This window comes from Lepisosteus platostomus, chromosome 2 (assembly GCF_059453375.1).
Source record: "Lepisosteus platostomus isolate fLepPlt1 chromosome 2, fLepPlt1.hap1, whole genome shotgun sequence".
NCBI lineage: Eukaryota > Metazoa > Chordata > Actinopteri > Semionotiformes > Lepisosteidae > Lepisosteus > Lepisosteus platostomus.
In genome coordinates this window covers 33917396-34158454 of record NC_142612.1, presented here as the reverse complement: position 1 = coordinate 34158454, position 241059 = coordinate 33917396, and the positions used below count along the sequence as shown (strand labels likewise).

The following is a 241059-nucleotide window of genomic DNA, read 5'->3' as shown; positions in this document are numbered from 1 at the left end:
CACCCTTGTTGAGAACTCAACATTATTGATAAAACATGGACAGAATGTGCTGTTAATTGTTAAGACTTCCCATTGGAAATGGAATAAATCTTTTAACTGAGAATTGAAATCACAACATGGACAAATCAAAAGTTTTATTACAGAAGAAAATCAAATGACAATAGAATTATTTATAATAGTGGAAGAACTGGATTACAATGAATGCTATTCTGGACTGTAGAAGCTGAAAACATGAAGAATGTTTTTTTGGGAAGTCCATATAAGTTCATTCCATGCTGAAAGGTAAGAAATCACATTTTGGTTATAAAACCTTCTTCAGATGACCACACCTGGTCTTCACACTGAAAAAGGCTTCTCAGCTGAAACACTGCTTTTTTTCTTTAGCTTTCAGCATGGAATGAACATTTACATGTTTGTTGCAGCCTACACTTTTTTATATGTTATTACTGCCCGACTTCTGTGCAGTTCTCAATTCAGATCAACCCTGGAGCAGATGAACTGTTCTGTATAAGAGACAGCAGAACACTTTCAATACTTTATTGACACAGCTCATACATGAGCAATAAGAAAAATACATTACATACATTCTTATTGTAAATTTGCTTTCATTATTCACTTATGATACACTTATGGTTTTGAGTTATATACTTTTGTTGCTAATTAATGTAGTCAGAACAAGTACTGTGAATGACAAACCCAACTATGTATTTGCATTCACGAGGTTTATTTAAAAGAAAAAATATAATTAAATTACAGGTGATAAAAATTAATCAGTTGCAAGTGTTAAATACTGTATGTGGAGACATACATGTTAAACATTTTGGAACCACAGAACTTGCTCACTCTAAGATGTTTATCTCTCTCTCTTACTTGTTAATTCTTACTGATTGAATTGCAATGTCAAACATCATACAGTATGTGTTCATCTTCAGGGTGGGTAGGAAAAAAAGAAGCAGAATTCCACCTTCTAATAATTCCAGATAAGTGTAGACAGAATTCTAGACAAAATATTAATGTTTTCTATATGGGTTTTATATGGCTCTCAAAATATCTTAACTCACAGCTTATATCTACTAAAAGGGTACAACAAAAATTAAACAAGATTAGTCCACAGCCTACTTCTAAACATATCACAAATATAAACAAAATAATTAAATTCACACAACACAATATCAATTTAAGTGGAGAAGTGCAAAGTTAAGTACACCATGCTGGTCTAAAGTGATTTAGTTTTGTAATGAGCAATTCAATTTGCGCATCACATATTACAACAAAATCCCAATACACTGACAGGCACAGTTATTAGTGCTACTTTCACAATGTGAAAGCCATTGAGTTTGTATCAAACCCAAAACTACAACGAAAGTTATTAACATGAAAATCCATTGCTGAACTGCAGTGGGTTCAAACTTGTTTTAATTTGGAACATCACGGATAAGATCTCCACAATGTTTCAATGCAAAAACATGACAGAAGTAAAGCCTTAAACATCATTAACAAAACAGCTTTATCTGTGAAAGTGCTGATATTGCCAAATTTCTAGGTTCAATTACATTGCATTTTGGCACTCTGTAAGGCATTCATAAGATATGAATATTTCAAAATATAAAAGAAACAATTTTAGTCATTTACAATTTGCTCTGACAATGGCATACGAAACCTTGAATTTAAATTAAGAAAAACTATTGCTAAATCCTTCAAAAATACCTAAATGTTCATTTATTTGAGCAAGTTACCATGAACAGCATTTAGAGGTATTGTATGAATCAAGTTAAGCCTTATTTCCAAAAAACGGCTTCTCCATGTGCATTTTCAGACACTGGCCTTGTTCATAATGGCCAGTTTCTCAGGAGCTTTTTACCTGGATTCAACCTAAGAAAGCTAAGGTAAACTGTGCCTAAGACAAGAGACATACAGTACAAATATTTCCACAAATATCCTTACCCGCATCATAACTCATCCTGAAAAAGAAATATTGGAAGTATGGAATATGGAAATATTTAAATTGACTCACTTATTTTTTCATACAATTACTGCAAAACACTGCTTCCCAGAAAGCTTCAGTGTCTGAAGAATATTTCCCTTCTAGCAAGTGACAGGAAACCTTTCAAAGCCTTCTGCTGTTGTCTGCTGGTCTGGAGTTTTCTTACTCCAACCATTTCATTGTCCAAAAAAAAACAAACAAGCGAAAAACAGAATGGCTTGATATTAACCCTTGGCAGATTTATCACCTTAATATTTTTATAATTGCTTTTAGAAAATAGAGAGCAAATTATGAACAAAAAAACAGAACATTAATCTGTTAACTGAAATATAATGAAAACTCTCTTTGCAGTTCTAAAATAAAAGTATTCCCTTATGTTTTAGCATGTGCATTATTTTTTCTCATTCCAATGGGCACTATCTCAGTGCCCTCCAGCTTTTCCAAATCCAGTTTTTCTCCCGGCGAACCAAAACAGCAAACTACCTAGAGCTCTTGCACTGCAATTCCAGTCTTCCTGCCAGAGAAAGCATCTGCTCTTGAGAGCTCGCTGCTGAATCACAATGGTCCCAGACAGTACGTCCACCATAACTACCACCTTCACAGTCACTGAATGGCCAGCTGTCACATTCTGAACAGTGGTTCAGACAAGATAAAAAATGCAAACAGAAGAGTACAAACAGAGGCTCAATGATCATAGTGCTGTACAATTAAGGTAACCTTCTGAAATTGTTTCTTTGTTGAATGTACAGTGTGATTTGTTTTCTCCAGGCATGGATATCATACTTTTATTGTACAATTTGTATGTGTGGACAGTTTATTTTTTTCCAGAAGGTCTGTATCCTCTCCTTTCCCTGTATCTTCTTCCTGGAGACTCCATTTTAATTTTGTATCCAAAGGTACCCCTGATCCCTCCGCTGCAGAGTAAACTCCCGAGTCACCACTGTCCTGCCGGCTGTGTTTGACAACATCCACCTCAGTCAGAGACAGGCTGCTCAGGGAGACATTGGTGTTCTCCTCAGGGACAACGTCCAGCATTTGGCAGCACAGCTCCAACTCGGACTCCACTGTCAGCAGCTGCGGAGTGTCTGAGCTCAGAGACGAATCTTCCAAGCACTGGAATTGGATCAAACAAGAAACAAGACTCACTACTGTGTCTATATTTGCTAAATTAAAACTTTCATAATGGTTCATGACTTCAAAATCCAGCGCTATTGCAAAAATAACAGATAATATCCTATTGTCCTATAACTTAACAGCCTCCAATACACCTTTCTGCCGCCTGATCCACCCCACCATTATTTCTCTTTCTCATTATTTTAAACCAGTCACAGGTTATAACATTAGAAAACCCATTCCATTTTGCTGTAGCCAGCAACAAAAGCTTTAGCATTAAAGTTTATAACATTTACCATCAGTCATGTGCCCTCCTTCTAGCAGCTCACCTTAAGATGATTAAGAGTAACAGTGTGAATGAAGTACATGTTCGCCCAGTTTCCGAGGCAACATTTCCCAGCCTGACCTGTTTACACTCAGCTGGGAATGTAACGACAATAGAGCAACCACTGGAGTGATGCCAAATAGACTATTGCGTGAATACTAAGTCATTTGCATTGTAATTTGCATAATGTTAACTTTCTGGACTGTGCAAAGGTATGTACCTGTAAGTGAGTGACTACTAAGGAAATATACAGCTAGAGTACCCATCTGAATATAAAGATAAGGTGTATGTTTCATAGGTTTCACAGTTTCACTTAACCAGGATAAACCAGGATTGCTATAAGATAAGATCACTTTATTAGCCATAGACAATTTCTTGCATTAGGAATTCGTCTTTTCACATATACCAGCTTGCTCTCCATGAGACACACAGACAGGGAGAGAAGCTTGGAGTCAGACAGCAGGGTCAGCCATTGTACAGCCCCCCTGGAGCAGCTGGAGTTGCTCAGGAGCCCAACGGAGTAGGATTCCTCTGCCCGCCGCGGGATTTGAACCGGCAACCTTCCAGTCACTGACACAGATCCTAAGCCGCAGAGCCACCACTCCACCCATGGTATGGTATGGGTAAGAAGGTAACTGTAGATGTGATAAGCACTTGAACATTTTGTTTCAGTATGAATTAAAAAGGAGCATTTTAGTCTAACTATATTCTTTAACTGGGTAAACAGCTTTTCTTTTGTTTCTGTGTCAAGTTTTTCTTATATTGCAAGCTCAACACTATAATGAAGCCCAGAACTTCTCTTGACCTTTTATAAAATTAAAGTTTATGTAATAACCATTTAAAGTTGATGGAATTTCACATGTGAAGGCTCTTATTAGCCATACAACCTCATGTAGAATATTCCACAAATTGAGATCTGGACACATTCATATTCAGAAAAAATATATTTATATAAAACCACTAGCACAACCCAATAACCCAGAAGTTCAAGCATGGGCCTTCTCACAGGCTGATTGTGATAGGGATCCAGCAATCAACAGGACGCTAATTCTGCAGACAGCTAAAGACCACCAGCTTAAATAAACTATACTTAATGTGTCAAAGGCTTTATACCAAATATTTTATATTAGTCACATCACGATTAGTAGAGGAAAAAAGACCTGTCATTTAACCTCTTTTTTATGATCAAGTTTCCACAAAACTCCCTACAATCTTTTAAACCTAGAATAAATTGAAATCTTAACAGTTTTTATGTATCTGCACTTAAAAAGACATCTCCAACCAAGTCAAATCTTGGTGGATTTCTTTGACTGTTAAGTCAAAATCACAACCAGTACAAAGACTGCTCAAATTTGAGTTCATTCCATCTCCACAAAACCTGCCAGGGCTTGTACAGGAACTCGGGTGCTATCTGAAACAGAACTGTTACAAGATTAATCACTGAGTCACTTCTCCACATCTTGCTGGAACTTGCTTAACAGTCACTTGAGGCCTACATCTAGTATTCCATTGTGTCACCTGCACCTGCACTGTCTTGTGCATCATGCTGTGAGAGAAAGTGAGAGGGAACTGAGCCCTTCTCCAATGTCGCCAAGGCAGGCAGACCAGTATTATGAGGGGGGTCTTACCTCTCGTATGTTAGCAGGCAGTTCATACGAGGGGAAGAATGCCTTCCGGACGGTTCTGTAGGATTTATAGAAACTGAAGAAGCACAGCAAGATGATCCCACAGGACACCACCATAGCCAGCAGAAAGACAAGCCCTATCAGCCAGGGTGGGGCATGACCTGAAAAGACATGATACAGAAATATTCAATGTAATAGCTCAGGGCCCTTTGTGCTCACTCAACTATATCTATGCTTTGAATCAGAGGTTATGAGCAGCATGTTTTAGTTTTTAGGATCTTACAAAATCAACTTTAAACATTGCAAGGGTCTTTCATTCTATTTATCTGATGCTTTTATCCAAATCAATTTACATTTGCACCCATTTACACAGCTGGGCATTTTGCAAGTGCAGTTTATCTGAAGTAGCTTGCTCAAGAGTATAACAGCTGTGTCCCACCTGGCAAGTGAACCCACAATTTTTCTAGTAAAGAGGCCAGAGCCCTGACCACCAATTTCAAGGTTAGTGCTGCCTTGAAATGAAAACACCAATTTTACATACTTAAAACTTGTCTAAATAACCCAGAACAAAACACATTAATTTGACAAAAATGCAGGTAGTATCACATTATTATATGATTATTGTATATTGCAGAATATCTCTGTAATACCACACTCTCAAAGATGTAGAGCAGAGATAATTGACTTTGGTTTCTAAAAGAATGAGAGCACCCAAATTGTGCCAGGATAACAAGCACCACAATTACAGAACTTTCACTGTCGGAACCGAGCACTCAAGGGTGTACAGTTTTTAGGTTGATGCCATATGTGCACTTGTTCTTTTTTTCAAGAAGTGGAGAATGTTTCATCTCACCATATCGCGTTTCTCCACTTCAATAATATATTGCCTGCAGTATATTCACTAAGTTGTAAATTGCCAGGTGCGATGTGTGGTTTTCGGCTCTGTGGAGTTTCTGGTGGATCACTGTTAATTAAACAAGCTACTTGTGCCCCATGTTGTAATTTGCAGTCAACAATCAGCATTTGCTTGTCTGTTTTGCCTTACATTTTAAATTAATGCATAGACAAATATCCTAGAGCACTACCACTCACTGTTACCCTTTTCTGCTGTCCAGTGTTGTTATACATGACCCTAAACATGCTGGAATGTTACTTGCTTAATTAAATGCCTATAATATATTTACCCAGATCCACTCCTGTGTCCATTACCTGTATATATAGTTGGATGCAAATGTTTGGGAACCCCTGGCAAAATTACACGTTTTGTTGATTTTTTAAGTGAAAAGAAGCTAACACAACTTCTGCAGCAAACAAACTTAAACTTGACATATTTCTGCAAATATAAATGCACAGTTACTGTTTATTTGCTAAATTTAAGGGGTTGGAAAAAATAAAACATTAAACGTGACATGTGTAAAGATTTGGGCACCTTTCCAGTTGATCCACTAGTGTTACATTTTTTGTAAGGTCTCAGAACTTAATTGACTCATTCAGCCTAAATCTAAGTCAGGTGATGACAATTCCAGAGCTTCATTAATTCTGACTCTTCGAACCTCTCAGGGTTTGTGCTTACACTCAACAACCATGGACTCCTATAAGCAGCTGACTTGAGGTTCAGAAAATTGCAAAACTCCCATATCACTGCAAAGGACCTGCATGAAGGTTAAGCTGGTACAGGAGTAGTGGCACAAGAGTCATCAGAAGGAAATCTTACCTGCAATCTCATCACAAAAGTCAATGTCTGAATTATGCAACAACACCTAAGACAGAGGCATTTTGAAACCAAGTGCTGTGGTCTGATAAAGTAAAAATTCATTTGAAGAGAAGAACACCTTGTCAACTGTTAACCATGGGGGTGGATCTATTATGCTTTGGGCTTGTGTGGCAGCCAGTGGCACCGGACATATTGTGTGGGTAGAGGGAAGAATGGATTCTACTAAGTATCAACAAATCCTGTTAGCTAATGTCCCACAGTCAGTGAAGAAACTGAAGCTGAAAATAGGTTAGATATTACAACAAGACAATGATTCAATTCAATTTATTTTTATATAGCACCTTTCACAACAAGGTTGCCCCAAGGCACTTAATGCAAGTAACCATATATTTTGAGGCTAGCTATTACAACTAGACAATGATCCAAAACATACCTCAAAATCAACCATGAACTACTTCAAGAGACGAAAGATTAAGGTTTTGGAATGGCCTTCACAGTCCCCAGACCTGAATATTATTACAAATTTGTGCGTAGATCTCAAACATGCAGTGGATGCAAAACGACCTAAGAATATTTCTGAACTAGAAGTGTTCTGCAAGGAAGAGTGGGGAAAAATTTCCTAAAGCTAGAATAGAAAGACTGTTAGCTGGCTACAAGAAATGTTTGGAGGCTGTGATTTCTGCCAAAGGGGTGTTACCAAGTACTGATTGATAGGGTCCCCAAACTTTTGCCCATGCCACATTTACTATTTTATTTTGTTAAATCTGTTAAATTCAGCAAATAAATAGTAACTGTGCATTAGAATTTGCAGAAATATTCTGCAGCTGTGTTAACTTCTTTTCACTTAGAAAATCAACAAAATGTAATTTGGCCAGGGGTGCCCAAACTTTTGCATACAACTGTATGTTGTAAATTTTTAAGGAAAGCAGATTGGAATGATTCAATTGACATTTTGAATCTTAATCTTTACCATCATCTTCAGTCTGGCGACACATCACAGGACTGAACTTGCTTCTCTTGTTAAGGTCACTCTCCAAGGCTTGCACCCTCACACAGTACACTGTCCAGTATTCAAGACCTGATATAATGATCATGTTATTTTGCGTCTTAATTTTATGGATTGGTGAAACCTATAAGAAATGGGAGGAAAAAAATACACCATTTTTATTCCTAGCAATTACTCAACAAAAAGGCTCCTGGAATACCAACAGTCAAAAAAATGCCAAAGAAAGCAGTACAAAATAAATAAAAAAAAGAATTAAAAGTTAAACATGCTTTGACCTTTAAATAATTCTAGTGAATAATGAGATTAGCCCATTTGATACTTAACTAGTTGATCTGAGGATTTCAACCAACCTTTATGGAAAGAAGCATTTATGGTATCAGCTTCAGCAAAATAGCTGGGTAGCTTGTTCCATACGCCTACATCCCTTTGTGTATCTCCTGATCTTAGTTTTAAAATATCCCTCCCCATGTATTCCACCTGTGTCCTCTGGTTCATATATCACTGCTGATTCTGAAGATGTTTACTGGGTTGACTTTGTCAATGCCTTTGGGAATTTTGAAATTATCAAAATAAAGGCTTAAATAATGATACTCTGAAGCTCCAACATGGGACTTGTGTCTGCACTTTCACAGGGTCTTTCAAATGAAGTGTGGGAACAGCTATGAATCTTGTCCCTGTTCAAAAAAGGTTAATTTTTCATGGATACAGTACATTATTCAGGAATTGTAGAATGTGGAGCCAGCACTTCACATATTACAATTCAAAAGGAAACAAACAAAGCTGTGTGAAACCTCAGGTCTGAATGGATGTTGAAAATTAGACCTGGGGTTATTCAATACTGTTTGCAGCACATTTCTCATAATCCTGATATCAGACATTTAACAGTATAATAAAGCTTTTGATGCAGGTTTCAGGTGATTATTAGTGACCTTGAAACCAGGTGTCTTTTTTTTTTGCAAAGTGAAAAAAATAGCATTAGGAGGCCACTTTTCACCCGCCTTCCTCAAACACCCATTGAAGTGTGCAATCAAATTTCTTAAAAGTCCGGATAAAATGATATCTCTCTTAGTGAAGAGCTAGCCTAAATGTGATGAACATAACCTCCCTTTTCATTGTTTTTGACTATCAATTAAGTAAAAAGCAGTTCTGTTGGTGGCATGTTTTTTTCAAAAATGTGACTGCTGGCAAAAAGCTTTTCCAGACACAAGCATTCTGAATTTAGGAACAACTTTAAGTAGGAATAACTTGTATTTTAGTGAAAAATAGTGCAAACTCCTGTCTAATTCTGAAAAACAATTGGCAGCCGATACACATTACAAAGCAGTGGATCAATTTGTTAGTAGGGGTGAGAAAAAAAATCGATTCTTAGATGCATCGTGATTCTCCCTTACGATTCTGTGTCGATGCACAAAACTCCATAATCGACCTTTTAATATGCACAGTACTAAACATTTTAGGTAAAAAGAATAAAACTTAAAAGTAAAAGACAAATAGAGCAAATAATAAAGGTTTCGTTTTTGGACTTAAGACAAAACTAATTGCGTTGTGAACGTAAAGACGTATAGGTTGACAAGTGCGCCATGCTTACATTTGAACGAAGCTAAGCTACCCAGTTTGTGAAGATGGACAAACTCCGTCCTGCACCCTCCGCTTGGAAAGCCACCATACGGCCACATTTTGGATTTTATTAAGTAAAAGGTAAAAATGAACTAGATATGAGCCATGCAGTGTGGCAGCTGTGTCATATCAAGATAAAATATGAATACAACGAACATGCGAAATCACATTCACGTTTCCATCCGGAGTTGGAGGAAAAACGGCCTGTTCTTGTTGCTGCCGAACAGAGAACCCTCGAGCAAGTGTCACAGCTTCCACATAGCCTGGAAAGGGCGAAGCAAATCACCAGGTCTATAGCAAGTTTTATCGCAAAAGATTTGCACCCCTATGTCCTTGTTGCTCGTCCAGGCTTTTGTTGAATGTTGCAAACATTGGAGCCGAATTACAACATACTGTCTCGGCGTCGTTTTAGTGAAACCAACAATCTACAACGACACCAAAACCCATTGAAGAAAGCAAATAGGGTGATGCGTGGACATCCATTACAGCAGAATGCTATAACTCTATTACCGCGCACTACATCACCGATGAATGGCAGCTCATGTCTCATGTACTCCAGACTAGAGCAATGTATGAGAGCCATCCACGTGCGAACAAGGTCAAAATGTTGCAGAACATTGCAGAGCAATGGCAGCTCATAACAGAAGATTTCGTTTTGGTGACTGACAACGCCTCATGGCTGTTGCTGCACAGCTGGCTAAATTCCTACACATGAGATGTTATGCCCACACACTGAATTTGGCCTCTTAGTGAGTGCTCAAAAAAAAAATCATCATGTATAGAAAAAAAATCGAGATGCATCGAGAATCGATTTATAATTGCACTGTGGCACCCTGGATAGAAATCGAGTCATGTGTTACCCAGAGATTCCCACCCCTATTTGTTAGATGATAAAATTCTTCATTTTCACATTTTCTAAATCATTCATTACTGCTATTTCTGCAATTTCCATCATGGGATGCAAATGGCCCATGTTACTTTTTTATTAGCTTATTGTATCATTCTACGCTTGTGCTGGCATTTAATTGCAGGAGCACACTTCAGTCTGGTGTTAAGTTTCTAAATGGTCTGTATTCTGCCATCTCTTCATCTGCTCTGAACTGCACTTTTTTCAATTCAGATCCTATGCTGTTCTGATTCAGTGTGGATATCAGCTGACATCGATAATCAAAGCATGTGCTTATAACAACACTGCAAAAATCGAGGTAAACTGAAGACTAAGGTCCAGGTTCCGCCAAACATTTGACCCAGCTACCTACAACAAGCTTAGTCAGTACATGGCACCTCCACCAAGACCAGCAGGCAGCAGATAATTCACTTTTCCGATACACACACCAGCATCACAAATAAGAACTATGTTGTGTTATACAAATGACAAAGTTCAGGTATCTGTGAAGCACAAGTCTCTTTATTACAGATGCATATGGAAGTCTGGCTTGCAACCACCAGACTTAATAAATACATAGCTGAAGATGGTCCTTTATACCTTAAAAAAAATAGTTACCATGACACATTCTAAACAAATGATAAGACAGCAACACATGCAAATTAATTATATCTAAGTTGCAGACTGGAAAACGGTTAGTTCTTTTCATGTTCTGGGCATACAGCCAGCTTACATGCCCTTTATCTTACTGACCAAGGACAAGCAGCATCTTTATATATTTGAGCGCAAAGCCAACTTCAAGACACTAGACTGCATAGTTTGCAAAAAATACAAAAACAAGAAATGATATTATGTCACTTCCCAGGTGGCTCTCTTCTCTCTTCAACTATATGATGTCAAGCTTGTCAGAGTCTGTAGCTGTAGTAATAGTGGTGTACATTAAAAACCAGAGGATGGAAATAAGAAGTGCCGATCAAATGCACTAACAATAAAATACAGAGTTATGAAACCATTCTACTAAATTTCAAAATACAATTAACACCATCTCTCTCTTATTAATATTCATATCTAGGCATTTGTTTTCAACATTTTCACATTCTGAAACAAATTTTCCAATGATGACACAAATCTAAAAATGTCAGATGCCCATAGATAGCATAGGTCATTCCCAGAGAATTTTCAGTGCCGAGAAGATCAGCCTTCCTGTTGTCACCCTCAATTCACAACCCACCTCCCAAACCGAGAAAAAAAAAAAACTTCCTCTGAAAAGTATCTCAGCTTTGGCAGGTGGTTTCTGTATCTTTGATGAAGGAAAAAAAATCAAGCTCTCAATTACAGCTAAGCAAATATAAGACATTTCATGCCAACACTAACAGGTTCATTTCCAGGTCAGTGTTAGTATTTAAAGTTTTAAGTGCACCTTTTGATAGGTCTGTTTTTTATTTTTAATTATCCTTCACATGTTACTTTCCAGATTCAGGCAGGATACAAATGCAGAGCAAAGTCTAGACTGGTGCCAGCATTTTGTGATTGGGGGATATGTTAGTCCCAATACCACCACCAGGGATAAGGACATACCTTAGATTGCGATTCATCTTTCTGGTACTCTATAAGGTAGGTTAAATCCCTCACTTTGTCCCTCATGGATGTGTTGTCAGTGGTCATGGGATCAGTCAGTTTCACCTCCAGCATCCCTCGTACGGATGTCACTTCCACTTTTGAAGGTGGACCCAAATCAGCTGAAAAAACAACAACATATTGCTAGTAAAAGCACTAGATCTCTCACTGTAGAGATACGCAGCACCCAGACCAGGACTACCGCTGTTCTCAACATCTATCAATTACATAGATTTCAATATAGTTACTAAACTATTCAAACTGGCAGACGATACCAAACTAATAGGAATAGCAAACACTGTAAAAGCAACAAATAGAATTCAAAATGATTTAGATAAAATTCAAGGCTCGGCAAACACCTCACAGATGTAGACAAAAACAGGATTTTGCTTGCAAGTAGTAAACACTAAATCAGAAACGCTGAGCTAGAAAATTAGAATTAAAAAGTCTTAAATATTTATGTTTATATCATGTACATCTTCTGGAATGTGGGGAAGGAATTTAAAAGACAGACAAAATGCTGGGACACATAATAGCAGAATTTAAATCAATTTCGGAACCAAACTTATATAGACTTTAACAAACAAGTGTACGAAGGAACCTGACACAAGTATTTAAAATCCTCAAAGGCATTCAAACCAGTGAACTTCAGAATCAACAGTGAAACATGAACCACAGAATACAAGTGGTAACTATTTACATTTAAAACCGAGAACAGGATGTCATATCCTGGCTAGGAATGGCTTGCAGTATTCCCACAAGTGTTCCTCCATCAGCTCAGCGGGTGAGGACTGGCTTGGCACTTTTGTCCATCTGACTGCCTGTGTATCAATCACACAGCCAATCATCCAATTAAATACTGTCACAACATGCTGCACCCCAGGGCAGCGGGGGTGGATGCAGAGGTGTTAGGGACACAAGAGCAAAAGTGTCACAATCCAGGAGAAGGAGCCAGCACTTCTGTCAGTAAACAGGCTGGCCCTGACCAGGGTCAACCTGAGGCGGGACTGTCCTACTGCTAGTGGCCAGACTCTAGAAGCAGGGAATAAAACTGGTAACGCGTCAGAGACTGGGCCAAGAGTGTCAAAGCAGGTTCCCAACTTCTTGTCCACTCTCAGCAGTCTCCATCCTCTGGACTGCCCAGGAACGGACAGAGCTGCCACATGGAGTCCAGGAGAGACAAGGAAACAGAATAACAGCAACAGAAAAGACTCCATTGAGAAGCTGAATGGTGGCTCAGGAGATAAAAGGCTTCAGGAACTGAACAGGGTCTTCTGAAACTGTGTGACCTCTGTTATTCTGCTGCTGCTGTAGAACAGATCTGTGGTGAAATGATGGGTTGAAGCCAAAGGGCAGGGGCTTCTCAGGCATTAATGCAGCTAGCTGGTGTATGACAGAGAGAGAGGAAGCAGGCAGGCTTGGTGAGGGTGTAAAAGAGTCCAGCGGATAAAGACTTCAGAAGTAGAAGTAGAAGTAGCAGCTTGTCGGAGTGAAGGTGAGTCTCCCCTGGATCAATGCTCGCAGAAGGAATAGAAAAAGTCTTTTGAATAGATTAAGTGAATAATACTCTCTAGTAGCTCAATGTTGGAGCAATGATGTAGTGGAGAAAGCCTGCCTTAAATAGCCTAATGAGCTGATTGAGAGGAAGACTGGCTACCTAATTGGAAAGCAGCTGGTTTAATAAAGAGACATCCTAATCTCGTTCACACAGGGTCAGAGGAAGGCTGATAACTGAGGGACACCTGCTGCTCCCAGCCCAGGTGAAATAATTTATCAGTAAAGCCAGGAGCTACAGTATGCATACCTGTCTTCTCAGCAACTGCTGCAAAGCAAAGTGTGGCAACCAGCAACTGTGACTGTGACATGCCCTATTATGATGCAGGATGCACATCTTTACCCTAAGGGCTGTGGGAGTATGGAATATAATGTTGTTGAAGCTGATAGCCTGGCTTCTTTTAAGAACTGGATGGACGAGATCTTCAGAACAACTGAACTAACTACTGAATAGGCCACATGGAACAATGGAATCTTGTTTGTAACTTTAGGTTCTTATGTTCCAAATAAATATTATTAACAATTTTGTCATTTGTAGACGCCAATAAAAATATGGTATTTGACAGTAATAAAATTTTAAATCTAAACATTTTTACAGAACTGCAAACTGAAAAGCAATGACATAAAAAGACAAGTATAATTAGATAATAAAGATCCCAGAATCACAAAAAAAGAAGCTGAAGTACTTCTACAAGCTTCATAGAGATAACTAGGGTTTTTGGGCTCATGTTTGAAGTTAGTGAGACCTACAGGTCCCCCTTCTTCATTCTTCCATTTTCATGGAGTGCCAGTGACTGGAATCAGTTCCTGAACTGATCTGAACCTCTGACAATGGAAGTGAGTCAATAGGACAGTGGAAAAAAAGGGTTTTCAATACAAAGCGAGCCTCACCATTTTTGTCAGGACAGAACTCTATTTCAGTCCAAGGGGAATGCTCTCCATTGCTATTGGCTCTGAGGCGAAGATAATATATCCCATAATAGGACAATTCAGGGGAAAAATCACACTCTGTTTCTGTGATCTCCATGCAAACCTGGCTCCATTTAATCTTCCCCCTCCTCTGCTTTTTAAAGGCCCTGAAAAAACAGAAAAGCACAGAGAAATCTGCATCACAAACAAGTCAACCTCCTCATGCAAAGTCTTTAACCTCACAAGAAGATGTTGGCATACAAATTTGTTTACTTTGAGTGCTAGTGATTCAGCTATGAGAAGTCTGGCCTCTGAATATCTTGTTTGTTTCCTTTCCCTAAACTCCCATTGTGAAAAGTGTAAGGGTTTATTCTGTTGCTTACGTTGTTTTAACAGAGAACAAGAGCAGTGAAAGCATAAGAAACAGCAAAAAAAATGATCTAGTGAATCAAGTGACCTTGACATAACCATGATAATAAAAAAATGGCTAAATCCATAACACCGCAACACCTAAGACATAAATTAAGCAAAAATGTCAAGTGTTTATTACGGCAAGTATTCTGCTGTGAAGTTGGCAGTCCGGCTCGTTTGATGTTCATCCCAGTCCCACTTCATGATGTACTGAGTGTTCACGGCCTGAATTGTGATGTTCTGTGGTGTCGGCAGAAGTCCTTGAACTGAAACATAAAACAATAAGCATCTGCTTTTAGCAATGAGTTCCTAAAGAACACAATATTAAATAGACCACTATGTGTATCATTTTTGTGCGACAACACAAAAAATAAACTTGTTCTGAAATGGTAATTATTTTGCTCTCCACCTTCAGAAAAAAAAGCCACTGTCCATTAAAGTGGTCAATTTGATACGAACTGCTTTATCCATTGCAGAGTCGCAGGGGAGCCAGAGCCTAACCCAGTAGGCAACGGTGAGATACACGCTAGAAGGAGCGCCAGTCCATTGCAAGATACACACATAAGCACAGACACATACACAATCACACCAGGGTCAATTTTCCCCAAAACGAATTCACTTACCAGTATGCCTTTTAACTGTGGGAGGATTCTGGAGCACCCAGAGGAAAGCCACACTAACACCCTACATTTGCTCATATGTGAGCATAAACATACTTACTGAATATCTACTGGTGTTCAGACAGGTGATTTCAAGTGACTATAAGCACAGAGACACATTCATTGTAAGTAAACTTCAGAGTGTGAAAGTAATTATTTGGCTTCATATCCCTTTGAGACAATTGCATGAAATGTGTGATCCATTAAGCTCACCAAACTCTCTGTGTAATAGTCAGACTTGTTTTGCTGTAGCCACTTTGAGTTCTTGCCAATTCTTGAAAAGTTCTAATGTAAAACATGATAAAATGGATTTAAATAGTTCCAACTGTATCCATTTTAGCTTCTGTATTTTCCATTAATATATGTTGAAAGTTGAAATCTTTCTATAACACAGTATAACATCACTTTTGCTACATACCTTCCTGGTCTTATCATATAATCAGATACTTGTGCCCATGTCAGCAGTAGGTGGTCTGCAGCAACACCTACTGTTAAGATCTTAGAATTATTTTCCAGTTTAAATCACATCACATTCATTTTGAAGACAGAGGGTATATATAGGCAGTTAAGTCATCTAGCTTGCAGGTTGTTTTTCATATGTAGACCCTTACCACTATCCCTTCTGTACAGCCGTTGTTTCAGAAAAGGTGTGTGCACCCTTTAATTTTACATTTGACCCAGTTATCATCCCCTAGCCATGTTTAAGTCCTACATATATACTACACTAATCATGATAATGTGGTAGCCCAGTATTTTTTATTTTATGTCTTACTCTTCTAGCAACAAGGTATGCACATTCAAGAATAGATGCTTTGTTTTAGGTTTTTCCTTAGTGCTGGTGTCACAGAGAGGTGACCCCTCAAACAAAAATTATTTCCTGCCTCGTATACGACTACACCACCTAGCAACACAAAGGGGGTCCTAGGCCCCCTTTACTTTACCACAGGTTCTGTTCATCTCCCAGAATCAACAATGCACACACAGACCAGCGATAAGCATATGTATCACATCAGTGCCCTTTTTATTTTCTAAGTACATTAACATTTACTATCACCCAAAGACACAACGAAAACAGCATGTGAAACAACCAAATGTACTTCCAAGGGTCGTAATGAATTCCTGAGGGTCAGCTTTCCTTAAGGTGATGAGGAGAAATAAATTACAGATTAAAAATTTAAATAATTTGTTATTCCCAAATTTTTAGTGCACACAACAAATTTCCAGGGTCATCTGGCATACCACCTGGGGGCGCTCCACGTACCACAGTTTGAGAACCACGGAGTTAGATGAAGAAATAAGACCAAATCACTCAACATGCAGACAAAAATAGGAAAGAAAGGAAACATAACTGTGGTTCAAGCTGACATTACAGATTGCTAAAGATCCTTTTCACAAGTTTCATATTTCAACATGTGCTGTAAAAATTTTACTGATTTCGCAATTCAAAAAAGGGTGGCGGAAACTGACAAATGCTTTCTTTTAAAAAAAAAGGTCTGTTAACTGTTTCGTAGAAAGCATCCTCCCGTTTGCCCTTTGGTTGGGTTTCTGTGATCTGATATTTTAATGACAACAATTACTGTACTTGCATTTGTGTTACTCTGGGTCTTGCCCGTCATAAAATAAGAGCACATACACAGAGATGTTTCAGAATAAATTATGCAGTGTTTCTGAGGTAGTGCCACTTCAACCCACAAAGGACTGATGTACAATACAATGCACAAAACCACCCATGTGCGACATCCTCCCACCCTTACAAGGTATTGTGGAAGAAATGCACTTACTTGAGTATGTTATTATGGAGTGAAACAGCAACAACCATGATACGGATATGCATAAGTTCACTGAAACTAAAAATGCAATTAAAAGTTTTTATCTGAATGTGTTTAAGGTCAGTCTTTTACAGACTTAAAAACAAAAAAGTATGAAAAAAACACTTCTTAAGTGCCTAAAATAGTCAATAAGAGCACATCTTCCTACATAAAAAGGTAAATATATATATGCCTATAGAAATCTACAAACCCTTTCTGAAGTGACACATTAAATGACCTAACTAACCTAATCACATTATCGGGAGGTGGGAGGAAACCCACACAGACTCAGAAGATGTAAACTCCACACAGAAGGTGCTCCAGTCCATTTGCACTCAAGAGCTGTGAGGCAGCACCACTAACTGCCACAGCACTGTGTCCACAGAGTATATTTTCATTACCAATGTCTGAAACCTGACTGTATTTATCATGCCCATTATGACTATTATAAATTCTTTGACAGACGTAACAACTGAATTACTATGCTGCCTCACACACTCCACTCAGGATTAATCAATTATTTTCAACTGGACCCCTTTACGGTTTGAAAAACTTCGGAAAGGCATATAATTTGCACAGTACTGTATAGAGTGTTATACTAACAGGCTTTACTAAACTGTGCAAGAGTCAGTAGTTCCCCAGCTTTGAGCTTTTTTCTCTAGAAGCTGGACCAAGTTTTTCCTAGGAAAGGGAATCACTGCAAGGACTGAGTCTGGCAAGGTAATAACAGAACAGCACAATGTAATGTTAACATTACCCCCAAAAAAACCTTCATGATTGTGCCTAGCTACTCAAAGTATGGATTACTAGCTTTTGTATGGACAATATAGTAGAAAAAACCTCCAGTTAAAAGGAAGCAAAATTAACAACTCATGTATAGCAATAGGAGTGAGGAGTACTAGTTTATAAGATACTTTTGGCTATTGATCTTTTATCAAACATGGAACAAATAAAGATTTTAATTAGGGCAACCTGTATGTGAAAACCTGGAAATAATGTCAATAGAAACTGCAGTGCTCCAGATCCTCACCCCTGATGAGCACACTCATTGTAAATAGTGTTGGTTAGATCACACCTCTGATTACTTGGTAAGGCGTAAGTTGAGCTGTAGGATAGGTCTGGGGCAAATATTTATTTTAAAAAGTTGTTTTTGTAATGCATAACATTAATGCCCAGTTACTTCATAAAAATTTGCATTATGGTGTCCAGTTCAACTCACCGCTTTCACACTTATCTTGCTTTTCAAGGTAAGAGGTCTGGATACCTTGTAAAGTATAAGGTTTTCCTCTTTTTGTGACCTATATTAAATAGAGTCCCTCACTTTCAACACAAAATCAAATTAAATACAAAACATAATTAAATGACTAAATACTTATACACCAATTGTAAAATATTTGATACAAGTGCTTTTGCAGAGCATATCTGTTGTGCGGGAGAAGCAATTATCCACATGAAATTACCTTAAGCTTAAAATGTCTCTCTTGTTTATTTCTAGATCCCCAATGTATCTCAATAACGAACTGCACCATGACACGAAAGCAGCAAATCTCACACTTGGAAACTTAGTGAAGTCCCATTACGGGGAACTGCAGGTCTTACCTGAAGCTGACACATCGACTGCACTGTGGTCTTCCATAGAAATATTACTCTGCAATGTTCCAAAACAAACTGTTCCAACTGAACAGTCCAGACATATTCAAAAAACGTAAAACTTCATGTTAACTGGTGTGACACCTCGAAGGGGCTGGAAGGTTCCTTTAAGCCTGTGTTCCCAATCCTGGCCCTAGTGGCCCACAGAATCAAGTTACATAATCAAACCCTTCATTGACATAGTAAAAAGATTAATTTTAACTCTTTTTATTTTATAACTTCTGACTAGAAACAAAATGCAACTATTTGATCTAAAAGAAACTTCTTAGATCATGCACGTTTTCAACTTTCTAATTAAGGTGGCATGGAATGAAAACCAGCAGGTGTGGGTAACTGGGACTAGGATTGGGAACCACTGCTGTAAACAAAGGGGAACATTTCACCCAAATCTGAGGTCTTCTCTGTAAATTCTGGGCCATCTATATATTAAACAACACGTATTAAATCAAACTTAACCTTACAAAAAATTGCTGTAAACTCACTAACACTCTTTGGTTTATAAACACAAAAAAACCTTCCTAGCCCCACCCATTTTTTGTTTTAGATTGAGGCTTAATCAACAGGGCCTGTGCTCAACAAGCTGCAAGTGCATTTCAATTAATGCTGTGATCCAGCCCAATTAACAGCAACAAGGAGAGGGAAGCAACAAGAGAGCGGGGAAAAGGCAACTAAAGCTAGAAATATTACATGGGGTAAAAACTGTGTTCCTAAGCCCACAAAAAACCCCTTTCAGAATTCCATATTTTATCACACTGGCCACATATACTTAGAGAACTATTCTTTTTTGGGGGGTAGAATGTCATACCACATGCTTACATGCTAAATTAAGGCAGAGAAGATAAATTCCCATTACTATCTGTGTCATTTTCCAAAAGAGTTCATGGATCAACTAGTTGATGTTAGGATTGGATACAAAATAGCAACAAAAGCAATTCAACTACAACAAATTGTATTTTCTATTGTGTATAGATTCATTGTTTCAGACTGGGAGGAAGCAGTCTCTATTCTTAAAACAACTAAGAGTTTTGTTCAGAAATCTTTTTAAAACCTCACCAGAAAATAAAATCTGAACAATTCTTAACTATAGTGTAACAACACAAAACAGAACCAATGTAAGTTTTGAAAACATTTAGCCTTGTTTTGCAAGAGGCTTACCATTTTATGGCTTCCTTTTAAACTTTCAGCAGTGCTTTAGGCAGGAAGTAAACAAAGATCACCCACGGGCTGGACACCAGCTCAAAAGAGGAACCAAGAACAATTAATTCCTGATACATAAAATCCTCTTCACTGTCCATATTTAGGATGCCGAGTCAATCTCAGAATTCAAATCCAGACTGAAGACCTATTACTTCAGCCTAGCCTACTCACACCTTACATTATAGCCTGCTGCAACCATGGCTGCTGGTGCTGCTGTACATGCCATTGTGTGCCTCTGTGTTGGCCCACCAGGTAGATACATCTGTTCTGACCAAACTATCCTATTCTTCTCCCCACATGTCCGGATGGCGCCCGGGCTGGGCACCATCCGAGTTGGATGCTGCATCACTGCCATGGATCCATGAGGGACATCGTCTACAGAGTCTACAGAGATCTTACTGGTCTACAGAGATCTGCATGGAGTACTGGCACACAGAAAACATGATGGATCTCTCCTCCGTTGTCTTCTGGTCTATTGTTCTGTATTGACAAAATGTATGGTCACTTGCATTGTTAAGCGCCTTGGGGCAACCTTGTTGTGAAAGGCGCTATATAAAAATAAACTGAAATTGGATTGAAATATCACCCTTAATGACAGTTAATGTAACCTGCTTCGGGTGATAATGCTCACTATGCACCCCCTGTCAGTTAAAGTGACTGTGACACTGAATTGATTGTTTTGACTTTGAAATGAAAAGCAATTTCCTGATGCTTGCAACAGATACTGAGGGCGCTTGCAAAACAGTTGAGGGTTCAAGCATTTTAAATATTTCCAAGTTGAAAATGTTTTGCAAATCCAATAAATCAAAATGCGTCTCTAAAAGATAGTAATAAACTGTAATCTGTTTCCATGTTCTCGGATTTTAAATTTAAGGAATTTTGACCCTTAGTGTTGTAGATCAATCAACACTTGGTCCGAGTGCCATCAAAATACAATATTGTTTAAGATTTGGTTTTCTTGCATAGGAAGAGAGTAGCATGTTACAAAGACATTTACCTGTTTGGGTTTGTTATGGAACAGCACCCATTAATCAGTAGGATAGGGGAAAACCTGGTGGTCAAATGAGTGATTAATTCTGTTTTTTTGTTAGTCATGTAATGCTGTGCACTGTTCTGAGGAGTAAAAGGGTGCAAAGAGAGACAGCTGTTACAAAAACAGATTCTCTCACATGCCCACACTCTCACATTCACATCACACTCACTCTCCCCCTTCCCAGCAGTCCTGTTAGGTTGATTCTGGCTGCCTAACTCAAGAAATACTGTATGAAGAAGAGACAATCAGTTGTCACATGCCTTTCTTAGTTTTTGCTTTGTGACTTCCTTCAATTTAAAATATCTTAGTCCTTCACCCATGTCTTAATTCTAAGTCTTCAAGGTACACAGTCATTTTCAGTTTTAATAGGCAACCCAGGAATGCATTTACAATAAGTAATCTGACATACTTTTTAGACATGAAAATTACTTAGGCACTGAATCACACTGCAAATATTTACCATGTTTTTAAATGAAATGAAAACAATAACACAAAATAGCCCTCTAGAAAAAAGAGGTGCAAATGTTCCAAATGTAATCTTTCGTCAGTCTCACTTTACAACACAAAGTTCCAAAGACAGATGCAGGTGATACACGTGTTCTGTGTGATACAATAACTGTGAGGAAATGAAGTACCAAATTTGAAGAGAGGGTACTTTAAACATAACTCTGACAACTAATAAAGATTACTTAATGTCTCTGAACAATTTAGTGAATAGCATTATTACTAAAACCCACTCAAAATACTTGGTTCTGTCATATAATCTGTTCATTTTATGTGAAGAAATAAGGGAACACCTGCATTTGCTGCTGAAGTCTTTCCATCCTAGTTTGACATTAGACACTATTGCTCATGGCACATCTGCATGTTGAGCTGTCTTGGTCACTCAATCGCCTTGCCAAGTGCCCCCCAACAACACATTTTCTTTACAAGTCACTGACTTACTAGCCATGATTATAGGCAGCCAAGCCTATACAGAATTTGTTCCGCGATCCTAAGCATACTGAGATTTTACTTCCTCAACAAGATTCAAGCCTCTGAAAAAGGCCCTTTTTCTATATACTTGGTGTCCCATATTTTTACCCAGGTGTTTCCATTTATTGATTCGCTACCTGTACACTGCATATAGAGATCATCAAAAGGCATATTGATACCTAGTGGCACGTCCCCTGGACATGCGACTGTGTACATGACCTTGGTGCTCATGCATGTTTAGTATTTCGTCTCATCATGGGGTGGCCTGGGTCATAGGCCTCCAAGCCATATTAAGCTACTTAGGTAAAATCTACAAGTAAAAACCCGTTGCTAAACATTTATTGACAACAGTTCCGTGTGAATTATAAAGTGAACAACTAACAAACCACATTTTGCCCAGTGGCTGTCGGACGCTGCGGTATGCTGAGCTCTGCGACGCTGTACAGTATTGTCGAAACTCCTGACGCAGTTTCCCTCAGGCCGACACTGTACTCGGCCAGCGGGTTTGCGCACACACTGCAGCCAGCCAGCAACACGCTTACAGTCCGGCAGTCCACATCTACACGTCTAGGCGCAACTCGGGAACAGTGTTGGACGATTACCTGACCGTTTGTAATTACAGTCCCCAGTAAATTCCACCGAGCCACACAAGGTTGAAAACTATTAAACGTCTTTTTAACAGCGAAAACAGAAATATATTAGCAAAGTGTATGATTTTAAGTCAAAGGGTCTGTGTTCGCAAGCCGTACATTAAATAGTACCCTTTTGTTTTTGTTCCTAAGCAACTGTAGTGCAAATCCCTCCACCGCGAGTGCAACCCTTTTTCACAGCACTGTTCCAAGATTTTTTTTTTAAACAAAACATTACTTACCAGCATATACGTGTGCCATGACTGCCAGAAGTACCGGCGCAAAAGTCTGAACGACCCTCATCTTCTACAACTCTCACAGCTGTTACTTTAAAACATCCCTTTCTCCGACAGCTCTAACGCTCTCCTCTTCCCGCAGCAGGAAATAAGGGTAAAAAAAAACCAGCTCGGGCACTATTGACAAATACAGACGGCATATCCGGCCTATGTACTACTACAAACGAGTCTCTTCGTAGTCTGTTTCCAAACAAGGCCGAGCTGTGGGGCGAAGTCTGCACTGCTGTATGACATGTAACTAGAGAGTAGGAGAGAGAGAGGCAGGCTGGGGGAGGGAAGTGTTCCTCATTTCGCTTTACTGTACGGTGCAGTATCTCATTTAAAGCCATTCATATTGAATTCACTTTTTTAATCATTTTTAGATGAATCATCTATATTATCATTAGATACTATTCTAGCACATAAATTAATCATCTTTAGTCAGTTTTTGTTTTCAGTCATTGATGTAAGTTCTTGAATTTCAACAAGTTTGTTCGTGCATTTCCTTATGTGAAATGTAAGTTCAGAAGCCGTGAAAGTAAAAACAACTGTACCTGTATGTGCATGTACTTGGTAAGTGTAAGTATGTAGATATATGTGGTGCTGAAGAACAGGTTATAGTGTGTTTAGCATTAGCCAGAAGCAGCTAAGAAAATCTGAGCAGTGTTCTTCAAAATTTTGAAAGGCATAAACAGATATCAACTGAAGTGGTTCAGGTGGGCAGCTGTGTCAGCATGTGTAGGCTGTAAAGGAACAAGTAATATTTCATAACAATTCCATGCTGAAAAGAGAAGAAAGAAAACACAACGTTTCGACTGTGGAGCCTTCTTCAGGTGTGAGAATGACAGAGCAGTAAGCAAAGGTAATGTAGCAGGAGAACAAAAGCTGGGAGAGAGGAGGGGCGGGTGGCAAGAGCACAGACGGAGAGATTAGTGTGATCATGGCCGTTAGAGGTGAAATGAGAAACAATGGGCTTGGAGAGATCTTTAATCTTCATAGTCCTAACGTTCTTTGAAGCGGTCTCTGACTCTCCTTCCTGTTTCCCCAATGTAGATGGCTGGGCATTTACTGCAAGAGAGACAGTAAATAATGTTGCTGGAGGTACAAGCTGTCATCTGAGTGATCGGGAATTGACCTGAGGGGCCTTGAGTGAGTGTGGTGTTAGTTGTGTACTTACGGGTGATACAGCGAGCTCTGTTGCAAGGGAAAGTACCAGGTGTGGATGGTTGCTGAGGGCGGTCAAGGGAGCTGTGAACAAGAAGGTTACTCAGATTAGGTGGTCGGCGATATGAGATGATGGGGCAGTCAGAAAAGAGGGCCCCAATGGAGGGATCATCCTGTAGGATAGAAAAGTTGTAATTAATAGTCCTGGGGATAGGAAATGTGTTGGGGTGGTAGGGAAGCACCAAAGGAATGCGGTTGTTACAATGGGAGTTCCTGCTCGAGTTGATGGTCCAAGGGGTGTTTTGGACTCAGGCAAGGGCCCTGTCAGTAACACTGTTATGGTATCCTCTGTTGATGAAAAAATAGTACATTTTGAGGGCTTGGTTCTGGAAATTGATGTAGTCGCTGAAGAGTCGTCGTAGCCGACTAGTCATCGTAGATATCAAATGAATGTTAACATTGCTTAAAACCTTTATAAAGACTTCATTCAAACATTTGGTTCAGTTTTGTTTAAAAACAGTGTCCTATCTGACATGAATACTGATTACAGAAGAGATCAGAGAGTAATCCCTGGTTCCAAGGTGTATCACAAAGTGAAGGAATCTAGTGTCTTCAGGTCAAGAATAAATTCAAAGTATTCAAAATCCTGAAAACTACTGTATTTATGAACTCCCTAGGTTCATAGCTTTAGTCTCCATAAACTAGAACCAAGAAGGTTTTCTGGGTCTCTTAAAATCATAATCTGAAGAAGAACCTTTGAAAAGTGTTACATTTGTCCAGTTAAGTTAATGATAAGATTCATTCATTAAGTTAGCAAGCACAGAGGTAGAGAGAAAACGAGCAGACACTGCACCCATCCAGGACAGGAATTTTGCCCCACTGATTTACAGTAGGTGAATTGTTTAGCTTGTCTATGGCTCAGAATAAAATTCAAACAGCCCCTCCTCCACACAGAATTTCCCCACCCATAGTTTCGGTACAGTCCCATGTGTCAGATGTGTAAAATGAATATGTATAGTGATAGTAATTCACACCTGTTCCTGTAATCCATTATCGGCAAGCTATTAAGAATTTATACTATAATGGATATAAAATGTTCATAAAACAAGCTGAAGACAGAATAACCTGAATCTCAGCTATACACTCTAGCATATGTTTTTGTGAAACCATGGATTGAGTAAATAAGATGTAATCAATAAAATTGTCCAAGTAAGGCATCAGTAAATCTTAGGTAATCAAATGGATGAAAAGTCCTGATTGAGATTCGGAGACCTGTGAATACCAGTTTCCATTTAGCGCTGTTCTTTTTAAATGTGCAATGTGCTCATTTTTAAATGCTTGTGGCTGCAAATCATAAAATAAAAATATAAAAATCTGTCTCTTTTCATTATAATCATAGTCTAATTATCTACCAATCTAGATGGTATAGTGGTAAGATTTGCCACCTCTGAGCCCTTTGGTCCTGGGCTTGATTCTGTGGTTCTTCAATGTGAAGTCTGCATGTTCTTCCTGGGGGCTCTGGATTCCTCTCAAAGTTACTAAGGTTTTATTTTAAAGTGCAATCAAGACATGAGAGACAAAATATTCTAGGAGAAGATCCCCAAGAAATCATTTCAACAATATGATTTTGATCTAAGCAATATGATATGGGAATTTGACATCAGTCTGATACATGATAATAGTATCAGGATTTGAGTGACCCCTAAATGCAGGAACTATGATGCTATGTCGCTGACTGCAGGCCACGCAATGCCCACCTGTTTTCCCACACCTATTATTTTCATTCCATGACAGTATACCAACACTTCTGTTGGTAGTGTCTCGCATTTCATTTGAAAAGTTAGAGTCTTCTATATGGAAAACAACGGCATTAAAAGACTTATAATGTATCACACATTAAATTATCTTATATAAGTTATATGAACACAGAACCAAACATTTTTCAGTTTTTAAAGTTTGAAGGAGTTAAAGGTTGATTGAAAAAGTGGTTTAAATGTTTTAAGATTTCTATATCCAGATTATGCTGGTATCGGAGAAGACAAGGCTCAGTTGTTTTGTTTTTTTAGAAAAATGCAAATGCTATACAGTGACACATGTTTGAATCTTAATGTGTCAGGGGGGAAGTAGGGACTTTCAGCTTTGTGTTTCATTGAAACAACACAAAACCCTGGTAGTCAAAATATGTTTTTGGTTTCATACCATTTAGCACATGTTCTAATGCATCTCTTTCATGCTTGGGGTGATTTTTAAAATTATTTTAATGGGAATATTAGGCATCCCTTTTACTGTGGAATGTCATAAAGTTTTTAAAGTTTTAAAAGTTGAAACAGAGATTTATAAAGGGATAATGCTGAACTGTTTTATGGACAGTCAGCAAAACATTAACCAAACTATGTTACACGAACAAAAGATTTAGGGATATTTATGAAGGGGAAAAATAACTGACTTGTGATAGCTTCATCTTACAAGAAGGTTTTATCACCACATTTTAAGGGTGATGGGAGTATGAAACAATGCATTTATCCAGATTTCCTGAAAGGGGTAGAAATGTCAGTGGGTTGCTGTTCCACCAAGACTCTCAGATGTAACCTCTAACAAATGTCACTGTCCTTCTCTCTCCGACCCATTAGTGGTCCATAAGGTTGTCACTCAGAACAGAAAGGAACCCATTGACAGTTTATTAATAAAAAAATTAGGTTCTCTGAGTTTTAGTCTTTCAAATTAGGTACCGTTGTCAGTACCTACCATTATGCAATTAAAGTTGATACCTTGGTTTCTTTCAAGAAATGGCTGGATATGATCCTCAAATCAACTAACTACTAACTCCCAGATGAGCTATATAGGCTGAAAGGCCCCCTCTATTCTGTCATCTTTATATGTTCTTATGTTTTATGTGCCTGATGAGGCTATAAATCTGATCAAGAAAACTGGATGCTAGGAATGTAAATTCAAGCATCATTTTCTTGGTCTTTTGAATGTCAGTTCTCTCTCATTTTATATCCAGACACGATTAGCTCTCACTCCCTGTTACTGTTTCTAAATGTTTCCCTCTCAGGGTATTTGTGTTTGTACAAAGTTGGTGTACTTTACTTAAAGTGACAGCAAATAGTGGGAATTAAAAAAAATGTCCTCATATGAAATGAGAGTAACAGTAACCTCCTACTTTTGTCAGTTACTTGATTATGAATTATTTCAAACATTTCACATTATTTAGAACACGCTGTGAAACGATCTTAATGTTTTCAACCTCTGAAGAAAGCATGGAAAACACTTCAAATTATGACACAGGTACAGTCTTTCCTCTGGATCACAATTTCCAAACCATTGTGCTGTAGGAGGTACTGTCCTTTGAATGAGGAGTGGAACTAGAGGTGAGGTGTTAGTGGGGCCAGCAGGGGGCGCTCACCCTGTGGTCCATGTGGGTCCTAATGCCCCAGTATAGTGATGGGGACACTATACTGTAAACAGGCGCCGTCCTTCGGATGAGACGTAAAACCGAGGTCCTGACTCTCTGTGGTCATTAAAAATCCCAGGGCGCTTCTCGAAAAGAGTAGGGGTGTAACCCCGGTGTCCTGGCCAAATTTCCAATTGGCCCTTACCAATTATGGCCTCCTAATACTCCCCCTCTATGAATTGGCTACATTACTCTGCTCTCCTCCCCACTGATAGCTGATGTGTGGTGAGCGTTCTGGCGCACTATGGCTGCCGTCGCATCATCCAGGTGGATGCTACACATTGGTGGTGGTGGAGGGGAGTCCCCATTACCTGTAAAGCGCTTTGAGTGGAGTGTCCAGAAAAGCGCTATATAAGTGTAAGCAATTATTATTATTATTATTATTATTATTATTATTATTATTATTATTATTATAACTAAGGTCCTGACTACTTTGTCATTAGAGTAGGGATGTAAAGCTCACTGTGTTTGCTAAATTCTGCACACTGGTCATCTTAATGTTCTAACTTAAATCAATTGGTAAAGCAATTTCTCAATTCTCCCACTGATTTGCTGTGTAGCTGGGGGGCTGAGATCCTGTGGGATCAGCTGGATGAAATAGGTCTCCTCCCTTATGTGAAACATTTGGGATCCTTTGAAATAAAAAAAAACTCTTCAAATATAAGAGTAATTAGTAATCTAAAAAGAAACTCTGACTCTGCCACAGATCACAGATGTCAAAATGTTTTTTTCATTAGAGTTTATTTTTATTAATCGTATGTTTAAGTAAAATCTGTCAATTGATTTAAGGTCTATGCTTAAACATTTTACTTTACATAACAGAACAATTAGCAGTTTCACAATTATTTTGACATTGTAAATCGGTGATGGATAAGGGGCATGTGACCAGAGTACTTTCAAGAAGGACTTTTTACATTCTCTGAAATCAACAATGATGTTTTATCATAAAATATTTTGTCTCCAAAGCCTCTTTAAGTGTCATAAAAGTGACTTCGACCAGTCACCAAAACTCAGCAACAGGTGAATTAACACATGGGTCTAAATCACAGTATAGGAGTTCACTTTTAAGACAGCATTTTTTAATATACACTTAAGCTGCTCTAAAAAATCTAATCTAACATCCTGACATTATTTATCACAGCAAAGCTGAATCTGTTTCACTGTATTCCTTGCTTCTTCCTTTCTGCACCGCAGGTTCGCAAAGAGTGCAGTGTGCCCTTCACTTTCAATTTCAAATATACAAAAGGAATTATTTTTTTTACAGCTGACATCCCTGATTACAGCTCCAAATATCACAAGAAACACAAAGTTTAAAATATGCATTTTTTATTTAAACAATAAGCTTCTGTCTCCTCTGTTTGTGAGTGTATGATGTGATGGGACATGTGATGGACTGGAATCTAATCTTTGGTGTAATCCGATTTTGTGCCAAGTACTGCTCACTTCAGTTCACTAAGAACAAAACTGAAAATGGATGGATAGGTGAAATAATTCGCCTGGAAGGGGATGAAAGGTATCCAGACACAACTCTTATCGGGAGTTAAAGTTTACCTTTATAAAGAAGGTATCAGGATGCTAGGTATTGCATGAAAAAAATCTCAAGTACTGTATGTTATTTAAACAGCTACTGTAATGGACGGAGGAGCTCTATAGGAAGTTTTTTTAGAACACATGGTTCTATATCAATAGGATGAGTGAATTCTTAAACAATAAGTGTACTGAAGGTGAGGTCACCCGTTCTAGAATTCAGGAACAAGTGCTTAGAGCAAAGATAGAGTGTTCCCCTGCGTGGTTAACCTACTGTACCTTGTAACACCATCTAAACCATTTTTTTGTAGGTGATATAGAGATGAATTATTTAACAGTATATATATTCAGACATATGTATTTGTATCCTGTTAAATAATTCTGGCCAATTGTATGCTAGGCACTTACAGAGATACAATCCTTTATCCCCATAACCCTGAATTGGAAGAAGCGGATTAAAAATAAATGGATGTATGTATGCTATATATAAAATTAAAGGCTTTAAGGGATAGACGGTGACGTTAACAGAGTAAAAAAGGTGGTCACTGAAGGGTTGAGAGAGATCCTACACAATTTGTTAGAAATTACAGCTTACAGGAGACTTTAGACGAGCAACCCCCAGGCACAGGGCCATGTTAAATTTCAACAAATTACAAAGTGCCATCCACATAGTTGATGGGGGCCGTCCACTGATCATTTCTGGTTTCTTCTTCCTGCTCAAAGGAGACTATTCTTCAGATACCAGGTTTATTACTAGTAGTTTGCCAGGGGAATCAGAGCCTGCAACTCACCCACAGCTATGTAACATATGAGCTCTGTTACACAAACAAAAGATTTAGGGATATTTATGAAGGGGAAAAAGAACTGACTTGTGAAAGCTTCACTTCTATCACCAGCTACTCTTACCTCCTGGATTTTGTACACACAGTAATGCTACCTCTGCATGTTGCCAGTCAGAGGGTGAGAGCTTTATGTTGAGTCCTTAACAAAGCACTATGTTGGTAAAATTTGTTTTGATATGGGGGATGTTTAGGACTCATGGACAGAAAAAAATATATACTAAAAAGCCACAATTTTCATTAACAGGGATAAGGTGTAAAAATACTCCCTTGCACGTAGAGATAAAGCTTTCTGGAAATTTACATCTTAAAGCTCCCCTCTAAAACCCAACCAGAATCATCTATATCGAAAATCAAATCTTGTCACCTCCCCCCCACACACACTCTGAGAACCAACAGCTGCTTTCTTTACATCTTTCTTTACACCTTTCTGCTGAAAACAGGAAGCTAAAGTAAAACAATGAGTTCGTTGTATTTGCATTTTGTTTTTCCTGAAAGGGGCTGAAATGTCAGTGGGTTGCTGTTCCAATGAGACAGACCACTATACGTTGAAGCCACTGGCACTCAGATGAGTTAAATTACCTCTAACAAATGCCACTGTCCTTCCGTGTTTGACCCATAAGTGTTTTGAGATACTATAACTATTTTCAGTTGTCACTCAGAGCAGAAAGGAACCCACTGACAGTCTATTAATAACAAAATTAAGTTCTCTGAGTTTTAGTTTTTCGAACTAGGTACCATTTTCAGTACCCATAATAATTCTGCAATTAAAAATGTTATTACAAGGAAGGCTTTTCCTCCGTGTAAGGTGATGCTGTGTGAAGTGACTCTCTCTAAATGTGTTCCAAAAAACTCAAAAAATGTTCCAGTACTGTGATAAACTGTCACTGCAAACAATCAGTTCTGTTGCTCAGATTGTGAGAAAATATTGTCATGTTCAGTGATATATAAAATAAAAAGTGAGGTTGCAGGAAATTTTGTGTTTCAACTTTGGTTTTTAACAGGCTCCTTATTTTAATTGATAGCACATTGTTTGGCAAAATCTGAAATTAAAGAAGTACATTTCACATGTAGATAAACTTTATTCATTATATGTATAATAGTATATAAAACAAAAATGACTTTTTTACAGTATTCTGAATAATTGTGTCTTGTTAACAACTTCAATCACTGTATTTTATATAAACTATGCAATAAAAACAATTGGTATATTCCAGAGAAATATAAATAAAAAACAAAGTTGTGTAAAGGCTTAGTCCAAAAATCATTCAAAATCTTTAGTCTTAAATTTTAATTAAACAATTACTAGGGATATTTCAAGAAATGAAAATCCAAATGAACTCACTTGAAACTTTTTTTAAAGATACTGCTGTTGTAGTAAGAGATTTTTCCTTGTTTCAACCTCTAACATGTAAGTGTTAGGATCGGATCTAAATACTGCTGTCAGTAGTGCTGAATCCATAGAAGGCAGAAAAACTTTCTTGCTAGAATGTATAAAATGCTGGGTGGAAGCTCACATCAACTAAAAATGCCAAACTCTACAGTGTCATGCAGGCAGGTAATAAAACTGCAAAACATCCTTGGGTACATATATGTATATGTAATCCTGTCAAATCAATGTAAAAAGATCCCCAAAAAATGATGTGGTCAAAAGCTGTACTGAATAATGCCACCCAGAAAGGCACAACTGCTTCATTGATGCCAGAATTACAAAATAAATATCCAAGTTTTATCAAAATTCAAATCACTTTGAGCTGTATTCCACTTAATGACAAATCCAGCCACAGGGTGGATCCCGGTATTCATAGTTGAAAGATCAGTTTCTTTACGGAGTCTTTTTTATCTCCTTCCTCATTTTCCACAATGTTTGTCTCCTACCCAGAGTCCTCCTTGTTCCTGTGATCCTTCTCTCCCATCACAAATGGCATTGTTCCCTCTGAGACAATGGTGATTCCACTGCACAGTTCCTCCGGTTCCGTGCTGTTCAGCATAGCCAGAAACACGTAGGATTGTGGCGGATCTGTCAAATACTGTAAAACATAAAAAACAAATAAGGCAATTAATTTTGATGTGTTCTGTCAACTATTTCTAAATGCTAGAATTGCAATTGGTTTTTCTCGTGATACTTCTAAATTTTAAAAAGCCATCTGATAATTAACAAATGAATTAGCAGAAGACTATAATATTCACAAAGCAAGGTAGATGTCAAGTTTTCTTAGACCCTTTGACAGCACTGGAGTTTTTAACGATTTCAGCGACATCTCACAAGCCACAGGGTGCCGCTGTTGTGCTCAGACCTGAAGAAGATTTGGTTATTTTGACCACCTCAATGCAAATTCTCCGTTTCTTATGGAATCCAAAATTGGCTCATATCAAAACTTAAACAAAAAAACACAAAACATAAATCACTCTAACATATTTAAAAGCAGGTTCAAAGGTTTTAGAAATTCTGGAGGAGGATGTCTTGTGCGTCTACCGAGATCTACTGAGTTGTTGAGGTGCTCTCAAATGTCAAAATCCCTCATTACTCAAAGATTGTTCTACGCAAACATTCATTAGGCAGACACTTCTATCTAAAGTGGCAAACAATCCTTTTACAGAAAGTTCAGCACAGAGCTGTTATTTGCTTGTTTTTCTCAATGTAACTATAATCGATTTGAATGTTTTACAAGATGTGTCATCTCCTGAGACGCAAAAGGTGATTCTCAGCCTCTGTGGAATCATGGATTCTCTATAAAGAAAAAAAATCAATGGCATGAATAAAAAAGAAAGAAAAACTTAAGAACTCAAGGAGACACCAATACATCAGAAGAGCTGTTTTCTTTCAGAGGGTTTACAGTACATTGTGCTCTGTATTAGCACACTGGTAATCACTCAGTCTAACATTCAGGCAACTTGGAGGACAAGATTACCAAAACAACAACCATCATCCAAGCTGTAGAAAAACAGAATAACAACAGCATCAGGCAATGAAGGAGAAAGTAAGGCTAATTTTCACCTGACTGAATGAGAAGACAGAGATCCTTAAGGTTTGCCTTGATATAAGAGGCCTATCAGAAAGTGTAGAAACTGATAGTCTTGTTACATTTGGACAGGAAGCTTCCTTTGCTTCAGACAAGCCTATAGATTGTATGAGAGCCTAAAGGAATTACAATGACTCCAGCACAAGGAAAGACATGTTAACAACATTTACTGTTTAAACTCCTCCACATTACTGACAGGAACTGTATTCTTCAGGCTTTTACAAAACTGAACTAGGCACCCCATTAACATTCTTTCCAGATTCTCAGCCTTAACTGCACACAGCAGAAAATCTCTTTCTCCCATATAGACTCATCTGTTCAATTAGACTACAAGGTTTCTGCTCTTTACATTGATTTTAGAAATCAAGCAGATCAATCCCTCTAGTGGACATTTAGCCCTGCCTTGAAACAAATCAGGAAATTGGCTTCAACAAAGTGGCTGAGTAGCTTGTTCCAGACTCCTACAACCTTTTGCACAAAGGAGTGCCTCCTGTTCTTGGTATTATATGCATGTCCTCTGGTTTGTGTTTTAGAGTAGCACAACTACTTTTTAGAACACACAATTAACACATTATGATAACAGCAGTTTGTTTTTCACCCTTCCTGTTCATATTAATGAAGAAACCGAGACAGCTGGCCGGAAGTGAACTCAGATTTACCTGTTTGAAGTGCTCTGGGAGTTTGCAAGAAGGAAAGGCAAAGTGCATCATTCTGTAGATATTCACCCCAACAGTGAAGAAGAGGACCACTAGCCCAGCACTCACAGCAAAACTGCCAATCAGCAACACTGCTATCAGCCACTGCGGAGTCTTCCCTGCAAATGAAAACACAAACTGAATGTAGCCACACTCAGCACAGAGAGAAGCAACAGAGACTCCAGCCCTGCTAATTTGGGATAAAGCCATTTTACTGAGTTGTTTGAAGTAAAAAGTGTTTTATCAAGCTGTTAACCTGCAACAATCTGCGGATGTACTCTGATTTTAAGATTTGGATTGGAAAGGACTGAGTCCTTAAAGAAGTTTTGAAGACTCTGAATATCACAGTGGTAGGACTGTTATCTTGCAAGTAGCACAATAATAGCTAATTGGGAACATACATTATTTTATTCACATTTTAAAAAGTCAGTGGATAGGTTTGTTGATAGAACACTTTTGTTCCAGAGATAACAAGATACTGAGCTGAAGACATGTGTTCTCATAAGGTATATGTTATTAAGTATTTGATAAATGATTTGAGTTAAAGTTGCCCAGATGAGTTTAGAATCCATAATAATCATTCAAAGACACAAAAAGGTGCTTAAGTAATGCAAAATAGGCAAACATAGGATGATCATCCCTTTGCAATTTAGGACTATGGCTCACTTAATGAATGAAAATTAAATCCAGAAAACTATAACCCACGCACCATCAGAGTGAAGGTTTCCATCTGCATAAAAAGTGGTCTGCATGCTGGAATGCCATTAAAAGGTAATATATTGACAGATGAGATACAAGATTGCCATCTTCTACAGGCCTGAGATGATCTGAGCTTTTCGATTTCTGTTAGCAAGCTAATCCAAATGTCAGATTTCCAGTAGGACAACTCCAGACAAAACAGTAATAGGACTATAACGCCCCAGCTTCAAGAAAACAATATCACAAAGAATAGCAGAGTATTCAACTGTCTATTGTGAAGTCGGCAGCAAAAGAAATTGCAATGTTGGGTTAAATCACAAGAGGGGAACAGTGAGCTAGTTTAAATCCAGGAATTTCAAGTGAGAACTGAAGGATAGGATGCTCATGCAGAATTCCAGCCACTCTCACAGCAGAGTATAAAAAGGTAACACAAAGCAAGTGTCACGATGCGTCTTTCAGGACCCTGTGCAGACGGCAGAGTCCGGAAGGGAGTCAACTGGTGCTCGGGGGGGATGGGGGCTGTGGTCCATGCGACAGAGGGAGTCTGTAGGGATATCCAGAGTAAGCAAAGTCCAGAACCGGGTAATCCAATCCAAGACGGAGATGACAAAAGTTAAAAACTGGAGCGGGATCTGGTGAAGGGTCGGGGAGATAAAATGGGTAACGGGACCAGGTGCTCCAAGTCCTGGAGTCGGCTGGGTCAGGACGCTGATAGGAGGCCTAAGCCCTCGAGCCGCGGACGTAGGGCGACTCGGTGGTAGGCGGGCCAGGAATGGTGGGAGCATCTGGCTTTTGTAGGGAAGGGCTGGAACAGGGGGCAAAATCAACTAAAATGTGAAAGAGCCAGAGTGCTCTTAAAAGGGAGGGATTACAATCGTGACAGCAAGAGCCTAGTCAAGTTTAGTCAAGCTAGACTAGATGAGTAAATCTATCTTAGGAGGAGCATGGGTGATTAACAGAAGTAGTATGTGAAGGAAAGAGCACTTCTCAAGAAACCCCTCTTTAACCCCCCCCCCCCCAAATCACTCTTAAATCTATAGCACTAAAAATCAATTCTACAAGATTACAGGCATTTATTTCAAAGTGTCAGGGTAACAGAGAATGCTATAAAAGTAAGCTCAATAAACATTGTGTCTCTACATAAAGATTGGCTTTACCATTGCTGGTGTTTTTTATGCACACTGGCTGACTGGGCTCCCCTCTCTTGTCGTACACATCAAGATAGACCTCAACCTGAACACAGTATTGTGCCTGAGGTTCCAGTTCTGACAGAACAACGGTTTTCTGGTCATATTTTTTGGTCACAGCCTGAGGAAAACAAATCATACACACATTTTGAGAAATAGAAGGAAAGACTAGGAAAGAAGGAGGGCTTCTTTGCAGAATGGGATATTGCTCTTCTGCTTCAGATCAAAGAAAGACAGGCTGTTTATTTGGAAGCATAACTCTTTTACAGACGTTATCTAGCAATTCTTCTGCTGAAGGCTTTTCTGAAAAAGAAAAAATAGCAGTTTAATAGTCTGTAAACAAACCCTCATTTTCTACCTGTGGTTAAAAAACTTCTGAATCTCTTCTCAGTCATTGTCAACTGAGTCTAACATATCAGTTTGACTCGATGGCAGTACTTACAGTTTATGCCTATACAATATTAGTTTTAATGCTGATCCTGAGATTAGAAAACATGTTACTGTCTATCCTCATCCAGACACACTGTAGAGGCAGTAAAATAATTTTAAGTGTGCATCCAACGTCTCTGTATTAAAATAATGTGACAAACGGGAAAGAGTTCAAGCCAAATGGGGACACTTGAGTAAGGGGAAGTAAGAAGAAGGAAGATGTTAAAGATTCAGCTTTTATATTTAATTTACCACACAGGAGCCCAGAAAATATGGACTATTTAAAAATGGAAAGAAAAGCAATGCTTTAGCATACACCTCACCCTTAATTGGTTTTGTGGTAATGCTAATGAAAGCAAAGTTCAAAAGCATTTTTTATAGACAAAAAGATTGTGAGCATTTTAATGCTAAAAAAACAGCTGCAGCTGTCATCTGACACAAATCAATCACAGAGTTCAATTCCACACTACATAGTACAGAGAAAAATCTGTTTTAACCAGATTTGACTAAAGGTGATTGATTAATTGTAGCTGTGATCCATCTGTGTCAGAATTTTATTACTTTTTTTTCTGTAAAGCAGCTTACCACAGGGCAAATACAAAGAACTGAAGTATACTTTGGAATAAAATCAGACTGACTGACCCACCAGCAATTCAAAAGCCAAATCCACAAACAGAAAAATGTGAGTCAAGAAAAGGACTTGGAGTACACTGTCCAGAAGTATGAGTATTGTCCATAGCTGTGCATAACAGAATCTGATCTGGATCATTCATCATCTGAACAGAACTAAACCCTTAAATTACTGAAGGGAATGATTCCATTTTAAAAAAGCTGGTGATTTTGAATTTAACTAACACCATTGCATGCCTTTACCTTTTCAGAAAACATAAGGTATTCATGAAAAATAAAGATACCTTACCTTGTGCTCTTCGCCATGCTTCCAATACTTAATGAAGAAGGAAACTATGTTGTATACATAATTCAATGACCTGTCTTCCATCTTCATCACAGGGTCCTGTATGGACACCTCCAAAATGCCTTCTCGAGAGCTTAAGCCCACATGTGAGGGAGGTCCGATAGAAGCTACAGAGAGAAGGGGGTTGTTAATGCGCTAAAGAGAATGTAACAAACTTGTAAATTCATGAAAAGCTAAATAGTAGCTAAGTTCCCACACACTTCTATACTACTTCCCTAGATGACAAACTGTAGTAACAGGATCAATACAGAAAAAGTGTTCACATTTACTACTTTTAGTTTGCAAGTAACTTAAAAACTTGTCTGCCCCAACAGCCAACACAGATCAGGCAGAGAAGTCACAAACTGCATCTTCAAATGAATTAAGTGGAAACTTTAGGGAGTCCAGAGTGGAATACATCCAAGTCACTAGGATCAATGCCCTATTCTTATGAATCAATGGATTTTAAATGATCTAAGTAGAAGGGATCTTTGTTTAATATCTCATCCGAAAGGCAGTGTTTTGTACAGTGTCCCCAGTCACCATACTGAGGTACTGTCTTGGATTTTGGTCCAAATGAAATGGTGCTAGTCTGGCAACACCAATAGAAGCAGAAATAATGTATTCTTTGGAGGTCTCTCAGCCCAGTACTGACCACTGACCAGGGGACCTTCTCTCCCTACTTTCTCTAGAAATGTACAGATACAAATTGCTTACTTTTGCGATCCAGAGAAAATTCTTCAGTCTCCGTCCAGTTGGAGATCATCTCCCCTTGCTCTGCTCGCACTTGGAACTTGTACATCCCAAAAGGTGTCAACTTGTTTGTGAAATCACAGATTTTCTCTGTAATCCCATTACACACAATTTCCTCAGTCACGTAACCTCTGTGGACAGATATTTTAAAATTGTTCATGAAAATCACACAAACCAGGGAGAGACTTCATTTCCTAATGAGTACTGTTTTAGAAATGCATCATTTTCTGTGCATTAAATGCACATTCAAAAATGTTCATTTTAACACATGCAAACTTTAGTAATTCTATGTGTAATTCTCTTTTAAATGGATTTGGAAGTGGTTAACCATTCTGTCCTCACAGTGCTGGGGCCCTAGGTTGAATTCCAGATTTGGGATGCTACTGTATCTGCGTGGAGTTTGTTTGTTCACTTGGGTTTTCTCTAGGTGCTCCAGTTTTCTCCTACAGTCCAAAGGCACATTGGTACAGTAGGTTAATTAGCTTTTGCAAAAATTGGTCCTAGATGTGAGTGTGTGTGTGTGTCTCTGTTTCTGCTCTGTGATGGACAGGCATCCTGCCCAGGATTGCCCTGTGCCCGTTGCTTGCTGGGATAGGCTCCGGCTCCCTTGCAACCAGGAAATGGCATTTCTAAACAGGCATTGGGCTTGAATGGAGTTTTGTCTCTGTTCTATAGCTGGGAGGCCACAGTAAATGTGATAACTTAAGCTGGAGCTCAATAACTAAGTAGAACTGCCAGGAAATCTGACCTACACTGTGTTCAGCACAGCTGTGAGATAATAATGTATCTATTTTTAGTACTGTAAATGCAGCCCTAACTGCACTGTTAAAGAAAGCTTGCTTCATGATGACTCTCTCAGGTGCACAAAAGGTCTAATGTGGATTTGTTGTAAATACCAAAGAGTCATTACTTTTCCCTGTTAAGGAAAACAGCATTTTAAAATTGATTTTTGCAGCACTTTGCATTTTCTTTAGAAAATTGTTTTCCTTTATCAAGACTGCTTCCGAGTACAAAAGCCTCACATACAATTAAAATATACTGTATGACATAGGTTTTTATATGTTCAAGGCTCAGTCTATGTGAATTACAGTGCTTTGCAAAAGTACTAAGGCCCTTCCTACGGTGTTGCATCTGTGACACTGCAAAAGCATGCATACACAATTTTAAAACTTAACATTTTATTCAAAACCGGAATGCTGAAGTAAAGAATTCTTAATGCAAAATAAATGACAGTAAATGTTGGTAAAAACAAAAGAGAAGATAATGAAATATGTTGATTGCATGTGTATTCAGACTCGTAAAATCAGTATTTGGTGGAAGCATCTTTGGCAGCAATTACAGCCAGAAGCCTCTTTGCACACCAGCTTTGTGTTGTTCTTGGCAGACTTCCTCAAACTCACTCAAGTTGCTTGGGGATCTCTTATAGACAGCAGTTTTCAAGTCTTTCCACAGATTTCCAATAGGGTTCGAGTCAGAACTTAAGGACATTTTCAGATTCAAAAATATAGATTTTTTACACATGCAAAATTAAATAATTCTATGTCTCATTCTCTTTTTCATATATATGTAGTGGAGAGCACATTGCCACAGTGGTTAGAATTGCTGGGCACTAGTGTAGTTTTGGCATTGTGCTTTGGATTACTGCTCTAATGAAAGGTACATTTTTCTTCATAACGCAACACTGCCACCATCATACATGACAGTAGTGATGGTGTTGACTGGGTGTTGACTGTGTCCTTATACCACATTGTTGGGTTTCTATCATATTCAACACTGCATTTAAACCAAAAAGTTCCACTTTTGTCATATTTGACCACAAAACCATTTGCCACATGTTTGCATGATCACAAGGGTGCTTTGTTGCAAAACCCTTGCAGGATTCGAGATGTTTTTTTCCGTTCCAGCCGCCTTTGTGGTATGACCTAGATATTGTTGACCTGTGGATATTTTCTTTTATCTCAGCCACTGAACAGTATAGCACATTTAAAGTCCCTATTGGCCTCAGAGTTGCAAGCCGCACCGATTTCCTCTTTGCCCAGTGGCTCTCTTTGGACGGACAGCCTGATCTAGGCAGTGTCTGTGTGCCTTCCACTTCAAATGATCAACTTCACCACACTCAAAAAATATTAAGGGGGGGGGTTTGTAGCCATGGCCCCTGCTCGTGTGCAGTCCTCTCGTTGTGTTTCTCTCTATGGTCTGGATACCCAGTCTTCAGTGAGACCTTGAGAATCACCATATCCTTTGGGGAGTAGTAGGAGTGTATAACCACAAATTTCCATATAACCAGAAGGATATTTATATCCATATATATTTCGGTAATTTCACACCAACCATAATTTTCATAACCATAAATCTTATGGTTATAAACATATAATCAAATATATATATTATTATAACCATAAATCTTTCAGTAATCACACACCAACTAGTAACTCTGAAAGCACACACATCATAAACCATAAACATCACCTATAACCTCGGTCCATATCACCGAGGACCTCACATGGTCTCTCAACGCCACCTGTCTGATCAAGAAAGCGCATCAGCGCCTGTACTTCCTAAGATAGTTGAAGAAGGCTAAGATATGTCCCCAGATCCTCACTAACTTTTACAGATGCACTACAGAAAGCACACTGATAGGTTGCATCACAGTTTGGTATGGCAACTGCAGTATTGCTGACTGCAAAGCCCTACAGCGGGTGATGAAAACTGCCCAGTCCATCACTGGGGTTGCCCTCCCAACTATACAGGACATTTATGACAGACGGTGCTTGAGGAAAGCTCTAAGCATCATCAAAGACCCCACACACCCCAGCTACAGACTGTATGATCTGCTACCATCTGGAAAACGGTACCGGAGCATTCGGGCCCGGACTACCAGACTCAGAGACAGTTTTTACCCCCGCACTATCAAACTATTAAACTCCCAGCCTCTCTCACTCTCACCCCACCTCTCACCTATGATCTAACCAAAAACTCAAACTCACATTGTCAATCTACCTCTACCTTACATGTCAAAAGCTCACTCCCCATAATTTCTATCCCTTTATTTCATTCTGTTGATGTATGTTTTTGCACATAACCTGTTACCTTTTTGTTGTTTTGCACATTGCCTGTTGTTGTTTTTGCACATTGCCTGTTGTTGTTTTTTGCACACTGCCTGTTGTCCCTGTCTTTCTTTTGTTACATGATTGTATTGTTGTTGTTTTTTTTCTTTGTACTACTTATTGTCCGAGAGCTAGCTAAATAGCATTTCGTTATACCATATACCTGTATATGAGTATAATGACAATTAACTTGAACTTGAATTTGAACTGCAAAACATGATCTATAACCATTACCATTAGATTTGCCTGCATCATACTGTATAACCCCAGACCGCAGACATATACATTTTAACTACCAGGTGATTTCTGAGTGTAACCTAATGTGCTTTGTGTGCACTGCCTGGCCTTAATTATTAGTCATGTAACCCTTCTCTGAGAGGAAAACTCTCAGAGAGCCTGTGAGGCCAGGACTCCTTTTCCTCTGGCAACTCACTCAGGGAGTGTGTCCAGGCAACTATTTTTGAAGACTTACCCACTGTGTCATTCCATAAGCCGTAGCTCATGGACTTCTAGGTAACAGGATCCCAAACAGCAGCATCAGTGCATACAGTGGATTTATAACAAAGGAACATTCTTCCTTCCTCAGTCACCATGGGGTCTCACTTCCCAACAACCCACACCCCTTTCGGGATTTGCAGCTATACAGTAACCAATCTCACAGGGAAACCCCAAATCCCCTATAGGATTTGAAAACGATGACCTTGATAACCGAGTCCCCTTCTGGGAAAGAGGAAACCATCCTGTCTCTCCTCCTCATTATTATCCTAACCTTGGATTTCTACTTTCATTTAAACCATGCCTAGAACGTCTGGGTAACGCCCCTACACTATTTGAGAAATGCCCTGGGATTTTTAATGATCACAGAGAGTCAGGACCTCTGTTTTACATTTCATACGAAGGACAGCGCCTTTTTACAGTATAGTGTCCATGTCATTCTACTGCGGCATTTGGACCCAGACAGACTGCAGGGTGAGCGCCCCCTACTGGCCCCTCTAATACCTCTTCCAACAACAACCTTAGTTTTTCCCAGGAGGTCTCCCTTCCAGGTACTGACCAGGCTCACACCTTCCAAGCATCAGTGGTTTGCCAGATGTGAGTTGCAGAGTGATATGGCTGCTGGCTTACTTATTTTGAAACTGAGTTAAAAAGGGAAAAGTTGTTTAAAAAACAGCTCATGGGTCCAATAAGCATAAGTGAGCGATGCGGAAGCACAGAGGACACGGGGTTAGGACTGGCAAGAAAAACAATCCTGTCAATCATAATCTTTTCCACTAGGTGGGGATACACCACAAGAAAGCCACATTCTTGGATGAACATTCTTTACCACAGCTCTTTTGAAATCGCAACACTCAGCTAGCTACAGCAGTTAGTCGGGATGTGTGTCAAAGATTCCTGGGAAAAATGATACATGACAGCCTCAGCCATTTGTTTCTCCTAAAGCTTTTTTTAACACCACAATTGCCATGCAATTAAGTATCAGTTTACTGTGTAAATTCCAGTATCATTACAAATTTAGAGTAGCATAGATTCGTTTTAACAATTGGATTTTGATACATTGGCCAGTAGTAATAAAATAATGAGGAAGGGCCTCTAATCTCTTGTAAACATTTATTCAGATATTTTTAATACAACTTTTGTAACAGAAAGCTGCAGTCAATTGCTGCAAAAGCACAGTGAAATTGTGATAAAAATATATATCAAATTTGTGGAAGCAGCATACTGTGGAAAACTATGGCAAGAATATTGTGCACTTTGGTGACCATTTGTAAAGGGTGACTAGGACTTTATCTGACAATTAGCATTTGCATGCAAATTCATTTTCAGTCTAGTAATAACAATAAGGATAATGAGACCTCTGCTGCACAAATCCTGAAGCATGATGGGTATGAATGAAAAAAAAAACTGAGAATACACAGATAAAGGAAGAGCTCTTGAACAATCTAGTTTAAAAGCCCACAGATGAATGTTTAACCCTTGAGTACCAGCAGAGGCCCTGCTCAGTGACAATAGCTTTATTTACAAATATCATAAGCACACAACAGGTGCACAATACCGAAGGCTCTAACATTCACTTTGGAGAAAACTGAGATTTCCTCATCACCACTTACACACAGACACACATTGTGCTACCTGTGGTCCATCAGCGTTCATGAAAATATGCTGGAAGTAAAGAGCTTAACAGGAATCCAAAAGTCCTCTTCCCATTATCCCCACTAAATAAATTTATGAATTTGTGGACTAGTGTTTGTTAGCTCCACCTTCCCAACAGCCATAGGGTTGTGAAAAATCACAGACACGTTCCTTGCTCAAGGGATTAAAGACTTTATGATCAAAGCCAATAAATGGAGAGGCTGCTGGAAAGGGTACTGTGGGTATGTAGACCACAAACCAGTGTTCTTCACCCTGCAAAGGCACACAGCTCTCTTTGTATTGTAAGTCCCTGCCTCCTCTAGCTTGCCGAATAGTGGTGGGTTGCTTCAACTGTAGTTCAATTTCTTAACTAAGAGCACAGATGGACTGAAATCACAGATGCTGCAGCCTGGAAGGCTGAGGAACAGAGATACATGCAGGTGAAACAGTAGAAAACCTCCCATTTTAAAACCATGAAAGGTACTGTATAGGTAAAAACAGGAACTGCATGATACAAAAATACTGTAAGTCTGCAGAACCACATCATGTTCTTCTTTTTTAACTGAGGAAGCACTATCTTCCTCACTCTTCAGTGGTATTGTGTTTCTCTTTGTTTGTTGGTTCAATTTTTTATCAGTGTAGCCCTTCAGCAGAATTCTCAGTAAAAACGACTCAGTTGTATGTCACAGAACAAACACAACAGACACAGTCAAGTACAGTACCAAGTGAAGCCAAAAGTACAGTGCTGCTGCAGGCCTAATATATAGATAGCAACTGCTGAACCAAACTCCAACAGCTATATTTGCATTGTGTGTTAAGTTGCAGTACGTTACATCCCCCAAAGCTTTTTTTTTATGTTTTTCACTTCATCTCCACAATAGTTTTAAGGATAAAAAACGTTACTGACTTACATCACTTATAAACTTCCCTGCTGTCTGCATGAAAACTCCCACATTAAGCTCTACAGTCCAGTGACTTCAGAATCATTTTCAAATCCATGTTCTTGAGGACAGTGTTAGGGTAGGGGTAACTTAGTGCTGTCAGCACTAACATGCCCACAACAAATGGTATGTATCTAGTAATAAGCAGATGTCTTCTGCACTCTGAAACAACCTCACTGTTAAATACTTTTAAATACACTTTAAAAAACGTTCAGCCTCGTTCTGGATTATCTCTGAGAAAGATTCCACAACATGTGTGAGTTCACCCACAATTAACCACTTACGTCACTCTGGCAGTGTAGGTGACATTTGGTAGGGAATCTTCATAGTCCCACTGAAGTATCGCTCCCAGGTTTACCGAATTTAGAGTTACATTTGCTGGAGGAGGTAAGGACGCAAGCACCACTGAAAACAGAAAGATTAGACCACATTTAAACACAACATATCTACATCTTTAATCATGCCTGTAACCGTCACAAATGGCCCTGTGGAGAACAATTCACTACCTCACGTTGTGGGGAATAAACTACCATTTTTTTACATGAGCTGTTATTATTACACCATGTGCAAATATCTCGTTTATATCCATATAACAAATATCCATTTCAGTGTTGTGAACCTTGAAAAGGTGACTGCGACAGGGACTCCTACATCCTTTAATCTCCTGGTAATGACTAGATTTAAAAAGCTGGGTTAACACTCAATCAATAAAGTCCGGATCTCGCTAATATTTAAAAAGCTGTACCAATTAAAAAATTACTGTGTACTAACAACTGTGTACCGTTCTTTTAAAAATATTTATCTGAATACGTGCTTCTTGATATTTCTGAAAAAAAATAAAAAACGTATTTCACATATTTAGAAATAATCTGTTCTACAAGAAAAGTATAAAAGTTATAAAAATCTCCATAAATATGATTGTGTTCAGTTTCTATACCTAAATAACACATACATCTAAGTAAACACATTACTATCTTTAAATTTATTCACAAAACTTTATACATGTTGAGAGGCATTTAAACGCAATTAATTATTTGTAATTGGATTATAAATAGCACTTGTTGGGTTTGTAATGCATCTCTATATATTAAGATATCACAAAGGGCTACACGCTTTAAGGAAAATTAATAGAACAGAAAATAATCACTATTATAAGAGGCCATTAGTAAATTTGCATATATGACGGCATTCAGTACAGAATTTCCCCGAAATCAGCTGAACTGGTTTCCTATAAATGCTATAAGTATGATCATACAATAAATTTGACACAATATTAACTTAACACTTTCCGCACACCACGGAAAATACAATATTGCATTTAAGAAAAAAACAGCTACTTCTATCTCACAAAATAATTACAATAATAATAATAATAATAATAATAATAATAATAATAATAATAATAATAATAATAATGTTCATAAACGTTCTTCGATATCGCTTAGAATTCGTTTCTTCTGTTACCCTCATTACTTGTTAAGAAAACAACATCGTTCCTTTATCTTTATAAATCCTGTTTTAATTCTTTAAGTCATAACACCAGTTGTATGTATTAATCGCAAAAGAAGAGAAGAGTCGGTTTCTTGAAATTGTGGAACAGCACAAATAAATATTGAAAATGAAGAGAAAGATCAAATACCCAACCTGTAGAGACGACTGTAAGGAGCCAGCTTTTTAAAAGAGAGAAACTCATTCTGTCAGTCTCAAAGTAGTTTCAAAGCTACTATGCTACTATCCTATAGTCCCATGGAGTTCGTATTAATTATTCGTATTAGTTCGTAGTTTCTGTTCCCTCATCTGACTACCGCGGTGGAAGAAACACTGCCAATTACATGTGGGAGGGATTTGCACGGAAACCGAAACTGGTTAGAGAACGAGTAAAGAGAAGCTACAGTACGTGTCAGTTATAAAGGCTGCCTACAGAGTCGCCCAGCTACAGCGATCGGGTCTAAGTCCCTCCCGAGCTCGGAGATAGTAAGGAACCTACAGGGCACCTTTCCAGGTGTGATGCACAGCAGACGACTTCGGCCTTTCCTGGCCAGCGGTGTCTTTTTTCAAGAAAGGAATTTCCTATTTAAACACGACATCCGATTCAAGCCTTTATTAAAAATGACCACACTTGAAGAAGGCTCCAGGGCCAAAACGCTGTGTTTTCTTTCTTCTCTTTTCAGCATGGAATAAACCTATTACTTGTTCCTTTATTAAAAATTATACGATTAAGGGTAAATTACTAAATAAAAGCAGAACTAAAGCCTTAAGTAACGGCCAATCTAAACACCAAAAGATATCACACTCTCCTCAACTCTTGAAAAGTTTGCTTAGTTTCTGGGGCCCCCCTGCGGGGTGGTGTTTTAAGATAAGATCACTTTATTAGCGATATACAATTTCTTAAATTAGGATTTTGTCTTTTTGCATATCCCAGCTTGCTCTCCATGAGACACACAGACAGGGAGAGAGAAGCTTGGTGTCAGAGTGCAGGATCAGCCATTTATACGGCACCCCTGGAGCAGTTGGGGTTAAGGGCCTTGCTCGGGGGCCCAGTAGAGTAGGATTCCTCTGTCAGCCGTGGGATTTGTAGTAACCAGTAATCTTCCAGCCACAGGTGCCACCGCTCCACCGCTTCTGTCACAGGAGAATGTAAGTTCTCCTGTTACAGAAAGTGGTCAGAGCACTGGGAAGGTCTGGGAAGGCCCAAATAGAAATTAACCCTGTAATTTACAGTGAAATGATAAATTATGATACAGTAAATTTAATGTACTGAATGTAGCCCTTGAAATAATAACTATAGCTTTAATAACTATAATTCTTAATTTATATACAGCATTCATCTCTTTAAAAAGCCACCTTTAAAGGCACTATATAAAATAAAGTTTATATTATTATTATTATTATTATTATTATTATTATTATTATTATTATTATTATTATTATTATTATTATTATTCAACATATATGAACATATTCATCCACACAACACATTCTTAGATTGCTCATGTAACCTCCGCACCTCTCTGGTTGCCTAGTTTTATTGGTTCCCTTCTTTCCAGCTTCTCTCTACATGTCACTGTATGCCTTAGTGAATTGGTATCTCATTTGGAATCCACCACCTGTCTATTAGATCCCATTTCCACCACTTTATTTCAATCCTGTTTCACCTCTCTCTGCCCCATTGTCCTCAATGAGTCCTTGAGCACTCAGACAGGCACTGAGGTGCCAAGCCATACAGAACCTTGTAGGTGAGCAGAGGGATTTTGGAATCGACATGTAGGGGGATTAGAGAGAAGACAGAAATCTTGACCGGCTTTTGTTTACAAAATGTTGGACATGTGGGTCAAACGTCAAGTCTGGATGAAATATCACTCCCAGGTTCCTCAATTTAGATTTACGATCCAACGATAGGTTGTATTGGCTTTACGTAGTTGATGTGGAGTGCTGAGAAGCATAACCGCAGTGTTATCGCAGTTTAAATGAAGGAAATTTTGAGTCAACAGGGTTTTATGTCAGAGGTGCAATTAGACAGTGTACTGACAGTGTCACTTCAGTGTTAATATGAACGTAGATTTGAGTATCATCAGCATCAGAAATGATAGACCATGTGATCTTAATAGCTGACCAAATTGAAACATGTAAATGCTAAATATTAGGAGGTCGAGTATTGAGCCCTGAGGAACACCAGACTCAATGAGTCCAACTTCAGAACTGAAACCGCTAAGAAAGTGAAAGGAATCAGAAAGGTATGGCTTGAACCATAAAAGAGCAATGTCAGAAATTCCCAACACATTCTTAAGAAGAGAAAGCAAGATATTTTGGTTAACATTGTCAAAAGCAGCACTATGGTCAAGGAGAATAAGGATAGAAAGAGAGCCAGAATCAGAAGCCAAAAGAAGATAATTAGTGACTTTAAACAAGGCATTTTCTGTTCTGTGTACAGTATGTCACGCCCCACACTCTCCCTCACAAACACCGTTCCATTCCTGTCACGCCCCACACTCTCCCTTGCAAATGCCATTGCATTCCCAAACCCACTGTTTCACAATCTCATTCCTAATTGAACCCATCACATTCCCACCACATTCCACAAATTCTCACTCCCAAACCAATTTTTCAACCACATTCCTTTCCCTTCAGTATTTAAAGTTCCCTCACAGACCAACCCTTGCTCCCTATTGAGAAGCCTCCAGTAGAACTCTCTTCTGTGCATTTATAAAACCTTTTGACTGATCTCCTGGTACCTAACTTCGCTCTTACCTTTTGGATTTTGTTTTTGGATTGTCATGTTTTGGGATTTCCCTCGTTACTGGACTCTTTGCCTCCCTTTTTGACCAAGCCCCTGGATTATGTCTTCTGGATTGTCCCTGTGCTACTCTGCATCCTGTGAGATTCATGGTTATGCTTAAGGATCCTCCTATTCTACCAATTGGTTTCCTGACAGTGTAACTGTCTGAAACCAGATTGGAGGGGTTTGAAGAGGATCTTAATGTGTCTTTTCTTTTGTCCTAGTGGGTGTAGGAAAAGTTTATGCTTCTTTATAGTTGACTGTATTTAACAAGTATAGTGAAAATAACAGTCAAAGCATGACCGTGCTTTAATAGCCTTTTTACTGGCAATTCTTTTATGGCTACACCATTTCTGTATGACAGGAAACCTTTCATGCCCCTAGAACAGGGTGCCCAACCTTTTTTAATCTAAGATCTACTTTTTCCATTTGCCAGTCCAGCATGATCTACTGTACCAGTGTGAATTTGAAGCTCTGATATACATGTAGGAAAAACAGACTGTGGGCATATCAGTACAATGATGATACCCATCACTAAAATGACAGCAAATAAAAGCAAGTGACTCATGCTACAGTGAACCAGTCATGTTCCCCATTTTAGAAAAAATAATATCCTACCTTAAATGTGAGCATTGGCACTGAGAAACTTACTTGGGAACACTTGTGAATTTGTTCTGGAATGTGTTGACACTGCTGATCATGTTAATGACTTTTTTTATTTTGTCCCTGAAGCTCGACATTCAGCTCATTTAGCACTTTAGTCAAGTCTGTGAGGAATGCTTAATCCAGAAACCACTGGTCATCCTCTAATTAGGCATATTCACCATGTTTAGATGACTTGAGAAACTCTTTGATTTCAGGCAACAGCTGTGTGAACCTCGCCAAAAATGTTTGTTTTTGCAATCTCCAAACAGCAAGTCGGAAAAGTCTACATACGTTTTGTGTGCAGTTTTGAAATGTTGTTCTATATTTTCACGTAGATGCAGGCATTGCAGATTTGAATGCGAAAGTACAAAAAATAATCATGCTCCCATTCTGTTAAGTTTTTGGTCTCTTTGCTTTGTAATTTTTGCTCAAACACTGCAAGTCTACAACTATCAAATTGGCAATCAAACTCATCAAACTGTTGACAAATTTGTCATGGACAGTCTGTTTTGCTCCACTATGCACTGTAGCAAATGTGGGGTTCGTGCGGCAATAAACAAGAGAACCTTCTTGGGTAGCACATGCAACACTTTATTTACAGAGCTCCTGTAGCCTTTTGTTCCAGTGTCAGCCAGCGCTCAGGGAAGAGACTTTTACAACCCACTCGACAAGGGTTAAACACACACGAGGGCAGTAAAATGTATGACATTACATGCACAGATCTGAATGAATTTTTAGGCTATAGAAAAAAGTAGTCAAATAGCCCATTTATATTTTGCCAAACATTCTTGCGATCGACTGATTGGGCACCCCTGCCTTAGAGCATTAATAAAGAAGAGGAAGAGAGAAGAGAAAGAAGAGGAAGCCAATTTTGGCCTATCTTGCTCGGGTAGTTCATAGTGAATTGTTCCACAGATCTCATGCAGCTGTTTCTTGAAAGAAGTTACTGTAGTTTCTGTTCAACAACATGGCTAGGTAATCTGTTACATATCCCCATAATTCTGTGTGTAAGGAAGCACCTAATGTTTTTGGAATTAAATGTCTTCAATGCAGTTTCCAGTTATGTCCTCTGAAATGTTTATGAGGCGGAGTTAAAACTGAGATCCTCACAGATCACATTTGGTTGTCTGTAATTTTGCAGAAAATAGTGTCATGGAACCACGACTCTCACAGATGGATGTTATCATGGAAGTACTGTACATACAGCTCCAACATTCTTTGCTAGTGCAGAAACTTTCCTGAGCCTCTAATCCCCAGTTTTTCTGTATCTTTTCCTTGCTTATATTTTTAATTTTACATTTGTTGGTTTATTTTAAAATGCTACAATAAAATAAAAACAACTGTGAAAAAACGTATTTTATAATATGTACTTTCCAAATACAACAATGTAGGCATATCTTTGTCTCACGTTAATGAAAAAAAAAAACATTCTGCTTTCCATTGGTGCACATCTCCAGTGGGGAGGAGTGAGGAAAACACGGGGAAAAAGGCATGCAAGGGGCTGGAAGGAAAACAGGGGGTGTGTCCACGGTGCGCTGGTGTTCGGGGGAGGTGTGGCCGAGGCAAACAGTCCAAAGGAGTCCGTGGCAAATCTATGAATGTAGCAAATGTCCAAGACCGGGTAATCCATCCTGACAGACGAACAGAGTTAAAAGCCGGAGCGGGATCCGGTAGAGGGTCGGGCGAATAAAAGTTGTAAACGGGACCAGACGCTCCAGTCCCGGACCCAGAAGGTCAGGACGCCGTAGAAGTCGATGCTGCTGAGTCGCTCCTGGACTTCAGGTAGGCGGGCTTCAGGGCATCCATCATCCATCATCCTGGATGCCCTGAAGGCACGGGGTTTTATAGCACGGGGGGCTGGAACTGGAGGCAAGTGCAGGGGATGAGTATAAAACAAGGAAGGGCTGGAGCCTCCTTAAGAGGAGGGGTTTACAGTACGAGCGTAACAGAGTTCTGAGGCAGCACTTGTACAGGACATTGGAAAAAGGAAATCCGCAAACACAAAATACTGGTACGTTAACTCCATTAACACTGCAACAAAAGGATATATGAAGTAGGTAAAATCCTAGAGTTGAAAATGTAATAAGATAATTAGTAAACAACATGTAGTTCCCCCCTCTGTACTTTGTTACAGATATACAATTTCCCAAAATGATTATTTAAATGTCTTTATATCATTTATGTAAGATGTGTGCATTATTTCAAACATGGAACCATCTTTTTGTCTTTTCATGTTAAGAACTGATATATTTATACCCTGTAAATGCAGGTCAAGCTGGTAGAAGAAGTCAGTTGTAAGGTGTGGAAGAACGTCTTTCATGTTAAGAACGCATGTGATACAGTATAATTGTTTGTCTGATACAAGTTATCTGTAACTATGGTCTTTTTACAATTGTAGTTAATGCACCTGTATTATGGCATACTGTATTTCAATTTTCTATTCAAATCAAGCATACAAATTGCACAAAAATTCTATTACTAAGCAAACATTTTATATTATTTACAATTCACAGCTTTGTAACTATACCTGCTTAACACTTAAAAAAGGATTATATTAGGTGACTGATATTTGTGTGTATGAGGAAACATGAAGGCACAGTCAGTGTCATGTACAGTATGACATCAGAATTGGTATAACTGGCATGAACAAAATCAGCCATTTAAAATGATTATTTTGGGTAATGCCAAGATACAGTCATTAGTTACTGTAGCTACTGTACAGTTAGCTCAAATTTGTGTTTACGGTTTAACAAACAGAATAACAGTAACAGAGGCAAGTTTAAAAAAGTTATTCTCTAAGTGATCAAAGTGTTTTCCCAAGTCAAAAATGTTAATGAAACAGAACAGTGGGAAAATTAAACAGCAAAAAATAATGATTCCTTAGAAATAACAAAATAAATGATCTAGAGCAGCCGCCCTTCTTTGTAATGCAGTAGCAGGTTTATGGCTCCTGGCCTGCCTTCTCCCAGCAGTGTAGTTTCAGGGAAAGGTAGTGAGTGTACTGGTATTAGCTTCTCCTACCAAGTACCCATAGCCCTCGTTTTCTTCTCTCACAGTTTCCTCTTCCTCTTTGGGGTCCAGAGACTTTGAGCTAAAGCTGTCTTTCATGTTGTCCTGTACAACATCAGCCATAGAATATGCTTCTGCAGCAACACAGTGAGGAGTGGCAGTGCTGGAACTCATAGACGCCTAGACAGAGGGTGTGAGGGAAGGAGGAATGTTTTACTCTCAGATGCTGGAATGAGGTGCAATAAGTACATATATGTAAAGGAACAGGTAACTGGTTTATTCCATGCTGAAAAGAAAAGAAAGGAAACATAACGTTTCAGCAGTGGAGCATTCTTCAGATGTCAAGAAGAAGGCTCCACAGCCGAAACGTTGTGTTTCCTTTCTTTTCAGCATGGAATAAACCCTTTACCTGTTCCTTTGCAGCCTATGCATGCTGACGCTACCTATTTGAACTATTTCAGTATATACAGTGGTGTGAAAAAGTGTTTGCTGATGATCTGAAACATTTCAGTGTGACAAACATGCAAAAAAATAAGAAATCAGGAAGGGGGCAAACACTTTTTCACACCACTGTATATGGAGTCCATTATATGCCAAACAAGAAAAAACAAATGTTTATCTATAGCTATCCAGCTATTGAACCAGGTAGTCTATGGACACAGGGCTTAAGGTGGAACTTCAGCCTGAATGTGAAGAAGTCCATCAATGGGCAAGCACACATACTGTACCTGTACATATAATTCAGAAATGCCTAATCAACACAGCCAGAAGCCAGAATATCTTTGGAATGTTGGATGACTTTGTAGACTCCACACAAAAGGTGCTTCAGTCTGGAATCAAACCAAGAAGCTATGCAACAGCAGCAGTAGCAGACATGCTACCAGTAAATCTATATAATATAGAATGTATGGAGTTATAGAAACAGTTTGATCCAACATATCTCTCACATCTGTCCATTCAACTAAAGTGATGTAATAAAACACATCCAAGCTAAAACCAAGTACTGTAGGGAAAAAAGGATACAAATCTGATTCAGAATCATTCAATTGTACACTTACTAAGCCTGGGTAATAGAGATCTCAGGTGAAACAAAGAGCAGAAGACAAAACAGTACAGTAAAAGGATTGATTATGTTGGGTGACTGATATTTGTCTGTATTATTGAACATGAAGGCACTGTCAGTGACATGTATGTACATGCATCGTAATCGGTATTACTGGTATTACTTTAAAGATCAGGACTACTGGATATAAGAATAGTTGGTACCCCAGTTCCCCAACTCCATTATAATGAAATAATTTTCCCTCGAGACCCTTTGCAGATTTCCCCCCACAGTCTGTGTGTGAGGCGCCCGGCCCCTCAAAAGAGGCCACAAGTTGGGCCACCTGGAAAGTGAAAGCATGCTCAGCAGTGCCGATGGCTCCTCCTTACCAGCACCCATGGAAGACGCTTCTTGAGAGAAGATGACAAGCCATGGCAGAAGAAGGAACCACAAACCAGGGCAGTCAGCAAGATAGCAAGGCTCATCAGGCCCAGCGTGACTGGAACTGCAAAACCAGCACAGTGCACTACTACTTTCATATACACAGCATTTGACAGACTAGAAATGATTGTTCTCATCTTAAAGTCTGATTACTACAGTACATCCGAGATAAGGAAGTGCTATGTTAAAATAATAGTTTTTATAGAAATACAAGAGTAAGGTACAACAGTCTAAAAAACACAGGAAAAATATACTTAGGAATGTTCTGATCAGTATGAATGTAATGCTTTTGTAATAAGTTTAGTGGAAATGTCAGATACATCAGTGCAATCTAACTCAAGTTGCACCCCTGTGAACTCCTTGAGTGACTTGGGTCACTGTGACCAGCATTTTAACACCTGCCCTGAGTCTTTGTATATAAGAGCATGATCTATTTCTTGTAAGTGCCTTTTGAGGCATAACAGTGAAACTATTAAACAACACAGTTTCAATAAAAAACAGGAACATATGTCTGAAGCCTGTAAATGAGGTAATATGTTAGAAAAGATGGAGCTTTATTTATTTTAAAACTACAGCTGGTGTTGTACATAGAGCAACACAATTTTTACTGTTAATGTATTTTTTAGTATAAAAGCAGTTCCTGCTTAAATGCTATGGTGAGTCACTGCTGTATTTAAAGTCACTGAGACACTTTTAAAGACTAAGGACCAAGGAAAGAACAGCCTGCGGTTCCTGTGCTATTTCTCGTCCCAGTAGGGCTGAGCTGAAATAACAGTCAGACATTAGCAGGACTTCTGAACACTTTTGCAGCTACTGTACCTGTGTTGACTGGCTCTGGACTGGTGAACGCACAGCATGGTTGGGATGTCTGGGAGTGGCGAGTGAAAACAGTTTGCATTTTCGCAGTGATGCAGTACTCCGTGCCAGGTTCCAAATATTCAATAATTATGTCTTTATCAGAAGCCACAACTTGTACAGTGAACTATAAAAAAGGAGAAAAGGCACTACAGCAAACACTTAGTCCTCTGGTCCAGCCCATCATTTCTACTTTGTTGGTGCTCCTTCTATGAAAGACTAAGCACTTTGATTGGTCATTCTGAAGGTTTACCATGGTGAATTTATTTTCACCCATTTATGGTGCTTTTGCTTCAATTTTGTTATTATTTCTTACAGTTTTAACAATTCTTCATTGTGCCTTACTACACTGGCCCTTGAGCCAATGAATGTGTAGTACATAAGCATCCTTCCATTTTACTAATTGAATATTTGTGTAAATAAAATACATTAAAAAATACCACATAAACAGAATATGACTTCTATTCTATATATGTTTGTTGGTCTTTATACATGTTTTTTTCCTATTGTGTTGAACCTATAATATATGTTTCCAAACTTATTTTTTTCTCAAATGTTTTGTGTCTTACTGGAGTTTCTGCTAACTTTATGCTTGTTTTCTTACTTATTTGTAATTAACAATGTATGAATTTTTAGGCTATAGAAAAAAGTAGTCAAATAGCCCATTTATATTTTGCCAAACATTCTTGCGATCGACTGATTGGGCACCCCTGCCTTAGAGCATTAATAAAGAAGAGGAAGAGAGAAGAGAAAGAAGAGGAAGCCAATTTTGGCCTATCTTGCTCGGGTAGTTCATAGTGAATTGTTCCACAGATCTCATGCAGCTGTTTCTTGAAAGAAGTTACTGTAGTTTCTGTTCAACAACATGGCTAGGTAATCTGTTACATATCCCCATAATTCTGTGTGTAAGGAAGCACCTAATGTTTTTGGAATTAAATGTCTTCAATGCAGTTTCCAGTTATGTCCTCTGAAATGTTTATGAGGCGGAGTTAAAACTGAGATCCTCACAGATCACATTTGGTTGTCTGTAATTTTGCAGAAAATAGTGTCATGGAACCACGACTCTCACAGATGGATGTTATCATGGAAGTACTGTACATACAGCTCCAACATTCTTTGCTAGTGCAGAAACTTTCCTGAGCCTCTAATCCCCAGTTTTTCTGTATCTTTTCCTTGCTTATATTTTTAATTTTACATTTGTTGGTTTATTTTAAAATGCTACAATAAAATAAAAACAACTGTGAAAAAACGTATTTTATAATATGTACTTTCCAAATACAACAATGTAGGCATATCTTTGTCTCACGTTAATGAAAAAAAAAAACATTCTGCTTTCCATTGGTGCACATCTCCAGTGGGGAGGAGTGAGGAAAACACGGGGAAAAAGGCATGCAAGGGGCTGGAAGGAAAACAGGGGGTGTGTCCACGGTGCGCTGGTGTTCGGGGGAGGTGTGGCCGAGGCAAACAGTCCAAAGGAGTCCGTGGCAAATCTATGAATGTAGCAAATGTCCAAGACCGGGTAATCCATCCTGACAGACGAACAGAGTTAAAAGCCGGAGCGGGATCCGGTAGAGGGTCGGGCGAATAAAAGTTGTAAACGGGACCAGACGCTCCAGTCCCGGACCCAGAAGGTCAGGACGCCGTAGAAGTCGATGCTGCTGAGTCGCTCCTGGACTTCAGGTAGGCGGGCTTCAGGGCATCCATCATCCATCATCCTGGATGCCCTGAAGGCACGGGGCTTTATAGCACGGGGGGCTGGAACTGGAGGCAAGTGCAGGGGATGAGTATAAAACAAGGAAGGGCTGGAGCCTCCTTAAGAGGAGGGGTTTACAGTACGAGCGTAACAGAGTTCTGAGGCAGCACTTGTACAGGACATTGGAAAAAGGAAATCCGCAAACACAAAATACTGGTACGTTAACTCCATTAACACTGCAACAAAAGGATATATGAAGTAGGTAAAATCCTAGAGTTGAAAATGTAATAAGATAATTAGTAAACAACATGTAGTTCCCCCCTCTGTACTTTGTTACAGATATACAATTTCCCAAAATGATTATTTAAATGTCTTTATATCATTTATGTAAGATGTGTGCATTATTTCAAACATGGAACCATCTTTTTGTCTTTTCATGTTAAGAACTGATATATTTATACCCTGTAAATGCAGGTCAAGCTGGTAGAAGAAGTCAGTTGTAAGGTGTGGAAGAACGTCTTTCATGTTAAGAACGCATGTGATACAGTATAATTGTTTGTCTGATACAAGTTATCTGTAACTATGGTCTTTTTACAATTGTAGTTAATGCACCTGTATTATGGCATACTGTATTTCAATTTTCTATTCAAATCAAGCATACAAATTGCACAAAAATTCTATTACTAAGCAAACATTTTATTAATTTACAATTCACAGCTTTGTAACTATACCTGCTTAACACTTAAAAAAGGATTATATTAGGTGACTGATATTTGTGTGTATGAGGAAACATGAAGGCACAGTCAGTGTCATGTACAGTATGACATCAGAATTGGTATAACTGGCATGAACAAAATCAGCCATTTAAAATGATTATTTTGGGTAATGCCAAGATACAGTCATTAGTTACTGTAGCTACTGTACAGTTAGCTCAAATTTGTGTTTACGGTTTAACAAACAGAATAACAGTAACAGAGGCAAGTTTAAAAAAGTTATTCTCTAAGTGATCAAAGTGTTTTCCCAAGTCAAAAATGTTAATGAAACAGAACAGTGGGAAAATTAAACAGCAAAAAATAATGATTCCTTAGAAATAACAAAATAAATGATCTAGAGCAGCCGCCCTTCTTTGTAATGCAGTAGCAGGTTTATGGCTCCTGGCCTGCCTTCTCCCAGCAGTGTAGTTTCAGGGAAAGGTAGTGAGTGTACTGGTATTAGCTTCTCCTACCAAGTACCCATAGCCCTCGTTTTCTTCTCTCACAGTTTCCTCTTCCTCTTTGGGGTCCAGAGACTTTGAGCTAAAGCTGTCTTTCATGTTGTCCTGTACAACATCAGCCATAGAATATGCTTCTGCAGCAACACAGTGAGGAGTGGCAGTGCTGGAACTCATAGACGCCTAGACAGAGGGTGTGAGGGAAGGAGGAATGTTTTACTCTCAGATGCTGGAATGAGGTGCAATAAGTACATATATGTAAAGGAACAGGTAACTGGTTTATTCCATGCTGAAAAGAAAAGAAAGGAAACATAACGTTTCAGCAGTGGAGCATTCTTCAGATGTCAAGAAGAAGGCTCCACAGCCGAAACGTTGTGTTTCCTTTCTTTTCAGCATGGAATAAACCCTTTACCTGTTCCTTTGCAGCCTATGCATGCTGACGCTACCTATTTGAACTATTTCAGTATATACAGTGGTGTGAAAAAGTGTTTGCTGATGATCTGAAACATTTCAGTGTGACAAACATGCAAAAAAATAAGAAATCAGGAAGGGGGCAAACACTTTTTCACACCACTGTATATGGAGTCCATTATATGCCAAACAAGAAAAAACAAATGTTTATCTATAGCTATCCAGCTATTGAACCAGGTAGTCTATGGACACAGGGCTTAAGGTGGAACTTCAGCCTGAATGTGAAGAAGTCCATCAATGGGCAAGCACACATACTGTACCTGTACATATAATTCAGAAATGCCTAATCAACACAGCCAGAAGCCAGAATATCTTTGGAATGTTGGATGACTTTGTAGACTCCACACAAAAGGTGCTTCAGTCTGGAATCAAACCAAGAAGCTATGCAACAGCAGCAGTAGCAGACATGCTACCAGTAAATCTATATAATATAGAATGTATGGAGTTATAGAAACAGTTTGATCCAACATATCTCTCACATCTGTCCATTCAACTAAAGTGATGTAATAAAACACATCCAAGCTAAAACCAAGTACTGTAGGGAAAAAAGGATACAAATCTGATTCAGAATCATTCAATTGTACACTTACTAAGCCTGGGTAATAGAGATCTCAGGTGAAACAAAGAGCAGAAGACAAAACAGTACAGTAAAAGGATTGATTATGTTGGGTGACTGATATTTGTCTGTATTATTGAACATGAAGGCACTGTCAGTGACATGTATGTACATGCATCGTAATCGGTATTACTGGTATTACTTTAAAGATCAGGACTACTGGATATAAGAATAGTTGGTACCCCAGTTCCCCAACTCCATTATAATGAAATAATTTTCCCTCGAGACCCTTTGCAGATTTCCCCCCACAGTCTGTGTGTGAGGCGCCCGGCCCCTCAAAAGAGGCCACAAGTTGGGCCACCTGGAAAGTGAAAGCATGCTCAGCAGTGCCGATGGCTCCTCCTTACCAGCACCCATGGAAGACGCTTCTTGAGAGAAGATGACAAGCCATGGCAGAAGAAGGAACCACAAACCAGGGCAGTCAGCAAGATAGCAAGGCTCATCAGGCCCAGCGTGACTGGAACTGCAAAACCAGCACAGTGCACTACTACTTTCATATACACAGCATTTGACAGACTAGAAATGATTGTTCTCATCTTAAAGTCTGATTACTACAGTACATCCGAGATAAGGAAGTGCTATGTTAAAATAATAGTTTTTATAGAAATACAAGAGTAAGGTACAACAGTCTAAAAAACACAGGAAAAATATACTTAGGAATGTTCTGATCAGTATGAATGTAATGCTTTTGTAATAAGTTTAGTGGAAATGTCAGATACATCAGTGCAATCTAACTCAAGTTGCACCCCTGTGAACTCCTTGAGTGACTTGGGTCACTGTGACCAGCATTTTAACACCTGCCCTGAGTCTTTGTATATAAGAGCATGATCTATTTCTTGTAAGTGCCTTTTGAGGCATAACAGTGAAACTATTAAACAACACAGTTTCAATAAAAAACAGGAACATATGTCTGAAGCCTGTAAATGAGGTAATATGTTAGAAAAGATGGAGCTTTATTTATTTTAAAACTACAGCTGGTGTTGTACATAGAGCAACACAATTTTTACTGTTAATGTATTTTTTAGTATAAAAGCAGTTCCTGCTTAAATGCTATGGTGAGTCACTGCTGTATTTAAAGTCACTGAGACACTTTTAAAGACTAAGGACCAAGGAAAGAACAGCCTGCGGTTCCTGTGCTATTTCTCGTCCCAGTAGGGCTGAGCTGAAATAACAGTCAGACATTAGCAGGACTTCTGAACACTTTTGCAGCTACTGTACCTGTGTTGACTGGCTCTGGACTGGTGAACGCACAGCATGGTTGGGATGTCTGGGAGTGGCGAGTGAAAACAGTTTGCATTTTCGCAGTGATGCAGTACTCCGTGCCAGGTTCCAAATATTCAATAATTATGTCTTTATCAGAAGCCACAACTTGTACAGTGAACTATAAAAAAGGAGAAAAGGCACTACAGCAAACACTTAGTCCTCTGGTCCAGCCCATCATTTCTACTTTGTTGGTGCTCCTTCTATGAAAGACTAAGCACTTTGATTGGTCATTCTGAAGGTTTACCATGGTGAATTTATTTTCACCCATTTATGGTGCTTTTGCTTCAATTTTGTTATTATTTCTTACAGTTTTAACAATTCTTCATTGTGCCTTACTACACTGGCCCTTGAGCCAATGAATGTGTAGTACATAAGCATCCTTCCATTTTACTAATTGAATATTTGTGTAAATAAAATACATTAAAAAATACCACATAAACAGAATATGACTTCTATTCTATATATGTTTGTTGGTCTTTATACATGTTTTTTTCCTATTGTGTTGAACCTATAATATATGTTTCCAAACTTATTTTTTTCTCAAATGTTTTGTGTCTTACTGGAGTTTCTGCTAACTTTATGCTTGTTTTCTTACTTATTTGTAATTAACAATGTATTCTGGGAACACTTTAGAGTGTCACTTACTGAGAATCAATTGCTGTGTATTTGGACTTATTTCTGTCAGTGCCATTTATAATTTTGGAGAGTGGGATATCACTAACATCAAACCTTAGTTTTTTATTGGAGATGAAATGTTCATTAGGTTTGGCATCAAAACAAGGTTTGTGAAAGCAAAAATAGAATTTCCTTGAATTCAAAGCTCTTTGCCTTAAAAGGGAAGTGGTGTTTTAGAAGATAGAAACCACATGCGCTTACATGCGCTTAAGAAAACAAAGTCACTTTCTTGAAATCATTGCATACATCATTATTTATAGCATTAGCATGTTTTTGTACAAAATGGAAAAAAAGCTGCTCTATACATTTTCAAAGAAATGTGTAGTAATTGTGCATTTCTTGCCTTGCTTCCATCTCTGAGTCTCAACACTTCACAGATATATTTGAACCTGTGGTGAAATTCCAGAAAGCGATGCATTCTCTTTCCTTTAGGGGGACTGATCTGGAGACGCAGGCAATTTCCACAGCCAGAGACAGCAAGCTCAGGGGGCCCCAGGACAGCTAGGAGAGAACAACAGTTTCAACCGCCTCTTAAAATAAAGGTACAAGGCTAACCAATGTCAAATGTCATTTCGATAAGTGTTGTGTACTGTAGTTTCTGTGGCTTTAACTTAGCTTTGGTGTAATTTACAATATTTCCAATCTGTCTTCACTGTGCTTCATAACTTGAGTCCAATTCCCCATAACTTAGAAACACAGCGCATGATGTAAGTTATAAAATACAGTATTAGAAGGAAGTATTAGAACCATGGAAGTACTGTTGATATCAAGCTGCAGTCCAACCATGGTGTGCAGTACAACACACATACCATTGCAAATTTACTCAGGTACATTTTTCCAAGGGTGTTTTAGGGGGCTCTTCTGAAAAAGGGCCTGCTACATATCAAATTCTGCAACAGAGCAACAAAAGCTGGTCTTACTGTCTGAACTGGGGTGGAAAACGTTCGAAACAGACCAGTTGGATATTTCTAGCTCTGTGAAGGCTTGGACCTGAGCAACGTAGAAGCTGGAGATAACCTTGAACTCCTCTGTCAGGTCACACTGTCTGGGGCTGGTGACTCTGAGACATGTTCTCACTGGAGACCATGTGTTCTTGCTAAAGTCAAGAAGAAGAGAAAAAATATCAGACTGGTTTTTGTTTAATTACATTTTGTCAAAGACAGACTTGAACAAACTTTGGCCTTACAGGATACAACCCTAAAATCGATTGTAACAATTCTAACATTGGATTCTAACAATGTGGAGCAAATTCAAATTTTGATCATGTAAGCAGAGAGCTCACAGAATCCATTTATTTGAGAGACGATTTGGAACCAAGACAAGAGCAGACAGTTCAGGACTAATCAAAAGGTTACATGCATTCCATGTTTCTCCCTCCCCTACCCCTGAGGGAGAAGTTAAAGATTCATACATAAAATGGAAATATTCTGCTCTGTATTGAGCTTCTGTTGGAGTGCCTGGTCCTGGATCCCATTTGAGAATGTGCTCTAGGTTTAGAGAGTCAATGGTGACATTAACAGGAGCTGGGAGGGAGCACAGACCTGAAACAGAGAAAAACAAAACATAGATACTGTATATTTCTTTCAAGAATAAATTTTCCCTATACAGTTATTCAAATACACAAAAATGAAAAAAAGCACAAAAGAACAGAAGACCTTTTACAGACAAGAAGGAAGCCATTCACATTTATTAAATGCAACAAGAAAGTTTGCTTGGCCCTTGGTAAAGGATTGTTCTCTCTTATTTACAAGTGCAATACCAGGCTACTGTCAATTGTTTACATCAAGCACCTTATACCATAAAAACTGTCCAAAACAAACTGAACACGCCTTGTTGATTCAATAATTAAACTTCCAGTAACTTGCTTTTGAACACGGATGCTTGCATACTGTACATTATTTATTATCCAGAAGTGCTCTAAAAAAAGTTTCAGTAGTGAAAGCATGTCATGTCGGACACATTTCTTTTTATCAATACAGGAAGCTTAGGGAACAGCTTAAGTCCACAATGGTATGGATTGGCTGTGATGGTACAGATATCTTGAACACAGTTCATGCTGCAGAGCCCAGAACAACTGGGTCTGGGTTGGATGATGTTGCTGTTGAGCATGATGAATCCACAAATTCATCCCATGTGTGTTCATAATGATAGTAATGGCAAATCCTACAATTCAACAACATACAGTATGTATGTATCAAGGAATGATCAAGTCTTAATTTTTCATGTACTGTATGCACAAGATCAAAAACATGATATATATAAAAATAGATATCAGTTTAATTCTGGAAACAGTTGGTTACTGTAGCTGTGTATGATTGTATTCATATTAACAAGGATTAGTCAATAATAATTTGAATTCAGTTTTGCCTTGGCTGTAGTTCAACTTCATAGGTCAGCTGTAGCTGAGAAAATCCTGTGGTGTGGCTGACCACACCACAGGATTATGAAATCTCCTTTTTAAAACTGTATCCAGACATTGATGAAGAAGTTGTCTTACAGTAGGTGTTATGGAAGATTTGTCCTTCTTATACTAGAGACGCTGTCTTACTGTTTAGGATGTGTGTGTTGTTTTATAAGTCAAAGCAGAGAACAGAATTGAACCATCACCTAAATATTCAGAAAGAATGAACCTCTAGAACCTAAGATGTAAGAACATTAGTGAAAGCAGGGACTATAGTGAGGGCATTTTGGATTGTGATTTTTTTTTTGAAAAGTACCCAAAAATGTTGCTTATGGTTCTTTTAATACTCTCTTTCACTAAGTGACAGCCACATTCACAAACTGATAATCATAATTAGCCTCATATACATTGTTCTGCCTTATTTAAATGTTTTTCTTATGTTTAATGCCATTAGTTAAAGTGATCCAGGCTATCTAGGATTTTCTTGAGTGAAGAATGCAGGTTATCACTTGAGGTATCAAAGTACTGCTCTGTGAACAAGCCCATGACAGTTCTTCACTAAGCTATCAAGAAGTCCTACTGATTTAACTGTTTACATTACTTACTTACACAGCAGTTTATATGTATATATTTAAGTGTAGTAACTTACACAGCAGTGTGCCAAGGAGTGGGCTATTTCAATGTAATCATATTTATCAGACGTTCAAACAATACTGCATATGATCTCCATATAAACGTTATTACTGCAAGCACCTCTGTGCTCTGATCCAGCTCACAAAAATACACAACAAAACAGATTTCTTACCAACAACTGACTGGAGGAGAAGGCTTGAAATTATCAGTAAATGAGCCATTGCTGATCTTATCTAAGATTCCCACCTTGCAGACTAGAGCTTGCCTGGTAGTTACTGTTCTTTTAAAGGGACGCTAAGTTTCAGTTTCCCTGTAAGTCCCTCCCTGTGGCAGTTTAAGATGAGTTTCAGAGTGTACCCTATACTGAACAGCAAATGTGACCTCTGACTATTGAATATTTCAAGAAATTGTCCAAGTAACAAACATACATTTGCAATCTATTTTGAAAACCTGTTGTGCAGCAGATTATTTCTTCTGTCAGGTATGGCTGTTTATTTGTATATGGAAGCACTGTGATAATAGTAAAATGTTTGATCATTTTTTATTTTTCAGGTACAGTCATTGAAGTTGCAATTTTGTGATTCAATTTAATCTGAACATGCTGCATAATGTATATGGCTTGCAACTGAGAAAAAGTGTATAAATTAGCATTTTCACAGCTATGTACTGTTTCTTGAGATTGACTGATGGAGTTCAAAGGTTTTTGCTATATACTGTAGTACAATCTGTTTCTTGTTTACTGAAACTAATGGGTTTGTGTCAAGATGTGGTTATAGGCATAAACAACACAAGAAAGGAAAGGGGAGTTAAATATTTTATAATAGATTGAACCTATCTAGACTATTGAAGGTTAGAAATAAATATCATTTATTCCTTAATGGCTGAAGTAGACGTTTTGTCTGATACTTCCTGATAGATTTTTTTTCTATCTGATATTCATTTATTCTATCTTCTATATTTCTATATTCATTCATTTATTATTTTCTTTTTCATTTAAGTATTACATATGTGTGTAGTTGCTTGCACGTAAGATCAGACCAATCATGAGGAGTTTAAGCTGAATCTGAATAGAATAGAGCAAATTTAAAAAGGCTGGAAAAGTGAAAACCACTGTGATTGCTTTTATAAAGCACTATGGTCAAATCTAGCTGTATTGAAATACTGATTTCAATCAGACATAATTCTGATCTGATGTTCTTGCAAATCCACAGCCTGTTGGTAAATAACGAGGTGGAATATAAATATACTTAGCTTCCACTACTGAGCTAAAACCTGGAGTTCATTTTCAAAAAATATCAAAGTAATGTGCGGTCTTGTGTTACAGTATGTCCAAGTGAGAAAAAAAAAACATCTCGTGGACATATGAACCAAGTGTTGTCAATCGCTATCTGAAATGTTTACAAGAACTAACAGCATTACTCAAAGATAGTTATTTTTAATTTAGTTGCTAATTAGCAACAATGTATCATATTATTATTTAATATTTTGCTCTTGATATACTTACAATTAACACGAATTTGACCTCCAGTCTTAACTAAATAAGTATAAAAACAGATCACTGTAGTTTTTTTTTTCAAAACTGGTGATACTGTATATAATAAAGAAAACAGCAATATATGATAACATATTAATAAATAAATGCTATTTACATAACATAATATAATCAATACATATATTTTTATACAAAACTATATAGCAAAATCTGAGTTGCATGTGCTGCATTTTGTGCGCTTTTTCCGCCCTTTTTGAAAGTGACGGGTTTTTTAAAATCCCAATATGATCAGTTAGAAAAAGGCAGTAACGATAGGTGAAACTGGTATCTTTCTTTAATTGCCAGAACGTAGAGTGACATCCGCTTTAACATATTGTCTTTTTCTATGTGTTTCCACTTGCCAAACATTTACCGCTAATTATGTTCTCAAAGTTTCGTTTTTCCTGTGGCTTCTAATAAAACTGCGCCTCTTTCATGTAAACGAGCCGTTAGGTCCGTTAGTTCTTTGTTCTGCGTACAGTACGTCGTTTGGTATCTTACCCGCATGACTAAGGAAAGGAAAGTGCTTGTTTTCATGAAGAAGCACATTTACTTTAATGTGTCCTAGCCAGGTCAGTCAAAACCTGCATCATATAAGGAATGAAAGTGCTGTTTTTTTCTGCTATAAAGGACACCTCAAATCTCTGATTCCAAACGGGCTCAAACTGAGAAAGGAATATACAGTATGATAAATAATCCACACTACCTAATCTTGGTCCTTATAGCAGTAACACCTGCAGTGCTGGAAGAAGCTGTTAAACTGGTCCAGTTAATGGTCAAAAACAGGTCAAAACCACAACTACAGTATTTATTTTGAAAATCATCCTCTGAGCCCTACACTCCGCAAAGCCGTGATAATACATACAGCTTAACTTGTCCATCTGTTAAATTTTCAGGCTTCATTTTCAAATGTGCTCTGTCAGTCAGATAAAAATCACCTGACTCCACTTGTCTGCCCATTATAATATTTCCATTTTTTAGGTACGCCAGCTGGCTGACTGTCAAGATGTGGATATGTGGATAGCACCCTGACAGTGGCATACATTTTCTGCTGTAATCTTTAATATACACTATAGGTAGTTATTTCACACTGATAAGTGTAAAATCTGCTGTCAACCACTTTCCTTTATGGAAAGCATAAATGATGCTTAACTGAATAGGGCACAATGTCTACAGGTTTGCATTCCACCTCTGCTTTTAATGACCCAGTAGAGCTCACTGTTAACTTAAGCAATTTAACCATTTTAAATCAAAGGTCTTTAGCTGTTGATTTAAAGAGACCTAGACTTCTGGTGTCTAGCCTTCCAGGACTGGTCTTGCACTCAGTGCATTTTCTGTCAAGCAATGAAGTGGCTGGAACAAGAAACTCACACTTATTTGTAATAAATACAGCCAATGATCAGCATGTTTGAATTCTAGCAATCAGCTTTGCTGAGCATCTAAAGTGTCTCTGCCATATGTTACGAAGTGTTAATCAGGACCCTTGCAGACAGCAGAATCTGGAAGGGAGTGAAACAGACACGGGAAAGAGACGACGAGGAACTGGGCTGGTAGATGAACAGGGGGGCATGTCGACGGTGCACTGGTGCTCGGGAGGGCGTGGTCCAGACGAAAGTCCAAAGCAGGGAGAGGGGATAAATAATGGGGATAACCAGGCGTTCTGTGCCCTGGACTCAGCTGGGTCAGGACACCGATAGGAGGCCTATGCCCTCAAGCCATGGACATAGGGCGAATTGGTGGGTAACTTGGTGGCCTCCGGGCATCTGACTTTTAAGGAGAGGTTGGATTGGAGACAGGTGTACATTATCAACTAAAATGTGAAAGAAAATGTGTGCTCATTAAAAATGGGTTCTAATGTCCCAGTATAGTGACAGAGACACTACACTGTAAAAAGGCATTGTCCTTCGGATGAGACATAAAACCGAGGTCTTGACTCTGTGCTCATTAAAAATTCCAGGGCATTTCTCTAAAAGAGTACAAGTGTTACCCTGGTGTCCTGGCCAAATTTCCCATAGGCCTTTACCAATCATGGCCTCCTAATTATCCCCATCTATGAAATAGCTTCATCACTCCTCTCCATTGATAGTTGTGTAAGAATACTGGTGTACTATGCCCTCTGTTGCATCATCTAGGTGGATGCTGCACATTGGTGGTGGTGGAGGGGAGTCCCCATTGCTTTGAGTTGAGTGTCCAGAAAAAAGCTATATAAGTGTGTTGTTATTATTATTGTCTTAAAAGGGAGCTGCAGTCCCAGCTTCTCAGACCAGTTATTAAATCTCAGTAAAAAACTAAATTAATTGACAAATTCTGGATACTGTGCGAACGTACTGTGTGGTCACCATATTATGGCAAACCCCAAATCTCGCCACGGGTGAGAGTGAGAGTTCCCATGAATTGCAATGTGAAGCGGTCCTTTCTGATCACTAGTCACTGTAATGACTAATGTAATTTGAGGGACTAGCAAATAAGTACAGGTTGTGCAGCAGACATTAAGCCACAGAAATATTCCAACGTGATCTGCCTGCAGAGTTAACAAGTAAGTTGTATACAGTATGTCAGCAAAACCGTCACGAAGTCCAGAACAATATTTCTATTGCTTTAAAAGAGATGTATTCACAAGCCCGCTTGTTTACAAAATAATAGTGCTGCTTCCCATTTTGTTGCCTCGTTCTGAATCACAGAACATGGCATACATAGACATTTTGTCTATTTTGTGGTGTTAATTGGAGGTTTTACATGTTACTGTGTACTTTTTACTTTCATTCTGGTTTGAAAGGCACTCATCAATGCTGATTCTTTCTAACCCCAAAATATAAAAAAGATCAGTTCCCTTTAAAATACAGGCTTGCACCTTAGCCAATGTCCATACATTATTTTCAATGGAAAGAGACATAACCAAAAATCTGAAAATGTTAATAGTACTGTTTAAAAAGTGCAATGATGTTTAGTTTTGGGCTTGATGAGATTTAGAGATCTGAAATACACACTTAAAGTTACTGAGAGAGATCACAGGGCCTCTATCATGACCTGTTGGAAGTCCCTATCTGTGAAATTTTGACAGTTTCAAGCAATAAATCTAATTTTCGCTGTTCTCAGCATTTCAAGCTACATGACTTTTCACAATAGAGATCATTTTTTGAACATCCAAGAACTGGTTAACAACTGAATACTCAGAGGCTTGTGTGCTGCTAAAGTATCAAACTATGAGCCTGTGCTTAGGGAACGCAGTAAAGGAAAGGATCACACTAAGCAGTAAGATCTGTGTATTAATTTATATATTAATGAAGCTGATAAACCATTAGTGGGACTATCTTTTACAATAAAAAGTAATAATGGCACGCAGATCCATAAATAAAAGTCAACTCTTGATACGCCACTTCTGAAATGTGTTACAACAACATAATTGATTGTAATCCACAAAACAGGTGTTACAGACTGTCAAAAGTGTAACTAGGGCAATATCTTGGGATTGTGTACTTAATGGCTGATGCGTTTGTTGGGTTTGGTGTGTGTAATTTTTTCTCATCTCATGTTCTCTTTCTCTACTGATAAGGGCTTCCTGCTGCATAATGTAATCAGCGAGGAGGATGTCAGTCTTCAAAGATTAGGTGACACAGTTCGCCTCAGCTACTGCAGTGAGACTCCGAGGTGATGTATAAAATGTTGCGGGTGTGGAGTTGGTGGAGAGGAAGGAAGTCAAAACACCACAACGCCTGGCAATCTGCACAGAGACATGGTTCTTGTGTACCCCCAGCTGTTTACGTCTGCTTTCCTCCCTTGATCACCTGAACATTCCTGCCCATCATTCAAGTCCTGGAGTGTTAGCTGGCGATCTTTCTGAGGAACTCACAGAGAACAGATTGGCTGGCCAAAACAAGGACAAACGAACTCTGGACAGTGTAGTGACAGGTCCAATGGAACATACCGGCCCGGGATGACCAGGACAAGACAAGCCAAGACAAGACAGGACAAGACACTGGCAAGATGACCAAGGTACTGTGCTGAGTGTTTTTTCTTCGGTGTGGCAGAAGAAAGTGTACCCAGATAATCAGGCTCAGATGTGTAATGATTTACTAGGAGCACAGAAGAGTACAGAGAGTACACTTGTTTTCTTTTATTTAATGATGGGCAGCTCGAAACCAAAAGCGCTGCTTGTAGAAAGATTTCTTTAGAAAGTACAAGTGATGTAGAGAGCTGGAAGAGACCAAGAGCTCATCTTTTCACTCTTCTGGTTAATGAGGACAGTTAATTTGTTTCATACTGTATGCCCCTTGTGGATATCTTTTTAGTTTTTTTTCTATTTTAAATAGAGAGATAGGGATTCTTACATTATTATATAGAGTACTAACATTACTATAACTACAAGTAGAAAGTAGAATAAAACTGCATTATGCAATATACCTAAATAAGTTGTTCAAAATTAAGCATTTTTGTTCAGTAATTCCTGAGTAATTCAATGAAGTGCATTTCAACAAACACTGGTTTGATAAGAAAGTAAACATTGGGCCAAGATGTCCTAAAAACCGAAAAAAATTCTGATCTAAGTTTTTGTTGCTGTTTTTGTTGCTGAAAATAATGGAAAGACAATGCACCAATGTATCAAAGAGAAAAAAATGGAAACATTTCATAAGAAACGTATTTCAAAAAGACCCACAACAGTTTGGTTTGGTTGAGTTCATTTGGATGTGTAATGATGTTAACTAGAACCAGTTGTTTAGCCCATATTGTGTAGTTTTGATCTTTTTTGACAAAGCCCACAAAGTGAGCCAAAACCTTCCAATGATCTAGTCAAAGAACATTGCTGTGAAGAGGAATGTTCCTGTGTTCACTGTCCATCTCTTCAAGAAGAGCTTGAAATTGTGTCAAGGTAGACCGAGCAACAAGACAATTCCCCATCTTCACCACTGCTGTCATCACATTATTAAGCTCTGAATTTGAAATTCTTTATTTTCACACTGGAATTCTTGATGAATAATACAAAGAAAATTTACCTTTGTTGGCAGATTTGATCTGCAATCTTTACAAATCCTTTCTGATTTCTGACCATAGCAAGGGCACTGTCAGTTGTCACAGAAAATATTTTTTTCTATCAATTTCTTTCCTCTAAATGACTAACTGCTTTATTTCCCCCTGTTGTTATGCTGTGTATGGGTTTTAGGTTGCATACTGTAGCTAACCATAGTGCCAGCAGCCATGTCACCCTGCAACTTACAATTTGCAACCCACTGAAGCTAAGCAGGTGTGAGCCTGGTCAGTACCTGGATGGGAGACCTCCTGGGAAAATCTAAGGTTGCTGCTGGAAGAGGTGTTAGTGAGGCCAGCAGGGGGTGGTCACCCTGCAGTCCATGTGGGTCCTAATGCCCCAGTATAGTGACGGGGACACTATACTGTAAACAAGTGCCGTCTTTCAGATGAGATGTAAATCTGAGGTCCTGACTCTCTGTGGTCATTAAAAATCCCAGGGTGTTTCTTGAAAAGAGTAGGGGTGTAACCCCAGCATCCTGGCCAAATTTCCCGTGCCTCCTAATAATCCTCATCTATGAATTGGCTACATTACTTTGTTCTCCTCCTCTCCCCTCCGACGGCAGGCGGAGCGACGTGCCAGTTGGAGTATTCTCACTCGCATTTAAAGGCAACGTCAGCTCAAAGATTTGGTTCACACCATTAAATGGAGATGGGCGTGCCGACAAGCCGACCCTGCTGATGCGGGATTAACACTAGGATGAGAGACTGTAGCTAACCATAGTAAGTCATTTACAGTATATTCACAGTCTCATCAAGCACAACACTAAATACCATTGCATATTTTAAATGCAGCCAATAACATTTTCATTTCAGTTATGTGTGTCTCCATTGATTTGCATCCTATACCTTGCTAGGCTAGTCTGGCTCAACCTTGAAGTGTTTCTCATGCTTTATCGAGAAATGTCATTGGATACTTTATGTGCAACAAACAATACTTTCCCAATCATACATAATTAGCATGTCGAGCAAACCTGTATTCATCCTTCCAAGAGAGCTGAAAGAAGTGAAAATCTAACTTTGCCTTCTTAAGAAATAGTTTTTTGTTCTAAATGTTTGACTTAAATGTAAAAACTGTGATCAGAGTGGCATCAAGAGCTTTCGTGGGAATCAAGGCTGGCTCCTCTCAAATTAATGCAGTGAATTTAGTTGTTTTTCTTTATATGTCGAAGTTTTCACTGAGTAGTGTAATATAGATATTGACAGAGCAATGTTACCTGTCATTTAAACAAATAACTTTGAAAATACAGTATGACAAAAGCTTAGACTGTGACTCTTTTTAAATTAAATTATTATTTGCTTGTTTGGCATTTAAGTAGCTAAATAATTATATGTTTGCTTGTTTGGCATTTAAGTAGCTAAATAAAACATTGTCCAGCAGTTTCTTAAAGGTGCTTTGAGGTTGGACATCGGCCTTTATTGTTTATCCTTTATGTGTTTGTCCCAACCTTTATTGGTTCAACCTTTATGAGGCTGGCTGTGAAGCCTGTTCCTAGAACTTTCCAAGACGTTTCTGTGTAAAGAAGTGCTTCCCATTCTCTCTCTTGAATGAATTCCCATAGTTTCCAAATATGACTCCATGTCTTTGTTTTACTACTGAATGTGAAACAGTCCTTGGGATTAACCCCATCTTTACTCCTTAATCTTAAATCACTCACCTTTTTCTAGAAATCTGTGACTATTAACTATAACTTTTTTTGTGCATGGTAACCAAAGCTGAACACAATATATTCCCTGGCTTTCTGTTTTCTTTTTTTATTGTTCTCCATCTTTGTCTTGATGACATTCATTAACGTTTTGTTAATAACTTCCTACCACTCAGAATCACCAGTGTGCTATGTATATTGTAGGGTGTGCTCTTACTTAATGTGTTGGATCACTTGTGTTGGATTCTTTTCAATGTAGACAAAGAAAATGTGTCTGCACAATTATTATTTGGATAAGCAGCCAAATCACCTGTTTTAACTAGTTGCCAACTGCAAAGTGCCTGTTCTACCTTAAGGAGTGTTGCCCTCAATGATTGGAGTTATCCATTCCTACCTTGTAAAAACAGATTCTGGCTATTATAGTCAGAGCACTCTTAAGTGCTTATCCCCAGGAGAAGGAATTCAGTTCTGTCAGTCTGTTCAAGAAGCATGTTTAATTACATTTCAGTAATTAGTGTTTTTGATGCTTCAGTGGGTAGTCATGCTTATTTTATTGTCCATAGCTTGTATTAAGTAGTAGCTGTAGTTTGTATTAAGACTTAAATGTACCTACTTCTATCTTCTTTGTCACAGTTAACATGAGATACCAAGGTTTCAATAGTTACGATTAGTTAATATTAGTTAGAGCAGGTAGCTGTGTCAGCATGCGTAGGCTGCAAAGGAACAAGTAAAGATTTATTCCATGCTGAAAAGAGAAGAAAGAAAACACAATGTTTTGGTTGTGGAGACTTCTTCTGTACACTGTACACTTAGAGGGCGCTCTACTTCTCTCCTGTTCCTAGTTCCCTGTGATTATTCATGTCTTTCCAGTGTGTCTTGTTGTGTAGCCTTTTAACTTCCTGTGTCTGCTCTGCTCCTTGCTCAGCATTGAGGGTACAGATATCCTGAGACCCACCTAGCAACAGGTTGCCCCACGTCCATGGCCTGAGTGTCACGCCCTCTGCAGCCAGAGGGCGCTCCTTCTCTGTCCTGTCCCTAGTTTCCGGTCTGCTGTCCTTCCTGTCCCTCTCTTCCTTGGGCTATATATTTCCGGGTCTTGCACTCTGTCCTCGCTCAGCATTGATGTTCGGATGTCCTGAGACCCGCCTAGCACCAGGGCGCCCCACGTCCGCTCCCTGAGGGCATAGGTTTCTATACGGCATTCCTGAACTCTTTGCACTAATGAGCCCGGGCCTTTTTCCCGTCTCGCCGCTACGCATATGGGTCTTTTTCTGCTCTCCTGCTCCCCACGGTTAGTCCCTTTGGACGTCCGTGACACTGAGGGCATAGGTTTCTATACCGACATCGTCTGACCCCCTGAGCCTGGGCTAACCCCCATGTTGCCCCTTTTACAGCTATGCATAGGGTCTCTACTACTCTCCTTGTCATTCCACGGCATGCCCTTCTGACATCTGTGACAGGTATGACCTGTAACATGAAGTTGTGACCACACCTGAAGAAGGCTCCACAGCCAAAATGTTTCTGTTCTTCTCTTTTCAGCATGGAATAAACCTTTTATTAGTTAATATTATACTAATTGTTAATTGTGAAATAACAGTAATTACTGAAGCACTTACTCTAAAAATTAGGTCAAAAAGGTTTCTTTTTAAAAAATGCAGGAATTTGAAAATAATCTGGGAATCTCAGCTCCCATCTTACTGGACTCTATATCACCTCCTTATGGCTTGAATCTATACATGTAGAACATTTATCTTGTCATTCTTATATAAAATATACAGCATTGCTAATCTATTTTAAACTGTGTTAATACCAGTTGTATTGTAAATGTAGCTTGGAAAACACTTGGCAGCTATTGTTTTTGAAGGAGGCACTTTCCTCAGTTTTCTTGAATGCGATATTTATGCATTGAAGTGAGGACAGTACAGAGTCCTGTTTCCCTCATGTCAGTGCAGAGCAGTACTCATCCAATCAGTTATTCCAAAGTGGATATGATATGAAAAGTGAAATGTGATGTATTTTTTTTTTAAAGAACAGTTAAACAATTCCCAAAGCTGCAAAAAACCTTCTATATAATATTCAATATAACCTTATGTATAAAACCTCAAGAACCATATACCCTAATTTGGTCAAAGCCTCTTGAGTGAACTACACACAATGGGGTTAGGGGTCTTCCCTCCTTAGACAGGACATGACTAGTCTACTCACGTTGCCACAGCGCATCTCTTAGGATCATACTGTATATCATACTGTATAGGTTAAGAATGTCTAACTCTGGTCTTGAAGTGCCATAGTTCAGCAGTTCTTATGGGTCACTCTTGAATTAAATCATCAATTTTTAAACCCCCTGAAAAATTTTAATTTTGACCCCTTGAAGCAGATGATTTATTCAGTTAAGAGCCACATTACAACTTACATGTAGTTTGACTAAATAAAATGAAGATTCCAACACTATGTAGCTTTAAAAGGCCACATCTGGTCATTCCTAACTTAAAGGAACCAGGAAAAGAACTATATCCTCAGAACTTCTAAGGTCTTACATGAGATAAAACAGATCTTATTGACATTTCAGCCATGCAGAATAATGGGCTACTGTATCATGAAGTGAGTTTAATCAAGAAACTATGTACTCTCAAAGTAATCTCATCTAATCTCAATCGAAAGAAAGGATCTCATGTAACAAGAATAAAGGTGGAAACCATTAAGTCTAAATTATGTGTAACTTGAAATTCTATTTAACAATGTCCAAGGTATTACATGAAACAGTACAGAAGCATCTACAGGAAACACCCAAACATCTATTAGCCAACAGCTTTAACTGTTTTATTCTGAGAAACAAAAAAATGAGAAGCTGTCCATCCATCCATTTGCTGACTGCTTCATCCAGTTCTGGGTCAAGGGGGAGCTGGAGCCAATCCCAGCAAGCAACCGGCACAAAACAGGATACCTACCCTGGATTTAATGCTAGTTCATCGCAGAGCTGACAATCAGATCACACAAACACACTCACACCAGGACCAATAATGCCAGAGGCCAGTTACTCTACCAGTATGTCTTTGGACTGTGAAAGGAAAGCTGTGCACCCAGTGAACAGAGCAAGAACATACAAACTCTACACAGACAGCACCCCACATCCAAAATTGAACCCAAGACTCCACTGCTGCAAGGCAGCAATTCTAACCCTTGCACCACTGTGCCACCCTTTGAAAAAATATAAAATATACAAATGAGCAAATACAGATCCCTCTATCATCATCAATTGTATAAAAAATAACTGGGTTATATTCCACTTCATATTTGACATGAAGTAATAAAAGCATAAGACTAATTTGTGGACAGTAATTCACACTATGCATGGCAGTAGCTATCAGAGGCACTTGAATTGGGTTATTTCAAGATGGACTCATTTGCACAAACGGCACAGAACAATCAGACTGTTAGAATGTAATTATAAGAAAATGGATTTGCAAAAAAGGCTAATTCTGAAACTGAAGTAAGCACAAATCATAGGGTTGTCCCCCAAAAATAGCACGTTTGAGCCACACGTGGTTAGTTAGAAGAAAGTGGTGGAGGGGACAGAGCAGAACCCAATAGAGCAGTGTTTCCCATAGTGGGGTACGCAAAAGGTTTTCAGGGGGTACACGCCAGAATTTTATATTTTACTTTATCATAGTTTTTTTAGCTGCAGAAAACATTTAATTATGATTAAATATATGAGAATGGAAATAGTAATATGCCCAGAGTTTAGATATTATATTTTGTACGATAACGAATGCATTCAGATTTGTTTGTTTACATTGTAAGTGAGAAGCGGGTGTCACCCAAGGTTTATACAGCACACACACGTTGGCTCAAAGGGTGGAGTTTCGACGTTGCAAACACAGTTTCAACGCAGCTCATTCCGACGGTCATTCCATGATCAGTTCTGTTCGGGTGTGTATTTTTCACACGCGGAAAATACACTTGCCTTTATTGCAGATACGCAAAACTATGCTGTTGGTTATTAGTGAATCTTGAAGTGCACTCTATCAATTAACAACATTTCTCTCTTTTGTGTTTCTTAAACTCTTTAATATAAGATACGGGATGTTTGAAACGTACAACAGAAAATAATGAAGGAAATGCAAATATTAGTGATTACTGGGAAAGAATGCGGTGATATACCTGTAATGACGAACTAATTAGAGTGTGAACTATTTTTTAGTTTATTAAAAGGGTCAGGTGCAAAGAAAATGAAAAAAAATCCGCAAATACGATGAAGATGATCTTAAATTTGGAATTGTTAAAAAACAAGATGAAAGTATTTTAACGTATTAGAGGTTGTGCGAACCGGCTTACCAGCGCGGTGATGTCACCGCCCTTCCCTGTAAATAGCAGGGACTGCAGCCGCCGGGCTGACAGGAGATTTCCCTTTACCTCAGCTGGCTGGTTCCCTGTTGAGTGATGCCGGAGGCCCGCGTTCGAGTTTCTAATGGTGGGGGGCTGACCTGAGGCGGCAGTGGTGAGGGCGCTACAGTATGAAACCATCCAACCTCAAACGCCATTTCGAGACAAAACAAAGAATACCAGAGAAAGCCTATAGAATTTTTCGACAATAGATGCAAAGATTTCCAAAACTCCCAGAAAATAATGCTCAGTGTGACGGAAGGGAGAAATTATGAAAGCTTTGGAAGCTTCATGTCGTGTGGTGTAATAAATAACAAAATCCGGAGCTGCTGAAGTGATTGGTGAGACATTGGTAAAACCTGCAGTCAAAGTAATGGCGGAAGTGACGATTGAGAGATAAGGCAAGCAAAGTTATAGATCGTATTCCCCTCTCAAATAACACCGTTCATCGTAGAATCCTTGAAATGGCCGAAAATGTAAAACAGATATTATTGGCACTACAAGCTGATGAATCCACTGATATTGTGAATTTTGCTAATCTTTTAGTGCTTGTCAGATACAAGGTAAATAAAGTACACGGTGATCTTTTATTCTGCCAAACTATGCTTGGACATACAACTGGGGAAGCTATTTTTAAAGTTATTGACGATTTTATGCAAGAAAATTAATTGGATTGGAGTCGATGTGTTGAAACAAGCACGGAAGGATCTGCTAGATCCACCTACTTCTCTCACATCATTGAAAATAACCATAACAACCCCAGGCATCTTTTCTCCACCATCAACAGACTGCTAAAGCCAAACTGTCCCACCACACCTCTGTCATCGCAACATTTTTACATTTCTCTAGCTCCAAGATCGACAACATCCGTCATCACGTTATTTCCACAATACATAACATTCCCACACCTCCTCCCTGCTTGTCATACTTTTCTGGTTCCCTTCTCTCCAACTTCTCTCTTCTTGACTCTGCAACTATCAATAACTAGTTTCACACATGAAATCCACCACCCCTCTATTAGATCCCATTCCCGCCACTTTGTTTCAGTCCTGTTTCATTTCTCTCTGCCCCATTGTCCTCAGTATAATAAATAAATCCTTGAGCACTGGTGTTGTACCAACAGTCCTCAAAACCGCTGCCATTACCCCTGTGCCAAAAAAGCCTAACATGGCTCTGGACAATCTAAACAATTTTCACTCCATCTCCAACTTACCATTTCTTGCTAAAATTCTAGAACGTGCTGTCACACTTCAATTACATACAGTAACTTGAACTTGAACTTTATTGCCATATGTAACCGGTATATGTACCGATACAATGGAATTCTTACTTACAGAAAGTCTCTCAATTGTTAGAAAAGTGTAAAAAAAGTGCAGACAGTGTATCATGACAATATACAAACAAACAGTTGTGATAGTGTCAATAGTGTTAGGAGGCTGCCTGAAGACCGGCAGAGCGCATGTTGTCTTCCCTGCTGTGTAGTCGTCTGCAGAAGTTTTGGTTCTCTGGCATAGAAGAGAAATCTTTCTCTGATCAGAGAAATTAGTTTGTGTCGCCAGTGAGGGAAACACATTCGGTTCTGCCATGAACGCCGTCTGCAGGCGCGTGGGGATCTTGAAGTGCAGCCCTGATTGTCATTAGGTATGGAAGCTGCACATTCCCACGTGCCGCGGAGTGGGAAGTGCAGTGGGAGGTGTGTTCCACTGTCACACAGTAGACAATGTACAAGTAAACAGTTCCAATGTAAACAATGCAGACATGTAAACAATGACTGCAGATATGCAATAAATAAAATGATAAAGTGGTAGGTGTGGTGCGAGGGGCATGGCCAAATGTGTTTGCCAATCACACTGCTTGTGGGTAGAAGCTGTTGAGGGTTCTGGTAGTAAGTGCTCTTGTATCTCTTGCCTGAGCGCAGTGGGGTGAAGAGCCCGTGACTGTACTCTGTGACGGCCATAATTCTACCACAGCAGCAGTCCTCATAGAGCAATTTAATCTCTGTGAGACCATAGCTGATGATCTTCTCGGCCACATTCACCATTCTCAGCAGTGCCTTTCTCTCTCAAGAAGAGGTGTTGCCGTACCACACGGTGATCCCGTTGGTGAGGATGCTCTTGACGGTGCAGCGGTAGAAGTTCACCAACACAGGTACTGGCATCCCTCATCGTTTGAGGCGCCTCAGGAAATCGAGGCGCTGCTGAGCCTTCTTCAAGATAGAGTCTGTGTTCACAGGCCAGGTTAGATCATTAGAAATGTGAATTCCCAAAAATGTAAAGCTGGTGACTGTTTCAACTTTCGTTCCATCAATACTGAGTGTGCGGCCTGTGTCTCCGAAAGTCCACTATTAGCTCTTTTGTTTTATTCATGTTCAAGTCCAGGTTATTGCTATGTCACCACCTCAGCAGCTGTACGACTTCAACCCTGTAAGTGGACTCATCATTATCGCAGATTAGGCCTATTATAGGGGTGTCATTGGCAAATGTAATGATGCTTTTGTTGCTGTGTCTTGCTGTGCAGTCATGAGTGAATAGGGAGTACAGCCTTGGACTCAGGCAGCAGCCTTGTGGGGTGCTAGTGCTCAGGGTGAGTGGTGTTGATGTTTTATTACCTATCCGCACCTGTCTCTCAATAAGGAAGTCCAGCAGCTAGTTGCAGACAGAGTTGCACAGTCCTAATCCCCTGAGCTTTGTCACCAGTTGGCTGGGTATGATTGAATTGAATGTTGAACTGTAGTCCACAAAGCATTCTCACATATGAGTTCTTAGTATCCAGGTGTTCCAAGGCTGTATGTAGAGCTAGGGAGACATCATCATCAACTGATCTGTTGTTCTGGTAGGCGAACTGCAAGGGGTCCAGGGACTCTGTGATGGAGGAGTTGATGTGTGACAACACCAGCTTCTCCAGGCATTTCATCACAACAGATGTTAATGCTACTGGTCCATAATTGTTCAGGCATGTCACTTTTGCCTTTTTGGGGAGTGGAACAATTGTGGTTTTTTTTAAGGTGGGGACTGTGACAGGGAGGAGTTAAAGATGTCCATAAACACTGTGCTCAGCTGGGCCGCACATGTCCTAAGGATGCGGAGTGGTATCCCATCAGGCTCTGCAGCCCTACAGATTTTCTCCCTACTCAGAGTCTTCTGCATGTCCTGCTCTGAGAGTTTCAGAACAAACTTGCCCTGTACACTTGGGGTCTTCTCCGCAGTGTCCATGTTCAGAGTATCAAAGCATAACCACCTCATTGTAAACAACCTTTTCGAACCCCTCCAATCTTGCTTTGTCTCGGTGGATTTAGGTCTGAAATTGGTCTCGTTAAGTCTGGTGTTCCTCAGGGCTCAATACTGGGCCCCTTGCTCTTCAGCATTTACATGTTCCCACTTGGTCAGCTTTTAAGATCACATGGCCTCAGGTTTCATTTTTACGCTGACGATACTCAAATATACATCCATACCAAACCTGACACTGATGTGGCTGTCTCTATTCTAATTGCATCTCTGATATAAAAACTTGGATGACTCAAAATGTCCTTTATCTGAACTGAAGTTATGCTTATTGGCACCCCCCATCAACTTTGTAAAGCCAATCTTGTAACCCTATCTGTAGATGGTTCTGTACTTGAGATTCAGTCTAAATTGAAAAACCTTGGGGTGATATTTGATTCAGGCTTAACATTCGACCCACAGGTACAGCATATTGTTAAAACATCTTTCTTTCACCTAAAAAAAACTAGACTATGCCCTATGTTATCACTAACTGCGGCTGAAAAACCGATCAACACATTTGTCTTCTCCCAAATTGACTACTGTGATGCTCTTCTCGCTGGGGTATCTAAAACCACATTAAACAAACTACAGTATGTCTGAAACACGGCAGCCAGAATCCTGACCAGGTCTAGTGCAAGTGATCACATTACTCCTATCCTGGAGTCCTTGCACTGGCTTCCTGTCAAGTTTCATGTTGACTTCAAAATCCTCATTCTCACCTATAAGGCTCTGCATGGCTTGGCACCTCAGTACCTGTCTGATCTATTATCGCCCTACTCCCCATCTCGCAACCTTCGCTCTTCTAATTTTGGTCTCCTAACTGTCCCCAAAGCTTGTCTACATTCTATGGGTGACAAGGCCTTCTCCTGTTATACCCTTAAGCTCTGAAACTCTCTCCCCAAGGATATCAGAGACTCACCTTCTCTAAACTACTTCAAATCCAGACTCAAAACCTTCTTTAGAAGAGCCTTTACTTAACTGGTTACATTCTTTACCCCTGCTCCTACTGTATTTAGTGCCACCATCTACTGTCTCCTCTGTGTATTCTCATCATGTTTATCTTGTGTATTTTTATTGTTTATTGTGTATTTTTTTGTTTATTTTTAATTGTTGTTGTTGCTGTTGTCATTCTGTTAAGTGCTTTGAGAAGCCACTTTTAAAGGCGCTATATAAAATGAAGTTTATTATTATTATAAAAGGCATGATTTGATCTAAGAAAGGGCTTGTTCCATGTGTTCAAGCTTTTGCACCAGAAGCAAAATCAAAACACTGTTGTATACAAAGAGAAGCACTCGCCCTGCACAACATGCATGCAGACCTAAAAAAAGTACTTGATGAAGCCTTTAAAATTGTAAATTTTGTAAAAGGCCGCCCTCTGAATGCCCGGGTTTTTTCTCAGCTTTGTGATGAGATGGGCAGTGATCACACTCAACCCCTTTTTCACACTGAAGTATGGTGACTTTCTGGTGGAAAAGTTCTCAATCGCCTGTTTGAGCTTCAGGAATAATTTTTCTTGATGAAACCTTTAACCTGCAGGACCGTTTCCATGACAGGAAATGGCTACGTAAATTAGCATACAACGGAGATATCTTTGCTCATTTAAACAATCTCCATCTGTCCTTGAAAGGGAAACACATTTCTATTTGACAAATGAAGAAGGCTCCACGACCGAAATGTTGTGTTTTCTTTCTTTTTTTCAGCATGGAATAAACCTATTACTTGAACATTTCTATATTCCATGTTCAAGACAAAGCGAACGGCACAATCACAAAATTGCAACTGTGGCATAAACGTTTTAGTAGTGGTGAATTGGATTTCTTTCCATCTGTTCATGAATTAGTAATAAATTCGGCTAACGCAGTTGATAGTGATGTGCTCCAAACTATGAAGCTACATTTGGAAAGTTACAGAAAGATCTTCGTATTTCCCTGAATTGGATAACACCTTTGAATGGATAAGGAACCCGTTCGTTATCAGTGTTCAAACATCGCCAAATAAGCTCTCACATTCAGGAGAAGAACATCTCTTGGTACTTGCTTCAGATGGCTTCCTGAAAACAAAATTTGAGCAAAACACACAGACATCAGTTTGATTGGTCATTAGTTCTATATATCCAGCTTTGTCGGATAAAGCAAGTATCTTTTGCCCTTTCCTACTTTGCATTTGTGTGATGTTGCATTTTCTGCGCTAGTTGGCATGAAGATAAAAATATGAAACAGTTTTATTGACGTGGAGCCACATCCACATCTAAAAATGACAAATATAGACCCAATCTCAACACAAGCAGTTCCATCCTTCACATTAAACAGTTTTGTTATTGACAATTTCAATATCATTATTTTGTTTTAGTTTTTTTAACTAATATTTCTAATGTAGTATACATGTATAACGTGTATAATATATTAAGTATTAAGAAATATATACCATATTTTCTCTAGCCTAGATAAAATGGTATTATCACTACCCCCAAATTACCTTTGCCCGAAAAGGGATACGCCAGTAAGACAAAAATCTCAAAGGGGTATGCGATTATTGAAAGTTTGGGAAACACGCAATATATATGTGAATTGTATTTAAAATCTTCTTCCTGCATTTGTATCCCACTGGCAATATCCCACAAAACCCACATAACAAGAAAAAGTTCCTTATGTTGCTATAAAACCTTCAGACAATTTTAAAATAATCATTTAACAGTCAACAATTGTTTCTATACTTTATTTTAAAATAATGCTTTTATAAAATATCCATTTATATTTAAGATCAGCCATTCTTACAAGCAATGTATACTGAAATGTCACAAAAATTCAAAACCTGAGACCTCCAGAACTCCAGTCCCACTACAAAGCTGTAGTCTGGAGGACTGTCATTTCACATAATAGTTTAGATTAAGGCACCGGAAGTCATTTCCTGCAGACAACATTTCCACTACCTTCAATGCAATTCAGGGATCAACATGTCTAGTTTGAAATCTCACACCTGAAGAAAGCTTCACAGCTGAAACATTGTTTTCTCTCTTCTCTTTTCAGCATGGAATAAACCTATTACTTGTAGATGAGTGGGCCAAAATTCCTCCACAGCGCTGTAAAAGACTCATTGCCAGTTATCGCAAACGCTTGATTGCAGTTGTTGCTGTTAAGGGTGGCCCAACCAGTTATTAGGTTTAGGGGGCAATCACTTTTTCACACAGGGCCATGTAGGTTTGGATTTTGTTTTTCCCTTAATAATAAAAACCTTCATTTAAAAACTGCATTTTGTGTTTACTTGTGTTATCTTTGTCTAATATTTCAATTTGTTTGATGATCTGAAACATTTCAGTGTGACAAACATGCAAAAAAATAAGAAATCAGGAAGGGGGCAAACACTTTTTCACACCACTGTATACTATACAGTATAAATAATCCTCTCCAAATGTTTTCATCCACCTGGTAAAACAGGAAAAATAATTATTTGACAAATATGTTTGTGCTCTAAGCACAGTAATAATGATTATAGTTTAATTAATCATAAATCATTCATACTGTATATGATCTTTTGTTATATGAGTTTGTGTTTGAATCTGTAGGGCACTGTATAGACATTATATTACGGTATACTGACCACAAAAATATGTATTGAAACCTGGTACCTCTAACAAGTATCATTATTCATGATCTATTAAAAACTCAAAACACAGAAAATAAGTACACATCCCAAAATACAAAATGGACAAACTCAGCGTCTCATATACACACAAGGCTCAGTGTCTTCCTCCTCCTCATCTTCTGAGTCTGAACAGTAAGTCTGCGCAGGGCCCTTGCTGGGCTCTGTATTGGGCTCCTGTGTGCCCCAGTCCACAGCCTCCACTCTCACAGGGGACTGTATCAGTTCATCCTCCAGCTGCTGTTCCTGATCCTCAACTGCTCCAGCTTGGAAAGTCATTGAGAATGCCTCGTCCTGGCTTCCCAGCTTCACCGAAAACAGGTTGACAGCTAGAGAGATTTCTGCTTCCTCTCCGGAATCCTTACACTCTGTTTCAGGTTTCTGAGGTTCTAGACCAGACTGGACTAGAGGCTCTGAGATTTCAGCTTTGGACACATCCAGAGACGGCTTGTATATAAGGTCTGTGGCTTGACCAGAGTCATCATTTGTCTCAACCACATTCACACAAGGGTGCTGAACAGGACAGCTTTGTTCAGAGCCTTGCACAGAGTCATTGTCTGTAAAGGACAGAGTGCCCTCCAGAAGTGGGGTGGATTCTTCACTGAAAGGCTGTTCAGCCAGAAAGTGACGTGCTCTGTGATGGTACAAAACCTCTTCCTCATTCTCACTATCCTCACAATCACTGCAGTACACAGAAGACTGACTGCCCCTCTTCTCCTCTCCTCCCTTCCTGTGGATCTCAATGACACAAATAGGGGAGCACTTGTCTGCAACTGAAAGGCTGGTGATGGCCTTGTTGTGAATATAAATAGAAGTCTGCAGGAATAAGAAAAGAGATTGTTGAGGTCACTTGGGGTGATATAATTTGTGGCACACTATACCACAGAATCTGTACTATTATTACTGCTTTTGCTAATTTATACTAATGATTAAGATTTGCATTTAATTAGTAAACTATTCATGTTTGCAGATAATACCAATACAGGAGGATTAGAAAGTACTAAAGAAGAAGAAGATGAAATTCAGAAAGAATTAGATGCAATGCTTCACAAACTACTTTGCACCTTTAACACAAGAGCAGAGTAGTAAAAATAAGTGATAAATACAAAATAGGAAATGCAAAGCTTGAAGAGGCTACATATGAAAAAATACTTAGGTGCTTATTTTGACACAATCTAGGAATAATAATATTTATTATAGACAATACAGTGAAGCAATAAAATTAGGTAACCAAAATGGTAGGATTTATAGTTAAGAGTGGAGACTTTAAATGAATATACATTATGTTAAAACTGTAAAATGCACTAGTAAGATCCCTTTTAGAATATTGCTGAACCAGTGAAACATAAACCAGACAAGTGGAAACTACGTGGAACTGTACTGAAAAGCGAGAACAGGAGTCACTTCTTTACACAAAGGACTGTGAGAATATGGAATAAGCTACTCAGTCATGTTGTTGAAGCAAATACTCTGGCTCTTTTAAAAAAACAACTGGATGAGACTCTAGGTGCCCTCTCATTTTCTTGTCATTTCCCTATATGTTCTTAAATGAAGTCAAGGAAAATTACAGTTCAGTATAAAAAGTGACATTTTCAATGTGTGCTCACATACGTACAGTATTGCTTTTTTTATAAATTGTGTAGTTTGGAAAGCACTATGAAATATTAAGTAAATAAAATTAAAATATGTTTTATAAAATAAGGTTTGATCTTAGTCTTCACCACAGATTATATCAAAGTCTCAGACAAATCTCCACATCCAGAAGGTATGTAGTTGGAAAGCTGAAGGCACATATTTGGTCTACAGTACTCATCTCAGAGAGACCCAGGCCACTCGAAGCTTTCAAAATCTGTAAATAATTTTTTTAGCGCTGCCCTATATTTTCAGGCAGGAAGCTAAGAGATGTCAGGACAGGAGTTCTGATTACTTTAATTTTTGTACATGATCAGACAGAACGCTACTGAAATTTACTATAAGGTAATACTGTATATTAAAATATATCAATGTATTAATATATTTTAAACAAAACGGGAGTTGTACATTTGTTTTTAATGAAGTGTAAGAAATTAAAAATGAGAAGTTGTATATTTTGGGAGTATATGAGAAGGCTGACTACAAAAGAGTGCAGAACACACATTGCAGTCAGAGGTTTGCATGCAGGGAGACCACAGAGAATAAAAACAACACCTGTGTCAAGACAGCAACAGGAACAAGGGTAAATGCACTGCAAAGAGAGGCATTCAGAACACCTTTGTCTTGCAGGCACTATTTTGTACTGTATATGTATTTATTAACAGTGAAATTTGAAAATATAAAATTTCCTTTATGCCAGTCATGGAGTTGTCTCCCTTCACTCAGATTAAGAAACAGGCAAACACTCAAGGAGGTCATATGAATTTCGGTCACCAAATTGCAAAGATATTTTCTCTTTACTCTGCAATCAGTGCAGAGAACAGTTATGTCCTACACTGACAAACTGAAAGAGCTAAACCTTTTCAGTCTTGAACCCAGAAGACTATGAGCAAATTCTCATTTGACCCGATAACAAATACTCAACATCTTTAAATTCATTGTTAAAGTCAACCCAGCATTCTTAAGATTGTTCCAAACACTGAAAACTCTTTGCATAAACAAGTCCCTCATTATCTCAGATTTAAATGTACTTCCATGTAGTTTCCATTTTGTGACCTCAAGTTTATGTTTCACTAGTGATTCTGAAGACATCCACTGGATTCAGTTTATTGGAATTACAGCACAAATGACAATGCTCAGGAACAGCAAGCTCTTTATGTCCCCATGGAATACAGTAATCCCTTGCCAACTGAGAGTTTACCAAACTTGAATCCAAGTACCTGCAAATGTACTCCTGTATACCGGCTCGTCTACAGGGACGCGTTGTACTAAAGAACTAATGTGCATTTAGATGTCCTCGTTACCTCTCGCAAGTGAATGTTTTAAGTGCTGTGCATGTTTCACGATGATAGCTGATTCTACCATGATAATGAGTAAAATATAGTTAAACATTTTAACAATATAAAATACTGTTTCTCAAATATAAAGTACTTATTAAGCAATTAAAATGCTTCTTAAGCAAATGAAAAAGGGTGAAGAATCTAGTGTTGTTAAGCATCTCTAGAAGATACTTTGCAAAAAGGTTAAAGCAACGGTAGGGCAGATTATTTGGTGTTAATGTACCCATGATTTGCACAATTAAAAAAATGAGGCTGCTATCAGAGCAGAGTGATGGTATGCCACCTTCGCTTACATTTTAGTACATGCTACGTGAGCCGAACACTAAAAAAATGGAAAAGGTGTTAAAAATTTGATAGGAAGACCAGACACAAAAAGTATGCATATAATATGTAATAAAGCTTGGAAAGTTTACAATCATTTTCTTAATTCAGTCACGCTGATTGAAGGTAAAAACATTAAAAAACTATTAATTCTACAATTGTTTACAATTTATTTTAGGCAATAGCATTGATAATTTCTTGTTTTTTTATATCTAGAGCATTTCACTTTAGTCTGGACTTTTCATGTGTTCATTTATCTGAGGTGAAAAAAATAATTTTTACAGTTTTCATAGATCCTTTTGAAACTTAAGGTCCCCTAACACTGTGTTTTACAGTCATATTGTCAGGAATGAAACTGAAACTTGTTGCAGTTGGCAAAGGAATTAGAGTACCAGGAATTTATAATATGCTGAGAAACGTCTTGGAAAAAATAAAAATAAAAAAAACATAAAAGCTCAAGAAAAAAGAAAATCTATCAATAATATGCAAAAGCAAAATGACAAGCTGACATCCTTTGTTTTGCATGAGCTGTGTCTATAGAGGGAGCAGCACATGTGATCTTACCAGTGTTATTGGGAGTTGCAGTCTTGGCAAGCATAAAAACCCAGTGTATACAAATAATACTACACACAATAGGGACAGCACGACCAGGAAACAGAACAGCCCTCCAATAAGGGACTCTGGAAGACAAAGAAAATGTCTGTTTACCTCTGCTAATTGACAGAATGTACCCTTATCCAGCATATAATAACACTCTAACACTGGAAATGAATCCAATTTAGTAATGGAAGATGTAAATCTAAATAAACACAAAAAAGTGTGGGCACTGCAGTATCGAACCCTGTCAACACTCAGTGAGGAAATACAGATGAGTCCATTTCAACACAACATATATACAAAAATCCACCTTTAAGTAAAGCTATATTAAGGATAAACCAGTTTGTAACATTATTTTCATAATGGACAGTGCTCTTCCAACAGAAAAGACCTTAAACTAAAATCTTTAGCAAAACAGCAAATACCAAACAGTCTGCTTTCTTATACACTGTAATTCCAGTTCACTATATTTTGGGGACTTGCCTACACATATAAAAAAATCTCAGAATAAAATACCAATGGATATATAATTGATATATCAATCATATATAGTGACATATATATGTCAAAAAACAGGAAATGTGGACTATGGAGGTACTGTACTGACATCAGCCCAAGCATTGAATCATTCTGTATGCATCAATAAAATCAAAATCTGACATTAAGTCTAAAACTGAGATGGGGATTTCCCTAACATAGACACAGATGACAATATACAGCTATTTATTCTTAGTCAAAAGTACTCAAAATGCATACACAGAAATAGATATAAAACATTTTAGCAACATTAAATACTCTACCATGTCTCTGTAGATTGCTTGTGAAGGCACAGGATTCCTCAGATACTCGTGAGATGTGGTCAAGTATTTGGACTGTAATGCAGTACTTCTCACCAGACTCCAGCTGGTCAATAGTTTTTTTCAATCCTTTCATTTGTACTTGGAACTAGAAAACAAAGCCGACAGATGTATTCAATACATGGACATTTTAAAAAATCCTGGTGGAAGTAAAGCATAAGATAGACTGGAACACTGAAAGGCTGCACTCGGGACCTCGAAATCCTTCAAGGAAGATTGCTATTTTTCCCTTCTAATATAAGATGATCTGTTCTAGAAGGACAGGGCAACACACATGGAAAAATAACAAAAGAACAGTACACGGTCACTGAATCATTGTACTGAAGAACCACTTGAAGTGTGGTTACAGAAACTATGTACTGATATTTATTTTTTTTGGCAAATCTGTCCTAATAATGTCCCAAAACATATTAGACTTTTTCATAGTCTTGTCAGTGAAGTTACCGGGGGAGATCTCCACATTTATTTTTAAAAAACTTGTTGTTCTGGCAACCTCTGTTCTATACATCCAAATTCAAACAGCTTTATTGTCATGACCAGAAAATGACAGTGTTGCCAAAGCATATACAACATTTACAATATAAATACATCATAGGACATTTTCATACAACACATAGAACATGATTGAGAGACAGGCTCACTGCTCCTCAGGCTATTCACAGGTAATCTTTCTGAAAGTCACAAAGGATATCAGAGAATCTGGATTTATTAGACCTCAAACAAGTTTTCTTCAAAAACCCCACAACATCAAGTGTGAGACATTCTTGCATAGATGGACATCAATATGCATTTTATGTTGGTGTTTAAAACACATTCTTATGCCATTTGTTCCCCTTCTCACTTTGTGTTTAAATACATGTTGTGTATTTGGCCTAAATGGGACATTTCAAAAAGCACTTATTTGATTATTTAAGAGCAGAGTAGACACTGTGTTTGTTCTACTCTCTGGATGTCTGTCCCAATAAACTTATTCAAAACTGCACTGAACTGCTTCCCTCCACTGGATTGCCAATGTGATGAGTGCACCTCTCTTCAGTCCCTGACGAATTTCAATCAGTCACCCATGGCCTCAGAGCAACCACAACACCACTTGCCAGACAGTGATAAACTCTGTTACTCCAAAAGACCCAGTCTTCTTTTGTGCGAGAATACTCCTTCCTGTTGCCCTCGACAGGATGAAATCATGGTCCCTCATGGGAGCTGGCTTGGAGCAGACACAGAGCCAGCACCAGACAGCGGCAAACTCAGCTATGCCAAAAGACTAGGTCCTCTGCCATGGCAGTATTCTGCACCAGCTAGGTTTCAAAGGGGATTCACTGTAACTGAGTCCTGTCACATTAGAACTGTTTTATATCAGTTTGTATGAAGCAAAGGTTAGCGGCTGTGGCTTGCTTACCTTTGTGCCATCCCTGGTATTGTGTATTTCCAAATTGTATTTCAATTTTTCATAAAATTTAATGATGTTTTCTTCCTCTTCTCTGCCTGGTATCAGCTTTACTTCAAGACAGGTCCCACAGCCCGAGAGCAAGACAGAAGGGGGATCCAAGTGTGCTACAAGGGGAACGAGGTTAAAAAATGTAAAGGTTTTTGAAACCACTATTTAAAACTAATAAAATGCAAAGAGATAAAAATATGCGGTGGAGTGGAGTGGAGAGTGGATACACATCTGAAAAGTAAAACTGTGAAACTCTATCAATTAAAGAAAATCTAAATGCAGAAATACTGTATGTTCTCTTGGTGTCTGGTACAGTGACGCAGTGGTTAGCATTGCTGCCTCACAACCTGTTGCTTTCCAGGATAGGATCCAGCTCCTTGGTGACAATGAATTGGAAGGCGCGGTTAGGTAATGGACGGATGGATCTGTTCCATGGAATGCTACCGTAAGTAATTATTTATTAATAGCACTCATTAATGAGCAGTTCACTTCATCAGCTCTTTCATAATCACTTATGATTACTATGCTGCCAAACCTGACAGAAAGTTCACTACAGCTCAGTTCCCTATTCCAATCAGAAAATTTGCAATGATTGTATATTTCAGTCACACTCCCTTTATTAGTTTACTGAATCCTTCTGCTGACTGCTGTGGATTTATTCACTGTGTCACAACATCTCCTGCATCTGAGGATACAAAAGAGCTGAGATGACTACCTCATTCAAATTATTAGGTATTTGAGATTGGATTTGGCTTTTATGTCACTTAGCACTGTATTAGGCAACTGCTGGTGACCCGAAAAGCTGGTTGATATGGGAATATGAAGTCCTTCTGGGTTCAGTTCCAAAAATGACATTTTCAGATAAGGCTTGGATCTGAATTCGAATTTCCTTATTTTACTTGTTCATCCATGACCCTAACTGCTCTATATTAAATTGCTTATGATCTCTTATACAACATAATAGACAGATAGAGGTAAGGGCAATCATACAGGTTTTCAAATCCTTTTAACCATTTAAGTTTAACAAAAGATCCTCACTTAAATTGAGCCTGCATTTCTACTGCTTTCAAACTATACATTTTCAGTCTCCTAGTCACTAAATGTAAGAAACAAATCTATTTGATTTTCAGTGCATTTTATTAATTACACCTTTTGCAGTGAGCTTCTCTGAAAATATATCATAGTACAATAATACACTCAAAGGCATTGTTGAAATCCAATCTGCTTCAAAGACTTTGATAACAGTAATAAATTAATTTTGTTTAAATCTAAGTTTCTCTCCGACTCTACATATTGAGCCTTCTGAGAATTTATTGGAAATAAACTGAATCCCAAATTAAGCCATTAGAATGCTGAAATTGTCCGTGTTCAGTACAGATTACCAAAATCACTTTTTCTCAAATATTGGACTTAATACAGTTCATGATGGCAGGAACTTTTGTGCGGTCATACTATTTTCAAAAGATCCTTTAAGAAAGTTATTAATGGTAAAATAATATACTCTCTTTAAAATCCCTCTATGGAACAAGCTACTCAATCATGTTGCTGAAGCTGGTATTCTGTTTTCTTTCAAGAAATGACTAATCTTGGAGGAATTAGCTACTAACTACCAAGCAGGCTAGATAGGCTTAAATGGCCTCCTCTGTCTGTAACTGTTCTCATGTTCTTTTAATGATCTTTCTGTCAAAGTCTTTAAAAAAAACAATGCTTTCAGCTAATGTTTAATTATTACAGAATTAGAAGCAGACTAGCACATTGAATACAACACAACCCATTTCTCTATCTGTACAGAAATAACATTTAATCTAAACAGTACAATAGCACAAAAATGGGCAGATTTATTTAATATAACTTGAGTTTCTGGAATAAAAACATTGTTAAAGGTTTTGTCAGGTTGTGGGTTCAGGTCAGGTTCTGCAGAAGCATTGTATTGGAAGTGAAGTGTAGAAATTGGGCCTATGCAGAAGTCTAGGTTGCAGTATTAAGAATCAAGTACATTCGAAAATCAAGACTATCCAAATAACAGAAAAACACACACAGTAAGTTCACATAAACACCACAGAACAGGAACTGTCATGAGATGACAGATACAAAAAAAAACATCTCAAAGATGCACTGTGAAAAAGCTTGGCCACTAATGTTCAACATTTTTCAAAGTGATTTGGCTCCACTTTGTTTTAACATTTTTTCAAAAGGTCAAATCAGAATTCACAGCTGAAATACCAGTGAACATGAGAGAAAGACTTACTATGTTTTATGGGATGGAACGCCTTATCCATATCAGTCCAGGTTGACTCCTGTGTGTCACTGTAGGCCTGGACACTAGCAAAGTACTCGTCCTTTATATTTTTAAACACCTCCGTCAGGTCACATTCTCTTGGATTGCTGACATTCTGGCAAGATGGAACACTGGTCCAATTGCCTCCACTGCAAAAAAATCCACATCTGGCATTAAAGCTTTAGTCATTAAAAAAGGTAGAATATTACAAGATACAAGCAGACTATAAACAAAGCATGAGGAAGGGAACCTTGTTATAGATGAGATAGCAACCCAAGCAGACCCGAGTAACGATAAATGACCTTACTCATCTTTTAGAATGAGTAAGGATGAACTAAATCTCCTCAAACCTTCAAAGGCAACACGATGAGACATTGCTTAAACAACAATCACATGAAAATAGCTAAGAACAGTGAAAAGCAACATATAATTTATTTAGATGTGTAATGCACTGTATCATAAGTCTCTCTGAAAATAAATTACCAAAAGAAGATCCATCATTTTCTCTAGATAGGAAGAGTGCCCTGGTGGGACAATTATGTTGACATACTACAGAGTGAAGGGAGAACGTGCTTAACTGCAGTGAGTAATGCATGTAACTATTTTCCTTGAAGCTTTTAGCTGCAGTATATTATATAGAAACAGACTTTCATTAACGGGAAGATGGAAAGAGAAAGACAGACACCAACACTGATTAGCTAATTTAGGTCTTTTTAAACTACAAATGTAATCTTAGCAAAGTCTTATAGTTGTATAAAATAAACATGGAGAACACATACTTAAGAGCATAGATTTTAACTCTGTACTGAGTTCCAGAAGGTGATCCAGGTCCGGATTCCCACTTCAGAGTGTGAACGAAGTTGTGAGAGATAACAGTCACATTGAGGGGTGCAGGTAGTCCAGTTTTTTTCAGTGCTACAAGAGTAAACAGCAATAAACTGCATCAGCAATAAACTGTTATGCCACAGACGCTGTGTTTATGTGTGTCTGAGAGAGAGAGAGAGAGAGAGAGAGAAGGGTACTCCTGCTCTGAGCTAAAAGTCTAAAAGTTCACAAACTTTTAGACTAAAGGAAAATGGCCTTAAATATTTAACTATATTGCTATAATTGGGCTATAAAAGGAAGATAGCTATAATGTTAAATATTTCAGGCGTTACACTTCTATATTAAAAACAATAAACATAGAAGGCACAGAGGTGTTATACGGACAGGAATAGTAATATCTCTAGTATACAAAAAGATCAACAAAAACAAACCAAGAATTCTTCTATTACACGTAATGTCATCGAAACAGTAATTAGAACAGAACCATAGTGAAATATTGTTCTGATGGATAGCCAACATGGACTGTTACTTATTGGTTAATTAGGGGCAGCACAGAGGCAGAGTGCTTAGTGTTGCTGCCTTGCAGCACTGGAGCTCTGGGTCCTGGGATGCTATCTGAGTGGAGTTTGTATGTTGTCCCCGAGTTCACATAGGTTTCCTCTATGTACTCCAGTTTCCTCCCACTGTCTAGTCATACTGGTGGGTTAAATTGCTTCTGGAAAAACTGTCCCTGGTGTGAGTCTGCGTTTGTGTGTGTCTGTATGTGCAATGTGATAGACAGATGTGCCATCCAGGCTATCTTTGCGCCCATTGCTTGTTTCGGCTCCCCTGAGACCCTGGATTGGATAAAGTGGTTAGAAAATAAATGGATGGATGATTGGATGGTTAGTTAATTTAGACAAAAAACAATAAACAGTGGCAGTGCATGCAAACTGAGTATTTTACATGCCAAATTTAGTTTATCGTAAAGTAATTACAGGTAAATATGCAAACAGAGACGATGTAATTAGTATAACCCCAAAGAGATTTGTATTAGGATCTTTACCATGCCTAATGTATATCAATTTATCTAAATTCTGATACTACTATTAGTAAGGTAAGAAGATTAAACAGAAAAGGGATGAGACAATGACATATAAGCAGCGCAGGAAATTATATTAACCTGCATTCACACCACAAATGTTGCAATAGGGCCACCACAGAGCCTGAATTTGTTGTCTTTTTTTAATTAAAAATATATAGGAAGGCACATTATACACAATTAAATACACATTAACATTTGTCTCAAAGCTACCTGGCAGTGATATGCATTCTCCTTTTCAGCATCTTCTCTAAATAATAGTCATAACAGGCTGTGTTTTACAGTACACTGCTGCTTGTACTAGAACTTTCTAGAAATTGGTATTTTCCTGTGTAGACACTACCCTGACTGGTTCCAAAAAACTGATTGTGAATTGTAGGTAAAACACATTAAAATGACAGCTTTAAAAAAGAGTTTAGTAGAAAACTATAGTCTTTTCTGTCCCACTGGCTTCTATGTTCCATACAGACATTAATCCTTTTAAAATTTCTAACGGTTCAATAAAAGTACAGAAGCAATGGTAACAAACATTGCCTATATACTGGGGAATGTAAGTAAACAACCAGATGACTGCTTTGTATTAATACATTTTATAGATGCCAACTGATTAAGAAGTAATTAGGAAAGGAGATTTTCTTGGTCATATCTTTTCTTTTGAATTCCACAACAGATTAAACCTGTTCAAGTGACTATTTTTAAATCACTACCAGAAATATTTTGCAGTAGTACAAATACACAACACAATTAAAAATTCTTTTCCCAAAACGCATATTTTAACAATTATTAAGGCCACTACTATTATTAAAGCAAGCAGTCAAGTCACCCTGCAAATCACAACTAGCAACCCACTGACGCTAACCAGGTGTAAGCCTGGCCAGTATGGGAGACCTCCTGGGAAAAACTAAGGTTGCTCCTGGAAGAGATATTAGAGGGGCCAGTAGGAGGTGCTCACCCTGCAGTCTGTGTGGGTCCTAATGCCCCATTATAGTGACAGGGACACTATACTGTAAAAAGTATAGTCCTTTGAATGATACATAAAATGAAGGTCCTGAATCCCTGTGGTCTTTAAAAATCCCAGGGCGTTTTTCTAAAAGAGTAGGGGTGTTACCACTGTGTCCTGGCCAAATTTCCCCTCTGGCCTTTACCAATCATGGCCTCCTAATAATCCCCATCTATGAATTGGCTTCATCAGTCTGTTATTTTCCCCATTGATAGCCACTGTGTGGTAACTGTACTGTGTGCACTATGGCTACTGTCACATCATCCAGGTGGGGCTGCACACTGGTGTTGTGGAGGGGAGTCCCCATAATGTGTAAAGCTCTTTGAGAGGAGTGTCCAGAAAAGTGTTAATAAGTGTAAGGAACTGTTAATTAGAATTATAGAGTTTTTCTTTTCTTTATTATAATAAATCACTTTAGAAGTCGCAAATATTTAGCTAATTTTAGCCCATCACTTGCACTGTGATTTATATACTTATATCATTGGTTACTATTTAATAAAAGCTGTTGAAAAAACATTAAATATACAATTAAAAAACAAAGGATATTTTTATATCGTATTAAAAGTAATGTTTTCCTTATAAATGCATCTGAGACTTCAATCTGACTTGCTTCAAAACAGTTGCTCTCCCACTGTTTTGCAATTTGGCTCACTACAGTGTTCCTACTGACAAATACCAAACACCACTCACAATCAGAGGAAGAAGTTTCAGAAACATGACTGTTACTACTAAGCAGAGAATACAGGCACAGACACAGGACTCATGTTCCAGGCTGTCAGGCAGCTTCTCCCTCAACAGTGTTTGCTCAGTTTTGCTGGGAGTTTCTGGTCATTGATAGCTAACGTTAGAGCCCAATTAGGAGGCCTTAACCAAACACATATGAAAAATCAATGCACCGTACACTAAATTAATATGGCTGTTCTGTACTGTACTGAGTTACAGTACCTCGGTTCAAAGGATAGAGATAAAAGGACAGTTACACCATATTTCCTTTTTGAAGCATTTGATCAAAGTTTGAACACTTTGCAGATATATTTTGTATAAGGATATACAAACTCTACAAATATCACAAAAATCGGTGCATTGTCGCACCGATGCATTCATTGTTGTCATGGGCATCTTGGAGATATATTTTGTATTAGGATATACAAACTCTACAAATATCACAAAAAATAAATTGGTGCATTGTCGCACCAATGCATTCATTGTTGTCATGGGCATCTTGCAGAAACTGCACAGCCAAGTTTGTGATGGGGACACTCTGGGACCCTCTGGAAGCACCTGGGCAGGAGTTATGGTACTAACTACCAAAAGAGAGAGGAGAAGAGAGGTGTTGCAGAGGCCTTCCCTGCATTAGTAACCCGCTTTATAGGTAATGTCTGACCTGTGCCTTCTCTGGCCTCCACACTCTTGCCTTGGCTCTGGGCATTTTCTCCAAATGAGTGAGGATCTGTTAACAAGACAAAGTAAGAGATAATAAGAGGAAATGGGAAAGATCTGTATTCAGAAAGAAATGTGAGGAAGAAAAAATGACACAGAATAATAACAATTAACGAGCACACTTAAGATTTCTACTATAGCTCACCTTACAAAATAATAAATGCAGGCAAACCAATATGGTGACAGCAGTTGGCTGAGCAAGACATTTTGGGGTTTTGAGATTTCTGCTGCATCTGCTACTGTTTAATAACATGGGGCAATCGATGTCATCACATACTTCTCAGACTTTTGCCTTTGTCACCATTTCCTTTTCTATCTAAATAGTTGCATGTGTTGCTGTTCGGCCATATTTTACATTTTCTAATGCAAAATACTGCTTTATTCAGTAACCTAACATAAAAATGGGAAGTCATAAGGCAAAACCCTTGCCAGCAAAAAATGGACTCTGTAATCTCATAATCCCCAGAAATGAAGTTAATTTTTTGTTACAGAGAAACATTTTGTCCTTTCCATTTAAACTTTTAAGGCCTCTTCAGCACTGATCTCTTGAATTGACTTTGACTGCTGGTGCTGGAGTAGCAGTAAGGCAAAACAATAAGTGAAAACTACTGATTCCATTGGCAAAGATAAAGAGAAAAATGTACAGTACGTAAAAGTGAATAATAAAAGGACAGCCTGTACAGTTATTTTGCTACTTAACAGCAATGTCGTCTCCAGATTCTCCAAAAACATACATAGATGTGGGCATCCCACATTTCCTTTTAGCTGAGATTTACTTTGAAGAAAACTGAGCAATGTTATACATATCAAACACTATTTAAAATCACCTTGTTAATAATTACAAATTATAAAAATAATAAATATTCCAACTATATAAGCAGTTTCCACGCATAGTTTTAGACAATGCTGTGGAGAAATAATTACCGAGGACCTTTTGTTACAATGCTGTTGAGGCACAGAAACTTACCAGCAGAAAGGACCTGGAAAAAGCAGAAGATCCATACCAGGGGAAACATCACTATACAGGTAATCTCTTGCAGGATTTGCCCCTGTTCTCCTGTGGAATGCTCATTTTTGACAGGGGAGTAACTGAAACTAACCCTTAATCCCTGTCATGATCACCAGCTCCTGTCCTTTGCTGAGGCCCAATTGCCAAAAGCCTAAAGAAGAAAAAAAGTAAGAGTCTGTAGGTAACTGCTTTATCCTTGGAGAATTAACATGAGCCAGAGTCTAACTTAGACAAACAAGCACAAGATACAAGAGTATACCCATGGACATCAGTCCATCACAGGGCAGAGGGTGTAGAGATATAACATGGACAGCTTGTCTCTGGATTTTATATCATGATCAAGTCATTATCATAACCTCCAAAACACTTGAACTACAGATCAAGATGAATGCGAATAACAATCGTAGAGATGTCAAAAAAATTCCTGTCTAGTCTTAAGAGCTAAAATTGCCACTCGTGTGTCGTTATTAAAGCTGTAGGACATTTGTAAAAGAAATGACTTCGTTGACTCCTATCTGAACAACAGGGAGTATGAATAAAAGTGAAAATGAATTCAGCCGAGAACGCGGTGGACGCACTTACCAATTTTTTATATTTTCATGTTTAATGACCATGAATCAGCTCTTGTTAATTAAGGTTCTTTGATTCTGTCGCAGTAGGTTGTAGCCAGCTACGGACCGAGTGCACAGAGCATAGCCATAAAGTAATAAAAAAAGATTTTGTACATCGGCGCTCCTGCAATGTTTTCCGCAAATGAAACAATGTCACAATGTCAATGTCACAATATCAAAAAAGATACAAAAAGCGAAAGTGGACAAATCAGTGATTTTTTTCCACATGAAGCATGAGACCAGAGAGAAAACATGTAACGAAAACGTTAAAAGAAAGCAAAATTGGTAAATCAGGCTTATTCATTTTCTAACAGTACAGTCCCGGCTGTACACAACTGTATTACATTTTTACTCTAACTGCTGCTTAGTTCGTAACAGTATGCGGTTTTACACTTCATATTCCCATTTAAATTTCACAATAAAAAAAATCGCGCACAACAACCTTTTCTTTCTCAACAAAAATGAAGAGGCCAACCTTAGCCAAATCCCGTTTGATGACAATCAATATACTATCCACAGCGATTGTTTTTTTTTCGCCATTTTTGCCAAAGGCTTCAGCTTGACTAATTGGATCTTGCTCTTTCGGTTCAACTCCGTTAACGACAAATAAAAATATGATTATATTGACATAGAATTTGTTCTATTTACTATGAACTACATGCAACAAAATGACGGATCAAAAGAATGAATCTCTCGGTCTTCATATTTGTGCCGATTTCTAAGACATCCGCTTCAACTTTAACCTGCTTTAACAGAACAGAGTTTGCCAATCGCTGTCTGGAAGTCACGTGGTAAGCTGCAGTCGCTTGACAGGCAGGCCTGTAGGCTTTTTTTATTAAAGCAGACAGCTCGGGAATTTCCAGAATTGACGCAAATCGATAGTTTAAAGCGTAATTATCTGAACGACATTGCGGTACTATTTTCACACGCCTTGAGTTAACTATATTTTATGTAAAGAAGACGTTTTGTGTGCTAGTCTTTTATGCGTGTAAAAAAGTCGAAATAATATAAATGATATTTTTTACAATTTTTTTGGTGGCTGCGTGAAGTTACACTGAGGACTGTGAAGTAGTAGCAGAGGGGGCCTTTTGTGCAATATGCTTTGTCATAGCAAAGAAGGCTGACGTACAGTAAGTGACCTCACAATTCGCACGACTGTTGGTACAGTACACGAGCCTCATGCATCACTAAGGGCAACTACAGACCTAGCTAATGTATCAATTAATGCTGACCCAAAGGATAGAAGAAGAAGTATATCACCCACATTTTAGATTTTGAGCGATGTCCTTCTGCAATATCATCTCAGATTACCAAATGTATGTTTGAGCAATTCAATGCCTCTGCTAAAAAAATGTAAGCAAAGATGTATTGCCTTTCGACTGTCAGAAGATTTGGAATTATAAGCCTACAGCTGGTTGTAGCTTTAATTCTCCATTTAGAACAAAATATACAGTACAGATAACTACTGGGAATTGCTGTGCTACATAGTCTGCTGTGTGAAAAAAAACTTGAAATTACCATTTCTATGCATTCTGAACATTAGAAAGCGCAAGATTCATCCTTCTAAGGAACTGATTATTTCCTAAATAATTTCCTATTGTGATTCCAAGTTGTAATTGCACTAAAAGTTGCACAGACATTAAAACAATGTTTTAATAAAACGTTTTACAGTTTGTAGCCAGCATACTGTATATGCAGCAATGCAGCAATGTTATACAGTACAGTATATAGCCAGCAGCTACTGTACTGTATATGAACTCCCAACTGGCAACCCACTAAAGGTAAGCAGGTGGGAGCCTGGCCAATACCTGAATGAGAGACTTCTTGGGAAAGTTAAAGTTGCCGCTGGAAGTGGTGTTAATGGGGCCAGTAGTGGGTGCTCACCCTGCGGTCTGTGTGGGTCCTAATGCCTCAGTATAGTGACTGGGACACTATACTGTAAAAAGGCACCGCCCTTCGGATGAGATGTAAAACCGAGGTCCTGACTTTCTGTGGTCATTAAAAATCTCGGCGTTTCTCAAAAAGAGTAGGAGTGTAACTCCTGGCCAAATTTCCCATTGGCCCTTACCAATCATGACCTCCTAATAATCCCCATCTATAAATTGGTTTCATTACTCTGTTCTCCTCCCCACTGATAGCTGGTGTGGTGAGCGTTCTGGTGCACTTTGGCTTCTGTTGCATCATCCAGCTGGATGCTGCACATTGGTGGTGTAGAGGGGAGTCCCAATTACCTGTAAAGCGCTTTGAGTGTAGTGTCCAGAAAAGTGCTATACTGTATAAGTGTAAGTGTATTATTATTGTTCTATCTCATCCTGTTCCTAGGTCCCCCTATCAATCAGAGATTCAGCCAAACCTGTTTGCAACCCTACACATTAACCCAGAATGGTGTGATAATTGCCCGGCTCTTATGTTTAGAGGGCCGTTGATCAGGGCAAGACACACAATCATCGCTAAAGTATCAGTGGCCCATCAAGAGGCAATTAACATCCATACAGCCCTCAACACCTGCTGCTCACACACCCATTCTTTTCACTCTGTGACATGCAGATTTATTACCCATATAACAATGAATAAGTGAATCCCCATAATTAGTATTGTAGCATGTCCTAGCTAGTGCAAGATAAAGGCCTTTATTTTGGTCTAACTGCAGCCTCTGATAAGATAGCCAAATAAACAAGTAGATAAATCTAGAAAGTAGAAAGACAGTGGAAAGACTGAAGATCCAATTTATGGCTACTAGATTAAAATAATATTAAAACTTAAAGCTCACCTTAGCTTTTAATATCCACTTGAGCAGGATGCAATGACAAGAGAACAGAGGCTCAGGATCTATTTTTTTCTGCATTATCTGATAGTAATAGCTAGACAGGAAATAACAACAGAGACAAGTAGAGACATCTTTGCTACAGTAGAGGTCACCTTGAACTTACTCAGATAACTCAGAATCTCAGTTTGTTCTATCATTTAATCACTTGACAAATTTTCTGTCCAAAAATACTCAAATCTTTAAACAGCTAAATGTATGCACTTGTGAGCAAGAGTCTCCTACTGGTGTGATACAGCTGCAAGGGCTGGTTAAATGAAATCATTTAATTTTTTTCCCATTGAAATGTTCCACATGCTTCAGTCTATTCACAGTCATTTCATGCCATGTAAATTAAGCACCCACAGTCGTTTGATGATGTAGGAGATCACTATATATCTGTTTAAGTCTGTTTAAGTCACTGCACTTATGGTTATAATAATAATAATAATAATAATAATTGCTTACACTTATAAAGCGCTTTTCTGGACACTCCACTCAAAGCGCTTTACAGGTAATGGGGACTCCCCTCCACCACCACCAATGTGCAGCATCCACCTGGATGATGCGACGGCAGCCATAGTGCGCCAGAACGCTCACCACACATCAGCTATCAGTGGGGAGGAGAGCAGAGTAATGAATCCAATTCATAGATGGGGATTATTAGGAGGATATTAATGGCCAATGGGAAATTTGGCCAGGACGCCGGGGTTACACCCCTACTCTTTTCAAGAAACGCCCTGGGATTTTTAATGACCACAGAGAGTCAGGACCTCGGTTTTACGTCTCATCTGAAGGATGGCGCCTGTTTACAGTATGGTGTCCCCGTCACTATACTGGGGCATTAGGACCCACATGGACCGCAGGGTGAGCGCCCCCTGCTGGCCCCACTAACACCTCTTCCAGCAGCAACCTTTGTTTTTCACAGGAGGTTATCCCCAGGTTTTCCCAATAGAGGTTATATATCTATTTAATTCATTGCATGTCATTTCTGTTGCACCATGCTATAACCCAATCTGTCACAGAACATGGTAGTTGTAATTATTAGTTAAGCTCTTGTAATAACTGGAAAACCCCCAGAAAAAATAAGGTCTTCTGAAATTTTATGTTGGTTGTATAAAAATGAATAAGTGCGAATGCATATGCTGTTTTAATCTGGCCATTTAGATTCCTCCATTATTATTAGGACTTTTAGGGCAATCTGGATTTTTTGTCAATACAAACAGTTAATTTTCAGAAAGAAATCATGGGCTCTGACAAAGTGTTTTGACTATATGAACACTGATCACCTTCCACACAGGAATCTATCTACACCATACCTCAACTGAAACTACAATGTGCAGCTAGTACTTTATAATGCTTACTTTGAGTTTGGAAGCCATTGAATAATGTTAAAATATGAGAAGTTAAATCTGGTGTTCCTAAGGGGTCAATACTAAGACACCTACTTTTCAGCATTCACATGTTTCCACTCGGTCAGCTTTTAAGATCACATGGCCTCAACTATCACTTTTATGCTGACAATACTCAAATCAACATCCATACCAAACCTCCATACCGGCATCACATTCTCTCCACCATGCATATCATTTCCATATCTCCTCCCTCCTCATCCAACTTCTCTGGTTCCCGTCTCTCCAGCTTCTCTCTTCTTGACTCAGCATCCCTAAACAAACTAGTTACGCGCATTAAACCCACCACATCTATTTTAGATCCCATTCCCACCACTTTATTCCAGTCCTGTTTCTCTTCTCTCTGTCCCATTGTCCTCAATATTATACATTAATCCATGAGCACTGGCATTGTACCAACAGTCCTCAAAACTGCTGCCATTACCCCTGTGCCAAAAAAGCCTAACATGGCTCTCGACAATCTTAACAACTTTCGCCCCATCTCCAACTTACCCTTTCTCTCTAAAATTCTAGAATGTGCTGTCACACTTCAGTTACATAACCACCTCATGATAAACAACCTTTTCGAATCCCTCCAATCTGGCTTCCGTCAACTTCACAGCACAGAAATTACCCTGGTCAAAGTCACCAATGATCTCCTAATAGCTTCTCATTCTGGTTCTCTTTCCATACTCATCCTTCTTGATCTCAGTGCTGCCTTTGACACTGTTGACCATAACATCTTACTTTCTCGTCTCGAGACTGTGTTTGGAGTTTCTGACACTGCCCTCAAATGGTTTAAATCTTACCTCACTGATCGCTGTCACTTTGTCTCTCTCAATGGGTACAGGTCTGAAATTGGTCTTGTCAAGTCTGGTGTCCCACAGGGCTCAATACTGGGCCCCTTGCTCTTCAGCATTTACATGTTCCCACTTGGTCAGCTTTTAAGATCACATGGCCTCAGGTTTCATTTTTACGCTGACGATACTCAAATATACATCCATACCAAACCTGACACTGATGTGGCTATCTCTATTCTATCTAATTGCATCTCTGACATAAAAATTTGGATGACTCAAAACTTCCTTCATCTTAACTACGACAAGACTGAAGTCATGCTTATTGGTACCCCCCATCAACTTCGTAAAGCCAGTCCTGTAACCCTATCTGTTGATGGCTCTGTACTTGAGCTTTAATCAAAATTGAAAAACCTTGGGATTATATTCGATTATGGCTTAACATTCGACCCACATGTGCAGCATACTGTCAAAACATCTTCTTTTCACCTTAGAAATATCTCAGGACTATGCCCTATGCTATCATTAACTGTGGCTGAAAAGCTGATCAACATATTTGTATTCTCTCGAATTGACTACTGCAATGCTCTACTCACTGGGGTATCTAAATCTACTCTGAACAAACTGCAGTATGTCCAGAATTCAGCAGCCAGACCAGGTCTAGTGTTCACATTACTCCTATCCTGGAGTCCTTGCACTGGCTTCCGGTCAAATTCCGCGTAGACTTTAAAATCCTCATGCTCACCTATAAGGCTCTACATGGCTTGGCACCTCAATACCTGTCTGAACTATTATCGCCCTACTCCCCACCTCACAACCTCCGCTCTTCAAATTCTCCCCTCCTTACTGTCCCCCAAGCCCGTCTACATTGTATGGGTGACAGGGCCTTCTCCTGTTATGGCCCCAAGCTCTGGAACTCTTTGCCCAAGGATATCAGAGAGTCACCTTCTCTAAACTCCTTCAAATCCAGACTCAAAACCTTCTTCTTCAGAAAAGCCTTTACTTAACTGGTTCCATTCTTCACCCGTCTGCTCTTCTTAGTACCACCTTCCACGGTCTCCTCTATTGTTATTGTTGTATTGTTGTTATTGTAATTGTGTCTTATCTTGTGTATTCTTCTTATTTATTGTTGTATTCTTCTTATTTATTGTTATTGTCATCCTGTAAAGCGCTTTGAGAAGCCACCTTTAAAGGCGCTATATAAAATAAAGTTGTTTATTATTATTATTATTATTATTATTATTATTATTATTATTATTATTATTATTATAAACCTGACACTGATGTGGCTGCCACTATCTCTCTAATTGCATCTCCAACATCAAAACATGGATGATCCAAATCTCCTTAATCTAAAGTGTGAAAAGACTGAAGTCATGCTTATCAGCATCCCCCTCAACTTTGTAAAGCAAGGCTGTAACCCTTTCTGTGGATGGTACTGTAATTGAGCTTCAGTCTAAATTGAAAAAAATAGGGATGATATTTGATTCAGGCTTGACTTACGACCCACATGTGCAACATATTGTCAAAACATCATTCTTTCACCTCAGAAATATCGCCAGACTATGTCCTATGTTATCCCAAACAGTTGCTGAAAAGCTAATCAACACTTTTGTCTTCTCACAAATTGACTATTGTAATGCTCTATTTACTGGGGTTTCTATCCTCATTGAACAAACTCCAGTATGTCCAAAGTTCAGCAGCCAGAATCCTGACCAGGTCTAGTGCAAGTGTTTACATTATTCCTATCTTGTAGTCCTTGCAAGATGACTGAAAATAATTGAAAAATATCAACAAAATGCTTAAATACGCAAAAAATAAAGCTACAGTAACTAATGGACAAAGCATAATAAAACGTTTTAGACAACATGTAGCCTCACATCATATTCCGTACTCTGAATTAAAATTAGGAACGTTACATGCCTCGCAAAGCTCTCACTCGGACCAAATTTTTCACTGCAGCGCCTAACCTTGGCAATGTTTCTGTCAAAATGGACACATTTTTAATTCGTCCACTAAAACGACTTTCAGCCGATCTAGCGCAACCAAAAAGTCTCACTAACGTCTCAATCGCTGATGGAAACCCTCCAGTTCTGGATCCAGAAGATGACAAAGCACGCACAGCTAGCTACAAAAGGCATAAATGCTCAGCTAAAAAAAACACACACACATTTTTTTGCCTTTTTTTTGCGCACAAGCTGAAATGACGGTAACTATTGGTGTGGATAAGGAACTCCTAAAAATATCATACACTGTAGCCCAGAAAATAGCTCAACAGAAAAAAAACTCGTACTATTAGGGAAACAAATCGTGAGGGAATTATTTGTCCAAGCAATTAGCCAAACTCCCGCTATCAAATGACACCGTCAAACGTCTCCTCTCTCGAAAGATATAAGTACAGTGCGCATTGACCACATTATTCACAAGCATCAGCAGCAGTCCTCAAACTCAGTGATTAGCTTCCGTAATGAAGTTATGAAAAAGTCTGCAGTGACAAATTCTGTATTTTGGAAATTACTTATTATTATTATTATTATTATTATTGATTAATTGATTAATTGATTGATTATGTTATGATTAAGGAATTTAGGCACTAGCAAAAATAACTTTTACTTAATTAACATACAGGCTGTTTTTTAAATGCCTATTAATTTTGTATAAAAAAATACGTTTTGGTTAATAAACATAAGTTTGAAAAGAAGCGCCTTTATCATCATTGCAGCAAACTTACAGTACAAGAGAGAAAATGTCATGGCCTGTGTAGGAGGGCTCTCGAATATTCTCTTCGACACTTGGGGGGACCTTGGAAAGGTTGAGAACCACTGAGGATAGCATTGTGTGCTGATACCGCCCTCTAGTGGACACTCCTTTGTACTATTGTTGTCATAAGGCTTGTGCTTTCCAGAGCCTTGTCTGTGTATTCAACTACATTTCCTCATGGTGCACAGTCATTGTGAAAGTGCTAAGGAATCACGTTAATTAACAATTTATCCAAGAAATTGATAACACGTTGAAATTGAATACTGAAATTTTACTGGAATGTTGTGGCAGTGTGGCAGTAAATCACACCAGGCAACCCATTGAAGCGAAGCAGGTGTGAGCCTGGTCAGTACCTCGATGAGAGACCTCCTGGGAAAAACTAAGGTTGCTGCTGGAAGTGGTATTAGTGAGGCTAATTAGGTATTAGGGTGCACTAGCCCTGCAGTCTGTATGTGTCCTAATACCCCAGTATAGTGACTATAGTTTAGTTACTATATTGTAAAAGGGCACCGTTCTTTGGATGAGACATAAAACAGAGGTCCTGACTCTCAGTGGTCATTAAAAATGGCAGGGCATTTCTCTAAAGGAGTAGGTCATCCTGGCCAAATTCCCCCCTGGCCTTCACCAATCATGGCCTGCTAATAATCCCCAAGTACAGTATGAACTGGCTTCATCACTCTCTTCCCTCCCCACTGATAGCTAATGTGGTGAGCGCAGTAGCACACAATGGCTGCTGTTACATCATCCAGGTGGATACAGCACATTGGTGGTGGAGGAGGGGAGTCTCCGTTACCTGTAAAGTGCTTTGAGTTTCCAGAAAAGAGCTATATAAGTGTTCTTATTATTAAGTACCAATAACTTATGTTAAAGAAATTTATTTTTCTAGAAAGACTTCATACCTAGTGCTTGTTTTTCCAAATATGGCATTCCAAGACTGATGTGTCACGCCCTCTGGCTCCTTCTCTGTCCTGTCCCTAGTTTCCTGTGCTTTGCTGCCCTTCAGGTGTCTCTCTGTCTGGGGTTATACTGTATATTTCTGGGTCACTCATTCCCCTGCGCTCAGCATTGACGTTCAGATGTCCTGAGACCCGCCTAGCACCAGGTCGCCGCTCCGTCCGTGGCCTGAAGGCATAGGTTTTTATATGGCATTTCCTGAACTACTGAGCCCGGGCTAACGCCCAACCCGCCACTATGCATAGGGTCTTTTTCTACTCTCCTGCCATTCCACGGTTCATCCCTTCTGACATCCGTGACAGATAGTTAGTATGACTTACAACTCTGCAGGTGTACCTGGTTTGAGGTTTAGTATCAATAACTACAGTTATTGACTAGACAACACACTCTCTGAACCATCCAGTACACTTTTAGCTTCCTGAACAACACAATCAAAAAGTAAAAACTTGTTTCTGCTCCCTATGGACATGACAAAAACGTTTTGGAGGAGCTCTCCAAAGGGATCACACCGGTGTCCTTGGTACCCCCAAAAGATGTAATGGCCACCCCCGGGCCCTGTGTGGGCGTGGGTGATTCCAGTATTTTGCACAGACACTGATTCCCTGATAGCCTGGTGCATAAAGGAACATATTTGGCATTTACAGAGGTCTCGAGTGCAATTGTCTGATATACTCACTGTGCTATAGTTTAGCCTTCCTGTGTAGGATTTGGGTGGAATACAAAAAAACACCTTATTACCTAAACTGTCTTCAAATGTCTCCTCAAGGCTGTCTGTTTTTTGCCTTAGCCCAGCTCAGAACTGTGTTTTATACTGTTAGAAACTGTTCTCTTCAAATGGCAAGCTGATTAATAAGCATTTACTTTTTATAAAAAAAATATCTTTAAGCTGATGTGCTTAATATTATCTGATGTATGAAGGATAACATTTACCATGCAGTGATCCCAATCCTGTTGAGGCTTTTGATCAAAGATAAATATAACATGATTTAGTTAGTGCAACATCGCCATGAGTTGCAAAATCAAAAGTAATTTTTAACTGACTAAACTAGTTTAGTTGGCTAGAAGAAGGGGTTGAGTTATCAACTCCTTTGTTGTAACTGGAACACAATGTATTTGATTCAGCAGTTCCTCAAGTGATCAAGAGACTATTGATTAGTTTTGGTTTCTGCAAGAGTGCTAAATAAAGCGTTGAAAGTAAACAGGTCCTGCTGACTCATTTTACTGTGGTGTTTGCTGTAGTTTGGGATGCAAAGACCCTTAGTTTTGAAAACAAAATGTAAATGGTCAATGAGCAGAGAGCTTAAGAATATTAACATGTATACTACTACTTACAAACATATACAAGTCATTTATACAGTGGATATAAAAAGTCTACACACCCTTAGTGAAATTGCAGGTTTTTGTGGATGTACTGTAAAGCCAGAAATCAAGATAAATCATGTCAGACATTTTCCATCTTTAATGTGACCTTGCAACCAACAAAATTCAAGAGAAAAACAAATAGATAATTATTAGTAAAAATAACTGGAATGACAAAACCTACAACACCCTGGTTGCATAAGTGTGCACACTCTTCTATAATGGGGGCTGTAGCTGTGTTCAGAGTTAACCAATCACATTCAAAATCATGTCCTACAAGTAAGTAGCATACTTACTGCCATCAATGAACGCGATTCTGATAAACCCCAAATAAAACTCAGCTGTTCCTGTAGGATTTCCTTGAAACTTTTTGCAGTTGCAACCTACTGGGATAGCCATGGTCCGCAAGGAGCTGACAAAACATCTACAGGATCTTATTGTTGAAAGGTACCAATCAGGAGAGGGGTATTAAAGAATATCAAAGACATTGGATGTACCTTGCAGCACTGTGAAGACTATCAACAATAAGTGGAGAAAATGTGGCACCACAGGGACATTGCCAAGATCAGGACCACCCTCCAAAGTTGATGACAGGACAAGGAGAAAACTTATCAGGGAGGCTACCAAGAGGCCTACAGCAACATTAAAGGAGCTGCAAGAATTTCTGGCAGATTCTGGTCACTCCTTACATGTGACAACAATCTCCCATATTTTGCACATGTCTGAGCTATGGAGTAGGATGGCAAGACGGAAGCCAAAAAAAGAACATCTAAGCCCGTCTAAATTTTGCAAAAAAATACATTCAATCACTCCAAACCATGTGGGAAAATATCTTATGGTCTAATGAGACAAAGGTTGAACTTTTTTATTTTTTTATTCTAAAAGTTGTTTGGCGCAAAGACAACACAGCTCATCATCCAAAGAACACCATATCTACTGTGAAGCATGGTGGTGGCAGCATCATGCTTTGGGGTGGCTTCTCTTCAGCTGGGACAGGGGCTCTAGTCAAGATAGATGGGATAATGACTAGCTCCAAGTATCAAGATATTTCGGCACAAAACCTGCTGGCCTCTATCAGAAAGCTGAAGATGAAGAGGAATTTCACCTTCCAACATGATAATGACCCAAAGCACACATCCAAGTCAACCAAGGAATGGCTTCAGAAAAGAAAGATCGAAGTCTTGGAATGGCCCAGTCAGAGCCCAGACCTCAATCCCATAGAAAACCTGTGGAATGACCTAAAGAGGGCTGTGCACAGGAGATCCAAAAATACAAAAACATTTGCACACCATGCAAAACTAACAAACTTTTTTATCCCCCAGAGAAAAGTGAAAAAATTGCTTCTTCCTTTTTGTGAATGCAAAAGTGAAAAAATAAAGTAGAAATCTAGCAAGAGAAAACAAGGGTAAGAAATTCAATTGTTTTTATGTCACTAAAGCTTTGCAAAAAGGAAACACCATAGTGACAGAATTATTGCATTTGTGCCTCCAAAGGCTACACATTTAAAAGTTACCAGTGTCCACCTTTCAGCCTTTTTATATGTCATTTTGGCCAAGCAGAGATCTTGGTCAGGGAGCTGACATATTGGCTACAGCTGCACAATGTTGTGTAGGGCGAAAGGTCAGATTCCAGTTCATTGATTTCTATAGCAGGACAAACTGGGTATATTAATATAATAAAATATCTGAAAGATTATCAATTTCATCAAATATGACATGTATATCTGCAGAACTCCATACATATGAATAATTTAAGTTGGAAAAAATGTGGAACTGGGATTGATTAGAACCATTTAAAAAACTGGTCAGACTATGCATCTGCTTTTCATTTTTTTTTAAATGTAGTAATGAAAAGTAGTGAAATAAACAGAAAGGACTACACAAGGGTTTCCTCAGTATTAAAAATATATGAAGCTGAAGCAAGATAAAATTAAATAAATAATTTATTTATCAAAGTTTTATTATTTTGAAAGCATAATGGTGGATTTGTAATTTCAAGAAATTCAATTGTAAACAGGCACTTGTATACACAAAGGGTCTGGAACAAGCTGCCATGCTATGTTGTTGAGGCCAGTGTCTTTGCTGCTTTCAGAAAACAGCTGGGATCTGAGATCTTCAGCTCAGTTAGCTACTAGCAAGTCAACCTGCTAGACTGGACAATTGGCCTCTATTCATTTGTAACCCTTCTTGTGTTCTTATTACAGGGCATCATTATTAATGTTTATCCCTGATCCCTAAACAACAGTCCTTCCAGATTCAGGAGATACTCAATGCATATTAGTGGCTCTCTCACATCAAGCAACAAAAGTGCTCCATTGTTTAGTTAGAATGTATTGTATTGATATAAAGCAAAATACATGGCCCCCAAAATGATTGTTCATGTTCACATCTGCTATACAACCATCAATATTCAACATATGTTTAGTGCCATGATGTGAGGTCTTATCACTTGTGGCAAAACATAAATAAAATACTGAAGCAATCCATAAAACATTGTACTATACATCTTAAATTGATGATTGGAGCCTTACAATAGAGATAATAATAGAAGAAAGGTTTGATTACATAATGTGATCATATTTCACTATTGGAAAACTGGCAGCATTAATAGAATGCATTATGAACATTTAATAGCTCTATTCCATGCTGAAAAGAGAAGAAAGAAAACACTATTTCAACCATGGAGCCTTCTTCATTGTCCAATTCACATACAGCACTATATTTCAGCACACATATTAAGATTCTTTTAGTTTGCATGTCATTTTCATTGCTAAACATTTAAATTCTAGGGAGGGATTTCCAATGAACTATTTAAACTATGACTTGGTCGTCTCATATACACACAAGTGTCTTCATCCTCTTCCTCATCTTCTGAGTCTGCACAGTAAGTCTGCGCAGGGCCCTTGCTGGGCTCTGTATTGGGCTCCTGTGTGCCCCAGTCCACAACCTCCACTGTCACAGGGGACTGTATCAGTTCATCCTCCAGCTGCTGTTCCTGATCCTCAATTGCTCCAGCTTGGAAAGTCATTGAGAATGCCTCGTCCTGGCATCCCAGCTTCACCGAAAACAGGTTGACAGCTAGAGAGATTTCTGCCTCCTCTCCGGAATCCTTACACTCTGTTTCAGGTTTCTGAGGTTCTAGACCAGACTGGACTAGAGGCTCTGAGATTTCAGCTTTGGACACATCCAGAGATGACTTGTGTATGGAGTAACCCAAGTTTGTGGCCCCAGCTACATTCACACAAGGGTACTGAAAGCAGCAGCCTGGCTCAGAGCCTTGCCCAGAGTCATCATTTGTCTCTGCTAGGATAGACTTTATACCAGATTCAGGCCCATTGCTTGTGTTTGTACAAGCAGAAAAACCACCCTTTCGGTTTTCATACCCATCATACCCCTCGTCTGTATCCTCACTGTCACTGGATTCCCCCAGATTCTGATTTATTTTATCCTTCTTTTCTAGGCTGGAGTAAAAGGTTACAAAACTTATAGGGTGCTGCTCTGCTGTGAAGAACATCTGAATGATGTCAGAGTGGTCCTGTCCCTTAAATGAGGCCTGTGAAAAGAGTAGAAAAAAATTGGTTTTCCCATCAAATTGGGCTGGCTTGCAAGACTAGTTTTAACAGTTACATTCCCAAACTACCGATTATCCTCTTGATTATAATCTCCAAATTTGAAATCATCATTTGTTAGTCATCTTGTCCACAATTTATCAGAGCTTTTCATTCAAAAAGCTGAAAATTACACTTAAAACATCACCCACTTCATCTAGCAATGAAGTGCAGTACTTAGCTAGTTGACACATACCAGCTATTCTGTGTCAGTCACCCCACTGCATGGCAGATCAGGGTGAGAAGTAAGAAATTGTTTCACCAGTTGCATTAAGGGGTCATTTTGATAGAGGTGATGATACAAGTCAAGAGATTAGCCAGGAACCCAGCTGTAATACCTCTAGTATAAAAACAGGGCTCATAAAATACATTCAACAAATAGTTTTAATGGCAGGATTTTAAAATAAAAAAATACACAAATGGCCCTGCAAGACAGACTACTGAGAATAACAGTAGACAGAAGATCAAATAGATATCGGGGAGCCAAACTATTGAAGGAATTAGGAGTCATAAAAACACTGCTAAAATCAATATGAGACTTAATACATAAATATAGTTAAATAACTGAGAATGTGTCGATTTGATCACCCTGAGACCTCTGAATGAGCTCTAGATTCTGGCTACTGAATTTTGCAGGGTGTATTAAGACTTGTGTAAAAGGTGTAAACAATAAATCATTAATGAAAAAAATCACAGAAAGCCACTGCTGAAAACCAGCTGGACATTTTGAATGGAAGAAGATGTCTGTTGTAATACATGCCCTTACCAGCACCCAAGGGTGACGAGTCTTGCAGATGCAGCAGACGTACATCAAGGCAGACACAGTCACTCCACAGAGAACCAGAGCAATGGGCAGAGTACCCAGAACGTACGGACCTGGCAGTAGAACAACATATTTTTTAGTTCAGCATTTATTCTCAAACTAGATACTTTATATAAACATGATATTGTTCTTCAGTACCATATTTCCAAGATTCCAACAAGATACTAATCCATCCATTTTTTAACTGCTTTATCCAATACAGGGTCTAGGGGGGCGCCTAACCTGGCAAACAATAGCCGCAAGATAGGGGACACCCTGGACGGCGCCAGTCCATCGCAGCGCACACACAGGCACAAACAGACACATACAAACTCACACTTGAGCCAATATTTCCTATGAATAACCTTATTAATCTACCAGTATGTCTTTGTACTGTGGGAGGAAACTGGAGCACCTGGAGGAAACCCACAAGAACACAGGAAGAGCACACCACCACCACGCACATAGTGCCCCAGGGGTCCAGCTCAGTGAGGAGCAATCCTAACCACTGCGCCCACTGTGCCGCCCCAAGGTGCTAATGAAAAACATTAATACTGATATAATTAAACAGTATTTGGAAACCAGAGGTGTACCAGCATGGTTTTAGTCACAGAAAAACAAGAACAATTCAACAAGCACACAAATGTGGTACATTTAGGAAACAATCCGGCATCTGCATTCCAGTTACACAGTGGGATTTCAAACAAATACGTAGTGTCACAACCCTGGTCTAATTGGTGTCTAGTCTCTTGGCAGTAAAATTGATGACAACAAGCCATTCCAGGATCTGAAGTGAGATGTTTTTGTTCCCTGATTTTCTGTGCCTAAGGGTTGTCCCCACTTACTCTGACGATATTTGTTCTACTCACTTTCATTTTTATGCAATGTGATGCTATTGGTGATTATGGATTTTCTTATAAACTTATTCTTAACAGCCTTGTATTTTGTATTTTGTTTTGGTCATCATGATGCAATATTATTGCATTAACCAAATTACTTTTGGTTGTCTAGGGTGTATCCTGCCTTGTGCCCATTGCTTGCCAGGATAGGCTCTGGCTACTCTGCAACCCTCTACTGGATAAGTGGTTAGAAAATGGATGGATCTTGGTTATTCCTACCTGTGTATTTTTGCACTGTTATCATTTTTCAATGTCACAATTTCACTTGGCATAGACAAAAACACAGATGGAATCCTTTTCATTTACAGAAATGCCATTACTCTTGATATTGTGGAAAAACATTTGGAATAGTCCTAAAAGAAGCCTACCAAATACTTTCTTCAGTATAGGACAGGAAAACAACCTTACCTTTGCTTGGCTCCTTGGAACCCGTGAATTCACAATGCCAACCTGAATACAAGGTGTTTTGATTTAAGGTAGTTTTCATTTTCACTTTTAAGCAGTATTGGGCAGCAGGCTCCAACTGGCTAATTTTGTATGTAGAAACTGCATTATTTGTAAATTCAATTTCACTTTCCTGAAAAATAAAAGCATCCATCACAATAATAATTATTCATTAGAATGTAAAGCATGCCATCTATTTATTTAGAAATTAGAAGTGATATACATATCCATATTCTTGAACTTTTTAGACATAAAACATAATTCGACCTTCATGAAAGTCTTAATAAAAGATGTAGACAACCTGATTAGTTATAACACAAAAACTTTATATTATATTTACATATATTTCAATTATTTTATTAACAGAATTATCCAACTGTAAGTTTCCCCTGGTGAAGTATGTAAACACATAGGTACAGTTACTGTTGGTACGTCCTTCAGCAAAAATGATTTCAACTAGACAATTCCTTTAAGTGCTTATCAGTCATTTTCACTGTTTTTCTGGAATTTTGCCCCATTGATCCTTTACACAACTGATTTAAGTTGGTGGCATTTGAGGGTTTCCTATCATGCAAGGTCTGCTTCAGGGCCTGCCATAACGTTTCAGTGGGATTTAGGCTTAAACTTTTTTACTTGGCCCAAAATGCAATATACAAATAATTTCTCATTGCGAACACAAATTTCAACTTTTGACTTGCACTTCGGTGGCCAAGAAGTGCAAACCACAAAATCAAAAACTGAGAGTGCACAAACAAAAAAAATGACAACACAAACAAAAATGGGTGCACAAATAAAAATGTTTTCAAAATGGAAACAGGTTCTTAAAACAGACATGACATCTTGTTGTTGGGTGAGAGAGCAGTGCTGGGTGGAGTGCACGTATTGAATTCTTGATGAGACGCTTTTGTGAATTTTCAAAAATATAATGTCAGTAGGATGTTCTGTGCTTTTTGTGGAGGGCAACTTGGTGAAAACCATTCGGGAAATACGTAGGAATTCTTCTCCATGAAAACCTTGAAAAGGCTTCAGGGAGCAATCATGCAATTTCAGGTTGTTGTGGAGGTGTGTTATAATCCGCAACAATATCTATTGAAATATTCTACAATAAATAGTGTGGAAGTATTTCACAACCTTTCATTTTTCTGCTAGATCAAGGAAAAACCTCTACATTTTGCCAGTCATACATTTCAGAGACCCGAAGCAACAGCAAAGATGTCCGTGGTCTACATCCAACAAGAAGATATCTGTTCATCTGGTTTGAACGCATTTTTATTTGTGCACTCTTTTTTGTGTTGTGTTATTTTTTGTTGGTGCACTCTTTTTGTTATGTTGTTTTTTTGTTTGTTCACTCATTTTGTGTGTACACTCATTTTTGTTTTTGTGTTTTGCACTTCTAGGCCACCGTAGGAATGGGACCCAGACTTCCTTATGTATGTTGCATAATAAAGTTAAGCTATTTCGTATTTTGATTGTTGATGCTTAAAGGGCACTAAAGACCCCAACTGCTTGAACGATTTCTGACAATTTAGTTTGACATGCCAAGTGCACAGGAACTATGAACTCCGTTCATGGCAAATGTGTACTGCATATAATTAGAGCTTGACATTTTTTACATAAACTTAAAAACAAAGGATGTCAAAAAGCCTGATAAAGTTTAGTTATCAGTCTTTACTTTGCCCCTCTTTACAATACTGGTTCTTTTATTTTACTGACTTATTTCTCCACTGAAACTAAACAAAACCTCCATTAATGTTTAAAACATACAATTTAAAATAGCCTGTAAAGTTTAAATAATTCAATTTACCTGACTTTTTCCATGTTTTTTCAATTTAACTGTAAAATTAATTTCTACATAAATGTCTTCCAAAGATGATGTTTTAAAGATCACTTCTCTGGGAATATTTATTTCAAGTAAAAGACAGTCTCCACAGCCCGTAAGAGATACATCCGGCGGACCCAGGATAGCTAGAGTGCACAAGCAAAGTGTTAATCAAGTGCATATCATTGCTACATTCACATAAAACCTACCTTACAACATTGATGTATTAAGTGAAGAAATCGTTTGGGTTTTTCACTTCTTAATTGGTTACATTTTTTACAATATAAAGTAGGAGGTCTTAAATAACAAAGCATTTGATCCATCTTGTTATCTGATGTAGCTTCTTGGGGATCTTGCCAAATTAGCTTTCTCAGCTTGGTTCAAAAGTTTCTTAAAGAAATGTTCTTATCTAAAAACAATTTAATTTGAGTGCCCCATTCATAATATATTTGCTGTAAAAAAAGTGGTTATTTGTTTGAGACCGCATTTTTGCTCTTATTATGTGTGTGTTGTTCTTTCTAACCTTCAGAGGAGTCAGAAACTTCCAACTAATTAAACATGTTAAATCTTGATAGTCTGTTTGCATGTGCTAAGCCTCTGGTCATAAGAACAGAAAGAGGTCACCTCCCCAGCTATGTTCTCCTATTGAAATTCAGATTTTATATGGAAGTCAATTCATAGGCAATTTCATACTGTTATGTGGTTAGCTACAGTCTCAATGAGACATACTTACTCTGTGACAAGGGCTGGAAGACATTGCTTACAGTCCAGTTAGATGTCTGTCTCGAACTAAAGGCTTGAACACCAAATTTATAGAAATCGTTGAGATCTCTTAAATGGCTAGTCAGGTTAAACATGGTCTTCCTGGTAGTGTTCTTTAATATTCTGGTAAGCTGCTGCCTGTGAAAAAAATACATTTGGGTTGTCACTGTTCACATATGGCAGCACAGAGTAAAGCAAGTTGAATAATAAAAAGTTGGAGGAACTTAGTGTACGTTTCAACATTATGAATGGTACACAAGAATAAAATATTGCCACAAAAGGTGAAAAAGATGTTTGGGAGAGAAGATATCCTACTGGACATGACTCTGGGCCTTCAAGGCTCTTCTGCTTTGTAGTCAAGTCCAAGTGTTAATTGTGTGACTATTAGGCTTTCAAGACCAGGCCTGCCAACCACCACAGTAGACCTGTATCTGTACTTTCTCAGGACAGGATGAGAGGCATAATAGAGATGTTTCAGAACATACCCGGCTATCATCTTCACTCTGTAACGCACTCCTGCCGGAGTGCCTTCTCCTGGTCCCCATTTTAGGATGTACTTAAAGTCGTAAGACTCAATTGCCACATTGACAGGAGCTGGGAAAGCACAGCAAACTGAAAAACAGATTAATTAATTTATCATTCACTGTGGTTTATTTCAAGGTGAAGACAATTCAGTAATAAACTATTCTCAATTTATCTTGGCCAAATTAAACAGACGGGCCAATCTGCTGTCAGTAGTTGACTGTAATTCCACATGCAAACAGAATCTAGTTGTTTTTTTTGCCACCAGCACTGGCTGGGCTTGAGGTGGTCAGAGGATTGTTGGATAGTAATGAATCTTGTGACTTATTCGTGACCTGTGATGGTTGCAGTTTTATGTACAGGTTTTATGTACAGAAAAGCATGCCTGTTTTTCTGTGCCAGCAGCCCCACTACACAGCAGATCAGGTGGAGTAGTGAGAAAGTGCTTTGCCAAATGAATGAAAGGGGATCTTGAGGGAGGCGTGACTGTCAGCAGGGTCAGTGCACTCCTGCATTTGATGTTGACTCTGAGGAGGCTTGTTGTGAAAACAAACAAAAGAGAAGTAGCAGCACATATTTCAGAGGGCAGCACCAGAGATCCTGGCCCATTCTGTGTACAGGAATAACAGCATTAATCGGGGTGGACTGACAATTGATTTCTTTACTTGAACTACTCTCAAAAGAGTTTTTTTTCCCACCAACATTACACAATTGTATTTAGGTAGTATAAAGGCAAATGGCACTTCAAACCATCCTCAGTTTAATTAATAAATCTTAAGAGCTCAGCCGGAATGAAAACTGGGTGTACTGGAATACTGCAATTACAGAACAGCCCATGGCTCTTCCAGTCAACTTGATTGTACAATTTTACTAGAATACTTTATTTATTTGACAATTTACCAGTATAATAATTGAACCAGCAGATATTACTGAATGATAGTCTTGTAATGGAGCATTAGTTGTACCTAAATAACCTGGCCAGGGAGATACTAAGGTCATAATTTTTTCTGCTTAATTATAGATCACATTCTATTATACCTGATTCATACACGTGATGAGAAATTATTTACTCAAGAAGGGAGAACAGATCTTTGTGTGCATGTTGTACACAGAGCAATTCCTTGCTGGCCTGAGCCCCTGGGAATGGGGCAAAAGTGGAAACTTTATAAACATTCTGAGAGCATAATTCCACAGGTGATGGGGATTCCTCTCCACCACCAATGTGCAACCCCACCTGGATGAGTCATAGTGCACCAGTACGCTCACCACACACCAGCTATCAGTGGGGACGAAAAAACAGTGATGAAGCCAGTTCATAGATGGAGATTATGGCAAAGGCCAGGACACCACGCTTAACAGCCCTGGGTGAGTGCTTCCTGTCACTGTTAGACTACCACCTCTTCCAGCAGCAACCTTAGTTTTCCCCAGAAGGTGTCCGATCCAGGTGCTGGCCAGGCTCACACCTGCTTAGCTTCAGTGGGTTGCCAATTGTGAGTTGCAGAATGATTATGCTGCTAGTTATACAGTATGTTAAAGACAATCTTCTTGGTATAATAAAGAAATGTAATATTTACCCAGTGCACACAGCTGCATTAAATAAATTAAATTGATTAAATATCTCATCTTTTCAGAAGATCTTGCAGTTGCTTGTATTTTCTTCCATTTTGTAGCCCTAGTGAGAGGAAAAAAGAAATACAGAAGTGCAAGTACCCACCAAAAATTGTACTGAAAATTAAAAATAAGGTTCTGAAGGAGCCACACACATCTGTTGCCACATTTCTTTTCAAAAAGGGAAGTAACACATTCACACCAATATTTTCCTCTTCTTCAGGTTTGACTATTCAAAATCCACGGTAATTGTTTCTTGTAGTCCAGATCTTTAAATTGTTCTTGTGTGTGTGTTATCTGTCCATGGTGTGGTCCCCACTTTGTACCCTGTACCTCTGAGTTCCTATGATCTGTACAATGACCCGAATAAGCAGACTCATGTGTTTGCAAAGTGAAAAAATCCAAGTCCAGCACATGATGGATATGTAAAATCGGATAATTACTGTAAACCTTTCCTAACTATAATTGCCCTCCGTTATATTTGTATGTACTAAATAAAAAATATCATTGGCAATGGAGCTCATACAGTATGTGCTCCTCAGTACCTTGCTATAAATCAAATTTACTAACAGGGGTTTCACAGAAAATCTTTTTTTTTTTCGTGGACAAAAGCAAAGGTCTGTAATTCAAAATACTGTATGTTCATGTTTTAGCGAGCCCAAAACTTTAGAACTGAATATATAAGTAACATGTCCATAAATGTCTTCATTTAAAATTTAATTTTATCTTAATCAAAGATAAACATTTTAATTTAAAATTCAGAACTCTTCCTGTACCACAATTTCAGTGGTGTATGTTACTAAAGTAAAAGCTTTATACCAAATCGAGAAAGGACGCTGCCCTGGCCTTAAAGGCAAAACTAGGTAAGTGCAGACCAGATGTAAGACAAAAATACTCGTTCCACCTTTAATTAAATTTTTTTACTGTCATTAACATCATATGAAGCTTATTGGTTTTGATATTCTTTCTTTTTAAAATCAAGTGTAGGAATCCGTCTGGGGTGTGTAGCGAAACACCGCGAAATATCACATTACAAAACTTGTTTTCTGTTAACACGTTAAACAGTTAACAAACATTGCCCATCTGTAACAATTTTGGATTAAAGTATCTGCATCTGCATTAGGGACTGTTCTAAAGTGTGATTAGTTAACTCGTACTGTCAACGTCTACAAAGAATATCGCTAAAGTCCAAAACGCAATTTTACTTACAGTAAGTGTTAAAATATTGATTTACCTTTCCCCTGAGTCCAGAAGTTCACACGGAAGTCAAGTTCATTCTTTACAGGCACAGACAATAGCAGCACATGAAATATGAAACATGTCTGTACAACCACCCCACACTGTATAAAACAAGGAATCGAAAACAGAAATATCTAGTTGTCGGCTTCTTTTCTTGTAAACTGACATTCACACTATACAGGTGCACCTCTCCTGCTCCAATAAAATTATGTTTTTCCGGACATACCCTGCTAGACAACCTCCTGATTTCCAAGAAGCCCTCTGGATCACGTGATTTCCCCACTCTAAGGCTTGGTGTCTGACGAAGTATGTGGCAGCGAGCAGTTTCCGCCTTTTATTTACCAGCGACTGGACGAAATCGCAGTGTATGTACTGAGCATCAAAAGAAACATTACTGGACTTCGAAAAGCAAAATATTCGAATATGGAGTACTGATTAAATGTTTTGGCGTTATTTTATTAAATAATCATTAATGACTTACTGTAATAGTGTCTAATGTGTTTGCACAAGGACGAAATTCCTTCTTTAGTGAGTTAAGTGGACACAGGGGATGAGACGACTTATATTCCCTACATCTTCATCTTCATCAAGAGGCTAGGATGTAGAAGCAATACCTCTGCTGGACTTGCCTGCCCTCTTTAGAGATGAATTACGGATTTGTGTTGATCACCTTGACAGGTGTGAATGAGTGTGGTGCTGACGTTCAGAACAATACAGTAATTACAACAGGCCTGTAGATGGGGACCAGACATTGCTACATGGATTATGGATTGGGCTCATCTTGATGTGACAATATTCCTCCAGACAGGGGTGTCCATCAGCATACAATTCCTTCCTGAAGGGCCTAGTATCGCCAGTATTTCGTCCAACCAGTGCCATAAATTAAAACAATGAACCTAATTATTTTCTTAGACATATGCAGTGTGTTACTTAACATTGTTTTTCAGTTGATAACTCCAATACCAAAATACCAAAGAGCCAAGCTTCAGGTGTTATGGTTATGCAGTTAATTAAATGTGTTAGAAGAGTATGTGACTCAAATCATTAAAACAAAGTGTAGGAACTCAATCAGAATTGCCAACATGTAAAAAATCAAATAGTCTGATATGTCAGTATGGTATACCAGACAGAACCAGCCCAACTGCAAGCATTGTCTTTGATGTTGTCTGGTATTTAGGGCTTAGAGACTAGTGAACAGCTCAGGCTTGCCCAGGCACTATGAGAGAATCCAACAAAACAGCATCTGAATCTCTTGAGAAGTATTGCAGATTTCACATTGCATTGCAGTGCCAGATTGCGTGTATTGTGGTGGCAGTGGCCTTTCACTGTAGAGCCCATGCTGATTTACCTTGTGGATGTCAGTTATTAATCAATATAATGAATATACCTGTCACGTCTGTTCAATAAAATGTCAATGCCCTTGCTAAAAAAGGGTCTTTCCTTAAATAATCAGCAAATAACTCAACTTTGTGAAAGTTTGTTTTGATGCTCAATTATTTGAATGCATTTCAATTACTGTGTTCCTCCAAGGGAGAAATTCATATCTGCCTGACGACTTCCTCGCATGCACCACCAAGGACAGTGGTCAAGGGAAATGTATACAGTACATGGCAGGCCTTTTGGGTAAGCTTAATTCTAGCAGTTTGTACACACAGTGTGTAATTATAAGGACTGAACAAGGTTCAGAAAATATCTTAGGTTAATGAGTGTAATTTTGCACTTCAAATGATGTCTAAACTTTTTAATTTAACACACTGGTTTAATCATGTTAAAGTACGATTTTTCTATTTTTTTATTAATGATTTAAGGCTGAGTTTGAACATGTATGGAAAAAGGATACCGATGGAGTCTGGTCTATGCTGGTGGATTTTTATTCCCTTTTTATTAAGGGAAATTAAGTAAGCTCATAGACATAGAGTAAAAGAACACTAAGCAGACATGACAATTATTTCAAAACAGCCATATAACTCAGTACATTGACACAATTGATCACCATGCAGTGCACTATTTTTAAAACGAAGAGTAAAAAACGAGAAAAAACACAGAAAAAGTCCAAGATAAGAAGTCTCTGAATGGTTTGGAGCTTTTCACTGCGCCGATGGGTAAAAAGGATCTCTTAAACCTCTTTGTGGTTTGTCAGGGAGCTAAAAAAGACCATTGAAGAGGTTTTTTTATCCAAATCACTGTGTGGAGAGGATGCCATACATTCCCCACTATACTGTACATGTGGCATTCTTCAGGATCCAATTTATTTTCTTCCACAGCTTCAAATGGCCCTACAAAGATTATAAGAACTAAGCTTCCTAAGGAAAACAATTCTTGACTGGCCCAATTTACACACAATCCAAATGTGTGCCCCAGTCCAAGTTCTTACCATAGGACTCTGCAATCTCTTCATCTCTAACCTGGATGTTAATGGGAACAGTTTGTGGTCTTTTCCTTCATTTTGCATATGTTAAGCTGTAAACAGTGTCCTTACCCCAAGTCACAAGTCTGTGAATCTGCTCTCTATACTCAGTATCATTGCCTTTGGTAATGAAGCCAACTATTGAAGAATCATCACGAAAATGCTGATGGAAGGATGGTTGAAATCCAGTATACTGGTACAGTATATAACGTGAAAAGAAATGGGCAAAGACGAAGCCTTGAGGTGCTCCTGTAGTATAGTGAAGCACATGAGAAACTGAGTTCTTAAGTCTCACTTATTGTGATCTTGCCTGCAGGTAGTCCAATGTCCATTTGATAAGAGCAGGGGGGACCTGCAATTCTGTACATTTCCTTAGAAGTACACAGGGCTTAATGGGACACGTAATGTTCTTACACGTTCTTGCACGTCTGTCTACCAAACACAAATCTTTAATGAGGATGACTGTTAAATATATATGGTTCTTATAACTGCATATGTTACTGCTAAACACTAGCAAATGTCTGGAATACCTTGGAGTAAACGATCAAATCATTGTTTGCAATAACATTATCACTCAAACTTTTTCTCCCTAAAGCAGAGCAAACAGCTTTCATTCCTGGAGGTGTAATAGCTGGGAAATTATCTTGCCCTCCAAAACTCACTAACTCCATTCGGTTTGAATTTGCAAACCTCCTGTCTATATTATTTGAAAATTATGCCAGGATTTAGCTACATAGATGTTTTAGTCTGAATGATGACATTGAATCATATACTGTGGCCATGGTTAATTTTTGTTATTGATTTTATTTAATAATTTTAAAGGAAATAATCAAAATACTTATCATACTTTAATTTTAATTACTTCTCTTAATTTCTGACTATTTCTACATTTTCTTATTTGAGAGTTCTTTGCCTTTAACCTGAGGGTCTCATTCATCTTGTTAAACATTGGGATGTCTCAATTGTGTCAATTGACAGTGTCAATTACCTGAAAGGAATGCAATCATTACCAATGGGGATGTGGCTTGTCTCTGATGTCATACTGAGATCTTTAACTACCTTAATCCCATGGGGATCCAGTCACATCATCCCAAACAGAACTCTTTCTTCTGAAGTTGCGATGGCTTTACTGAAAGGCAGGCAGGGCGACTGATTTGCAAAGTTTTACTGATTCCATTTTAGGGTGCTGAGGTTGAGACATTCCATTCCCAGTGTACCCTTTCAATGCAAAAGGCAATCATTGCAAATGGAGATGAAATATCCAAGCAATCTTGAGCAGGCTACTGGCTGTATTAGTCATTAGACGGAGTTCTTTAGAAGGTGGGTTATCTTCTTATAACGTATAATGTGCAATCTAGTAAATTTGGGTTGTGCAATCTGGTGAATGAGGATGGAGAGGACTACTTAGTTGCATGCAGATCTCTGTGAAGATGTTGTCATGGCAAAGTCTGAAGGGCAGAGATGTAACACCTTGTACCTTGGCCAAATGGCATCCATGATCCAGTGTGCAAGGTGTTTTAAATTTTACCTCCAGACGTGATGAATACGCAGGGACTGGTCTAGATTTGTGTCTTCTGGCCTATGGAATGTGAGGATAGTTTTCCTATTTAGAGACAGAGGTGGAGGGACATGTGGACATGTGTTCTCCTACCATCAGGGTTTGAAATTCACTCACTTGAGAGGTTGTGATAACTGCAGTAAAGCAGTCTTTAAGGCCATGAACACAGCTGTGGAGTCTAGTGGCTTGAAAGGGAGTTGAGATGTGGTGGGCTTCTCTAGGACTGAGGGAAGGTCTGACTGGGGGCTGCCTGTTAGGCAGGTGGGAAGCCAGAAGAGCTAAAGTGTCACCAGAAATTGCTGTAGTAAATATATATTGCTGCTAGGAGGAAATCTGATGTGATAAGTAAAGTCCCAACTGACTTTAAAGCTGCTTATAAGAGTTCAGGCTCTTTTTGATCTTGTTCTTAGACAAGGTATTTAAAAAATATATTATTTTACAAAAATAATAGTTTCTAAGATCCATCAATTTTCAAATCACTTCTTCCAATTCAGGGCTGAAGGGGAGTCAGAGCCTGTCCTGGCAAGCAATGGGTACAAGGCAGAGTACACCCTGGACTGCCAGTCAATCACAGGGCAGTCACACAAACACAAACACAGACACTCACAAACTTAAAAGTTTATTCCATGCTGAAAAGAGAAGAAAAGAAACATAATGTTTGGCTTTCAGGTGACACCTGAAGAAAGCTCTACAGCTGAAACATTGTGTTTCTTTTCTTCTCTTTTCAGCATGGAATAAACCTTGACTTTGTTCCTTTGCATATTCTACACCAGTTAGTAACAGTCACAGACTGGTCCAAATACTCTTTAGTAGGATACAAATAGCATGATGTACAATACAAAACACAACACTGCATTCACATAAAAAGATTAAAATAGACATGACATTTCAATAAGTTCAAGTAGGCAGCTGCGTCAGCATGCGTAGGCTGCAAAGGAACAAGTAAAGGTTTATTCCTCACACCTGAAGAAGGCTCCACAGCCGAAACGTTGTGTTTCCTTTCTTCTCTTTTCAGCATGGAATAAACCTTTACGTATTACAATTAATGTATATCACTGGGATGCTTATGCAAAACACAAATTAGTGGCCTTTAGCTACTACTGGCTAGACTCAAAGCTACCTTTTCACTAATTACAATTTTAAAAAGTCTATTTTTTCACATTCTCAGTCACCTCTGGTGGGTACTACTGCTGGGAAATGTATCTTTAGTTTTGTAATATTGTATTGTAAAGAAACCTTAACGGTGGGTCAGTGGCAGCTGTAGGGCTGGGATTACACAAGTCAGGGTAACAAGCCTTAGTCTTTTAAAAGAACACTGTGCAGAAGTGAAAATAACAGAGATATCTGTCATTATGTCATGTAAGGGGAACAGAAATTCAGTTTGGTTATGTACTTCTTCAAATCAAGATTTCTACCAGCAAGAAAAGACATATAGATAAAGACATATGTAACAACATGCATCAACACATTTCAAGTCAGTATGTAATTGAATTAATATACAAAAAATTACTAGATGCTTATTACAAAATTAGGGGGAGTGGTTAAATAAAATATAGGGGCGGAGCGGTGGCTCTGTGGCTAAGAATCTGGCCTGTGGCTGGAAGGTTGCCGGTTTGTATCCCATGGCCAGCAGAGAAATCCTACTCCATTGGGCCCCTGAGCAAGACCCTTAACCCCAACTGCTCCAGGGGCGCTGTATTAATGGCTGACCCTGTGCTCTGAACCCAAGCTTCTCTCCCTGTCTGTTTGTCTCATGGAGAGCAAGTTGGGGTATGCGAAAAGACAAATTCCTTATACAAGAAATTGTATATGGCTAATAAAGTGATCTTATCTGATCTTATCTTATCTATCCAAGTGGTAAATTCTGAGGCATGTGTTTTTTGTATTATCTGTGAAAGTGTAATAAAATCATTGTTAAAACATTTAAAAAAAACAAGCAGTAACAGAGCTACATAACACAAAATGTTAAACAACATGCACCAGTTACACTCTAACATGTACATGTATATAAAAGTCTATGTCTCAGAGCCCTGCATTCCAAAGACCCAGAAACACAGAATTCTGCCCCTGTTATCTGTGGCACTATGAAACACCTTAAAAGGCCAAAAAGACAAATCCAACCTGTATCAAAAAAAGGAATATGAGTATGACTCAGAAATCTTCTTTCAAGACATTGATGCCCGAAGATGAAAGGGAATCAATCTCTCTATCCTAACAATGCGTCACCAGACTAGGAGAGAATGATTTTAATTTCCTAAAATAAGTTAGACAGCAAGGGTAGCACAGTGGCACATTCTTAGTATTACATAGTGGTTTCCCCCCACAGTCCAAAGACATACTGGTAGGCTTATTGCCTTCTGGGAAAATTGGCCTAAGGTGTGAGTGTGTCTCAAAAACAAACAGGCTGTCTATTTTGGTGTTTGAAAAGATCAAATCTATAGATACAGTATAATAATATAATTGATCATGTAATTTTAATAGCTGATCAAGTGTGCACATGTACAGTAAATGCTGAATAGTAGGGAGCTCAATATCGATCTCTGAAGCACACCAGATTTAAGAAATCCAACTTCAGAACTGAAACCCCCAAGGAGATGAATCAATAAGAGTTGACTCATTTAAGAGCAAGGTCAGAAACTCTAAACACAGTCTCAAGATGTGAAAGTAAGATGTCACAGTTAACAGTGTCATAAGAAACACTGAAGTCAAGGAGAATGAGAATAGATAGAGAATGGGAATCAGAAGCCATAAAAAGATCATTAGTACCCTTAATCAGAGCAGTTTCTGTGTTGTTTAACTGTGTGAAACCAGTTTGCAATGGGATGGCTGTTTAATTGAATTTAAAATTTGAACTAGATAAGGTAGGTTGGATATAGGATGGAAATGTGTTTTGATCATATTTTTGTTTGGCACAGGGGTAATTGCAATTGTTTTAAAGGCCGTTGGTACCACTCCAGTGCTCAAGGAGTCATTTATTAGATTGAGGACAACAGGGAAGAGGGTCTGGATCAGGACTGAAATTAAACAGCAGAAATTGGATTTAATAAACAAGTGGTAGGTTTCATATGCAATACAAATTCACAAAGCATGCAGTGTCAATTTGAGAGAAACAGGTGAAAAAGGGAATCAGCAAAACTAAGCATGCAACTAAGCATGTGAGGAGGTGTAGTACTGACATGCATTGTGCAGACAATGTGATGTCCTATGTTGTCAATCTCAGTACTAAATAACATTAAGAAAGTTGGGAAGAAGCAGGTAATGTAGTAGGGTACTTTGGCTTAAGCAGTATATTGATGGCTGAGAACAGGTATCTAGGATTGTTATGGTTGTTCTCAATGATAAGGGAGAAATAACTGGATCTAGCAGACTAGATGCTCCTTCCAAGACTGAAGATGTACATTCAAGCCAGGAAGACACCACCTACACTCTAGTTTGTGGGATACTGCCTTCATTGAGAGCAAGTGGTCAGTATTCCATGTGGCAGAGTGGGTAAAGGAATTGGTTCATGTTTTAAGAGAGGATAAGGTGTCATGAGTAGTTAAGAGAGAGCCATTAAACACTTATACCTTGTCTTCCAGAATAACAGAGTTAGAAAAACACGGCAATGAAGACCAAGCAGAATCAGCACATCTAGTCTGGTCAACTGATCACCAGTTGCAAAAACTTACAGGGCATAAGGGTAAAGAGTGTGAGACAGGACATTCTAAATCAAAGAGAATTGCATGGTGATGAGATAAAAAAGCCCTAGTTCCAGAAAAGATGGGAAACAAAAGAGCCATTTGTCATTACTAAGTCCAGGGTGCAGCCTTTGTTAGACCTGGGGGTTCTAGATTGGGGAACAGGGACATTTAAAACAAGACATACAATACAAGAAGCCATTCTCTGGATATACAGTGACTTCCAGGAAATGCAGGATGGCAACTGCGGAAGATCTATGACACTAGAAAGACAGATGAAGTCCAGGAAAGACTGGTGTGGGTGTATGGGATCAGCAACCTCATGCACAGCACTCACAACAGGGCACCAGCAAGGTTACAGAAATTGGGGAATAGTCTCTCGAGTGGAAGAAGGATGAGAAATTCTACAAGACAGAAACTATGGTAAATGCAAGGTATGTAAGAACATCAGTGGGTTGAGGATACATCAAGCAAAAACCAATTGTAGGAAAGTGAAGGCACAGGTCCAGCACCCGGTGCAATAATTACTGGTGAGATGACGGAGGACTCCAGTTGCTGCTGGAAGAGGTGTTAGTGAGGCCAGCAGGGGGGCGCTAACCCTGTGGTCCATGTGGGTCCTAATGCCCCAGTATAGTGACGGGGACACTATACTATAAACAGGCGCTGTCCTTCAGATGAGACATAAAACCGAGGTCCTGACTCTCTGTGGTCATTAAAAATTCAGGGTGTTTCTTGAAAAGAGTAGGGGTGTAACCCCGGCGTCTTGGACAAATGTCCTATGCCTCCTAATAATCCCCCTCTATGAATTGGCTACATTACTTTGTCCCCCCCCCCCCCCCCACTCCGACGGCAGGCAGACCCTGCTGATGCAGGATTAACGTTATGATGAGAGAGAGAGACATATGAAGCTTGAGATCAAAATCATGAACAGATAATTTAAGAGAATTGCAGAGAAGTTCCAAAGGAAGGAGGTTTAAGGAAAGAACCCAAGGATTAGTAGAGTAAAAGAACCAACAAAGGATTTAAACATCAGTGAACTGTCCTGGAAAGAAGTCCAAGAAGTGGTGAAAGAAGCAAGATCAGGATCTGCCCCAGGCCCAAGTAGGATCCCCTTTAAGGTATATAAGAACTACCCAATGTTTCTTTGAAGGCTGTGGAAACTATTTCCATCAACATGAAAGAAGGGGACTGTCACAGATGTCAGAAAGGACGAACCGTGGAATGGCAGGAGTGTGGAAAAAGACCCATATGCATAGCGGCGGAATGGGGGATTAGCCTGGGCTCAGCAGTTCAGGCGTCATATAGAAACCAATGCCCTCAGGCAACGGACGTGGGGCGACCTGGTGTTAGGCGGGTCTCAGGACATCCAAACGTCAATGCTGAGCGAAGGTGAATGAGAGACTCAGAAATATATAGCCCCAGAGAGAGAGACACCAGAAGGACAGCAAAGCACAGGAAACTAGGGACAGGACAGAGTAGGAGCGCCCTATGGCTGCAGAGTGCGTGACAGGGACAATACATCAAGATGGAAGAGGGCAGAGGGCTGCTTTGTTCCTAAGGAGAAGGACTCCTCATGTATTGGATAGTCTAGAATGATCTCACTTCTTAGCATGGAGGGAAAGATCTTCTTCTCAATGTTAGCCACAAGGTTGTCAACATACATAACCAAGAACAAGTATGTTGACACATGTATACAGAAAGGGGGAATCCCAGGCTTTTCAGGAGACTTGGAGCACCTGTTACATGATCCAGGAGGTGAAGTTCAGTAGAAGAGACCTGACAGAAAAGACAGGCTAGACCTGGCTAACGCATATGGATCCATCCTGCATAGCTTGATTTGGGCTGCATTGGAGCACTGTCTATCTTACACCACATCAAGGGAATAATTATCAGCTACTAGGGAGGAATCAAGTTATGGTTTAAAGCAACATAGTTTACAACACGCTGTACTATCTCCCCAATCTAAATCATAATAGGAATGAACCTTATAATAACAACAGCAGGAGATCAGGCCCGGGGACCTCAATACAATTGGGTACTCACTTTCCTGCCCTTAGGCATGGTTGATCTTATGGTAACAATTACATCTGAAGTACAAGCAAGGTGGTTTTTAAAAGTACTAGAAGATTTGGCAACCTGGCGAGAATGAAGTTCAAACCAAGGAAGTCAAGATGTATGGTGATCTGGAAAGGTGGAGTGACCAATACATTCAAACTCCAGATCCAAGGTGAAGCCATTTATTCAATCGAGGCAGATGCAGTCAAAAGGTTGGGTAAGTGGTTTGGCGAGACATTATTGGACAGGGTAAATGTCAGCAACACAGAATCGCAGGTAAGTGTGTGGCTGAGGAAGATTGGCTTTATCAACATGGGCTACAACATAGACTCCTGTGGCTGCTAACAGTACATGACATACCCCTGACAATGTGTAATGAACAGTTCTTTCCAGACCCTATGCGGACGACACAATCCGAAGAAGTGGGGAAACACTGGGAAAACGTCATGCAGGAATACGGGGCTGAAAACAGGGGGGCGTGTCCAAAGTGCGCTGGTGCACGGGGGAGGTGTGGCCGAGGCAAACAATCCAAAAGAGTAATCCTTAGAGGGTATCCAAAACACAAGGGTAAGTCCAAAACCAGGAGATCCATCAAAACTAGGAATTAAAACCAGAAACCGGGTCGGAACCGGCGGACAGGGAACAGGAACGGGAACAGAGATTAAAACCTTAACGGGACCATGCGCTTCCAGGTCCCGGTCTCGCACAGCACGGAAACCAGATGCAGAGCCCGGATGAGCGTCAGCGCCTGGCTTTTAAGGTGGGCTGGGAATAGGAATCAGGTGCACAGAATAAAGTCTAAAGTGAAAGGGCTGGAGCACCCTTAAGGAGGGGGGACTATAACCGTGACACAATGGTGGTAAGAGTGGAGAGAAAGATGAATAAGCACCTCCAAAAGGCTGGGAATCTGACCAAGCTTCACATCAGTGGGGTTTTATATAAGATCAGGACAGCTCTAACTCCCCCTGTCTTCAGGTGTGGAAGAATTTAAGGTGGAATTCAAAATACAGGGTGGAGATGTCCTTTAGAAACTCCAGAGACAGCCTGATCAGAGGGGCAGGAATCATTATCAGATCAGGAAATAAGTGGGCTGCTGTGGACTCTTTGACCCAAGCACAGAATACATTAAAGCTTCAGGACATCTTTAGAAACCCATGTCCTGACAGACAAGGTCTGGGAAAAATACATTTACATCAGTGGGGAAAATCTAGATTAAAAGAGAGGAGAGATATGGTACAGGAAGAAGTGAGGAATCAGGAGAAGAAGAGCTGAAGGTCCAGATCAGTGGAGCTGGGAGTGCAGGAAACATGGACAAAGTGGAATCTTTCTGAAAGAAGAGTGACGTGGACAGAATTGTGGAGGTTGGAGCCCTTTTGCATCTCTTTCCTGGTGTTCTATGGCAGTCAATGACACCCTCCCATCACCAATAAATCTGTACAAGTGGGGTACGAAGGAAGATCCACTCTGAAGGCTCTGTGGAGAGAGGGGTACCATGGCACATGACATGGTCATGACAAGGTCTTCATGACACTAGCCAACATCCTGGAGAAAGAGAGACGGAAGAAACAGCAAGCTCATAGAGGATCTACAAACACAGTTGCGTTTGTCAGGGAGGGTGAGAAGTGGACAAAGTCAGGGAAAATCAAGGATTATATCCTGCATAAAGCTCCATTGTGGGACATGAGAATAGATCTTAGAGGAGGACTGCAATTTCCTGAGGTTGTACAAACATCCTTAAGGCCAGATGTAGTGATGTGCCCAGAGGGAAGGAAGTTGATCTTCATTGAGCTGACGGTGCAGTGGGAAGAAGGATGTGAGGAGATCTTTGAAGGCAAAAGTGCCAAATATGACAATCTGGTACAAGACTGCAGAGGGAACAGGGTGGAAGACGTGGTTGTTCCTGGTGGAGGTTGGATGCTCTAGATTGATGAAGGAAAGCATGAGCAGATGTACTGGACAGTATAGAAGAAGCAAATATGCAACATAAAACCACTAACAGAATGCATCCACACAACACATTCACAAACCATCATAAACACACACCAGTAATAAATTAAATAACAATGAGATAACAGTGATGCTTGATACTGTAACAATGAGCTATGCAAACGTTTCAAAAGTTAAAGTGCAGAGTGTATGCATCTCACAGTGTCTGGGTAGGTGCTGTTACAGAACGTAGCAGTCCTTATCTTAATAGACCTGAGCTGCGTACCAGAGAGGAGAGAAGTAAACAGAGATTGGGCAGTGTGGGAAGGGTTGACAAGGATCTTTAGAGCTTTGTGTTTCAGTCTAGAGCGGTTGAGCGTATCCACATAGGAATATATATACATTACTCTCTCTAGGTGCTTCTTGTCCTTGACAGAAGTGTTGCTATACCACACAGTGATGGAGTGATGGAGTCAAAACTCTCCCAATTACAGATCTGTAGAAGGTAATTGCTTCCTGTGACAATCCAACCTTTCACTGTTTAAACTGTAATGGCAACGAGGTGTACCTTAATGGCATTATGGTGGAATCCAGGATGACACAACAAAAAATGGAAAAAAAAAACAGGATATACTGTACTGTATCAAATGGTTTTGAAGTGCACCTCAATTCCAAAACAAAGCAGATAGGCTGTCAGAAATAGAATTAGAATCATGGTAGTAGTCCGATTGCACGGAAATAGTAAAAATTCATACAGCTACAGTTAGTGGAGAACATAATGATTTAATGATAGGAAAATCACTGTTTTCTCTGACATGCACAATACAATAGACAACACAACACAATGTACACAGTACATTACAAAACAGTAAATAATAAATGATGACAATCACACAGAGATAGTACAGAACAATTAACACACAGGACACTAGATAGTAGCCAGTAAAAAGCAAAGAGTGCAGAGGTGCACTGAATTCTGAAGCATTACACAGCTGGCTGATAATTATGCATACTGCTATAGGTTGGAAGCTATTCTTAAGGTCCATGCTTTAATGATGTGGTACCACTTGTTAGAGTGTAAGAGGGAGAACAGTTTGTGGCCAGTATTTTGGGATCCTGAATGATAGATTGGGCTGCAGATTGGTGGAGATCTGCAGTCTGAGGAATCTGAAGCAGCTGACAGTTTCCACTGTTGTGCCATTGATACTGATTGGGGCTTGACTCCATCTGGGTCTCCTGAAGTCCACAAGTCCATATTTTTTTGTCTTGTTCACATTCGGGTTGCTGTCATGGTACCACCTTCTCAGATGCTCTATCTCACTCCAATATGTGTACCCATCGCTGTGGCTGATCAGTCAACTATGGTGACTTCAGAGAACTGGTTTCTGCTGCAGATGGCTGAACAGTCATAGTTGCTGAGTTGCATAAGCCTAGATTCCTGCTCAGGTTTTAAGGACACAAGGGAAACACCAAAGCGGGTGTAGGAGGTGTTCAGCTCGTGCATGATGCATTGGTGGAGTTCGTCAGTCTTAAGTTTGATGATCCTTGGTGATGGCTGCACACATATTTTTTACACAAAAAATGAGATATAACATGAAAAGAAATAACATAAACAAGAGATACACATGAGGCGTTACCATGCAATGGTGCCATCTTAACCCTAGAGGTTGGATTTGAGACACTGTAGAAAATAATGAGTGCTAATACTTGCACAAGGATGTAAGAGGAATCTAATGTAGCTGATTTTTATTAGGTTCTCTATAAATTTGTAGGGGTCAAGTCTTATAGAGAAATCAGGCCAGTCTGGTCTTGTGTGGTTAGAGATTAGTTTTGTGTTGTGAGTCTTTGGTTGGTTAAGTTTCACAGTTACTGATAAAGCTTAGTGTTTGCCCATCAATCTTAGACTACCACTGTCAAGGTCACTCTCTCTAGGATCTGCTACAGGTAGTCAGTAATGGAACCTTGATTTTTTGCCAGGACTTTCTTTTTTTCAATCTAGAAATATATCCAGCAATGAAACTTCATAAAATATATTCCAGTGCCAACTCTTCACTGTCAAGTTTTTTCATAATTCCACAAATGTATTTTTCCATATTTTTTTTCTCCTTTAACAAATTTCTCAGTTTGTTATTCAATAATAGCATCAGTCTATAGGACAGGAATGGTGGGAGGTAAAGTGAAAGGAGGAGAAAAGTGTGATAAGAACTTAAAAAGATGTAATTTACATACCAGGAATGCACATATATGCAATAAAAATTAATACAAACTCTTGCCATTTCACAATGTTGAAGGTGCAGAACTTTATAAGGATAATTCTAGTGCTGCCACAGACAGTTCCTGTCAGGTACAGACCTGACTCTTACACATGTGTCCCTCTAAAATAAATGAAGGACTCAGCAACAGTAAGCATTTCAAAATTATACAGTTTATTGAATCAATCACCACTTGCAGGGCCTGTTTTCTTACATTTCTGGAGAATACCCAGTGTTTTCCAATATAGCACTGCAATTGTCATTACATTTAGCTCTGTGTAACCTACAGCAGTGGTTCCCAACCCAGGTCCCTGTGTCTGCTGGCTTTGATTACAACTGAGCTCCAAGTAAACTGGTCAATTAGTATTGGAGATTGGAGATCATATTTACCTTCTATCATATTTCAACTTTAGGTCAACTTGTTTCTAAACTCAGCTCTGAGTTTCAAAAATATATCAAGTGTTTTGTTCACAACAACTTCAGCCCTCAGAAATTTAAGCAGCATCCCTTCGATCTGCTTGCCCTTGTTTCTGGTTAAACAGCTATTAATGTTTACCGTTAATTGATTACTTACATTGTTAATCACTCCCACAATGACAAGTAACTGGCAAAAGGCATTTTAGGACAACTCAGAAACTGTTACATTGTTGATACTAAGTGCAAATCCTATTTAATCTTTTTTTAACTTAAAGGCTTTGGAAGCTGTCTGGTTAGACTTTGTCCCCTTCAACTTTGTCCTTTTCAAACAGTTCTCTGTTTCATAAGTTTATTGCTTTCCATTTAATCAGATTAGTAACATGTTTTGTTCTGCAAATTGATAACATTTACAGTGGTTATCAAAAGATTTCAACCCCCTGGATTTTTTTACATTTTATTTGTTTCAATATGGAATCATGATCTATTTAACTGTGTGTTTTTGCCACTAACTGACAGAAAACACTCCATAAAGTGTCTCCAAGTCTCTTGCAGGCTGCCGAAGGTTTTCCTCTAAGCAATGATGAAGCAAAGCATTCCATAGCATGATACTGCCACCATTATGCTTCACAGTAGAATGGTGTTCTCAGGATTATGTTCACTGTTATACTTGTGCCAAACATAATGCTTACCATTGAGACCAAAATAGTCCATTTTGGTCTCAACAGACCACCCTTCTTGTACTTGGTCTCAGATTCTTTCACATGTCTTCTGGAAAAGTGTAGTCAAGATTTGATGTGACTTTTTTGTGACTGTCTCATGAAGCCGAAATTTGTAAAGCATTTAGGCAATAGTCATATGCACAGTGTCTCCCATCTTAGTCATTGTTCTTCACAGTTTCACTGTTTTGTCATATTCTCTACATTTTTTTATAATGTACCTTACTGTACGTTGAGGGATATGTGATGCCATGGAAATTTTATTATTCCCTTCCCCTGATCAGTGCTTTTCAATGACCTCGTCCCAGATTTACTTTAAAAATTCCTTTGTCTTTGATAGCTGTTGAAGGAGCTGTGCTAATCAACTGTGGGACCTCCCAGAGATTGGTACAGTATATGTATCCTGAACTCATGTGAAACATCCTTATTGTGCACAGGTGGACTCCATTCAACAAAATCATGTGACTTCCAAGGACATTTGATCTTTTTAGGTGTGTCATAGTAAAAGGGGGGAATACTTAAGCAATCACTTATTTTCTGTTCTATATTTATATTTAATTTTGGAGGATCTGTAGAATTTTTTTTTCACTTTAAGATAATAGAGTGTTTTGTGTTGATCAATGGCAAAACTATCTCAAATAAATACATTGTGATTGTATTTATCACATTGTAACAGAGTAAAATGTGAAAAAGGCCAAGGGGGGTGAATACTTTTGATGGCCACTTTAATGCATGAATCAGTCCCATTACTTGCTAGTTGTACTGTGACATCTCTGATACTTTGTTTTTTAAATTTAATAGACTTATATATTGTTATAGTGTTGCTAAGGTTCCAGTACATCATGCATTTACTCGGTGTGTTACTTTTAATATTTACTGCACAGCAAACGTTAAACTAAATTGGTAAAATATAGTAGATGATTGAAGTCAAATGATTTCCAGTTGCTTTGTTTCTAGTACAAAAAAATAGCAGTTTGGATTTCATTACTTATTTTTTACAGTATTTTGTTTTTATGCAGACAATTTGATTTTCAAACCCAAAAGCAAATACATCAGTACATAGATAAAGCAGTAGTACAATTTACAATATTATAGATCAATGCTTTTGGCATAAGGCCATAAACAATGCTAACATTTCCAGTTAGAAAAATAACTGATCTACCTAGAAAATAGTAAAGGTCAGCAGTCAGCGTTCACATTAGGCTCTATTGTCAAGTGATCACGAGCTGGGACACTAGCTAATAATTACAATAAACATCTTACTGTAAAAATTCCATTGTATCATATTATGAAATGTGCTAGATCATCAATATTGTCTGTAGTAAATCCCATAGGAATTCATCAGCCTGTGAACATGTAATTATTTTAGCCTATGAAGAGGGCCTAAATTAGGTTAGAGTACCATGTGGTTCAAGTATAAAAAACACTGAAGAAACAAACACATTTCCCATAAAGTTTGGTTGTATGTCTACAGCCTAATATGTTTGTATTTCTTTCATAAAAAATATTATGGTCAGAGTAGTCTGGATCTGAACCTGCAATCTCCATGCAATCTGAAATATCATTAGCGTCTAACTCTAATTCTGCAGCATAACAGTGTCCAGGTTTTCGAAGTGACGTGAATTATTCATAATTGATCAAACTAATCATTGGTTTGTTTAAATAATAGCTCATCAGGTCCCCTGCTGTGCAACATCTGCATTCAAGGTGTTAAACAGTTCACTGGCTGCTTCCAAACTACTGAATCTTCAAGGCAGTTTAGCCAGGCTAGTAGATAAAGGTCACTTGACAATGCTGACTTTCAGCTGGTTCTGTAGAAACAGGTAGAGGGAGGTTGGGGAAATATTCTCCAATGGTAGGCAGGTTTTTCACACTGTATGCCTTCAGTAAGGAGATGCCATTTAGCAAAGCAACGTTGAGGAAGGAAACCTGAAATGGAGGAATATTGGACATTTCTTGGGATCTCTCCAGGGTGGTGATAGTGAGGCCCTGCTCAGGAAAACGGACACCCGCGGCGTTGTTATAAATGTGAAGTCTCTTTAGGTCAAAGAGGGTGAGATACTCTGGAGGCAGAGGGCTGCTCCCACAGGCTGCCAGCCGGAGATCCTGCACACAGCTGTGGTTCACTAGGTCCTTAAGCACCCAAGGGTCCTCCACCCAAACCGTCAGCCCACCCTGGTAGGTCAGGCCCACATTCACTGAGTTGAGGCTGGAGCGTGGGATGGTCCTGCAGCTGCACAGAATGTTGGCCTGAGCGTGGCTGCAGTGCTGGATCTCTGAGGCACAGCTGCAGTTGCGGATGCTGTTGTTTCTGTCATACAGTAGGGTGCTGTTGGGGTGCTTGGCTACAGCAGGACGTCCACACAGAGCAGAGATCAGCAACAGAAATGTGAGCCCGACTGAAGCCATTTTGAGAATGTTGTCTCACCTACATCTCAAGTTAGTCAATGGGCTGCTGCCTGACAAAGAAAAAATAGATATTTATGATGTTAAAATATGTGTTTATGTTTGTCTCTGTGAATGATTTCATTTAAGAAAACAAAATTTTCTATTCTATTCTTTCATTTGTAGTTTCTAATGAACTATAGAACAAAAGGGATGTGTATTGTCCCTGGTATTAATATTGTTATATTGTAAGGTCCAGCATCAGATGATCTTTTGTGCTACTTAGGTCTCACTTAATTTCAATTAGCTATCATTTCCTTAACTTGTGAAAACACTTGAAAATACAGTATTTCTTCCAGCTCTTTAGCTATTGATGATTAGATATCTTTAAGTCAATAAATCCTTTTGAAATTACTACAAAGGGGCTAAACAAAAATAAGTTCAAGCAGAATTCACTGAGTCAGAAGTTCATCCATCAAGCAGACTGTACACCTGGCATTGTACTACATGGGGTGGAAAAAATAATGGATACATTAACAAAAAAGGACTCAGATTTTAGAGTAATAGAAAAGTCACAATTTAAAAGGATTCTGTTTCATAGAAATACTAATTACCAACATGTTTCTGTAATAAAAATCAATACTTTAATAATTGAATTTCTAAAGCAATATCAGATGTCTAACAGATTTTGAAAGAGGTCAAATAGTTCTTGCCCAAATTGCAGACACAATTCAGTCACAGAAACAACAAACAGCAGTCATCACAAGTCAAATATCATTCACAGGGACACACAGACACTTGACAGGATAGCTACTAAAAACACAAAACAATGGCCTCAGAAATTATCACAGAACTGAATCTACACCTCTGTGACCCAGTCTTAACAAAAAATGTGCATTGTAAGCTTCAAACTACTATTTGGACTTCTATTCAGAAACTGCTTGTAACCAAGACCAATGTGTACAAAGCATAGCCTGATGTAATGAGCTCAAAACCTGGACTTCTGAGCAGTGGAAGAAAGTAATATGTTCTTATGAGTCATCTTTTACTCTTTTTCCTACATCTGGATGGGCTTATGTTTGGAGGAAGCCAAAGTTAGCTTCCAAACCACAATGCCTCATCCCAACTGTTAATCATGCTGGTAGACCTGTTATGGTATGAACAGCCATATCTTGTGAATCATTGGGTCTTATTATTACTCTACATGGCAGAATTAAGGTCAAGGAACATGAAGTCATCTTAGGCAACCAGATGCACCCTGTGGTGCAAACACTGTACTGCAAAAAAGTGCTTTGAAAAACTACTTATTCCACACATTAAAGCCAGCATTCCAAAAACACTTGATCCTCTCCAGTTTGCCTATCGCACAAACCGCTCCATGGAGGATGCAATCTCTATAGCTTTACACACCACACTAACCCACCTGGATAAAAGGATCACCTATACACGAATGCTATTCATTGACTTTAGCTCAGCATTTAACACCATCATCTCCATAAAACTTTCTACCAAACTCAGGGCTCTAGGTTTATATACTACCCTCTGTAGCTGGATCCTAGACTTCCTCACCAGCAGACCCCAGACTGTCAGGATTGGCAACCTCACCTCCAACATGCTCATCCTTAACACCGGTGCCCCTCAAGGCTGTGTGCTCAGCCCACTGCTTTACTCCCTGTTCACCCACGACTGTACTGCCAAGTTCAGCACAAACACCATCATCAAGTATGCTGACGATACCACAGTCGTGGGCCTGATCACTGACAACGATGAGACTGCCAACAGGGAGGAGATAAAACAACTTAAAGACTGGTGCAGAACCAACAACCTATGTCTCAACATCAGCAAAACAAAAGAGCTGATTGTTGACTTCAGGAGACAAGGAAAAGTCCACTCCCCCATCTACATTGAAGGGTCTGTGGTGGAGATGGTGAATAACTTCAAATTCCTAGGTGTTCACATCTCTAAGGACCTCACACCTCCAGTCTCATCAAGAAGGCACAACAGCGGCTGTACTTCCTGAGAAGGCTGAAGAAAATACACCTGCATCCACAGATCCTCACCAACTTCTACAGATGTACAGTATGGTGGAGAGCATACTGACCAGCTGCATCAAAGTCTGGTACGGCAAGTGTACTGCATCTAACCATAAGGCACTGCAGCGGGTGGTCAAAACTGCCCAACACATCACCGGCAGTGTCTTACCATCCATCCAGGAAATCTACAACACCAGAAGTCTGAAAAAAGCCACCAAAATTATGTCTGACCCCACTCACCCCAGTCATAACTTGTTTGTCCCCCTACCATCTGGCAGAAGGTTCCGGACACTCCAGTTGCACACAACTAGACTCCAAAATAGCTTCTCCCCCAGAGCCGTCAAGCTGGTACCCACAATGACTGTACTCCAACACCACTACATACGGTACACGACAACTGAATGTAAGCTGAAATTGTACTTAAAACTGTATTAGTCACTTTTGCACTGTTTTTGTCCTGTTGTATTCTTTCTCTGTTTGCATATTTGCACAGTTTTGATTATATGTTATGTAATTACACTGTTGTTATTGTTATTATGTTACTGTCTATTGTCTTATCTTCTGTTTTATTTATATGCTACACCTGAGTGACTAATGAGAAACACTTTTCATTATACTATGCACCTGTGTAAGTATAATGATAAATAAAGTTGAATTGAAGTTGAATTGAATTGAAATAAATAACACCCCCATACACAGTGCTAAACAGATTCAGGAGAGGTTTCATGAACACCAGGATGAACTCAAACACCTTTCATGGCCTCCCCAGTCTTGAAATCTAAATATCATTGAATCTTTATGGGAAGTTCTGGATTGCAGAGTGTGGAGTAGTTTTCTACCTTCCTCATATCTCAATGAACTGGAGACTTTCCTTAATGAAAAAGGGTCCAGTATCCTACAGTTCAAAACGTTGTAACAATATTGCAAGAATGATTGAAATTGTTCTAAAGGCAAAAGGTGGCCCAACTCCCTGTTAGTTAATAAGTATTTATATATTGCTTTGTGCTTCCATTATTTTGTCCAGTATATTTAATATAGCATACACTTTATTTCAAATTTTTAGTGTTGTAAAAATCTTAAATCTTTAATTTTAACCTTTAACCTTAACATTTCTTTAAGGTTTTATTTTTACAAAAATGCAGGACCATGTACTAACTACAGATAACTGTATGAAATTCAAGTTTGTAAAGAAATAAAACAGCTGTCTCCATACTTTTTTCAGCTTTTGTTCACTTCCCCTCTGGTATGAACCACCAACAACTGTCACACAAGCCAAATCCTAGTCAACAGCTGCCCATCTTTTGCTAGGGTAAGACGGAAGGCTTTCAAGTGACAGCTAAGCAGCAACAGAAACCACTACTCTGACGACATTTTCCATGGCAAAAAGGGGTATAAATAATAATGTTCTAATAAAATCTGTGAATTGTTCATTTTTAGAGCAAGTATGAATGTATAAACTATGTAGCTGTTATAGTTTTCCTCTGGTTTAATCTAAGTTAATTCTTCTGTCTCGTTTCCAAAGCACATTTCTTTCTTAAGACAAAGAGTACTTATACAGCCATATTTCAAGGGAAAAATTCAGACGACCCTTACCTTTCACGCTTACTTGAGACATAGTGTCTGCTCAGATAAAACAATAAATGTAGTACCAATTTTTTATTCCTGTCTTGGTTGTTTTCTTGAAAGCACCAGAGGAACCAGACTTCGATACTTTGCTGCCACCTCATGTCACTAGGTCATATTGCAATTAAGTGTTATGAAATCTTAGGCAAGCTGTCAGAAAAGGATCATCTATAAGAAGCATAGCAGACTTTGCAACACAAACGTAAGCACACAGAAACACTCACACCAAGGGCCAGTTTTCCCAGAAGTCAATTAATCAACCAGTATATGAGTGGACTGTATTAGGAAACTGGACCACCTGGAGGAAACTCCTGCAAACACAGGGAGAACATACAGTATAAACTCTACACAGATAGGGCCCCTGTACTGCGAAGCAGAAATGCTAACCACTGCCCAGACAGAATATTTTCTGTTTTAAATACTAATTAAATAGTATTTAAAGATAACTATGTAAAGGTCAGACATATGTCCCAGATCTTGAAGGGAGTCATGAGTTCTGTATGTGGACTTCAAAGAATCTCCTGAACTGACAGCTTAAAATCCGAACCTTTTCAGTTTTGAAATCTAGTGTGAAACCAAAACAAATAATCAGGGCAAAAGTTAAGGTCCAGCAATTTTCTTTGTTACATGGTGCCAAAAATGGTACTTTTCTAAAAAAAGTCTTACTAATACAATTGTTTTATATGTAATATTCGTTATAAATTTGTTTAAAAATTTATAGTAAAAATTGTAATGCAACATCCCTAGATTGAAATTATTTTGTTGTGCCATTTGATTGTTTCCCCACTTCTTCATTTAGCCTAGAATATGTAAATGATGTGTCAACATAAATACCCAAGTCTATTTTTTAAATAGCCTCTTTTTCCTTTCTCTGCAAAGGTGGACCCTGCCACACAGTAATGCTTATAAGCGAATCTTATTTAAAATGAGATTCCTATGTCATAGCAACATTTTTTCCTTTGTAGAAAATCTTGGTCACTAGTACACACTGTAGGAGAGTTTAGCACTGATATATTGGTAGACAAAGCAGACATTAACAGAATCAGAATGCAAAGGGGTCAATTGTCACTTTCAAAGAATAAATAAATGCAGAAGAAAAGTTATGTCTATAAGATCTCAGTTTCCAGTAATATCTCACTACAAAAAGTCTGAGCTGGCACCATACTATATACAGTATTATAATAAAAATTGTAATGCAACATCCCTAGAAAAAGGGAAAAGGGAGTGGTGTGAAAAAGTGTTTGCCCCTTTCCTGATTCCTTATTTTTTTGCATGTTTGTCACACTGAAATGTTTCAGATCATCAAACAAATTGAAATATTAGACAAAGATAACACAAGTAAACACAAAATGCAGTTTTTAAATGAAGGTTTTTATTATTAAGGGGGAAAAAAATCCAAACCTACATGGCCCTGTGTGAAAAAGTGATTGCCCCCCCTGTTAAAACATAAATCAACTGTGGTTTATCACATCTTTGGAAAGCTGAGTTCAATTTCTCTAGCCACACCCAGGCCTGATTACTGCCACACCCGTTCTCAATCAAGAAATCACTTAAATAGGACCTGCCTGACAAAGTGAAGTAGACCAAAAGATCCTCAAAAGCTAGACATCATGCTGCGATCCAATCAAATTCAGGAACAAATGAGAAACAGAGTAATTGAGATTTATCAGTCTGGAAAAGGTTATAAAGCCATTTCTAAAGCTTTGGGAGTCCAGCGAACCACAGTGAGAGCCATTATCCACAAATGGCGAAAACATGGAACAGTGGTGAACATTCCTAGGAGTGGCCGGCCGACCAAAATTACCCCAAGAGAGCAGCGACGACTCATCCAAGAGGTCAGAAAAAAACCCACAACAACATCCAAAGAACTGCAGGCTTCACTTGCCTCAGTTAAGGTCAGTGTTCATGACTCCACCATAAGAAAGAGACTGGGCAAAAATGGCCTGCATGGCAGAGTTCCAAGACGAAATCCACTACTGAGCAAAAAGAACATAAAGGCTTGTCTCAGTTTTGCCAGAAAACATCTTGATGATCCCCAAGACTTTTGGGAAAATACTCTGTGGACTGATGAGACAAAAGTTGAACTTTTTGGAAGGTGTGTGTCCTATTACATCTGGCATAAAAGTAACACAGCATTTCAGAAAAGGAACATCATACCAACAGTAAAATATGGTGGTGGTATTGTGATGGTCTGGGGCTGTTTTGCTGCTTCAGGACCTGGAAGACTTGCTGTGGTAAATGGAACCATGAATTCTGCTGTCTACCAAAAAATCCTGAAGGAGAATGTCCGGCCATCTGTTCGTGACCTCAAGCTGAAGCGCACTTGGGTTCTGCAGCAGGACAATGATCGAAAACACATCAGCAAGTCCACCTCTGAATGGCTTAAGAAAAACAAAATGAAGACTTTGGAGTGGCCTAGTCAAAGTCCTGACCTGAATCCGATTGAGATGTTGTGGCATGGCCTTAAAAAAAACGGTTAAGGCTTGAAAACCCTCCAATGTGGCTGAATTACAACAATTCTGCAAAGATGTGTGGGCCAAAATTCCCCCACAGCGCTGTAAAAGACTCATTGCCAGTTATCGCAAACGCTTGATTGCAGTTTTTGTTGCTAAGGGTGGCCCAACCAGTTTAGGGGGCAATCACTTTTTCACAGAGGGCCATGTAGGTTTGGATGTTTTTTTCCCTTAATAATAAACCTTCATTTAAAAACTGCATTTTGTGTTTACTTGTGTTATCTTTGTCTAATATTTCAATTTGTTTGATGATCTGAAACATTTCAGTGTGACAAACATGCAAAAAAATAAGAAATCAGGAAGGGGGCAAACACTTTTTCACACCACTGTAACTAATAGTCAGAAAAATTGAATTGCTACAACATACCATAGGCTACTTACTACACACAGCTACACAGGAGCTTGGAAAACCTTCCCACCCTGAACTCATCTACTGTACATGTAAGCTCTGCACCTGGTTGATGTCATCTGTAACCATGTCTTCTCTTACCTAGAGACTAACAGAAACACTTTCAGATGTGTGTAAAGCACATACAGTATATGTCTCTTTTGTATAAAAATTTATGTGCATAAAGTAGACTTTTACATTACAGCGAAATTCTTATTCACAATGTAGATACAAAAGATTTTTGAGGAAATCAACAAGACCTTGAAACAGTTAATAAATATGCCATACCACCACCTTGACACCTAATAACCGCAGAACAATTTTCTGAAGAATAAGAATTTCAGTAAAGAGTCTAAGCCTGGCAGCCTCACAAGAGCAAGGGAAATACTTAATTAAACTGTATCATACTGTGTTGTACTATTGTTTATTCTACTGCATTATTCTATAATGCGACACTCTGTACACTCATAACATTCTCCAGTACCATTCTGTTTTTAGAATAGCTTTGGCAATACTTAAGTAACGCTATGCAGTAAGTCTTGTATTGAACATTGAATTCCTTCAGTTTAAGAATCTTACACTTGTTTCATTATGTGAATATTAAAACATTTTTTGAATGTAGCTACTGAATGGAAATCACTTTGATAGGTGGTCACCCTGGCCTTGATAGCCCAAATCCTCACCTATCAGAGCAAAAAGTGAGCTCACAGCTGACACTTCATTTTTAATTAACTGAACCTGCTGCACCTTTAACTCTGAACAAATCAACCATTTTTACCAATTCTGGAGTTAAATTTATTTTAACGGGGTGGAAGCAAGTAAAGAATATAGGAAAGGGCATCAGCAAGCCGTGAAACAAAACTGACACATTGAACAGAGCAAAAACAAAAGATCAATTCAGGGCAAAGAGGGAAGAGAGTTTGTTAGGATAGGGAAGGAAATGTTTACTAGACCAAACCAACTGGAACATTGCTAATGTTTTCAGGTTTTGGGAATTGCATGATATGCTCGATGCCTTGTGTGCAAGAGAATGGAACTGTAGATTTCCAATGAAGTAAAAAGCAGGCAACATGCTAACACAGGGGAAGAGACATCCAGCATTTTTAATAACTACATCGAGAGGTTTCCAAATACTGACTCTCTCACCTCACTTTAATGTTTCAGCTAGTACCTGTCCCAGGTACTGTCTTTATGCTGCACTCTTTACTTCTACCAGAGCTCTTTTTAACATTCACACATCACTCCTGTGTCATCACACTTGCTCATAGGCATCTTATGCTCCATCACATCACAAAAAATGCTAAATATTTAGTCCATCCCTCAGATACTGCTTTCCTTGCTTTTTACTTCTCACTATGTTCTGCTTTGACAGTTTCACAATGTCTGATTTCTTGCACAATTCTATAGTTTTCTCTTGTGATGATTTAAAATCCATTATTAGAAGCTGCTTCCCTGCCTCCAATACTTCCCTGTGAATACAAGGAAAAGCTGGGGCTTTGTCTTGGATTAGCTGCCAGTGCATAAGAGGGCACTCTGGCTCACAACCAGAAAGGGGCAACTTTGAAACTCCCACAGAGAAAACAGGGCCCACAGAGAATGCCCATGTGAATAAGGGCAGCAATAAGGCGGTGTGGTGGCTCTGTGGCTAAGGATCTGTGCCTATGGCTGGAAGGTTACTGGTTTGCATCCTGCAGCTGTCAGAGGAATCCTACTCCATTGGACCCCTGAACAAGGCCCTTAACACCGACTGCTCCAGGGCTTCTGTATAAATGGCTGACCCTGCTCTCTGACCCCAAGCTTCTCTCTCTGTCTGTGTGTTTCATGGAGAGCAAGTTGAAGTATGTGAAAAGACAAGTTCCAAATACAAGAAATTGTATAGAGCCAATAAAGTGATCTTAATGCAAACATCACAAAAGTTGCCCATCTGGAACAGAACCTAGTGCTCAGGAGCTATGAGGCAGCAGCACTAACTGACATTCCTGGATAAATTCTTCTTAGCATCTTCAAGCAGAGTGGTTAAACATTTATAGATACAGATGTTTACAGATATTCAAAACTGTCAAAAAGCCAGATAAATGAGAATGCCTAAGCATGTATTGTTCACGCAGATCAAGTTTGATTTGATCTGAATATATACAAGTACTACAACCTCTTTTAAGAACGTCATGTAATTTGCCAAACACTTTACAACAAACGGCGTCACCAGGAGCTGGAGCCTACCTAGCAAGCAATGAGTGCAAGGCAGGATACACTCTGGACGGGGCGCCAGTCCATTGCAAGGGAAGTACAAGCCAGGACCTTGGTTTAATGTCTCATCCAAAAGATGGCACCCACTACAGTGTAGTGTCCCTTCCCCTATACTAGGGCATTAATAATAATAATAATTAATAATTGCTTACACTTATATAGTGCTTTTCTGGACACTCCACTCAAAGCGCTTTACAGGTAATGGGGACTCCCCTCCACCACCACCAATGTGCAGTATCCACCTGGATGATGCGACAGCAGCCATAGTGCACCAGAACGCTCACCACACATCAGCTATCAGTGGGGAGGAGAGCAGAGCAATGTAGCCAATTCATAGAGGGGGATTATTAGGAGTCCATGATTGGTAAGGGCCAATTGGAAATTTGTCCAGGACACCGGGGTTACACCCCTACTCTTTTCGAGAAGCGCCCTGGGATTTTTAATGACCACAGAGAGTCAGGACCTCGGTTTTACGTCTCATCCAAAGGACGGCGCCTGTTTACAGTATAGTGTCCCTGTCACTATACTGGGGCATTAGGACCCACATGGACCGCAGGGTGAGCGCCCCCTGCTGGCCCCACTAACACCTCTTCCATTAGGATCCATACAGACTGCAGGGGGATCCATACAGACTGCACCCCCCACTGGTCCCACTAACACCACTTCCAGCAGCAACCATAGCTTCCCAGGAGGTATCCCATCCAGGGACTGACCAGGCTCAACCCTGCTTAGATTTGGTGGGTAGCCAGTTGAGAGCTGCAGGGTGTTTTAAGAATGTGAGGCAAGAAACTATATTGATATAAAATATGCATCACAAGCTCATCTACATATGTAATGATCTCTTCTTTATCACTATAATTAGTTGAAATCATGAGCTGTTCAAGATCAGCCTTCCTCAGTTCAATGAGAAAATCTGAAAGTTAAAAGAATAGGAGGGACAAGGAGGTTTAGAGGGACACAGGTGATTAATATGTTTTGAATGGACAGCTATGTTAGGATCACAAGAAGCACCTGACTTGGTATAAATTTCAGACTAAAATTACTAAATATGTGAGGTTGCAGACTTTCAAAGCTGGTTGAATTTATCATCAGCAGTGATTATTAAATACCATTCAGTTTGGAACCTCCTGTTATCCCATGACTGAACACTGGGACCTGCTCAGGTAAGAATAAGATATGTGTTCCTCTGATGTGTCTACCTGCAGAGCCACAGATCACTGATCAACGTTGCATCTCCACAGCATCTGATTTGCATAGTAACTATTTCTAATGTCCCTGTGAATCTGCAGGAGCCGGGCAGGTCTCACAGGATACTAAGAGAGCCTTCTCTGTCCCTTCACTGTTATTTGTGGTTTTAACATGAGCAGTTTGATTAGTGTGATTATGGCATGTGCAGTTCTCCCTGCCTCTATCTGGGTCTGAGGCTCCAAGCACACATAGCACCACTCCCTAAATAACGTATAATTCCACCAGGCCAAAAGACCAGGTCTGCTACACTGTTTAGATTTCAGATTAGGGTGATGTCTCTTCTTTATTTTGCTCAGTGCACTGAGCAACTGTTACACAAAGAAAGTTTGATTGAGCTAGCAAGTAGTGTCTTTATGAAGGTCAGTTATGAAGGCATAATGATCTATTTGTTGCCTAAGATCGACTAATTCAGCTTGGCGGTTTAATCGACACTTGTATATTTGAGCTGTGTAGGCTATCGTGCAAATTGAGATTTTTATTTTAAATGTTAAAATATACATGCTATGTAAAAGCATGAAGATAAAATTCATTGGTTACATTATTATAAAGGTCTTGTAACTGACAGACATGTTTTAAAGATATCTTACAAGAAAATTTCAATATAGGATATTTTAAAATCTGAAAATAATTCAAATGTTCTGCTTCTTTATACCACATGTATAATCATAAATCTACTTATCTGTTTCTGTTAAACATTTTTAAAAAGTAATCAAAAACTGAAATTGATGTTTGAAAAAAAACATTCATCAATTCATTCATATTCTATATATACAGAAAAATTAAGAATCCCCTAACAGAGACGTGTGAACTGAAATATCTTTCTGCAACAGTGCAAAAATGTGTGACTAAACATTCACTGTGTGGAAGAGTTGTTTTTCTTGAGAGATGGCATTCACCTTTCCTGAGGGCTTTGAATTCCTCAGATACACTCCCAACAATCCCTGGACTGTTTACGCTCTCTCACTGGCCTGAGGTTAACAATGCAGATTTATGGCAACAATATTTGTACAATCTCTTTGGGAGTAACTCATTCCAGCACTGACTTTCAGCTCTACTACACACCTGAAATGTGAGAAAGAACCATGCAGCTTTATGCATGAAGCTGTGACAAATTAATACTGTATTGTGCAAAGCTGATTTGGTTATTATTTATCATAAAAGGTCCTGAACCAGAAAAGAGCCCTTGCTATACTTGTGCTGGTTAGTTTTGCGGCAGGCCTGAACAAAAAAGCTATTACAGACTGGAAGAGAGAAAACCAGGGAATTTTCTATTATTGTCATTCTTCTTTATTGGGAAGTCTATTTCTGGACTGCTTTTTTATATGTTTTCACTAATCCACCTCTGAAAAGATCCGGGGTCAGTATAATTGTTTTCTGTAGGTCTTATCTAGCACATCTCACAACACACCCTGTTGTAAAACCGGAGGCCATTTGTAAAATGTTTGAACAGTTGGTTACCAGTTCTGTTTCATTGCTGTTTTTAAATGTTTGTATCGTCAATTTTGGAATCACGTTTGTCTTTATGTGTCATCTCTCTCTGACAGGTTATGCACCCACACAGTGGGAAGGTGGCATTGCTGAGACTCTCCTTTGAACCCCTATCCATCTAGCCATTCCTGTTCTGACACATTACAAGATCTGCAGTGATGCACAAGAGATTCAGCACCGATTGGAGCAGGAGTGCATCACTCATTAAGTCGTCACAAGCTCGCTAGAACTCACAATTTCTAGATCATTGATCCAATCATCTTGATCACGCCCAGTCTGGCACTTGGAGTCTATGACCATTTTATTAATTTTCAGTAGATGCTGGTTTTATGAAAGCCTAATGAGATTTTTTGGCCTTTCATCACAGAAATCAATTCGTATGGGGACCACAATCAAAACAGACAAAGCCATCTTTATGACCCAGAAAATAGTGTACTAAATCATATATTGTAAATTGGTTCATTACAGAACTAAAATGCATTTTATCCTCTTGAATGAAATACAGATTCTAATATAGTATATGAAATTTGTTTTAGAATTAAATATTTTTTTTAAACTTTAGAATTTCTAAAGTCCTGCAAACATTTGACTTATCAACAAATACAAAACAAAGATTTGGTTAGAATATGTAGAATATGTGTGACTGAAAAAAGACAAAGAACTTTGAATATTAAATTAGTTCAAGTAGGTAGCTGCGTCAGCGTGCATAGGCTGCAGAGGAACAGGTAAAGGTTTATGCCATGCAGAAAAGAAAATAATAATTATCCGACAGTTTCCCTTTCTCCCTCACAACTGAAGAAGGCTTTACAGCACAAACATTGTGTCTCTTTTCTTTTCCGCATGGAATACACCCTTACTCCCACTAAATGAGTTATCATAAAAAGAGTTACAAATGAGAAGAGCCCCATATACTGTAGCTTGAAACCACAAAACTGTGAGCTACCAGACACAACCACGTTTACTGCATGTGGAATAAAGCTACATTGATTATATCAGTTAAAGAGTCACTATAGTTTTTGAAAAATAAATTCAGAAAAACAAAAACATCCTGTTCCATTGTAAACTGCGATGAGCTAATTAATCTGCTACAGCAACACTGTGATTTAACATTCTGTACTACAGAATCACACAGATAGTTTAACTTTAACTCTTTTTAATACAGTGAACTTTCAATGCTTTATTTATAAAAGGTGTGTGAACCTTCATTTTCAGTGTTACTGTGTGCATGAAGGTGAACTCCTGTAAGTACTTGATGCATGCTTTATGGATTTTGATTTCCTCTTAAACTTTGAAGGATTCCATCAGAATATTTGGAATTCCGTGATAACTGGAAATTCATTCCAAACTGGAAACTGGAATTCATTCCATTAATTTAGTATCTTCTATAATCTAGTAAATTCTAACATTCTGCTTAACTAGTTCTAATACAAACTTATTTTAAACAACAACTCCCAGTAAAGAAAGAATCACATTTAGAAAGAACATTTTAAATATTACAAGATTACAAAAATTATAATAATATTATATTTGAGTATATAGTGGAATACATAACACAAACACATATAATTTAAAATGCCAAATATTATATATTATTAAAATCAATTGCATCTTACAAAAATTACAATTGATAAATTAAAATGCACTACTGTATTTGTATTGTCATGCAGATTCTCCATAACTGAACAACAATCTGATAAATCCTAGAATTTATTAATGCAAATATATTTTGTATAATTTATAGAACAGTCACAACAGTCTGCAGTCTTGGTATGTGTTTAGTTATGAGTGTATTTCTTTCCTTTATATATGTGTACTACAATTTTACACTAAATCTTCTTCTCCCAGTCCAATCACTATGCTGTAGCCAGGCTTTCATTCTGTGTCACTATTTAGGGAGGTAGGACTGGTATCAACAGTTTCTCTTCAGTTCTTCATGTCAAAATCGAAATATTGTTTTTAAAATATGTGTAATTTTACTTTTATAATATTTTAACATTACCCAGCCAAAATAATAGAAAAAGGACATTTCTGTTTTGGTCCACCTGTTGATTACTGTACAGCTACAAGGCTAAATGATGTAAAGTCAGCTACAGTAGCTGGTCTAGCTAGAGAATCAGAACCTTTAGTTTAGTTGCTCCTTTAGCATGAACTGCAATGGTGTTTATTTATATTCACCAAACCCATGAGGCTGTCTGAAGTGCTACATTAGCCAGGACTGATGTTACCTTTAGCAATATACCAGATGCACATACATCAGCAATCATCCTTTTTTGAGTTGATTTACATCTGTCATTTTTCCAACAGAATAGCTCTGGACTCTATAATTTAGAAGGGGAGGGGAATTTTTTAACAGAAATGTTGGTTGACTGTGACTGTGATTCCTTAAGTGGATGGGCTTGAGTTAAGATATTCTCAGGCCACTCAGATCAGGGCATGGAGCATGTGATGTGCTGAGCTGTGAGCTTGATGGGCTGTCAGGGTGAGCTGCACTGCGAGGCCTTGCAGTTTGGAGAATGTGGGGTTATCCTGACATAGCACTTTGGAGAGGAAAGAGCACTTTGCTCATTCATTGACCAAACAAGTCAAACTGATAGTTATTTGGGCTGCATAAAAAAGTCCGGATGGAGTAATCACATTTTAGAGGCCAAGAACATACATGGACACACCAGATAGGTAAAAAATAAAAAGTGGTCTGCATACCTTATAGTTAAGGTGTCTTAAAGGTGCTGCATTCTTAGGTCTTCTAGGCTGTTGTAGCACATAAATCACTGCAATTTCCAATTTAATGTAATTTCCCTTTATATTTATGGAGCTGGTTGTCACAAAAAATATAACTTTTTTCCATTGGTGTTAATAAAGCATGCTGTATTAAAATATGAAACATCTTTAAAAATCAGGCACTCTGGGTTAAGATAGCGGAGGGCTTCATCCTGCTCACTTGTGCTTGATTGTGACTCCAACTGAATTTTTAAACTAGGGTCAAGCTCTCATGGCTCTATACAATGACTTGCTTAGCACTGCAGTATGATGTCTATTATTCATTGCTCTAAGCAGTGAAAGGCTTAGTGACAAACCTTTTTGAAGGATTATGCATGCTGGCATTCCAGACTTTTCCTGAATACCTGTTGTGGAGTGATGGGTGGGGGTGGGGGTGGGGCTGAATTTCCATGTATCACTACTAGCCTTCCATGGGCTGTGCTCACATGAGTAATCATTTACAGATTTGTCCCAGAAAACCTGCTGAGTACAGCCTTCTACAGGTAGGTGATGACCCAGAACGCAAAAGAATGCTGGGTAATTATTCATTAAGAGTATCTGTTTAAGCCATTTAATAGTTATTTCTAACTGGAAAATGAGCTATTACTAGTTGCAGTAGTTTTTTTTACAGATGTCTTACATCTTATTTACATATTTACAAGGCTTATATTAGGTATTGGAATGTAAGTACAACTATGCTAGTCATGACAAATGAGGTTCTCTAAAATAAAGTGGCACCAAACATTGACATGAGAATAGTAATGTTTTAGTATATTTGTAAAGGATCTTGTCTTGTTTCTTTCAGAGGAAACAATGAGGATTTTTTTTAACTATAACTTGATCTGAGTTCCTGAGGCATTTCTTTGTATTAAACAGTACAAGAAACCATAAGGAGGATAAGGATTTATCTTTTACTATTCTCATGTGTTGAAGGTTGAGTTATGTATTCCAATTACAAGATTTAGCCTCTACTACAGAATGTGTTGGACAGAAAATAAAGCCTAAGCACATGTTGAAAGGATGAATCCTGGTGACAGAAGTAGACCCCAGAGGACACAGACACTGCAATGCAAGAAGTGTTGTGGTTGGGCAGACTGTGAGGTACTTAAATATGAATAGTACAGTACTCATAAAAACTTTTTGAATCCTAATCTTCATTTTTTACAATGTAAATTAAACTTTGTTAATTAATCTAAATTCAGATTTGTTGGAACTGATTTATGGGCAGTCCACATTCTCTGTCAGTGCCAGGTTCAGACTGTTTAGACTGTCCTAGAACAGCAGTATAGCAGAAATTGAAAACTGAAGTTACCTTTGTTTTTCCTGGCATTTGCAGTTTAGAGGGTGGGTTAATCAAGAACTGTCATGACATTGTTACACCCTGTAGAGCTCAACTCAGGAAAAAAACGTCTCATGGTTTTCATCTATGAGATTACCAAAATGTTTATTTACTGTATATATAGGATAAATTAGTTACAGTTTAGGCAGTGAAAAGCAATTACAGTATGTGCTATATGTACATACCTCAGACAAAGCTCTGTCTCATGAAACAGTTGTGGTCTGGATAGCCTAAAGCAATCAGTGCTTTGAGCACTTTGATATACAGTACCATGTCCTGTTTCTGGTCTTCTCCCACCTTTACTCGGGTCATTTTCAAGGCTTTAGTTATGCATATTAATCCATTCTGAATTAATTTCACTACAATCCATTCTGAATTAATTTCACTACACTCACTTTCCTCTTTCCCCTGACGTGTTTGTGAGAAGTGCAGTGAAAAGAGGAGGACAGCATCACGGCACACTAGCGAAAATACAATGTGCTCCTCCTTGGGTTTATTAGCATAAAGTTGAGTACATGCACAATGCTCATGGTTGTGGCAAATCTAAACAATTCCAACAAAAGTTCGAGGATCTAACTACATTGTCAATATCTCGGATCACAGTCCCAGATTTAAAAGAGTCAGCGTTCTTTGCTCTAAAACTTCAATGGAACAAAATGAGGAATGAAGATTCGCGAAGGACGAGTCTGCTGATGCTTTCATTGAAATGTTGTGATAATCCATAATTCCCAGCCTTCACATTGTGCCCAGATCAGATGCAGTGAGGAAAGTGGCTCCAATTTAATGAGTTACACACAGACGCCATAGAGGTTCTGAGTTCAATGTCTGGGCAGGAATTTTAAAGTAGCAAAAACATGACCACACCTATATGAATTTCAAATAAGAATAAATAACATACCTGTGAAAGAGCCGTAGTTCTTTGGTCCAGCAGACAATTAAAAAAAAAAGACTTTCTGGTTATTTCTCTGGTTAATTCTTATGATGTAAGCTTGAAGAATCTCTTGGATGGAATGCAGCCTCTACATTTTCTCAGCTCATGCTTTTCTGGGGCCAGCAACTACCACCCCCCTATACACACACCTCTCTCTCCAGCCCTCCTTTTTGGTATCCATAGCAACCACAAGTGCAGCTTGTGGCCTACTCATTTCATTATTAAAACAGCAGGACAAGTAGTCTTTGTACTGTTAGACTCCCGGAGAACTATTAATTAATTTTGTCACAATAGTGGGAGAATTTAAACATCTTGCTACTTTAATTTGCTCACCACAAACAACAGCTAATTTTAAAGTACATAACACCATATTACACATATACACTATAAACTTTCCCCTGTTTCTTTTACTCCTGATTCTTATGCTAGATGGAAAGAAAGATTTAATTCCTAAGGAATTGCAAAATAATGGTTGCTGAGTGCAATATTTCCCCCTGAGTTTCTACTAGTGGATCTGTACTTTCTTGTTGAGTTACAGTACCACAACTAGACAGCTTATAAAAACATTAAACTGAAGAGGCTGGACTACAAAACTACATCCGCATAAGTCCACTCTGAAAAGCCTGTTTCGGGGGAGAACTGGAATATGATGCACAGGGGTGGAGTGAGGAAGACATGAGAATCTGAGAATGGGCAGAGGGTATTGCAAATGATTAAGCCCAAAATATTAAACAGCCTTACAATCTTTGTATATACCAACCAGTCATGTTTTTAGTACTCTATTGTGATTCAATGTCTGTGTTTTCTTTTCTGCTAAAAATGTGACAAATTGTCTAGTGGTGTTAAAATAAGGTGGCAGAATGGGGGTGCTGCTCATATATTTAATCTTTAATCGAGGTCATTAAATTTCTCTTGGCAGTGTTGTAAGAGTAGTTGTGCAGCTTCAGCTGTCACGAAGCATTAATCAGGACCCTGTGTAGATGGCAGAATCCGGAAGGGAGTGAAACAGACACGGGGAAGAGACGACAAGGAACTGGGCTCGTAGATGAACAGGGGTGCACTGGTGCTCTGGAGTGTGTGGTCCAGGCGAAAATCCAAAGGGAGTCAGAAGGGAAATCCAGAGTGAAAGCAAAAGTCCAGAACCAGGTAATCCATCCTCGACAGATACGACAAAAGTTAAAACTGGAGCAAACTAAGGTGGAATGATGGTAGTATGGGGATGCATAATGAGTGAAGTTTATCTTTGTTTTGTTGTAGCCATATTAATTGCCCACTTGTAGTTTGGAAACAAGATTCTGCTGACTAAGCAAAGGACAGAAGGGAGCTGGCTTGCTCCTCAGAATTTTGTGAGTAGAGCACTACAAAAATGCTGATTTTGTAATAAATGCTTAGAGAAATACAACTTGTCTGCATTGATGCTCTTTTTGAGCTGTTAATTTAAAACTTCAATCAAAAATCTGTTACTCATCTTTACTGATTAAACCTCTAAACAATCAACCATCTCTTCTCTACATAATATTTATATTGATTAATCAATCAATCAATCAATTTGGTACACAACTTAGCACAACTTTTCCATAGAGTGCTTTACAGATTTCTATAGCAATGCTTAATTCATTCATGTGGAGCCTTTACTGCTATATATAAACAAAATAGTTATCAATTGTAAAAACAACCTTAACATTTAGGGAATATGTAAAAATGTAATAGGTGGGTATTCGGAATAGACAAAATTCACTGAACTGTTTTACTGCCAAGAGTAACTGGAAAAAAATCTGTTGTTATTTCAAGAGAATTGAATTCTAAGTAAAATCTTCTCCTGTGTTTGTATGGGTTTCGTCTGGGTGAGTGTGTGTGTCTGTGTGTGCCATGTGACAGACTGGCATCCTATCTAGGGTGTATCCGACCTTGTGCCCAAAACTTCCCTGGATAGGCTCCTGGCCAATTGTCACCCTGAACTGGATAAGCAGTTATTTTTAGTTAAGTGATAGTGACATGATTACAAAATAAACATTCTCTGTGAACCTTGATGAACACATGACAACCTGCAATATACTATATACGTCACAGACGTATAGTATGTAGTGGTCAATTGTGATAGTGCTAACTAGGTCTTTCTGTTAATGGATTGCAGTGTTCAGCTCTTTCAAGAATGATTGTACTGTAGACTGGAGTTATTCAGGTCCACCCACACAGAAAGAGCAGGAGGACTTCCTCTGGCAAATATTCTGTTGCTAAAGGGTAAACAGTTAAGTCAATAAATGGAAAGCAGAAAGTCAATAGGCATTGCTCTTACAGTTCCTAGTAACAGCTTGGCTGGGAAAATACCTTTAGTTCTTTATTGGTAAAAGGTTATTTGTTGCAAAAGTACTCCAATCCATATTTAGGGAGTTGACTTAAAAAAAAGTACATTTTGACAAGATATTTTTGTTTTGACAAATAACCCTAATTAAAAGCATGTAGGATGTATTTGTAATGTATTATTCCATCCATCCATCTTCTAACCACGTCGTCCAATTCAGGGTCAGAGGGGAGCTGGAACCTATTCCAGCAATGGGCACAATGCAGGGCACAGCCTGAATGGGATGCTGGTCCATCTCAGGGCACACACAGACACAAATAAAAGCACACACACACACTCACATCTATGCCCAATTTTCCCAGTAGCCAGCTAATGTACCAGTATGTATTGTGGACGAAAACCTGGAAGTAACTCATGTGAACACTAGGAGAACATATCAACTCCACACAGATAGCAAACCAGGTCTGAAATTAAATGTAGGGCCCCAGTGCTGTAAGGCAGCAATGTTAACCACTGTGCCGCTGAATTCATTAAAGCAATTTATTCACTTTTATTGTACTTCAAAAATAATAAAAGCATAAGAAATAATAGAATAACAGAGGAAGAAAAATCCTCTATATCAAGCATGTGAAATAGATATCAGATTGTACAGAATCTGTGTGGTGGTCAACTAATGTGGTCAACTCCTTTTCTTACCAAGAAGTGCATTCATTTGTACAGGTCTTTGTTCTGTTGTAGATGTTTGAGTTGTATAAAAGCAATTCACACAGTCCATCCTTGAGCCATTCCATGCCACTTGAATTCTAAAAATAGTCACTTTAAACCTCTGTCAACCTTCTAAATATCTGTCCTTGTTGACCAGCATTGCCTGGACTAATTCCAAAGCAGAAATATATTTTCTGTAATGTTGTGGCCAGAATTGTACACAATATGCTAACTAGGCCTAACTAGTGTATTAATCATATTTAACATAACCACCCTAGATTTAATTTCTATACTTTTTAAAATAATTTTATTTTATAATATTTGTTTTTTGCTCAAATTTGTTTGCAGTTTGTATTGCTTCCCCTATTAAACTAAGGCTCTACAATCTCTCTGGATAACACATCTTGAACCATGGTATTATTTGACAAGGTGCTCAATCTGCATCTTTGACCAACTGATCAAGCCAGGAAAAACAACAACTCTATGTTCAAACCTGATGGTTTACCAAGTGTGTGATGTTTCAGTATTGTACTGTATGGATTAAATTATCAGCTTTTGCCTGAAGTTCACCCCTTTTTGAGGTCTTCAGCCAGGCACAAAAATCTCCTGAAGTGACAGTGCTGCATATCTGGTCATTTGCATAGGATGCATCTGTCACAGTGACAGAATGAGATTTGCAGACATATCTTAATTTCTGGTCACATCTTATGAGTGTATTTATGTGCACGTGAACTACAGAAGACTGGAGTCCAAATATTTTTAAGGATCTTAAAGTGAACAAAAATTTCAAAAAATCTAAAAAACATTTGATCTTTAAGGGATAGATTTTACAAATTGAGAGTGTTTACAGTAAGAAATGGAAAATGGCTTTGAATTGGCATGTGCAAGAAGGAGTTTTTGAGGATTAAGTGTGTTCGTGACAACACTCTTACTAGACGGTTATTACTGTGGTTTGATTTTTTTTGTAAACCTTGTTTAACAGTTTTCTCAGAGAATGATTACTAAATCTGAAACCTGGGTAGCAAAGTTTTGCAAAGAATGGTGGTTGGTTAGATAAAAATAGGACAGCTCACTTATCTGAACAAAACAAATGCCACCACCAAAATGACTGGCATGACTAGTACACAAGCCATGTTCAGCGTGCCGGTGAACAGACCTCAACCACATAAAAACAAAATGCTTCATCTGCTCCGGAAATAAGACAGTTCCCCATGTAGCATCACTATATTAGCTGTAAACGCTAGCTTGAATAATCACTTTAGATAGATAACTTACTGTAGGTACTGTAGATACATTAGGTAAGATACATTTACCAACTAGGTAGAGTAATGTGACAATGTCTGGAAATGTTGTGTAATTGTCAAGAATTGAGATCTAGGCTCTTAAAATCTAGTCTTCTGGTTTCTAAACCAGTAATAAGGCTCTTGTTACATATTTTTTTCAAGGTATACAGTAAATCAGTTAAAAGATTAATTCGATCACAACGCATCACATTTTTACCTACTGACAGATATCACATTCATCTGGATGGGCTGCCCTGCTAGAATGAACCTTTTCTTGGTCAAAATAGCAATGATCAGGGTAATGAAGGCACTGTGTTCAGATATTACAGGTGCTTGGTGGCCAGATACAAACACACACACAATCACACCTGAGCCAATTTTCACAGAAGCCAGTTAAGCTACTGTACCAGTATGTCTCTGGACTGTGGGAGGAAAGTGGAGCAAATGCAGAAAATCCACGTGAACGAGGTGAGAACATACAAACTCCACACAGACAGCACCCCAGGTCTGGATGAAAAAAACTTTTTCTGTACAGTTCGGCTAAGGGATCACAAAAGTTTTTAAAAACCAGTGAAGGCTTTAGAATAATCATTAAAGTATCGCTTTTTACTTTTCGGTTTGAGGTTTTACTATGTCACATTTGGAAACACAACTACGAAAAATGTTTCCTGTGTAATGAAATGTCAAATTTAAACTAAGGGTGAATATTAATTTAAAGAGTGAAGTCATTTTTCACTTTAAAAATAAATACATTTGTAGAGAGCAGTGTCTATTTTCTGTTCTGCTTCCTGTAAGCCACGTGGAACTGGGGGGGAACTTTCTCAAATGCTTGGCCCACTTTAGAAACAGTTAAAGAAACCAGAGTTCTCTTAGCATGTGAATTCAAGCACATACTAGCACCTTAATTTGTAATTGCCAATTCCTTAATTTATTTAAGGAAGCCTTAATTCTGAATGGATATTGATGATTAAATGAGTTTCATGAAGGAGGATGACTTAAGCACTCTGGATATTGGAATTTCCAATGATGTTATAATCTTTGGAATCTGAGCCAAGACTGCAGTAAAAATGTGGAAAGTCCCAGTTTGATCACTTTAGATTTAGGATAGTGAAGGAAAGGAAAAAGATCATTCACGCTCTCCACCTCTGGAATTACACAGCAGAAACTTTTCTACTGGCTTCTTTTAAAAAAAAAAGAGATTTCATTTAAAGATATCTCATCTGCTACTCAGGAGGCAAAATTGAGAGCTTTTTGATTTGGCATTTTTTAATCTCATAGATAATTCCTATTTTTCCAGTTGGCTAAATTCCATTGGGACTTGAAACACCTGGGTGAAAAGCTGAATGAAGGTGAGTTGGAATTTGTAACCCATTTTAAACCCAGCCCTCTTGTACAATCTAGTTGTAAAAAAGATTCTTTGTGACGATAATGTCAGATGACATCAGGATTTTGTTCCTTTGCATTTATATTGACGCAAAACTGCTTTGCATCAACAGCTTAGCCTTTAAAGTAAAATTGTTAGTTCCTTAAAATGTGTTCCTTTTTCTCTGTGTTCTCAGTACAGTAGGCACAATTACTGACGTGATATGGTCACAGAAAGATGCAATGATAATTCTGAACTGTTTGCAGATTTTGAAGCTATTTGAATTACTGGGAATTCCTTATTTATAAAATATATTTTGAAAACTTACTTTTTTAACTGTTATCACAATCTTTTGGATGAGATGTTATGCCAAGCTCCTGACTCTCAGTGGTCATTAAAGATCACTGATACTGATTCTGAAGACAATACTGATAACATACTTACAATTTCTTAATTATAAAATGTTACTAATTATAAATGTAAAACATGCAGTAAGCGCACACCTACAGTCCTCGGTGGCCAGGCTCCAGCAGGTTGCATAAGTCTCTGAATAATTGGGAGCTGAAAATCCCTGAATAGTCCAGTTATGGTAAAGATTAACTTAATTACTATGGATTGTTAAGAGCAGAGGTTGATTGAAAATCTGAAGACACTCCTGTTCTCCAGCACTGGACTTGAACTGCACTGAACTGCTGTTACATCCTCACATATATGTGCAGATTCATTCTGACAATAGGTAGACTAAAAAGGCTAAATAAACGGCAAAGCAATACAATTAATCACTAAAAAAATGTCAAACAATTGTTGTGAAATCTTTTCATTTAATTTCCTGCTTGGTCTGTACTCGTCAGTGCATTCAACATGATTCCCTAGACAGTCGTTGTTTATTTTACTAGAATTATCATTTAATTACTAATATTTATGTGTCCGAAGCCTTTAATAAAGTTTAATTACACAATAAAAAGACAGAAATCATGGGCAGCACAGAAGCATGGTGGTTAGGGGGTATTGCCTGTGGACTGAAGAGGCTTCTGTATGCAGTTTGCATTATCTTTGCAGGTTCACGTTGGTTTTCACCAGATTCTCCCATTTCAGAAACATGTGCTGGCTAGGTTAATTGGTGTCCCTAAATATTGCCTGTGTGTAACTCAACAACCACACACAGTACATGGTAGACTGAGTGTGCTGCTTGAATAAAGTGGCCTAACACACTGCAGGGTACAGCACAAATCTTACACCCTTTATTACAAAGCAAAGCAAACAAATTTGTGCAAAACAGAGAATGGAGTCACAACAGATAAGTGCAAGATTATTTCACAATACTAATGGAAAGTAAAACATAACAAAGCACTGTCATAACACAGAGGAAACTTTTGTACATGGTAGTGCTTTTAAAACAGAGAACAGGGGACACTTTTTTTACACTAAGGTCTGTGACAGTATGGAACAGACTACCCAGCTATTTCATTGAAAATCTTGCTTCTTTTAAAAATGGCTAGATGAGATCCTTGGATCAATTAGATACCAACTACCAAATTGGCGTGTTACGTTTATATATGACAAATGATACATAAAAAAGATATGTGGCATTTTTTTACCGTAGTGCACTACTGGAGAATTATAGACTACGAGCTGAGAGACAGTCCTGGGTCCTGCTTGAATCAGAGATGTTTTGTGAAGGTGCTTTGAGTCCAGTGCTCAGGCCCACAGGCAGTCGGGAGTAAGGAGACCAGGAACTAGTCGTCTTTCCAAATAGGTGTCTAAGAAACAATGGGAACATCATCCAGGTAACAGCACTCGTCTGTCTTCACTTGAGAGGAAACAGCCTTGCCTTGTCAAGTCCCCAACCACTAACTAACTGATGATTTTATTTACTATTCTTCACTTTATTTTCCAATGGTATTCGACTATGTTCTCATTTTCCAAGAGAGAGAAGGAATGTAGCCTTTGATTCATTCCCCCTAACGCACATGAATGTGAAACTCTTCTGAAACTGGAAGTTATTCCTGTAACTGCCTCACCAGCTTCCCCTTTTTCATACCATCATTTAAAGCTATGTTTTCCATGTGATGGGCCACAAATCGAGAGTCTCCCAGCAAGAGCAGAAGGTGTTTTCTTGAATGGGAATTTCCTGAATTTCAGCAATTGAGAGGACTATAGGAAACAAAATTAAATCAGAACAACAAGGCAGCTGCGAGGACGCAGAAGTAAGTGACTTACATTGTACCTTTTACCCTACCCTGCCTTTGAAAATGTGTTTGGAAAAGGATCTAGATTTGCGTTCTTCGGAGTAGAATATTTCGTTTACATTTCCAAATCTGTGGTTTTCCCATATAAAGAGCATTATATAGCTTTAGTGTCAACAGACATAGAACGTGTGATATGTATTTTGAGACTGATTGTTATTGTCATTGCTATCATGATTAGAAAGTAAATTTTAGACTGTTTTTAAAATCCATCTGGTTTTCATTTCAGAAAATAAAGAAAATGTTTCCCAGAATGGAAATAAAATTTTCTTACCTTGTTCTTCTACACATCGGTAAGCCTTTTCATTTTCCTTTTTGTTCTAATAGCAGTAACATAAACAAGCAAATTGTTCTCTGTGTATTGTTTGTTATGTGTTATTTCTCTGGTTGCTAGATCTGCTTCAGGTCATACAGTAAGTCAGGTCATAAATAAATAAGTGTTGGTTTATATTTATAACTATATAAGTGTTGTATAATCTCAACACAGTTTTTTTTCCTGAGAAAGGACATTCTATTATATAACTATTTATATCCAAATATTTGGAAGGAAACTTCTGTGCAAATAAAAATTCTTTGTGTTTCAGCTGTTATTATTTGAAAATAATATTTATGGGTTTTTGTAATTTAATTCACATCTTTAAGAGCATGTCATTGTTTCATCACTTCCCCTTATGGACACTCTAAAGTGTTAATGACAGGTAGAACTGGTTTGGAGCATTTGTGCATTTTGCCAGCAAAGAGAATACTAATGTAAACTAATGAATTATTTGAGTCCAAGGACCCACTGTTATCTGTTGTGGGCAGCCATACAGGGGAAAATAATAAATGGTAAAACATCTTACCTGAGCACCTCAAATTTTCAGGAAGGGATTTTAGAAATCCAGTAGAAATCCTGTAGTGCTTTTTCTACTGGAGCTGCTCCCACGTCTGATTAAATGCAACGATTGGTTAGTCTTGAACAACTGTCCAATGAAAAGCAGCTGTATCAGTTGTATCCAGGAAGGTGGAATGTTTTTACAGAGTGAAACTCTGTCATATTTGTGGAATTTACTAAACTAGTGTTTCATGACCGAATGTAAAACCCTTTCCAAAAGAAACCCACTGGCTATAAATTGAAGTATCTTTCTAAGCATAAACATAACGTACAGTATGTGCTGTTATGCATGACAGTCTATACACTGTTGGTGTATCTGTAGTTTCTGTAATATCATTACAATGGACAATGACAGGAGAAAAAAAATGGACCAGTTTCTGTTTCAAAGTACGTCATATGGTTTTTCTAAGGCCTCACCCAGCCAAACCAAAAATAACCAAAACTGTCCGTGAAACTACAGCAGCAGATGGAAATGGGAGGGGAAAGTATCCTACACTAGGATTAGCAGATACAGATTTATGTATCCATGTGCTTTGTGTTTATAGGCATCACAGCTGGCTTTAGTGTTGTTCCCATAATTCCTCTGATTTGAGGGTACAATGGCATCACAGCAGTTCACTGAACCATATTAATCAAGCATCACCCATCTAACAATCCTAGCAATTGCTTATAATATAAAGCATATATATATGTGTGTGTGTCTGAAAAATAAACAACACTTTTAAACACATACTACTAATTTATTCCAAAATAATCCTGCTGTAAAGTTTGTTTGCCACCTAGAGGCTTATCTAAGAGTTTTTAAAACTGTCATAATTATTATATTATATATTTTGACATCGTCGTCTGAAAATATTTTACAGCTAGTTGTTATGCGATGAAATAAGACATTCAAAACCATCAAATGTAATTATCTAGATTGAAGACCTGGCAGTTTTTATTATTTTTAATTTAATGTGGTTTGTTCAAGTTGCAAGCTCTATATTAAAAGTGGAAACCTGGGATGTGGGGTGTGTGACCCTATTCAGTTGTGTTGGGGGGAAGCACATGACATGTCATGTTCTTCTAGTCTTCATATTCTGATACATAAATGACTATTTTCATCAATTTAATCCTTTGTTAATACATCCACCCTAACTAACCCAAAACTCTAGCTCAAAACTCGATGTTTAGTACTTAGTAATTACTTAGTAATTTGGAGAGCAAGAGTTATTCATTCTGTTATCTAAAATGCCATATTGTTTCATGAAAAAGGTAGTTGTAGGTTTGGCTATGAAGAATTTATTACTCACTTGGGTTTCAGTGAATGAGATAAGTCCATTAGCTAGGGCTTTTTTGGAATCTTTGATCTCTAATTAATGGAGCTCGTATCTTTTGTAGTTTTTATTCTTATTAACCTTCATCATCATTATTGTATTTTTTATGTACGTAGCAGATTGTCAAATGATCCATGGCCAATTAAAGTGTTTACAATTTTTTTCATTAAGGCCAAAAATGCAAACATGATTAGAAGTTAGTATAATAAATTTAGTGAAAAAATGTACAACAGGGCCAACATAACAATGTTAGAAACATAGTGCAACCCAGGTGAAATGCAGACTCCCTTTTGCTCTTTGTTTTGTGCTCACAATGAATTAGTACAGCAAGCAGTAAATAGCATAACCTGACACAGGTGAGTCTTCAGGAGGCAGAGGGGGTTGAGCTGTCCTGTGGATAACTATTTCTGTGGGAAGTAACTCCAGCACTGAGTGGAGTGAGGGAGGACAACAAATGAGCTCTGGGTGTTAGGAGAAATGAGAGGGGGTACAGAAAGTCTGGTGGAAGAGGAGGATTTCACAGGGGGCAAAGGGAGAGATAATGAGGAACAGAGTGGTGGAGTCAGCAGTAGTTGGAAAAAGAATCTTGAAACGTTAAGTGTTATTGATATCTTTTCTCTTATTTCTATCTCCGGAAGACACCAGTATAACATCATTATTGCCATATCAGGTCAGGTTGGTCTCTAATAATAATGACACATCTGAGTTGTGTCATCATTTAGACTGATGGCTTCCCTGCAGTATTAACAAGAGTCTTTGTGTAATGTGCTGGGATTTCTTTTGGATATTTGAGGATTTTCAAAGGTTTCAAAGGAGCTCTTTTGGTTCTTTTTATTCCTTGTAAAACATGAACTGTGTAAGTCCCCCTCTCTTCCAAGATGAACTGCAAATTCCTTACCCTCCTGCATTTTATGGCAGGTCATATATTCTGGAACAGTTTTTTTCTCAGCTGGGTCCAAGCTCTAGGTTTCTTGATATCTGAGATGCCACCTGTCACTTTGACTCTATCTCTCTGTTACTGATATCTGTCACTGCAATGCCAGCTCTCTCTTAGTAATATCTGTCACTACATTGCAAGTTCACGGTCATTGATGTCTTTCACTGTGATTCTAGAGCTCTGTTACTGATAACTATCAATGTGATCCCAGATTTGAGGCCCTACTTTTAATTTACAATGTTTTTTGAGTGTTATTCAGGTTTCCCTAATACTGTAAATGTTATTGACAGAACTTTTTTGGCTCTAAAATTATTTTAAAATAATATACACTTCCCAGAAACCTAAGGATGATTAAAGTAATGTATGAGAGTATAACATCTGCAGATTTCAAGTTTAAAATATCTAATATGATTTTCATAGAAGTTGTGATGTGAATGAACTATAGGAACACTCCAAAAAATGAGAAGGGTAATAGCATTTCATTGTTGGACACACTGTTGATAAATTCCGTGACTTTATAAAAATAGAATTTACAAACATTGTGTTTAGGAACTATCTTAACTAAAGGCAAGAGTCATTGACAAAAAAGTGAGGCTGAAGAAGGGTTTCAACATTTAATTGTCAGAAGTTGGGTTGATCTGGACTCCAACTCCATTTCCAACTCCACCAACAATCTGAACCAGGTGGAGCTCTTGGGTCTGTTGAGTAATTGCCCCTGGTTGCCAGGCTTTCTGGCACAACAAACAGAAATTCAGTATACACAATGGGTGTGGCTGTAATTGTCTAATGGGTGTAGCTGAAATTGTGTCATGCTCCTGCTAGTGCCACTGTGACAAACTCAGGATTTCCTGGGCTGAGTTTTTTTCTTATTTTTTAATAGACTGTTTTTTAATATTTATTCTGATGCAAGATTTGTTATGTTGTCTTTTCTGTAGTTTTAATCTGTTAACTACTATAAAGAGTGCAATATTTATTTTTTTAATTTACTTCTTTTTAGAATTTGTACCTCGAACATATGGTACAACAGAACAACAGTTCCAAGTTAATTTGTTAAAAATCATTCAGCCTTTTATGTCACAATTTTTTTACTGTATGTAATGAGATTTTAAACATAAGAATACATGTGCATTATCTATCCTATAAACAAACAATATTTAGGTATTTTAGTATATTATCTGTTGTCATATTGTAACTACATATTCTTGTATGATTGGGTTCCAGAGGAAGTAGTTTTGAAGACAATATCACATGAAACTATGTCAACACTTGTCGAAGTGTATTTCTGATTTCATTTTTGGATTTGAGTAGTTGTCTAAGCAACTGTTGGCACCTACTCCCAATTCTCCCATTTATTCATTTATAAATATACTATGAAATTAATATTAATGAGTTTTAGATTTTTTACTTTGAAACCACATCTCCTTAGGAACAGGTCAAAGTTTAGTCCATGAGGAAAAGAAAAGAGACACAACATTTCAGCTGTGGACACCTGTCAACCAGAACACCTGAAGAAGGCTCCACAGCTGAAATTATGCGCCTCTTCTCTTTTCAGCATGGGGTAAACCTTTATTTGTTTCTTCACAGCCTACGCGTGCTGACGCATCCACCTACTTGGACAGCTCCTTAGTTTTCATGTACCGATAGTTTTAGATATTTTTGGCATTGGATTAGAGTGATGCATCTATTGTCAGTGTCCGACAAATACTGCACAATGTAGTTGATTTACAATCCAGCTTGTTCAGTAGAGAATAAATATGATGGGATCATGAAAACCTGAAACATCTATAAAAATGAACCATAAACCATCTAAAGTTCTCTTGAAGAAACAAGACAGGAAATTTTTCCAGAGTATATGGATCATCATATAGGAAAAATCAGGGCTGGGCATTCTTGGTCCTTTGAGAAAGGACCTGTATGTGGCTTTCTGTGTCCCACAGAAGAATTAAAGGTTCACAGTATTTTGTTTATCAGACATTTTCTGTTCAGCTTTTTGTGTCTGCTCTGTGTAAGTTCCGCTTTACTGGTGTCCTGGAATATGGAGACTGCTGAATAATACAATTTTGAAGGTACGACGGGCCTCCTGCCTGTTCATTTCTGTCTTTTGAGAAGAATAAACCATTGTTGATTGTTTGGTTATTCATGTATGTTGCCTTGGTCAAGAAAAAAAGTTTGGGACGTTTCTCTGTTTCTGCTAGTGCCTGTTCTCAGGACAGAGAGAAATTACCAAGTTAATTGGTCATGAACTTTTTAATGAAGAAACGAATGAATGCTTGACTGTCTTTGTAGATTTCTGCCTCTATCTGTTGATTTAAGTTTGGATTTATTAGTCCCACAAAAACAGACACTTTTAAATTAGTGTCCTTCCAGACAACAATTTTAGTTTCATTTTCTGTGGAATGCAAATCAAATTATCAAAATAATTTACGCTATAGAACAATGATACCGTAAGCAGTCTACATTGAAACATGATTAGAATACAGAATGTACTGTGTTCAGATTTGTATTGCTTAATATTTTAAGCAACTGTTTAAAAAAGGATATAGATTTGTGTGGATAAATTAATTGCAATCAGGAGATTAAATCCTACTAACCAAGAGAATTACTCTAGCTAAAACTGAGGTTTCTCTTCTGAAGGGAATAACCACACAAATTTTGTCTTGCAGGAAGTATGAATCTATTTTCGTATTACTTTAATGAAGATATGAGCAATTTCTTTTAAATCATATGCTTTAGAAGCTTAAAAGCCTGAGGTTAGGCACATGAGTGAGTGAGTGAATATTCAGATTTTGAGCAGGGAAACTTTTAATATCGCTCATTTGGGACTTCCCTGACCTTTTGAAAATAGAAAACAAAACCTAGCACACAGCCATTTATGAGACAAAGTTTTGATGACATTGCAAACCATCTTTTCAGAATCTGGGAACTTCTAAGCTACAGTATACTTAACATTACAAAATATTGTGATATGCTACCTTGTAAACACATTAAAAAATACCTTTGTGTTTAAAGGTCAAATATCTACCCTATGAAAGAAGGAATATTAATTCTTACACATTAGTGTCTACATGTTTTTATATGTTAGTAAAATCTTTTTTCCTAGGTTATTTAATGTTGTTTTACTTTAGCTTGTTCGGGATGACCTTTTTGTTATTAAGTGACCATTATAAATATTAATTGGAAGTTTAGAACATAGGTTTTAATAATGATTTGTAAAGGGGATGAGAATTGTATTTTCAAAACCTTTGCTCTCTTCTGCCCTGAGCTCTTTGGAGCCTTGGAAGACGGTTTCTGAAGCTGAAGATTAAGTAGGAACATCTTGGGTCAACACAACAACAGAAATGCTTCTACCAGCACAGTAAAAAGAAACGTGCATCTTGAATGAGGATCTACGTAAGAGAAGACTGTTTGATGTAGAGGAATGGTACTGTCTAACACAACTGCTAGCCACCACTTGAAACATCCATCCATTTTCTAACTGCTTTATTATCAAGTGGGAGATCTGGAGCCTACCACAGCAAGCAACAGGTGCAAAACAAGATACACCTCAGATGGGACAGCAGTCCATTGCAGGGAGCACACATTTCAAGATAGAGCTGCATCATGTTGTAAGAATTAATTAACACAGTTCCCCCGTATGGTATGTACAGTATGTTATGTATGCAGATACCTGCATTGGCTCTTTTTTCACCATATCCATGTTTTTTCTATATTGGCATCCATTTACAGGTTAGCAAGTTGGTCGATAGTTTATCTCCCTGTGACTAAGGCAAGGATCTTTTAGAATAGATGTTACTTTTTTTGACAAAACTTTTCCTGAAACTTCTTTTTTCATAGAAAGGCAGGGCAGAAATATCTCCATTACATTCTGGAGCAGTTGTTCACTTATTAAGGCGGTAAACTGTAAAACTCCCTCACATAACACTGAAAGTGTCATTGTTTTCTAGCAGTGACTTTCTTTCTCTTAAATGCTCACTCTGTTCGTAGTGTTCTTTCCCTTTCTGCGCTCTGTCATCCCTCCCAATACACCACTTGGGAAATCCCAGTTTCACCTCTGTCTCCTCAATGCAAACCACAGAGGCCTGAACACAACACTCCACTCTGATTTTCTGTATTCAGAAATCAGGAAGGTGTTGCTCAGCTACAGAGTCCTGGAGAACAGAGTTTAGTTTACATTACCTATTATTTTTAATAATAATAATAATAATAATAATTGCTTACACTTATATAGCGCTTTTCTGGACACTCCACTCAAAGCGCTTTACAGGTAATGGGAACTCCCCTCCACCACCACCAATGTGCAGCATCCACCTGGATGATGCGACGGCAGCCATAGTGCGCCAGAACGCTCACCACAAATCAGCTATCAGTGGGGAGGAGAGCAGAGTAATGAAGCCAATTCATAGAGGGGGATTGTTAGGAGGCCATGATTGATAAAGGCCGATGGGAAATTTGGCCAGGACGCCGGGGTTACACCCCTACTCTTTTCGAGAAACGCCCTGGGATTTTTAATGACCACAGAGAGTCAGGACCTCGGTTTTACGTCTCATCTGAAGGACGGCGCCTGTTTACAGTATAGTGTCCCCATCACTATACTGGGGCATTAGGACCCACATGAGCCGCAGGGTGAGCGCCCCCTGCTGGCCCCACTAACACCTCTTCCAGCAGCAACCTTAGCAACCAGGTACTGACCAGGCTCACACCTGCTGAGCTTCAGTGGGTTGCCAGGTGTGAGTTGCAGGGTGATATGGCTGCTGGCATTTTCTTGCTGTTTCTTGCTTTAAGAACTAAGTACTATAATGCTTAATTTCCTGGAGCTTACATAACTCTGACTTGATAAGGGTTCTTGTCAGGGTTCTGGTGCCATCTACATTATTAATTATAAGGGTCTGAATCTCCTGATTTACTTCCTAGCTTAACAGATTCAGATTTTGATCAATATTTTTTTCTTGCTGTTGTCACCCATAAAAATAAAGTCCACCATTCTGTTCCCTAGACAGAATCCGCTCTGTGTCTCTTGTAAGCTCACTTCTGGAACGTAGATCAAGATTGTGGGTTAGTGTTTTTATGGCATGTCTCAAGCTCTTTCTTCCATACCTGTTCTGCTACCTGTTCTCATCACAGATTCATCCATATTGTAAAGATTTTGCAGGATTCAATTAATCATACTACAGTACATGTAATATGCAGAGTTAGAGTGCTGCACTGCTGGTACCTCTCTGCACCCAATAGACCAAGCAACATAGCTTCCTGAACAAAAGCCTTGGTCCTTTTAAAATATCAAAGCATAATTTAGAATTAATACATATTTGTTTCTTGTAATTCCTTAAATATCTTCTTAATATCTGCTAACTTCATTGTGACAGAATACAGAGGTGGAAGTGTGAACTGAGCAGACAAAAGAAATCGAGCCCATCATTTTGATACATGTCAATACAAACCACTTTTAGACATACAACATTTCCCTGCATGTGTTCACATCCGTTTGTGCACTGTAGGTAATGGCAGTTTTGCTGGAATTATAAAAATGTTTTCTGTGTGTACCACATTTTTTTTTGTTTTTACTAGATGAAAAACCTCCAGAAGAAGTCATCATCATTGTGCATTTGTATCACTTTTAGGATAACTGTAAAAATAAACACGTCAGCTGTAAGATGAAAATTCACAAAACCCGGCTCCAAACTAATAAACATCATTTTAGCAAAGCAAGCAGTAATATAGTGAGAAATGTGTATTATTTGCAGGGAAGAGTTTTGACAGCATGTTCAGAGAGTGCTCTCTTTAAAGGATCTAGAGAAATGCATGTGTTTGTGTGTTGTATATTATATTGCGATCAAATTTTGTTTTGTTTTCAAAGCATTTAAACTGCATTGGGTGGCATCATGTCCATGGCAACTCTTGTGCTCTAGGTTTGATTCTGGAATTGGGCGTCTTCTATGTGGAGAGTCTCTAAATTGTTGTTCTGGTTTTCACATGTGCACTGTCATGGATTACTGTCCCATGTGGGATGTTGTCCCTTCATCTGGGTGGCCACTGCCTATATCAGAAGTAAATCAGTATGATAAAGGATATCTGGACAGACAACATTAACAGACCAGTTTATGCTTATAAGGTTTTGCTGGATTTTAAATCTACAGCAGTTCCATTTCCATCAATCTGCTTGCTCCATTTGATCAGCAAAAAAAAAAGGTCAAATTGACCATTTAATGTCAAATTGCATTTATAATCATAATAATTGCTTACACTTATATAGCGCATTTCTGGACACTCCACTCAAAGCGCTTTACAGATCATGGGGAATCCCTTCCACCAATGTGCAGCATCCACCTGGATGATGTGACGGCAGCCATAGTGTTTTGGCTTGTTAAATGTATTTGGGTTAACTAATTGTTTTGTATTACTTTATCCAAAGCTATGTGCAACATACATGAGGAAACAGTCACTGGAATCATCGGCCGACCAGTGATCATCCCCTGTGTTTACAAGACAGAAAAGCCCATTGACTTGAAGGAAATGAGGGTCTATTGGCAAGTGGAAAAGAATGACAAAACAGTCCATGTGTTCAATAAAGGACAAGAGGAGATGCAACATGTTACTGAAGAATATAGAAATAGAACAAGCTTCTTCCTGAAGGAATTAAGGCAGGGAAATATTTCTGTACAGCTATCTCCTGTCAAACCAACAGATGATGAAGTGTATATTGCACTCACTCAGGAGAAAGGCAACATGAAGACATTATGCAAAATTAAAGTTCGTGTTGCAGGTAAGTTATTTTAATGCGCCAAAATGACAAAAACTAAAACTAAAACATTTGAAAACAACAATCAGCGTGCAGTACTTAATTATGAGAGGACAGAGTGAATTGGGCTTGACAGCTCTGACTGAGTGATCCTGCAGAGTTGTTAGAAATCAGGGGTGTCAACATTAATGTAAACTTACAGTATACATTTAACTGCACTTTGAAATATTCCAAATTGAAATATATGGAAGTCATATTGAAATTCATTTTAAATTGTTATAAAACAGTTGATAATAAGCCCAAATGTATGTCCACTACAACAGTCCTCAGAGATAACTATTTGACTTAATTGATATGTTCATTATTATTATTATTATTATTATTATTATTATTATTATTAATAATAATAATAATAATAATAATAATAATAATAATAATAATAATAATAATAATAATAATAATAATAATAATAATAATAGTTAGTGGTTGGGGACGTTTCCTAGACACCTATTTGGAAAGATGCAAGTAGATGTAAGGTTTATTCCATGCTGAAAAAAGAAGAAAGAGAACACAACGTTTCGGACGTGGAGCCTTCTTCAGGTGTGATGAATCATCACAGATTCACCCATATTGTAAAGATTTTGCAGGATTCAATTAATCATACTACAGTACATGTAATGTGCAGAGTTAGAGTGCTGCACTGCTGGTACCTCTCTGCACCCAATAGACCAAGCAACATAGCTTCCTGAACAAAAGCCTTGGTCCTTTTAAAATATCAAAGCATAATTTAGAATTAATACATATTTGTTTCTTGTAATTCCTTAAATATCTTCTTAATATCTGCTAACTTCATTGTGACAGAATACAGAGGTGGAAGTGTGAACTGAGCAGACAAAAGAAATCGAGCCCACCATTTTGATACGTGTCAATACAAACCACTTTTAGACATACAACATTTCCCTGCATGTGTTCACATCCATTTGTGCACTGTAGGTAATGGCAGTTTTGCTGGAATTATAAAAATGTTTTCTGTGTGTACCACATTTTTTTTTGTTTTTACTAGATGAAAAACCTCCAGAAGAAATCATCATCATTGTGCATTTGTATCACTTTTAGGATAACTGTAAAAATAAACACGTCAGCTGTAAGATGAAAATTCACAAAACCCGGCTGCAAACTAATAAACATCATTTTAGCAAAGCAAGCAGTAATATAGTGAGGAATGTGTATTATTTGCAGGGAAGAGTTTTGACAGCATGTTCAGAGAGTGCTCTCTATAAAGGATCTAGAGAAATGCATGTGTTTGTGTGTTGTATATTATATTGCGATCAAATTTTGTTTTGTTTTCAAAGCATTTAAACTGCATTGGGTGGCATCATGTCCATGGCAACTCTTGTGCTCTAGGTTTGATTCTGGAATTGGGCGTCTTCTATGTGGAGAGTCTCTAAATTGTTGTTCTGGTTTTCACATGTGCACTGTCATGGATTACTGTCCCATGTGGGATGTTGTCCCTTCATCTGGGTGGCCACTGCCTATATCAAAAGTAAATCAGTATGATAAAGGATATCTGGACAGACAACATTAACAGACCAGTTTATGCTTACAAGGTTTTGCTGGATTTTAAATCTACAGCAGTTCCATTTCCATCAATATGCTTGACACCTGAAGAAGGCTCCACGGCCGAAACGTTGTGTTCTCTTTCTTCTTCCTTTTTTCAGCATGGAATAAACATAGTACTTGTTCCTTTGCTGCCTATGCATGCTGACGCAGCTACCCACCTGAACTACTATTTGGAAAGATGACTAGTTCCTGCTCAGGAGTGCCAGTGGCCTTCTCAGAGTCTCTCAAGATATTTCTCCTTGCCTCCCACTCTGTCTAATCCACCACTTCTCACTGTGGGCTCCCTCTGCTCCTCTGACTGCACCTTCCCCTACTCTCCTTACTCCCGACTGCCTGTAAGCTTTACTTAAATTAATAATACTAATTATGATTATTTTCCTCTGTAGGAAGCTTCAGTGTACCAGCCTTAACCGTAAAGACCTGCACACAAGAAGAGGAAATAAAGTTAGTGTGCACTTCCCAGGGAGGGTATCCCCAGCCCTCTGTCAACTGGACCATTCACAGCCAAGGAGCCGTGCTACAGCCAGAGAAAACTGAGACTCAGTTCACTCAGGACCCGGAGAGCAGCTTGCTGTCGGTTATCAGCACTGTGACTATCAATAGAACAAAAGCAAATAATATGACGGCCAGCTGCTCCATTATCAATGAAATCCTGGAAGAGAACAAGACCTCTCCTTCCAAAACATGTGATGACCCCAGAAAGGATACACAGGGTGAGAAGAAAACTTTGTGCCCATCTGTGTTCAAATGCTCTTTCTTTTTCATTTCCTTTTGTCCATTCTCCCCTAACTTCTGTTCCTGTTTTTTAATTCAGAAAATTCATTCAAAAATACAAGATTTGTATAAATAGTATTGTAATTTTGATATATTAGACATGTTTAGAAAAAATAGCAGAACTGAAACTGGATGTAATACTCTAATTGGATGACATTATGATTTTTTTTATTACTTTGTTTTAGAGACGCCCCCTGAGGATTCCTCACATTCCAAAATCTGGATAAGTCTGCCTGTAATTCTTTCATTTATAGTTCTTGGATTGATAGGCAGCAGAAAATACTTCAGTAAACGTAAGTGATGGACTTTCCTGTTTGAATGTACTGTATCTGAATGTATCTGAAACGGATGGAGATGTTCATTAATTTACATGTTTAAAAAGGAAACAATATAAAAATGTGTGATGTTTTACTTTACACTTTAATTGTGAAACACTAGGGTTGTCTAAGAGTTTCAATGCCTTTAGTAACGGGCTTTACAAAAATAAACTATAGATGACATATAGGCCTCTTAAGAGAACTGGAATATACCTATAGGTTATTGTTGAGGGTGATTTTATGATTATATAAACAAAAATGAATTCTAATAATTCTTATCAAACCTTTTGGTAATTAGGAGACTAGGATGCTTAGATATGAGCCATATATAATAACAGCATTATAACACCTTCCAAAAGATTAGAGAATAGTATGTCTATTAGGAGTGACCCACCCTCTTCAAATTAAAGACTCAGTGAGCATGTTAGTGCATGAGACAATTCAGACAACATCACGGGTTTACAAGCAAGGATAAGTAACTGAAAGAAGTAGAGCCCATAATAGGGCGTTCAAGCTTTTGAACCACAGTGATGGAAGGAAAATAGATAAGTACTTTATTGTCCACTACTATGGAAATGTATCTTTGGCTTCTACAAAACACACAAGCAAAACATAAAAGTCACGTAAAATCACATAAAGTAAATGAAATCGCAACAACACTATGTAATACTTAAATGAATAGGTTGTGGGGGTAGATGTTTACATCCATTCATTGTGCAGTTTAATTGTACAGGGGACAAAAGGGGCGTCTATTTCTCAATTATTTTTCTTGCCATTTTCACAATCCTGGACAGTTTGGTTTTGCTTTTCAACCCCAGGTTTCCATACCAAACTGTCTTAAATGCAGGATGCTCTCAACAAAGCTCATATATGCCATCTCTAGGACAGAGATGTGTCCTATGTGATTGTTGAAATGTGATTCCATATTTTGCTAAATTACCACTGAATTATTCCATATCTTCATGGACGTACAGTATGTGAATATCTACAAGAATCAATGACACAGCATTTTACAGTAATCTATGTTCTGGTCTATTTAATATTCTGCTACAGTACCTCAGTAAAAGATTTATTTAAAAAAAAACCTTGAATGTACATTTAAGAATATTTAATATTAATATTAATATTTAAGAATATTCATTTTTAGAACAATACCAGTTTTTTTAGAATGGCAGAAGGCAGTGAGTTTTATGTTAATGTCAGCCTTTTCTGTTTCTGGACATTGGTTTTCTCATTCAGACTGTAAGAACCTGCCACCAGGAGCAATGAGAGACAAACAGACATGAGAGACAGGTCTCTGTGTGTCACAGAGCTATGGCAACACCTCCATCGGGAATACAAGCCACCACACACACTGTAAATTCGCTGGCACACTTCTCAGTGCTCTTTGCCCTTACGCTGTGCTGACTGGTGTTGATAGCAAAATCACTACAGCACTTTCAGTTCATTATTGACTGAATGTCCATTGCCGAGTTGAGTTGTACCATGATGCTCACCTAAAACATAAATATGCTGGACACATACAGTACCAGGGACACAAATAAATCAGTGAAGCATTTGTATTTGATTCAAAGAGTGAAGAATAGTCCTTAAAAGGACAAGATGCAAATACCTTTGCAGAAACAAACTGAAGTTCATGTATTCATCATCATGAATTAAATCATTGGCCGGACATCTTTTTCTTGATTATGTCTGCAACCAAACAAAAACAAACCAAATAACCACAAATAAAACTGAAAGCACCAAAAGCGTGATTTTACCTAAGTACAGTATATATCAATAAATGTAATTTATGATGATGGATTAAATGCATTTTAATTGTATTCAATTTTCTTTTTCAATATATTTCACTATAGTATGCATTTTTACTTTTTAATAATGCTCAGGTGGTCCGAACTGCACTTTACCAATATTTTTATTCTTAGGTGCTGCCTTCAAAAGATATTAATCTTAGGTGGGGAAGCAGGCATTAGGATATATGAAAAAGTTAATTTACAACTTCATCCTCTCACTGTTATTTACTTTTCTTTTCTAGAAAACATTTTTCAGTGCCTCAGAAAATCAAATTATATGAATCCTGATGAAGGTACAGATTTTCATTTTTAAAATGATTACCTCAAATATGTTGCTTTGGTATTTTTGTGTATTTTTTTGTGGAAATCCATAGGCCATTTGCCATCCCAGAGCACTAAAAAAGGATAACCCCTGCAAAATCTTGGACCAGAAAACTATCAGCCAGTGACAGTTTTTATCTGTAGTATTTTACTGTAGCCACAACTGTAGATTTATCCAATCCCAGTGGATATGTGGTGTGGCATTGCTTTTTACATGACATCTGGATGTCATCAGTGAGGTCTGTGATATAATTTGGAAAGGCTACTTCACCCATATTTGGTGTTCTCACAATGCACTGCTCTGTGTTGAAAGTGCCTGAACATCTGAACCTGTATCCCTGACTTCAGAGATTTGTGGTGCAGAGAGTGAAGTTAGTTTGAAAGTTGTTCTCTCACAGGTCTTCCTGTTCTCTGTGGAGGCGGGTGCCAGTTATCCCCTGCTGAATTTTTACCAGCCTTGGTGGGCTTCAACATCCAGAAATCAAACAGCTGACCTCTGGACTTGGCTGACTTACTGCCAAGCAGGAGAGTCCCTTCCATCATAAAAACATGTTATGATGAGCTTTTCTGTCACTTGTGATTGATTCATTATGGGGTGTACATTTTTAGTGAATATTATTTAACTCCAGAATGTAATATTTTGCAAAAACGTGTACAAACACAGTACTTCTTTAATCCCAAAACTATATTTATAAGAATATATCAGATTAATTAATTTTAATTTGATCATTTTTCCTCCCCATTTAGAGTCTGGCCTCCCGCTTAACCACACATCTCAGCATTTAACGAAGACACCGCCTAATCAAGTAGGTTTTTCACTTTATTTCATGTGAAATATATGGGAACCATTTAGGCTTCTTGTATTGTAGTTGATATTAAACCAACCCTAACAATCACTTTTTACTTCACTCTCCTTTTTACTTATTCAAATTGCAGTTACAGCTATTCTCTGTGTAAATACATTAATTTACAGGCTTTCAGTGTTTTGTTTCACAGTGACATACTTCCATTATAAATGTAAGAAGTCAATGCCTGTTCAATTTAGAAAAACAAAACAATTGCCTTCTTGGTGTATTTTTTATCCTTACTATGATTATTTAAAATATCATAGATATGACTTTTGCACACTATGTGCATCTCAGTCATCTAAAAAGAATGCTGTTCTGATGTTTTGAGAAAAGTAATAAAAGCTGATAAAAATAATGTGCAAACATACCACATCCTCACATCACATAGTGTAACCATGTCAGTTGTCCATTGGTGCAATAATAAAATGCAAACTGTGTTACAGTGACTGTGATGTTCAGTGAAAACTTAGTACATTGAGGTGAGAGCTTAAATGTTAAAGCCACTTTAAACTTACAGTTTTAGTAAACATCTCTTGATGAATCATTTTTGGACTGGTTCCACCTGCTAAGTTGGATGAATGAAGTCAAACAATTATTGAACCTCAGATTACTAAAGGGCATATTTAATATTGTTTAATATTACCTGCCTTGGCCTGCCTTGTTACAGCAGTGGCCTACCTGTCTAACCCCAAATCCCTGTAGTGCAAGTACAATTATTGAAATTTCAATTTATTTCTTTACTGTTTTTTAGTCAGTCTTACAGAAAGAATTGCCTAATTAAATATATACTGTATATAATCAGCAAAAATGAGATACCCACTGTTTATAGTCCATTTTCACAAATTATTAAGGTTACAAGCTCTCGTAAAAGTCAGGTGTTAAGTAGCTATTGTTATTTTCAAATTATTGGCTTGTGGGGATTGTAAAATTATATTACTGTATTTTGCTCTTTCCTTTGTCCAATATTCTATTCTTGAAAACCTGAAATGTAAAAAAAAACATTGTAATCAGGAATTTTATCTGTTTATCAGAGGCAATGGGAGGCAATAAAAGTCACAGATATACTGTAATTTATATTATATAATTACATTATATAATGTAATTATACATTATAATTAATGCTTTATAATGTATTTTTATAATGTAATACATATTGTATACAATAATGTATTAATGGGGTGGAGCAGTGGCTCTGTGGCTAAGGATCTGTGTCTGTGGCTTGAAAGTTGTCGGTTCAAATCCCACAGCTGGCAGAGGATTCCTACTCCGTTGGGCCCCTGAGCAAGGCCCTTAACCCCAGCTGCTCCAGGGGCACCGTACAATGGCAGACCCTGTGCTCTGAACCCAGGCTCTCTCTGTCTGTGTGTCTCATGGAGAGCAAGATGGGGAATGTGAAAAGACAATTCCTAATGCAAGAAATTGTAAAGGGTTAATAAAGTGATTTTAATTTCCATTTATTATTTTATAATTTCTGTGGTTAACACAGAGCACCTGTTTTAAAGGTGTGACATTAAATAGAACAGCACAATAAATTACCTACAAAAGAAGATGCCATACATGAGATTTTATGAAAAAATAAATGGAAATTTGACTCTTTTGAACTGTGGTACTAGTAGCTATGTGATCTGGGGAATTCATCCAAGTTTTTCTTAAAAATATGAAGAAATCAGCTTCAGCAACATGGCTGGTGATTGTTCCATGTACCTACCTATGTCTGAAGCAGTGCTTTCTATTCTTTGTAACAGCATTGCATGTTAATTTATGTTTGTGCTCCCGGGTTCTAGTTCCATGCTGAATAAGTTCCTTTGGTTAACTTTGATTTGATAAGGATTTTTATATCCTTTGAAACTTAAGAGGGAGCATTCTTTTAGACTGTCGGCATATTACATGCATTTTAGATAATGGTAGCAATATCCTTTAAGCATCATGGTGACTAGAATTCTACACAATATTGTACAGCAAGTAAGACTTCCTTTTGAATTGAGTTCAACACATTTGAGCACGTAGACTCACCGAGCAGCAGGCAGTGGTGTGAAATGGAAATACATCATTCCAGGGCTCTTAATCTCTCTTAATCTGTGGAAGAAGCGATTAGTAGATTCTGCTAGGGCAATCAGAGAATGGAGAGAGCTGATATGAAGGCAGCAGACAAAACAGAGAGAGTGCATACTTTACTAATATCAAATAAAAACAAAAACCATTTAGAGCATTAGGTATTGATTTGTTTCCTTTTTTTTCTTAACTCCACAGAAACAATCACCTCCAACACTAATAGCCTCTGAAGAGCACCCTTGGATAACAGAGAACACAGAAGAAGAAAGGAAAACCTAACCTTAACTCTTGATGGTGAAAATGAGGGACAGCTGTGCTGAGAAAAAAAACCACATCGGATATGCAAGCTCAGACTGTGCAGTATTTCTCGAGGGTTAATCTGGAAACTGAACAAAAAAACTGAAGTTAACAACTGGAAAATCTTTTTGTTTGTTGCAGACTAATGTTGTTCTTTTTATATATATGGCACTCCTTCAAATCCTTGACATGGAGCCACATTTGACTTGCAATCAAAACTGTTGTTTCCTTCATTGAAAAAAAAAACATCAGATTGAGTTTTCAAGAGACTTTCATGGTGCTCTGCACAGTTGCACAGTTTCAGTGGTGAGTGGAGGAGATTGGAATTTCTGTTCTCATAGGTTCTATTGGAATGTGGATTGCCAGGAGAAACAAAACAATGGACAGCTGAGAGAGTTGAGTACTGTCTTTAAATCCTGTAGAGGACCAGGTGCAACAAGTCTCGACTGTTGCCCTTTCGATGTGGAATAATGTTGAAGGGAAGGTCTGCTTTTTCTTCTTTGAAGAAATCTAATACTAATATGAAAACTGAAGAAAGAACCTCACCTCAGGGTGACAGAATGACTGATTTAGTGAGAAAAGAAGAACTACACGGCAACAGAAAGGTTATGGGAAAGCTTTGGTTATTTCACTGGATAGAATTCTGGATTGGAAAACCCCAAGGGCCTGGCGGGGTAATTTCCAAGGCACGAATGATACAGCAACAAAGACTTTTCAAAATTTGTACTTCTAGTCAACAGACACCTATGTGGGGCAGGCTATATACTTAGGATGCCAATTAAACATGAAGTGTGTTGCAGATTGTGTTGTGTTTAATGTGCCAGTTTTCTGGCAGCTCAAATAAGACATTGAAAACATACAGTTAACTCTAAGAACCCTTCTTAGTAATTAATATTGAAACATATTTTTTTCTATTTTTATTGCTCTAATTTATTTTGTGTATGTGTTAGCTACACATAAACAAATGCATTAACAAGTGAAATAAGACTGTCGTCAAAATGAGCAAACCTCTTGGTGTAATTTATCTAGTCTAATAAACTGACTGCAAGGGAGCATGGAACTGTGGAATATGTTTCTTGCTGTCTTGCAAAGGACACTTGTCTACTGTCCTTTGGTATTCTGTGATGTGCTCATCCTGCTGGCTGTCTCTTACTATTATGTGTTTGCTTTTTTGGGGCAGTTTTGTGTGCAGTTTTAATGTCTGTTCCAGTTTCAAGGGAATATCTTTCATTTATCTGTGAGAAAGGGCAGAGTTCTTACATGAATCTGCATGTAAGGAGCAGCAATATCAGAGATATAAGCTAACCTCCCATTTATAGATATAACCTCTTACATAAGACAGAAATTTCCTTTTAAAAACCAAAAGAAATTCAGTTTTCTGCATTTGGATTTTGCTGTTTGTTTAAATGTCAATAGAATTCAAAGTCTTTTTTACTGACCATCAGAATATTTGAATTTACAGTTTGTTATTAATAAGCAAGACTGTTGTGGGATTTACTTTAGCAGGACAAGATCCTTTGTGCTTAAAAATCACCACATATTTATTACAGGTATTTGTGATAGTTCTCAGCTTTTCTTTCCACTACTGGTTTTACATTTGCATGTTTCCATAACTCATAGGTAGATCATTTCCATAACCCAACCACATCAGCTTATGACCTAGAGCCCATCCTTGTCTCCCCTGGTATGAATATATTTGTATTGTTCCCAAGGGGAATGTTGTAATTGTTGGCACTTAGATAGGGCACCCAGGATTACCCTCCAGTGCTGCTGGTGCTCATTGCTCCATGACTGAATAAGTAGTAAATACACAACACAAATCCAGTAGTTTCCAGTGAACCACAAAGAGGAGGGTATGTATTATTTCAAATGTACTTGTAACCATCAACATTTAACAAAGTTGGGTGCTTCTGTATCTTTCTCCACAGGTACGCACAGAACAGCCAATTCAATTTAAATGAGTCCCACTTTAGTAAGAAGGACAGAAGTGATTAATCTGTAGGATCAGAAGTCACCAGGATCAGGATATGAATATTTTTGGGGGCTACTTTCAACCTATAGTTAATATATCTGCTTTGTCCAAATGTGTTCCACTTGCTCCATAGGAATTTTGTATCTACCTCCTATTTATGAATATGAACAAAGTTATTTGAATATTTTAGTTGATTTTATAACAATTTCTAAATTTGTTATTTTAGAAATCATACTACTGTATTATTGTTGCTGAGGTCTGGCTTTTTAAGCTGTATTCCATTTGAGTTTTTAAATAGGTAATAGAGATAGTTTTCACTGTATACAAGCCAATTTCACCATATTGTATATTAACCTTAACCTTAATTTCAACCTTGGCATACATCTAAAGCAGGTTTTGCATTGAGGAGACTTTTAATACCATGAAGAGTGCATTGATCAAGAGCACTTTAAAATCCCTGAAAATGATATATAGATCATATATATAGAATATATAATTCACTGTATGTAGAAAATGATGTTGGTGTGCAGAATGTGGAGTACTTTAATGAACAGAAGTGGAAGAAAATAAAGCCGTTACCCCACCTACTTAGTACAGTACTGCAATTTGCTAAATGAGAAGCACCACTAATAATTGGAATTTGAAACTGTCCATTGTCTGTGGTTAAAAATCAAGTAGTGTGGTCTCAAAAAATAACTTTGCTAATTTGTGCATGCTGCTACAAATTTCTCTCATAAGTTGCCTGAAGTTAACCTTTTCCTTTTATAAAGATGCATTTTTAGTGACTTTAAAGATGTGAGTTTCAATTAAATGTGTCTGGGATGTCTTTGAGAACTGACTGTGCTGATTACAGTCCTGGTATCTTGACACTTTTTTAACAAATGTTGATGTAATTGCATTTTTTTTTAGTAGTGACTAATATCAAGTCTATGGGAAAGTAAATTTAAACCCGAGATCAGAAAGCAATTCTTTACACAACATGCTGTGGGCGTATGGAGCAAAACGTATAACCATTCTGTTGAAGCTGTCTTTTTAAAAAAAACAACTAGATGAGACCCTGGTATGAATTGTCTATAAGCAGCCAAACAAGCTAGATGGGCTGAACAACTTCCTCCCATTTGCATTCTACCATTCCTTCGTAAGACATAATGTACATTAGCCGCAAAAATGCACACCCCATGTCACTGAAACTTTAAGAGTAAGTCTACATGGCTAGATGTTTTTCAAGTTATAAAAAGGCTTGTCAGTTTATTTAAGCTGTAGCAGTATACTGCTGGGTTTTTTGGAACAAAAGATATTGGCTCTTTAAGGCATTCAAATAGTGGAATTACTGTCTCCCCCTCTGCCTGACAGAATCCAAATCGAAAACACCTCCAGAGAGGTGCTTATTTCACTGTACCAAGAATTTCAGGTAGGCCCAGTCTGAGTCTCTGGACATTGACCCACAAGGCTAAAAACAAATTGAACACCCAGTAATTAGTTAGTTCCTATGTTCAGAGAATTCTTGTTCCTAGCCAATGCAAAAGCACCAACAAATTAAGACTATGGGGTGGGTAAAAGTGTGAATTTGTATTTTGTACTTGAATTTTGTTTTAAGAATACTGGAATGTATACTTGAACAAATGCAAAAGAGAATATTTTTTACATCTGTCAAATCAAGACAGTCATGTTTGTTTCCAACTTGTTTCATAATCAATAAAAAGTTGCACAAAAATATCTCCCCGGATCTTGTTTATTTTAGCAATAAGACACGAGAGGCCATGCTATATCGTGAATATAGTCACTGTTAAAAGGTGCCATTAGGCCCGACGCAAAGCATATTGAAGTATTTCAAAACCTATAATATACATGATAATAATACACAAATCTTTAAATATTTCAGTACTGATGTATTTTTACTTTACATTTATTACCATACGTATGTTAAAAAGGAAAAATCAATCTAGACGATGTTGTTTATCTTGAAAAAAAAGTAGAAGAGGTGAGGCAATAAGAGCCAATGAAAATGTAATTATATTTAGTTTTATTATAATTCATTAATACTGTACATGATATGATGGCGATGAAAACAGGAAAGGCATAAATACAATACACAAAAGGAGGTGAGGCACTGGAAATATAGAATACATTTTAAATCTCTGAAGATAATAATAGACAAAAGATAGCTGTATTGATAAAAAAAAGTCAGAGCATTTTATACCATAAAGAACATAACATTTCCCACATTTTTAATATATGTGTGCAAGTATGATGTAAAATCATTGACCAGCTACAGATCTGAAGTCACTGTGCTTATTTGTTATGAATGACAGGGAACAAAGTACAACTGGTCCAGAAGACATCCTCAGAGAAGGACAATGAGCCTAGTTAAAGAGAAAAGCATAGTGCAAAGACTTCACAGCGGATTACAAATACTCTGAAAGAGAAATGAAATGCCTAAGCATCTGAAGACCCAACAGTTGCAACAAATGCATGGTGTTGTGTTCCAAGGGCTGGTGTACTGTACATGAAGTACTGTAGTACTATAGCACTATAGTAGTGAAACAGAATGCAAAGCTAGCTGTCCACTCCTTGGAAAACCCCAGTTACACTTGGAGAAAAAGTTTGGGAAGAGTTAAATAAAACAGAATGTTTGGAAGTGACAGATGGTTTTGTAGAATAGAAAACAAACCAGGAGAAGATGTGAATATGTGTTGACTCAGTATTCACCTTTTGGATGTTGGCAAGTGCAAATGGACAAAATAAGCTCAGAACTATGCATGTTAAAAGATATCAAAACAAAAGAAAGTCATTTAGCAGACCTCATTCAGCACCAGAGATTTTCCAGAAAATATTAAAATACTTACTTTAATACTTGAGGACCTAGAAGGTGTGGATGTAATTATGGCATGGGGAAACAATGAAGAGATGCAAGGTGCAAATCAAGGTGAAGTGCATCACATGCATTTAATTAAAATGCAGTTTCTGAAGTATTTTACATGAAACCCTAACAGAAGAGGGTCTTGAATCAGACTCAGAGAAGGTTGTGGCAGTAAAGATCGACAAAAGAAGTAACAAAATAGAACTGCTCTACTATCCAGGAATGTCCACATACTTAAAAAACAAATCTATCCACCATTACCGGTCCTCTAAGGAAGCATCTGGAAAACTAAATTTCATTAATCTGGATGAAGTAACAGGATAAATGCTTTGATGAACTGCAGAGATTGGTGACTGAGGCTCCAATACTAAAATACTGTATTGTGCTGCTCCAGACCATTGAGGATGAGCGTGAATTCTTCCAGCAAAGGTCTACCTGCAGCTCCATTCCAGTACTATACCCTTACCATGTGATTCTCAGGCTCCCTGTGCAGATATTTCCAGACTGCAAAAGAATTTACTGGAACAGTAGTTTTGTAGAGAATATAAAGTTGAAACAGACCATATACACCCCAAGAAGCCCAATTAAATCACTATCTGAAACACAACTCTGCTTTTAGAAGATGTTCTTAAAAATCCAGAAAATTCAGGCTTCCAGTAATGTACAAAGCAAGCACCAGCGATGTGTGACTAAGAACATGAGGAGCACAGAAGACTGAGAGGAGACCAAGGATATCAAGCGTGAATTGTGATACATCTGCCAGGAGCTCTGGAGGGAAAAGGAACAGAATCAGACCTTACAAAGTGTGAAGTCACTGATTCAGGAAAACCCCACCAGCAACCAAAGGTAAAGTACCAAAAGAAAAAAAGTAAGGAGCCCATGGGCATAGACACATTTGCAAGTCTGCATGTCCTGTGACTACAAGCATCACTCTGATATTCCTGGGCTAATATAAGGGCTGAGAAACCAGTGCAAGTCACAAGTTTTTCAAAGAAAGACAAAACTAATATCCACAGCATACAACTAGATCACCTCCTGCCACTAATTACTAATGCGAAAAATAACTAAAAAAAGAAAGGGGACGTAGGATGTAACTAAAGGTGTACGTCCTATGTCCCTGAGGCTCCTACAGGAAGAAATGTAAGTGGTATAAGAAAGAGGATCAAAGCCTTTGCTTCCTCTGCTGCCAGGAGATACTCTCACAGGGACGAGAACGAGGCGAATGTGCAGACCACCTATGGATGTAGGAACCTGCCCCCAGCAATATATTATACCAGAAAATGGAGTGTGATAAAGCATGACTTGGAACCCAGGCACCATGAGAGTGCAGGAAGGTAAGTTCCCAAACTGAGAGATCATATCTGACTTGGGTTTGGAAAATAGGAGTGAAAATGGACATGCAGGAGTGGTTGTGGAACAAGAGACACAATAGTCTCCATTAGCCACTCATGCTGTGATAGTCCAACATGCACTTTGAGATAAAATAATTAATAAAGAAATATGTTAAAGATGTTGAAGATGTACTGATATAAGTTGATGTATCCATTTGATGTCTATTGATGTCAGTAGTCCAGAGATCTTTTTTTTAACAAGAGGGAAAACATCTTTGTGTAAAACCCATATACAGTAGTTGAAAACTTGAAATAAACAAGCTTTTTCCCCATCAAAAATTACCTTAGTCTGTTAGGTTAAACAATAGTCATTACTTGAATGCTTAAACAGCTATCTTTTATCTGCTTGTGTCATTTGAGGGATTCATAATGGCTACCGTAATAATTCAAGTAGCCACAAAATTCCAGAATCATTCTACTAATATTTAAAAGTGAATGGAACTTTAATGGACCTAATTTATTATGTCTTTCTTAGAACATCCGTAGGGAAGACAGGGAAAACAGACAGAAACAGACTGGAGGAGAAGAGAGTAGAAGAAAACAGAAGAGAGAGAAACTGTTGTGAAAGAGTACCTCGTTCAACATTCTAAGAGACCAGAATCTGGCCAGGTAATTTGTGTAATTTGAGGACCGGATTCTTAGGTCCTCAAAAGCATTGGTTGTTTAACAGTATGTGGAAATTGCATTAAATAAAATTCAGGAAATATTTCCTAGTTGTGTTAACCTTCAGGTTAAAAACAATCTCTCATTGCTTATGCTCTGTTCCAAAAAAATATTCTAATTTTTAGTATAAATCATATAAATATAGTATAAATTTATATTTTTATTTGATAAGACAGAAGCTCAATTTTTTCCCATTCCTGTATTTTTATCTCAGTTGCTGGGTAGAGTTCTGTGTTTTCTTTATAGAAGTTGGAACTCTGGAACTCATAAATATCTAAATACATACAGTAGCTATGATATGTTTTATGTTGTATATTTTTATTATAAATACATCATTGTTTTTTTAAGCTTGCAGAGAATGCTGACGTGAGGACCTAAATGGATTGATATTTCTTGTTTTACAATTTTAAGTTCCTAATTTGTAACACTAACAATAACAAACACAATAAGTATTCCTTTAAATACAGTCCAGTGTAAAATCTACAATATTCTAACAGAAATATTTCTAAAAATAACACAAAGTTACGAGAATACCTCACTTAGACAGAGAGCCTATTGCCTGACAGTTCCTGGTCTAAAACCCAGCTCACCCCTTTCTCTGTGAGCTCTCTGTTACTCTGAGGAAAAAGGGGGCTCTTGGCTGTACCAACACTTATCAATGAGTGTTACCTCTAATTCAGCCTTTCAGCAAAATAGACTGCTAAAGGATTAATGTATCTATGAAACTATGAATGTGTATTTCAGATTTCTATCATCTCAATTTCATTCTAGAATTCTCCATTGTGCTGGGTTTTAGTAATATGGTAACAAGCTCCGAAAACAATGTTATTATCCCTTTCCATACTTGGAACATTATATTCATGCAGTCATGGATTTTCCCTTCTGATTTGTAATCTTCTGTGCTTTCCAAAATCTGTTGCTGACTAAAGCCTTCTCCTGTTTAGAACATATTCTGTGTACATCACACAGGGTTCAGGAATGCAAATCTTTACTTTTCATTTGTGATAGGTTAAATTAATGCATGATGCTTTTTACAGATCTAAAATAAATCTGAAAGTTAAATACTTCTCTGTTTGAAGAATACATTTATGATTTAAAATAAACAAATAGAAAAACATAAAATCAGCTTTTCTGATAAAACTAATCCCAAAACCATACTTTTCTGTTCGAAACATTTTCTGTTATTATAATTTTTCAGATTTGTTTTTATCATTGGAGTTCAAAAGACGTGAATAGTGTTACTCTTTAGTTTTGCTAACATAGATGTGTAATATAACTCAATCTAACTAATGTGTAAAATGGTAAAACAGACAACAGAATGACACTGCAAGTTTGGAATTAACCAAGAGACAAATAGAGTTTACATTTTACACATCTCTGGAATTTTTTTTGCCAGATATGTCAAATTCTACAGAAATTTAAAACAAAATGGTAAAACAAGATATGTAAATAAACTGAAAAAAATCCACTGCAAATTCTTTAAGAACTTCACATAATCATACTTAGGAAATTACAAATAACTCCACTTCTCAAACATGGTAATATGAGAAAGTTTAAGTAGGTCAGCATGCACAGGCTGTGAAGGAACAAGTAAAGGTTTACTCCATGCTGAAAAGAGAAGAAAAGTATGATCAGTATGTTATAGATGAAATGAGAAACTGGGAGACTGCTTCAGGGAACATGTCTGGGCTGTGAGGATCAAAGATTTCTACAAGCCCATAGTTTCTCATTTCACCTCTGACGGCCATGATCACACTGATGTCTCCATCTGTGTTCTCAAAGAGGGGTTTCTCATCTCCTATTGCAGAAAGACAGCTTTATCCTGAAACTAGGATCACACCTTCCCGCTTCTCTCAACGACAGACTCGTTTCCTTTAGATCCTCTCTATTCATTTGCAGGTTTTGACTTCACGCCTCTCTTCACCTCTCTCGACTTCACACTACCCGAGTGTCCACTCTGCTTCTCTCCTGCTCTCGATTCCTCTACACTCCTTTTTCTCCCATGCTTTATCACCTGCCTGTTTCTCTCTCTCTCTCTCACACCTGAAGAAGGCTCCACAGCTGAAACTTTGTGTTTCTTTTCTTCTCTTTTCTGCATGGAATAAAGCTTTACTTGTTCCAATATGAGATGAATTTTGCTTTGCTTGTGTAATGGTTGAGCATTGTTGATCACTGAGATCAAGTTACTAAAACACAGAGTAGCATACTTTTTCCGTTTGTTTCTACAAGAGTTGTTCTCTCCATGAATAGAATCCTAATTATCTGGACACTATTAGATTAGACTTAATTAATAACCATTCCTTGCATTCATATTGCACTTATCATCCAAAAGCACTTTACATATAGGAATGTTCCCAGCTATTTCACTCCTGAAGTTCAGATCCACCCAGGGCATGTGTGGCAACCTTTATTCACCAAGAGCCTTACAACACCAGAGAAGGATAAGTGGAGGAATGAGAAATTACTTCTATAACTTAAGCAAGGTGAAATTTTAGGGAGGCCAGATTGTACACGGTAAGAGTGGAATACAGCCTGGACACCAGGGTAAACCCACTATTCTTACAAATAGTGCCATGGGCCCCTTGATGACCAATTAGTCACATTCCTGATTTGACATCTCAACTGAAAAATTGCATCTCCTACAACACAGTATCCTGACCCTGATACTGGGGCATTGGTTTGGAAATTCTGGTCTACAAGGCCACCTACTGGCCAACCAACACTTGCCATAAGCAACCTGGAGTTCCTTGGGGGTCTCCCATTCTAGTATTGAACAGGTGCAGCCTTCTGAGCTTTGATGAGACCAGACTACGAGGTGCTGTTTTATCTATTTACAACTGGGTCATGTCATTCACTGACTGTGTCTTGCAATGTGAATAAACCTCTACTGTTCCTTTGTAGCCTACTCATGCTGACGCAACTACCTACCTGTAGCATCAGCATCTTCACTTTTACAGAAATTTTTAGTTTGTTTATTTGTAAAACTCTTTAAAATAAACTTTATAAGACTTTTAAATAAAATATGATTTCATTAAAACTTAATGTCCAAGTAGTCTCCAGTACCAGCCTTGCATAGTGTGAAAGTTCTAATATGATCAGGCTTCAGGGTGATAAACCTGTTGGCTTAAGAAATCAATATCTCAACTAGGAGAATGTAAGATTGCTAATTACAGTAATGTTTGAATTATGTGTAACAGGAACTTTGAAGTCTAGTGAATTTTGTCTTTTTGCAATCTGGTATGTTTTATAAAACAAAGTCCAGCTCCTACTGACACATGGCATATTGTTCTGTATTTGATTATCTAGTGGACCATAGTATTGAGCCTTGGGGGTGCAATCTAGAATGGCCAATGAAATTCTAACGGTGTGTCTTTAAGATTTGGGTTGGGTTGGGTTAAAACCCAAACAAACATGGGAGGACAAGTTCATTCCTCATTGTCTGTCCCATGATCCCATCTCTGGACCTCCATCCATATCCCTGGAAGTAGCTTTGGGGTTCTTTTTGATCTCTAGGAGCATCATATAGTCTGATCTTGGGAATTTAATTTACTGGGATGCCTGCTCCTAGATACATTCAGAACCGTCTTGAACTTTTTCCATTTGTAAATTATCTTTCCCACCGGGTAATGATGGTTTTCTTAGAATTTCAAACACAAATATTTTTTAGTGCCGACATGATCAGAAATCTATTTATTTTGATTCTCTTGCACATTTTTCGTTATGATACACCAGTGTTTGGACACCACAAAATGATTAACGTTTTGGCCTGTTATGTGTGAGCTGCTGTGATATGGGAATTGTATTTCCTATCAGAAGGTGAAGGGCAGCAATGTGAGCCCCAGCAGCTGACTCACAAAGAGACTGTAACGAACAGTTCTTTCCGGACCCTATGCGGACGACACAGTCCGACGGAGTGGGGAAACACTAGGGAAACGTCATGCAGGAAAACGGGGCTGAAGACAAGGGGCGTGTCCAAGGTGCGCTGGTGCACGGGGGAGGTGTGGCCGAGGCGAACAATCCAAAAGAGAAGTTCTTAGGGAATATCCAAAACACAAGGGTAAGTCCAAAACCAGGAGATCCATCAGAACAAAGAATTAAAAACCACGAAGGCCGGGTCGGAACCGGCGGACCGGCGGACCGGGACCGGGCGCTTCCAGGTCCCGGACTCGCACGATATGGAAATCAGATGCAGAGCCCGGATGGGCGTCAGCGCCTGGCTTTTAAGGTGGGCTGGGAATGGGAAACAGGTGCATAGAATAAGGTCTTGAGTGAAAGGGCTGGAGCACCCTTAAGGAGGGGGAACTAATATCGTGACAGAGACTGAGTGCTTGGCATGTATCCAAAGTGCACGTGGGGTTGACTGAAAGACTCTTAAGTGACAAATAGTGAACCAGCAGATCAGTGGCACCTATAGATGGTGCTTGGTATGCTGCAGACTTCTTGCAAGACACTTCCAAACAGAGGAACAGCAGTGTCAGAAGGCTCAAGCATAGAGAAACAGCAAAGACACAGCATGTGAGCAGTAGGGTAGATGGTTTCTACTCGTGCAGAGGCTCAGTAGTGATTCCATCAGGAGTGAGGCACATGTAATAATGAGCCCCTGCTATTCCAACATCATGAAGAATTTAAAAAAAAAGTAAACTTTTAGTCACTTTTTTAAAATTCAGGCTTTTCAAAAACAGGGATCTCATACAAAAATCGGGAAAAGATGGCTAATCAAAGAAGTTCTAAAGATTCAACCAAGACAAGTGCTTTTAGAAGAAAGAAGCTTGAACTGGGTACCCACCCCTACAGCAGAGATGATTCAGTCCTGGAGTGCATGACCTCTATTTCAGGTGTAGACTAAACTAGATGGTCACTCAGAACAAGGAGATATGTAACATTCAGGGATAGTCTCTGTTCATACCAGAATGCTTTTTTTTTTTTCATTTTAACCTGTACTTGGTTTACAAGGCCATGTGGGAGTAAGGCTTAGAAAATTCCTCTGCTGATTTTCTATCTTTCAAAATGTATTATAGGAATTGCTTGTTCAGCTTACAGAAGATTGTATGACATGATTTATTTCCCTACTGATCCAGGTAGGTGAATGAACTATGCGATAAGCAAGTGAGTAGGATGTGGAGATCTAAGAAGTTTGGAATTATAGTATATAAAATGAATACATATATTTTGAACACCTAACTTGTTCTAAATTATTGTTTTCATTCTTGCACTTTTCACTGCATTTTACATTACCCCAACCAAAGACATTGTGTGAATTCAGGGAGTGTAAGGTTTTTAAAAGCAATATGTTGTGTATCATATTTGCATTAAAATTTTATTTCTACTACCAGTAATTCTACTTTACTCAGTAGTAAATGAGACTATGTTTTTTTAGTTGTACTGCTTTTAAAGTTGTAAGCAGTTTGATTTATAGAGGTTGTTTAGAATGAAAAGATGGAACTCTTCTGATCTGCTCTATAGATTTGTGAACATATTGCAACTTGCATATTGCAGTATTATAGACAATGTACTGTAAAATAAACTCCAGTGGCTCTCATCCCTGAATTCATTAATGACACATTCAGATCAAAGATCAAATTTGAAATCTGTGCTGTGGAAGAACAACCCCAACTTAATTCCAAATCTTGAATTATTTTGGGGTAATCCACAGGAATTCAGTAATTGTTTTCTACAGCTTGTCACAAAAACACAGAATACTATCCCTGCTTCAGAAATGTAGAATGTAGATCCATAGTGTGGTACACCTTCATAAAAAAACTAGTCCAGAATTTGTCCAGTCTCATAATGGGATTCAGAGGATTAAACCCACTGTTTCTGAGTTCAGTCCACAAATAGTGAGGGGAAGACTTAAGCAGAGTAAGTGGCTCTTCTTCTCTATTAGTTGTTGATATGATATTCAAAAGCAGTGGAGTAGATTTTGCATTGAAAAAAAATAATTTCAACATTGTCATCTTAGTGTTGAAGTGTTTTTTAAGGTGATTCTTAAAGTAGTAACAATACTATTAGCATTCAGTAAATGAAACAAATCGATTAGCATCACATCTTTATTTCAAATTGGTCCACAGATTTTGGTTCCCTTACTATGGATCTCACAGCAAACACCTACATCTGGGTATCAGAGAATGTATAGGAAGCACAAAACTTTCCCTTTTGCCCAGCCTCTTACTAAGAACCTGACAAGATTTTCACTGGATGGCCTGGTGAAGTATATAGAAGAATTTGACAGTGGGCAGCATTAATGGGAAGCTACATTCAGTAATTCTGCACCGCATAGGAGCAATGGATAAGGAAAATGAATGTAACAGTTCTTCATAGGTAATGCTTTCCATGGCTTTTATTATCTGCTCTTCTTTAAACATAAAGAATCTGAAAAATACTTCACACTTAATATCTGTAAGAACATCGGAGTTTATCTCAACTACCATTCAGGCATTCTTTCCTTTTACAAAATCAAGTCTTCAAATGAAATATCATTGATCTATTAATTTAAAACATTTTCTGAGCCTGTTTTTTCAGTGTCCAAAATGTAGTATCATGGAACATTAAGAATGGATTCAAATAGGAATAACATGAATACAGGCCTAAGAACCAAATGCATGCCAACACCCTTTCTAGCGAATTATACATTCTTTCTAGGGAATTTGAAATTCCAGAGAGGAATGGTGTTACAGTTCTGGGAACACGGCACTGAACTTTCCATTAGATTTGAGGCACAGACTGACATAACTTCTCTAAAGTACTGTATCCCTGTTTTTATTCTGAACACTCCAACTACACACACACACCTATTTGCTTTAGATCAACAGTAGTAAGTAGAACTTATGTTAAAATATTGTTTTTCTGCTTGATGAGTACTATTCACCCCTGGGCAAACTACGGCCCGCTAGCCACTTTTAACCAGCCCTCGAGGTAAAAAATAAATTATTTGCCATTTTCCACCTTGTTTGATGCAATTTTTTCTTACATTTCATTATTCATGCCGCTAGATAGCGCACGAACGCCATACGAATTTGATTTGAGTGTGTTGGAGAATTTCTTCTCTGATTCCCCTTAACAGACAGTCAGGAGTCCGTCTCAGAAGTTAAAAGAAGTTTTTATTTCATGCGCATGGGAGCGAAACACACAGAGATGCTCGGTGCGTTTTACTTAAAGAAATTAAACCAGAACAGTCCTTAAATATATTTATTATCTATCTCACTTTCCTGTACTTACAAGATTAGCAGTGTTCCAAAATCCCGCACAACCTCCTACCTCCTATTCGCTAAAGATAACTTCTTTTGGTTACTTAGGTTCCTAGCATGCGTGCCCAACCCAATTCAAACCAGTTCTAAATGTCCACCTTGTAAAATATTGCATTCTCTGCAAGAAAAGTGCATACAAATTTCACAGAGACCCTCTCAACAAGCGGATTGAAGAAACATAGAGGTAATCGGTGAAGACTTGGCTTGTAAGTTGAACAAGAAAATGGAGAATTTCAAGTTTTATTAAATTGCATTGGATGAAAGTACTGATATAAAGGACACAGCATAGCTTCTAATATTTGTCAGGGGAATTAATGACAGTTTTGAAATTACAGAGAAACTTTTATCAATGGAGTCCATTAAAGGAGCAACAAAGGGCTCCGACTTGTATGACAAGGTGTCTGGTTGTATTGACCGAATGAAGCTACTGTGGAGCAAATTAGTAAATGTTACCACAGATGGATCTCGAATCTCGGGAAAAATGCTGGACTACTGAAGAGAATACAGGACAAAGTGAAAGAAAATGACTCTGAGGCAGAGGTAATATTTCTCCACTGCATCATTCATCAGGATGCCCTGTGCAGAAACGTGTTGGGCCTCGATCATGTCATGAAAGCTGTTGTGAAACTTTGTACATGAGAGGGGACTTAATCATTGTCAGTTCATTCAGTTTCTTGAAGATATTGGCGCAGATCATCCTGACTTACTCTATCATTCAAATGTTCGTTGGCTAAGCTTGGTAAATGTTTTCAAGCGAGTGTGGGAGCTGAGAGGGGGTGATCGACTCCTTTTGGAGAACCTGGGGAAAGCCGTGGATTTCCCAGAGCTCAGAGATTCAGACTGGCTCTGCGACTTTGCATTCGCTGGGGACATTTTTGCTCACTTGAAAGAGCTTAACGAAAAACTGTAAGGAAAAGGTGTCTTTGTTCCCAAATTGCACTTGAAAGTGAATGCATTCAGAGCTAAGCTCACCTTGTTTTCAAAACAGATGATCAGCCACTCGTTCACACATTTCCCCACTCTTGGGACACTAGACGTGTCACACGCTCAAGCACAAAGATCCTGGCAGGTAAAATGACTTCTGAGAAAATTTGCTCTGGTGTGAGCGTGGCTGTGCATGAGCATGTTTGTGTCTGTGCATGCTCTGAGATGGACTGTCATCTAGTCCAGTTGATGCCCGCTCCAGTGTGTACCCATTGCTTGCCAGGATAGACCCCTGTGACCCTGAATTGGAAGAAGCAGTTTTAAACCTGTTTATTATGTTTTCTACTAGTACTATATTTAGTTTTGCAGACTTTGGAAGCTCCCGTGTTTATTTTGGGTGATCTTAACCACTGTAAACTGGAGATGGCATTGCCTGGGTTTGAACAGTATATCAAATGTATATCAAAGGGACAAGAGGGAACAGAGTTCTAGACAAATGCTACTGTAATATAAAACAAGCCTATATCGCCAAAGCCAAACCACCTCTGTCTAACTCTGATCACAATACTGTTTACCTCATCCCCACTTACTGGAAAGCTCTCAAGAGCACCAAACCTGTCACTAAGACTGTAAATGTATGGACTGATGATAGTATTGAGTTGCTGAAAGGGTGTTTTCTTTGCACAGACTGGGAGATATTTCATAGCCTGGAGATTAATGAGGCAACAGAGACTGTTACAGACTAATTATAATTAAATTCTGTGTAGATAGTGTCATACCCAAGAAAAGCATAACAAATAATAAACCACATATAACTAAGGATGTGATAGACTGCATCAACCGTAAAAGACTCGCTTTTAAAAATCAGGATCAAGTGCAACTGAAATTACTGCAAAAAGAGCTTAAACTAAAACTCAGGAATGCAAGGAATCAACACGAAGAGACAATGGAGAGTGACTTTGAAATGAATGAACTCCAGGAGGTTGTGGCAAACAATGAAAACAGTCACAAACATACTTCATTTCTTCAAAGAAGAGCTTCCATACAATGGATGAGCTGGCTAAAGCAAATGAGCTGAATGACTTTTATCTAAAGTTTGAAACACAGGACCTATCTGGTGCGTGTGATAGCATATTAGATACTATTACAGCTAACAGTAGTGCTGGTAGGCTTGTAATAAGTCCGCAGACGACCACACAATCTTTCGAGCACATATGTGCGAAAAAGGCAACAGGCCCCGATGGCATCACTGCCTCTCTTTTAAAAAACTGCGCAGAGGAATTAACACCCGCGTGGTACCCCATCTTTCAGAAGTCAGCTGACACTCACTCTGTTCCGGTGCTGTGGAAAAAAGCAATAATCGTGCCAATACCCAAAAGTCCTGTCCCTCAGATAACAATGACTACAGGCCGGTAGCACTGACGTCTGTTGTTATGAAATGCTTTGAGAGGATTAAGGTATCCATGCTGTGCTCAGAAGTGAACACTGTATTGGGTTAGTATCAGTATCAGTTCCATATCAGTTTGCATAAAAACACCGGCGGGACACCGATGATGCAATTAACACCATTATGCATCTTGTTCTAAAACACCTAGAGGACCCCAATGCCTATGCTCGGATTCTGTTTGTAGACTTCAGCTCTGCATTTAATACACTGCAGCCCCATCTATTGATAAGCAAGCTGAATCAAATGTCCGTTAACCATAACATTATAAGATGGTACCATTCAATTTTTAACAAATCGTACACAGTATGTCAATAAAATTCTTTCAGAGTCACGATCTATTAGCCCAGGTGCCCCTCAGGACTGAGTGAGCTCTCCAGTTCTGTTCACACTTTATACAAATGATTGTAGAAGCTGTAGAAGCAGTAGTCAAAGCAACTTCATCAAATTCTCAGATGATACAGCTGTGCTTGGTTTAATGCATAGAGGTAGCAGCTCATCTGTATACATGTCAGAAATCTAAAGGTTTGTGCAATGGTGTGACAACAATAGCCTAATTCTGAATGTTAAAAAAATGTTTTGATCCCAGAGCAGTTGGTGATCATTCACAGGCAGTAATCCACAACGAACTTATCACTCAGGTTGATTCATGTAAGTACTTAGTTGTACACATAGACGGTAACCTGTGCTGGACTACTCATGTTGAGAGTGTTTGCTCCAAAGTTCAGCAGCGCTTATATTTCCTGCACAGACTAAGAGTGTTTGGGGTTCGACAGGAAGTAATGCTACTCTTTTACCATGGTGTATCGAGAGCATTGTCAGGTATGGTATTTCAGTGTGGTTTGGTAATCTATCAGTTCATTTAAAATCACAAATTACCCACCTCATCCAGACAGCATCCCTCCCTGCAGACAATCTTTGAAAAATCCATAATCAAACAGGCAGGAAAAACTCAATTCTGAATACCAACTTCTTCCTTCTGGCATACGTTTTAGGGTTCCCAAATCAAAAAGATACAAACATTTCTATGCTCCACTATCCATTAAAGCTGTCAACGCAAATGTCAAGGATAAACAATTTTGACCCTTACAACCCACTTAAAAGTGCAATATGTTTTGTGATGTGTTATAAATGTTACATGTTGTTATGTGTTATGTGTTATTCATGTGCAATAGAATAATGTGCAATGTTTTTTTTTCTTCTTCTTTTTTTTGTTTGCATTCTATTTAAATGTACAGGGGTGCTGTGTGTCCATAAAAAAATCCCTCAGGAGACAATAAAATCTTATTTGTTTACAAGCAGTAGATGAAAAATTAAGTACAGTAGTTGAAAAGTTAAGGAGGTGCATATAACCTAATAAGCATGCATTTACTTATTTGAAAATGGTTATTTCACTTGCTGTTTTTGACTTCTCTGTATTATTTTCTCTTGTATTTTGAGATGTACTGTACACTCATCCACTGTAATGAATTCGTAATGACAGGAATTATTACTCATGAATTTCCATTATTGTTTTTATTTTTGGAGATTTGATAGCAAATCACATTTCCAGAAAAATATTTTTTCTAATCACTGACAAAGAGAGTGAAGTACTAATGTTTTTGTTGTTGTTGTTGTTGTTGTTTTCCGTTTTGGTTTGCATCAATGAAAAATAAACGTCAATGATTCCATCATTGGGCTAGATGTCTGGATCCTTAAGTACATTTATATCCTCTAAACTTACCCCAACTACAGGCTCAGTAATGGTTACTGTTCCTTCTAAATTCCTATAGTTCTTCAAATCACTGCTTTGTTTATTACAATTAAGTTTTTGCATAGTGACACTAAAATGTTTTAAATGAAAGTAAATCACAAGTAGCAAAAATGGCCTGACATGTTAGTTTAATTTTCTAAATCATTATAAATCTGTACATTATTTTATGATGTTCATCACAGACTCAAGTGCCATTACCTTTTCTCATAAACAATAAAAGAAAGGAGTAAGTTTTCAATGAGGCAAAATGCTTGGAATGATGCATATTTCTTTTTTGTCATTTGAGGAGATGATGATACATAAATTTGTAAAACAGAGGGGTTTTTGACAATTTGACAATTTAAGTTCCTGGAATTAGAAGTTTTGCATGTTGAACATTGTAATAACTTTTCACATTGGAGAGAAAGTCTTATTGATTCATTTATGCTATCTACATTTAAGTGTGCAACTGTTAGCACTGATATTGTGTCTGTTGTGGCCGCTGGCGAATAGGCAACCACTTGAACTGATAGGGTCCACCGGCGCCCACCTGTCACTTTGCACTCTCGGGACACATATGAACAGTGCTTAATACCTTGTGTTACTTTCACACAATCTATAAATTGTATTGTAAATTGCAATTGTATAATTTATTGTATCCTAATCTTAACCTAATCCTTATAAATATCTGTCCTTCTCTTCTATCCCTTTTAACCAGCTCTCAGTTAAAGCATTTCATTACCAACAACACCACTGTATGATGCACTGTTCGTGCATTGATAAATAAACCTCGATTGATTGATTGAAGTGTCTAGTGGCAAGTATGTAAGAAGTAATGAAGTTACTGTTCATTTGAATGCAACCACACCATGACATAAGGGGAATTAGCAAATCAGCTGGGTCACTCTCTTTCATAATCGAGTAAAGGTATCACTTGACATATCTCATCTAACACCATTGAACATTAAAAACCTGCGGCCAGGATTAATTATGGCGGCTTCAGCCAAATTTAGTAAGTAGACAACTATGAGAAGAGAGCTTCTGGGTAAGATTATTAATTAATTTTATACATTACATTAATTTTATACATTAATACAGTCATATTAATGCCACACTGTTTGACAGAATTAAACCATCAATTGTTTAGGGTGTTCTCAAAACTACATGTTTTGTTGACCCACCCCAAAATGCCACTGACACCTGTGCATGAGAATTTACCGACGTGACTTGCTCTGATCATTGGGGTGACATTAATTTTGTGGTTATCATTTGGATTAGAAATGTTTGTTTGTTCTGATGGCGATTTTTGTAATGAGTGCTAGAGATGTTATGGAATTTTCTTTTTTTGTTCCATTCCTCTTCTTCTATAAGGGATGTTGTCCTGTTCATATACTCTGACACCTAGTGACCCTGGTGTGCTACTGCAGGCAGTGACAGGACTTTAATTATGAAGCTTGTGCCCCAGAGGCGTTGCTGGGAAGGACGAAGTGTTGCTATATAATAATAATAATTGCTTACGCTTATATAGCGCTTTTCTGGAAACTCTACTCAAAGCGCTTTACAGGTAATGGGGACTCCCCTCCACCACCACCAATGTGCAGCATCCACCTGGATGATGTGACGGCAGCCATAGTGCGCCAGAACGCTCACCACACATCAGCGATCAGTGGGGAGGAGAGCAGAGTAATTAAGCCAATTTATAGAGGGGGGACTGTTAGGAGGCCATGATTGATAAAGGCCGATGGGACGGCGGGGTACACCCCTACTCTTTTCGAGAAACACCCTGGGATTTTTAATGACCACAGAGAGTCAGGACCTCGGTTTTACGTCTCATCCGAAGGACGGCACCTGTTTACAGTATAGTGTCCCTGTCACTTCACTGGGGCATTAGGACCCACATGGACCACAGGGTGAGCGCCCCCTGCTGGTCCCACTAACGCCTCTTTCAGCACCAAACTTAGTTTTTCCCAGGAAGTCTCTCATCCAGGTACTGACCAGGCTCATACTTGCTTAGCTTCAGTGGGTTGCCAGTTGTGAGTTGCAGGGTGATATGGCTGCTGGCCATATATGCTCATATGTTGCCTTTGTTGTGGTTGTTTCGTCCTTGTAGTTGATCTCACTAGTAAGACTCCTAGCCTCCTCAGTGTTTTTAAGTCTGTGAGCAGCTCAACCCTCCAGCCCCCTGCAGACTGGATTCAAGTGGTCTATGTGCTTATCTAGTAGTGAGCACATATGTGTTTCAGAGAGTTAGGGGGATGGAGGCTTTATTGCAAAACAAACAAAAAAATGAGAAGAGTGAACTTCAGTTTGTGGTCATCTACAGTGGTGTCTCCTCGATAGAAAAAAAAATCAGTTCCTGGTGAACCCACAGTACTTCTCAGTGCTACAATAGTTTCCATATTCATTGGTTTTGCTTTAAGTGGCCTATTAATATGTCTGACCATTTCTTTCTCAGGTTTGAACCAAATCTAAAAAAACCCATTGTTCTCCCGGTTTTTATACTGGACATTTCTGTAATAATAATACTTTGAAAAAGAAAGAAAGAAGCAATAAATTATTAATTTAATTTCTCGAAGCTTTTAAAATCAACATCTAGTCTATGATCATTATACTCAGCATAATCTGGTTTGGCGTATAATTGTTTACATTCCTCTGCTTCTTTGTGGTTACCGACATCGACAAAATGGCTTTATATTATTTTTGTTTCCTTTTCGTATCCTGTCAAGAAGTAGTTTACTTTCTTCTGGAAGCTGGAGGTCTAGCATTTGAGCATTTTACTCACAAGATATCAGAACTCGGGACTCCAAAGTACACCAATGCAACCAATAAATCACATTCACAGCCAATTTGCAAACTAACAACAGAAATCGTGTGCCCGCTTGCTTTGAGACCGATCATATGCAACAACAAGATTAGCACAGCAGAGACAAGTGACCACCCTGGGTGAGCGCATTATTTCAAGAACAGCACGAACAATCACAATCACAGGACACTCCCAATTCAGGGGAGATACCTTGATCAGCCTGTAGGTGGAGTCGTCGGATTGTTTTTCTGGTTTTGTGTAAACGGTGTTTTGCTTTTACGAGTTAGAAAGCGGCAGCTTTTGGATACCGCAAGAATGCTGTGCGTTTTAAGCTCTTGAATGACCTCATAAAGGACCGTATGCAGTTCAGCAGAAAAGTGTTGCAGAAGGAACTCGGCTTTGAACCTCGGCTCTTGGGATTCATCTTCACCCAGGTCAAAAAACATTTGAGGTTCTATTTGCTACATATCCTTTATTTGAACAATGTGTGTAAGTGTTTGAGGCATAGAGAGGGAAAGTTCATGCCCTTGAGAAAATCCACTTGCAGCCTACAGAGAGATGAAAACAGTGCATGTTGTTATGTTCTCGGAACTGGCAAAGACAGAAGACATCCGCACCTGGTTTAACCAGTACTGGACGGAATAAAAACAGGAGCAAGGAAATTCGAGGTTCACTTGCTACCGGACAATGTTAGTGGAGGCTTAAGCCACCTGCCCTCTACAATCTGGCTGGGTGCCTACAATGGTTATGTTTTTTATGTGGGACAGCCAAAGGTGTGTTGGCGCTGTAGTGCTGTGGGACACCTGGCATCGTCCTGCACTGTGAAATTTTGTAAGACCTGCGGCAAACAGGGACATTTCACCTCTGACTGCTTAATGCCTCACAAGTGCAATTTATGTGGCTCGGAAGGACACGTTTTTAAGGACTGTCCTCACGCCTACACCAATAAACTCAAAATGAAAAAGGATGAGGCAGTGAGTTTTTCAGCCAAACCGGCCTGAAAACCCAAAGCAAATGACAGCCAGGATCAGTCCTGCTGTGGCTCCGGGGCCGGTGGAAGAGAAATCCTCCACGAGCCCACAACAACAGAGTGCACCAGACAAGCAGGAGGTTTTAAAAACACCAGGGAAAAGTAGGGACCCCTCCCCCATTCCTGTTTCTCAGAACGAGGGCCAGTGTGGGGTTCCCCAGTGGAGCGGGTCTAGCGAGGATGCCCAGGATTCAGCAGAGCTGCTATTCTCAGACTCTGCAAGTGCTACAGATCCCCTCCTCTCCTTCATCCAGTCCATCACGGAGGATCTGCAGCAGCTGGTGGGTGAGGGGGAAGAGGAGACTGGTGCCCTCAGTGCTCTCAGGATTTTGACTTGAGGAAAAAGAAAAATGACTGTTTCCTCTCCGAGTGAGGAGGAAGGAGAGCATGGTGATGGGAACCACTGGAACACTTCTACCCCCTTCCTTGAAACGGACTGTGAAGGCCTTTACTGCTGCCACCCTGATGAAGGGTCATTCAGAGGATGGCTGGCAGGAAATTGGCAAGAAGAAAAAGAAAAAGGCCTCTGGAAACTCAACACAAAACTGCTAGAGAACGAGGGGATAGTATCCCACTACAAGGAGAAACTAACACAGTGGCTGTCCTTGCAGTGTCTGTATGGGTCAGTACGAGAGTGGTGGGAAGAGGTGAAGGTGAGGACAAGGGCCTTTTTCATGGCTGAGGGGAGGAAGGCTGCTGTCAGACAGAGAGGGGTGCAGCGTCTCTACACAATGTGCTCGAGCATATCACCCTTTTAAAAAAGGACATCCAGAACATAGCGGAAGAAAGTAGTCGAGGTGTTCTGTTAAGAAGCAGAGTGCAATTCTTGGAAGAAAATTAGAAGTGTACTCGCTTCTTCTTCCGGAAAGTGGGTAGGCTCCAAGTCTGTCCTGGAGAGTGTAATTGATGAGGAAGGAAGAGAGTGAACAGACCCTAGTGCTATCCTCTCCTGCATCGAGACCTTCTACTCAAGACTGTACAGCTCCACAGAGGTAAAGGATGAAGAAATTCATTTTTTACCTCAAAGCTAGAAAATGTTTTGGGCGAAGAAGGTAGGGAAGTACTTGAGAGGGATTTGACAGTAGAAGAACTGAGGCAGGCTATGGAAAGCTTACAGAAGGTGAAAACTCTGTGTGTTGAAGGGCTCTCAAATGAATTTTATTGCACCTTTTGAGATCTGCTTAAGGATCCGCTACTGCACCTATACGGGGAAAGCTTCAAGACAGGATACCTGCCTGACTCTTTAAGAGAAGGCACTATATCTCTCTTGTTTAAGAAAGGAGCGAAAAACGATATAAAGAATTGGAGACCCCTCAGCCTGTTAGGCGTTGACACTAAGATTCAGTCCAAAGCCCTTATCCTGTGCCTACAAAATGCAGTGGCCTCGTTAGTAGGGTAAGAACTTGTGGGATAGCAGGACGCCTAATGAGTGACAACCTGGCCTTGTTGAGGGATGTCTGTCTGTACTCAGAGGACCACTCTCTCCCACTGTGCATTTTAGGTGTACACCTAGAAAAGGCCTTTGACCGCCTAAACCAGCAGTATTTAACATCGGTACTTGAGCACATGAAGTTTGGCCCCATCATTAGAAAATGGATTAACCTGCTGTACACAGGTAGCAACCGCAGAATAATGGTTAATGGCTACAAAGCACGCCCCTTTGAAGTCTGTTCTGGGGTGAGGCAGGGCTGCCCATTATCCCCCTTGCTATTCATTTTGGCTATGGAGCCCTTAGCCTGTACCTTGCGCCAGGATAAGGCCATTAAAGGGATACCAGTGACTGGAAGCAATGGAGGAGATGTAAAGACGTCTCTATACATGGATGACATCACTCTCCTCCTCTCTGACAATGCCTCAGTTAGCAGAGTTTTGCAGTGCTGTGATCTGTTCTCTTTGGCTTCCTCTGCAAAAATTAATAAATCTAAGAGAGATTTTTTATCAGAACTGGAGTGATCCAAAAGAAGAACATGATCTCAGTCTGCAAGAGAAGAGAAGAGAAGGTCCTGGGTTGTATTTTGGAGAAGAGATGGAAACATTGAATTAGCAGAACAAACTGCCAATCTTAAATAAAAAAACTGATGCAATGGAAGGACCGAGACGTCCCCATGACAGGAAAGGTGCTGGTTATCAAAGACGAGCTCTTGCCCGTCTTGAATTTCCTGGCTTCTACCTTTCCAATCCCACACCATATTGCAGCGTTGCTGAGGAGATTGATTTTCAATTTCTATGGGGTAGGAAGCAAGAAAGACTCAGGAGGTAAATAATGTACAGGCCGCTACCCCTGGGGGGGAAGTCTGTCCCAGATATTGCTACGCAGCTGCTGAGCATTTTCCTGGCCTCTTTTCTGAGAGGCTTTGCGACAACACCTGAAGCGCATACCTAGACTTATTTTGCCAGGCTTTGGGTAGGTAGGTAGGTGATCAGAGTGTGGGGTATCAGACCCAAGCTGGATGTCCCACTCTCTGACACATGCCCTGCAATTTATGAGACAGTTTAAAGTTTTCTAAGATCTTATCCAATAGGCCATATTCCCTTCCGAGATGTCAGCGTCCAAAAACTGGAAGATGTCGTTGCACTTCAGAATAATAAGCAGACCCCTGTGGGCATTTTAGCATCAGCCCAAACAAGGAAGGTGTCCTCTAAGTTTCTGTGCAAAGTTCACAAAAACTTACCCTTGAGTGTCATCCACCAGTGCTTACCGGTGCGAACCTTCTCGTACTGCAGGGGCCTCACCCCCAGCCCTCACTGTGTTAGGGTGGGCTGCGGTGAGGAGGAGACTGTGACCCATCTCCTGTGGTCCTGTTTTCTTGTGAAGGCTTTCTGGGCCCAGTTTGAAGACTGGTTGCAAGCCCTCTCACCCCACTTTTCCCTGACCGCTGCTTTCGTTATATACGGCATCTATCCTGTCAAACTTTCTTTTGATGTGTTTTTACAGAAACATGGGGGTGTTCAAAGGCATCCAGGTTCCAGTCAAGGCAGCAGGTAGCCTGGCCCTGTCCATTATTAGAGAGAACTATTACCTCAGAGATCTGTGGAGAGAAGGGAAAAAGGAAGCAGAAAATCTGTGGAAAATAGAGGGCATAGGACTGTACCTCAAGAATCTGTGATATAGATTGTAATGTAAAGGTAAACAATGGGGTTTGTCCTGTTTTGGAAGTGATGAAAAATGACTTGGAAAAAATGCACCTCAACTAAATAAATTATTGTTATGTAACTGTTACCTTGTCTAAACTTAATGAGATGTGTTCATAAATACTGTTTTAAGTAAATAAATTAATGTAAAGCTTTCTGCTTTGTGATTATCTGTATTTATTTGCGAGAAGAAAATAAAGTTCTTAAAAATCGAAAATCGATTAATAAATTATTCAATGTTTTTTATGGACCGATGGGGGCCCACAGGTCTGTTACAAAAATAATAATAACATAACAAATTCGGGTTCCGTGGGTTTGTGCCCTCGCCGCACGGACTCGAACCCGGGCCCACAGTATCACTCAACAAGGAACATGCCAGCTGAATTAAACCAGACCTCCCTCAGCCCAGGCGGCTGATATCCCTGTGACACCCTGCAACCGGCATGTACAACCTGTATGTCGGCCAAAGAAAACAGCAAAACCCCCATGAATGTCGGTTGTATTTGTTATAATAATAATTCTGGCCAGTCAGGGGCCCTTGATCAATCTGGGCCCCTAGGCTACAGCCTATGCTAGCCTGTTCATTAATCTGCCCCTGGCTGGAATGACCGTCAGTATACTGTACATTAAGGACAACATACAGTAGCTGCATGTATGCTGAGCACCAGAGTAGCTGGTAAAAGATGGGCATGCTGAATTTGTCACTGAGGTACATGTACAGGTCATAAGTCATTGGGAAGTATTCAGCTGCAGACAAATACCTCACATCAAGATGTGCTACTGTTTGGTGGTATTCTGGCAACATTGACAAAGATGCAAATCTGAGGAGAGGTGATTTTCTATTAGCTGTGGGTCTGTGTATTAGATGTCACCCCTTTTGGAGATGCACAAATTTTGGACTGGTCAGAAATCAGACTTTTCGCTGTCCTGCTCTGCACTAAGCCAATTTGGAAAGAGGAAGTGATCTTTAAAAATAACATTAGCAAGGACGCAAAAGCGAACAAAGAACGGTAATTTTCTATTAGCTGTGGGTCTCTATATCACAATCCACCCAGTTTAAAGGATACACAACTTTTTTGTCATTCATGTAACTTAACCCTGTCTAGTTTTTTTTTTCCTTGAGGCATAGGTTAGGAAGACTTTTATTTTGAAAGGTAATGCGAATAGGAAGTCAGTTCTTGTTGCCAACGTTCAATGCTATTCACAGCCTGCAGATTCATAACTGGGTACCGTCATTCTGGTGCCACCGGAAAGGGCTTTACAGTTTTCTTTCTGAGAAAACGGTAAGTGCAAATAACACATTTCGTTTAACAGTTTGTATTAAATATTTTTATAAATGTATTTTCTATATAACGTATACGATTTAGACCAAAGTAAAAACGCAGCGGCATTTGGCTTAGATGACATGAGACAGTGTCCAGCACAGTTATAATCATCCGCCAACACTCGCACACTAGACTATTATATTTTAAGTGCGACAATAAGAGTCGAATTGGGCAGCTTCCGATGTCCTGAATAAACTGAGTGCTTCACAGCTGTTTTTTAAACAGCCTTTGTTAAAGGGTAGACAGTCTAATTCTATCTCACTACACGAATACTCCAATAAGCAAATTGGATCACTACATTGGACCTGACTGATGCTTATTTCCACAATCCAGTCTGAATCATTTTACCTTCTAGACATTGCAGAGAAGAATTAAAAACGTCAAACAGAATGCTAGAATATATCCAAATTATGTAAATCTTGTAGGATGCACTAAAATGAGTCTATTTAGAACATAGACCATTTAGTGACCATTTGTTCAATGATAAAGTTTGACCACTCAGAGTTTTTTTTTTAGAAATGAAGTCTGACCAATTGAAGTGGCTTCATGTGACTTTTCTGCTTGTCCACCAGTGTTCTGTGTCACAATCAGGTACAGTGACTGTTATGGATCAAAACATAAGTTGCACGGAAAAAGTCACCTTCTCCAGTGGTGTGGTCTTTGAACCTTGCCGATTAGCATTCTTAATTTTTGTTTCTGCATACCCTGTGAGATCATGGGACATTAATACTGTGTTATCTTTTAAGATGCTATTGTGAACTGTATAAAAACCTTTTAAAATGGTAAACCAATGAACAAGCCTGACTTGATAGAAATATCTCATGGCCCAGTGACTGAGGCCAGGCAGAATGACCATGGACATTATGTTTCTCCAAAATAAAGATTTGGTTCCTCATGGATTTAACAAGGAGAGCTACTGCTTCTACATACTGGAGCTGGTATATTCACAATAACACAACCAGATTTTCTGCTTTGGTTTGAAGTTATTCTGCAAATGTGGCTTAAGTTATTCAAGTGGAACCAAATCTTTATTTTGGAGGAATATTGGCATTAAAAAACAAGAAAATGTGTTCACATGTTTAAAATAGATGTGTGGTGCACCCTAAAGGCTGAAATTAATGGTAAGAAAATGTAGTTTGGCATTTCTGTTATGCTTGGTTTTTAAAGAGGGCAGGGCCCTTTGTGTCCTGAGCACCCAATTTACCCCTGTGATGCCTCAAAGTGCAGCATCTTGAAAAATGAGATGCAGAAATATACAGTTGTGCCGTCCACATGGTCATTAATTTTATGACCCTTGTAAAGAGACACCAAACGATAACCACAAAATAACTAGCGAGGGATATCTTTCCTCCAGAATGCAAACTGGGTTCAACCTGTAAATACCAGTGGTATATGTGTGGGGTATACTTCTGCAGGGCACAATCTCAGTTGGTCCTGGGTGGTAGAGGTATATACAGAGTAAACAAAGCTGAGAAAAGAGAGCATTGGGATATTCAACACAACTTATCAAGTTAGGAGGACTTGATCAATCAACGAGAGTTCTGTAGCAACTGGACATTCCTTCACAGACGATCACCAAACCACCAAATCAGCTTGTCATCAATTAGCCAGTATGCATGTCTGTGCCACACTCATTGACACCCGTTAAGATGGTGTATTACACAACTGTAATTTTCTATAGTAAGCAATTCTGAGGTGTTTTTCCAAGACACTGTTGGCATGGTGCCTATGCTCCAAAACCACTCAAGTGTGCCATGGCCAATCATGACAAAACTTTTAATCAAATAATAGCAAAAAACAATTACCCAAAACTTATGTACCTTTCTAAAATCATACAAGCATTTAGAGTGATACTGTAAGTGTCTTATGCAAGTTGTATTACTATATTGTACTTAAATTGTTTTCTTTATATTGACATGCACGGAAAAGAAAAACCACCATTAACCGTGTGTTGTTCCCCTTTCAGATACGTTTCGGGTGTTTGGACCATCTGCTCCTGTTGTTGTTTTCCGTGGTGAAGACACTGTTCTACCATGTTACCTCTCACCCAACATCAGTGCTGTGAACCTAGAGATCAGGTGGTTTAGAGAGGATTACACAGCACCTGTTTGTTTATACCGATATGGCAGGTATAATTTTAACAACCAGATCACATCCTACAGGGGGAGGGCAGAGCTTTTCCCGGAAGAATTTAAGAAATCTAATGTGTCATTAAAACTGAGAAGTGTGAGACATTCCGATCATGGACTGTATAAATGCATGGTTAAATCTCAGCAGTGGTATGAAGAAGCTAATATTTACCTGGCTGTTAGAGGTAAGTGTCCTATCATGCTTTTAAATATCATAAAGTTTATTAATATTCGTTTTTCGGGGTAGTTTCCAGGAGAATGCCAGTATTACAGCAGTGATAAGTTAGTTGAATGCAGTAATATGGTTTTACACCTTAATGGCTTTAAACTGTTTTTATAGCCTGACAAGGAAACTAGTTGGGTTATACTTAAAACAATTTTACTCATTTCATATGTTACACATTTTGTTGTAAAAGGGCACAGCAGCTAACATTAACATTTCTGATGTTATAGCAGTTTGGAAACATGTAGTTTCAGTGAATGACAAGAATTTTTCTACAGTTTACATCTGTTAACTATTGTTCACAGCCCTGGGGACACATCCCTCAGTTTCTCTCCTTCCATCTGGGAGGGAGCAATCGCAGCTGCTGTGCCGAACAGAAGGATGGTACCCTGAACCTGTAGTGATCTGGACAGACAGGGATGGAAACAATGTTACTTCACTCTCCACCACTACTGCTAAGCAGGACAGTCAAGGCCTCTTCAGTGTCAGCAGCTACATCCCAGTCAATCAGGAGTCTACTGTCTTCTCCTGCATGGTTAGAAGTCTGCTACCTGAACCAGACTGGGAATCTCAGCTTTATATATTTGGTGAGTTCTAAGGATTAACAGTCTCTTGACACCTAGGGGTACTGCAGCTATTGCAGTATATAATAAAAAGGTAAGAATCATTAAATAGTCCTAAGTTGCCTTCAGTTTTTTTAATTACTATGCTAGTCTTTGAATTTCCATAATTAAACATGATTGTTTTCTATTATTCCGTCATACTCTCTTATGAGAGTCTTTATTATCCCCAAAAGGAAATTTGTTTTACAACTGCAGACGATATAAAGAAAAAAAAAAACAATACACATAACAGTGTATAAGTAAGGTTATAAAGGAACAAGCAATAGGTTTATTCCATGCTAAAAAAAAAAAGAAGAAAGAAAACACAACCTTTTGGCCATGGAGCCTTCTTCAGGTGTGAGAAAGACAAGGCAGTAAGCAAAGGTAATGTAGCGGGAGAACAAAAGCTGGGAGAGAGGAGGAGCGAGGGGCAGGAGCAGGGGACAGAAAGAGAGGACAATCATGAGGTTTGAAGTCAGGAAACAATGGGCTTGGAGAGATCTTTAATCTTCACAGCCTTAACATGTTCTCTGAAGCGGTCTCCAAGTCTCTTTCCTGTTTCTCCAATGAAGATGCCAGCTGAGGGATCCGGAATTGTCCTGAGGGACCTTGAATGAGTGTGGTGTTAGATGTATAGGTGGTACAGTGAGCTCTGTTGCAAGGGAAAGTACCTGTTGTGGATGGTTGCTGAGGGTGGTCAAGGGAGCTGTGAACAAGAAGGTTGCGCAGATAGGTGGTCAGCGATATGAGATGATGGGGCGGTCAGAAAAGAGGGCCCCAATGGAGGGATCATCCTGTAGGATGGAAAAGTTGTCGTTAATAGTCCTGGGATAGAAAGTGTGTTGGTGTGGTAGGGAAGCACCAAAGGAATGCGGTTGTTACGGCGGGGGTTCCTGATTGAGTTGATGGTCCGAGGGGTGTTTTTGACACGGGCAAGGGCCCTGTCAGTAGCACTGCTGGGGTATTCTCTGTTGATGAAAAAGGAGTACATTTTGAGGACTTGGTTCTGGAAGTCAATGTCGCTGCTTCATAATTGTTGTAGCCGAAGGAACTGTGAAAATGGGAGAGAGTTTTTTGGGGTGTTTGGGGTGAAATGAGCTATACAGGAGATAGCTGTGTGAATCCGTTGGTTTGTAATAGACCGAAGTGGAGAGTCGGGGGTAGTTGATGGAGAAGCTGATGTCTAGAAAAGGAAGAGTTGTGGAAGATATGTTAACCGTATATTTGAGGGACGGGTGGAAGTTGGTGAAATGATGCAGAAAGCACTCAACCTGGCCGTTGGAGCATGTGGCGGCACCAACGCAGTCATTGGTGTATCACTTGTAGAGGTCAGGGACATAGCTAGTGTAGGAAGTGAAGAAGCGTTGTTCTACCCAGCCGACAAAAATATTGGCATAGTTGGGTCCCATTCTGGTGCCCATGGCAACTCCACTCACCTGTTGGTAAAAGAGGTTATTGAATGAGAATGCATTCAGTGTGAGGACCAATTCTGCAAGGCATACCCAGGTGTGGGTGGGTGGATCAAGTAGTGTGCATTTGTCCAGCGTGTGCTTGAGGGCTGTAAGGCCGTCATTATGGGGAATGACGGTGTAAAGAGATGTGATGTCCATGGTTAAAATGTAGCATTTGGGGCCCTGAAATTGGAAATCATTACAAAGTTGGAGCGCGTGGTTGGTGTCCTTGGTGTATGAGGGAAGACCTTCAACCAGCGGTCTCGTGAGGCTGTCGAGAAAGGCTGAGATGTAAGTAGTCGGACAGTTGCATGCTGATAACAATGGGGCGTCCAAGGGGTGAGATAAAATTGAGATACCTGCGGATGTTCAATGATGAGCCGGTTTGCCTCCTGGGGGAGCTCCTTACTGCTGATAAGAAGGGAGATGATGGATACCACTTCCTTTTGGTAGTCAGTGGTAGGGTCCTGTTGGAGAGGGAGGTAGACAGAAGTGTCAGTTAGTTGTCTAGAGGCTTCAAAGAGATATAGATCCTTATGCCACACCACAACAGCGCCTCCTTTGTCCGCTGGTTTGATGACGATATCTCTGTTGCTGAGAGACTGGAGCACCTGAATTTCTCCTTGGGTGAGGTTGGACCTGTGTTTACTGGGTATAGAGAGTGTCTTGGGAGCTTGATTGGTGCATTGGTTAATGAAATAATCGACTGTTGGAAAACGGCCAGAGGAGGAGCTCTGTTTGGGATTAATGTTGTTAATGACATTAATAACCGGATTGTTGTCAGCTGTCTGTGAAGAGGAATCGTTAACAAAATGTGCTCTGAGACACATTCATTAAACCAGGGGTGTGAAGAGTTCCCTAGGATGGAATATGCTTTACACAAAACTCATAACTGATCGACTTGGGATATGGCCAAAAGACCAGCACCGGTGACTCTCTGACATACTGGAGTTTAACAGAACTTCCCATATTGTTCATAAAAAAAAGAGTATTAAAGTGTTGGCTACACTTATAAAACAGCAACCAAAATTCCTACCACCACAAAGCCCTGCTGAGCCAAGAGCTGAGCCCAAAACAGAGCCCCCTGAGCCAGCTGGTCCTTAGGCTCACTGACCTGAGCCACACTGACACTAACCAGCATCAGGACAGCACTGCGAGAGCACCACAACTCAGACTCCACCACATCACAGCACAGATCAAACAGTAATTTCTCACACACTGGGACACACAAACACAACATAAACTGGAATGCTACAGAACCCTCAACAGACAATACACACTAGCCGAATATTTGACCAAGATAAGAAACAGCAAAAAGAAACAGACCCTGACAAAGTACAGGCTCAGTGACCACAGCCTGGCCATAGAAACAGGCTGACACAGGCAGACCTGGCTGCCCATAGAGGACAGGCTGTGCTCCCACTGCCAGTGGGGAGAAATAGAGACAGATGTGCACTTCCTACTGCACTGTGACAGATATTCTGGGATTAGAGAAACATTCTTCCCTAAATTCAGAAATCTAATCCCAGAGTTCCCACACCTGCCAGAATCATAACGGGTCCCAATCCTACTGGGAGAGGAAGGAGGGAACTCAGTTGAATTGACAGCCCAGTATGTGATCTCCTGTCACAGCCTGAGGAGCACTGAGTCTGTCTTGCAATAATGCTCAATATGTTTACAGTATATGATATGTCTTTGTTGTAAATGTCTGTAGATTTTATTTTACTTTTATTTTTGTTTTGTTTCATGTTAATTTTATTATTTTTATTTTCTTTGGCAACACTGATTGTACCCATCGGTCATGCTAATAATGCACCTTGAATTGAAATTGAAAATGGAAAACGAGCAGTTGATAAAGCATGGGAGAACAAAAAGCAAGAGTTGAGAGTGGGTGGGAGCAGGAGCGAAGGAGTATCGACACTCAGGTGGTGTGAAGTCAAGAGAGGTGAAGAGATGTGTGAAGTCAAAACCTGTAAATGAATAGAGAGTGTCGGAAGGAAACAAGTCTGTCGTTGAGAGAAGGGGGAAGGTATGATCCTAGTTTCAGGATAATTTTGGTTTCAGATGTCTTTCTGCAACAGGAGTTCTGAAACTACTCTGTGAGGAGCAAGACAGAGAGATCAGATCATGGGTCCGGGAGTTCCTTACTTGGGTGATGGTCTATTTTTTGCTCAGGAGAGGGCCAAATATAGATAGAGATAGAGGTTTATGATAATAATAATTGCTTACACTTATATCACACTTTTCTGGACACTCCACTCAAAGACCTTTAAAGGTAATGGGGACTCCCCTCCATCACCACCAATGTGCAGCATCCACCTGGATGATGCAACGGCAGCCATAGTGCGCCAGAATGCTCACCACACATCAGCTATCAGTGGGGAGGAGAGCAGAGTAATGTAGCCGATTCATAGAGGGGGATTATTAGCAGGCCATGATTGTAAGGGCCAATGGGAAATTTGGCCAGGACGCCGGGGTTACACCCCTACTCTTTTCGAGAAACGCCCTGAGATTTCTAATTACCACAGAGAGTCAGGACCTCGGTTTTACATCTCATCCAAAGGACGGTGCGGGGTTTGAGGGGGTTTGAACGGGGAACTGCATCAGTGTGTGTTAGCTGTGTTGTAACAGAAGAAATAAGGTTCTTGATCCCGAGATGAAGTAAAACAGATGAGTTTATTGCATGCAAGGAACAATAAAGCCGAAGTCTTGTTTCCCGCAAGAAACAACAAAACCGAAGTATTGTTCCACGTACTGTTACAAACTTTTGGGTTATATAGTGTTTTCTTCTCCGTTTCTGACGTCACTCGGTCTGATGGTAAAGAGGGGGGTTCATGGTATTTGGCCAGTTTACGATGTTCTGGACAAATGGTCAGTTTAACATTACACCCAGGGGGGTTCCTAGCTTGCATCTGCAATCCTTATCAGTTAACCCCCTTTCCTGCCATAAACCCCAGCTTGTGACTTAGAAGTCTAATCCCCCTACAGAAAGGATTAAATTCAAACCCCCGTCTTCACATCTTTCTTCATTCCCCCCTTATAAAATATGGCATACGTCAGTGTAGCCTATTTTTATACATACAATGTCAGGGCAGATATTTCCTTTCTTGGCGAACAGTTATGTATTGCCATGTCATTGTACGTTCCACGGTTATAGCAAGATGTGATACATGTTTTTGTGAACGTGATGATTACAATTATACATATAAACAATACTATTCCTACAGATAAACACTATAAAAAGGTTCCACCCCAGGCCCCAAACACAGACTTTACCCAAGACCCAGTTCCCCAATTTTCATTATAATAGTCCTGATATTTCTGTCCCTCATTGTAAATGTGTTGGGCCAGATCTGAGATGTGCTCAGAATTATCAGGAATATATGTGCAGCATTCAGTGCCAATTACTGCACAAGTTCCTCCTTGGGCCGCCAGTACATAATCTAAAGCTAGTCGGTTCTGCATGGCCACTGTTCTGAGGGCTACCATCTCATCATTAACAGCCTTCAGACTAGATGAGGTAGAATTTGCTAATTCTTCTAAAGTCGAGGCCATTTGAATTAACTCTCGACTCAGAAAGTTCATGCCGGCTTGTGGAAATATTATACCTAAATAATATTCCCAATCAGCCAATTTTCTTTGTGGTCTGTGGTTAGGTCCGAAGGGGCTGTGGATTTGAACACGGATATGAGGAACCACATATCCTAAATAACATGAGCCAGACCACTGGGCTGGCAACCATGGGTAGGCTTGTTTTCCACAAATGAAATATGTTCCGTTTGGCGCTCCCCATGCCTCTGAAAATAAGAAGCTTATACCGAATTGTGGGGTGTGCCGATCCCATCCTGGAATTTGGAAGGTAGAGGTGGATATATTTGCATCGATGGTAAGGTTGCAACGACTCCATCCAACCAAGTGCAGACCATTAGTGTGCTGAAAACATATGTTTCCCTCACGTTCCTTATTTAGAGTCAGGTATGGTGGTCTATGGCTTCTGTTATATTTAGGAGCGTAAGAGCCTGTGAAACTCGTGGGCTCTAAGCCTCGCTCCTGTAGATATTGTAATGTTGTGCAGGTTAAAGTCGTGTTATGGCAACCCCCATAGTTTGTCATATTAAAATCTCCTAAATTATCCCTCCAAATGATCATGCCTATGACTTCCTCGAGACGCCAAGGAATGGCCCCCATAGGAAGTCCTTCCTGTACATATTTGGGTAATGCGGCACACACCCAGCAGGCACTTTGGTTCGTTTTCTTAGCTGTCAGATAGGAGAGGCCTAAAAAGGAAAAAGGAATTAATTCCATGTTCTCCTTTGTGGGAGAGATGATCATTAATCCCTGCGGAACATAGTCCTACAGCAACAATTATCGTTATTGACAGAAATGATTTCATTCTGAGTCTGTAAATGGGGATGAGGCTCGTCGGCAGTGTGGCGCGTGGATCCAGCGATCTTTTCCTTCCACTCGAACCGCAGACTTGGTTGTCAACAGGATCTGGTAGGGTCCGTCCCACTTGGGCTGGAGAACCTGTGAAGGAAATTTCCTGATCCAAACCCATTCTCCTGGGATGAGGTTGTGCCCTCCTTCAGGTGGTGGTCCCCACGCCTCCAGGACCTGCTCGCGGGCTCCTTGGGTGGCCTCTGTCAGCAACTTGCAATAATACAAAGGAATGGTTGATCCATCTGAGGAAACCCCAGTCTCAGCACCTGTAAGAGAGCTTGTTTCAAATTATTACAGGCGGCTTTTGCTGCGGGAACCAAGGCAATCTTGTCCTTGTACTGCACTCCCCCCTTAAGCAGATCTGTTAAGAGTTGTGCTCACCCTGTAAAAACATTGCACCCAGGCCCTGTTAAAATTTCACAATGCTAGACACAAAAGGGCCTTATCATAACTGCTTCTATTAGACACTCTAAAGCTGAAGCAACTCAGACTTGTGGGTTTCCTCGTCAGGGGAAGCACTCAGAAAACCATCAACATACTGAGTGATCACAGCCAGTTGAAGCCACGTGATACCCTGTTCTGGATAGTCATTCTTTGTAATGCATAATATTCCAACCCAATAGATCTGGAATAAAACCACCCATTAAAATCTGGTACTCGGCAAGTAAAACTTGCTGTCCCAATACTCCTGTGGCCTCCTGCCGTCTTCCCATATACATTAATCTATAGCACACTGTCGAACAGAGGAGTGAAACAAGCATGACAGTAGTGCTCCAGTATCCCCTAACAGAGAAACCAACACTCCATTAATAGTACATTTTTAACCACTGGACTGGGACAGACTTAGGGAGGCTACAAGGGATTTACAGGATCTAATCGTTAGGTAAACAGATTTTCTCACAAGACGTTATTCTCCCCAGTCTCGATTCTAAACCTACAGCGTTTCAGCATGTCTGGTTTCGAGACATTCGAATAAAACCAAATTGTTTCCATTATTGCAACTAATTGTATAAAAATACAAAAACTGTTTAACTACTTTTACGTCCACCTGTACTGTACTTATACGTTTCAGACGCTCTTATATTTTCCAGTCTCCTTAAGTTGATTTTCGTCAAGTCTCTTTAGTTACGTCTCTAGCCAGTCCCGCTGGCTAAACACACTCACACCGTCATTTAGTATACCAAAACTCACAGTTACACACATACATGCCGGCACACAAATTCATAAAACACACATACACATCGAGAATATATTTTTCTCTTCGTAATACAATGTGCTGTATTCTTGTTTTACTTCTACATGAATCCTTTTAATTCCTGAAGCGCACTCCAGGTTCGCTGCATTTCTAATTTCGGGTGCGGTACTTTAGCCCACCGGTCAATATCTTACGGTTTTGGATTTGATCGTATGGGGGAATCAGGGAAGGTAGGTGCGAGTGCAGACCCCCTCGACGGGGTGCGAGACAGTGTTAGAGTGGCGCTGTCATCAACGGCGCCAGCCCTGCTACATCAAGTCCTTTCCCACTTCGAGTGAGAGTACAGATCTGCGGGCGCCCTCCCTCTAACAGGGGAGACCCTGATCCGTCTTTATCACACTCATACCAAGTGTTATCCCAATCAGACCCCCCTTCTCCATATGGCCACTGTGGGAATTGATCCCAATTATTTTCGTTTCCTGCCTGTTTGTTCCCTGTGGGAGAGCAGGATATAACTTAGTCGCCGGCTGTAGCACATTAACCAGTGCAGCGTGACCAGAAGTTAATTCCTTCTTTAGTTTCTCATTCTCCTGTACTGCCTCTTTTAGCTTTTTTTCTATACTCTTTCGTAGCGAGTAAAGTATCTTTTCTTACGGATTTTTGTTTTCCCCGTAAACACACTTTTAAATCACATCCCAATTTCTTTTCTTTTTTTTCCTCATGTATCTGCCACCACTGGTGCCGGCCGTGCACCAGGGTGGGAGCTACATGCTTGTGCTTTTGCCAATCAATACTCATATGCTTTCTTTACAGGCGTCTTCGCCCCAAATTCCCTCTGACAAACTCAGCTTTTTCCATATTTTTCTCCTTCTTTTCCGTCAACTTACACTTTTCCAATATATAAACAGACCCTTCCACCACTTTCTCAAACCATCAGTTAGCACACATGTTTGGTCTCTTTTACTTTTGTCGTGTGTGAGGTAACAGCTCATACAGTAAGGGGATGCTTTCACTTGAAAAACCTGTGCATTCCTGCACTCATTCAGCCAAGGGCGTCTGTTACCTCCGGATCTAAATACCTCTCAGAGACTTTAGAGAGGACTTACACCGCACTGTTCACAGGTAAGGGATGAGACCTCGAAAACCCCCTTTCTTGATCAGTAATTCACCATCCCCAGAACGCCAGCATCGCTGCTTTTGCCCCGGGGTGGACTTACGCACTGAGCTCAATCAGGGCGATTCTCGGGTCTCAACGTCCTTTAAATCCCGCTACTTAATGCTCTGCTCTTTTATTATGAGGTGTGTTTATGTTAGTGTCGTGCGTGTGTATATGTATTTCACAAACAAGGAAAACACCAAAAACATACATACATATATATCTTTTCTACTCCTGTTTCCTTTAAAACAAAAAACCACGCCACGCCAATCCGTGCACGATCAAGGCGTAGCTAATCTCAGGACCCCGGGCGCAGTTAAGGCCCACACCAATCCTGGATTATACGTGCATTTAATGTACCACTCAGCTCCAGAACCCCGGGCGCAATTAAGGCCCTCACCGATCCTGAGCCTCAGAACTCCGGGCGCAATTAAGGCCCAAACCAGTTCTGACCTTCAGAACTCCGGGCGCAATTAAGGCCCACACCAGTCCTGAACTTCACGGTAAGGGTCCAAAACCCGTTCAAAAACTCCACGCGCAATTAAGGCATACACCAGTTTCGAACGCCTGTACACAATACTGCGGAACCCCTGCCAGACCAAATTCTGGGCTTACAGCAAACAACCCATTACATACACCGGTGTCTTCCCCGGGCCAGAGGAATTCAGAAGCTCACGTTTACTCCGTCATCTCGGGCGATTCTCGCAGGGAGCAGAGATTTCCCAATCGGTCAGAGAGAGTCGGGACTTTTTTTAAAAAAGAGGAGTCCTTACCTCTTAGTAATGTGAGCGCTGACCGTCTCTCCTGCCGATGGGAAGTTCTGCGCCTTCTGGAGCATCCGCCGACTACGCCAAATTTGTTGTAACAGAAGAAATAAGGTTCTTGATCCCGAGATGAAGTAAAACAGATGAGTTTATTGCATGCAAGGAACAATAAAGCCGAAGTCTTGTTTCCCGCAAGAAACAACAAAACCAAAGTATTGTTCCACGTACTGTTACAAACTTTTGGGTTATATAGTGTTTTCTTCTCCGTTTCTGACGTCACTCGGTCTGATGGTAAAGAGGGGGGTTCATGGTATTTGGCCAGTTTACGATGTTCTGGACAAATGGTCAGTTTAACATTACACCCAGGGGGGTTCCTAGCTTGCATCTGCAATCCTTATCAGTTAACCCCCTTTCCTGCCATAAACCCCAGCTTGTGACTTAGAAGTCTAATCCCCCTACAGACAGGATTAAATTCAAACCCCCGTCTTCACATCTTTCTTCAGCTGCAAAGTAACAATTAAATGTTAATTTTACACTGAAAAGCAGAAAAAAATGCAAGTGTCGCTGTTCAGAATTCTTCAGATGTGAGCATACTAAAGAAATGCCTGCAGAAGGGCTAATTGAACTTCTGATTACCTTGAAAAATTAGGAAAGGAGAAAGTGTGGTCATGAAATAATTCTCCACAGATACACATCAGCACTTACCACATAATTAATATGACATAATTAATAGTGACCACTCTGTGAAAATAGGGTTGGACCAACACCTTCAGTTTATAACAGTCAAGGGATAATAACCTGGAAACAAAGCATTACTAAAGCTAATTACATAAACACAATATGAGATCTTTACCAAAATAGGAATACATTACTAATTACTTTTAAAACGCTACAGATGTAACACTAGGCAAGTGATAAACTAATGTGATGATATATTTCATCCTGAAAGTTGCCAGAGATTTCATTGTTCACTTATACTTTAAATCATCTAAAGGAAAGAGCCCGATTGCTCATCTTTTAAATGCTTTTTTTTCTTTTGAATAGCTATAACTATGTTACATTCAAGTCAAAATACTTTATCCCAGTAGGGCAAGTTAAAGAAAGGAAATGAAACCTTACCAATGTATGTTTTGAAAATATCTTTCCTTAATTTTACTTCTACACTTTTTGCTTGTGCCTTGTTTTCTTTTTGTGTTATTTGTGTTATTAGATGCTTTGTCTAAATGAGAAGATGTGGATTTCCCTCACACCTTAAGTGAAATTGTATTTCTTGTCGAATGCATGCAGTACTCTTCACCTGTCTATGTTAAACTTTGTACAAAGGGTCTCTTCAGTCCTAGAGACCTTTGCATTGTGTTTTTAATACCCACATGTGTCAGGATCTAAGCCATTGATAAGAGTCAGACAAATACTCTGTTGATTTCCTCAGCGTGTTTAGAGTTCATTCAGCTCACATTTTCTGTACTTTGAGTCAGTTTGAATGAACCTTTTATTTCTTCTTTTGTTTTGTGGGATCTATTAGAAGTAAACAGAAATGGAAATTTTATATTTGAATTATTTATATATATTTAAAATTTATCATTTAAATAACTAAATATGCATGTGTCATTTTGGAAGCTTTAGATAAGAGATAAGATGGGATCACTTTATTAGCCAAATACAATTTCTTGCATTAGGAATTTGTCTTTTTGCATGCCCCAGCTTGCTCTCCATGAGACACAGGCACACAGACAGGGAGAGAAGCTTGGGGTCAGAGCACAGGGTCATCTATTTATAGAGTGACCTGAAGCAGTTGGGGTTAAGGGCCTTGCTCAGGGGCCCAACGGAGTAGGATTCTTCTGCAGGCCGTGGGATTTGAACCAGCAACTTTCTAGCCACAGGCGCAGATCCACAGTGTCACCACTCCGCTCTGAGGATGAAAATGACATGAGTGCATGTAGATCATTAGTGGATCTTGACAACTAAGTAATGGTGTGTTGATAGGTATATATGAGGGCACCAGGACAGACATTTTAACATAATTTAGTTTCTCGTCTTTAGTAAATGTCTGAGGCCAAGATTTTCTCTAATGTATAAATTCCTTTGACTTTAATTATGAAGACGTTTCCTGCAGAGGAAACTAGTGAGGTAGGTTACCACACATTGCATGGTACATCTGCTGGGCTTTTTCAGAACTAAGCTGGGTGCTGTACACAGAATCACTTGCTGTATTGAATGACGAACTGAAGCACTTATTTATTTTCGCTTGTGATAAAGGTTTCACGTGTTATTATCGTCTCTTGACAGTAGTTTGTGGTTGACCCCACCCTTAAAAAACGCGGCTCAAGGGATCTGAGCACATTAAAACGTGATACTGGATGGAGCAGGAAGCTTTAGAACAGCTACTAAAACCCAATCACCAACTTGTACTATGAGACGTACCAAAGTTTGACTCTAGGTGGTGAAGACTAATGCAATCGGTTATTTTCTATTTTATATGAATAAATAATTCAGGAGGATCCATAGATTTTTGTTTTCACTTTGACATTTAGAGAAAACCCCAATGAAATACATTATGATTCCACATTGTAATAGTGAAATGTGAAACAAGTCCCAGGGGGTGAGTGCTATTTACAGTATAACCACTGTATATACAAAACATTTCTTTAATTACACGACATGTGGAAACGTAGGGATCACAGTTCAGTGAAGGTTTGAGATGAGGGTTAATTTGTGAGGAAAATGGCCATGTGTGGAGAACACTGGTAGAAGACACACTCAGAGTGTACCCCCCACAGCGACTTACTGTGGATTTTTCCCGATTTACAGCGAGATTTATAGGCCACGTACAGCCAAGGTCACCATTACCATAGATGGGGGCTTATGAGTGACTATTACCAATCATATTGGAATCATAGAAAACATAGTAGTTCAGGTGGGTAGCTGCGTCAGCATGTGTAGGCTGCAAAGGAACAAGTAATAGGTTTATTCCATGCTGAAAAAAAGAAGAAAGAGAACACAACGTTTCAACCGTGGAGACTTCTTCAGGTGTGAGAGAGACAGGGCAGTAGGCAAAGGTAAAGTAGCGGGAGAACAAAGGTTGGGCGGGAGGAGGAGTGAGAGGCGGGAGCAGGGGACAGAAAGAGAGGCCAATCAAGAGGTGTGAAGTCAGAATGGGTGCAGAGAGGTGTGAAATGAAACTTCCAATGAATGGAGAAAATTTAAAAGAACAGTAGTCTGTCGTTAAGAGAAGGGAGAATGTGTGATCCTAGCTGCAGGATAATTTTGGTTTCGGTGGTCTTTCTGATGTATGAGTTCTGAAAACCGTCTTTGAGAACTCAGACGGAGAGATTAGAGTGGTCGTGGCCGTCAGAGGTAAATGAGAAACAATGGGCTTGGAGAGATCTTTAATCTTCACAGCCCTGACGTGTTCTCTGAAGCGGTCTCCGAGTCTCCTTCCTGTTTCTCCAATGTAGATGGCTGGGCATTTACTGCAAGAGATATAGTAAATAAGGTTGCTGGAGGTACAAGATGCTGTCTGGGTGATTCGGAATTGTCCTGAGGGGCCTTGAATGAGTGTGGTGGTGGATGTGTACTTGCAGGTGATACAGCGAGCTCTGTTGCAAGGGAAAGTGCCTGGTGTGGATGGTTGTTGAGGGCGGTCAAGGGAGCTGTGAACAAGGAGGTTACGCAGATTAGGTGGTCGGCGATATGAGATGATAGGGTGATCAGAAAAGAGGACCCCAATGGAGGGATCATCCTGTAGGATGGAAAAGTTGTGGTTAATGGGGGATCCTGGGAATAGGAAGTGTGTTAGGGTGGTAAGGAAGCACCAAAGGAATGCGGTTGTTACGGTGGGAGTTCCTGATCGGGTTGATGGTCCGGGGGGTGTTTTTGGCTCGGGCAAGGGCCCTGTCAATCACACTGCTGGGGTATCCTCTGTTGATGAAAAAGGAGTACATTTTGAGGGCTTAGTTCTCGAAGTCGATGTCGTTGCTGCATAATCGTCGTAGCCTAAGGAACTGTGAAAAAGGAAGAGATTTTTTAGTGTGGTTGGGGTGAAATGAGCTGTACAGGAGGTAGCTGTGTGAATCCGTGGGTTTGTAATAAACTGAAGTGGACAGTCGAGGGTAGTTGATGGAAGAAACGGAAGAGTAGTGGAAGATATGTTAACCGTATATTTGAGGGACAGGTGGAAGTTGGTGAAATGGTGCAGGAAGAACTCAAGCTGATCGTTGGAGCATGTGGCGGCACCGACACAGTCATCAATATATCGTTTGTAGAGGTCAGGGCCAGTGTGGGAAGCGAAGAAGCGTTCTTCTACCCAGTCGACAAAAATGTTGGCATACCTGGGTCCCATTCTGGTGCCCATGGCAACTCCACTGACCTGTTGGTAAAAAAGATTATTGAAAGAGAATGCGTTCAGTGTGAGGACCAATTCTGCAAGGCGTACCCAGGTGTGGGTGGGTGGATCAAGCACTGTGCGTTTGTCCAGCGTGTGCTTGAGGGCTGTAAGGCCGTCATTATGGGGAATGACGGTGTACAGAGATGTGATGTCCATGGTAAAAATGTAGCATTCGGTACCCTGAAATTGGAAATCATTGAAAAGTTGGAGCGCGTGGTTGGTGTCTTTGATGTATGAGGGAAGATCTTCAACCAGCGGTCAACCAAATGGTGGATACCACTTCCTTTTGGTAGTCAGTGGTAGGGTCCTGTTGAAGAGGGAGGTAGACAGAAGTGTCAGTTAGTTGTCTAGAGGCTTCAAAGATATATAGATCCTTACGCCACACCACAACAGCGCCTCCTTTGTCCTCATAGAAAACATTTCCACTTGTGGCCCATGGGATAATGTTATTCCTGAGATGTCACATGCAACAGCAGTTGTCTGTTTTTGAATCACACTCAAACCAGGTCAGGAGTAATGACCCCAAGCCAGTGTCAGATTTCTACATTTCTGAACCCTTCACTGGTTAGCTAACTAATTTTCACCTGCTGTATCTATAATAATGGTGACCTTTAATGGGCTCTAGTGGCAGTTTGGCTGATAAACAGGAACGTCGGAGAATGGTCGTCCACAGTGGTTACTTTCAAACCACTTTCAAAACTAATATTTGAGGTACAAACCGGCAGTAAATCTTACAATATGCCCCTTGTTAGGAACTATATGATGTGGATGTGGTATCTGAAGTTCTCACATAACCAGCTGGCTATTGCTGAGTGCAGGGCCGGCCCTGGGCAAAGGAAACTGGGTGACTGCATAGGGCCCCGAGGCCACCGGAGGGCTCCCCTCCGTGTTCAATACAACATGTTGTTACAAATGGGAGTTTCGAAACTAAACCGAGTGGTTTAGTCAGTAAGTGAAATAATTATTCAAAACCCCAATTTGTACGTGATTTATAACGATTATTACCCGAATGGCTGGTATAACTAGAAGCACGTGAATTCTTAATTCTCTGGCACAGCTTTGTTGATAATCCAGTAATAATCCAGGCTCACTTGGTTAAATCAAATATTACAATAAACTACACAAAACATACAACACACAAAGTTATATTATTTACAGTATTTACAGACAAGACATTTGAGAGGCCTAACTGTCACGTTCATAAACCCCTCCTCTTAAGGACACTCCAGCCCTTCCTTGTTTTCCACTCATCTCCTGCACCTACTCCCTGTTCCAACCCCCCTTTCAGTTCTCCTTAAAAGCCAGGTGCTCACTCTAGTCCGGGCTCGGCTCTGGTTTCCACACCAGGCGAGTCTGGGACTTGGAAGCGCCTGGTCTCGTTAAAGGTTTTATTTTCTGTTCCTGTTCCCCACCGATTCCGATCCGGTTCCCGTTTTTAAATCTTGTTTGTCTTGGATAGACCGCCCGGTTTTGGACTTTTGCCTTCGTTTGGATTCCACCTTGGATTTTCTCCTGGATTGTTTGCCTTGGCCACACCTCCCCCGAACACCAGCGCACCAAGGACACGCCCCCTGTTTTCATCTCTGTATCCTGCATGACTTTTTTCCCTGTGTTTCTTCACTTTTCCCTGGATCGTATCATCCGCATAGGGTCCGGAAAGAACTGTTCATTACATTAACATTCTGGTCACCCAGAAAACCCCAGACTAAGCACTAAACTCTTAATATGGCTACAGAGGCCACACAAGAGATGGGCTGCCTTCTAACTAAATACAAAGCAACCTGCAGTTAAATCTCTCTCTCTGCACCCTGGATGCTACAAAATAAATGGGAGCCTATATCCCTTTCCATAAAATGCACCCTAAGCAGGAGAGACGTTTCTAACTGAGGTATCCTTTACCTATGAAACCCAAGTTCTCTAAAAATACAGAAAAGCACGTTCTTTCTAACAAGGTTTGAATACTTAGCTCCAGTCAGGTGTGATTTGGATGATCAAGAAGTAGGGGCTCTCGCCTGGCGCAAGCTTTAATTCACAGCTCCTCTGGTCTCCTCTCTCTTCTCCGTGCTCTCCTTGTTTCTTCCATCTCCCCCGCTCTTCCTTCCTCTGTGCTCTTAATGTGATCTTATATTGTCTCTTTCTGTGCTGCTTCTTGCCAATCATTAATCCACAACTTGCCTAGGCATACTTAGATAAACTTTACTATTGTTTCTGCTCAATGGACCCTCCCAGACCTCATCAAAACTCCTCTCTGCTTTGAAGTTAGAAGTATTTACTGTACTCTTCCCGGTGTCACAAGCTTTATCTAAAATCAGACACTTCTCAGTCACCCAAAGCTGTAACAATATTTGTTTTAATCAGCAATTTCAAACCTGAGCGAGTGAGTGCGTGAGTGCCTCTTTCTGTTGCTTTCTTTATGTTGATTATGTTAATGGAAGCCTAATAAAAAATGACCAGTAATAATCAAATACGTGATATGTTTCTGAAGCGCAGAAAGGAAGAGTGGGCTAAGCCAAATCAAGTCATTGCAAAAATGCAAAATAGACAGAAATGTTAGAAATGTGTATTTCATTTGGTTTTGAGTCTGTCAGATCCATGTAACTAGAGAACGGTAGACATGCCACCTTTTCTAGCTAGATAATACTACTTCCTAGAGTAGAGTAGTTTATTGCCATACTGTACATGTGCATTAAAATTCTTAATCGCGCTGATCTCTCAGGACATACACAGTACAACAGACAACACTACACAATGTAGACAACAATAAATATGTTGTGGAACAATAAATATGTAGTGGTGAGACAAACAAACATGGTAGAACATGCAAAATGTGTTTAGTGCAGATGTGTATTGAGGCACTGCAGTTAGCTGTTGAGGATGCATACTGCAGTGGGATAGAAGCTGTCCGTGAGTCTAGTGGTCCTTGCTTTAACAGTGCAGTACCACTTGCTAGAGTGCAGGGGGAGAACAGTTTGTGGCCGGGATGGTTGAGATCCTGAATAATGGATTGGGATTTATTGCGACAGCGGATGGTGTGTATCTCACAGATTGATGGTAAATCATATCCTATAATCCTCTGGGCAGTTGCCACAACCCTTTGTAGTGCATCTCTGTCATGCATGGTAGTATTGTTATACCACACAGTGAGGACACTAGTGAGGAAGCTTTCTATCATGCTGCTGTAAAAAAATGTTTTACAAAGGTTTCAGTGCAGTACTTTGAAGGTTATGATTTGCTATAATTTTAAAGTAAATCTTATCTGGGGTTCATCGTTATTTATTGATATTGACGTTCCTATTTATTACTTTCAATGTTAAAATAAGTTATCTTTATAAAAAGTGTACTTTGTGTTATTTATTAAAGTTATTATGTGTTCTTCACAGCTGGTTAATAACAGTTTTGTAGTTATATAATTAATATACTGTAATTAGTTGTTCTAAACAGTAAATTAAATTTTGGGGTGGGAGCTGATATTAGTAGTATAAGTACAGATTCAGATCTGTAGGGGCCCCTTTCCAGGATCTTGCCTAGGGCCCCCAAAAAGCTGGGGCCAACTAACTTACTGTACCTCTACTGTGAGCTAAAGTACCTCTGTTGTTTCCCAGGTGAAAGTTTCTCAGCACACAGTGGATTCATGGTGGCTTTCTTTTTGATACCAGTTGCCTCTGTTGTAGCAGTGGTACTTCTGGTAATCCAGTGGAAGAAAATGAATGGTATGTACTCATGTCTGTTTATAATTTAACCGCTGTAGTGGCTGCAGTATTAGCTGAACATGCTGACAGACTAAACAAGTACCAGTTGGCAGGTGATGTGTTTGAGTAGATTGGGTGTGTAAAATAGGAGTTTCTCAGTTCTCACTGTAATCTTTGGCCTGCCCGGAGCTGCTCATATGAGAAAGCAGTCCCTTGGCTGATGTTCATTGCTGATCTTTTAAGTATCAGCTAATAAACTCAGCTTGACTGAAAACCTGTTGACACATTGGCCCCCCAGGGCTAGAATGGGGACCCCTGGAATAAATTGGGTTATTCTGACTTTCCAACATGGGAAAAGTGACTCTTACGTGTTGGCATGTTCACGTCACACCTCAAAACTTACAGATGTAACAGGGTCTAATATATAGCAAGCAAGTATTTTGCAATTTTGTCTGAATTATTCTTTAACAGAAACAGTCCTGAAACTGAAATACATAGCAATAATGCACTCCATGGTGTTTGTTAAAATAACATCACATGTGATGTTGAATAGATTAGGTTACAGTGGTTCAAGTAGGTAGCTGCGTCAGCATAGGTAGGCTGCAAAGGAACAAATAAAGGTTTATTCCATGGTGAAAAGAGAAGAAATGAAACACAATGTTTTGGATGTGTTCTTTGGATGTGAGCCTTCACAGCCATAAAATTCTCTTTTCAGCATGGAATAAACCTTTAACTTGTTCCTCGATTAGGTTACTATTGAATTATGGTGAATTTCAGAATTTAAACAGTAAATCAGTTGAGAAATATTAAGAATGTGTGTAAGCTATCTGGCCATGAGAAATTCTAGTGAATCTAATTTTACATTTTTGAAATTTTTGTGAATAAAATGTGTGTATTATTAAACAAATAATTAAAACCTTTCCAAAATGTGGATAACCGTCCTAATGTTATAATGTAAGCCTGTTCCATGCCCAGAATTCTGGACATCAGATCCAATGGGAACCTTACATTTCTCCCTGTTTGGGGAGCACTTCACACCACATAAACTCAGACTCAAGCAGGATTCAGCTCAGAAGCTTTTATACTGTAGGAGCCTTATGTTTACAAACAGGACTAGGTAATTTCAATGTTTATATTTGTGTTCAGATTTTTATATGAAACATCACATTAAGAGACAGATAAAGGCGACTGTATTCCTCTTATTTATGTACCCAACTTTGCCTTACATTGACCTGTTTTCAATTTCATCACCACAAAAGATTGTGAAACAGCTGATCTTGACTACACTTGATAACTAAATTTGTTAACTGGTTTGTCTGCACATGCTTTCAGTGCAGAAAGGTAAGTAGATTATGATAAAAAGAATAGGTACAAAAATTGCCAAGCTACTGTATATTGAGAATTAGTTTGGAAACAGTGTATGGTGTTATACAAAAACAGAAGAAGCATACTATGTTTTTTTTTTCTCCAAATATTGTGATTATCATACTAATTGGGGAGTGGGAAACGTGGTATTTAAACTTTTAAACATAGAGTACAAATGTTTGTGTATTTATTTAAAGGAGATATTCCCAAGGAGTTTGTGTTTGTTTCATTATTCTTTAAAGGTAATCCACTCCTTTTCTCCTTGCCTGTTTCATATTCTTATCTAAATATAACAGGAAAAGCAGTTTTCTAGTGTAGTGAAATGTGCTGATGGCAGTAATTTGTTTCCCTCCTTGTGTTTCTTTACAGAAAATGAGAGAAATGTGGAATATAAAGGCAAGTAAATGATAATTATTGTCTGCAGCTGCTCTGTATTCTTTCCTAATAGATTTAAAGAGCATTACTCAAGCCTTTTCTGACTTTTATAGTAATGTGTTATGTGCAGAAATAAACATCTTAAACACTGTTAAAAATCGAATAATAATTAAAATCATTAATGTAATATCTTAAACAATGGTGTGATGTAAGGTTTTGCTAAATCAGTTTTCAGAACTGTGATCTTTGAGTGTGATAAGTATTTTCTTGTCCACAGCTATTCCTTTACTGCGTAGAGAACTTGGTAAGTGATGTTTTAATACAAAGAAAAAACACAAATGTATCTTGTACTGTTGTGTAATGATATCTGCTGTAGTTCTAAAAACCTGTTTGCATAGGTATTTTTGTGTAGGAATTTCATCGATTTTTATAGTAAGCAAAGATACACCTAAGTATATGTTGTTAAGGTTGGGGGCTCATAAATGGGAAGTTATACTGTAGGTATAAATGAGTACGGTGCAGCCATTTTATTCCCAAGCAAGCTGCTTCACTCATAAAATGCCTCTGTATAAATGGGTAGAAATATAAGTAGCCCAGGTTTAATACAGCTTTATATCCATCGGGAGGGGGATCAGAATACCTCCTGGGTATCCCTGCCTGTCGTAAGAGGCAACTAAAAGGGTTGTGTCAGGAAGGGCATCCGACGTTAAACCATCTTGCCAAAACCATGGTTGCAAAGAACACAAAGCACATACCGGATCGGTTGGGGCCCAGGTTAACAACGGCCGCCATTAGTGCTGTGTCCCAACAGGGTACTAATGGAAATTATGCTACTGTGGGGAAAACTGTAGAGTGGGGGCTACAGAAAAGAAACAAGGTGAAGGGGCCTGGAAGGAATGTTAAGTCAATGAGAGTGGGGAGTTGGAATGTTGGTACCATGACAGGGAGAGGGAGAGAATTGGTTGAAACTATGGCAGGGAGAAAAGTGGAGATCTTGTGTGTGCAAGGAACCAAGTGGAAAGGAAACAGCTCAAGACACCTAGGAGAGGGATACAAGATTCTATATGCTGGAAAGAGTACAAAAATTAATGGAGTGGGTGTGATAGTGTGCAAAGACCTAGCAGACAAGATAGTGAGGGTGGTTAGACACTCAGACAGGATTATCAATGTACAGGTGGCTTTTGAGAGTGGTTTGTAGAATATCATCTCTGTATATGCACCACAGGTAGGAAGACCATAGGAGGAAAAGGATAGCTTCTTGGAAGATCTCGAAGAAGTGGTTAGCAGAATCCCAGGAAATGAAATGGTGGTAATTGGAGGAGACTTCAATGCACATTTAGGAGAGAAATGCCCAGATTATCCAGATGAACATGGTCAGAGAGGGCTAGGAGAGAGAAATGAAGAAGGAGGAAGGCTACTAGAAACACTCCAAGCTCTTGAATTGTTTGCAGTGAACACAGGGTTCACGAAGAATTATGAGCAAAAGGTGACATACAGGAGTGGAGGCCATGATACCCAAATAGACTACATATTAGTGAGAAGAATTGATAGAGCGAAAGTCCAAGATGCTAAAGTCCTGCCCTATGAGGCTGTTACCAGACAACACAGGCTACTGGTGATGGACATCACAATATTGAAGGAGTGAAGAATAAGGCAGAGGAAACACCCAGCACAAACAAAAGTGTGGAAACTGAGAGAAAACAAAGTAGATTTCAACAGGCTGGTGAGAGAAATGAAAAACAACACAGAGGAAACAGAGGAGCCTTCAGTTGAAGAAGAGTGGACTGAGATGAGCCACATCCTAGAAGAGGCTGCTACCAGGGTTTGTGGAAAGACAAGAGGAGGCAGACCGAGGGAAAATGAAGAGTGGTGGTGGGATATGGAAGTTCAGGAAACACTGAAGGAAAAGAAAAAAACATACAAGGCACTGAAAGATGGCACTGGAGAATTACAAGAATATAAGAGACTAAAGAAGGTGGCAAAAAGAAGTGTAGCAAGAGCAAAGGAAAGAGCCTGGAAAGAATGGTATGAGAAACTTGAAACAAAGGAAGGAGAGGACCAAATATACAAGATTGCTAAACATAGACCGAGACAGAAAAAATATATTATCCGGGTGGATAGGCAGAGTCTTGATTAAAGAAGAACAGATCAAGCAAAGATGGCTGGAGTACTTCATAAATCTGTTAAATGTAGAAAATGAGAGGGAGAACCTAGTGGAGGCAGACGTAGTGTGTGGACCAATCCAAGAAATTTCAGTCAAGGAAGTGACAGAAGCTATCAAAGAGATGAAAGTGGGCAAAGCAACTGGACCACCAGGAATAGCAGCAGAACACTTTAAGAACCTCGATGAAGAGGGGATTCAGTGGCTGACGAGATTGCTAAACAATATTGCAAAGGAAGAGAGAATTCCAGAAGAATGGACGAAAAGCAGTATGGTTACCATCTACAAGGAGAAAGGAGACCCAGTAGAGTGTAAAAATTATAGAGGAATAAAACTTCTGGAACATGGATTGTAAATCCTGGAAAAAATTCTGGACAAGAGACTCAGGAAGATAGTCAGGATCCACAACTCACAATTTGGATTCTCAGCGGGGAAAAGCACAACATATGCCATTTTTGTGATGAGACAGTTACAGGAAAAGACACTAGAGAAAGGGAAAAAGCTGTATGTGGCCTTTCTGGACTTGGAGAAGGCATATGACCGTGTGCCCAGAGAGGTGGTGTATTGGTGCTTGAGGAAGAAAGGAGTACCAGAAAGCATGGTGAAGTTAGTTCAAGCAACCTATAGAGATGCAACTACGAAGATGATAACACAACGGGGAGAGACAAAAGAGTTTGAAATCCCAGTTGGAGTACACCAAGGATCAGCACTAAGTCCTTTCCTTTTCATAAACATTATTGACACACTGACAGAGGAGGTAAGAACAGAAATGCCTTGGGAACACATCTTTGCTGATGATGTGGCACTGATGGCAGATTCAGAAGTAGAACTACAGGAGAAAGTGTTCAAATGGCAGAGGAATCTGGAAAAGGGTGAACTGAAAATGAATGCAGAAAAATCTGAAATAATGGTAATGGAGAGAAGAGGAGATACTATGACCAATGTTGAGGAGACAAATGGAGGAAAACTGAAACAAGTTGATGGCTTTAAATACCTTGGATCAAAACTGGTAAAGGGAGGAGAAACACTGGAGGCAGTAAAACAAAGAGTGAAAGCTGGATGGAACAAGTGGAGAGAAATAACTGGAATAATCTGTGACAGGAAAATTCCTAGAAAGTTAAAGTGCAAAATGTACAAGACTGTGATTAGACCTGTCCTACTATATGGAGCTGAATGCTTGGCAGTTGGAAAGAGGGAAGAGAACTTGATGAGAAGAACTGAAATGAGGATGTTGAGATGGATTCTGCAGATTTCAATGAAGGATAAGATCAGAAATGAAGAAATCCGTAGACGATGTAGGGTGGTGGATGTGGTTGAGAAGATGCGAGAGGCGAGGTTACGGTGGTATGGACATATCATGAGAAGGGACATTGAGGAAGTAACAAAGAGGGTAATGGAATTTGAGGTGGAAGGTAACAGAGGAAGAGGCAGGCCTAGAAAGAGATGGATAGATTGTGTAAGAAAAGATATGGAGGTATGTGAAGTGAGTGAGGAAGATGTGCTCGACAGAGACAAGTGGAGAAGAGCAACCAAAGCAGCTGACCCCAGGACAATCTGGGACTAAGGCTGTGAAAAAGAAGAAGAAGAAGAAGAGGTTTAATACAGCCTTAGTACAAATTAATTGAGCCTCACCATTTTATTTTCATATTTTGGCATGTTTTCATAGCATTCCAATGGCAGATTAGAAGATATTTTGCACTTTTTGTTCTTCAGTTGTTTTGGGCCTTTTTTAATGGAAGATTGTATGGATTGGCACCAGTTGTAAATAAAAAGAAATTGCTTTTACAGAGATATTATAGACACATATAGACACAAACACTGACATGCACATACTCTGGGTCCAGTTTTTTTCAGAGGCCAATTAACCTACTGGAGCACCTGGAAAAAAAACCACGAAAATGGGAAAAACATACAAACTCCACACAGATTGCACCCCAGGTTTGGAATTTTGAGCCAGGGCCTTAGCATTGCAAGACTGCTAAGCACTGCGCCACCACCAACATTCAATATCATTAACACTACTAACAATCATGTCCATGTAATTACATTGAAATGAGGGAAATCGTTAGTCGGTCTAAACTGAACAGAATTCCGCAGTTTTAAATTTGAAATATGTTCTGAATATTACTGAACTGGACTAGTTCATAAATACATTGGATTGTTTTGTGTTTTTTTGCACTGACATACTTAAGAAATACTCCACGTTAATGACTGTAAATATTTCTATACTGTTTGTGAGCGTGGTCAGCTGGCAGGATGGTGTTATGACACAGCACTGAGCTGGTAAAGTGCCGCAGTGCGTACTGTACAACAGGCTAAGGAGTCCACTTGGTCCTGGTGTTGTGGAATTTTATCGAAGAAGAGCCAGGAGAGGTATTCTCATTCACTCAGTAAGGTCTTTATTCATATTGCAATATGGGAAAAAGCCATCACCCGTCTGTGCAGAGAAGTGAAAGCTGATTCAAAAGCAAGCAGGAAGAGCCCTTGTTTTATATCTTTTTTAAGATGATGCCACACTTCAAGGACAGGCAAAGCAGTAATTTTCCATTCCTTATAGGTTTCTGCTTTAAGCAAAGAAGAGCAGTTATTCAGATAGTTTCTCATACTCCTTTCTTCAAGCAGCAGAGATAAACATTATTAAAACATCCCGTGCCCTTCACGAGTTGGGTGCTTTCACACTTTGTTCCAAGTATCCAGCTGCTTCTGCAGCACAGCTCTGTCTATAAACAACATTTTTAGGATAAAACACCTTTTCTCAGTAACTTTCCATTACACTGGTTAATGCAAGCGGAAAGGCAAGAGCTTGGGCTGAGCTGTGCAGGGAGACAGAAGAGGGGTGAAACAAGTAATGCGCTGTGCACGCAAAAAATGGACAAATTGGAGAGACATTGTGCAGGTAGACGGAAGATGGATGAAATGGAGAATGCACTTTGTAGTCTGGCTGAAGATACGATACAACTGAGCAGGGAACAGGGAAGCTGCATAGTCCCGCGGGTCTAGCTGGTTGCTGTGAAGTGTAGCAGCTGTGGAACAGAGGGGGATCCAGCTGCTGTGCCGTTTCACCTTGAGACTGGGCTCAGGTAGTTGGACTGATTCAGACAGATTCCTTGTTGTTCTGATGAGCTCTTTAGTGCAAGGAGCACTTCCCTTGGTAGGAAGCTCAATAACAGAATGTGTGCTTATGGACAGAGCCGGGTTTAAGTTATCCTGGAGCTGATGAGATAATTACCTGTTAAGTGGAGGCAGGTAGCACGGACAGTTTGCCCTACCAAGTTCTCATGGGACTGGGAAGTGAGAACAGTTTTATATCAGCGTAAAAATGGATGATTATGTTTGTGGAGAAATGCCATTGAGTAGAGCATTTTTGTATTGGTAAAAGTCTGAATAGTTACGTTTTTAATGTAATTGACAAATTGTATTAGGGTCTGAATCATTACTATTGATTGGGAAGCCTAAAACTCATCCCAACAGTACACAGTACACTTCTTACAAATGCCCAGTTAGAGGTAAGCTTTTCTCTACTTGTTAACCACTACTCGATCCATGTGCAACATTACATTGAACTCCCATGGGTTTTGAATCAAGACTCAGTCTTTTATTAGGGACTTTATCAAAGCTTTCTGGTAGTCTAATATATAGATATAGATAAATAATGTTGAATGCTTTAGTTTCATCTGCTATTCCTTTTCAGTGAAGAATTCTGGCAAGCAGGATGTTTCCTTTTTAAATTCATCTGGACTCTCATAAAATGAATTTTTTCAAGAATTCTTCTTTTGTAATTATGTAACACTTACTATCAACTTCCAAATTTTCATTGTGACAAAATCAAGACTGGTTGATCTATAGTTTTCTGTACTAGTTAGTTTTTTCTAACTAGTGTAACATTTGCAATTTTCCAGTCTCAGGGTAAGGAATCTTAGCCCATTGCTCTATAGGATTCTTATATTATTAATTTAAATTTTGACTATGTTTAAAAGCTAGTTAAAATTGCATATGACACAAAAATAGGGGGGTAGCAAGTCCAGAAATAGCTACCAAAAGGGAAAGAATTAAGGGAATTATAAAAATATAGTCAATTTCATGGATTGGGCAGACAACATGTGCAATATGAAGTAGTTCAGGTGGGTAATAAGGAACAAGTAATAGGTTTATTCTATGCTGAAAAGAGAAGAAAACACAATGTTTCGGCTCCACGGCAGAAACGTTGCGTTTTCTTTCTTCTCTTTTCAGCATGGAATAAACCTATTACTTGTACATGTGCAATATATTGTACTTCTCTTTCACAGTCAATCACAAATATAATTTACATGCAAATCAAATATACCAGTTTTGTGTTGATACAAAAACCTAGCCATACAGCATGACTTGCTGTTAATATTTGGGCTAGGCGTTAGCAAGAGACAGATGTATGTGTATTTTAGAAAATAATGTAAAGAGTTACAAAAAGAACCTGTGCTACATGGATCAGTTAAACTAACCTGAGAATTTTACTGTGAAACGTGCAACACTTCTACATTTTTTTAAGTTACAAACTACAGTTGTGACACTCTGTTGGGTGTGCCATAACAGGATAACTTTTAAAGTAGTCGGGTCCAGGACAACAAAACTATATCAAACAGCAAAACAGAAGAGCTTTTGTAGTCTTCTGTTCTTTACAGTCATAACTGGAGTACAAAGATACTTACCAGTTTTCCAAACTCTTTTCTCAAGAATTCTCACAAAACATTGTCTCTCAGTCTCTGAAAGAAACATTCCTCCAGAAATCTTAAAACTTAAGGACAACCCAATATCTCAAGAACAGTCCTTTCTCCTGTTATTTTGCATACAGAGGTTCTTCCCTCTGTTTCCAGGCAGCAGATATCATTGAACCTGGATTTTAATTTCTTACCGGACCATTTGTCTTCCCACAACTGGTCATGTGACTGAATTCAGCAGCAGCTCATTCCCCAGAGGTCTGATGAAAGTGTTCCAGACAAGGCCGCCATCTTCACACAGTTAACAAACCCTCCTCCTTCTGCTGGCGACTTCTGTGTAACCCCACTATGTGTCCTGAATAGAAGCCCAGTTATGCTCATTGGAAATGTAGGGCTGTATGCAATGAAGTTCTTATAATAATGTTCTTTTATCTTTACAGGTGCAGAGAGACCTATCCCTAAATCAGGTCTGTACCCTGTATGGATAACAGCTGCTAATGTTTCGATCCCTGTTATTAGCACTGAAAATGATGTCTTTTTTTAGTCCAAAATGTAAAATCTTCATGTGATTGTATATTCACAGTGTACCTGGACTGAACAATGCCTATTCAAACTACTTTAGTTCTGTCAAGACCGTTTCATTGTATTCTATAACTTAATTTCAGAAATCTTATAATTGTCCTGAAGTTTATTTTCAGTTGAAATCTGTTCTGGAGCAAAAAATTTTAACATTCTCTGTTAATGTAGGCACTTTAGAATATGTCTCAGTTTGGTTTAACTGATACATAGCTAAATAAATATGTTTAATACTTTCTGTGTTTGTGTTCTAGAACGACAGTGGGTGCGCAGTGCAGCAGGCAAGTCTTTCTGTTGATAATAAATGCATGATATAGTCTATCGCAGAGTTACTTCAAGTAATGCTGGTCTCCATCTGTACAGCTGGAGCAACTGAGATGAAGCAGGACCAGTTTTTTACAAAAGCCAATTAACCTACTAACAGGTCTTAGTGGGAGGACAGCAGAGCACCCAGAGGAAACTCATGCAAGCACAGAGAGAACATGCAAACACTACACCAACAGCTCCCCCGGAATTGAACCCAAGAGGCCAGTACTGTGTGGCAGCAATACTAACCACTGTGCCATTCTGCCACCCTTCTGTTACAGTGGATACGGTTACTACTAAACTAATACATTTTGAGAAAGCCTGTCACTAATTTGGCCTCCAGCTGGACTGACTGCACCTAAGCATACAACTAGGTGACAAAACAGCTCAAAGGGGTGGACATATCCCACGCCAAAATGTGGCTTATCCAGCCATTTCCAGAAATATGTTTTCCCACTAAAAACCCTTGACACCTGAAAGCTTTTTTTATTGTTTCACTGATATGGGGGATAGATATGTAGTTTGGCGTGTATATTTTTAATTTGTTGAGAATAGACAGAGGGGGAGAAAAGTATCCTGTGATATCACTATTTTAGGTTTAAATGCTTTCGTAAGTCCTGATCTGTTAAAAAAAGGAAGTGTTGGGCTTTACTTCTGACTCAGCTGTTTTTGTTTCACTATCAGATTCTTCACTCTAACCTCCCTCCTGTCTGCAGGTTCCTGTCACCTCACACTGGACCCTAACACAGTACATTGCCTGCTGTCTCTGTCTGAAGAGAACAGAAAGGTGACAAGGGGAGAGAAGCAGCCATATCCTGATCACCCCGAGAGATTTGACTTCTGGCAACAAGTGCTATGCGGCGAGGGACTGACTGGGCGCTGTTACTGGGAGGCTGAGTGGAGTGGAGACTGGGCTTATATTGGAGTGACATATAAAGGAATAAAGAGGAAAGGAGAGGGTGACGACACTCACCTTGGGCACAATGACAAGTCTTGGTGTTTGCAGCGCTGGGGTTCGAATAGTTCAGCTTGGCACAATAACAGTAAGACTGACATAACTGTGCCACTCACCAAAAAAACAGGAGTTTATCTGGACTGGCCAGTCAGCACACTGTCATTTTACAGTGTCTCTCCTGAAATAATGATCCACCTGCACACTTTCCACACTGTTTTCACGGAGCCCCTCTACCCAGGGTTTAGAGTTGTTGGTCTTGGCTCCAATATGTCTTTGTGTCAGCTGGAATAGCCGTCTGTGCCCTTCAGGAATTCTTCTGTCCTCTGCCTGTTATTATGGAGAGGTGAGGGACTTCAGTGAGCTCTGTGGAACTAGTGATGTTATTGATTATGTGTTTCACATATTCTCTCACGGGTTTTCCTTTCTCTCTGACACACCCAGTACACGACATGGTATATATAATATCTATAAAGTATGAGATGACCTTCAGCAACAGTTACAGCTGCAGCAGATTGCTGTATTGAATCCACTGGATGTTCATTGTATCTGGAATCTTATAGCCAATGGCAGTTGGGATGCGGTTTGAGTAACAGTACCTTATTAATATATTGTTTTTAGTCCTGTACCACAAGGTTGGGCACTATTTAATAATAATAATAATAATAATTCCTTACACTTATATAGCGCTTTTCTGGACACTCCATTCAAAGCACTTTACAGGTAACAGGGACTCCCCTCCACCACCACCAATGTGCAGCCCCACCTGGATGATACAACGGCAGCTATAGTGCGCCAGAACGCTTACCACACATCAGCTATCAGTGGGGAGAACAGCGTAATGAAGCCAATTCATAGATGGGGATTATTAATTCAATTCAATTTATTTTTATGTAGCGCCTTTCACAACAAGGTTGCCCCAAGGCACCTAACAAAGCTGTGTAACAATACATGTCATTACAATACAGAAAGTGAAAAAGCCAGAAGACAACAGAGGAGAGGAACCAAAAACTCCTCTTCAAGGAGAAAAAAAACCTCTAGGGGTCCAAGGTCAAGTGGCTGCCCAACCCCTCTGGTCATGTTAACATTATACAATTCTTAAAACAAGTACTAAATGTGGAGTATTAAGTCTTCCATCATGTCAATCTACTGTATGTGCCAGTACTCCATGCAGATCTCAGTAGACTTGCAAATCCTCCTAAACGATAGCTGTATTCGCGATGTCCCTCTTGGATCCATGGCAGTGATACAGCATCCAACTCAGATGGTGCCCAGATGGTGTGGGGAGGTGAATAGGATAGTATGGTTAGAACAGATGTACTGTATCTGCCTTGCAGGCCAACACTGAGACACACAGTGGCATGTACAGCAGCACCAGCAGCCAGCAGCTATACCTGCAACAGGCTATGATGTAAAGTGTGAGTAGGCTAGGCTGAAGTAATAGGTTTTCAGCCTGGATTTAATTCCTGAGATTGACTCGGCATCCTGTACCTAGGCTGGCAGACTGTTCCATAAACTAGGGGCCCTGCAGCTAAAGGCTTTACCTCCAGCTGTTTTTTTTAAATTAATAAGTGGGAGACTTGCTTTGTATACATTGATCAGCTCCATTAAATAGACAGGTGCCTGACCTCTGAGAGCCTTATAAGTAAGTGAAAGCATTATTAAAGTAAAAGATTATTAGGAGGCCATGATTAGTAAGGGCCAATGGCACATTTGGCCAGGACATCGGGGTTACACCCCTACTCTTTTTGAGAAACTGGGATTTTTTATGACTACAGAGAGTCAGGACCTCGGTTTTACATCTCATCCAAAGGCACCTTTTTACAGTACAGTGTCCCGGTCACTATACTAGGGCATTAAGACCCACACAGACTGCAGGGTGAGTGCCCCCTACTGGCCCCACTAACTCCTCTTCCAGCAGCAACCTTGGTTTTTCCCATGAGGTCTCCCATCCAGATATTGACATGGCTCACACCTGTTTGGCTTCAGTGGGTTGCCAGCTATGAGTTGCAGGGTGATATGGCTGCTGGCCTTTTGCCTTACTTTATATGTGACACTAAAGAAAAGGCCTGGTGTGCTGCTACTTTACAATAATGTTATTTGCAGTCACAGGATTATCTTGTGCTGGTCAAATCAGAATATTTTGGCTTTGTCTGTTATTGTATGTATATGCATATTGTTAAAAATAATTGAAATAAATGTATTTAAAAAACTAGTTGTTTGAAACTATCATGAAACTACTGAGTGTGGCCAAGGTCTCACTACATAAGGTTGTATACCTGGTCTTGTTTGGTCAGTTTGTGAAAGCTGCTGTTACATTTGGGTTTATTTACTGTGAACAGATTCTGGGTTTTTTGGTGGTTATGTATTAACTGGGTCAGACAAGAGTGGTCTTGTCCATCATAGCTTAATAAAGAATGGTTTCATTGTGTGTGTTGCATAAATAAAAAGATGTACATCTTGTTTATTGGATTGCCTGTTGCATATCTTGTATGACAAACTGATTTTTTATAAAATGATCCATCAATTAACGTTACATAATCAATACTTAAAACTCTCTTACTCCTCTTTAACCTCTTGTAAAAAGTGGACATAAACAGAACTATTGTCTTGACTCCACATGGCACAGAGTTTAGACTCCAGGTGTTGAAAATAGTAATTATAATTATAACAGTTCAGGTGGGTACACAGCTGAAACGTTGTGTTTTCTTGCTTATTTTTTTCAGCATGGAATAAACCTATTACGTGTTCCTTTGCATAACTATAACAGACCATGTTTCCCCTACAGCTTAGGTGGTTCCATTGTTCACACCCACACTTACAAACAGTGTCTCTTCTACTCAAACCCCGTTTCTTCTCAGCAGCAGAACACTGCATGTCATAATCTGCCGGTGTGTAAATAAGATCACTTTATTGTCAATATACAATTTCTTATATTAGGAATTTATTTTTGCTCTCCATGAGACACACACACAGGGAGAGAAGCTTGGGGTTAGAGTACAGGGTCAGCCATTTACACAGCGCCCCTGGAGCAGTTGGGGTTAAGGGCCTCGCTCGGGGGCCAAATGGAGTAGGATTCCTCTGCCAGCCACAGGCGTAGATCCTTAGCCACAGAGTCACCACCCTGCCCTTACTTAACTTCACTAATAACACTGCACAATATGGGCCGGTAATACAAGTTTTGTGCAGAGGGTAATGTACAGTAGCAGAAGGACCACTTCTTTATCCCATAAAATGCTGGACATGATCTTGCCAAATTCCATTGCTAGTGGCATGGAATTTCTGCAAATGCTTCAATTTTAATCCTGGGCCCTACGATGAACCCACACTTCATAATCCGTGTTCCATTTTGACACAAACCTTGCATAATAGGTGTTGATCTTGCATGTCACACATTTGCTAGAATGTTTTGAGACTCCAAGGTGTCCTAAATCAAAGTGTTCCTGTCCTGGTCCTGGTGACCTACACACTTGCCTGATTTTAATGAAACTCTTAGCTAAACTATGGATCCTTTATTTCACTTAATACTATGATAATTTAAATCTCTTTGACTGATTCCAGCCTTTAAAATTCTTGGGAGATGCATTGTAACTATTAATTATTGCATTTTATAATTAATATACAATTCCAAACTTCTGAGTAAAAGAAAAGCTTACAAACGTTTCAGTCACATACATTTTTGGTTCAATTAACTCTTCAATTTATTAATTATGCTTGACTGGAATGTAAACGAATATGAATGTGGTTCTCCAGGTCATAGTTAGTTTCCTAGAATTTCCTGTTCTAGAAAATAGTACAGAAAAATAGAGTCTTTTGTAAGTTCTTCCATGTTGCTTTAGCCACCAGACATCATCAAGTCTTCTATGGTTGTTTTTATTATACTGTTTGTTGTTTGATTTATTCATTTTCTTAGTAGTTAACACATACACTTCTAGTGCATTTGTATTATTTTCTTCTTTTCTAAACCTTATTTCCTTTTACTAATTCTGCAAAAGTTCCTTGTAGAACACAAGTCTGGAATGGAACCCAGTGCTGTAGTATTACATGCCAGCAATGCCAACCACTGTGCCAGCGAATAGTGAAAATACACATCAAAGTCATTAGGTAAATAAATCAAATCTAAATATATTTCTTGAGCAAAGGGTTCTAAAGAATGCTAACAGCATTACAGTATGTGCTACACAACCCCTCATCTGTGAATTTACACTATTCTCATCTGGAAGATGCCTCTTTGCCCCAAAATGTAACAGAAATAGACTTGGAAATCAACACATCTCTGCAACCTTATTTAAGTAAGGTAAATTAATAAATAGTACAGTAGAATAATATTATTTATAATTATTATTTATATTAAATTAAATTTCCTGAAACTTGTTGTAGTAATAATAATAAAAAACTTTATTTTATATAACACCTTTAAAGGTGGCTTCTCAAAGAGCTTTACAGGATGACGACAACAATAAATAAGAAGAATACACAAGATAAAACACAATTACAATATATAGAGGAGACCGTGGATGGTGGTACTAAGAAAAGCAGAGGGGTGAAGAATGGAACCAGTTAAGTAAAGGCTTTTCTGAAGAAGAGGGTTTTGAGTCTGGATTTGAAGGAGTTTAGAGAAGGTGACTCTCTGATATCCTTGGGGAGAGAGTTCCAGAGTTTGGGAGCGTAACAGGAGAAGACCCTGTCACCCATACAATGTAGACGGGCTTTTTAGGACAGTAAGGAGAGCAGAATTAGAAGAGCGAAGGTTGTGAGGTTGGGAATAGGGCGATAATAGTTCAGACAGGTACTGAGGTGCCAAGCCATGCCGAGCCTTATAGGTGAGCATGAGGATTTTAAAGTCTACACGGAATTTGACCGGAAGCCAGTGCAAGGACTCTAGGATAGGAGTAATGTGAACACTTGCACTAGACCTGGTCAGGATTTTGGCTGCTGAATTTTGGACATACTGCAGTTTGTTCAGAGTAGATTTAGATACCCCAGCGAGTAGAGCATTACAGTAGTCAATTAGAGAGAACACAAATGTGTTGATCAGCTTTTCAGCCACAGTTAGTGATAGCATAGGGCGTAGTTGAGCAATATTTCTGAGGTAAATAAAAGATGTTTTGACAGTATGCTGTGAATTTTAAGCCAGAATCGAATATAACCCCAAGTTTTTCAATTTTGATTGAAGCTCAAGTACAGAACCATCTACAGATAGGGTTACAGGACTGGCTTTACGAAGTTGATGGGGGGTGCCAATAAGCATGACTTCAGTCTTGTCGCAGTTAAGATGAAGGAAGTTTTGAGTCATCCAAATTTTTATGTCAGAGATGCAATTAGATAGAATAGAGACAGCCACATCAGTGTCAGGTTTGGTATGGATGTACTGTATATTTGAGTATCGTCAGCGTAAAAAGAAGTATTGAGCCCTGAGGAACACCAGACAAGTATTGAGCCCTGAGGAACACCAGACTTAACAAGACCAATTAGTAAACCCTTCCTGAAGATTTTTTTTGTATTGTGTTGGAATGTACCACGAAGTAATTTTACCC

At 39.0% G+C, this 241059-nt stretch overlaps 9 protein-coding genes and 1 long non-coding RNA gene across 16 annotated transcripts; 3 read left to right on the top strand and 7 right to left on the bottom strand.

Annotated features, from left to right (window-relative positions):
- Positions 1-521: 521 nt before the first annotated feature.
- On the bottom strand, positions 522-23247 carry LOC148676348 (interferon alpha/beta receptor 1a-like). Its single transcript, XM_088606760.1, has 7 exons — positions 22955-23247; positions 14901-15027; positions 14333-14517; positions 11849-12009; positions 7732-7891; positions 5051-5208; positions 522-3097 (listed from the first exon to the last, which is right to left on the bottom strand). Exons 1-7 carry the CDS (start codon positions 23013-23015, stop codon positions 2762-2764), a joined length of 1188 nt encoding a protein of 395 aa, XP_088462886.1. The 5' UTR covers positions 23016-23247; the 3' UTR covers positions 522-2761.
- A 5082-nt stretch (positions 23248-28329) lies between these two features.
- LOC148676347 (interleukin-10 receptor subunit beta-like) lies at positions 28330-45734 on the bottom strand. Its single transcript, XM_088606746.1, has 7 exons — positions 45535-45734; positions 44175-44295; positions 37677-37843; positions 36924-37087; positions 35546-35696; positions 33654-33808; positions 28330-32001 (listed from the first exon to the last, which is right to left on the bottom strand). Exons 1-7 carry the CDS (start codon positions 45581-45583, stop codon positions 31846-31848), a joined length of 963 nt encoding a protein of 320 aa, XP_088462872.1. The 5' UTR covers positions 45584-45734; the 3' UTR covers positions 28330-31845.
- A 4418-nt stretch (positions 45735-50152) lies between these two features.
- LOC148676346 (uncharacterized) lies at positions 50153-54774 on the bottom strand. Its single transcript, XM_088606726.1, has 3 exons — positions 54123-54774; positions 53252-53367; positions 50153-52000 (listed from the first exon to the last, which is right to left on the bottom strand). The coding sequence occupies exons 1-3, from the start codon at positions 54199-54201 to the stop codon at positions 51791-51793; spliced, it is 405 nt and encodes a 134-aa protein (XP_088462852.1). The 5' UTR covers positions 54202-54774; the 3' UTR covers positions 50153-51790.
- Positions 54775-55621: 847 nt separating this feature from the next.
- LOC148676344 (uncharacterized) lies at positions 55622-82212 on the top strand. The gene is made up of 3 exons (XR_015926463.1): positions 55622-55838; positions 60519-60628; positions 68205-82212. It is a non-coding gene; the product is annotated as an uncharacterized LOC148676344 (long non-coding RNA).
- LOC148676345 (interferon alpha/beta receptor 2-like) lies at positions 56049-63425 on the bottom strand. The gene is made up of 7 exons (XM_088606671.1): positions 63293-63425; positions 61498-61627; positions 61007-61182; positions 60430-60587; positions 59367-59529; positions 58496-58611; positions 56049-57244 (listed from the first exon to the last, which is right to left on the bottom strand). Exons 1-7 carry the CDS (start codon positions 63339-63341, stop codon positions 57035-57037), a joined length of 1002 nt encoding a protein of 333 aa, XP_088462797.1. The 5' UTR covers positions 63342-63425; the 3' UTR covers positions 56049-57034.
- Positions 81667-97769, bottom strand: LOC148676343 (uncharacterized). Of its 2 annotated transcripts, none has more exons than XM_088606640.1 (9): positions 97506-97769; positions 96378-96570; positions 95355-95420; positions 91844-91979; positions 91035-91213; positions 88748-88902; positions 87295-87439; positions 86462-86577; positions 81667-83420 (listed from the first exon to the last, which is right to left on the bottom strand). In XM_088606640.1, exons 2-9 carry the CDS (start codon positions 96424-96426, stop codon positions 82677-82679), a joined length of 1590 nt encoding a protein of 529 aa, XP_088462766.1. In that variant the 5' UTR covers positions 96427-96570; positions 97506-97769; the 3' UTR covers positions 81667-82676. The 2 variants fall into 2 exon arrangements, with proteins under 2 accessions (XP_088462766.1, XP_088462760.1); XM_088606634.1 differs by lacking the exon at positions 97506-97769 and adding an exon at positions 97002-97187.
- Positions 97770-109018: 11249 nt separating this feature from the next.
- On the bottom strand, positions 109019-119078 carry LOC148676342 (interleukin-20 receptor subunit alpha-like). Of its 2 annotated transcripts, none has more exons than XM_088606650.1 (8): positions 118767-119078; positions 117524-117621; positions 115913-116039; positions 115399-115565; positions 114651-114811; positions 112811-112979; positions 111468-111577; positions 109019-110646 (listed from the first exon to the last, which is right to left on the bottom strand). In XM_088606650.1, exons 2-8 carry the CDS (start codon positions 117570-117572, stop codon positions 109879-109881), a joined length of 1551 nt encoding a protein of 516 aa, XP_088462776.1. In that variant the 5' UTR covers positions 117573-117621; positions 118767-119078; the 3' UTR covers positions 109019-109878. The 2 variants fall into 2 exon arrangements, with proteins under 2 accessions (XP_088462776.1, XP_088462771.1); XM_088606645.1 differs by having other exon boundaries at positions 118792-119078.
- A 12104-nt stretch (positions 119079-131182) lies between these two features.
- LOC148676341 (exosomal polycystin-1-interacting protein-like) lies at positions 131183-162004 on the bottom strand. 5 transcript variants are annotated; one of them, XM_088606707.1, is made up of 3 exons: positions 161498-162004; positions 136646-136692; positions 131183-136263 (listed from the first exon to the last, which is right to left on the bottom strand). In XM_088606707.1, the coding sequence occupies exon 3, from the start codon at positions 136211-136213 to the stop codon at positions 135572-135574; it is 642 nt and encodes a 213-aa protein (XP_088462833.1). In that variant the 5' UTR covers positions 136214-136263; positions 136646-136692; positions 161498-162004; the 3' UTR covers positions 131183-135571. The 5 variants fall into 5 exon arrangements, with proteins under 5 accessions (XP_088462833.1, XP_088462817.1, XP_088462842.1 ...); XM_088606691.1 differs by lacking the exon at positions 161498-162004 and adding an exon at positions 152724-154281; XM_088606716.1 differs by lacking the exon at positions 136646-136692.
- On the top strand, positions 160479-182226 carry LOC148676340 (ICOS ligand-like). The gene is made up of 8 exons (XM_088606655.1): positions 160479-160616; positions 160885-160948; positions 170192-170542; positions 172525-172851; positions 173098-173205; positions 175265-175315; positions 176091-176149; positions 178442-182226. The coding sequence occupies exons 2-8, from the start codon at positions 160897-160899 to the stop codon at positions 178520-178522; spliced, it is 1029 nt and encodes a 342-aa protein (XP_088462781.1). The 5' UTR covers positions 160479-160616; positions 160885-160896; the 3' UTR covers positions 178523-182226.
- A 22523-nt stretch (positions 182227-204749) lies between these two features.
- Positions 204750-237989, top strand: LOC148676339 (butyrophilin subfamily 1 member A1-like). The gene is made up of 10 exons (XM_088606605.1): positions 204750-205018; positions 205577-205651; positions 207027-207374; positions 207718-207999; positions 225007-225114; positions 226828-226854; positions 227111-227137; positions 234129-234155; positions 234519-234545; positions 235287-237989. Exons 2-10 carry the CDS (start codon positions 205579-205581, stop codon positions 235814-235816), a joined length of 1449 nt encoding a protein of 482 aa, XP_088462731.1. The 5' UTR covers positions 204750-205018; positions 205577-205578; the 3' UTR covers positions 235817-237989.
- Positions 237990-241059: the final 3070 nt, after the last annotated feature.

What these genes read in the sequence shown, in the direction of transcription:
- LOC148676346 (XM_088606726.1), bottom strand. Translation starts at nt 54,201, where the DNA reads ATGCAAACTGTTTTCACTCGCCACTCCCAGACATCCCAACCATGCTGT. An exon ending in TCCAGAGCCAGTCAACACAG is followed by an intron (nt 53,368 to 54,122) that starts GTACAGTAGCTG and finishes CTGGTTTTGCAG; the next exon opens with TTCCAGTCACGCTGGGCCTG. An exon ending in AGCGTCTTCCATGGGTGCTG is followed by an intron (nt 52,001 to 53,251) that starts GTAAGGAGGAGC and finishes CCCTCTGTCTAG; the next exon opens with GCGTCTATGAGTTCCAGCAC.
- LOC148676340 (XM_088606655.1), top strand. Translation starts at nt 160,897, where the DNA reads ATGTTTCCCAGAATGGAAATAAAATTTTCTTACCTTGTTCTTCTACAC. An exon ending in AATTAAAGTTCGTGTTGCAG is followed by an intron (nt 170,543 to 172,524) that starts GTAAGTTATTTT and finishes TTTCCTCTGTAG; the next exon opens with GAAGCTTCAGTGTACCAGCC. An exon ending in CAGAAAATACTTCAGTAAAC is followed by an intron (nt 173,206 to 175,264) that starts GTAAGTGATGGA and finishes TTTCTTTTCTAG; the next exon opens with AAAACATTTTTCAGTGCCTC.
- LOC148676339 (XM_088606605.1), top strand. Translation starts at nt 205,579, where the DNA reads ATGAAGTCTGACCAATTGAAGTGGCTTCATGTGACTTTTCTGCTTGTC. An exon ending in ATCTCAGCTTTATATATTTG is followed by an intron (nt 208,000 to 225,006) that starts GTGAGTTCTAAG and finishes GTTGTTTCCCAG; the next exon opens with GTGAAAGTTTCTCAGCACAC. An exon ending in GAGAAATGTGGAATATAAAG is followed by an intron (nt 226,855 to 227,110) that starts GCAAGTAAATGA and finishes TCTTGTCCACAG; the next exon opens with CTATTCCTTTACTGCGTAGA.
- LOC148676347 (XM_088606746.1), bottom strand. Translation starts at nt 45,583, where the DNA reads ATGAGTTTCTCTCTTTTAAAAAGCTGGCTCCTTACAGTCGTCTCTACA. An exon ending in AGCATGGCGAAGAGCACAAG is followed by an intron (nt 35,697 to 36,923) that starts GTAAGGTATCTT and finishes TGTTTTCCTCAG; the next exon opens with GCTGTGACCAAAAAATATGA. An exon ending in TCCCAGAGCACTTCAAACAG is followed by an intron (nt 32,002 to 33,653) that starts GTAAATCTGAGT and finishes TATGTTTTACAG; the next exon opens with TATTTGACAGATCCGCCACA.
- LOC148676348 (XM_088606760.1), bottom strand. Translation starts at nt 23,015, where the DNA reads ATGAGGGTCGTTCAGACTTTTGCGCCGGTACTTCTGGCAGTCATGGCA. An exon ending in GTTCTGTCCTGACAAAAATG is followed by an intron (nt 12,010 to 14,332) that starts GTGAGGCTCGCT and finishes TTGTTTTTTCAG; the next exon opens with CTGATTTGGGTCCACCTTCA. An exon ending in AAGATGAATCGCAATCTAAG is followed by an intron (nt 7,892 to 11,848) that starts GTATGTCCTTAT and finishes CATTTCTTATAG; the next exon opens with GTTTCACCAATCCATAAAAT.
- LOC148676342 (XM_088606650.1), bottom strand. Translation starts at nt 117,572, where the DNA reads ATGAGATATTTAATCAATTTAATTTATTTAATGCAGCTGTGTGCACTG. An exon ending in AATGCAGCTGTGTGCACTGG is followed by an intron (nt 116,040 to 117,523) that starts GTAAATATTACA and finishes TCTGTTTTTCAG; the next exon opens with TTTGCTGTGCTTTCCCAGCT. An exon ending in CTTCCAGCCCTTGTCACAGA is followed by an intron (nt 114,812 to 115,398) that starts GTAAGTATGTCT and finishes TGTGCACTCTAG; the next exon opens with CTATCCTGGGTCCGCCGGAT.
- LOC148676343 (XM_088606640.1), bottom strand. Translation starts at nt 96,426, where the DNA reads ATGTTTCCCCTGGTATGGATCTTCTGCTTTTTCCAGGTCCTTTCTGCT. An exon ending in GGAGGCCAGAGAAGGCACAG is followed by an intron (nt 91,980 to 95,354) that starts GTCAGACATTAC and finishes TTACTCTTGTAG; the next exon opens with CACTGAAAAAAACTGGACTA. An exon ending in GTTAAAATCTATGCTCTTAA is followed by an intron (nt 91,214 to 91,843) that starts GTATGTGTTCTC and finishes ATTTTTTTGCAG; the next exon opens with TGGAGGCAATTGGACCAGTG.
- LOC148676341 (XM_088606707.1), bottom strand. Translation starts at nt 136,213, where the DNA reads ATGGCTTCAGTCGGGCTCACATTTCTGTTGCTGATCTCTGCTCTGTGT.
- LOC148676345 (XM_088606671.1), bottom strand. Translation starts at nt 63,341, where the DNA reads ATGGCTCATTTACTGATAATTTCAAGCCTTCTCCTCCAGTCAGTTGTT. An exon ending in GCAGAATATTTCCATTTTAT is followed by an intron (nt 61,183 to 61,497) that starts GTATGAATCTTT and finishes TCTTGACTTTAG; the next exon opens with CAAGAACACATGGTCTCCAG. An exon ending in TTTCCACCCCAGTTCAGACA is followed by an intron (nt 60,588 to 61,006) that starts GTAAGACCAGCT and finishes GTTCTCTCCTAG; the next exon opens with CTGTCCTGGGGCCCCCTGAG.